Here is a 230,348-nt window from a genome sequence, read left to right on the forward strand (position 1 = left end):
CCATTGGACCTTCCAATTTTTTTTTTCAGATCAAGTTTTCATCAAATACTTAATGACTTTCTAAAAAGTATGTTCCCCATTCCTTCCATTGTTACTCTCCTTCCAATTTACTTCTTTAAACAAAAAAAGCTTCGTTAGTCTTGAGAGTCACTTGCAACATCATGGATTGAGTATTAATCTTGAAAAGTCAGGAGACACGGCTTCAAATGTGGCCCCAGTCGCTAGCTATGTGTCCTTGGGCAAGTCACTAAACCTGTTGGTTGCAGTGTCCTCATCTGTAAAATGGGAGATAATAGCATCCACCTCATAGGGTTATTGTGAGGATAAAATGAGAGACTACATATGCAGTCTTTAAAGTACTATTTAAATGTGCACTGTTATATTCATGTTCTCTTCTCCCACTCATGTCTCCTTAGCTTATTTCATGTTTTCTTTTATTTTTGGAACAGTTGCTTCCTTGCCATCCAGCTCTCAAGAGTATGGTTCTCAAATTCCTTCTGGGAGAATCTTTTATGGCCAAGTATTTTACTGAATACACTGGATCGGGGTCTTATTGGCAAAATACAATAAATAAATACAAAATACAAAAAAAAAAATATTTAATAATACTTTACTTTCCTGTATTTCATCCCTGTGTGTTTGTAATCTTTTTCCCTTCTCTATTATAAGTTCCTTTCCAATGATTGATATTTTTAGAACTTCTCACCACTATGGTTTCTCTCTCAGTGATCTGTAGACCCATGCTGGTAAGCCCAGCGTTCTAGTTCTATTTACCCCCTTCACATGTATAGGACCATTCACTCCCACCAGCAGGGACAGCTTGGCTGGATCCCTGTTCTGCCTCAGGCTTCTTTTCACCGGTGACTTCTCTCCACATTCCTAAATGTCTGCTGCTTCTGGAGCTGGAGCAGCCTGATAAGCCAGAAGGGCTGAATAAACAGGGCCCTCTCCTTGATGAAATTTCAAAGCTTTCATTGGAAATTGAGGGATTTGGATTTCAGAAAGCTAAGAAAACAATAGCTAAGCTTAAAGTGTCAGCTCTCAATAAATCTGAAGTAAATTATAGGAAAAAGATGGGTTGGTACTGGTACAAACAGTGGGATCAATAGTTGATCTGCTCTTGAAAGAGAATAGCAGATTTCTATAAAGTTTTATAAGGGCCCCAATTGTGACATCAAAATAATTTCTTATACCTCAAAAGGGTAATTGTTCTTAAGACATACATCTTTCATTTGTATAACTATCAGTATATAACAATATAACAATAACTGTCAGGAAATCGATTCTTCCTCAGAGCCTGGTATTATATCTATATAGCCTACAGGGCTTTGTAGAAAGCTCTTTGTAAAAATTGTAGAACATCTTTCCTTTTTTTAACAAAAATTTACAGAATACTCCTATTTCATGAGGGTCTCTTATATCAAAGTAAAAGTCAAGTAAATTGAATAATACAATGACTTCATCTGAATGTATATGTGATATTTCACATCTATAGCATCATTCTGTACTTCTTTATTTAAAAAAAAGTCTTTGTTTTTTCAGAAAAAACACCTATATTCTTCTCTTACTTTCTACCTCATTGTAAGAAAAGGGAGAGAAAAATAAAGAGAAAAATAAAATCTTTGGTTAAAAAAAAATGCAGTCAGATATTGATTATACAAAAATATATAAACCTCATTTGCCATCCAAAATCTATCACTTCTGTATCATGGATAGCATGTTTCATTATTGGTCCTCTGGAATTTTGAATGGTTATCATATTGGTCATGATTTTTATATCTTTTGAAGTTTTTTAAAAATAAACTATTTTTTAAAAAAATTATATGAATTGTTCTGATCACTCATTTCCATCTATTTCAGTTTTTAAAAGTTTAAGATGGTTCATTTATGTAATATTGATGTTATAGTATAAAGTGTTCTTCCATTTATATTTACTTCACTGTTTACAGATGTTTTTCCAGTTCTCTTTAAAATCATCTTCTCATTTCTTTGAGCATAACTCTGGGCTAGTAGGTGATGCAGTAGCTAGATAGAGTGCTAGGCCTGGAATCAGGAAGACACCTCTTCCTGACCTCAGACACTTATTTGCTGTGCTGGCCTAGGCAAGTCAATTAAGCCTATTTGCCTCAGTTTCCTCAATTGTAAAATGAGCTGGAAAAGGAAATGGAAAACCACTGTAGTATTTCTGCCAAGAAAACCCCAAATGGGGTCAAAAGAGTCGGACACAACTGAACAACAAGAGCATAATTGGTATTCCATAATATTCACATACCACAGCTTATTCATCCATTTCTCAGTTATTGGGTATCTTTTTAGTCTTCAGTTTGGGGCCACCACAAAAAGGGGCTACAAATGTTTTTATCCCTAACACCTTACCTTTTCCTCTTTCTTTGACCTAGCAGTGATATAACTGGGTCAAAGGGCGTGCACTCTTTTGTAACATTTTGCGTACAATTCCAAAATGGTGATAGCTCTTCACAAATCCACCAAAAGTCCATCCAAGTGCACTGAGAAGGGAAATTCTATATTTACATTCCACATTTACAAATAAACACGAACACTAAACCTACCCAAAAGCCACCAAGAGATCACAGTAGAAAAACCTCCTGTATTAAATTATGTGCTTTCAGGTGGCCAGTTCCTTATGCCCAGTAGGTTAAATCAAGCTACTTTTTTGGAACTTGTTTCTTAGGTTTCTTGGCAAGGAATTGGCTCTTTACTGAAAGGGATCTCACCAGTCGATGTTATCGGACCAGCGCTAGAGGGCAGTAAAAGACAAAATCCTCACTATGATGATTCAAATGACTCCCCGTTTTTGGTTCTCATCATCACAAAGCATTAAATAAAGCAAGACAAATCTTTGTATTTGAGGTAGAGAGGGGATCAAAGGAAAACGCTTGGCACGTGGTAGGGAATTATGCATTCATACTGATTGATTGATGGGATAACTGATATGTAGAAAGTTGAAAGTATTTTCTTATCATCCCTCTGCAGATCCCCTGGAGCACAAGCCCCAGACTCTTCCCCGGCTCCCTTTGGATAAAAGGCATTGAAAGCCCTTCACAATCTGATTCCCATCTACCTTTCTTGGCTTCCTACATATTACGCCCTTTCATGCACCCTCTGTTCCAGTCAAATTGGGAAGGGAAGAAGCATTAACTCGGTGCCTACTATGTGCCAGTGACTGTGCTAAGTGCTTTTTGCAAATTCCTCACTTCCTCCTCACCACCACCCTCCCGTGGAGGGGCTGTTATCTCCATTTTACAGCTGAGACTTGTTTAGGATTGCACAGTAAGTCTCTGGAGCTGGATTTGAACTCAATTCTTCCCAATTCCAGGACTAGAGCTCTAACCACTGTGCTCCTAACCGCCTCTAAGCCTTCCCTGTGTCTCTGAGGCCCCACCAGCTCACTTAATGTTCCCCCAGACTTTGCCTTCCATCTCCCACTTTCCTGCTTCTTTGAATCTCCCTCCCATTCCTAGCTTGCTCACTCTCCTGCCATCAATCTTTTAGAATCCTCCAAAGGACTGCCTAGACCACCTCTAATGAGAAACCTCTCCTGATCCCTCTGTTAGTCCTCTCTCCCTATCAAAGGATCATTTATATACCCATCTATTCCTTGGCAGAACGTTGGCTCTGCGAGAATAGAGACTGATTTTTATTGTGTCTTTGTGCCCCACTTCCTACAATAGTCCCTTGAACATGATGGATGTCTGATGCTTTTTGGATTAGATGGGATGGCTCAAGATCATCCAGGCAATTAGTATCATTAGTCTAACCCGGTTATCTTTCTATCAAAGGAGTGGAGTGGGGGGCGGGGGGAAGACTAATCAATGAGGACTTTGTTCTTAAAATGTGTACAGACATTCTCTGCCTACAGCTAATGGAACTTTGTAAATTGCCTTGGACCATGATGACTAGTATATAGAAGGACTAATGACTCCAGATATAGCAGAGCTAGAAATAAGTTTAATACAAAATAATAATAGTATAATGTCTTATTTACATAGTATTACATATATAGTATTTTAAGATTCAAAGTGCTTTACAAAAATTATTATAAATATTACAAATAATTAAAAATATTATACAAGGTCAATATAATTATTATCTCTACCTTAAATATGAGAAAACTGAGATAGACAGTGATTTAGCTATGCTCTCACAGGTAGTGAATGTCTGAGACTAAACTTCAATTCTTTCTGACTTTGAGTCTAAAGCTCTATATAACCTATTTGCTTCTAAACAATACTATACTATAAATGTATCCAACACTCTCCTTAGCCCCTTTTTTACTTTTCTTTCCCAGTTACTATCAAGGGAAGAACTCAATTGAGTCTGCAGTTATGGAGAATGGCAGCTAGTTATTTCCTCTATCTCCCATCTAACCATCTGGTCACCATGTGTCCTCAAGTGCATAATTTCCTATTGCTTTTTGTTTATTCCTTCCTCATCTTAGGTGAATGAGCGTCAGGAGACAAAATTGATCCAGGTTACAATTTTACGGACAATTTGGAAGAACCATCAGAAGTTTCCTCAGAAACTGGGTTGTGGAGCTGAGATGACCACTGGAGAGGACCAGGAGCAAGGCAGTGATTGATGCTATGTGCAGGATAGCGCTTGATGGGAACTCTTTGAAGGGGAAAAGAACTCCCAGAAACAGAAGCCACAAGGTATCTCTCAGGTCCACACATTACTTAAATGTGTCTCATCACTTTTGCCCTTTAAATATTCTCCCCAGGAACCTTGTGTATGTTATGGGAGTGGGCAACTCCAGTTTAGGGAAGTATTTTTGTAACTTCTGTCTTTGCCATATCCTTTCAGTAATTATTCCTTTGTAAAAGCTAATTGTTATCACTGCCTGATTGATAGTGGTGGAAGCATACAAGATGGGGGCTCATGAGTGATAAAGTGAGAAAACTCCGTTTTCTCTCTCAGGGTTCCCCAAAGATTGAACCCTTAAGTAGTTGTTATACTCTAGGAACCTAACTTCTCAGTAAGTCAACAAATCCTAAGGGTTTGTCAGATACATAAATGCCTCCAGTGTTTTATGTCAATTTAGCCTGGTCTGGTATATACCAATAGTATGACCTTGGATAAGTCACCCATCTTTCTGGGCCTCAGTTTCCTCATCTATCATACAAGGGGATTGGATTAAATGACTGACATTAAATGTAGGATCTTATGATTTCAAAATGTAATGGGAATCTCCATTCATTCATATAGATTAATAGAATGTTGGAGTTAGAGATAACATCAAATACATTATCCTCATTTTACAGATGAAAAAACTTACCCAAAGGAGTAAAGTTACTTGCTCAAGACCACACAATTCATCAATGGCAGAGCGGGTACCAGAATCTGGATTTTCTGATTCCCAATCCAATGTTATTGTTGGGTTTTTTTATTCTACACTGTATTGCTGTCCAATCCTATCAAGAGGAGACAGTTTTTACAAATATAATTTGAGTGACAACAAAAGGTCCTCCTGCCCAAAAATGTTTCCTTTCTCTTTCATAAGGATTTCTTGGGCTGAAGGAAGTACAGAAGATCCTTGTTAAAAGCAAGTGAGTTAACTGGAAACAAAGTAACATTAATCCATTTACACTTAAATGAATTGATTTTGTCGAAGTGCTCTTAAGTAGTTAACCAAAAAGCAAATATAGTTTTGATGTATAGAGGAGGAAAGAAAAACTCCATAACATGGACCATGAAAGGAATGCTGAGTGCCTGGGTAATAGGAAACAAACTACTTATTTTTCAGTTTTATAAAAGATTGTTCCTGTCTCCTCATGTGAGAAGATTGAGAGTTTTGAAAAAATCTTTGCTATAAATATTAATGAAAAACTGACAAAAACAATCCACAAGGTTATAAATTCATTCCCTAATAGATGATGAAGTAGTTCAAGAAAAAAAGAATATGTTACCAGCTAAAATTTGTTTAAATTTTCTAGTAAAAAATTAGGTACACTAATTAACAAAAATATTCACTTTCCACTAAACAACTTCTCCTTTTCCTTGTAAACTACTGTTTTAGGGACAGCTAAATGACCCAGTGGGATAGAGTACCAGTCTTGAAATCAGGAAGATCTGAGTTCAGTTCAAATCTGGTCTCAGACACATGAAATTTACTAGCTGTATTACTCTGGGTAAGTCACTTAATCCCTAACTGCCTTACACACACACACACACACACACACACACACACACACACACACATCCCAAAAAGAAAGAAAATCATTCTTTTAAAAAAAAATCCATTAATCAGTAATTTTTCATTAAGTACCTATCATATGCTGGACACTGAACTAGGCCCCATGAATTCAAAGACTAAAGTAAAAAAACAAAACAAAACAAAACCCAACAACAGCCTTCAAGAAACAGCTTCTAATAAGCAAAGAAAACATGTACATATTAAATATGTACAACATAGATGTTAAGTAATTTGGGGGTGAGAATACTCCCCTCAAAATTAATGACTGTCTCAGGGTCACACAGCCATATGTGTCAGAGGCAGAAGGCTAGTTGTCTGTCCCTCTCACCTCCCTCTTAAATCAGAAAAAAAATTAAACCTTTTGGGACTCTTGTCTGTGGCCTGATGAGGCTGAATAAACTTCCTTAAGACAAATCACATCTGGGAAGCTTCACTGATTGTCATATTAATGCTTCCTAGCTTAGATTATTTTATCATCTTTAAATTCAAGTCTGTTAGGATGACTCAGAATAAGTAATAAGTATGTTAATAAGGTTTAAATTTTCCTTGCTATATCTGTGTGACCTTCATAGAATCATCTAATTGTGTTCTATTTTTTTCTTCTCTTTTTCCTTTATTCCCATCTTTATTTTCCTATTTGTTCAGACTGGAAGTTCAGGGCCCATGGCTCCAATCCCATTATTGATCCATACTGAGAGGTTTGACTATTCTGTTTTTGACTTAGGACAGTTTATTCTTCCTTAGGGAACCTTCTTCTCTGTTCTCAAATATATCAATGCTGAATTTAATGTGGATGCCAGATTGAAAGAGAGCATTATTGTAGCTCAGAACTCCTGAATTCAAGTGATCCACCAGTGTCAGTCTCCCCAAGAGCTGGAATTATTTACATGTACCACTACCATACTACAAAACATAGACAGACCTAGAATTTAATCTCTGGAATGGCCTTGAGAGTACAACCAATATATTCACTTCATACCTTCAGTGTTCACACAGGTTCACACAATGAAGATTAGAAGTGAAGACAGTATGGTACAACAAAAGGTGTACTTCATTGGGTTCAGGATGGGACTGAAGAGGAGAGGTTCTCAGAGGTTCAGGTTTTACTTTTGGTTCCATAGCCACTTCTCTATATGATTACTGGGAAGGCTCAGTGTGCTAGGATTCTAACAGAGCTGAATTTTGATTAGGTGACAACATTTATTACCCAGAATTATTTCTGGAGAAATAGGCCAATGATTTAAAAAAATCCAGCTATTATGGAGGAATTTGATTAAAACACACACACACACACACACACACACACACACACACACACTCTTTCAAGTGACTAGAGTGATCAAGGACACTTTGCATAGGAACTGAGTTGGATCTTGAAAGAGAGGTAATAGATATGATTTGGAAAAAGGTAGAGAAGGGCTGCCCATCAATTGGGAATGGCTAAACAAATTGTGGCATATGATTGTAATAGAATTAATACTGTAATAGTAGTAATAGAATACTACATTGTAAGAAATGATGAGATGGTCAATTTTTAGAAAACACGTGAAAAGACATGTATGAAATCATGAAAAAGTGAAGTGAGCAGAACTAAGAGAACATTGTATTCAGTAACAGCAATATTGTTTGAAGAATAATTGTAAAGAACCTAGTTATTTTGAGTACTATAAATACTCAAATCAACTATAAAGGACCCATGAAGGAAGATGGTATCCACTTCCAAAGAAAGAACTGATAAATAGAAAGATATATAGAATGGTTTTGCTTATATTTATAAATCTGTGTCAAATGGTGGTCTTCTCTAGTGTGGAGTGGAGAAAGAGGGATGGAAACAATTGAGAATTTAAAATGTAGAGAAGAAGGAGGAGAAGGAGAAGGAGAAGAAGGAAAAGGAGGAGGAGAAGAAGGAAGAGGAAGGAAAAGGAGAAGCAGAGAAGTTAAACTTTCCTGAATTTTTTACCAAGAACTGGCAAGAACACCAGCTGCTGGTGCAGGAGGAGGAGGAGAAAGAGAAGCAGAAAAAGAAGGAAGAAGAAGAAGGAGGAGAAGAGGAAGAAGAAGGAAGAAGAGAAAGAGAATAGAGAAGGATAAGGTGAAGGACACGAAGGAAAAGGAGGAGAAGGAGAAGGAGAAGGAGAAGAAGAAAGAGGAGAAGGGGAAGAAGGAGAAAGAAAAGGAGAAGGAGAAAGAGGAGAGGAGACAGCATCCCAAGTGGGTGAAGCGTCATGGATAAAAGATGGATAAACACCTAAGGCATGTTTAGGGGACAAATGAAGGGAACTAATCTGGCTTCATTGTGCAGGTCAAGTCTCACCTCGGGCTAAAATTCTTCTCCAGAGATTCCAGCCCACACTGACTCTCCTTATTTGGATGACTCCTATTATCTGTGCTCACCATGAAAGCCTTAGTCACCAACTGCCTCCTCTGGAAACCTTACCTGATCTCCCTGGGGTAGAGATCTCTTTGCCCTCTGAGCTCCTCCTTTGGCACGATGGGCTCACTTGGCTTTTCGTTCCCGCTTAGGACAGTGGCTGGGGCGCACGGCTTGCCACTCTGTGCCTGGCAGTGTCACTGCGCAACCATTTATTGAATGAATGTATGATTAAATCTCGATGTGAAGAAAATTCTATCTATGGGTGCCTCAGGAGACAGAGACTCTGATCCTTTCCCTTGGCTCTCCCCCATGCCGAGAATGCTCTTCTTTCTCCCTCCAGCTTCTGGATTTCTTGGCTACTTTCAAGACTCAGCTCAAATCTCACTTTCTACACAAAGGCACCCTCGGGATTTTTTGCCTTTCTTCTGAGATTATCTCCAAGTTGCCCTGCGGATATCTTATTTGTACATAGTTTATGTTATCATCCCCATTGGAAAATGTAGCCCTCCAGGACAGAGAGCCTATTTTTTCTTTCTCTCTATTGCCCGATGCTTAATAACGCCTGGTAAAGCCTGGTAAACTCTTCTTTTTTTTTTTTTTTTTTTTTTTTAAATTTAATAGCCTTTTATTTACAGGATTTATACATGGGTAACTTTACAGCATTAACAATTGCCAAACCTCTTGTTCCAATTTTTCACCTCTTACCCCCCCTCCCACCCCCTCCCCTAGATGGCAGGATGACCAGTAGATGTTAAATATATTAAAATATAACTTAGATACACAATAAGTATACATGACCAAAACATTATTTTGCTGTACAAAAAGAATCAGACTCTGAATTATTGTACAATTAGCTTGTGAAGGAAATCAAAAATGCATGTGTGCATAAATATAGGGATTGGGAATTTAATGTAATGGTTTTTAGTCATCTCCCAGAGTTATTTTTCTGGGCATAGCTAGCTCAGTTCATTACTGCTCCATTAGAAATGATTTGGTTGATCTCGTTGCTGAGGATGGCCTGATCCATCAGAACTGGTCATCATCTAGTATTGTTGTTGACGTATATAATGATCCCCTGGTCCTGCTCATTTCACTCAGCATCAGTTCGTGTAAGTCTCTCCAAGCCTGGTAAACTCTTAATAAATGCTTGATTGACTCACTGATTGGAGGTCTTCAAGCAGAAGCTGAATAGCTCTCTTTGGAATTATTGTGTTGCCGATTCTTGCTTTTGTTGGGATCAACAAGATGTTTCTGGCATCTCTGATTCATCTAAAAATTTGTATAATCATACAGGAGAGGTTACCTACTTAGCTGAATATTGTGCCATTAGGAGCTGTCTGGCCCCCTCCCCACTCCCTTCCCCTTGGCCTTAGTCCCACTAAGTACTAACCAACTCTAGCCTCAAAGGTCTAGTAACCAACAAGGCCCAAGCTTGCCCCGGCCCCTCTCCTACTTTTAGTGGCAGGGGTTTTGATGCTGTTACTCAGTTTCTTAATGCCTGAGGGACTACCCCTACTGCCTCGGGCTTTTTCTCTGGAGCTCTTTCAGGTCTGAGATGTCCTGAACCATTTTGGCTGTTTCATTCCAGATCTCTCCATCTGAACGCTATATCCTGCCCTGTGTCATCCTACTCATCTAAGACTTGTAAATGCAAACTCCAATTTATCTACTCTGACCCGACAGTTTTCTTGCTCTATTTACTGTGGTCTGATGATAATCTAGAAACTCTTTTCTTATCTTTGCTCTCTGGTTATGGAGCATGTATATACCTTTTTCTTTCCCTTTTCCTTACTGAGGCTCCTTATCTAGATTCTTTTCTGTCTGCCAGATCCTATTCCCACCAACTCTTTTGTCCTTTCCTGTATTATTTTTAAAATATTTTAAAATTTACTTAATTTTTTTTAAACAAAAAATCTGTTTTCTCTTCCCACTCATACTCCACTTATATTGGATAGAAAAAGAACCCCTTAGTACCGCCCCCCCCCCCCATTTAAAAACAAACATGGATAGTTAGTCAAACAAAAAAATTCCCTCATTGGTCATGACCAGGAAATCTAGGTCTCACTCTGCAGTGAGTCTATCTGCTCTGTCAAGAGATGAATAACAAGTTTCATTATTAATATTCTGGAATTATAGTTGGTCATTGCACAGATCAGAGTTCTTAATTCTTTCAAAGTTATTTATTTTTTACAGTATTGCTGTTGTATTAATTTTTTCTGGTTCTGCTCACTACATTCTGCTTCAGTTCATACAAATCTTTCAAGTTTCTCTTTAAAACCCTTTCTTGTCATTTCTTAAAGCACAATAGTCTTCCATTATATTCATATACCATAATTATTCAGTCACTTCCCAATTGAGAGGCACTCCTGTAATTTTCAATTCTTTGTCACTACAAAAAGAACTACTCTAAATATTGTTGTTCATATGGGGGCTTGTCCTTTTTCTTTGATTTTCTTATGGTAAAAGCCTTATAGTAGTATCAGGATCAAAAGGTATGCACAGTTTAATAACTTCTGGAATACAGTTTCAAATTGTTTTCTAAAATGTCTGAATCAGTTCACATTTTCACTCACTGTATCTTAATGTTCCTGTTTCCCCTTAGCTCTTTCAACATTAGATTTTTTTTCCTTTTTTATTTGTCAGCTTTGTCAATCTGATGTATATGAGTTATATATCAGAATTGCTTTAATGTATATTTCTCTGATCTCTAGAGATTTGGAGTATTTTTTTTCATGCTGCTATTGATGGCTTAGATTTCTTCCTTAGAAAATTGCCTCATATCTAACTATTCTCAGCAATATAATGATCCAAGACAAGTCTGAAGAACTTATGATGAAAAATACTATCCAGAGAAAGAACTGATGGTATCTGAATACAGATCGAAGCATGCTTTTTTACTTAATTTTTCTTAAGGGTTTTTTTGTGTGTCTGTTTTTTTTTTTCCCACAACACGACTGTCATGGAAATGTTTTGCATGACTGTACATGTATAATCTATATCAAATTGCTTGAATTCTCCTTGGGATAAAGGTGGGGAGAGAGAATAATGGAGAGAATCTGGAAATCTAAGTTTTAAAAACGAATGTTAAAGATTGTTTTTATATATAACTGGGGAAAAGCAAAATACTAGATAAAAGAAAAAAAAATGTTCCTTGGCCATTTATCAATTCCTTCTTGGTATTGTTCACACTATACTTTACTTCCATAATTCTTTCATGAATATCTCTGTCATCTTCATCAACAATTCTAAACAATAAACATCTATATTCAGAATTCACTAGCTAAATTTGTTATTTTAAAGTATTTTTCAGTGACAATATTTGAAAGCCAAAAGTTGTTTCTTGGAAAATTCCATGGGAAGGCCCATGCCTGGGCATTCCAGTGAAGGGAGACAGTATAGAAAGTATCCTACATTTAAATCCTGGCTTCATTAACTTTTTCTTATATGACTTTGGACAAATCTGGACCTCAGTTTCCAAATTTGTGGAATGTGAGATTGTACTATATGACTTCTAATAGCACATCAAAGTTCTAACTATATGATCCTAATTGAGATTTTACTACAATGATTTACATGTCCTTGAATATTATCCAGAATATGATAACGCTTCCATTAAAGTCCTAAAGTGATACCTGATTGCCTCATGCAACTGACCTAGCAGTGAAGCACCAACTCTGGTAGTCCCATTAACCTGAGAAAGCAAGTTTAGCAGAGCCAAGTAAATAACCACGGTGGGACAATAATTTTATGTCTAAGGACTATGAAATCTAGAAGTTACTGACATTTATACTTCTATATAGAAACAATTAAGTTTAACAGCTAGTTAGCAAAAATAATTCTAATGTTCCTCTTCTCTGTAGCCATAGCCCAGGTACATAACCCTAATCTATCCCCAACACCAACAACTTCACCCGTTGTTGATTGATTGTTCCAGTGTTTCTGTTTCCTCCCTCCCAGGATGATATCCTGGGTTCTCTCCCTCTATAGGGGCCTTGTACACCACATTAGCTATTCTCTTGTTTCCAACCAAATTTTTCTTTCATGAACCTTGTCTAAGAACCAAAATGTATAGTTTATATTTCAGGGTGGTGAGGAACTGTCATCTGAGGGCTAATCTAGGTCAATTTGGAATGGCTAGTCACCAATCATCTATAGTCTGATTTTATATGTATATGTGTGCATGTGTACATATACATATATGTACTATATGACATCTCAGAATGTTTTGTTTCCTTCAAAACACATCTGTAAACCCAAATCACTATGGCTCTATGATCAATAATAGCCCCTAGTGTTGGTCTCTTTAGCTCATTGTTTAGCCTTTGATGTCTTAGAGTGAGTGGCCATCTTTTATCTCAATTCTTACCTCATCCTTGGTCACTGAATCTGTTTTGCTTCAAACAGAGACTTGGGAAATATCTGATTCATAAAGACTAAGGTCACTCAATGCATCCTGGATCAAATACCTTCATTTTGACTTTTGTCTTGCCATTTGACTTAAAAGACTGGAGGAGAGAATGAGATTGATAACTTTTGCTGCAATTTTGGTTCACTTAAATCCAACTTATGAGCAAGTTAAGACATCCTTGGGATGTCATTGGTCCTCTTCCAGAGTAAAAGATGAGTAAAAGCTCAAATGCTATCTTCTACTCTACATGAAATTTTTGGCCATAGAAATTCTTAGGAATGGTCTATTAACTTATTAATGGGATGGTGACCTGCATTGGTTAGAGCATGTAGGAGGTAATAGCATATCCTTATACTCAGCGATACTGTGAGAATCAAATGAGATAATTGATATAAAGTAATTTGTAAACTTCAAAATGCTGTATAAATGTCCGTTATCATTATTATTATTATTAGTCTCCAGTCATCAGATCTCCAATCTGGTGATGAATTTATTCCCTGAATCTTTTGCTGCATTCCTACTGAACTCAAGAAATATTTATAGAATGTGCTAATAAATGTTTAATTATTAGCCTCTTAGGGAAAAAAATTATAAGCACATACAATTTTAAGTTTAATCTTTATTAGCATTTTCTTAAAACTAGACAGTCAACAAAACAACAAATCAAGAATTCATTTATAGTTTTTGTTGATTTCTAAAGTATAAATGCTCACATTGAAAATTTAATAGTGAGCTCTCTTAAGTCAAGGAGAGCTGGTTCCAGGACACCCCTGACTTTACTTTTGAAGTATAAAGCTAGGGAAGTATAATATTCAACAATTCTGAGACATCAGACAAAAAGCAGTACATAAAATCCAAGGAATAAATTTATCACCACCATCATTCCTATATTCATTATATTGATTTCAAATGCCTTAGAGCTTAGTGAAATTCAACCCCTTAGCAAGAATGATGGAATTTAATAAGTGACTATCAAATGAAATTAAGATAAGCAAGTGGGAATGAGCATTCGTCAAATTTAATATGTATTAACATGGCTTAGCCAAGATTTCATGACAACTAATGGTCATTATTAATCATGACATTCAATAATAATCATCATGGTGATGGATAAAGAGCGTCATCTTTCTTCCAGGTAACTAGGAAAATTACAGGAGTAGGAGTTCATTGAGATTCACAATCCAGGGTTTTCTTTTACTTTTTTTTTTTTGGAGGAAGTGAGAGGGAGAAAGATATGACGGGGGAAAAAGGAAGAAAAAGAAAAGAAAGAAAAGAGAGTCATTGAAACATCTTTTAGAATGCACAGAAGAGGACAGAAGAAAGACCAGAATCACAGACAAGTAAGACAACTTTGAAAATTACATTACATTTATGTAATGCATAAATTCTTAGTTTCATCTACTAAATTCCTTCTTTCTGATCTATTTACTATATAGAATATGTTATTTGGTGTTTAAGATCAGAATAAGAAAATTTTTAAAAAATATATTTACAAAGTTTCTAAAACATCTGCAGTATAATGTAGATTTAAAGTTGAAAGGACCTTTTAAGGCAGAAGTGTGCTGGCAAATGTTTAACAACTAACTCTCCAGGTGAAAAATATACACATGCTACACTCTTAACTAAATATCATTATTAACCTTTTCTCCATCAGTTTCTTATGTCTAAACAATAAATACAACAATAGATCAAGCCTTCATTTATAGCATTTTCTGGTTTCTAAGATGTGAAAGCTGAATTTTCATTCTGAAAATTTAAGAATCAACTCTCAGCAGTACAACCTGTCTCCAGCACCCTATTAGTTGAGTCCAATCTCTTCATTTTACAGAGGGGACAACTATCTAGAGGCTTAGAAATATGAAATCATTTTTTCCAAGATCACAAGGGATAGAATTAGGCTTTAAATCTTGATTCTTTGTTAATCTAGAGGTTCTTCCTGCTAGGAAGAATGAGGTAGAGAAGTTAATGACTGGCCCTGGTTCACATATCATACATCACTGACTTATATTTCCCATCTGTTACTTAGCCACTGAGATGCCATGCTGTCTCCTAAAATTAGAATGTGATTATAAATAACTGGCTAGTTCAGCAGCAGATGCATCTACAAAGTCTGCATTATTTGATGTTAAGAATTGAAGTTGAAATGGAGTAGTGGTGTATTAGGGAATGTATATTGGGCAAATAGGGTAAATAGTCACAGTGGTGAATGGGTACACTGGGTATATGTCTATCAGAACTGGAATTGGGACTAGATAATATAAGTTTCTATCTGGGACACAATATTCAAAGGAAGTAAATCAGGAATTTTAATTTGACTTGGGATACTCTGTTTCTATGATGTCCTAATTGTTAAGACCTATTTGTATTTAGTGTTCTCCAAAGTCAGTTTGGCCAAACAATGGTCATTGTGAGCAATTTTTAACCTTCCACTACACATATATTTCCTCCTTTCTACATTTCTCTTTGGAAATTGTGTCAAATCAATACTACCACTGTTTCTACAAAGACTGAACAATTGATTGCCTTTTGGTTACATTTGTCATCCCTCTGACTTCCCAAATCAAAACATGGCGAATACTCTCATGTATGTGTTATCTTTCTTTATTAAAATGCAAGACCCTTGAGGACAGAGATTGTCTTATTTTAAGGTTCCCTAGTACTAGTATTAGTGCCTAGTACTAAAATGCTTTTAAGAAATGATTTTTTAAAATTGCATTATATGAGTTTTTATAAAAACACAAATTTTAATGCTAGAAAATGTAATGACTGTGTTTTTTAAAATCAGCCAGAGTCAGGAATTCAGGTTAAGGGAAAATCTTCAATCTTTATTCTCAGTAGAGGTGAAGAAGGATCGGAGGTGAAGGGGGGATCGCAATAGCAATGTGAGCAGCTGCCACAAGAAGCCAGCCAGCAGTCTTTCCCCACCTCTCTTCCCACCCCTCTGCCTCCACCCACCAAAATTGTCATTTCCTATACAACACATCAGGACTTGTACAAAGAGTGGGTGGGGGCTATTCTTTCTCCAAGCATATATATTAATAGAGTATGGTCCAATTACTATTTAGCCTCACGTGCTTGGGACCTCAGTGCATCAACTTGAGCTTCAGCCCATTACAAGAAAATTCTTCTTTCCACTGCATATACGTACTTATTTTGAGATAGGTCAATTTGTTCATGTTATAGTTTAAAGTCAAAATCTCCAATGTATATTTATCATTAGAGAGGGAGCACATTTTTAATGTTTTTAAATTTTATTATTTAAAATTTTTTTAAATTAAAATTTTTATTTTTCAAAATGTATGCATGGACAATTCTTCAACATTAGCCCTTGCAAAACCCTGTGTTCCAATTTTCTTCTCCTTCCCCACACCCTCCCCTAGATGGCAAGTAGTTCAATATATGTAAAACATAGTAGAAATATATGTTAAATCCAACATATGCATACACATTTATACAATTGTTGTGCCACACAAGAAAAAAAGGGAAGCAAAATAAAATGCAAGCAAACAACAAAAAGAGTGAAAATGCTATGTTGTAAACCACACTCAGCTCCCACTGTTCTCTCTCTGGGTATAGATGGATCTTCTCATCACTGAACAATTAGAACTGGTCTGAATCACCTCATTATTGACGAGCCACTTCCATCAGAATACATCTCGTACAGTATTGTTGTTGAAGTGTACAATGATCTCCTGGTTCTGCTCATTTCACTCAGCATCAGTTTATGTAAATCTCTCCAAGCCTCTCTGTAGTCTTCCTGTTGATCATTTCTTACAGAACAATAATATTCCATAACATTCATATACCACAGTTTATTCAGCCATTCTCCAATTGATGGGCATCCACTCAGTTTCCAATTTCTGGCCACTACAAAGAGGGCTGCCACAAACATTTTTGCAGATGTGGGTCCCTCCTTTAAGATCTCTTTGGGATATAAGCCCAGTAGAAACACTGGCAGCACATTTTTTAAATGCAGGGGTGATAATTGAGAAAAAAGAAAGCAATTTTGAATCCTTCTTTAGGGCATACAAATGCCTTTTCCCCAAGAACTCCTAGGGTTTTCAGCATAGTCATTGTTCAGTAGTCATGTCTGACTCCATGGCCCCTTGGATCAATGGTCCGTAGGGTTTTCTTGGCAGAGGTACTGGGGGATCTGCCATTTCCTTCTCTAGTGGATACAGTGCATGCTTTGATCAGGCAATCAGAGCTTAAGCAGCTTGCCCAGGGACATGCAGCCAGAGACTGTCTGAGGCTGGGGTGGTACTCAGGTCTCCCTAACTCCAGCCCCGGGATTCTGTCCACTGAGTTATGTCACACAGCATTAGAAAGGATAACTCTTGTGTTTGTTCTTTGGGATGGAGGGACATAGGAGAGACGGAAGTGAATCAATCTACAACTATTTCTTGAATGCCTGTTATGTGGAGGGCCCTGCGGGAGGTGATGTGGGAGGTAGAGGGGAAAACCAAGGTATGAGCCCTTTCAGCAGGGACCTTGTGGGCTGGATCACAACATAAAACAGCAGTTAGGAGGTAGATGATTAATAAACAAATGAGACAGACAATGAATGCCTTGAGTTCAAAGGAGAGGAGACTTTCTGTGGCTTAGAATAGACTTCTCTGAGGACCTGAGCTAAATATGGAGAAAGGGGGGGAGGTATATGGGTGGAAGAAGGGGATAGTCAAGTCCCTCTGTTTTAGTTGTCTCATCTATAATATGGGTGTAATAATACAGGGCTTTATGATTCCATTAGTAGTATAAGAAGATGGTAGAATGGGACTGTGGAAAGAAAGTGCAGGAGAACTCAGTCGGGTGTGAAGTTGAGGTTCCCTGAGCTGTGGGCCTGGGAGGGGCAGCGCCCTTGCCTGTTGCTAAATCAGCTCTTCTTGTCTCTCCTGCCCCCATTCAGGATGCAGCTGCGGGTGACCCTGGTCAGAGCCTTTTGGTGACTGCCCTAACATGAGAACCAAGGCCAGGGGGCCCAGCCCCAGGGCGGCAGGACTGGTTTATCGCCGCTGGCCGGCAGGGAGGAGGCTGAGCTGCCCAGGGTGAGCAGGAGGGTGGTGTGGGGAGGGACCCTCTGGCCTGTTCCTAGCAGTCTGGGGGACCCCTGCAACACCATCGGGCCAAGAACAGGCCATCGGGGCGGGCGGAGGCAGGAAGCAGGGGCAGATCCCCCGGAAGTCAGAGTCCTTCCAGGAGAGCAGCCCCTCTCCCTCTAGGGCTGTCTGAGCGTACACATGGAGTCAGGACAGGCTGGCTTTTAATTCCAGCTCAGACACTTTGGCTCCAGCCAAGTCAATTCATCTCTCTGAACTTCTGTTGCTGCTTTTAAATCTACAAAGTGTTTAAAATCTACAAAGTGGGCAGGAGAGTGCTTGACATTATCGTGCCAAATGGCCAGTGCAGGGGCTAGAACACTCTTAGAGATTAAGTACCAGCATAATGGGGTGAATTTGATTTATTGAAATATCTTCCTCTTCCTCCTCAGTAAGACCCGGGTTCAAAACCTGTCTTAGATGCTTCCTAGGTATGTGGACCTAGTCAAGTCACTTAATCTAATTCAGACTCAATTTCCTTATTAGTAAAATAGGGATCAAAATACCTTCTAGAACTCTCAGGAGGACCAAGGAGAAGATGTAGGGGTCCCAGATGCAGGGCTCGAAGTCAGAAAAGTGGGAGTTTAAATTTGGTCCCTGACACTTAACAGCTATGTCACTTAGTCTCAGTGTTCCTGTTTTCTCACCTGTAAAGTGGGCATAAAAATAGCACCTACCTTATAGGGCTGTTGTAATGATCAAATGAGATAATATATATAAGGCATTTAGCACATTGTCTGGCACACAATAAGCCCGATATTAATGTTTGTTGTTATTGTTATCCAAAATTCATGGTCAATGTTAAAGTGCTTTTAAAATCTCATTATTATTATCTTCCTTACCAGTTTGTAATGAACCTTAAAATATCATATAAATGGGAGCTGTTATTAGTAATCAATCAAAAACATAAACTGAGCTCCTACTGAGCTTCATCCTTTATAACTGAATTAATATTGAAGAAGTGCAAGACATGATTTCTGCCTTCCTACAGTCTCTCTGGGTAGACTAACACCCTTGGGAAAATGAGGAAACAGGACAAGATAAAATATAATCAAATTCTTAATCACAATATGCAGACTGTAGGCACTGTGGGAGTTCAGAGCAACTGAGAAAAATCATTGAAGACTGAAAAAATCAGGCAGGTTTATAAAAGAGAGAGCTGGTCTTGGGAGAGATGGAGGAAGAAAAAGTGGAAGAAAAGAAGGAAGAAGTGAAAAAGAAGGAAGAGGAAAAGTAAAAGAAGAGGAGGAAAAGAGAAAAGGGAGAAGAGGGAAGGAATAGGAAAAGGAGAAGGAAAATGAAAAGGAGGAAGAAGAGGAGGAGGAGGAAGAAAAAAACTCCTCATTGTTGAAGTGCTTAATCCCTGCTACTGGGGAAGTTAGGGTCAATGGCAATTCAGCATCTGCACTAAGTCCAACACCTAGTGATGAATTATTGGAAATAGGTAGCCATCAGCTATTAAAGAGGGGTAAATTTTTGGAAAAACAAGGGTAGATTGGAGTTCCTGTGCCCCAAAGTACTGGGATCTAGCTGCTGTACTTCCAGCCTAGACTAGATAGAAGAAAGGAAGGAAAGAAGGAAGGTAGGAAAGAAGGAAGGAAGACAGGAAAGAAAGAATGAAAAAGAAAGAAGAAAGGATGGGAGGAAGGAAAAATAAAAAGGGAAGAAAAGAAGAAAGAAAAAGAAGGAACAGAGATGAGGGGGAAAGAAAGAAAAAAAGAGAAAAAAGGAAAGGAGGAAAAAAGAAAGAAAGGAAAAGAAAAAAACAATGCAAAAAGAAGTTCAGAAGGAAACAAAGAGGACAATTTAGTCACTATGTTGTTAAATTTAATGTTATTTTTTTAAAAGTTGTATATGACAAGTTTATAATAATAATATTAGATCACACATAGTTCTTAAAAGTTTATAAATCACCTTACATATGTTATTTCAATGATCCTCACAGCAATCTTTTGAGGTAGGTACTACTATTATGTCCATTTCATAGATTAGGAAGCAGAATGAGAGAGTGACTTTATCGTGATCCCACAGTTATATAAGTGTATAGACTAGGATTCCAATACCAATCTATACTTCTTTCCAACATTGGGGTATAGTTATACCTCCACTAGACCAGTGACATCAAATTCAAATAGAAACAGGGGCCACTAAGCTATACATAAGGATCCTCCCATATGTTGACTTAGAAAACTATGTATTAATATTATCCATGTTTTATTATATTTTTATTTATTTTGTTAAATATTTCCCCATTACATGCTAATCCAGGTAGGGCTGCACAAGCAGTGTTGTGGGTCTCATGTGTGACATTTTGGCACTATACCAAGTGTCAAGTGGCTTCTTCTACTTCATATATAATCCTCTTTTTTCTTTTTCTTTGTATATAGAAATATGTATTTGTTAAGGATTAAGTTCATAATAAAAGGAAAATGTGAGAAAATTAAAAAGAAAGAAAATAGAAGGGAGGGGAGAGACATTTCCAAGGCAGTGTGCTCACATGAACAAAGGTTTAGAGGTCAGAAATAGCAAGGTCTGGATTTGGGTGGGTGAAGGTGACCAATTAGGAAGGTGAGCATACTTCACTGAAGAGTCTATTTAGTGAAGAGGTAAATTCAGATCTAATAGGACTATAACTGAAGGAAAGAGGTAGAAATAGAATAGCTGGAATGTTACAGGGAGCTACAGTCATAGGGACACAAGTTTATCTTAAAAATATTTTTAAAGTGTTTTAAGTCATAGGAATAAATGGAATCTTTCCTAAAATTAGTAATATCTATCTAAAACCAAGAACAAATATCTGTAATGGAAATAAGCTTAAAAACCTTCCCTATAAGATCAGGGTGAAGTAATTTTGTCCATTATCAATACTATTTTTCAATATTATATTAAAAATGCTAGCTATAGCAGTTAAACAAGAAACAGAAATTGAAGGAATAAACATAAGCAATAAGGAAACAGAACTATCACTCTTTGTAAATGAAATGATGGTATTCCTAAAGGTAAACTAGTTGAAGAAATCAACTACTTTAGCAAAGTTGTAGGATATAAAACAAACCCACATAAATGATGAGCATTTTTATTTATTACCAACAGAATTAAGGAGAAAGAAATATTATATTCAAAATAAATTCAGACAAAATAAAATACTTGGGAATCTACCTGCCAGAATAAGACTAGGGATTATAGGAACATAATTTATAAAACACTTTTCACACAACTAAAGATAAACCTAAACAACCAGAGAAATATTAAATGCTCATGAATAACTGAATCAATATAATAAAAAATGATAATTCCACCTAAATTAGGTAGGTAGGTACTTATTCAGTGCCATACCAATCAAACTACCAAAAAATTATTTTATAGAGCTAAGAAAAATAACAAAATTTACCCAGAAGAACAAAAGGTTAAGAATATCAAAGGAATAAATGAGAAAAAAAATGTGAAGGAAGGCAGCCTAGCAGTACCAGATTTCAAACTACATTTCAAAGTGATAATCATCAAAACAATGACATATTGGCTAAGGAATAGTGATGGATCAATGAACAAATTAGTTACATAATACATAGTAGTAAATAACCCTAGTAATCTAATATTTATTAAGCTCAAAGACCTAAGTTTGGGGACAAGAAGTCCCCATTTGACAAAAAACTGGGAAAACTGAAAAGCAGTGTGACCGAAACTAGGTATAGAACAATATCTCACCCCATATCCCAAGATAAGATTAAAATAGATAAATGATTTGGACATAAAGGGTAATATAATGAAGTTAAAAGAATATAGAAAAAGTTACTTGTTAGATTTATGGATAAGGGAAGCACATATGACCAAACAAGAGATAGAGATGATCATCAATAATTTTGATTACATGAAACTTAAAAGTATTTTTGTGCAAACAAAACCAATGCAGTCACAATTAGAAGGAAAGCAGGAAGTTGGGAGTAGTGGGGGATGGTGTGTGGTGTGGAATTTTATACCAAGTTTCTCTGAGAAAGGTCTCATTTTTCAAATATAGAGGGAACTGAACCAAATTAATAAAACATAAGAACCATTTCCTAATTGCTAAATGATCAAAGGACATAAACTAGCTGGTTTTGGGAAGAAGAAATAAAAAATGTCAATAGTCACATAAAAAAATGCTCTAAATCACTATTGATCAGAAAAATAAAAAATAAAACAAGTCTGAGGTACCACCTCACACCTATTAGATTGGCTAACATGACAGAAAAGGGAAATGATAAATGCTAGATGGGATGTGGGAAAATAGGGAAACTAATGAACTATTGGTGGAGTTATGAACTGGTCCAACCATTCTGGAAAACAATTTGGAACTATATCCTAAAAGTTATAAAACTCTGCATGCCTTTTGACCTAATAATACCATTACTAGATCTGTATCTCAAAGAGATCGAAGAAAAAGGGAAAGGACCTGTCTGTACAAAAATATTTATAGTAACTCGAACTGGAAATTGAGGGTATATGATTATAATGTAATATTATTACTTGCTATAAGAAATATAAGAAATAATGAACAGGTTAGCTTAGAAAATTCTGGGAAGACTTAATATGAACAAAAAGTACGAATATTGTTCATAGTAACACTAATATTGTGAAGATGTTTGACTGTGAAAGACTTAGGTACTCTGATCAATACAGTGATCTAAGACAATTTGAAAGGACCCACTATGAAATATGCTACTCACCTCCAGAGAGAGAATTAATGAACTCTTAGTGCAGATTGAAGCATATTTTTAAAACTTTATTTTTTCTTATTCTTCTTGTTGTTTTATATTGTTTGCCTTCTCAGTGAGTATGGGAGAGACAGGAAGAAAGGAGAGAATTTGGAACTCAAAACTTTTAAAAATAAATGCTAAAAAAAAGGAAAAAATTAAAAAAAATTAAGGCATTTTAATTTTTATAAACCAGCATTCTCTTCCTAGATATCTTATTAAAAATAAACAAGAGAGTTAAAGTTAGAAACCAACAACAAAAAAGTTAAAGAAAAGTTGATCCATGTTGATTACCACTGGTAAGACTATATAATATTTCATATACTAAGATCCTTATCTTTTCTCTTGAAAGAAAGACTGCAAGCTCCACTGTAACTCAGTTGGAACCAAGATCAATCATTGCATTTGATTTGAGTTCTTTTGCTGTTTAGTATTAATTTCATTTATATTTTTGCAATTATTCTTTATATTGTTTTCTGTATTTATATTGCTTTCTCTTATTCATTATGCACATTTTTCTTTTTTAAACTTTTCTTATTTTCCCCATTAATAAACATTAATTTTATTTTCTTCCACTCTTCCCCCAATTGAAAAACCAAAATAAAAATATTATGTGCCAGTTTTTCCATGTTTCTCTGAATTCCTCATATCTTTCATTCCTTAACGGTAAGATAATATTCCATGTTGTTGTTCAATTGTATGTCTGACTTTTCATGAGTACATTTAGGATTTTCTTGGCAAAGACACTAGCATGGTTTGCCATTTCCTCCTCCAGCTCATTTTACAGATGAGGAAACTGAGGCAACCAAGATTAAGTAACTTGCCCAAGGTCATGTAGCTAGGAAGTATCTGAGGCTAGATTTGAACTCAGGAAGATGAGACTTCCTGACTCTAGGTCCAGTGCTCTCTGTACTGGGTCACCTAGCTGCTCTCAAAATCCCAGAAAGGAAAGAAACATGAGGATGGGATTTGAACCCATCCGTGAAGAGAATATTGGATTAGGAATCCATTACTTAATCAGTATGTGATCTTGTGTCTGAGGCCAAATTTGAACTCAGGAAGATGAGCCTTCCTGACTTCAAGCCTGGCACCCCTCTCCACTCAACCTACCTGCCCCTATAATTCCATAGCATGCATCAAACATAATCTATTCAGCTATTCTCTGGTTGATGGGCACATGTTTTGTGTGCAGTTTTTTTGATGTTACAAAAATTACCATTATGGACATTTTGAAATTTGAGTGATCTTTCTGTCATTGACCTCCTTATATTACGTGCTTAGTAGTGGATTTATTGAGTTAACGGATGGGATTTGTTTAGATACTTTTCTCATGTGATTTCTGGAATGGTGGTACCATTTACCAATTTACCAAAAGTGTGTTAGTCTGCCTTCCATATTTCCCTGCCATTAGTGATCTGAGTTAGACAAAAGGTCATGATACCATAAGACTGGGTCTGTTGACTCCCAGAGTAGGAGCATTCTTCTGTCATGGCTTCTCACAGATGAGTTATCAGGGAAGGAAAGGATTCCTTGACTCTCAGGACTTCCCCATTTGGAACTCTGAGGTGCCCGGGGATCCATAGACAAGACAGAACAGCACGGACTATTGAGAGGGGGCCTGGGAGACGTTCTGAACCTTCCCAGGAAGGAATGGCCAGAGAGTCCATATCCTCTTTGACAGAAATAGTGCTTGGTCAGCAGAGGAGGAGCCCCGGGCACTGACCCCAGGGAGGAAGGAAATAAAAACTTCCAGGTCCTCCCCCAGCCACACACTCCAAGCCCAAGCCAAGCAGGTCATGAGGCTGAGTCCGAGCGAGCTTGGGTGTGAGAAAGTGGAAGAGAACATGGCAGATCTTGGCAAGAGCTGATTCTCCCAATCCAAGGAGAACTTTTTTTGACGCCACTAGGGTCAGGGGGTAGAAATGAATGCTCCCAGAGGAAGAGGGAGGCTTCCTGAGATCTCCAACACCTAGTGAAACCAGCTAGAGAATTAGCCTGCTTGGTCATCCCTCGCCTGTGAACTGGGTGAACCTGGCTCCCCCTGGGAGTTTCTCTCTTGGGTTAGGCAATGTGAAAGGTCCGTGTGAATCATCAGACAGAGATATGGTTCTGTCCACATGAATAGGAGCCCTTAGCCTTGGTGCTTTTTGGGAAGGGATCTGCCTTGGCAAAACTGTGATGGGATCTCATTACCCCTCATTATCCCTGTCCAGATCCTAGTTCCTTCTCCTATCACCCTCATCTACCATGCTCAGCACTCTCCTGGAAACTCCTGAGTAACCCTCCATTCAAGTGTGTACCCCAGGCCTTGCCAGTCCTCTCATGTCCCTCACCTGTGAAATAAGGGGCTTAGGCTCAGGGGTTCTTAATTTTTTTTTTTGTACACATCAATTGTACCCCTTGATTGACCCCTTTTCATCGGTTGAAACCTATAGGTCCCTTCAGAGAATAATCTGTGAAGTAAAATATATACATATAAATATGCAAATCTATAAAATATACATATAATATATAAATACATATAATGCCTATAAAATAAAATACAATTATATTGAAATTAAGATGTCAACTGTGGAGGTTTTCTGGAGTCAGCCTTAGTCTCAGTTGAAATAATTACTCCAAAATGCAGCCAGCTGGTAAAAATGCAAACATTTATTTCTCCTTCCAAATTAGCCCGGTTAGCCCAGAGACCTATCTCACTGCTTGAGCTCTTGTAGCTTTGTCCTTGGCTTCTGCCTCTGCTTTCTTCAGCCTCCAGCCAGCACCAAGGTAGAAGATACGATGAATCTCTCTTGCCTCGAAGATACGGCTTGTAGTCTTTCTTCCAGAGTGCTCTGTCTCCGATCCCGTCGATGTTCCGGAGAAATTCCCTCCTACCTCTAAGAGCTTGCTCCATATATATCATCTCCCAAAGGTTAACTCCTCCTTCTGGAGGCAGGGATTATGGGTTATCTCCCAGAGTGCTCTCTGGTCCTAAGAACTTCAAGGGAGGTGTGAATTCAGACTAAGCCAGCCCTGAATTCTCCCAAACGTGTGAACTCCATTGAGTACTTAGATACTTATGAGCTCTCTAAAGGTGTGAATACAAGCATTATTTACATCAATTGTACTTAGCACCTTGTTTCAAGTTCTGGCCCAAAATATCTTCTAAGATCAAATCAACTCCAATGGCTTAACACTTTGTAAAGATTCCAACATCAACTTTTTCCCATCCAAGTTCTGAACTTCCCTGAAATCTTCATGGAAAGGGGCCCATGGATGCAAAACTAAGAAATGTTTGGCTAGATGATCTCCCAAGTGCTTTTCAATTCCAATATGTTGAGAGTTTAGGAGTCTCCCAGTGTATTTTTTGTTCCTCCCTACCTTCCTTGTTGTCTCTTTTATTAGTGGAAGGAACTAGAGATCATGCTGAGCACTGGATCAATGAGATATTGTCCAAGTCAGGTTAGTTAGTAACTAGTCCTTCAAAGATAGCCTTAAAATAGTCATAATGAATGATAGAATTTGAAAATAAGTCAGACAGCTCCTTGCTCCATAACTACCACTCCTCTGTTTATTATCCAGGCACCATAATTTAATTCCTTTGGCATTATAAACTTTTTGCTTCCTGAGTCCCCTGTAAAAAATGGGAAATGTTGAATTATATTAGCTATCAGTCAATCAACAAACATTAAAGTGCATAATACTATAGGATAGGCACTGTGCTAAGTACTGGGAATATAAAGAAATGCCAAAAATAGACCACGCTTTCAAGAAACTCAGACTAATAGAGGAGATAACCTGAAAGCCATTCTGTATAAATGAGATAAATTCAAGGTAAATAGGAGGTAATTTCAGAAGGAAGGTAAATCCAAGAAAGGTTTCCTCATTACATCTTTTTTTTCTTCTTTTTCTTCTTTCTCCCCATCCCCCTATCCTAAAGATGGTTACCATTAGACACAAATATGTATAAATATATGTAAAATGATTATACATATACTTTTCAGTTCTTTCTCTGAATGCAGTTAGCATCTTCCTTCATATATCCTTTGTACTTAATTTGGGTACTTATAATAGTCAAAATGATTTATTTGCTCTAAATTGTTTTTTAAATAATATTGTCACAGTCCAGATGTGAGGTGATGAAGACCTACACCTGACTAGTGGCAAGGTCAAAGGAAAAAAGTGGGTTTATATGAAAGATATTATAAAGCTGAATTGCCAAGACTTAGCAACAGTTATCAACTAACATCTCAGTTGAATAGCCAATTGAGAACAAGGCCTTGGAGAAGTAGGATAGTAATATGAATATGTGTGGTTGAGGAAGTTTCAGGCCAGAGGAGACAGATACCAAAAGGCCAGTGAGAAACACAAAAACAAACTTTATTTCACAATTTGGCTGAGAGTTGGCCCTGTGAACTGCTGGGCCTGTGATTAGAACTACACCATGTTAAAATTGGAAGTATTTCTTGGTAAGCAGCTTTGCTTCTTAGAAGTGCTCACCAAAATTTATCAAAAGAACTTTTTTCTGACTTCCTCTTTCCCACATCAAATACTCTCAGAACATTCTCCCCATCCCTCCTTCCTTGTGAATGAAGGCAAGCAGCTGGAATAAACTTGATGGGCTAAATGAGAACACAAGAGGCAAAGAGAGATGTTATGACTGCTCAGAAAGCCCTGGCAAAGCTAGAACACTAAACAGAACAAAGAATACAACAAACAATTTCGTAGAAAAACACATGTAATCCTTCTTTCAGAGATTTGCACAAAGGCTCAGATACACTTTGAAAACTATTCTCTCTCTCTTGGCTTTTAGCCACCCACTCCCAACCCAAGAAACCTAGGAAAATATATTAATAACTATGTTCTTGGTATTCTAAGACCAAATGTCTATTTGCAAGCACACTGTTCATATTACTGAGGAATGTTTGATTGAAAGGAAGGAAACCAAACAGAAATTTTAGAATGAGAGAGCATTCCTCAAAAAATATATGTAAATCCCTTGAAGGCTAGTATTGTCCCAAGTATAAAAGTTCCTGGACTGAGGCCCCTTCATAAATCCTCTAACTAAGTCTGAGGCTCCCTGTGCTCAAAGGAACAGGTCCAGATGTTCAAAGCCATCTTCAAGGGTGAGGAGAAGGCAAAACCATCTTTGGAAACTCCCCTCTGGCTATTATTCTTTTCTTACAGGTTCTTGTTCTTTAGCTGTCTTTGCTTGTCCGTTCTTCCTGGTAAGCAGTCCTGGTTAGCAGTCAGTTCTTCCTGGTTGCCCCCAAATCATTATGCATATTTTTTTCAGGAAGACATTCTCTTTTCCCCCAGTTATTCAAATGGGAGAGAGCCAAATATCTCAGAATTTGCTATTTTTATATGTTTCATGGTTCATAAGGGCCCCAAAAGTTCTGGTGATGAACTTCTCTGGTCAGACTGAGGTCAGTTTTCAGACTTCACATGCTACCGAGATAAAACTCAAAACCTCTTTATTTTGAAAGATCCCAATTAGTGTTTAGCCAATTCTGACATGAGACTGCAGTTATTCCAACAATGTTGGAGTTCTTTCATTTCTAATAGCAAAATAGTAACTTCTTGATTTGCTTGAATGATCATTTCATATTTTAAAAGGTAAAGGAACCAAAAGGGGAAATTCTATTCTGGATCTGATGCTGAACACCAAAGAGGAACTGATTACTGTGGTGGAAATGAGGTAAGCTTAAGGGGAAGTGATCTGTCTACCTTAGAATTTATGAAAGAGAAGAAGAGGAAATCTTGGTCTAGATTTACACGTTAGAAGAATTCAGAAGAATAGATAGGATATCTAAGCACTTTACCAATATCTCATTTGATCAATCGACTGTCATAAAAGTGAAACAGAGGAATCGTGAATAGGAATCCAGTCTGAGTTTTATACAAAATAGAACTGATGTCCAGAAGAACAAGGAGTGATCTTCAGGACCCCATACCAGCAGAACCACTCCCACAAAAATCATAAACGAGGGGGGAAGAAAATTGTGTTGAAACCATGCTAGGTTTTGAACTTATTCTTTCAGAAACTGAAAAGGTGTAGATGGAGTACTTGGAAATATTGGGAGAAATATATTCTGGTTTTGCTATGTCTTTGAAGTAAATATCCTGTTGTAAAAGCTAGTTGATATTAAATGGCTAAGTGGAACTGGAAAGCTAGTCACAGGCCCTCACAACAGGGGGGAAAGGGGAATATAATCAGTGGGAGTTTGAGCTGATGGCAGCAGAGAAGAGATATCCTGACTCCATAGGGTTACCCCCGGATCCCTGATGGTAAATGTAGTTGGCTTGGTCCTTTTAGGATTGCTATTTGGTTTCCTGTGCTCAGTAACAGAAACTCAAAGAAGGGGTAGTTAGAGAGATTTGAGGTTCAGTCTCAGGCCCATTTCTACTAACACATATGCTCCAAGTTAAGTTTAAGAAGCTGCCTTTCCTTCAGTGGGCAGGGGAGTAGAGAAGGAGATCTCTTCCTATCCCCTCTATTCAAATCTGAGAATGAGCACTATATACTGGGTAAGTGGGGAGAAAAATATGAAAGCTTGGAGTCACTATTTTTAAAGTCTACTAAATAAATGGGCTGCTTTTCCAGGCTTAATAGTTGATCCTTTTAGACAGCATCATTTTCAGAGAAGGTGGCAGAAATAGCACATGTGGACACTAACCAGAACATCTAATTTTCCATGTGGCTAAGGACACAAGAAGGAATGGGCCAGGAGCATGCTTAGCTTCAGGAGATATGGTCCAGTCCAGAATATGGAGTTTCCCTGATTACCCCATTATACACAGAAAATTATATAGGAAAATATTCATTATGAGAAGAGAGAACTAGGAACTGGGGTAAGTTAAGGAGTCTATGAGGCAATAGTGAGGAGGATCTCGATGTGGCACAGTGGGAAGAACAACGGCTTTTGGGAATCCTGATACTTTGTACATGTGTGTTCCATAGTTTCACTTATTCAACTTCTCTGATGGCTGGGGGGTGCAGTTAAAAGAGAGCTGGACTTGAGATCTGAGTTCAAATCTGACCTCAGACATTTGCTAGCTGTGTGACTCTGGGCAAGTCATTTAACCTCTGTCTGCCTCAGTTTCCTCATCTGTAAAATAGGAATATTAATAGTGCCCTACTTCACAAGGTTGTGATGACAGAAAGCACTTAATAAATGATTATTCCCTTTCCTCCCCAAACTGACCCCCTTAAACCTTAATTTTTTTCATTTGTAAGATAAGGAAGTTAGATTAAGTGGCCTTGAGGTTCCTTCTAGCTCAGTTTCGATGTCATAAATCTATTCTTTGTGCAAAGGGGATAGAATCCTGTAATATCCCATTTCTATGGTAAGCTCTGTGAAGGCAAGAAACCTGTCATTTCCAGTCTTTGCATATCTTCCAAAGATTAACAGAAGAAATAAAAATAATTGTTGGAGATGCTGAATTTACCATATATTGCATAATCTTTTCACCATTCAAACTACATTGGAAATTCCTTGATGATAGTATTGTATCTTCCTGAATATGTTTTAATGCACCTGGCACAGCATCCTTAATAAATACTTATTAATTGATTGATTGCCAATAAAGGATGTGATTTGGTCTTCTAGCCTTCATTAACTAGCGTATGAATTCCAAGCTTCCCAAATCAGCCTGAAAAAAAAAATTAGTAAGAGCTCTTGGTAATTCACACATTGCTGGAAGCACTGAGAAATGCTGTCTCTTATGTCCAAAGGCAACAAGGCTTATGAAGCTGAATATCCCCTCTGACCTAGGAGTCAAAAGTTTTGACTCCAAATGGTAGTAATCCCACCACTGGAAATGTACTGCAATAGAAGTAACTTAAGATGACTTAAAATAAAAAAGAACTATTTGCTCAAAACTATTTATAGCTCTTAGATGTATTAGTAAAAACCTGGAAACAATCTAAATGCCCTACAGTCAGAGAACAGATAAACAGACTGATGCGTCAATGCAATAGAGCCCTAAATTTCCACAAAGAATGATAAACATGAAGAAAATGCAGAAATGTGGAAAGCTTTATGGCAAATTATATGAAATGGGATAAAGAGAAGGAGTATACATATTAACTACAGCTATTTTTTTTAAGTTAACTTTGACTATGTCAATAAAATTACCGAAAAAAAGATTAAGAACTCCAGATTACTCTAAGTTAAGTGATCTATCAGGCTTCTACAACAATATGAACTGAACAAGAACAACAGCAATATTCAAAGTTTCTCATTGAGCTAAAACTGTCATTTGGGACTCAGCCAGACTGTTTACAATCCCTGACAATTAGTCCATAATATGAACCTACTTTATATATTAGAAATAATAAAATCTACATGGATTCCATGAGGAGTAAGAAATACAAGTCTCTAAAAAATATTTCATTTAGATAATCAATTTTACTGCAATATGGGTGCTTGTAAAGATATTTTTTTCCAGTGTCCTAGGCATGGTGTTAGTCCTTGATAAATGGTATCATTACAGTGGTTGTCATCAGGCCTCTAGCCCTTGACTAAGTGACAGAGTTAGATTAGATGATCCCTAAGGTTTGTTCCAACTCTAATGTTAGGTACAACAACTCAAAAAGTGTGGAGGGCTTGTTTCTGGGGCTCCAGCACTTTGCCTTTTTTATATCCATCTGCCCCTCTTTGGCTTTCTCATGTACTCAATGTCCTTATGTCTCTTTTCTGGTTTCCCTATCAAAATCCCCTCCTAAGAAATGATTTGATAAGTCATAGACACTGAGGTGTCAGTCTCGGATAGGGCATAAAGTGTTACTTCTTAGGGTGTATTTTCAGAATACAAAATTCACATTTGGCATGGAACCAAAGAATAAAGAAATTGAATGCTGTGAGATTATAATGATTAAGCTTGGCCCTGAAGAGAAAGAAAAAATGCATCCACCACCCTTTATTTTTTCAGAACTAGGAGACTGTAGTCTAATAAATATCTTGCATGTAGAAATTGTTATTCCTACTTTTTTCAAGTTTCTTTTATGAATCTTTTTTTTAAAAATCTATTTTGAACTTAAATACAAAGTGACAAAAAGAACATTTCCATGTTCATAGCATAACATAAAAAGAGGATACTTAAAAAAAACTATGTAACATATTTAGACATCATTTTCAAAACTACTCTGCTTTTCTGTGCTTCCTTCTAAGTTTACTTTTGTTTTGTGCTCTGCATTTTCTTTTTCCTCCCTCCTTTCTCAATTCCCCTAAAGAAGACTACCATTAGACATACACATATATATGTAATATGTAGGCAAATATACTACTACATATATATGTAAAACCATAATATATATACTTCTATTAATCAGCTCTTTCTCTGGATTTGAATAGCATCTTCCTTTATAAGTCCTTTGTAGTTCATTTAAGTATTTATAATACTCAAAATGACTTGTTATTGTGTAAAAAAATTCTCTTGGTTCTGCTCATTTCATTCTTCATTGTTTCATGCAAGTCATGTATCCATGTTTATCTAAAACATCATTTCTTATAGCACAGTAGTTCCCACACTTTTTAAATTAGACTACTACTTTCTTTAACAGGATAGTATCTCAAAGGCAGAATTTTTTTTGCCCTGCCGCTTTCAGGAGAAAGTGAAAGAGAGCATAGTATCATAAGGAGAAAGGAAATAAGCATTTATATAGTGTCTGCTATGCTCTGGGTATTGTGCTAAATTATTTCTACAAATATGTTCTCATCTGAAATGGAGTGGATAGAGTGCTGGCTTTGGATTTAGAAAGCCTTGGGTTTAATTCCTACCTCAATATTTTTTAGTTAATAGTTTACAAGAAGGTCACTTTCACTCTGTAAGATTGTAATTGTGATCCAGAAATAGAGTGTCCCCAAAATTGACTAAAGCTTATTACTGCACTAAGACTTTTAGGATACCTTGTATAATATTCCTATTAATAATAACATTATTATTAATAACATATATTACAATTAATAATATAGGAATAATGTAGTAATTAATAATAATATCCTTGGGGTCATTTCCCCGACTGGGTACTAGGATTTGCAGACTGAAATCCTATAGAACAGCTACTACATATTCTTTCTTAAAGAGAGACTTAACTTCTAAGAAGTCTGCTCATGCATGACCACCAATTAGCCAGTAAACTTCAATTAGCTTTTAGAAAAGGGATTTATTGTTTTCTACATCCAGAGGAAAACTATGGATTTTGAATGAAGATCGAAGCATACTATTTTTCACTTTTTTTTCTTTCTCATGGTTTTTCCTTTTTGTTCAGATTCTTCTTTCACAACATTACTAATTTGTAAATTAGTAATTTTGGAATTATTATTACTAATAAATTAGTAATTTATTATTATTACTAATTATTATTACTAATTACAATTATTATTACTAATAAATTAGTAATTTATTATATGTGTATAACCTATATCAGATTGCTTGTCATCTCATGGAGTGGGAGAAGAAAGAAAAAGAGGGAGGAAGGGAAAAAATTTGGAGCTTAAAATCTTATACAAGTGAAATTGAAAACTATCTTTAAATGTAATTAGAAAAATAAAATACTATTAAATGGGGAAAAAATGAAACCCTCTCAAAAAGAAAAAAAAAGAAAAGGAATTTACTAAAAAGGTTTACAACAATAGGTGGTACAAAAACATTGTCCTCAAGGCCAAGGGAACATTCTCTCACAAATCTACTGGCTTCCTTTAAGTCAAAGCTAAAATCCCATTTTCTACAGCAGTCTTTCCCAACTCCTATTAATTCTAATATTTTTCCTCTTTTAATTATTTCCTATTTATCCCATATGTGGCTTGTTTGGACATACCTGTTTGCTAGAGTTGACTATGAGCTCTTTGAGGGCAGAAACTGTCTTTTGCCTTTTTTTCACTAGCACTCAGCCCTGTGATACATGTTGTTGTTCACGCCTCTATGCAAAGTTTTTTTGGCAAAGATATTAGAATGGTTTGCCATTTCCTTCTCCAGTGGATTAAGCTAAACAGAGGTCAAGTGACTTAGCCAGAGTTACACAGCCAGTGAGAGTCTGAGGCCATATTTGAACTCAGGTCTTCTTGACTTCATGCCTAGTGCTCTATCCACTGAGCCAATTAGTTGCCTCCACAGTAGCACATAGTAGGTATTTAATAAATGTTTATCAATTAACTGATTAAAATGCACACAAAGTCCATGGGGAGAATAGGTGCTAATTTAGAGAATAATCAATATGTAGCATAAGTGAAGAGAACATATATGGCAAAAAGGTATCTCTCAGTTCCAAGTTCTGGAAATCCTTTTTTTTTCCCCTTTGTGGAATTCTCAAGAAATTCATGGTGGGATATGACATTGATAATGGCAGCCTGGCAGTTTGGTATATTACCTTCCCCCATTGGATTATGAGCTTCTTGAAGGTAAGTAGATTTTTCTTTTTCTTGTTTGTATCCCCATTAAACATAGCACCAATGCCTGGTATATAGTAGGTGCTTAATAATTGTTTACTGTGTTAAATTGTACTTTGTTCTTCTGCTGGTTCTCCTGCTCTGCTGCAGCTGCTGATACTCTTTTGCCATCTTATGATTAAAGGTCAAAAAGGGGAAGTCACCCTGTAATCTCTTCAGACCTTGAAATGCATAAGGCCCCTGCTGGGGTAGTTTTATCTTCAAACTGCTCACCTAAGCCTGATGGCTTCATTAGCAAAGAAAATACAAAAAGACAAAGTTGGTCATGTACTCGGAATCAACACTGTCCAGATGGGAAAGAGGGCAGCCCATTGCTGACCTGGCTCTGGGGAGGTAACTCAACGTAATCTTGCTACAAAAGAAAAGGAGCTGAGGACATGCTGCTCCATTCATGCACAGACTGGGGTCCAGCTCAGCAGCCCAGGAGTTGTTGACTCTTCTGGTTCTGATCTCAATTAAAGAACATTCCATCAACACACAGCACTAACTCCATTTATGAATGGCTCTCTTCCCCATGGTTGCTTGGACTAGAAAGGAAGGGAAGATTTGTATCTGCTTCGTCCTCATATGTCAGTCCACTCCCCCTTACAGTAATAATTGGCAATTTCCAAAGTGCTTTCCTTATAGCCATCCTGTAAGGAAGGTAGTGGTATAAATATTATCATCCCCTGACCAGTTCTGATGGACCTGGCCATCCTCAGCAACGAGATCAACCAAATCATTTCCAATGGAGCAGTAATGAACTGAACCAGCTACGCCCAGAGAAAGAACTCTGGGAGATGACTAAAAACCATTACATTGAATTCCCAATCCCTATATTTATGCACACCTGCATTTTTTATTTCCTTTACAAGCTAATTGTACAATATTTCAGAGTCTGATTCTTTTTGTACAGCAAAATAACGTTTTGGTCATGTATACTTATTGTGTATCTAATTTATATTTTAATGTACTTAACATCTACTGGTCATCCTGCCATCTGGGGGAGGGGGTGGGGGGGTAAGAGGTGAAAAATTGGAACAAGAGGTTTGGCAATTGTTAATGCTGTAAAGTTACCCATGCATATATCCTGTAAATAAAAGGCTATTAAATAAAAAAAATAAATATTATCATCCCCATAATATAGATGAGGAAACTGAGCTGCAGAGTTAGTCTTGCTCAGGGTTACAGTCAGGATGAAAACATGGAGCTTCTGCTTCTAAGACCAGCATTCATTCTACTTTACCAAGGACCACAAATCAAACTCAAGCTACATCTTCTGTCAGCATCATGAAATCTTTGCTTATCTGACCCATGCTAAGTGCCCTTTCCTCTTGACCCTGGAAACATGGATCATTTCTGGTCAGCTGAGCGCAACTTGGATGATTGCTCTATTTTTGCTTCTGACATTTGCTTCTATTGATCTCTCTGAGAATCAGTTTCCTCATCTATAATGGAAATACTACTTCTCTTCTATCTTTAGTAGTGTTGTAAGGAGCAAGGGAGATAGTGTGGAAGTATTTTATAAATTATTCCTTTTTTTCATTCTTTCTCCTCTTCTTCCTCTCCTCCTCTTCCTATTTCTTCTTCTTCTTCTTCTTCTTCTTCTTTTATTTCTTCTATTTCTTCTTTCTCTTTTCTTAAGGAGCTCATGATCTAATGGCGGAGACAACCTACAGATAACTGTATAAATAAAATATATACAGGATAAATTAGAGAGAATCTCAGGAAGAAGGCACTAAGATTATGGAGAAAGGCTGGATTCCTGCAGAAGGTGGAACTTTTGGCCTGAGGAAGCCAGTGAAATCAGGAGGTAAAGATGAGGTAGGAAATAGTTCCCAGTCATGGAAGCAAGACAGTCAATGAGAATTCCTGGAGATGGGAAATAGGCTTGTTGTGTTTGAGCTGCCAGGAGGCCATCATCATTGGAGCACAGAGTATAAGTGAGGGAGTAAAGAGTAATTATATGGGAAGTGTAGGTTTTTGAAAGGCTCCATCTTCCATGCTTTTGCCCTGCCATCCCTCTATTCCTCAACTCCCACCCCCTATGCCTGCAATATTGTGCCTTTATATAAAATTCTCTCTCCCTTCTAGATGCAAACGAAGAACTACTTTCTTCCAGAAGTTTTCCTGATGTCCACTCCCAACAACAACTACTGCCTCCTCCCTTCCAAGGACCTTGTAATTTTTCTATATAATTCCATTTCATTTATTCTGTACACATAAATGGAAGATCCTTGAGGGCAGGGAATCATAGGGCCATAGATTTGGAGTTAAGAAGGTAACTTAACCTAATCTTACCCCCTGCGTTTTACAGATAAAGAGACCCAAGGAGGTTAAACGTAACGCAGGGAATAACAGATCCATTTTAGAACCCAGTTCCTGATTCCAAATCTGCTTTTCTAATGAAACACATTGTCCCTCTCTTTGAATTGTTTCACTTAAAAAATATACATATACTCCCTGCTGCTACAGCGGTGCTTAGCGCAGGGCGGTACTTAATAAGTGTTTGTTGCATCGATTGATCCCGACCCTGGAAGTCCCCGGTATAGTTGACCAAGAGTAGGGACGGTGGAAAGCCGCGCCGCGGGTCTCGCTCCGCCCCCGAGCCCCGGCAAGGATGCGGGCGGCCAGCAGGGGACGCGCCAACCCCCACCCCTGTCCCGGGCCGAAGGGCTCGCCTCCGACCGGTGGCTGAGTCCCGCCGCCCCGCTCCTCCCCTCCTGCTGCTTTTCGGAGCGCCCTCGGAGAGCGGGAGGCAGCGCGGCGCAGTCCCCGCCGGGTCCGAACGCGAAGCGGCGGCGGCAGGAGCAGCAGAAGCGGCTCGCGGTGAGTAGCGCCCCGAGACCCGACGGAAGCATTCCCGCCGGGCTCCCCAGGACCCGACGGCCGCCGCTTCCCGGGGGGCAGCGCGGAGGGCGCAGGGATTGACAGCCAGAGCCCGCACCGGGTCCTGCGAGGGAGCTGAGGGTGGAACTCCCAGCCCTCGGCTGTCCCCACTTACCCGTCGGGGCGGCTGGCGCTGACTTTGCTTCCCTCTTCGCGGGTTCGCTTGAGCGCGTTTTGCCGGCTCTCCTCCCGGTCCAGGCTTCCCCGAGCGCCCGAGCGGGTCCTCTTGCACCTCCTCTCCTATAGCCTCCCCTGGGCTGCAAGCTCCTTAGGCTGAGGGTGGGTGGTAGAGACCAAAGAGGCAATCCCCCTCCCTTCGGGGACCCTCTCCTCGCCGCGCCGTCCCAACCGGAGTCTCCTTAGTCTTGTCCGAGTTCCTCTCTCTCTCATTCCTTGGCTCTTGGAGAGCTCACTACCCCAATTCTCACCTGTCTCAGGGAGCGGGGACTTCTCGGGATAACTCTTAGCTGCCGTGGGCTAGGTCTTAGCCACAGACCTTCCAACCCGCTGCCCTGCAGCCTCCCCCAAGGGGGTTGTTTCTCTGAACCACAGAATGAGGTTTCCCTTGTCTCCCCCTTCCCCCGGGGGGGATCTGGTCTGACCAGAACGATGGAGATGAGTATAGGGGCTGACGGCCCCGATCTGAGAGATAAGGTTTCATCGTCGCTACTTCGCGGGCCCTAAAACTGTCATTCAGCGCTAGTTCTTCGCATGGAGCTTGTCTTTCTCCATTTAAAACTGAAGGTCATCCTTGCTACCTAGGGGCAGATAGCCAAGGAAACACGACAATAATAATAACAACAATAAAAATTTAAAACATTTTAAAGTTTACACAGAACTTTTCCACAGGAAAACTCTGGGTAGTCGGTAATAATAAGTAATATCCCCATTCTACAGATCAGGAGACTGAGGCTCAGGGAAATTTAGTAACTTGCTTTATGCAATCTGCATATCCACCAAGTGTTGGAGCAGGATTCATACCCATTCCCACCGTGTTAAACAGTTTTCTCCAGAGTGCTTTGAATTTAAGAGGGTTGAAATTCTTTTCAAAACTAGCCTTAGCATCCAACTGTATCCAATGAAGCAAAGAGTGTATATTTCTTAGGAGAGCATATTTGTTGCCTACTTTGTGTTCTCCCTATGATCCCATTATATAAAATATTACACAATGGAGATGAAATTAAACGACCTTCAGTATCCATGACTGGGGCAAGCTCATCTTCAAAATGCTGCATTATAGGGTTTAGATCTGGAAGATATCTTAGAAATTGTCCATTTTACAAATGATTAGAAAAGTTAGGGATAGGAAGTTACTTGTCAAAGATAACATAGCAGAAGGAGGATTTGAATGCAGGTCCTCTCAGCCCAGAGCCCTTTCTTGAAGCTTCTTAGGGCTCAATACATGTTTGGTCTTAGTAAATGTTGAGTCCTAACTCCTAAGCTATATCCCAAGTGTGTGAAGGTCCCACTGACCCCTTGACTTTGTCCAGTCTTGTTACATTCTGGGAATATGGATTGACCAGGGTAAGGATTGGGGATGGGGAGAGAATGGAAGGAGAGGGAGCCAGAAAATGTAGAGTATCAAGAGATAAAAAGACTTGAATAACCTTGTTCAGATGGGTAGGGGAGGGAGGTGGGGCAGAGACACTTCCATACTGCCCTGGGTGACAATTCATCTCTGATTTCTTGGGCAAAATGATATACCAATTAGAACTGCAGTTCTTGTCCAAAATGGTCACCACTGAAACACAGGCCTAGAGTACTTCCTCATGGAGAGTTGGGACTTGGAACAAAATATTCTACGCCAATAGGAGAGCATTTGGCCCCACAGTGCAGGTTCTGTTATTCTTCCTCCTGATTCTCTCTCTCCTTTTTTTGTTATGGCTTCAGGGAACTAAAAAGGCTCCCCATGTCTCCCAAACACCCTATTTCCTGGTGAGTATCTGGAAATTTATTGAAAAGAGCACAGGAAATAGGAAAAGTTAGGTCATTATATTTAGAATTGGAAGGGACTTTAGAGGCCATCTAGTTTAACCTTTTCATTTTACAGATAAGGAAACTAAGGTACATGGAGAGTAAGTGATTTGCCCCAGATCATATAGTTAACAAGTGGTAGAATCAGGAGTTAAGCCTAGCTTCCTTGACTTCAAAATCATCATTCCTTCCACTATGCCATGTTGCCTAAACTCTACTATTTACTGCATTTGTGATCTTGGGCAAGACACTTCAATCCTAGGGAAGGGTCTTAGTTTCTTATTTATAAAAAAAGGGCTTGAACCAGCTAATCTCTAAGTTCTCATTAGCATTAGATTCCTTATAACATTATAATATGATATATATTATACTAAATATTTTAAATTACATAAGTTTAATTTTAAATTATTACATGTAAGATATTAAATATATAATTGTATAATATTATGTCAGCTAACCATAATGCTTTGAGATTCTCAAAATGCTTTATGAACAACTAATTTTATCCTCACAATAACCCTGGGAGATAGGTTCTATTGTGATCTTCATTTTACATAAGGGAAACTGAGGCATACAGAGGATAAGTACCTTACTTGTCCTTAGTATCTGAAGTCAGATCTGACTTTGGGTCTTCCTGATTTCAGGTTTCTTCCTGTCTTATTTGTAAAAAGAGGAAATTGAACCTGATAGTAGTGTCTGAAGTCTCTTCCAGCTCTTTGATTTTATCATTTTAAGGGTTCCCAGGATACAATCCTTGAAATCTAAATTCATATCATCATTCCTTTAGCTGGTTAAAATGTAAGTCTTTCTTGATAGTAGCAACTTTAAGGAGTATCAACCTTAAAGACTTTGATGTCCATCTTATTATTTTTTTTAATAGCCTTTTTTTTTTTACAGGTTATATGTATGGGTAACTTTACAGCATTGACAATTTCCAAACCTCTTGTTCCAGTTTTTCCCCTCCTTCTCCCACCCCCTCCCCCAGATGGCGGGATGACCAGTAGATGTTAAATATATTAAAATATAAATTAGATACACAATAAATATACATGACCAAACCGTTATTTTGCTGTACAAAAAGAATCGGGATGTCCATCTTATTTAAGAGTTTGCATCAAAGTTCATTAGGGAAATTGGTCTATAATTTTCTTTTTCTGTTTTCAACCTAACTGGTTTAGGTATCAGTACCCTGTCTGTGTCATAAAAGGAATTTGTAGGAGTCCTTCTTTTTTGTATAGTTTGTATAGCATATATAATGCTATACAAATGGAGTTAATCGTTCTTTAAATGTTTGGTAGAATTCACATGTAAATCCATCTGGCCTGGAGAATTTTTCTTAGGGAGATCATTAATAGCTTTTTCTGTTTCTTTTTCTAAAATGGGACTATTTAAGTAATTTATTTCATTTTCTGTTAATCTGGGCAATCTATATTTTTGAAGGTATTCCTCCATTTCACTTAGGTTATTTGCTATCCATCTTAGAAGGATCTAACCGTTTGCATGAAAAAGTAGAGAGAGAGGATACACTAATCCAAGGAGGGAGGTGGGTTTCTTGTTGGGAAGCTGGATCACTTTGCACCACCTTGGAACGCACAGTCCTACAATCTTGGCTGTGCAAGAAGTGGAGCCTCAGGCAGTAGTTCCCTTGCCAGGAGCTTCTCCTTCAGGGGAAGAGGAAGTCTGGAAGCAGGGCCCACTGCAGATGAATGTGCTCAGGGTGAGTGGAATGTCACCCACCACGGATTGGTCTCCAGCCAAGCTCATGGTCTGTTTGACCATTCCCGGGATCACTGCCAGCGGATTGTTTTGGGGGCTACCACTGTAATTCCAGCTGTGTATGAATCAGTAAACTAGGGCCCCTGATAGCATGGATTGTTGGAAGGAGTTTTACACCAAAGTGGAGATGCTGGAGGCCATAGCCAGTCCAGGCTGACCCTGAGAGGGGCCTAAATTTGTGATGGGGTGGACACTTCTTACATATCTGGCTAAACCTGGACTGCCAGATGCCCTTATAACCCTCCCAGCGGCAGCAGAGTATCATTGAAATTGTACCGGATTTAGCACAAAAGAACTGTTCAAATCTTGGTTCTTTTCCTTTGTTATAAGGTGACCCTGAGCAAGGCTTAATCTCTCCAAGCCTCAGTTTTCTCATGTTTAAAATGCAGGTGTCATTTGATCTCTTTCAGTTCTAAACTGTTATCTGCTTTCCACTGAAAGGAACCAAATCAATCTACAAATATTATTAAGTATCTGTGTACAAAGCCTTGTGGTAGATCAGAGGGAAATACAAGAGGCAGATAAGCCCTAGTCCTCATGGAATATGTAAACTGGAAGGGGAGAAGTCACACATCTGAATAATTCTAATTTAAACTTGGTTTTATAAGAGTGTAAGAGAAGCGTAAGAGAAGCGCAGAGGGTTTGGAGAGATCTGGTGAGGGAGAAGTCACTCCTGGCAAGAGGGATCTGGGACAAGTGTGAGGGAGGAAAAAACAAAGTCGGAACTGGACCTTGGAGGAGGTCCAGCCCTGGAGGGAGGATGCAGAGGTAGGGGCGGGGGCATTTCGGCCCTGATTAAAGGCACAGACTGCGGAACACTTGGGTTATCTTGGTGGATAGGGGAAGGGGCCTAGGGTAAAATAAGCCTGGAAAGGTAGGTTGAGGCCAGATTCTAGAGGCCCTTCAGGAGTCCAGGCTTTGTTGGATAGGCTCTGGGGAATCTCTAAAGATCATTCAGCAAGGGAAATTTCTCGGGTATGTACATTAAGATGTCTCTGATAGGGTGGCTTGGAAACTGAGAGACACTGAACAAAAAGGAATCTGTTAAGAGGCTATTGCAGTAATCCAGGTGAGAGGTGATGAGGGATTGGATCTGAGTGGGACAACACGGTATTGAAGAAACAGCCATGAGTTACCTGAATTTAGATGCTGGAGAACAGTGGGATGTTGGACTGGCTACTTAAAGGGCTATCCTCATCTATAAAGAGAAGCTGGTCTAGATGTCCTTGTGGTTTGCCAGCTCTAAATTTACCATCTTCCACTGATTGGATGTGAGTGGCAGGGGAAAGGAGGGAGGAAATCAATATTTATCAAGTGCCAACTCTGTGTCAAATGCTTTACAAATATAACCTCATTTGATCCTCATAACAAACCTGGGAAGAAAGTACTATTTTTCCCATTTTATAATTGAGGAAACTGAGGCAAACAAAGGTTAATTGGCATCTGAGGCCAAATTTAAACTCAGAATTTCCTGACCCTAAGCCCAGATTTTTTTCACTTCACCACCTAGCTGCAAGGGAGAGGGAGAAGTCCAAAGTGACTTTGAGATTTTTGAGTCTGAATAATCTGGAGAAAGATAGTGCCATCAACAGAAATACACTTCAGAAGGAACAGATTTTCAACCTAAAAAGTCTGGTTTTAGTTGTGTTGGATCGGAGGTAGTAGGAAGAGTTTATGTTTTATAGCACATCCCAGACAATTGTTTCAATTCAAAACATTCAACATATTTCTATTAATCACCCATTTCCCAATCTAGAAAATGAGATTAGATTAATTGACCCTTAAATTTCTAGCTCCAAGAATTATGATCATGTGGTTTACCCTAGTTAAGTTAATCTAATTACCTAGTAATAATAATCTAATTACCCAGTATCTACAATAATATCCTATCTACCTTAGAATATTATTGTAGTACTAGGCCCTAGGTAGTGCCTAGTACCTAGCAGGGGCCCTCAAACTTTTAAAATAGGGGGCCAGTTCACTGTGCCTCAGACTGTTGGAGAGCCGGACTATAGTAAAAACAAAAACTTTGTTTTGTGGGCCTTTAAATAAAGAAACTTAATACCCCTGGGTGAGGGGGATAAACGTCCTCAGCTGCTGCATCTGGCCTGCGGTCCGAGGATCTCTAGGAGATACAGAGATACAGTTCTTAATCCTCACAGAGTTTGTAGTCTAGTAGGGAAGACATGTTACTCACAGATAATTAGAATAAATAATGAAAGATAATAAGGTTAAAAAAGTGCCTTTTCAATATGCAGGTCCAACTAAGGAAGGAAAAACAATTTCCAATTGAAGATATCAACCAATAAAGACTTCTTGGAAGAAGCATATTTGAGCAAGACCTTTTTTCTCCCCTGAGGTAATTGGGGTTAAGTGAGTTGTTCAGGGTCACACAGCCAGTTAAGTGTCTGAGGTCAGATTTGATCTCAGATTCTCCAGACTTCAGGGCCGGTGCTCTATCCACTGCACTAACTAGTTGCTCCTATTTGAGCCAGGTCTTAAAGGATGAGTAAGATTCAAAAGATTGAGAGGACATTCTAAGCATGGGAATGATGTGAGCAAAAGTATACAAGCAGGAAAGCTTGGGACATGTATAGCTGAATGATAAACAATATAATTTAGTGGAAGCATTGAGTAATTATTTGTGAGTAGTATGAAATAAGCTGGAAAGGCAAGGTAGCATCATACTGTGGTATGAATACCAGACAAATGATATTGGATTTTATTGGAACCAAATAAGGAGTCATAAGTTGTGTGTGTGTGGGGGGGGGGTCCAGTTGTGATCGTAGGAATGGTGTGGCAGGTAATGTGGTGCAATGGGGGACCTGGAATCTGGGCTTCAAGTTCTGACTCTGCTATCTCCTTTGGACCTTGGTTTCTTTATTTGTAAAATGAAGAATTGTATTCGTCTCTACTTTCCCTTTCAACTTTAGATTTTTGATTCCACAAGATCGAAATTGTTCATAAATGAGGTCAATTTGATAGTGGTATAAAGTATTAATAGGAAGGAGGTCAGTCTGGCAGCTGGGAGACTGGTTCGGTGATTGTAGCTCTCCAAGTAGGAGGTAATGTGGGAATAGATTGGAGTGGTGGCAATGAGAACATAAAGGAGGGATAAATGAGATATGTTGGCAGTGGTCAGGATGGGTGTGAATAGGAGGAATTCAAGACAGAAATACAGGAGTCAGGAATTATTGAGCTGTTTTTCAATCATACCTGATTCTTCATGATCCCATTTGGGGTTTTCTTGGGCAAGATATCAGAAGGGTTTGCCCTTTCCTTCTCCAGCTCATTTTACAGGTGAGGAAACTGAGGCAAACAGAGTGAAGTGACTTATCCAAGGTCACACAGGTAGTAAGTGTCTGAGGTCACATTTGAACTCAGGAAAATGAATCTTCCTGACTAGCCCTGGCACACTCTCCACTGTTCCATCCAGCTGTGTCAGGAGTAGGAACAGACTTTTTGTAAAAAAGAGTAAGTTCAATTTTGAACATAATAAGTTTGACCAACTAACACATGTCTAGTCATCAAAAATTTTGGGGTGGGGATTAAGAGAGGTAAGGGCAAGCAGGGAGCTACAAATGAGCTACAGCTTATTATTGTTGCATATAACTTTAGTTGGCATTTTGTCCTTGCACATAAAAAAAAAAATGATCCAACAGAGGCCTTCCTGAAAAAATGGGAGTGCATTCTGTTTTTATAAATCAAATCTTATTTAAAATCCTTTAGGATCAGGGAGGGAAAGATCTTTCCTATTTAAAGATAATCTATTGTAAATATATAAAGTGAAGAATCCTTTTAGAAAGTAAATAAACACCTCTCATGTCAAACTAGAATTTCCTATTTTTGTTTTCAATTCAGTTCAACAAACATATATTAAGTATCTAATATACACCATGAATTCAAAGTAAAAAAAAAAAAAGATGTTTCCCTCAAAGAACTTACATCCTACTTGAAAGGTTTGATTAACTTCTTCTTCTTCTTCTTCTTATAAAAGCCTGCTAGATCAATTAACCTAGAGAAGGGTTCTTAACCTTCCCTCCCCCAGTATTTATATTGAAATACAGTTACTCAAAGTCAGAGTTAAAAGTATTTATTAAGCACCTACTGTGTGCTAAGCACTGTGCTAAATTCTGAGGATATGAAGAAAGGCAAGGTCTTTCAAGGACCCCTTTGGCTTGTAGCTCAGTGGCAAGCTCTTTACTTGGACATCAGCGTATAAATGGTTTTGCTGGGTTTTCATTGGCTCCTGAATGGGGTAGGGAGTGGCCAGCACATGTAAAGCAGTAACCCCCGTTAGGAAGATGAGGAGATGCTACAGCCCCCAAGATGGGGGGGAGGGGACAGGGTTGGTCACTAAACATGGTCCCCTTCCTCTTGGAGGGGAGGGCACTGTGTCCTAGGAACTGAGCTCCAGGTTGTGGAAAGGGCTGGAGCCGGATGAAAGAGAATGACATTTACACACCTGCTGCCATATTTGATCTTTATAAAAATCACCGTTGTGGTAATACAAGCTCTGCTGGAGCTGGCTAAAACAATCTGATTGTCAGGCAGAAGAAAAGCGGCCTGCCAAGGTAATTTCTGATCTCCTAGACCCTTGATTGACGGTTAGTTTTACCTTTTTTTGGTATGTTTAGTTTTGTAAAACATGCCTTAAATGCTTAAGGCTGGCAGTTAGAGGTGGGGTGGGATGGAGGAGATTTCTGCCTTGGGACACTGGAGGAAGAGGGGCCGAGTGGGCAAAAGAACAAGTCTTCACCCTTCAGTAGGGCTCTTATCTCACAATCACTGCGTCTTTTCAGGAACCTTAAGGGTCTCAGTTTTTCTCTTTAGTAAACAAAAGTATCGCAAGTGTTTGGCATATAAAGTTGTATCCTGGACAAATGCCGATTTGAATCGAGAGTTCAGATAATTATTTAACCTTTCACGAGTCTCAATTTTCCTAATGTAAAATTGACTTCTACTAAGCTCCTTTTAGCTCTAACACTGATTTTAATAGATTTAGGAATAAGCCACAGTGATTTTCCTCATTTTCCCCAACAGGCTTTCACTTTTGAAATTCCTTTTTATTTATTTACTCATTTGCTTACAACTTGTATCCCCATAATGACATATAAATTTTTTGAAAGATGAGGTTGTTTTGTTTTGGTATCCTTAGAAAGTAATATATTGGAACATTTAAGTGTTTATTGAATTAAATTAGATTAAAATCTCCCTCCTACTGAAACTCTAGCCTAATATTACTGGCACTTTTTTTTTTTTTAACTTAATTTGTCTATAGACCAAATGAACAATATGGGGCATCCCAGTGTCAGAGAAAAGAAATTGAATTTGGAGCCCGAGGACCTGTGTTCAAATACTAGTACTGTTACTTGTTCTCATAGGGAAGTCTCTTAATTTCTCTAGGCCTCATCTCCTCAATTACAAACTGAGTTCATTAGATTGGAATTGTATTATTAATTCGGAATGGAGTTCATGACCTCTTGCCATAGAAAGATTTCATGAGATCTGTGAACTGGTTAGGTAAAAATTACAGCTTATTTTAACACAATCTGTAATTGAAATTTAGTATTTATTTCCATTATTATTCTAATGAAAGGTCCATAGGTCTCACAAGATTGTCGGAGGGTTCCATGACACACAAAAAGGTGAAGAGAACCTGGACTACATTAGGATAACTGGGTGGATTAATATTTAGAATACTAGCCCTGGAGTCTTCCTGAGTTCAAATGTGGCCTCAGAATTTACTAGTTGTGTGATCGTAAAACTCTCGTTCTCTGTTTCCTCATTTGTAAAATGACAAATAACTCTAATATCTTTGTCAAGAAAACCTCAAATGGGGTCACAGAGAGAGATGGATAGGACTGAAAAAGGACTAGAAAAAAAATCTGCCTGCTCTCTCCAACTATGAAAGATTGAGAAGGGAGGTGTGACTAGCTAATTGGTGGGAGAAGCAAGGACTAGAACCCAGAACTCTGCCTCCTTCTCTAGGGAATCTCTCTCCCTGAATTATGGTGAGAGGAGGGTGGTCCAAAGCACCCCAAGCAAATTAGGAAATTATAGTTGAATTGATGATAATGAGGCCCCCTTTTTAGTTTCATAGCACATATCTTTTCCCAGCTATTTCAGTATATATTTTTCTTTTAAATAAATGAAATAAAATTACTTTGGGAAGACTGTTCATCTTTACTTGTTTTTGAATTTATTTTTCTATAACAAGCCACCTCTCTCCCCCACACTACTGTATTGCTCCCTCATTTGAATATTTCTATGGGGGTGCTCCACTGCTATAGATTGCAATCTATACTTGGTTTTCATTCTTGTGTTAGACTAGCTTATGCATTTCCATCTACCCAAACTTTTTGGGTTCTGTCCTCTGATTCCTTTCATTTCATGGCCTTGAGAGCAGTAAGTGGGACTCTTGTTGGTTTTCCTTTTTTTTTCAGATAAAATATAATAAGAGTCAGCTATAAGAGCAATTGTGATTTGAGAGATTACAACTCCTCCAAAATATGGGTTAGGAAGACTTTCATTTAAACCCTTTCACACATACTAACAGAGTGACCATAATCAAACCAATTAACCTCTCAATGCTCTGGGGCAGTGGTTTCCAAAGTAGAGGATCTTGTTGCCCCATGTGGGCCTTATCTCATGGTCTGACCTCATAAGGTATGTGACCAACCAGTGGAAGGTGGAAGGTGGAAAGTGGATCCTTTCCCACTCTCAAATAGGGCTTGTCTTCAGCTCAATCACATCTTTCTTCTCCCTGTCCCTTCTTCCTTCTGTTGTATAAATGCTCAACTTTTCCTCTTCTGTGTCTGGTATCACTCTCTTAAAATATGCATATATATTTAATATTTTAATTTTCCCAATTACCTGTAAAATAATTTTTTATATTTGTTTTTTTAAACTTTGAGTTAGTTTTCTCCCTTGCCCCCCACCCACACCCCCCTTTAATAAGGGACATGTAAAGTTATGCAAAGCATTTCCATAAAAGTCATGTTGTGAAATAGATCTCCTCTCCCCCTCCTCAAATAACACTCAAGATAAAAAAAAAAAAATAAAAAAAGTAAAAAAAAAGTATCGATTCTTTCTTTGGACATGGATAGCATTTTTCATCAAAGATCTTCAGAGTAATTGTGGATCACTGAATTGCTAAGAATAGCAAAGTCATTCACTGATCATCCCACAATATTGCTATTACTTTATACATAGTACATTTCACTTTGCTTGAGTCATGAAGGATTTTCCAGGTTTTTCTGAGAGCATCCTACTCATTATTTCCCATAGAACAATAATATTCCATCATAACCACATACCACAATTTATCTAGCCATTCCCTAATTGATGGACATCCTCTCAGTTTCCAATTCTTTGGCAGGTATCACTCTTTAAAGCAGTTACAATGCAGGTCTAACCCAACTGCTAGCCAGGATATTACACAGTATCACCTGCATAAGTGCTCTTAGAGAAATTGGCCTCCCATCCACAGGTCACTCCTCTGCCCTGTGCATCAGATCATCTTCTGATAGTAGCAGGCAACCCTTGGAAGGTGAACTCAGGCTCATTTAGGTGGGGTGGAGTAATGCCCCTAGGATGATCAGGCAAGTATCCAATACTGGATCCAATATTGCAGATCTTATTTTGTGTTGTTGATTTCCCCTCCTCCCTTCAATCTGCTCCTCTTCTCAAATTCTTAATTTTTGTTGATAATGCTACCATTCTTCTAATCACCCCAGGATTTAGACTTGGTACCATCTTTATTTCTTCTAACCAAATTTTGTGCTTTTAGCACTATAGAATCCATCTCAGATGTCTCTTCCTCTCCTGTGAAGATGTCTGGGTCTTCATTGCCTCTTACCTGCACAATTTCATTAGCTTCCTGTTTCAAGTCTCTTCCCACTCAATACATTTTATATATTATTGTATTATATTACAATATATATTATTGTAGTATTCTATAAACTCAGATCTGGACTTTGGTGGCATCCTATTGCCTCTGGAATAAAATGTAAACTCTTATTTAGGTTTTTTAAAAAAATTATTTATTTATTCATAATTATACCTTTTTATGGACAGAACCCATGCCTGGGTAATTTTTTACAACATTATCTCTTATTTAGCTTTTAAAGATCTTTATAATCTGACCCCAATCCATCTTTCCATCCTCATTGTACATGACTTTCTTTTTCACACTCTGAGATTCTTTGTCTTTTACACCCATCTCTCCATCTCTGGAATGCACTCCCTCCTTATCTCTGGGCAACCAACCTGCCTCAATACGAGATGATTCGGGAAAGAGGGCTAGCAGTTGGAGCAAATCAGGAGAGACTTTATGGTGTAGAAAATGGAACTCTTCCCTCACAACAAACATCAAGCACTGTCTGAACACCAGGAAGCTTTCCTGATTTCCCCCAGGTGCTAGTCCCCTCTTTCCAAGTTAGGGAGGTAGATGGTGTTCTGGGCTTGGAGTCAGGAGTTCAGGTCCAGCTCCAGACACTTACTAGCTGTGTGACCTTGGGCTAGTTATTTGGCCTGTTTGCCTCACACAACTATAAAACTATAAAATTCTCAACTATAAAATAGGGACAATAATAGCAACTATCTTGTAGGGTCATTAGGGATCAACTAAGATAATATTTGTGAAGTATTTAGGACATTGCTTAGTACATAAGTGATATATAAATGCTATTGCCCTTAATTACGTTTTTGTATCTAGTCATTGTATTTATGCTGTTTATATTTTTGTATGTACTTGTCAATTTTTTTGGAATATAAACTTCTTGTAAATAGGAACCTTACATCCCAAGGTAAATAGGGATTGGGATTGGTTTATATTTTTGTATTAGTATCCTTGGCACAATTTGGGCATGTGCTTAATAATCTTGATTTGCAAGCATTTGTATCTGGAGCTTTTCTTATTCTAAAATATCCTTCTGCAGTGACTCATTGGTGAATTCTTTCTGAACCCCCATTTTGGGGATGTGCCGGAGTGGCTATATTTTATTCTTGTTTCAGCTTCTTTACATACTTCAGACACTATGGTCCTCCATAGGTACGCTTTATCCCCCTCCCCCTCCTGCTTTTCTGCTTCCTTTTATATTTTATCTTCCCCTGTTACAATGTAAACTCTTCGAGGTTAGGGTCTGTCATTTTTGCTTTCATTTGTATCATCAGGGCTTACTTAGCACAGTGTCTGGTACAAAGTGAGTACTTAATAAATGTTTATTAATTTCGTGTGTGTGTGTGTGTGTGTGTGTGTGTGTGTGTGTGTTAGAACAAAAATGTCTTTTTCTTTAGGATAATACTCTAATATATGGATATTCTTATTTTATGATTCTATATACTCTCAGATTGCTTTCCAAAATGATCCTACCAATATTCAAATCCACTAACAATAAATGAGTGTCTGTTTCTACACAACCTTGCCAGTATTGAATTTTGATACTTTGGGCTATTTTTGGATGGGTTTAGATGGGTTATTTGTAATTTTTTTGCGTTCTTAGTGAAGTTTCTTCCTAGTGATGTATAGAATGTCATTAACGCCTACACTAAATGGACCTAGAAGACTGCTTTTATAATTCTTATGACTTTGGTGGTGGTGGTGGTGACAGGTTTCTTCCCTTACTTTCAGACTTTTTCTGTCACAGACTTATAGACAAAGTTGGAAGGGATCTTCAGGGTCATCTAGTTCATTCCACTTTTTTAGTAGGACTGTTTCTAGTTGACTTGCCATTTCTATTGTCTTGCTTTTAGAAACCCAAGTGAATTAGAATTCTGTGAGATCTACCTGAACATCTTTTCTATGGACTTTGGATGACTCTTTCAGGCCTTTCTGGCCTGCTTCTACCCGTGGGGCTGTATGTGCTCTGTGCCACTTCAAAGCCTGGAAATCTGACCCTTAGATAAGGGGGATATCAGTGCAGCGCCGCCAAGAACAATTTCAGATGGCCTGCTTTAGTTGGCTTCATATACAGGCTGTAATGCCCTGTGCCAAAAAGTCAATGGATCTTTTTCCAGACTCAACAGGGCCAAAGCAGTAATATAGTTGATGATGGCATGTGCCAATATCCAAAGAAATGTTGCTCAGACAGGAATTTAATGAGCTTATAGAGCTCAGAAATGTAGGGATATATATTATATATTATATGTATGTATGTATATTATATATGTATAATATATACATAATATATAATATATATCCCTACATTTCTGAGCTCTATAAACTCTTTAAATTATATATATATATATATACATATATATATATATATATATATATATATAATATACACACACACACATATATATAAAAATAAAATTTTGTTTGACCCCTTCTGGTCTTTGCTCCTGACTTTAAAACCATTGCACAAAGAGGGAGAACAGTTTTGTGGTAGTGGTATCTGGAATATTTCCTACGGAGGAAGGTTTCTTTCCCAGCTCCCCCCTCAGTTGGTGATGTGATATATTGGGCGATGGAGGGGAGGGTCACAATATTTGAGTTTCCTAAAAGAGCCAGAGGCTCCGGTATCTGTTGTTTTAACTTGTGCTTTCTCTGCAGCCTGATTTCTTTTCAAATCCAGGCTTTGGAGGCCTATGCTGATTTGTGTAGCCATCCTAACACTTCTTCCTTCCCATTCGTTGACAGGTACATTAGCTCCAAGTCTCAATGAGGAGCCCAAATATGGCGACCTTCAAACAGCAGAAGGTGGAGGATGTATATGAAATTGGAGAAGAGTTGGGAAGGTAAGAGCCTGTGGATAACAGTTGCAGCCAAGTCTGTTTACCCTTGTCTTATTGCAACCGTAAACCAGTTTCCCAGGGCTCTGCCTGGTAACTGCACCCAGACACTGGTGGTTTTAAAAATGAATGTTCCCAGCCTGAGGTTTATTTTCAGTTTTCAGGTGAGCCTTGGAGAACACGACCACAGGTTTGCCTCTTTGGAAATTTGCGGCTCGGGGCAAAGGGATCAGAGTGGCAGACTCCTCTATTTATGGGGCTGCCTGTTTTGCTGTGGTCAAACTAGCCTTAAATTGTTATTCATTTTTAAACAGTTTCTCATTAAGAGCTCTGACTAGGCTCAGGGCAGAGACCTGACCTGTTGATCCGTTTCTCCTGTTCTCATTTCTGACTCTCCATGGCTCCCAGGAATTTTTCTTTTTTAAGCTCACAGCTTGATGGAAAGGTGATGTAATCTTTCTGAAAACTAGTTTGTATAAAAAAACAAAAAAATAAAGTGGACCATGATGAAATCTCTGATCTGAGTTATATTTGTTGTATCAGGTTTGTTAAATCCAGGACTCCCAGGGCAGAATTCTTTTTAAGGTCTTGAAAGCAAGTAATAGTTGGACAGGAATGGAAATTTTTTTCAACATTTCTTCTGACTTCCTGATTATAAAAGACCTATTTAAGAAATGTGTTTAACATACTAACACGGACTCTTACTGGTTCATTTATGCATGTGCAACCACACACTCACAGACATGAACTCTGAGAATTACCTTACAGGATCTTGGATTTAGAACCAGATGTTAGATGCTCCATTTTACCAGCATAGGAGGTAGTCGTGGAGGTGTGATGGGAGGGAGTCCCTTATTATAATCAGAGATTGGATGGAGTCAAATTCAATTCAGTGAACTTTTATTAAATACCTGCAATGATGCTGAGACAGAAAAATCAAGCGACTGCTTCCCTCGAGGATTTTCATGCAGCTGGGATGTTTAAGGTGGTGGGGTGGGGAAAGGGTTGGAATAGAAAGCCTCTGATGTCTGACCTTTTAACTCAAAAGTACCAGTATAGATAAGGAAACTGAGGCTGATATCTGTTTTCTGAGGCTGGATAGGTTGTAAGTGACAGATCTTGAATTCAAGTCTGATTCTTTTTGTTCCACATTCAGTGCTCTTTCCACCATATTGCCTTTCTTTATATACTCAAGGGTATATGCATGTGTACACACACACCCACTCTTTAGGCTAAAAACCAGACCATGGAGACTATATTTCTATTACCTTTGGTTCCCTTTCTCTGAGAAAGTCAATATAGAATGAATTATGGAAGAGACAACCCAGAAGTTATTTTGGCCTCCTGGAACGTTCTTAAGAATAAGGTCTAACTTTTACCTCCCCCCGCTTTTTTTCTTTAAAAAATGAAAAAACAAAGAGAAACAGCTTCAAAGGGTCAGAGAAGCCCTTTTTGCAGAAAGAATAGGATTCCTGGCTGTTTAAAGTTCAAATTGAGTTATCCAGGCAGGGAGCTGACTCATTCTGAGGAAGGAGGGAGCCAGAGCATCTGTTGGAGGTGGGGGAGGTAAAAATCTTGACAGTTATTGATGCTGGGGACCAGCTGCCCTTGCTGATGTGGATCCTGTTTGGAGGGGGGGGGGAGGAGTAAAGAAAGTCAGGGCTAAGTTTGCCCGGGATCTGGAGTTAGATTCTGTTTTTGTAACCCGAAGCCCAGCTTCTTGCTAGTATAGTAGGTTCTCAGTCAGTTTTCAGCCCATGGAAGTGGGACTCTGGCAGACTATGTTACTTTATTGTCTATCACTATTCAGCCCCTAGAAAAAGGTCAGGGCATGGGGTGGGCTAAGTAGCCTCCTTATCATCTCCTATAGAAGAAGTTAATTTTGTAGGATTTTAGAGGAAGAGTTTTCTTGGTTAGAACTATTTCCCATGGGGTTGTTTTTAATGTTTTGTGAGAGGCAGCATAACATAAGGAATAGAAAGTTGGCCTTAAAATAGCCTTAAAATCCTGCTTCTGATATATAGCAGCCATATGACCCAAGCAAGTCACTTATAACCTGTGTTCTATGCAGTTTCCTAGGGTATAAGTCATGAAGAATGGGATAACCTGCATTGATAGAGGGAGTTCTCTATATCACTGAAATGATAGATTCCTAATTTTTTTTACTTTGTTATCTTGAGTATTTCTTCTTCCATGCCCCTCTTCCTTTTTCTCTTTGGATTTGGAGAAATAGGTGGAGGGGAAGGGAAGTAGATGTCATGGATGTAGAATATCCACCATCTTCCTCTCTTAACTTGTGAAAAACTATCTTGGCTTTGAACAAGTATTCATCATTGTATTGTGCTTCATTTTATTGCATTTTGAAAATACTGCACTTTTTACAAATTGAAGTTTTATGACAACCCTGCATTTAACAAATCAAACACATTTTTCCAATAGCATATATTCACATTATGTCTGGGTCACATTTTAGTAATTTTCATGACATTTAAAATTTTTCTATTATTATTATATCTGTTGTGGTGATCTGTGATCAGTGATCTTTAAAATTACAATTGTAATTATTATGGGACACCATAAACCATATCCATATAAGACAGTGAATATAATCCGTAAATGTTGTTTGTGTTCTGACTGCTTCATTAACCAATAGTTACCTGTCTTTCTCCCTCTCTTCAGGCTTTCTTATTCCCTGAGACACAGTGATACTGAAATTACCCCAATTAACAACACTAACTAACAACACTAACTACAATGACCTATAAATGTTCAAATGAAAGGAAAAGTCAATTGATATAACAAACTTTATTGTTGTCTTATTTTAAGAAATTGCCAAAGACCTGAATTCAAATCTGGTCTCAGATGCTTAATACTTACTAGCTGTGTGATCCTAGTCAAGTTACTTAACCCCAATTGCCTCAGAAAAAGAAAAAAGAAAAAGAAATTATTACAGCATATCCCAGCCTTCAGCAACCATCACCCTGCTATCAGCCATCAATAGCCATCAATGTGGTGGCAAGAACCTCTACTAACAAAAAAGGTTATAACTCACTAAAGCTCATAAGATAGTAAGCACTTTTTTAAGCAATGAAGTATTTTAAAATTAAGATATATACATTGCTTTTTTTGGATATGATACTATTGCACACTTAATAGAATACAGTATAGTGTCACTATAACTTTTATATGCACTTAGGAATCAAAAAATTTGTGACTTGCTATATTGCGATATTTGCTTTATTTCGGTGATCTTGAACTAAACCCACAATATCTTCAAGGTATACTTGTACTTTAACCTCTTCTAATTTACCTCAAGGGATAAAATTTGGATTCTCCCCTTCTCAAGGGGAACCCATTGTGCTCTGTGATCTTACCTGATCAGAGAGCTGTAGCACAGGGCTAAGATGAATAACCCAGAGTTTTAATAGTACCCACATTTCTGATCTTTCCTTGGGGACCTTCCCAAATGAATGATTTTGATTTAGAACTTAAAAGTATCAAAGAGTCCACTTAGCCCAACAGCCACATTTTACAACAAACAAGTTGAAAAAACAAGTCCAGGGAAGTTGATTGAATTGCCTAGGAGACACAAGTTAAAAGTAACAGAACTTATGAACCAAATTCAGGACACTTTTATTGTACTATGGTGAAAAGCTCAGATAGGAGAGATACCATGGAGTTATTAAGCCTTGGGACCATTGAGTAGTTATTAGCTAAACAAAGCAAGAAAGAATCTCTCCCCGTGTCTGCTAAAGGCTAGTTTGGGAATAAGAATCTTTCTGTGGGAAAAGCTGACTGAGTCAGATTCCTATTCAGAGTGACTGACCAGGGATGGAGGACCCTGATCTCTGCTGCTAGGTCTTTGACCCCGGTGCTGGGAACGGTTTCTGCTTATCTCCGCTTCAGCCTGAGTTTCTGCCTCTCAGGCCCAAGTGCAGAAACTTGGCGAGTGTAACATTCGCACTCTCAGGACTAGGGAGATTATCTCCTCATGACTCCAATGTTTGGAGAAGTGGCCACTAAAGTATTTTGGTTTCTCCTGTTCTTGACTGTATGCAAGAGTACCAGACCATCTGTGACAGAGAATCATCTCTCGGGAAAGACAAGACGTTACAGTGGAAAGGCTGCTTTCAGAATCTAGAAAGACTTGTTGCAAATCCTCTTTCTGTATCTCCTACTTGTGTGGCTATGGATATGCAAGATACTTAATTCTTTTGATTCTTGGTTACTTTATCTGCAAAATACCTGTAATAGTTATCTCATAGCCTTGTTGTGAGAACTAAATGGAGTGATATGTAAAGTGCTTTTAATCTGGTTACTATATTAATTATTATATATTTTATAAATTAATTAAATAAATTAATTAATTAAATAATTAATTAATTAAATATTAATAAATATCCTCATTATTAGAGGAAACCCTAGAGGTTATCCAAAATGTTATCTAAAAGGGTACATCCCAGAATTCTGTATGTTATGTTATTGCAGATAGAAGAAAATTTGTAAATAATTTTAATTAATATAAATTTTATTTACCCATCATAGTAAATTTTATATTTTTCAAGATAAACAAAACTTGCCTATTACATATACACACTGACCTCAAAATACATGTGAAACCATGAATTTACAAAGAACTAGACAGAAATGATAGCTTTTATCAAAGAGGGCAGGATCTGACAGGAGACAGGAGTCATCTTCCTAAGTTCAAACCCAGCCTCAGACACTTCCTAGCTGAGTAAATCACTTAAAAAAATTCTTAATTAATTCTGATTTTTAATTTTAATTAATTTATTTAATTAACTTTTAATTCCTGAATAAATTATTTCCCTCTGCTTGCCTCAGTTTCCCCATCTGTAAAATGAATTGGAGAAAGAAATGGCAAACCACTCCAGTATCTTTGCCAAAGAAAATCCTAGCTAGGGTCATTAGACACCAGACACCACAAATAATGGTAACATTAAAGGAAGCTGTTTTCTAACTTTTTGTGACTGTTACCAGCTTTCATAATGTGCTCTGGAGCCTCACAGAAAAGAATATTGTACTGTGAGCAAGAAGGAAAAAAAAAAGGTTGTAAGAGTCCCCCATCTAGTAAAAGTGTCTGTCTCTCTCTCTCTCTCTCTCTCTCTCTCATTTTTTTTTCCCTGAAGAAAAAACAAGCTCTAGAAGCAGTTAGTAGCAGAGGTTGAACTTGAACTCAGGTCTTCTGACTTCAGTCCAGTGGTCTGGTCACTACTGCATTGCCCTATAAAAACACTTTTTTCTTTGTCCAAGAAAAGGAGATTCTAAGCAATTGCTTGGGTTACATCAGAATTGGTGGGACCTAGGGGAGAAGAGGTGAGTATTTGAGGAGCAGTAAAAATAATTGGGATATTTTCATACACATGTGTAATTTTTATGTACCCCCACATTTTTATTCTTAAATAGGCATTTGCTCTCAGACACAGGCATTTGTTCAAGGGCATTAAAGGGGCAGGTTAAGGCCCAGCTTGGCCTTCCAGGACCTCCATGATTTCTTCTCTACTTAGCTCTCCAGATTTATCTTCTGTTATTCCTTTGCATGAACCCTTTGCTCTTGTTTTTCTATTCCTGAAATCCAGGACATGGCTCTTCTGGACCATTGCTTCGACTGTTGCCATTTGCTTTTTCCTGATGTAACCTCTGTGTAATTCTTTGTCTAAATCTTACTGTTTTTTCCAAGGCTTGGCTCAGGTGGGTCCCTCTTCTTCTATTCCTTTCTTTCCTGTTTGGCACTCACATACGCTGCTGGTATTGTTATCTAGCTTGAGGTTTAATTCCTGGAATGAACTTCATGTCCTGTGTCCCCTTTTCAGAATCCTTCTCTTCTTTTAAACTTGGATGTTTCCTCCATCTTGAATGCTTCCCCAATTTTTCCCCACCACCTTGTTAGTGCCCCATCCACTCCTAAATTACCATGATGTTTCTTTATTTGTATTCATAGAATTCTATATTTCAAGCTGGAAGCACCTTAAGAGGCCATGTAGCCCTCCAAAATCCTCTTTTTATAGATGAAAGTACCAAAGGCCCAAGGTCACAGGGCTGGGATTCAGAGAGACTTGAAACTCCGAATTCTCTCCATTTTCCCTGGCAGGCCATGTTCTATCATTCTTCCTCAGGGCTTCTCAGCTTGCCTCGAATATTTAACAATTTGTGTGTCATTGGATAAGGCATTAAAATTCTCTGAGCCTCATGTTTCCCGACTATAAGACAGGGATAATAATGTTACCTACTTCACAGGATCTTTGGGAGACTCAAATGAGATCACATACAGAGTGTCCTAAAAGTCTTAGTACATTTAAAAATTTTATTAGCTTAAAATGCACTAAGACTTATGATACATCCTTTATATAAAGTGTTTTGCAAACTGAAAATTCTTTTAAAAAGTGGGAACTATTATATTAGCCTTTTATTTTTACTTGGACACACACAGATTTTTTTTCCCTCTCAAAGCTCTGGAATATATATAGTCTTATTTAGGATCTGAGCTAAGAAATGATAGAAGGCTTTTGTGAAAGCTGATGTCTTACTAATGAGTTCAGCTGGCACAATCACAATGTGCCAAGGACTATGGAGGTCTGCAGAAGGAACAGCTTTTATAAGGAAGGAAACAGAGAGAAAAAAGAGAGAATAAGCATTTTAGAGCATCTTCTACGTACCAGGAATGGCACTAAGCACTTTATACATATTATTGCATTTGAAGCAGCTAGTGAATGGAGTACTGGACTTGGAGTCAATAGGACGACTTCAGATCAGGTCTCAAGTACTTAGTAGCTTTGGTAACTATTTAACCCCCCTATATCTTGGTTTCCTTATCTGTAAAATGAGGGACACTCTATTCACTGCCTCCCTCCCATATTGATATTTTTATAATTGTAAATTAGGCTGAGGCCATCCATTGTATCCCAGGCCATCTTGGGTCATCTTGACTTTTGTTTTGCCCCTGGAGTTTGCTGACTTTGGAAGAGAAAATGAGGCGGATGATTTTGTTCATATATCACCCCCTGATGCCATTAAACAAAACAAAAAACCAATAACTGAGAAGGGCCAGAATCCTGAAAGTATCTTTGTTTCAAGTGTTCTTTTCCAGAGTTTTGGCCCCCTACATTTTTAAAATGAGGGCTCTGGACTCGACAGCCTCTAAGGTCTCTTATGATCATTTCTTTTTGGAACTTTATTCCCTCCTCTGTAAAAATAGTGGGTTTGATTTGCTCATATATAAGCTCCTTTTTAGTTCTAATATGCCCTGGATTTGTTAAAATCCTGTGATACCATCCTTACTATTCAAGGGAAGGAAATGTACATTTGCTCAGACTTGGAAAGACCTTCTTGGGGGAGGGAAAGGAAATGGACAGGGGAGGTGGGAATTCCTGGTTCTATTTCTGACTTTCTTGGGGGGATTTGCCAAATATAGAAGAGGTCTCTTGGTGAAGAGGCAGAAACCTCATCCTAACATTTAAAAAAAAATCATCATTCACCGATATGTTTTCATTTTATGTCACCAAGATTTTTCTCTATATCCCTTTCCCCTCTCAGAAAGCCATTGCCTCTACTAATTGTTTGGAAGAAAACCTAGGACCTCTTATATCTTGGGACCTTACCAAGGATCTGGCAACTATGACACCCAGTTTAGTGATCCTGCCTCTACTGAACCTAGTGTGAAGAAGGAAAAAGAGTAGAGATGGAAAGCCAAAGGGATCAAAAATCTAGGGTCAGGAAGGTTCCCAGGGTTCTAGTTCTGGCCTTTCTGTCAACTTGCATTGTCCTCTTTGAGAAATCACTTAAACTCCCAGTGTTCATTTTTCTTCCTTGTTTCTTTTTCTTTTCTAAATTTGATTTTCTTTTATTTTCAGTTCTAAGTTTTAGTCCTTTATTTTTCCTTTATTTTAGTTTCCTTTTACATTTATATTTATTTTCCTTTATTTTATCTTTTATTCTCCCCTTATCCACTGAGAAGGCAACTGAATCATCTCACAGTGAACCTTGTAAAAATCTTATGAGATAGGTACTACAGCTATCATTTAGAGACCATAGAATCATAAAGTTTTAGTGTTGGAAAGAGTCCTTGGGGACCATCTAGCTTGATCGATTCCTGAAGGGAACTGGTCCCATGAATCACTCCATGGTGGAAACTCCCCAGTGAGGAATTTTCTTCTGTTAATGCAGTTCTGCACTTTCTCTTCAATTCTGTCCTCGAATTGCCTAGGTTAAGCAATCTGCCTAGGACGGTGTGGCCAAGGGTGTCAAGAGTGGGAACTCGAATCTGGATCTCTGATTCCAAGGCCAGAATTCCATCCCTGTGTTTATTTAGGAAATGCAACCTCATCAAGTTCTTGAAACTATGAGGATGTCTTGGGCAATGCAAGCTGGGAAGGGATTGAAACTCAGGTTTTAAGAGAGAAGCAGAGACTCCTTATTCCTTCAGGTTGTCCCACAGCTATATGCAAATGCCATTCCTCGTCCTTCTGCCTTCCATGTCCCCTACACTGCTTACTTACCTGCAGACATCTGGATCATCTCTGACTTACTCATCCCAGATGCCCCATCTTTTATTCGCCATGGCCCCCCGGCTCCATTCTCCTCAGTGCCTAATGGGGCCTCCCTGCAGCCGCCTGCCAGGTCTGTGTCTCGACTGTGGGATGCGAGTGTGGTCAGAATCTTGCTCTGCTGGCTCAGCCCTGAGAGGCAATATCTGGGGGGAGAAAGACAAAACCTACAGGAAATTCTTCCGAAGAGCCTGGCTGCTCCCCCTCCTCCTTCGGATACCGGCGGCCTTGTTTATTAAAAAGAATAACAAGGGAGGGCACCAGATATTTGTTGCAGCCATGCTCCCCCTCCCCTCTGTCTTCTGCTTTCAAGTAACTTCCAGTCAAGATGCTTGGGAGAAGAGACTTTCTGACCCCTACCAATATTCTTTCTCAAAAAATATCTCCCATGTCTTCTCAATCAGTCAGTCAACAAGGCTTTATTGAGTGTCAACTACATGCCAGATGTTAGAAATACTGGTAGAAAAAATGAAAAGCTCCCCACTCTCAGTAAGCTTGCATTTTAATGGGGGGAGACAACAAATATGTATAAGATACAGGTAGAATAAACATAAAATCAATAAATGTACTACAGATATGTATAAATAGCACAGATGGGGTGTGATAGTAAATGTTTAATGACCAGGTGTTTTTTTTGGGGTGTGTATGTGAGCATAAGACATCTTTAAGTTTAATCTGCAACATTAACATTCCCCCAACAACTTGTTTTATTGTTTTTGGTTTTATTGCTTGAATTTAACTTGGAGAAGTTATATGATATGGTCAAGGTTACACAGTTTGTAATAAAGCCGAGAACACAGCTCTTTGGCCTCCTGGTCCAGATAGCTTCTCAGCGGATTATGGTGTTTCCTCTTCCCTCCTCATATGGCTCAACTTCTGAATCAGAAATGGGAAGGGAATGTCAGGATCCTAGAAGACAGAACTGTGTATACTTCCTCAATCTAGCTAGATGAGTTAGGAGTTAGCAGTGACTCCTTCATAAGGAGGAGGAGAAAGGCATGTTCTCTCCCCCTCCCTCCCTCCCTCTTTGTCCTTCCTGCCTTCTTTTCCTTTTCCTCCCTCCCTCCCTCCCCCCTCTCTCATTCTCTCTCTCATTCTCTCTGTCTCTCTTACTCTCTGTCTCTCACTCTCTCTGTTTCTCTCTGTCTCTGTCTCTCACTCTCTTTGTCTCTCTCTGTCTCTGTCTCTCTTCCCTTTCTCTCCTCTTCTCTCATCTTTCTGTTTCCCTCTCCCTCCCCACTTCTTTCCCCATCTCTCTCCCTCTCCCAGTCCCTCTCTTTCTCTCTATCTCTCGCCTCATCTTTCTCTCTTCATCACTCTCTCATTCTGTCTCCCTCTTTCCCCCTTCTCTATCTCTCTGTCTCATCTTTCTGTCAATACTTGGACCACCAGAATTTTTGAGGCTAGGCCATTCATAGATACTTAACTGGACTCTTCTTTTTTTAACTTAACTTCCTAAGAGAATTTGTAAGCGGAAATAAAAGCTGGAAGCTAGGGTGAGAGCCAGAGTGGGAAGATAGAGGGAAATGGCACAGTGTTCTGAATTGGAATGAAGACCCTGGGCTTCCTAACTGATCCCAGCTTGTAGGCCAGGGCTGGAAGCCATCAGGGAGACGGGTAGGCAACTTTGCCTCAACTGGGCATAAGCCTGCCCCATTGCCACTTTCCTCATGAGACAGGTGGTTAGCCTTTCAGACTCCTACTGGAGATCACTCTCAGGGACTTTGCCCTATACCCAGCAGCCGGATTCTTGGTTCCCTGTGGATTCTGGAGGGTGTGACTAAGTTCTAGCTGTGTCTTCCACAAACTCCACCTTGAAAGTCTTCTCACTGGGCTAAGGGGCCGTTCTGATGCCTCTGGCCCGGGTATGTATCACACACCTTTCATTACTGGTACTAGAGAGCTAGGTTCTGGTGCTAAGCTCTCTTAGTTATTAGTTGAGACCTTATGCCAGTCCCTCCTTTCCTTTCTCTGGATTTCCTTCACCTCATCTTGAACTCGAAGGGCTAGATTTGTGAGGTTTCTTCCAGTCCGAATGGCTGTGCCTTGTGGTGCAGTAGAAAGAACACTGAATTTGAAGGCAGAAGAACTGAATTCAAATCCTCACTCCACTGTTTTCAACCTGTATTGTTTTGGACAGTCCCTTCAGTTCTCTGAGCCTCTGTTTTCCCTCGTGTTCTAGGGAAGGAAGTTGTTCTAGGTAACCTCTAAGATACTTCTAAATCTGGGTTTCCTTGAAAGGAGGCTGAATAGAAGTCAGTGTTAGACTGGATTTCAGAAGACCCAAGTGCTGGTCTTGGCTCACAGTAATCCTGGTTCACATTTTACTGTCTGAATTTGGGCAAATTAGTTTTCCTCTCTGGGACTCAGTTGAAAATGAAAAGTTTAGACCTAAATGATCTCAAAAGCCTCTTTAGACCCCGACAACCTGGGCTCTCTGATTGCTTGCTTGCTTTTTTTTTTTTTTTTATCATTTTCTTCAAGATTTGTGAAGGAGACTTTAATCGTCCCTTATTGTCCTTTCCATCTTCATACTTTTCTGGGCAAGATTTTGCCCTTTCTTTCATTTGATACCCAAGGAACTTAGAATTACTGGGAAACGTGGAAAAACCAAGGGCCCCAAGAGCTGGAGTCCTGCTGGTTTGATGGCTGGCCTGGCCCAGGACCTCGAGGATTATGACATTGTTTTCCTGGAGATGCCGTAAAATTTTGTCTGCTGCTTAGTGGTGGAGTGTTCAGAGCCTGAGATGAGGAATAGTTGTTGAGGTAACAAAGAACTGAGGGAGTTCCTGTTTGAGGTGGTAGAAATGGCTCTTTCTGGTCTGATTTGTAGACACTTTGGAGATACCGTACCAGGGATGGAGAGATCTTAGATGGGGATTAGGGAGGAAGGGAAGAAAAGAAAGTGGTACAAGAGAGTAAGAACAGAACGAAGTGAGAACCCCAGGTAATGGACCTCCAAGGAGGACCTTCAAGCTGCAGCCAAAAATTATGCTGCTTTAAAAAATATTTTTTATTCTCAACTTAACAGAGACCAAACAAAGAAAACATTTCCATGAACATAGTAGAACAGAAGAAGGTTGTACTGGAAACCACACATTTATGCCACATACTTCTTATTTTTATTTTTAAATATACACTTGATCTTAGCCTAGATAGGCTGAGAAGCAATTCAGCACAGTTTTTAGCATGCTTGTCTGTCATTCTTTCTGGTTTTTCTTCTGTTCTGTTTGGTCAAATGCCATGCCTTTTATTATTTTTGGGTTTTTTATGATTTCTTTTTCTAATTAAATTTTATTTTTATTCAATTAGCAAAAATATGCCTTCTCTCCCTCCTGCCTAACCTCCCCCTCATTGAAAAAGAAAGAAAAACAAAACCCTTGTAAGAAATATGTAGTCAAAACAAATTTCCACATTGTTATTGTTGTTATTGTTCAATCGTGTCTGACTCTTTGTGACCTCATTTGGAGTTTACTTGGCAAAGATACTGGCATGGTTTGCCATTTCCTTCTCTAGTTTATTTTACAGATGAGGAAACTAAGGCTTAGTAAGTATCTGAAGCTCCAGAGCTAGGATCCAATCAACTGTGCTACCTTCCTGCCCATAATTCCCATATTGGCCAAGTCTAAAAAATATGTGACTCAGTCTGCACTTTGAGTCCATCATGTCTTTGTCAAGTAGCTTATTTCATCATGAGTCCTCTGATGTCATAGTTGATCACTGAAATAAATCAGAGTTTTCATGATTTTCCAAGATGTTTGTTATTGTTTGTCCTTTGTGCTTGAAGAAGATCATGACATCAGGGAGGTGATCCATGATATGCTGGTAAATTGGATTTAAGTGAGGGAGGGCTGGGTAAGGTCATTTGCCTCACTTTCCCCTCCAGAGCCATCTGGGTCCAGTGGCCAGATGTGCATCAGGATGACTGTAAATGGTCCTAGATGCAGTGGGAGATCTTGGCCTTTTTAAGCTAAGGTCTTTCCCAGATCTCACTTTGATTGAAGTACTGTCCATTCAGTGATTAAGGCTAGGCAAGAAAGAAATGAGGTAAAAATGGCCTTTTTTATCTAGTTTAAAAAAAAATCAATCTGGGAGAGGAAAATCTGGCCAAAATAGAAACAATTGCTATTTATATTCACTCTGAGCCAATCATGGCCCAAAGATCAAATAGGCTTGGTCTGGGACATTTTGTTGGCCAATCAATGAAAGCAAGAGTGATTCTGGGTTGAAGGCAAGAGATCCTTAGGAAAGAAATTGAGTGAACCCCTATATAAGTTGTGAAATTTCAGCAATCAAAATTTACATTCTTTTGGGCAGAGTATCCACAGGAAAGGGAAAAAATGGAGAGAGGATACGGACGGACAGACAGACAGACAGATGGAGAGGAAGAGAAAGAAAGGAAAACTAGTCATGTTGGCCCTGACTTCAGTGGTCTTTTTAAATTAAAGGCTTTAAGAGGTCTCAGTTTGTTTTTGAGACAACTGCCCACTTAATGACTAAGGCTAGGTTAGAAATGAGGCAGAGAATGGCCTACTTTACCTAATTTTAAAAAAATTGTCGTTGAAATACTGTTGTTATTGTAGAAATTGTTCTCTTGGTTCTACTTACTTCACTCTGGATCAAATTTCATAAATTCTTATAGGTTTCTCTGAAATTGTTCCCTTTATTTCTTTTTTTCTTTTTAAATTTTTATTTATTGATTGATTTTTGCTGAGGCAATTGGGGTTAAGTGACTTGTACAGGGTTACACAGTTAGGAAGTATTAAGTGTCTGAGAGAGAGATCTGAATTCAGGTCCTCCTGATTGTGGTGCTGTTGCTCTATCCACTGCATCACCTAGCTGCCCCCCTTTATTTCTTATAGTATTCCAGGATATTCGTACACCATAATTTTTTTGGTTGTTCCTCAATTGATGGCTTCCCCCTTACATCTGCAATTATTTACAGAGACAAAAATAGCTTCTATAAATATTTTTAAATATATGAGTCCTTCTCTACCCGTGCCATGCCCTTTAAAAATCTCTTATTTGTTTTTCTTTTATCAGCACTAGTGATACTACTAGGTCAAAGGGTGTACAAAGTTGAATACTTTTTTGAGACTATTTCCAAGTTACTTTCTAGAATGTCCGGATCAGTTCACAACTCTGCTAACAAACCATTAATTTTCCTATTTTCCCATGGACCCCTTTTAAATGCTGCATCTTTAAAAAGCACTTGTAAAGAATTGTTTTAGTTTCTGGGACTGATCCAGTGCCTACAACTGAATAGCACGCAGTAGGCCTTTAATAAATATTTACTGAATTTTATTGATTTTGAGAAATCGCATCCGTGTTTCTAGCTTCCTGCACTGACAACATCAAAAAGTCTAGAGGAAGTGAGATAGTTAGCCAGTAGTGAGCTTATGTTGAGGTACTGGAGAAAATAAAATAGTAATAATGTCTTATATCTATGGGGTCTTCAGATACAAGGGCATCTTATCATTTAATCCTCCTAATACCCCAATGAAATCAGCAGGAAAGGGATTATTATTATCATTTTACTGATAAAGAACTGGAACTGAGAGGAGTTAAGGAAGACGTTATTGTATAATTTGGAGAAAATGATAAGACTCAAATGAAATAGAAATTGTGCTGTACATAGCAGAAAAATGGATACAAAGTTATTGAGTTATCTTAAAAGAAGAATTTTTCAGAGAAAAAGATGTTCTCTTGGGGTATCAGGAAATAATGCCTTCTCAACCTTATGCTGAATTGAGTTCAACAAGCATTTAAATATTAAGTACCTACTGTTTGCCATTCACTGTTAAGAAACTTCTCATAATGTCTTACCTGAATCTGATGGAGAAACCTCCTTAAAGGTGGGGCTAGGGGACTAGCTTGGCTCTTTTCTGAAAGTCATGTGCCGTTTGGGCACAGCAGGGTACACGATATACCTTCCTTGCCATATGTAGGGGACCCCGCTTGGTTAGCAGTGACCCCTTACACAGCCCAAGCCTCTGAATTGAGAAGTCTGGTACTTAAGACCCTCTATTCCCTCAGAAGATGGGCGGATTTGGGGCATCTGTTTCAGAGCGGAGCAGAGTGAGGTCACTGGTGGGAAGGGTTGGCCCAGCTCTTTCCCTTTGTCCTCAGTAGGCCACGTAGAAATGACAGACTGTGACTACAATTTTTCTATCTTTGGAGTCCAGTGGTTTTGATTCAGGGTTTGGGCCAGCTGAGAGGTTTCATATGGTGCTTCTTCCTCACCCCACCACTCTCCCACCGCTAACAGGAAAGGACTCTCTCTAATCATCATTTATTAAGCAATTCATGCCTTTGTGTTCTTGCTCATGTTGTTGCCTTCTGAGAACACCCTTTATTCTCTTATCCAGCCAACTCATTCTTGAAGATCCCCCTCCAGGAAGCCTTTAGAACTGCTATATCTACATTTATTGCACTGATAATGTTTTCTGCCATATTATTTTAAATGATTCCTTATGTGATATTTTCATGTCCCTCACTAGATTTCAGCTCTTTCAGAGCAAGGACTTTATCTTAAACTTCTTTGTATCATCGTTGCTCTCCTTCCATCCATTATGCCTAGAATAGAGTCGTTAAGGTTGTAAATGCTCAATAGAGATTATTGTGTGATTTGCCAAATTTGGGATTTCTTTGCTTCAAAATGGGATTTACCAAAATCTTTGCCAATTCTTCTGTGGCCAGTTACTGGGTAGAACTTGGGACCCAGAATCATATTTCCTATGACCAAGATGGAGGACTCGGCTAGTTTGTTGTCAAAGTATAAACCAATAATGGTTCCGATATGAATGGTTTCAATTGTAAATCTGTTAAGATGTGAAATTATATATAGAAATAGTTACTAAATTGGCATTTTCAAGTGAAGGATAAACTGATGCTATTAGGCTTACTGATTTTTCAATTGGTATTAATGAAAATAATAAAAATGAGAATAATGGAAAGATAATAAGAACTGGCATCTGTGTGGCGGTTGAAGGCTTACAAAGTACATGCCATAAATTATTGCACTTGATCTTGACAGCAACCCTAGGCAGATGCTGTTATCCCATTTTACAGGTGAGAGTGCTGAGGCTTTTAAGAGATTCCTTGAGAAGTCTGGGATCATAGAGCTAGGGAAGAGGTTGAGATGGGATTGAAACCCAAGACTTGTGACTATAAGCCCATCACTATCCCTCTATAAAGTTCTGGATCCCAGAGCCCCCTGGTTTGGGAAAATTAAGTTTCAAGAAAGCCACGGACAACCAAGTGAAGATCAGAATCAAAGACCCTCCATAAATGGAGAAGCAGAGACTGTGACCAGGATCAGGAGATGAGACTAGGATTTAGTTGAGGCCTTTGGACTAGGACGGCTGATCCTGGGCTCCATCTGGCTCTGGTAGGAGGGACTTGGTTGTCTCTCCTACAGTCCCCCTTTGCGCAGGGCTGGTGGTCCAAGGGTCGCCGAATGATTTCCCTTTTCGGATCCTTCAGTCCCAGCTAAGAAACAGCTGGGCCAGTCCTGTTGTGCCCTGGGACGGCTCCCTCAAATGCAACATGATAAAGACTGGGTGCTTTTCTCTGTGTGGTTGGATGATTCTCATTGTTTCCTTGGCGAGGCCCTTGAGGGGAGGGGAAACCCGCAGGGGGGGTTTCTTTGTTATCCCCAGCAGATGCACAGAATGCTCACTTGTTCTGCCTTGGTGGGTGCCAGGGCTGCCCGTCACGTGCCTCCTGGATCCCCAGCTGGAGCAGGATCACGGACTCCAAGCCCACTCTGAAGCCACCAGGCTGGGAGGCCGCCCCTGCTGGAGATGCTGGGAGAGGAGGAAGGCCGGGTGCCGGCAAAGCTGCCGAGAGTGCTCCATAATGACTCCCAGTGCTCCAAGAAGGCTCTCTGGCCCAGAGTGCTTGAGGGTTTTCTGGAGCCATAAGACACCGTGGCTTTTATTTACCTGCTCAATGATCAAATGGAGGAGGAAAACTCATGGAACAAAGAAGGAGAAAAAGGCAAAGCAGTGATTTATTCCATCTTGGAATACCGAGGGTAAACGGAGCGTGTGGAGCCACCCCCACTCAGGCATTCTCTCCAGGTGTGCAGTGGAAAGTGTGCCGGCCCCTCAGGAGACTTGAGCAAGTGACATGGTGTCTTGAGGCCTAGTTTCCTTTCTTATCTGTGAGATGAGGTCATTGGATTAGGTGGGCCCCAGGTCCCTTTGAACTCTTCCTCTGTGACCCCGTACCCTGGGGTTTTAGGGAAATGAGCCACCTCCTTGGGGCGAGCCCAGACACCCTCTCGGCCCTCCTCGGAGTGAGTGCTGTCACCCTTCGGAGGGAAGCCTCCTGCTTCCCTCCCGACCGGGCCGTGGTCCTGCTGCCGACTTCTCCTCTCGGAGCAGAAGGTCTCGCAGCTGCTGTCAGAGAGGGCCCGGCCCAATCACCTTCCGGGGCTCTGGGGCCTGACGGTTACATCAGAAGCAGAATCCCCGCATCCTCAGAAGCTGGCCACAGAACCCAGGCCCAGGCCTGCTGTAGCAACACAGCTAGTAAATATTGACTTTGCTGGAGGGAAAATGGAAAGCAGAGATGCCTCAGCTGCGCTGAGAGGGTGGAAGTTCACTGGCCGATAAGGCGAGGATTAGTTGTGCAACGTGGAGGACGTGCCTTGTCCAATAAGTTGTTTCAGGTGGAGATGCCGCGGGTAGGGAGAAGGGTGGGGAGAAGAGGCGGCAGAGTCCCGGCTTCCTGCCCGATCCCTTTCACACACAGCCCCCCCATCCTCCACACACCTCCCCGCAACGAGGAGGAAAACCCAAACTCTGAGAACATATAACACTGGAGATCTTGTATTTTCTCAGCTTTTATTATAAGCTGCCTGTGTGCGTGTGTATACATATATATTATAATATATATATTTAAGCATATGTATATACATACATACAGATGGAGCATGAGACTTGAGAAAAAGATACACTTGTATATGTATTTATACGCACAAATTTATTGTACATGTACATACCTATATACACTTTTATGCACATATAGACATATATATATCTATTTAAATATATGTATGTGCATATATATAGCAGGTCATGAGAATTGAGAAAAAGATATACTTATATATGTACTTATATGTACAAATTTATTGCATATGTGCAGACATATATAGACATATACACACTTATGCACACATATCTATGTATTTAAGTATATATATATATATATATACATATATATAGTCAGATCATGAGAATTTAGAAAAAGATATACTTGTATATGTATTTATATGCACGGATTTATTGTAAGATGCATGTCTATATAGACATACACACTTTTATGCACATACCCATATATATATACATATATGTATACACATATTCATAATACACAAATCCATTGTAAGGGTTCTCTTGAAGAGGTAGAGATCCAGACCAACATAATAGTTTTTCAACTAAGAAAAGTAATTTGTCTACAATTAATTACTAAGCTATTGAGCCAGGACTAAAGTTCAACTTCCCTTACTCTAGGGAATCATGGCAGATCAGTTACTGGACAAGGATAGAAATGGCCCTAGTTTTAGCTTTTAACAGTATACATCAAACTGCCTTCTAGCCTTTGATTTAATTCAACAAAAATATGTAAAGAATTCTTGTTTTTCCATGGATGAGGAAAAGACTGTTCTCATTAAGGGTACTTAGTTGCTTTGCAGGTCATTTCATCTCTCTGGGCCTCCATTTTCTGGTCTGTAAAATGAGAAAGCTGAATTAAGATGATTTTTGAAGTACCTTCCAACTCTAATACAGTTCTCTGATTCTGTGTCTGTGTGATCTTGTTACTTGAGATTTACGAAAGATGCTGTATATGGGTTGCCAATTTTTCATCCCAAACTAGAAGAGAATAAATAAAATTGTATTATTATAAATAATATAAAATTGTAAAATTAATTGCATTCGATGATTTAGAAGGCATATAGGACTCTTGCTGAGCTTTAGTGTTCTCATTTTAAACATCAAGATTTTTTGTTCAGGACTAGGAGAATAGTCACTGATTCCATGATGTATCCTGAAAGTTGAATTTATGGATTCCAGATTATATTTTCTATTTGTTGTTTGTGGAGGAAGAAAATAATTCTAATTATTTGAGTCTTTATAATTTCTAAGAAATTCTGGGTAAATAGATGTTTATTGTATTTAAAAAAAAAAAAAAACTTTGTGTCTAATTCTTAAATCTTTGCTTGTATCCAGTGTGGCAGGGCCTAAGTAACAGCGGGACAAAGCTGGTCAGTCAGGGAGCAAGGACTGGTTTCTAGATGAGAGAACAGCAGGGTTCACTGATTGCACCAGAATAATACTGATTGCAGTTAACAGGGAAAATACTTTGATACTCTCCTTCCTTCTCTCCTCCTCCTCCATGGGTATACTAGTAAATATTTAACAACTGGAACTTAAAAAAAAGTATAGGAGACACATTTTCAGTTTAATTTTTATTTTAGATGTTTTCTCTTTCACTTTCTTAAATATTAATAATTAATAAAATGATAAATCAAACCCTGATTGTGATGGTTACTAATTTCTGAGATGTAAAATTTGACACTTGCCTTGGGAGTCAGTCCTATCCATCTCCATTTCCCAATCACTCCATCCTGGGCCTCCATTTGGTCAATTGAAGTGTAAAGCTACTTAGCACAGTTTTCTCAGGTGAAATATAGCTCTGTATTTCAGAAAACACTTGAGTGAGCTCCATCCTAGGGCAATCACTGTGACTTTGCCTCTTTTTTATATATCTTGCCCAGACTGGAAGCGATCTTGGAGTGGTGACTCTAGGCTTGAAGATATATGGTGGTGGGAAGAAGGGGGCTACAACTGGTCAAGGACAGTGTGAAGGGGGAGTGAGTATGTGTGTGTGTGTGTGTGTGTGTGTGTGTGTGTGTGTGTGTGTATGTGTGTGTTTTGGGGATGAGGGAGATGAGGAAGTACCAGAGATGTAGTGCCCCTCTCAAAGATGGTGGGGAAGGAGACATATTGGCAATAACTGGCCTGAGTTCAATTTGTCAGTGAGACAGAAATTGATCTATGTGCCCCATTTGCACACATATTATGGGTATGTTGCTGTGCTGTATAGCACGTGTTGAGGAATTGGGATTGATTTATATAGGGGAGAACACTTGCCAGACTTGGAACTTTACTGCTAGAGATACATTCTTGGATGAAGGATCTCCCTTAACTAATACAAGTTGGGACCTTCTCTGGGACTTCTGGTTTAGAGAACTACCTAAGAGAGTAAGTAAGCTAGTGTGGGTTTAAGGGGGCTCTGATCCTGGCTCTTAGAACCAGGTACTATGTGTACTACACTGCCTCTCCAGAGAAGGGAAATCAGTCTGTTATAAAGTTAAAAGTCAAAGAGATCGCTAACTTTTAACCCTTTGGTCCATGAACTAGCTAATAAATTGCTTATTAAAAGAAATCTCATTGATCAGGTTCTTTTTTTTTTTTTAAATTTAATAGCCTTTTATTTACAGGTTATATGCATGGGTAACTTTACAGTATTAACAATTGCCAAACCTCTTGTTCCAATTTTTCACCTCTTACCCCCCACCCCCTCCCCCAGATGGCAGGATGTCCAGTAGATGTTAAATACATTAAAATATAAATTAGATACACAATAACTATACATGACCAAACTGTTATTTTGCTGTACAAAAAGAATCAGACTCTGAAATATTGTACAATTAGCTTGTGAAGGAAATCAAAAATGCAGGTGGGCATAGATACAGGGATTGGGAATTCAATGTAATGGTTTTTAGTCATCTCCCAGAGTTCTTTCTCTGGGCATAGCTGGTTCAGTTCATTACTGCTCTATTGGAAATGATTTGGTTGATCTCCTTGCTGAGGATGGCCAGGTCCATCAGAACTGGTCATCATATAGTATTGTTGTTGAAGTATATAATGATCTCCTGGTCCTGCTCATTTCACTCAGCATCAGTTCGTGTAAGTCTCTCCAGGCCTTTCTGAAATCATCCTGTTGGTCATTTCTTACAGAACAGTAATATTCCATAATATTCATATACCACAATTTATTCAACCATTCTCCAACTGATGGACATCCATTCAGTTTCCAGTTTCTAGCCACTACAAAAAGGGCTGCCACAAACATTCGTGCACATACAGGTCCCTTTCCCTTCTTTATAATCTCTTTGGGATATAAGCCCAGTAGTAACACTGCTGGATCAAAGGGTATGTACAGTTTGATAACTTTTTGAGCATAATTCCAAACTACTCTCCAAAATGGTTGGATTCGTTCACAACTCCACCAACAATGCATATTGATCAGGTTCTAGTATGAGCATTTACACTGATAAACCTATCTGAATTGATCATCTTCCTCTTTCCACTTCCATTAGAAATCTTTTTAAGTTTTAATTTTTTAAAAATAAAGTTTTATTGTCATCTGTTGTTTTTACTTCTTTCCCTCTTTTTCCTCTCAGAGAACAAACAAACAAAAAAAAGTCTTAAAAAAACCCTCATCAACTTACTGGAAAAAGTTTGATGTTAATGCAGTGTTCCACACTCATAGTCCCTGCCTTTACTAGGAAGTAGAAGGAGGTATTCTATTTTGAGACTGGCTAGTCATTATAATTTTGCAACATTCCATTTTAATTTTGTGTTATTGTTTTCCTTTCCAGCTAAACATCATCGTAATAATTTTATTTTCCTGGTTCTTCTTTACTTTTCATTAGTTCATGTCTTTCCATGTTTCTGTGTTCAGTATATTCATAAAGCATAGTAATATCACATAACATTCATGTGCCATAATTTATTTAGCCTTTCTACAACAAGAGAGGAACCATCTTGTTTCTAGTTCTTTGCTATTATAAAAAGTGTCATTATAAATATTTTAATGTATGGGAATCCTGTCATTTTATAATTGACATCCTTGGGGTAGAAGACTACCAATGGAATCAAAGGGTTTTGATATTTTAATCACTTTCCTTGTATAACTCCAAATTGCTTTCTAGAATAGTTGGGCCAATTCACTTTCCACCACCAGTACATTGGTGTGCCTATTTTCTCACAATCCTTCCAACATCCAACTATTTCTATCCTTTGTCATCTTTTCTAACTACTTGGGTATGAGGTGAAAACTTGGAAATGTTTTGATTTAAATTTATTTTATAAACAATACATTGTAGGATTCTAGTTTTTAATCTATTCTGCTTTCTTCCCATTTTATGAGAAAGTTAATTCATCTACATTCACAGTTATTATTACTAGCTACATATTCCCCTCTATCCTGTTTTTCCCATTTATACTTTTCTTTCTCTCCTTTCACCTTATTCCTCCTATTCAGTGTTTTGCTTATGACCACTGCCTCCCTCAATCTGCCCTCCTTTCTATGGCCTTCAAACAATGTCTACCCCCTCCTCTTTTCTCCTCTACTCTAATAGGCCTTTCATGCCTCTTCCTGTGATATAATTTACCCTATTTTGCCTCCCCTTTCCTCTTTCCCCAAACAATCCTTTTTTTCCGTGCCTTAATTAATATTTTTAATCATCACATCAAAGTTAATTTATAAACACATTTATTTTAAATATACCCCTATTAACTTCTATAATGGAGACACAGTTCTTAAGAATAATAGGTCTAAATAGAAGGGAAAAGAGAAAAAAAAGTAGGGGAAAGGTATAAAAAAGGAGGAGGTCTCTAAAGGGGGAGGACTGCTTAAGGCAAGTGTGCTCATGAGTTATAAGTATCAGCTTCCCATGTTTCCATCATATTAGGGTTTTTCCTTTAATTTTTTTGAGGGAGGTGGGAAAAGTAGAGCTAGCAATAGAATTACCAAGCTGGAGATAGGGGAAGAAGAAAGTAAATCATTGATTCTTTTTCTTTTATTAAAGCTTTTAAAAATGCACAAATGATAAAAAGAAGGTCAATATAGGAAGCACAGACAAGCAAGACAGTTTTGAAAACAACATGTTGAATTCCTTATTTGGAGGTAGAAGCAAGCTGCTCATGGTACAGTTTGTAACTGCATGTGTCATCCTCCCTTTCTGTTTTGTTTTATTTATGACAACATCCATTTTGATGTTTAAGTTATGAATTGAAAAAATATTTTAAATCAACAACAGCAAATTAAGCAGTTTTTAATCCAAGTTTGCATAGTGAGTGGAAAAGCCAGAATTTGAACCTAGGGAGTCTGACTCAGGTACCTTTTTATACCTCAAGTATAAAGGCCTCGAGTTCCTTTTTATACCTCTACCACATCTTGGCTTGGATTTTGCTGGTTAAGCATCATCATCAGTTAGGTACCTTAAAAAAATTCTCTTGGGTTTGTGTGCAGATGTAGGTTGGGCAATGTCTGATTTTATTTTATTTTTTTAGCCCAAGGGTCAGTATTGATTAAAGCATAGTGGTAGCTATTGTGGTAATGGCTCATTATGTGGTTCCCCAGAGGCATAGCTAGAATATTTTTGGTTTCCTGGCAAAGTGAAATAGGCTTTTGTAATTTGATGAAAGAGATTACAAAGTTTGTAAAGGATGCTACAATATTCCTGTCCCTGCAGTCTAGGGAGCTGTTCATCCCTTGCATATTATATACCAGGAATGTCTTTTTGCTGTCAGAACTTGGTTGACACATGTCATGAGTCCTCTGAGTAGCTGTTCTATTTGGATCTGGAATGGGAACAGGGCTGGCGTAACAGCAGCCTTACCTAACAGTCCTGTTACCACAGTAGTTCAAGATGTTGACTCATCCCATTTCAGAATGGTCTCTTTCTGAAAATAAGAGATAAATAGGAGTGCCATGAATGCCATCTAGCCCACGATGGCAGACTGTAAGTAATGAATTCCTGCTTCCATAGGGTAATGTGATGAACCCCAGGAGCTCCCTCCCTTCCAGCCTCCCACTCCCCAAATCTCTGCATTCTTTTCTGTTTTAGTACCTGGTACGCCACTGTAAGAGCTTCATTCCTTTGAATTTTATAATCTTCAGGAGACTTCTTTGTATCAGCTTTGAAAGACTTAAGAATTCTGATCAATGCAATGATCCACCACAATCCCTGACGATGAAATTTGCTACCTATCACCTGACAGTTGATGGACCCAGGATGTAAAGGGTGGAAATTTGTTTTGTCTGACTATGGATATAGGTAATGAGGGTTTATTTTTGTTTCTCTGTTGGGGAAGGTAATTTGGGAGGGGGAAGGATCAAGTGATATAAATAAAAGAAAAAGAAAAAGTCATCACAACATTTAAAAATGCACAAAGAATGTAACAAAAGAAAAAACAAGATGGAAACAATAAGACCACTCTTTATTGAATTTATTATATACTTACAAGGAAAAACAAGATGATCACAATAGCTTAAGACTTACCCACTAAGTGAAGAGATGAATTATGAGCTCAGTTGATAGGAGTTGCCCACAGCAAGGAAATCACAGGGCCTTTATGTATTGATGTATTTCTTCATGCTTTACTTAAAAAAAGAAAGAAACCCAACAACCCTGTGATACAGGTGATACAGGAAGGTTAAGCATTGGTATACCCATTGAACTGATAAGGAAGCTGAGACCCAAGGAAGTAACTAGGACTGGATACTTAGCCGCGTGCTCTTCCATAGTACTGAAGAATGATTTAACATTGTATTAAACTTCGATTACATTTTAGTTTTAACTTTGCCTTTGAGAGTTTTAGGATGAGTCTGGGTGGAATGTTGCAGTGCAAAGAATAATGGATCCCAGCTGGGCTCAGGACCTTGCCCAGGGTCACACAAGTAGTAATTGTCTGAGGTCACAGTTGAACCCAGGAGGGATGAGTCTTCCTGACTCCAGGTGCAGCTCTCTATCCACTATCTCGCTGCCCCTCAATAAATGCTGTCTGTAATTATTGACTTTGCAGAGGAGGTGCTGATCCAACAAGATGGAGCCCATTAGAAGAAGCCCTTAGTTTCTTCTTACCTTTCCCCAGGTGTGAGTGTGGGCTCTCGGCTTTAGCTGATGTAAGTGATTGATACTATTTGGCAAATGCCCTTTCTGGCTGTGATTCATCAATTTATCCAGCACCTGGATGCCACTGGCATTAAGCAAGTCATTCCTTGAAGACTCCCAGTTTTCTCACTGTTGATTGATTGCGTGGTTCAGATGAGCAATGTGCTGTCCTTATTTGGACTTGTCAGAGTTTTTGACATGGGTTTGCTGTCCTTTCATTTAACAGATGGGAAAATGAAGACATGGGATGGTTTATATGTTAAGGATAAAAATGAAGATTTATCTCTGTCCCATTAGAGCCCTTGTGGTTAAGGTGATTATATTAGGGGACTCTCCTTTTGGGTTGAATTACCAGTTTTTCCCTTGGCAGATCCCTTTGATTAGCATTGAACAAAAGCCTTCCTTCTCCTTTACACTTACTCAAATGCCATCCTTCAAGGCCAGGGTTCAGGATTCCCTTTGCCATGAATCCTGCCCAGACCATCCCAATGCGTAGGGATCTCTCCTTCCCTTTGATCTCAGTAGCACTTAACTGTGGGCATCATGGATAGGGTATTGTGCGTGCAGGCTTGTATTTTATATTTTGCCTTCACTTAGATTGTGAGGTCCTAGAAGCAGAGGACAAATCTTATTCATGTTTGCACCTTATGCCTAGTTACTTTCTTATAGTTTTATATATATATATATGTGTGTGTGTGTGTGTGTGTGTGTGTGTGTGTGTGTGTGTACACACACATAGTTACTTAAAAACATTAGTAAATATTTGTTGTTGATAGCAAGAACAATGTGAGGAAAACAAGTGGGATAAATATTGGCCTGGCTTCTGAGAGCCCGGACGCCTCCCAATTCAGAAAGTGGAAAGGAAGAGAATGAAGGAATATTTTGGAGATAGAGAATGACATGTGGCCCAGTAATTTAATTTTGAGGAAGGGTTATAGGGGAGAAAGATTGAGAGATGTGTAGAGGATTTAGAGCAGGGCAGGAGTGAGGTAGCTTTTTTGGAGCAAGGAGCTATGTAACTTGTGGGCAGGGCTCATCTTTAGCTTCGGTTAACAAGACCTGTGGTATACCAGGAAATATTGTTCACCTATCTTTCACTCACACTGCCACTGGCCCAGAGCCCAAGAGACTGGGGCTTCCTCAGCAGCTGCACCCCTGTACAGTGAATTAAATCATAATGAACCAGTTGCAGCTGCAGTTCCCTTTGAAAAATCATTACTAAGTCCTTGCATTCCTTGGTGTTTTACTTTTCACAAAGTGCTTTCACCTATCTTATCCCTTCTGATCTTCCTAATTATCCTTAAATTCAGACAAGGCAAGTTTCCAGCAAGCATTTAGCTCTTATACTGTGCAAGATTCTTAAGTGAGACAACGTTTAGAAAAGACAAGATCCCTCCCCTCATGGAGGTTGCCTTCAAGTTGGTGGGTAGGTGACATGAACAGATAGCTGCAATAGAGAATAGTGCATATTAATTTGAAGAGAAGGCCAAAAAAAGTGGCATTTGAGGCAGTTCAGTAGATGAAATACTTGGCTGAAGTCAGGAAGATCAGAATTCAAATTCAGCCTCAGGCACTTATTATATGACTCTGGACAGTCATGTTACCCATTTACCTCAGTTTCCTCAGCTGTAAAGCTGGAATTATAATAGGATCTACTTCCCAAGGCAGATTGTAAGCATCAAATGAGATCACATTCGTAAAGCCCTCAGCACAGGATCTGGCAGGTAGGTACTAGTTTTTTTTCCTGGGGAAGGGGATGATGAGGGGAAGTTTGTTTTTTGTTTTGAAAGAAGTTATATTTCAGCTGGGGTTTGAAAGGATGGGCTAGAATTCATAAAATCCTAAATGTAGACTCAGAAAAGACCTTAGAGGTCAATAAGTTAGTCCAGTCCATTTTATGCCTTTTCCTCTTGTCTTTCCTTCTACTTAGCCCTGACTTTTTTTTTTTTTTTTAATTCATCAGAGACCTTTTTATTAAAAGCTGGTACTGTGGCAGGCAATCCACTTTGCTGACAGTAGTAGGCACTCCTCCACAGGTTTGCCCATTCAGTGATGGAAGCTCTGGGAGATCTCTGAGCCCTTGCTGATGGGCAGGTCATAGGACATCGTATAAGTAGTAGTGTGTGCACTGTGCTGAGCAATCTTCAGAACACAGATACCCAAGGATAGAACATGCTGATCCAACCCCCTTCCCACTCCTGAGCAGTGCAAACAGAGCAGTATTTTCCAAAATAGCTGGGCAAAAGCATGAATCCAATCTGTTCCTCTGCCAGTCGCTTTTCACCATCCTCCAAATGCATCTCACTCTTTTATGTTTTCTCTGATTCCCCTCATTTGGGAAGCCCCCCCCTTTTTAAATCCCAGCCATGCTTCTGGACTTGCTCAGGGTCTATGTCCTTTCTGACCAATCTACCATGATTGCCTTTGTTCCCTGATAATAATTATCTGAACCACTTGTTTGATGATTTATTATATACCATGATATGACATCAGTTGTGTGGTTGATTGTCTTGTATGTCTATTTAGCTTTTCCTGTCTCTGTATCTTATCTCCCCACCTAGCTATAAATTCCACTAGGACAATATTGAGCCTTATATATTATATCTTCCACAATGCTTTAAGTGGACACTTCTAAATCCAATTGCACGTAGGAGAAAGAATCACTTAGTAGGCTGGGAGTGAATGGGTTGGTCAAGTTATTAAGGAACCTGGGTTTCACAAACACAGGGTATTAATCCAACATGCCTAGCTGAGAATCCCTAGACAAAGGGAATGAGTGTCGGGGAAAACAATGGTACAGAATTGTTGCATCATGATCCTGTATTCACAAATAGAATGAAAATGTAAGATTGTACTTGGAATCTTAGAAGATGAATAGGAAAAACATCCTTCTTTCTTTCCCCTGAAAAACAACCACCAAAAAACCCCAGAATAGTTCCTAAGACTTCCCTTCCTCCTCATTTCCCTTTGGAAAGAGACAAAGCAAAACATCATGGTCCAATGGAAAGGGTGCTAGTTTTGAAATCATGTGGTTCTGCTATCTGTGTAAAAGTCACTTAAACTCTCTGGACCCTTACTTTGTTCATTTTTAAGAGGAGAATGACCTTGGAGAGCTCTCCCAGTTCTCTGAACCTTTGGTCAAAAATCATGGAACTGAGGCATGATGGCCAAGAGAAACCACAATAAAGCCATATTGATTCTAGGCTGTTGTTTGTTGCCTTCGTGATCCAAGTCCTCAGTTAAGCCTCTTCTTTTTTTATCCCCCAGCACTGGTAAGAAAATTGTTCTTTTTCTGACTGAGCAATTAGTTTACCACACCCAGATTATGTTGGTGCCCTCTCCAATTTTGCTGAGTGAAATAACCAATTAGGTTTTAAGAGGGAGATTTATATTGGCTCATAGTGTCAGTTATAATTTATTCATGTGAGGTTGAAACATTTATATGGATTGAGTCCTTGCTTCAGGCAGTTCCTGTGTGATATTTGGCCAGCTGGTCAATATGCCATCAGTGTTTTTCCAGAAAAAAAAGTTTATTTTTGCATATCTGATTTGCTTTAATAATTTCAAGAAAACCTCAGCTTCTGGTCATTTAATGATACACTCCTTAACCCCTTCCCTCCACCAAATAACATTTCATGCTTTTGGAAAATAGTATGGAATAGTTCTAGATGAAGTCCAAGTTCTGGTCCTACCAGTTATTGGATACATCATTTCTCTTTGATGGGACTCAGTTTTCTTTTCTGTAGAATGAAGATTTATCTTAGATAACTTAGGCATATGCCTCTGGCTGGACAAAGTCACTTAATTTCCATCTCTTCTGTCTCCTCATCTGTAAAATAATAATAATGTTATTATATAACAAAGCACCTATAAAACTATAGAGCCTTTTTAAGATTTGCAATGTATTTACAAATTCTCATTTTATATTCATAACAACTCTATGAAGTAGGTACTATTATTATCAACCCCATTTTACAGGTAAGGAAACTGAGGCAGACAATGATTAAGTGTTTTGCCCAGGGTCACACTGCTACTTAGTGTCTGAGGCTTGATTTGAACTCAGGTGTCCCTTCCTCCCTCCTTTTTTCCTTCCCTTTCTTCCCTTTCTATCTTCTTTTCTTCCTTTCTCCTCTTCCTCCCTTCCTCTAATTCTTTATACATAATGAGAATGTTGATTCTCTATAAAAAGCCATGAATCTTTCCAAATTGTCCTCACACTGGATGGAAGCCTGACCTACCTAACCTCAGGGTCAGAAAGATCTCTTTCCATGGGTTAATTTTGTTTTATTATAGTTAGCCTGTGTCTTCAGCAAAATTAGTGAGTTCTGTCAAGCACATATGTACATGAATTTTCATATTTTGAATGAGTTTACTAAAGAAAAGATATTGTGGTCATTGTTCTCTTAATTGTCACTCTGTGAAACATCAGGAAAGTTCTCCTATCTCACTCTCACTCTCTCTCTCCCTCTCCCCCCCAGGGTCACACAGTTAGGAAGTATTAAGTGTCTGAAGCTAGATTTGAACTCAGGTCCTCCTGACTTCAGGGCTACTGCTCTATCCACTGCACCACCTAGCTGCCCCCATCTCTCTTTAACATTCTAAGTTGCCAAGAGTAGATCTGACTTTGCAAGGATTCTGAAGAAATATATATATATATATATTTGCATCTAGATATGTCTCTTCCTAGGTGTCTCAAATATATAGTACCATATATGATTTATTTTTATAGTCTCCACCCACTAAATAAGTATATGGAGTCAGATTTGTTTAGTAGGAAAGAAACTCATTTGTTCAAATTTTAATAAATTTTAATAAAGCAGAAATCAGACAATGTACATAGGAGAGTACATACCAGATAATACAGAGTAAAGAAGCTCTCCCTTTGGGAATGAGGTAACTCGGCTCACCCAAGAGAGAGAATCCTAGATCTCACTCAAAGAGAAATTCCCTGAAGTCTCGAATGTAGCAGGCTGGCAATAGGGATGGGACAGAGACTGCCAGTTTTTCCTCATGTATGTTTTTCCTCATAATCTTAAAAATATGGAACATTTCAGAAATTTGGGTATCATCCCTGTTCAGGGGCCACTAATTTCTGTTTTGTTCCAATTTTTTGTAAATGTGCTACTGAAGCAAACATGGAGTCATAAATTTTTAGAACTAAACTCAGTCTTTGAGTGGGCAAATAAGTAAATGTTAGTTGTTTGATAAAATTTTTATTGATAGAATTATAGAGGTAGGAGCAACCTTAGAGATCTGCTAGTCTATTTCCCTCCTTTTGCAGATGAGTAAACTGAGGCCCAGCCCTAAAGTTATGTGTATGCAATCACAGAGCCAGCTTGTGGACGTGATGGCTCTAGAACCATATGATGTTTTCTGGGGACAAGTTAGGAGAGGTTTAAAGGAGACCAAATCTGGCAGGGGAATGAGCCAGGTGCCAAGGAGCATCTCTCCACAGGTACCTGGTGCCTCACATCTCAGCCACTGTTGGATGCGTCAGCAAGAGCCCCAGTAATGGGAAGGCTGTGCCTTCTGGACTTTACACCCAAGTCCACAGACCTGCCTCCTTGAACCCCGTCCTATTTCTGAGGAAGACCGAGGTAGAGGAATAAACAAGAGTTTATGAAAAGGATTATCAAAGGTGTGGCTGGGAAACAGCTCTGCCCAGCAACCTTTAGTTCTGAGGGAGGTGCTGACGCTGGGAGAGCCTTGAATTTTGCCCTTGGCGGTGTGAAATCTGAGGAGCTAAAATTACCTGAAGTCATTCTTGAGAGGGGAGTGGGGATGGGTGGGGGCCAGAGCTGGGGCTGGAGTCAGAACTGCCACAGGAGAGCTCCTGGGGGTTTATTGAGGGCATTGTACTCTGAAGTGTCTCATCAGGGTGTGGAAGTGACTGGATTTTCTCCCAATGGATGACAAGCTGTAGCATCCCCTATCCACCATCAGAAGACGAGCTCAGGAATAGAGAGCAACCTTGAAGTTCTTCACGTGGAGGTGTATGAGCTTGTTTTTGGAATATTTTGGTGATTTTTATCTCCATAAAGTCGGTTTCCTTTGCATTTTTAATTTTTATTTTATTTATTTTATTCACACTTTATTTGCACAAAATATTTATTTGTTTATTTTATTCACTTGGAAACATTATTTGGCGCAGAAGTCTAAGTCTTCACCAGACTCTCAAAGGAGACCGTGACAGAAAAAAGGTTAAGAATCAATGCCATATTGGAATATCAGAGATATTGGGCTGAAAAGCCCAATTTAATCCAAGACCTTAATTTGCAAGTGAGGAAACAGAGACCCAGAAAGGTCACCCCAGGTCACATTGACAGTAAGAAACAAGACTAGGATTTAGTCTTTGTTGTTCCAAAGCCAGGTTCAGCCCTACTTGAGAAACTCTCTGACCTGTGTTTAAGTTCTAGAGCCCTCAAAAAACTTTTGGCTGTCATAGGGGTGCTGTGGATCGGGCACCAGGCATGGAATCAAGAAGGCCTGATTTCAAATGTGGCCTTGAACATTTACTAGTTGTATGATCCCAACAAGTCACTTTACTCTGTTTGCCTCAGTTTTCTCATCTGTCAAATGAGTTGGAAAAGGAAATAGCAAATCGTTCTAGTATCTTTGTCCAAAAAAAAAAAAAAAAAAAACAAAAAAACAAATAGGGACATAAAAAGGGTCAGACATGAATGAAAAATGACTGAACAGCAACATAGCATCTTTATTATCTTTATGATTCTTTTTGTTTGTCTCACTCTAAACACTCTTTTCCTCTTTTTTTTTTTTTTAAGATTTTGTTGAAGATTTCTCAGTCCAATTTGTCAATCATGTCATTCAAAAATATTAAATGTCTACTGTATGTCTAGACTCTAGGCACAGGTATAGTGTATAAAGTAGCAATATTATATGTTAAAAATTAAACAATTGAAGTGTTTATTAAGCATCTGCTACACTCCAGATGCTGCTAGATGCTGAGATTAGAAATAGTGAATTAACTCCTACTTACAAGCAGCCTATATTCCAATAAAGGAAATGATAAGTACACATAATACTGTATTCAGCATAAATGTAAAGTAAATAAATTCAAATATATACAAAATAACTAAATACAAGTAAGATATTCAAGTTAAACATTTATTAAGTGTTTACTGTTTATGTGCCAGACGCTGTTGTTAAATCCTGGTAATACAAATATAAATAAAAAAGATAGAAACTGCCTCCCAAGGATTAAAATGGGGCAAAACAACACATAAAAGGAAGGTGAAAATTGTAGGGGAGGAGTGATGGAGAAAGAAAGAAGTCTGGAGAGTCAAAAGGAGAGGAATGAAGGAAAAATGTTTATGCTTCCTTAAAAAAATGTGGAGGATCTGGGAGAAATTGATCCAAGTAAGAAGTGGGTAGGATAGTGGGATCTTCCATGGCGAGAACGTTGCTGTGACATCGTGACACAGGTGCCTCTCAGGATGATTAAATAAAGGAATGAAGGGGGTTTTGGAGGGGTGGAAGAAGATGATCCTGGAGCTGCATCTTAAAGAAAGAAGGTATTCTTTGAGGCAAATGTGAGGAGGAAGTGCATTCCAGGCATGGGTTATGGCCAGTACAAAGGCATGGAGGTGGGAAATGGTGTGTCATGTGTGAGGAAATGGAAAAAAAGCAGAATACAGGACAAGGAGTAATATCCATTGAGTCTGCAAACAAGATCATATCATAGGCTTTCAGAGTTAAACTGGAGAGATTCTCTGTTGTCCTAGAGGCCATAGGGAGCCAGGGGAGTTTATCAAGTGGAGAAGTCAGAAAACTGGACTTGGATTTAGAGCAGGTTTCTAGTCTCAGTTCTGTCACCAACCAGCTGAATGACCTTGAGGCAAGTTCCTTAACCTTGGGCAGTTTCCAGTCTGTAAAGTTGATTCAAGGACTACTTTAATTCTGATAATCTATGATTAATGCACTATCAATACAAATCATTACATAATTGAAGCACCATATTGTCTATGATAGAAACAAAAAATTGTAGATTCAGAAAAGCAGGAGTTTCTTGAATAATTGGGGGAAATCATAGTGATAGTAGGATTTGAATTAGACTTTCCGGATTGAATAAGATGTATATAGAAGGTCACAAGTAGGAGAAGTTAATACAAGTGAAAGTAGGAGTGAAGATAACATGTTCATGACACTACAAACCCAGCCTGGGAATAAGTTTGATGAGATAGGGACAGATAGGGAGAGTCTTGAAAATCTGGTGGAATAATTTAAAATCGGCTGTGATGCTTTCTAGTGACATGGAATTAGTCTTGGGTTCTGGAATGCTATGTCAGTGGAACTCAAGCTCTGGCAGGTTCTACCAAGCTAGAAAGACTTTGCGTATGGGAATAGGATCATATTTATACTTTCTTTCTTTCTTTTTTTTTTTTTTTTAAATAGCTTTTTATTTACAAGTTATATGCATGGGTAATTTTACAGCATTGAAAATTGCCAAATCTTTTGTTCCAATTTTTCCCCTCCTTCTCTCCATCCCCTCCCCTAGATGGAAGGATGACCAATACATGTTAAATATATTAAAGTATAATAAATTACATATTTATACTTTCTGAATTTCATTAAGTAGCTGAGAAGGAATTTGGAGTAGTAGAAAGACTTCTCAGCTTAGTATTGAACAGTTATGAAGACTCTACTCATATTGTATGACTGGAAAAATTACACCTACACATCATCAGCTTTGGTATTCACACTTCTTCAGTACCCTCTGCCTCTGAATCCTCTCTGAATAGAGATTGGAATAGAGAGCATCTTCCCAAAATTTGCATTTAAGAAGGGCCCATAGGCCAGCCATCTATCTTCATTGACTACCTAGTTGTTGCTCTCCGTTGGAATTCTGTCATGTACACCAGTACCTTCCTTTCTCCTGCCTCTTTTATCTTCCTTTTGTGTATTATTTTCCTTTGTTAGATTGTAAACTCCTTGAGGACATGGATTATGGACACCAAGTCCAGTATTTTCTTTATTTCTCCAAACTCCTCAGCTAGCCTAGTTAATGAAATTCAGAGAGGCCAGAAAGTTGGCCACAGGATGGTGATTTTATCAGCCACTATGGGGCTATCTCTTATGGGGGTTCACAGTATAATGGTCATGGAGTTAGAAGATACCTTAGAAGTTGATTATTGTCACCTACTCCGTTTGTATAGAAAGAAGCCAAAAGAACAGAGAAAATAAGTAACTTGCCCAGGATCACCTGAGTAGTTAGTGGCAGAGCTAACTATTAACCTAGCTCTCCTATATTCAAATCCAGTACAATTTTTACGGCACCATGATGTCATCCATATGGGTAGAAGTGCCTGAGATGATATATCATAGCTTCTGTACGTATTGATGTTAATGGTAGTAAATTCAGAATCACAGAATAGCAGCAAAGTGATATGATTTTAAAAAAGTGTTTTAAGAAGATTAATCTGATTATTGGGACATGCATGAACATGAGCATGAGCAGACTGCAACATATTACCAATGAAAAACTACACAGAAAAAAAAAAAACATAAAAAGATCTCATTAGGAGAGGAAAAATCCATGGGGAACAACAGGCCCAGGACAATTCATACTCTTCAAGCTGTATCCCAGCTGGAACACTTCTCTACTGTTTATCTGTAGTGAGAATGAGTATCATCTGCTATGCTGCTTTTTTCACTTGGCTAAGTTGCTACTTCCCTCTGCTAGTTTTTTTTTATTTAGCCTCTTCTCTAAGGAGAACATTTGTAGCTTTTTTAAAAGAGAGGCTATGGAGCTATTTCACCTCTTTTGTGAGTCAGGTCCACAACTGCACTTAACCAGTATAACAAAAGAACCTTAGGTCAAATCTGTCTTTTGATCTTTCAATGCCAACTTTCTTAGGCCAACCTGATATTTGGGTTGGGGAAAGTAAAGTTGTTGTCACTTTTCTTCAAAAATAATATTAGAGCTATTCAATATTACTCTGGAGTTTCTTTTAGCAGGATTGTAGATACGATTATCTTTGTCCTGCATTCCTAAAGCTGTACCCAAATTATTGCTTTCCCTACACAAATATTTATCAAGTGTTCACTGTGTGTCCTTGTGTTCTTTTTGACAAAATGAAAGTCAGAGAATGTAGTGTTCTGGCTGGTTTTCTGATTGTCTCTGGACCAGCCTTTGCTTCAGTAGATTAATCACCACAAGAATAGCCAGAGATAAAGTCCAAAGTCCAAATTCTTTATTGTCTCCTTGCCTGGGCCCTATTAGTTTTCTTGAGGCCCTTCAGATGGGTCTGGGATTCAGCGTGGGGAGGAGGACAGGTGGCCACCAGGAGCCTGACCGAAGATAGAATGAATGTCTCTCCTTGGCTCTGAGAGCTTGAGCTCCTGCCTCCAGTCTTCTGTCTTCTCCGAGTCTGGCCCTGGCTGAGTTTGTCCCACTTTATATGTGCTATTTTAATTACATCATCGTAGGTGTGAATTTTGTAGAATTGTATAAAGTACTAAGTAAATGTACTGAACTAGAGAACTATTAATCACCATGCTAAACTAGATAACCATTGTCTTATCGATTCCACTGAGTTGGCACCTTGTAAGAATCCTTATTTCAAGTACAGAGTTCTGGCTCATAACAAGAGAACATTTAAAGTAACCAGGCTGGATTAGATTTTAATCAGTTGAGTTTTCCTATACAACCAGAAATTGACTTCATTTTTAAAAAATTTACTTTGGACATGGCTAATTGTATTGTATGACTTTACTATATCAACAGATATTTAAGTGGCCTCTTAGAGGGAGCACAGTGCTTTAGAGAATACAAAGAATAATTCATGGTTTTTGCCTTCAAGGAATTTATGATCTCATTGGGAAGATACAATATTCATCAAAAAGTTAAATAATACAATATGAAAGATATACCGGGGACAGTATTGGGTGCTAAGTATCAAAGGTTCATGTGGTTAAGTGTTATAGGAGGAACTTAGAGTAGTGAGAGAGAGCATTGTAGATAGTAATGATTATAAAAGGGTCCATGAAAAAGAAGACAGGCTTTGACTTGAGGGTGAATAGGACTTAAATAGATTACAAGGAGGAAAGAGCAGAGCTCAGAAAGGTATAAGCAAAGACAGACAAAAATTCAGGGGATAGATAGTAGAATAGTATGATTAGAGGATTCATGTAGATGGAAATAGGAAGCGAAGTCTGTAAAAATAAGATGGGGCCAGATTGTAGAGACGAAGGCCAAACTAAGGAAAGATTGTACATTACCACTATGGATACTTTTTACCTTGTGTTTTTATTGTACTGCACCCTAAAAGTGAAGGGAAGGTTTTTCTAGACCTGTTGGGTGGTGTAAGTAAAAAAAACAGAATTGAAATAATGAAACATGAGTAGTTTTCTTTTATACTTTTTCCCTCTTCCATAGGTATCCTTCTATTATCTGTCTTAGCTGTGACATGTTTTTTGTAAAGAATGTTTGACAGGTTTTAGCTGGTTGTTTTTCAGGAGCGTTGTGGAATCTGGGTTGCTTGTAAGAAGGAAGGAGAATAGTTTCTATTTATTTTTTGGCTGTCTGCGAAATTGGTATGATTTGTGTTCCCCATTCCACTCTTGATAGCAGATTTCCTTGGTTTGACTCTATATCAGTGAGGTTTGAAATCATGAGGAAATGTGATTCAGTGGAAAGAACACTGGGCAGTGTGAAAAAAATGACCCATCTCTTACCATTGTTGAAATTTTTGCTATCATTTGTATAAAATAATGGGATAGTACAAAATTGTAAGGTGAAATTTTAGTAATGGATCAGTGGAGTGGGTACAAGTATGACCCATTACCTTGAGACCTTAGTGAAATAGAAAGACTGACTAGACCCTAGGATGGAATAAAATATTCATTGAATCCACTGGCTATTAGACTTTCCAAATGTCCAAATGTCCAGGAATCAAATGAAACAGGAATTTTGTAGGAAGCACAATAGGGGATAAGCTAGAAAAGAAAATTCCTAAGCAGTGAGGATTAAATCACTCCAAGGATTAGTTCTGGGGTTAAAAGTGCTACAGTCATTGAGAACACAGGGGATAGGCTCGAGTTAAAGCTGAGATGAAAGTTGAAGGTAAAGATGTTAAGTTTTACTTAAGAAAAGAACCAGTGTTAAGGAATATGCTAGGTGAGTGAACTGGCTATAAAGATGAGTTGAGAGCATGAGTGGGGCTGTGAAAAGGGATCTTACAGGGCTAAATGGAATATTTTGATGCTATTTTATAAGTCTGACAGTTATTTTTGATTTTGACTTTTTAAATGACTTTTCCTCTTCTTTCTTCATCAATCTTTTAAACTCTAATTTCATCTTCACCCCAAGGGAAGTTGGTTTTGCTGAAACACAGACCAGAGAGAAAGCTTTCATTGGTGAGTAAGGAAGAGACTGGTAATAGAGAGAGGGCATTGAAGGTTAGTTGCAAAAGCTGTTCCTACCTTCCCCAGTATATTTCATTAGACTAGCAGTCAGATGTGGATTATCTTCCCATCCCTGCCTCTAATTAGTTGTGTGACCTTGGAAACTTTGACTTCCTTATTTAGGCTTCAGGTTCCTCATGAGAAAAATGCGGTAGTTGGACCATATGAACTCTAACTTATCTTCTAGTTCAAAAATGTTGTGGCTTTTTTTTTTTTTTTTAAACATAAGGTTTTGAATGTATAGGTCTCAGTATGCAGAGTGTGTCCCCTGACCTGGTAATCCTGCCTAGCCCACAACATTCCTGAGTTGATTTAAAGCATATTGAAATGTAATTGGAAAATATTTAACAAAATAAAAAGAAATACAGTTTTTAAAAAAGATAATATTCAGTCAATATTCAGCCCACAGGAATTCTTATGGTTCCTGTTTCTATTTGATTTTGGAACCAGTGGTCTAATCTGACACTAGACCAAGGCTGTCTTCCTTTTCTACTTCTTTCTCATTCATGTTATATTCCTATAATATGTTTTTTTTTTTTTTTACCTAGAATACATGGGTCCACAAAGGGGTCTATGGATGGATTGTGGAAGTCTGTGAATGTGGAGGAAGAAAAAAATTGACATCTTTATTTTCAGTAACTTTTGATGTCCTTTGTAAATCTGTGTATTTTATTTTATTTTTAAACACATTTGCATTGCATTTAAAAACACATTATTATGAGGAGTCTCTACACTTCATCAAACTGCTGTAGGCTGTCCATGACATACACAAAAGTTAAGAATCTACCCTGGTAGAAGGTAAGCTCCTTGAGGGCAGGGTCTATGTAGACTTTATATTTATTTACCCTATATATAGCATAGTGTCTGCTATATGTAGCTGCTTGATCTGGTATACTGATTGCCACAGGTGCAAAAGGCTTCTTTCTTTAGCTGTTTGTGGGCACCATGACCATACCAACCAAAAACACTTGACATATATACATGGCTCCCCCTTGTCCTTTTTCCTAGTAAAGAAGATCTTCTTCCTGCTGCCCTTTCCCGGATTCAGTCCAACTCTAGAATGTCTTTCCTTAAAAAGTAGAGTGTGGCATAATGGGAAACACACCAGAATTGTATTCAGAGGGCTCAACTATAAAATTATGACACACCATTTGGGAAAATTTTCTGTAAAATTTTGACATGTTGTAGTAATGTGAGCTAATATTTATCTTTATATGTTATCTTTATACTATCTTTATTATTATTTACATATCACATATGAAACCATTATATTTCATATATTTATTTAATACATTTATTGCATATGTTTTTATTTATATATTTTTGATTACTGCATATGAGCTGTAGTGCTGAAAATTATATTCACTATTTCTGTTGTGGGCACAACATAGTTTAGGTAACATCTTCTTTTTTATTCTTAGTACCCTTCTTGATATACTCCTGATGACACCCTGTGGGTCTACACTGAGTCTAGAAAATTAAAGACCCCTCAATTTTGTGGTTTGATTCAGAAAAATCAAGTTTAAACAGGAAGATATACTTTCCAAAATCAAGCTCCTGCAGACTTCATATCTAGTTCTATATGCTAAGAGTTAGAAAACAGTAGAAGTGATGGATCTCTCTATGATCTTTTCCCCCATATGTGAAATGAGAATTGTAATAAAATATCCCTTTCCTATTTTGCTAAAGTATTCTAACGATTAAATAGAGAATGTTTTCAAAGCCCTTGAAAATCTTCCAATTAAAGGAGCTAAGTAGAAAGACAACATTGCCAAAGGAGAAAAAAAAAGTTGTAATTATCATCGATGGTGGTACCAAGCTAAGAATGTGAGATTAAGAAATAACTTCAAGTAGTATAGAGCTCTCAGAGTGGAATATTCTTAAGTTTGGTCCTTGACACCATTAGGAGCCAGTTCTACAAGTTGAGCCTTCTGTGTTTAGTGAGGGCAATGCTAGGAGAAAACTGAAGAGCTAACGGCGTGTGAAGAAGGTCAAGGCACATGTACCAGATCCAAAGATGAAGAGCCCAGTGTAGCACATTTCCCTAATATCAGGCAAGGACATTTACAGCTGGAAGGAACCCTACCCAGTGGTCTTCTAGTCCAGTCCTATTCCTACTGTACCATTTTACGGTGAGGAAACTGAGACTCAGAGAGAAGTGAGTTTTGTCCACAGTCACACAAGTAAATTAGATGAGAGAAAGAAGAATTTGGTCCTGGGGATTTCTGACTTCAAATCTCAACACTTTTCCTTAACATTTCAAGGGTTCTTAACCTGTTTGGTGTTGTGGTCCCCTTTGGCAGTCTGGTAATACCTGTAGATATACTTTTAAATACATAAAATAAAATATATGGGATTACAGAGAAAAAACAATTATATCAAGATACCATTAAAACCTAAAAAAAAAATAAAATTAGGTTCACAGCCTCTTGGTTAAGAACCTTTGAATTCTAAAAAATAAGTCATTTTCTACATATACTGCTTAACATTTGCAAAGTGCTGAATATCTCATTTCATCCTCAGAACAACTCTGGGAGGTAGGAGCTATTATTATCATCCCCATTTCATAGATGAGAAAATGAGGCAGACCAAGGTTGAATGACTTTACTAGAGATATTTAGCTATGAAGTGTCAGAGGCTAGTTTGAATTGTGTCCTGATTCCATGCCCAACACTCTGTGCACTACATGGAGCTACTTAGCTGCCTATTCTGTGGTGATTTTCAGCTAAAAGAGACCCTAAATAGGATTTAGATTCAGGAAGATCTGGATTCAGATTTGTACTTTTGATGTCTATGGGCAAGTCTAATAATGTCTGAGCCTGGTTTGCTCATCGGTAAAATTGGTATGTTAACACTACAGGTACAGTACAGTGCAGAGGTGCACCTGGGTGTTATAGTGGATAGAACTCTGAGTTTATTATTATTATCATCATTATTTTTATTATCATCTCTAGGCCACCCTTCCTCTCTGCCCCTTCTCCCCTCTTGCATTTGCCAATTTTACAGATAAAGAGACTGAAGGGGGTGGGTGGGAGTCGAGGACAGAAATTACTTGAGCAGTAAATAGTGAGTTAGGTCACCTGGCTTCTCAAATCCAATGTTCTTTCCACCTCAGTACTCCATCCTCTCTTCCTCTTGGCAAATGGAGCAGCCTCCCTGATGTCCCTGAATAACAGAGAGCCCATAATTCTAGGCACTTAAAACAATTACTTTTAGAATGGCAGATGGGATATTTGTCAGATTGTGTCAACAGCTGAGATGGCATTTGATCAGCCAGTGTGACAATCCCATTCAAGGAACTTGTCCCAACACAGATGTGGCTTTGAGGATGAATGCCTTTCAAACTAATGATCCCAAACTGCTGAGTGATCTTTTTCCAAAATGTAGTTGATGAAAATCATGCATCAGACAAATGTGACCCCATGTTGTCTGACAAATCTTAATTACTTACACTGACATTATTGAAATATTGATGAGCCAAGAGACTCATTAAGATATTGCTTTAAAGTAAATGATGTAATGCATGAATTGTTTTTGTTCTTCAAAGAGTGATCAGAATGGAAAAGAATGAAAGGCAGTGACTCAGCCATTAAGGCAGGCTCTGGGCTCTGCCAGGGACACAGTCCAGTTATGTTCAAAAAGCATTTATTCAGTGCCTCCTGTGTGCAAGACATGGGAATACAAGATAGATCTCCTATGGAGATTACTTAATGAAAGGGAAAAGGCATGCAACCCATCAGCCAGGCTTCTGGTTAGTTTCTTTCATTGGCTTCTGAAGGCAAAATAAGAAGTAATGGGTGACAAGTTGGGACTTGATGTAAGGAAAAAACTCTATGAGAGAGCTATGCAAAGAATGGGATGCCCAGCGAGATAAATAAATGGGTTCCCCTTGCTGGAGATCTTCAAGTTAAGGCTGGATGACCACTTGTCAAGTATATTGTTGTAGAGAAAAAACCCTTTTTTGGGGGCTTTGTTTTTTATTTGTCATTGAACCTCTTTGAGCCTTAGTTTCCTCATCTGCAAAATCAGAGACAGGGCAGGAAGATAGGAGTCTTTCTAGCTCTAAATCTATGAACTTGGAAATCTTAATGTCATCTTTTTCTTCTTTATCTTGGTTGTGAGAGGTAGCATTGAGAAGGAATGTTGGATTTGAAGTTGAAGGTGGTTGTTGTTCAGCCCAACTCTTTGAGATGAACTCTTTGAGTTCATCTAATACTAGATGAACTAAGATTGAATTCGTTATCTTCATCTTCCAAACTCATTCTGCTTTTTAGATGGTGAAATGATGTTGTTGTGAGGATCAAAATGTGATAATATTTATAAAAAGCCCTTAGCACAATGCCTAGCACATAGGGAGTGCTTAATGTTTCTGTCCTTCCTTTACTCTTTGCCTCAGTCTCCCTATCTATAAAATGAGCTGGAGAAGAAAATGGCAAACTATCCCCCTATCTTTGCCAAGAAAACCCCAAATAGAATCTCAAAGAGTCAGAAATGGCTGACAAAGGACTAAGCCATTTTCTTCTTTGTCATTTAGAGCAGGGAGACAGCAATAATGACTGCCTTGGAAAAGTGTGTCCAACTTTCTCTGTTGGTTGGGCCAGATTTTCCTTGTAAACAAGGACCAAGTTGAAAAGGAAGTACAAAAGAGCCATCTTCTGTGATTTCTGCCATCCTTTTTGTATCCCCTCTAGTATCTGGGTGGCCCTCTCTCCATTAGGCTGGTAGAAGTATAGCATCACAGATTTAGACCCAGAAGAGAATTTAAAGGTCAATTAAAGATGAGGAAGGTAGTAAAGCTGAATCCAGATCCTTTGGACTTAAAAAAAGATCCAGTCTTCTTTTGAAGACCTCATGTTATGCTGTAGCAGCCCATCATCCCCTCCTTTTGAGAGAGAGCATGGCGTAGCAGACAGAATCCTGGCCCTCAAGTCACAGTGCCAGAACTGGGTGGAAAGATCTGAGTTCAGATCTGGCTTCAGACACTCACTGTGACCCTGGCCATTTAATCTCTATTTGCTTCAGTTTTCTCATATGTCAGATAAGAATGGCAATAGCCCGAACTTCCCAGGATTCTTATGAAGACAAAATGAGATAATATTGATAAAGTTCTTTGCAAAACTTTAAAGAACTATATTGTTACATATAAATATTGTATATTAATATATATTATAGGCAACAAATTATATATAATACATATAGATATCACTATATACAAATATTAATATCTATATTAATACAGAAATATTATTTAATTAATACATATCAATATTATTATTATTAGTTGTTGAGGTTGTTTTCTATTATATGACTTTCTGGATCCTTTGAATTATGCTTGATGGGTCAGCCACCCACTCTGCCTCCCCGTGGAGATGGGGACATCTTGGTTCTGATCCCTATTGAGGCTGTAGGTATTGACTAACTGATCTTTGTGTGGGTCTCGCCAAGCTCATTGTTCTGCCCTTCCACATCCTCAGAGCTTGGGCTGTTGCAGGTAAAAGGCAAGCTTTGTCCCTTTGGCCTAGGATTTCAGTAATATAGAAAGCTCCCAGGTGAGGAAAGGCCTTCCAGTGCAGGTTGTACCTTTTTTGCCTCTTAGAGTTATCCAGAATCTGGAGGTTAAGGGACTTGCCTAGAGTCAGACAGCCCCAGTGGGTGACAGAGACAACTGCCTTCTGACTCTGAGGCCAGTGCTCTAGCTACTGCTCCACATGGGCTTTTTTTTCAATCTTGCAGAAATAATAATAACTCCATTTAAGTAAAATGAGGTTGCCGGTGTGTAATGTGCAATTATACAGAATCATGGGAAAAAGGAAACCTGGGCCTTTCCTCAGCTAGCCCGTGGGGGAGTTTCCTGAGTACCATCCAACATGGAAAGAGCATAAGCTTCCAGGTTAGGAGATCAGAGTTGTGGTCCCATCTCCACCACCGACTGGCAGGATAAGAGGGCTCTAGATCTCATTCTTCTTATCTGTAAATCATAAATTTTGGGGAAAATGCTCTCTGAGGTCTCTCCTCTAGCTCTGAACTACTCTTATTTTTTGGAACCAAATTCTCAGGTCTGAGAATTTGATGAAAGTGGATGGGAGAACAGATACCGAAGGAAGAAGCCAAACTTCAAGACTCTAGTTCCCTCTAAAAGCCCGTCAGAGATTTACAAAGGTAGAGGGGAGTAGAACTTTGAATTTTGAACTTCTTTCTTGTCCATGTAAACTGTGGGAAGGTATGTCAGGTTTGATGATGTAGTAGGGCCTTTGGGGATAGCTGGGTGGTGTAGCAGATAGAGTGCTGGGCCTGAAGGCAGGAAGTCTCATCTTTCTGAGTTCAAATGCAGCCTCAGACACTTAGTAGCTGTCACCCTGTTTATTCATCTCTTAAATGAGCTGAAGAAGGAAATGGCAAACCATTCCAATATTGTTGCCAAGAAAATCCCAAATGGGGTCACGGAATCAGATATGACAGAACAACAACAACAAAAGAGGGTCTGGAAGATTACAAATACTGACTTGGAATACGTCCTCTGTATGTCAGTCAGAAGACATTTATTATGCTTACTATGTGCTTGTCACTGTAAGCAAATCAAAGAGGAGTAAGACAATCTCCTTCCTCAGAAAATGCATAGTGATGGAAAAATAGTAAATAGACAGGAGAAAAGGCAAAGTCATGGATATAGTGGCAGTGCCTCCTGGCATTTAAATAGTATATTATAGTTCAGAGATGTTTTATTTACAGATTATTTCACTGGCTTCTCATTACAACTCTATATACTATATAAAGTATATAGGTAGTGAGAGTGTTGGGATCCTCACTTTAAAGATGAGGAAAATAAGGCTCAGAAAGGGAAGGAAGTTACTTAACTAATAAGTTATAGAGCTGAGACGATCTTTTGATTTTTAAAGACAGTGTTTTTATCACTGTACCAAAATATTTCTTTTTAAAAATGTTTATTGAATGAGGTGATTTAGGCCAGTTCCAATGGTCTTGTGATAGAGAGAGCCATTTGCACCCTGAGAGAGGACCGTGGGAACTGAGTACGGTTTACAACATAGTATTTTCACTTTTTTGTTGTTTGTTTGCATTTTCTTTTCTTTCTCATTTTTTCCCTTTTTGATTTCACTTTTCTTGTGCATCATGATAATTGTGGAGATAAGTGTAGAAGAAATGAACATTTAACATATATTGGATTATTTGCTGTCTAGGGGAAGGGAAGAAAGGGAGAAAAATTTGGAACACAAGATTTTGCAAAGGTGAATGTTGAAAATTATCTATGCATATATTTTGAAAATAAAACGTATTTTTAAATGTTTGTTGAACTGAATTAAATGAGAAAAATATAAGGAAATAAATGCTAATTGGTAGTACAGACTGGAAATTCATTAAGATTTAGAGTGGAAATCTTAAATGCCATGTTAACCCTTCATTTTACAGACAAAGGAAACTGAGGTTCAAGGAAAGTATTGGATAGAAGAGTTAATATTTGGCCCCAAGTCTTTGGACTCCAAATCTCCCCTTTTTTCCATTACCCCTTCATTGCCTCTTTTAGATTTTGGGAAGGAAGGAGAGCTGCCCTTGGCTGGGGGGAACTAGGAAGACTTCATAGAGATGTAGAGTTTGAACTGAGCTTTGAAGGATAGGAAGTATTTGGAGAAGTCAAGGGGAGAGAGACACGAGGGGAAAATACATTGTGTGTCCTAGGAGGCAAGTCTCTCCCCCTCTCTTCCTTTTCTTCCAGAGTTAACAACTGGGTTGATCGACCTTATAAGAGCATAGCAGGCCCAGAGGAGTGTGCATGAGATGAATGGGTGCAGGCTGGCTCTAGGATTCTTCAAGATTCAAGTGCCTAGGAAGCCATAGTGCATCTCTTAAGGCACGTGTACAGATGTGTGTATGTGTTTACATGCCCAATAGGGTTGGCTGAGATTATTCATTAGTTCATTCAATAACTATTTATTAGGCACTCCAGCTACCAACTAAGGGAAAAGATCCTTCTCTTCACCCTACAGCCTGGGAGTGTCTTGGGCTTCCAACCTGAAAAAATACCTCCTTGACTTTGGCCTGGAAGAACGCAGTAGAACATACCAACAAAAGATTAACTCGTTCTTTATAACTGTCCTTTGTTGGGGCATCTAGATACTGACCTGGAACTGGGGGCACCTGGAGAAAGGGAAGTCTCCTATGCAAGTCTCAGGAAGTCTGCTGTTTAGGACGGTAGGAGAAGGTGAGAGGGGATTCAGAGGAGAATAATAGCTAGCATTTAAGGAGTGCCCATTATGTGCAGAGCACACACAAATATTATCTGGTTTGATCTGGTAAATATCTGAGGCCCAATTTGAACTCAGGTCTTCCAGACTACAGACTTAGTCATCTATGCATTGTACCACTGGGCTGTTTCTTAAAGAGAAACATAACAACGCCCTTGCCCACCTCAGTTTCCTCATCTGTAAAATGTAGTTGAATTAGAAGGCCTTGAAGTTTTCTGGCATTTAAAAAGCTTGAAAGACATAATTTCTGGATAATTAGTCATTGTGTTAACAATGCTAGCATTTTAATGAGAGGTCAGGGGCACTCTCAAGTGCCAAAGACCATCACGGTGGCAGATTCATGGCTTCAGTGCCCTCGGAAGAGGCGATGGCAATTGACTCTGATTGATTAACAATTACTAAGAGAATGAATATTATAAAGAAGGGTTGACATCATGTTATCTTAGAGAGACCAGCCTTGGACAATCCAGTCAAAGAATCTACCTCCACCTAAGCCTGATTGAGTGAGACTCCCTAGATGCAAGATTACTTGTAAGGTTGGGTGGGATCTGATAGAGGAGAAAGTTATTTCAACCTGGAAAGACTGAATTTTTGAAATGAGGACTTTAGAAAAAGGGAGAACTCTGGATCTCTCCAAGTCATTGATTATTAGTAATCATTTCTCTCAGTTTTTAGCTCTAAATTTAGGATCCTATGCATTAAGAATCAAGTTAATCAAAGAAAACTAACATATTTTGAGAGTTTAATAACATGATAGATGGTCAATAACTTTGGACTGGTTTGTTGTTAGAGTGTCACTTATTCTTTTTGAAAATTTGGTGAATTGACTTTTCACACGCAGAACTAGAATACTTTTTTTTTTTGATTAGATAATTTTTTAATTTTTTATTTATTTTTTAAAATAACTTTTTATTGCCAGAACCCATGCCAGGGTAATTTTTTTTTACAACATTATCCCTTGCACTCACTTCTGTTCCGATTTTTCCCCTCCCTCCCTCCACCCCCTCCCCCAGATGGCAAGCAGTCCTATACATGTTAAAGAGGTTACAATATATCTTAGATACAATATATGTGTGCAGAACCAAACAGTTCTTTTGTTGCTCAGGGAGAATTGGATTTAAAAGGTATAAATAACCTGGGAGGAAAAACAAAAATGCAAGCAGTTTACATTCATTTCCCAGTGTTCTTTCTTTGGGTGTAGCTGCTTCTGTTCATCCTTGATCAATTGAAACTTAGTTAGATCTTCTCTTTGTTGAAGAAATCCACTTACATCAGAATACGTCCTCATACAGTATCATTGTTGAGGTATATAATGATCTCCTGGTTCTGCTCATTTCACTCAGCATCAAGAACTAGAATACTTTTAAGGACATTTGACCTGTTCTTAAAATTTGTACCTATTTTACAGATGAATAAACAGAGATACAGGAACCACCAATGGCACTAGGTGATGTCTCTCTGAACCAGTGCTTACTTTTTCTAACTATAGAAGTGTGAACCCTATTTGGGCCAAATTCATGGCTCTTCTTCTACTAATACCTATGGGTATGGCTCAATGATCTAATTTCCAGGAATCTGCCTGTGTTAATTTGTCAGGATCATCTTGCCCCACCAACAGCCAAGAGCACTGTTTTCTGAGGTTAGATTTCATCGGGTAGATTCTTCATATTTGTGTTGTGGAGTTATTGTCAAGAATCTCAACATAGCAGGAAGAAAGGATGTTGAATCCTTCAGCCTGATGAAGGGTGTGTGTGAGAGAGAAGCTGATCCTGTGGGTGGGGTAACAGACTTCCATGATTACCACATTTTTAGCTGTTCCTGGGCCTGCCTTGTTGGGACACGACCTCAGTCTCACTCTCTGTCAGGAAAAGGGAGATCTGTCAGTTCTCATGATAAGGCAGGAATGTGTGTGCTGGGCCAAATCTAAGAGCCAGACTGAGCTCTAGTTGCTCTTCTATAGCCCAGTGACATTGGATGTGACTGCCCATAAGAATAATTGTTATAATTCATATGACTTCTCTCAAATGGCTTTGTTTCTACTTGTGAGGCAGTCCTAGAACCTCTGTCTTCCTTTTAATTATAATATGTACTTATGGGCCTAGAACCATGCAATTAATGGTCTATACAAATAGCCAAGAAATCAAATTGCCTCTTTTCTAGGATCAGAGTTTACCAGTCTTGTTCTCTAGTTCTTTTTTTTCAAATTAAATTTTATTTTTTCAATTAACAAAACATTTTTTCTCCTTATTTATTGTTAGTTTGAAAACAAAAACAAAAACAAAGCCTTAAACCCTTATTTAAAATGTGCATAATCAAGTAAAACAAATTCTAGCATTATCCATGTCCCCCCAAAAAAGGTCTCATTCTTCCTCTATCAACTCTCAGGAGGTGATTAGCATCTTCATCAGCAGTCTCTTAGAATTGTGGCCGGGCATTATGTGGATCAGAATTTTTTAAGTTTTTCGAAGATGTTTCTTTTTTATGGCACTATTATTGTACATCTTATTTCCTTGGTTCTGCTCACTTCACACTGGGATCAGTCCATATAAATCTTTCCAGTTTTCACTAAAACCAAACCTTTCAACATTTCTTATGGTTTCTAGTGCCATTCATTTTACCACCATCACCACCACCCACCTCTACCCCCCTTTGGACTTGCTTTTGAATTCTCTTGACCTGAAGCTTTTGTCTATGAAAAAAGTTTTCTTCTGATTTCTAGCACTTAATCAAACTCATGATTTTTCCCGACCAGCCTTGGCTGATATCAGTCCATCAGCCATATGGCCATGTTGTGGAGTTTGTCAAGAAGTCCATTTGGGCGTCCATTTTTGAAAACACAAGGACCATTTTGGAGCACTGACATCTTGGAAAAGTGAAAGTGAAACGTGGGGTATGGCTGCTATGATAGCTCCTGTGTCTTGATAGCAATATTAGACCCAAAGGAAACATCTCAAGCAAACCAAAGCCTGTTATATGGGTTGATTTAGATCAGCACAGCATGGAATGAAATGCCAGTGCCCTGAGGGAACTCATATGCTGCTCTTTGGTGAAGATGGGGGAGAGAGGCTGAAACTCACAGGGTTTTGAGCTTGATGAGTCCTTGGAGCTCCTTTAGTCCAACCTCTTCCTTTAACAGAGAAGGAGACCTATTCTTTGGGATCCCAGAGGGAGGGGAGCTAGTTTGAAACCCAGTCCAGGATTTGCCAACCTTTTTTGGGGATTATCTTAAAGCCTTCAGGTGGGTGGAGGTTTCGGGGGAAATCCCTTAATGGGTAGAGGTGGGGACACAAGCCCACTCAGATGGACTGCCCAAGAGCTCCAGAGAAAGATGGGCTTGCGTTGGTCTGTCATGTCTGTAAAAGGAAGCCAGTATAATGGAAATAGTGGTTTGATGGAAGACTGTTAGACAAGCACTCAGTACCAGCCTTGGCCCTGCCAGTCACTTTAGTCAAGTCACAACTTTATTGTTGCTCTGTCACTTCTGACTCCCTATGATCCCATTAGTGGTTTTCTTGACAAAGATCCTGGAGGGGTTTGCCATTTCCTTCTCTGTCTCATTTTACAGATGAGGAAACTGAGGCAAGCCAGGATAAATGATTTGCCCAGAGTCACAATTAGTAAGTGTCTGAGGCCAGATTTGAATTTGGGTCTTCTTGACTCCTAGCTTTGTACTCTATCCACTGTATCACTTAGGTGCTCTCACTCCAGACCTAAAACAATCTTAATCAACAGAATACTAGCCTGGAAGTTGAAGCCTTAGTTCTAGTATTAGCTTTGCCAATGACTGTATGGTTTTGGATAAGTCACAACCTCAAGAGATTTAGATTAGATATCCTAACATCCCAAATCTTACCTTGCATCTTTGTTTGAACTGACCCACCTGTAATGTCCTACTTACTTATTTATCTAAGCCTTTCCAAATTTTATTCAGCCTTCAAGGCCAGGGCAAATCTTATTCTTTCTGCAAAATTTTCACTAGCTTTCACATAGAGAAATTATCTCTTTCTAGTCCAGCTTGCACTTAGAATAACAGAATGAATGAACTGGAGGGCATATAGCGGTACAGATGCTCTTTATCTTACCTGGAGTTCATAGACTTTGAAAGAACTATATATGGATATATTATGTGATATTACTTATAGATATTACAGCTGTTATATGGATAGATCTCAGGGTGTCCATGAACCAAGGTAAGAAAAATTACATCTTTATTTCAATATAATCAGTCTTTATAATCATATATACATACATGTCATTTTATACATTATAATTTTATTCAACGTATTTTAAAACATTATTGTAGGGAGGAGCCCATAGACTTCACTAGGGATCAAAGCTATATCCAACACTGACAAGATTAAAAATTCTCCCTCATGCTATAGACAAGGAAACAGATGCCCTCCCCCCTCCCTAAAGATTTGATTACTGACCCAAGTTACACATTTAATTAGTGATAAAGGCAAGACTAAAACTTAGATCTCAAAAAAAATCCACCTTAGGTCTCTCAACATGCCCTCCCACCTGATGTTTTACTTTATGGAGAGAAAACTTGACTCTTCTCACGCCAATCAGATCTTCTTGATAATAATAATCTTAATAGATTTTAATAATAATTAGTATTTGTCACATTTTAAAATTTACAAAAATATTTGCGCACATTATTTCATTCAAGCCTCATCCCATTATAAAAAATGGAGGGCACGAGTTTTCTGCCTGGTTTTCTTTTGGATCAAACCTGTGATTTAATTGCTATAGGGAGTTTTGCTGGAGGAACTTTGCCTCTTTCTCAATGCCTTACAGTCTCAGATGCTTTGGACATTGAGAGATTACTGACTCCTCTAGGATAACACAGGCAATATGGGTCAAAGGTAGGATTTTTGAATATAGGTTTTTTGAACTGGGCCAGCTCTCTGACCCCTGTATATGTATATTTTTTAAGGCAGGGCCTGCATCTCAGACTAGTTTTTCACCTCATATTTATTTATTCATGTATGTTTTGTGCCTTTTCAGTAGATTTGAGGCTCTTTGAAGACAGCACCTTTTTTTGTTTTTGTTTTTGTTTTTTGTTTTTTGTTTTGTGTGACTTAGTAGGTGCTTAATAGTTATTTGATGGCTTTCAATCCACTGATTCCTCACTGGGAGCTCAATGAATACTTCATTGATTCCTTGCCAGGCCTTGCAGTCCTATATCATCTGCTCTTTGGGGTTGCCTTCCAAGGGCCCTTCTCACCTGAAGTCTCTGCACATTGCACAGACCTATCTACTTATTTCACCAGCTGGAGCCTGCCATTATTGGGAGCCAGCATTGCTCAGAGCTAGCTTTGGACTGAGGAATGTTCAGGTTGTTCCTTTCGGGCTTAACTCCCTTGGGTTGAAGAGAGAATTAGCACAGGTGCCTTTGGAAAATATGATATTTACGGAATGGGTGGTGGTTTAGATTATATTTTTGGGAACAGTTACCAATGACCAAGTAGGAAACTTGGTGATAAACATACCTTAAATTCCAGTACAGAGGACCTGGAATAACAACTACTAAAACAACTTGGATTTCTGTAGTGTTTTAGAGTTTCCATTTCTATAATGGTTTATGGCTTTCTTCATAAAAATGTGATTTATGTAGTATATATACATTTACATGTAAGGAAAATGAGGTACAAAATAAATCCAATGAGTACTGGGGAGAGTAAGTCTAGAATAATTGGGAAGGGGCAAAAGAGTGGAAGCTATTTGGAGACAATAAATTAAAATTAATTGTTCAGGGTCATGTGGTTAATAAGTGTAAAGGTTAGAATTCCAGCTTAGATGGAAATTTCTCTCTTTTTTTTCTACACTACATTGTTTCCAAATTATAAAACTTTCAACGTACCCACTAAAACACTGAACCATTCTGCTCAGTTATCCTTGGGGTAAGGTGGATTGGGTAATTTCCTCAGACTAAATCAAAAGTAGTCATTAATAGATGATGTTCAGTTAATCTCAGTAAATATTTATTAAGTTCCCGCTGTATGCTCTACTGGGGACACAAAGACGATAGCAAGAAACAGGTCCTGCTCTCAAGGAGTGGGTGATATTCTATCAAATAAGACTATATATATATGTTATAATATCACATACTATATTGCATTTTGATATTATATCACAGTATATTATTGTTATAATGTATTATTACATGTATGTTTCATGTATAAGAAAATATGTGGAAGGTGAGATATTATGTATAATAATGTTATGTTATTTTAATTTTCTTCTCTATATATTAATATGTTGTATGATACATGTGAAATGTATATATTTGTATGTATACACATATATTTATATGTATACAAATGCATGATATATATGAAATTTATTATATATTTATAATATCATATAACACAGTACTATATAATATATGTTATATTTAACACACATAGAACATACATTTCATATATATATCATAACAATATATTAATATGGAATAATACATAATACATAATTTTATATGTGTATATTTATATTTATATACAACCTTCCTTTCCGCCTATTTTTCTCAGTCATTCTGGAAACACCATATTTCCTATTTCACTGTCTTTGGCAGCATCCCACAAAGAAGCAAAATGAATGGGCCCCAAGACTTCTCTTTGGAAATCATTTTGAATAACGAATAATTGTTAAAGCTCTGGGTTTTTTTGTGTGGGGAAGATAAGTCCTGTTTTTCTTTGACTGTGGAATCCTGAAGCCCTCATAGGATGACTTGGTAATATATGTTCTTCCCTCCCTCGTGATATTACTTAATTATTATTTATAATTTTACATATGACATATTTATATGTAACTTAATACAATGAGTTCTGGGGAGAGGTGTCTAGAATAAACAGGTTGGGATGAGGCAGGTGGGTAGGAGCTTATAGTCTAATGGAGGTGATATTCTGTGCATAGAATGAAGTATGATACAAGGTAGAATTTGATAGAGGTAAAGCAGAGAACCAGACAAAAGACTCTAAGGAAGAATATAAGGAAGAAGAGATGACTTTTGGCTGGTTTGGATTAGAGAAGGCCTCATGGAAGAGATTGCATCTGAGCTACTCTTTGAAGGAAGAATAAAATATTGCCAGGCAGAGTTAAGGAAGGATTTAATTTCATGTAATAAGGAAAGGCCTTTGAGAATGTATGGAGGTGGAAAATGGCATGTGCTGGCACTTAGCAAATGTTGAACTTATAGAAACTTAATAAATGTTTATTGATTTTAATATGGAATAGGAGAATAGCTAGGAGTGCCTTTGAATGGAATACAGAATTATGAGGGGGAGAGTAATGGGAAATAAAGGTGGAAAGCAGTTGGAGCTAGATTGTAAAAATAGTGTTTAAGAATTTGTAACTTATTACTTAGATCAGTGAGTCTTGATCATTTTTGTCATGGAACTATTGGATAGTCTGGTGAAGCCTATGGACCTCTTCATAGAGATATATTTTTAAATGCATACAGTAAAATGCAAAGGAATACAAAGTAGACCCATTATATTAAAATACAGTGATCATATTTTTCTAAGTTCATGGATCCCAGCTTGAGAATCCTGCTCTAGGTTACAGGGAGCCATTGAAAAGGCACAGTCAGACTTGTACATTAAGAAAATTATTCAGGCAATTATTTGAAAAGTGAATTGGAGAGGGAAGAAGCCATTTAAGAACTTATCATAGTTGTCAAGGTTAGCGGTGATGAAGACCTATCTTAGAATGTTAGATAACCATGGTATCATGGAAGTTGAGTCAATTGGACTTGTCTGATGTGATAGGGGAAAGCATAGGGAAGAGTCAAAGATGGAGGTGACTGGGTGGTGACCTAGAAGGAAGAAATAGAGATTTTGGGAAGATAGAAAACTTTGGGAGTGAAGGGGAAGGAGCTGGAATAGTTGGAGCTATTGGCAGGATCACTGGCTATTAAATCAGAGGCCTTAGGTTCCAGATCTTCCTCTAATGCTTACTGTTTGTGTGACCACGAGCAAATCATTTACTTTCCCTGAGCCTCAGTTATAGCTATAAAAATAATGAAGTTGGACCAGATGACCTCTGAGGGCCTGTCCAGATTTAGATTTATGATCCTAAGTTAACATAGTCTAGCAGGCAGTTGAATATTCTAGACTGGAACTTAAAGGAGAAATTAAGAATGGATTTGGGAAATATTTGCACAGGGGTCACAAAGGCAGTCATTTCAGTCACGTCTGACTCTTTGTAGCCCCATTTCTTATCAAAGATACTATAGTATCTTTGTAGTTTGCTATTTCCTTCTCCAGCTCATTTTACAAATGAGCAAACTGAGGCAAACAGGGTTAAGAGACTTGCCCAGGGTTACCCAGGAAATAAGTGTCTGAGGGGAGATTTGAACTCCTGAAGATGATTTTCCTGAGTCTAGGTACCGGTGCCCTCTCCACTGACTGCACCAAAAGGCATGAGAATGAATGAAATCTCCAAGAGAAGAGAAAAAAATAGGAGAGGAAAGGCTGAAAATAAAGCCTTGAATGGGAAACACCACTCTTAGAGGTGGAAAGGGGGCATTTATGCAGACATGGGCCTCTTGTTGGATCATCTTCCATCCAGGCGTCTAGTTTGCTGGTAATGTTTATTTTCATTTGTTCCACAATGGGTAGAATGAGTTTACTTTTGCAGCCCAGGTCTATTATTACTTAGGAAAACACTGTAGCTATTGCTGGCCCAGCTTCCTGGAGTTGTGGGGATGCTTGCCCTGGGTAGCCTCTGTGCGTTTGGATTGTGTGAACCAGCTGGCCAAGAGCGGGCATAAGTCTTTAGAAACGATTTCTATTTTTAGCTATTGTGCATCTGACCAGGAACTGTCCCCCAGTAGGAAGTGGAGGCCAGCCTTGTTAAGCATAATAAACAACCTAGTCTGCTTTCCCTTCCCCCTCCACTTCCCTCCAGCCTCACAAATAAAATTGGGGCTTAAGCTGGAGAAGTGGGTCGTGGTGTCTGGACAATGCCTTGGGAAAGTCCTGATGTCATTTCTACAGGTTCACATGGGATGACAGATCTGGGAGTCATTTAGTCTGACTGCTTCCTTTTACAGAGAAAACTGAGGCTCACTGAAATGCAAGGTCCCTGAGGGAGTCAGTGAGCAGAGCTGGGATGCATCCCCAGCTGTCATGACTGTCAGGCTCAGCATTCCCTTTCTCTGCTCTCATTAGAACTCTACAGTTATAGAACTGACAGGGACCTTCAGGCCATCCAACTCAGTCCTCTCATTTCATAGGTAAGATAACTGGGCCTCCAGAGGAGAAATCCTGTGCTCTAAGGTCACAGTTAGGATGACTCAGCTGCAACTACTCTCCTATTCCTATTCTCTTTATCTCCTATGAGACATGTCCCCTCCTTTAGCCTCCAGCTCCAAACTTTTGCTTCAGGCTCCAGTTCTCTTTTTTAACTCCTCTCTTTCTTCCTTTAGGGAACAGATATTTAACAGTGTGTGTGTGTGTGTGTGTGTGTGTGTGTGTGTGTGTGTGTATGTGTGTGTGTAGAGACAGACAGGTGGAGAGAGAGAGGGAGAGACAGATGGGAGACGGGGAGATGGTCAGACATGGAGACGGACAGATTGAGATTTTGTGTGATGGGATCCCTCGGGCAGACTGGTGAAGCCTGTGGACCTCTTTTCCAAGTAAATACACATGATTACATGTTTTTCAAATAAAAGCACATGAGATTAAAAAAAATGATAATGAAATAGTTAATAAAAAAATTTAAGCTCACAGATCCCAAATTAAGAACTGCTTCTTATTGATTCATTATACCATTCATTTATCATTTAAACACAGGCTGCTTTTTAGTCTAGTTTCCCTGAATTTCAGTAGTGTGAAGAGCTCCTTTTGCCTTTGCAGATCCTAACCTTTGTAACCTAAGATAAATCCTGGGGATTTGACTGAGACACATAGATGTTAAGTGACCTGCCCAGAGTCACACAATTAGCAAAAGTCACAGGCAGTGTTTGAATTAAGGGCTTCCAACTCCCAAGGCAACCCTGACAAGGCTTGCTTCCTTTGAAAAGATTTTTTTTTTTAATCTTGTCAAACCAACTATAGTTTAAACTTCTTAAATGTGAGTAAGGGCTGTACACTTATACTCTTTTACTTACAGAGTCATAGACTTGGAGCCAAAAAGAACCCCAGAGATTACCTCATTTTGCAGATGAGGAAACTAAGGCTCAGGGAGATTAAATGTTTTACCCAGGTCTCTCATATGGCATTTGAACCCAAGTTCTCTGACTCCCAGAGTCAATGCTCTTACTACTATATCATGATAAAAATATGTGCTCAGTAAATGCTTGTTAGATAAATAAATGAAAGTATTTTCTATTCATAAAGCCATAATTACTATGATAGAGTAATTCAATATTGGGATCAAATGCAATTCTAAGGTTGTTAATTGTAACTCTAGTGTTTACTGAACATTTTTGGTTCCAAAACAATCCATTCTTAGGACAGTCACGTCTCTCTGGGTCTTACTTTTTCATCTGGAAAATGGGAGATTGAATTATATAGCTTCTAAGAGAACTTTTGGCTCTCTAACCTGTATGAATTTAGGACTAATTTGGACCCACCTCTGTTCTTCCCAAGTCTTGCATGGGCATGATTGCATCAAAATTACCTGGCTTTAAAATGGATTCCATAATATCATATCCCAGCCTGGCTTGACCTTATTCTACACTTTAGGTCTTTAAAATCATGAAAACCTAAAGACTTTTCTGACAAAATTAAGTCTTAGCAGGAGGAGTTAACTTGGCCACACCAGTCTCTTGATCTGAGCTCAACATTCCACATGGTGCTTCCAATTTCCTTGAAACTTGAAGGAAAGGAGATAGTCAAAATCAAACAGTAAATCAGCTGAATTCTGCTGATCTTCTTCTCTAAACAACTTTAAAATAATGTCGCAAATCAAATTTTGAAATGATAGGGCAACAAGACATTTTTTCTACCCTAAGACAGGTTAGGAGGCTTGTCAGCTTGAGTTGATAGTGGCTCCTGCAGTGGGTCTTGAGGTGGGTGATAGCATTGAGGACAGCAGTTTCCAGAGCTCTCCATCTAAGAAGGGTAAAGGAGTCAGACAACTGGTCAGAAACATATTTCGGGGAATCCTTTGCTAGACTGGGTACAGTTGGCACTCATTGGCAATTCTATTACCCATACCCACTTCTAGATCATGATTCCAAGGTGAAAAGGAACACTTGTGATCAGTTATAAGGAAATAAGGGGACCTGGTTCCACAAGGAAAAGGAGCAATAACCCTTATAGCTACAAAGGAGCAGGATAAAGACCAGGACGCAACATCCTGAAAGCACTGAAAACTTGCAAATCCCCTGAACTAGCTCTGAAAATAGCTGTCATACCTGAAGTTTGGAATTTTGTTTCCCCACCCCTAGAACAGAGTTGAACAGAACCCAGCTTTAACATAACACTCAAAGTCAAGAAATAGTCTGGAAAAATGAGCAAGTAACAACAACAACAAAAAGAACATGACCATAAAAAGCCATGATAGTGGCAGGGAAGAAGACTAATACATAAAGTCAGAAAACCATCAGTGTGAAAATAGCTACAAGTAAAGCCTCACAGAAAAATCTTAATTGAATCCAGCCCAACAAGAATTCTTAAAAGAATTAAAGAAAGTGATAATGGTAGAAGAAAGATTGAGAAAAGAAATGAAAGTGATACAAGAAAATTATGAAAAGATAATGAGCTTTATAAAATAGGCACAAGATATTGAATTAAAAAAAGAACTTAAACAGAATTAGCCTAATGGCCACACAAAAATTCATTGAAATAAAAACTCCTTAAAAAGTGGAATTCGTCAAATAGGAAAAGAGATACAAAAATTCACTAGAAATAATTCCTTAAAAGTTAGAATTGGGCAGGTAGAAAAATGACTTTATGAAGACATCAAGAAACAATAAGACAAATTTTAAAAAATGAAAAACAGAAGAAAATGTAAACTGTCTCATTGAAAAACAACCAACTTGGAAAATAGATCCAGACAAAATAATTTAAAATTTATTGAACTACCTGAAAGCCATAATAAAAAAAAAAAAACCTAGATATCTTTCAAGAAATCAGGTCTTCCTGATTCTACTGGGCCTGATGTTTTATCCACTGTATCATCTGAAACTGATGTTATTAAAGTATAAAAGGGATTACTGTCTAATTTGTTGTTCTGTTGATCAAGGAAAGGGTATTCAGAGATCAGATACTGCTTGCTGCATAGAAACTGGTGATATCGCCTCCTCACCCCCTCACCCTGGAGATGCCAATGGTATGACAGAGTGATATACCTTCCTTAATTGGAATTGGTTCTGATGTCCATGCATTTGAGATGCTGTTTATACAGTATTCCTTTGGAATATTTTGGCAAAAAATCCCATTCCCCCAACTGTTTAGCACCTGGGGTAGCCTTAGTTGCAAGTTATTCAAAGTTATTCCCATTTCTACTTTGTGGTTCTGAACATTTGGAGGGTAATTCCAGAGGAATTGTGGTCTATTGTTCTGCTATGGGATGGGAGGAATCTCCCTGACCACTGTAGGGGAAGTAAAACAAAGAACATCATTGGGATTTCTTCCTTCTTTGGAATATTTCTCAATCTTGAATAGTTTCTCCTGGCACCCCAATTAGTAGATTGGAAAATCTCTGTAACACTGGCTTCTTTCATTACAATGCACAATGGAAAACTGTATTAGGTATATGTTTGCCTTTGGAGGTAAGTAGAGGGAGCTTGAGTGTGGTTCTATGCAAATAGCAAAAAGCTTACAGTCAGAAGATCTTTGATTTTGATTAGTATATGACTTTGAGCTTAATGATAATTTCAAGGCTGTTTCTTTTTCTGTAAAATGGGATAATAATACATGTCCTGTCCCCTCTTCTAGAGTTGTTATAAAGAAAATAAATATCCAATAAATGTGACTTTTTCATGAGAGAGTTAGTCTTGCACAGGGAATGGTACAGCAGGCTTTGAGTCAAGAAGATGTAGATTTGAATTCTGATTCAGACACTAGCTGTGTTATCTTGGACAAGTCCCTTCATCTAGGTCTGCCTCAGTTTTTTATTTGTAAACTGGGAATAATAATGTCATCTACCTCACAGGGTTAAGGTGATTATTAAATGAGAGTTGTAAGAACTATTATAAGAGACTTTAAAATGCTGTGATTGTGAACTCTTATAATTTTTAGTGGCATAAACACTACTTACATGTCCAAAACCAGAATTGATTATCTCCCTTTGAAGCACCACCTCCGAATTAGCTGAAATTTGTGACTTTGGAGGCAACTTTGACTTTATTTCTCCCTTACCCCATTATATAATCAGTTGCCAAATTTTATTGATTTTATCTCTACAGTATCTCTGTTCTCTCCCCAGTTAGAATGTGAACTCCCTAAGGGCAAACTGACTTACTTTTCTATTTGTGTCCCCAGAGTATTGCATATAGTAAGCACTTAATAAATTTTTTATTCATTTCTTATATCCATCCTGTTTTTTCTTTTCATCCAGCCACTACTGTAGTCCAATCCAGTCTCTCAATTGAACTCTCACTGAAAACTTCAGCTATTTAAAATAATCTTCCTAAACACAGGTTTGATGATGGTACTTCCCTGCTCAAAAACCGTCAATAGCTGCTTATTGTCTCTAAGTTAAAATCCAAACTCTTCAGCCTTACATTTAAGACCTGCTATAATCTGGCTTCAGTTTCCATTCCATATTCCTCTTTCAGGAACTCTGCATTCCAGCCAAACTACATTATTATCCTTTCTCTAAACTTGGCATTCCAAATCTCACTTCTGGACATTTCCTTCAGCCTCTTCATCTCACCTGATGTCTTTGAAGCTTTATTTTCTTTTGAGGTTTAGCTTAGGAGCCTCCTCTTGGCTCCTAAGTGAAGTCTCCTCTGATCTCTTCCATTATCCAACTGTTAGTATGATCCTCTCAAATAACTTTTTTATTTCCAAAGTTGATTGCATGCTATATTCTTTTCATCAAAATGAGCAGGGTCTGTTTTGTTTTGTTTTTGTATTACTATTGTTAGTACAATGCCATGTATATGGTAGGCAATCTAATAAATCTTTCCCAACATCAAGCTCTTTTCCAGTGTGTCCCACCTTTTCATTATGTGGCCAGAGACCTTCAGCTTCCGTTTCAATATTTGACCTTTCAGTGATTAATTTGAATTATTTTCTTCAAGTGTTGATTGATTTGATCTTGCTATCCAAGGGATTCTCAAAATCCTCCATTTGAAAGCTCTAATAGCCACTTATTGCCATAAGAAGAACCATAACTTTGACTATATAGACCTTTGTCCAGCAAGGTGATGTCTCTGCTTTTTTAGTATGCTGCCCATATTTGCCATAGCATTCTTTCCAGGAGCAAGCATCTAAGCATCTTTTAATTTGTCATCATCTCCAGTTATCTTTGAGCTCAAGAATATAAACTCTGATATTACTTTCATTTCTTATTCCTTTATTTGCCAAAAATTGATGGGAACAGTTCCCAAAGTCTTAGTTTTTTTTTTTTTTTTTGATGTTAAGCTTCAAGACAGCTTTTATACTTTCCTTTTCCACCCTCATTAAGAAGCATCTTAATTCTTCACTTTCTGCCCTCAGAATGGTATCATTTGCATATCTAAGATTGTTGATTTTTCTTCTGACAACCTTAATTACAGCTTTTGATTTGTCTAGGCTGGCATCTGGCTTGATGTATTTTGCATATAAGTTAAATAAATAAGGTGACAATATACAGCCTTATCATACTCCTTTTCCAGTCTTAAACTAATCAGTTGTCCTATTTTCAGTTCTAAGTGTTGCTTCTGAAACTGCAATCAAGTTTCTCAAGAGAAAAATAAGATGATCTGGTACTCCCCTCTCTTTGAGGACTTACTGCATTTTGTTGTGATCCACACAGTCAAAGGCTTTCATGTAGTCAATGAAGCAAAAGTGTGTGTTTTTCTGGAACTCCCTTGCCTTCTCCACAATCCAGCAAATGTTGACAATTGGTTTCTAATTCTTCTGCTCTTTGAAAAACACTCAGGTCTTCTGGTAATTCTCAGTTCATATATTCAAGCCTACCTTGAAGAATCTTAAGCATAATTTTGCTGGCATGTGAGATGAGTGCATTTATTCAGTAATTTGCTCGTAGTTAGACCACTATTATATTTATAGAACACGTAAAACCATTTACCATCATTAGCAGCTCTGTCTCTATTAATTACTAAACAAATTTTGTCCCCTTAAGTTCACCAGGCTTTTCCATACTGGATGATTAGTTCAGAGGGAATGGGAGGTGTCCTTTCCCAATCTCTTCCCTCTTTGGTCTTGTAGAAAATTTGATATCCAGGCTGACTCAGCTTCTTCTAGGAAATCAGAATAGAAGACCTAATGTGGGAAGCTGATATCAGCATGCCTTCTAAACACTTGAGAATCTTTCAATTTGATAGACATGAACATCATTAGAAAGCCTTAGAGACAATGGCCAGGAATTGCTCGGTGTGACTGCCTGAAAACACATGCAGTTTTTTGTGGGCAAAACTGATGAACCAACAGTAAGCTTGAAGAAAATCCAAGAAATCCTATAACTAGCCTAGCTGAAAGCTGGTGGAAAACTTTGCCATTTGGGCAACTCACTGTGCAGTGATGGATGTTGACCAAGAGGGAATTAAATCAAAAAGAACCCAGTTTCTAGGATTAGGTTCAAATTGTACACCAAACAGAAGCCATACAATTCAAGTCAATTATAAGTTGCAAATTAGTTCCAGAAACATTTATTAAGCTTTCTGGGTTCAGAAATCAGGAGAAGGTGCAAAGTTCACATAAGACAGTTTCTAAAGGCAGGTGGTGCACTGGATAAAATGTTAGATCCAGTGTAAGGAAGAAAGTTCACATTTAGCCTTAGATACTTACTAGCTGTGTGACCCTGGGCTAGTTAACGCAACCTCTACTTGCCATTACTTCCTCAATGGGGATAATAATAGCACCTCACAGAGTGCACTAAGTGGCATTTAGTAGGCACTTAATAAATGCTTACTCCTGCCCCATCCTACATACATGCTGCTTACGATCTTTCTTTTTAAAATCAATTAAACATTTATTTTCTCTCCCATTGGGGAAAAAAAAGAAAAACAAGTTATAACAGCTATGGCAAGAAGATGATCAATTCAGCAAATGTTTATTAATCAACAAATCTATAATTAATATTTAAATTAATATTAATTGATTTAATTATTGCTATTGGTAATATCAATCAATGAATGAATAAAATCGCCAAGCTTTTTAATGCATTTGTTATGTTGTCAGGTTTTGTGTTAGGCACTGGGGATACAAAGTCAGCTATGAGAAGCAATATCTGCCTTTGTGGAGTTTCTACTCTACTGAAGGTATGCAACGTATTAAAAGCTTAGTAGATGTAAGTTGAGGAGAAGGGAGAACTAATAACTAGGAGAACTAGAAAAGGCTTATTGTAGGAGGCAGACTTTGAGCTTATACTTGAAGGAAAGCTAATCTAAGAGGCAGAAGGAAGTAAGGAGAGATGATGGTCCAGGCATGAGATATTTCTTGTGCAAAGGCATGTAAGTAGGAGATGGGATTGCTAAATTCAGGGAACAGCAAGTAAAACCCTGTTGGGCCAGAATGAAGTGAAATAAATCTGGAAAGCTAAATGGAGAAGGGTTTTTAACTGCCAAGCTGAGAAGTTGGTATAGTGGAAAGAAGGCTCAGAATTTCAAATCTTCTGCTCCTTGCTACCTATATGATCTTGGGAAAAGCACTTCTAAAATTTACCTCTTTAAAACTCAGTTGTCGTATCTGTAAAATAAGAGGGGGGTTACAATGATTTCTAAGGTTCTTTCCATCTCTAAATCTACGATCTTATTTCATATTAAAGGGAATAAGGAGCCACTAAGGGTTGTGCTTTGTTTTTATCTTTAAACTGGGCAATGACATGCTCACATCTTTGTCTTTGGCAATTGTGTGAACTAGGGAAGAGATTGGAAGCAGAGAGATGAATTAAGAGGCCACCACAAGCAATCTGGGCAGGGGGGATAAAGGTCTGAACTAAAATAGTGGCTATGGGGGGAGGAAGAGAATGGGTTGGATGGGGGAGACATGGAGGACGTAAAACTGTTAAGACTTGGAATTGACAAAATATGAGACAGGGAGGGAGAAGGAAAGAAGAGATGGTTTTAAACTGTAGCCTTTCAATATATAGACATCGTAACTACTGAATAGACAGCTTGTAGCAACGGGCAATTATTAAGCATTTATTAAGAACCTGTGTAGCTGTGAAACAATCATCTCACTGTGCTAGCTGCACTCCAGTAATGATCTTTATCCTCCTTCCTCACACCAAAATAAATAAATTCTAAAACATTTAAATAAATTAATGAAGCAAGAAAATAAATAAATAGAAGATTAGCCCCATAGCTGGATAGCCTGGCTGTTATAAGTAAGTTTTGACCATATGTTGCCCAGGACCTGTCCTCCAGGCTATCTAGATACATGCTTCAAGTATTACTCTTCCAGTCTTATCCAGTTTTCTTCTACAGATTTTCTTTCATTAGAAAGTAAGCTAGACCCAAGTTAAAATCTGGCCTTGGATATTTACTAGCTGTGTGACCTTGGTCATTAACCCCAGTTGCCTCCACCAAAAAAGGAAAAAAAAGGAAAAAAAAAAAAAAAAAAAAGAAATGACACTCCCTGAGAGCAGGGAGTCTTGCTTGTATTTGTCTCCCTAGCACTTAGCCCTTGTAGTGTTTGGCTTGGAATGAAACCTCAAATTAAAATTAATCACTGAAGACCAGTATAACTTGGGGCTCTTAAATTCTTTTGTTTCCTTCAAAACTTAGCTCCGGAAGCACCTCCTGCCTTTCCGATCTCCCCCAGCAGCTAATGCTTCCCCTTCCCAAATTACCTTTTTATTGACTTGTGTATATTTTCATATACTCTCTCAATTCTACTCTCAAGCTTACTTAGGCCTAGGCTTGAGCCTTTCTCAATCACCCCATTCAAACCTCTGCTTTTTCTAACTGGTTATTTCAATTTTGAATTTGTTGTTGTTCAGTTGTGTTTGACTCTATGTGACCATGGGGTTTTCTTGGCAAAGAGATTGGAGTGGTTTGCTATTTCCTTCTCTAGGGTATCCCCATTTTACAGAAGAGGAAGTGAGGTAAATGGAGACTAATGACTTGCCCAGTCACACAATTAGGAAGTATTTGAGACCAGATTTTAATTCAGGTGTTCCTGACTTCAGGTCCTGCACTCAATCCACTGCCCTACCCTATTGCTCTATTTTGAATACATTTGATATTTACTTATATTTGAACATATTTTTTTTCCCTAAAGTCTTTTGAGGCTGTGAATCATTTTATTTTTGTCATTGTATCTCCATCCAATCCAGTGCCTAGCACATAGTAGGTACTTAATAAATAAATAAAGGCTTTGTTGGTTGACTTATTAAATCAGGTAAATCAGGGATCGAACATGCACAAGATGATAACTCCTGGAAAAACTAGGTAACGTTCTTTCTCTGTTATTTTTTTCATCAGAACCTGAAACCAGGATGGTGCTTGGCCCAGATGTAGGTTTATTCCATTTGGTTCTGTTAGTTACACTAGTGATTGGAAGTGGGTTCAAATTTCATAGCAGACTGGTCCCAGCCCTGGGAGCTTCTGGAATTGGGGAGACTGCCACCAGTGATGGGATGGAGACGCACCTGAGATGGACTGAGTCTGGGGAACTGAACTAGGAGAAAAGTTGCCAACCAGCACTTCCAGGTGAAGAGAAGTGGCCTAATGGAAGGCAAGGAAGACCTATTGGGGCAACTGTCCAGAGTAGAACATAAGATTCCTAAGAGGAGAACTGATTTCTTTTCTTTGTCTTTGCTTTCTCAGAATCTATTGTAGTACCTTGTACACAGTAGGAACTGAATAAATGTTTGTTGACTTGAAAGGAATTGGGGACCAGAATGAGTTGAACACTAAAAAAAAAAAAAAAAAAAAATCAAAGACTGGCACGCATGTAATTATGTAATTTGCCTTTAAACATTCACAGGCTATAAGGGGACAGTAGTTTGATCCCTTTCCCCTTTCTCTTCCTCATCCCTATCATTTTTGGTTGTTGGTATTTCTGAAATATCTCCTATCCTTTTTTTCCTTTAAATCTGTTAGTCCTAACAAACTTATTTTTCTTTTTAAGATAATTTTTTCTCAATTATATGTAAAAACAACTTTAACTTTCATTTTTAAAAATAATTTTTGAGTTCTAAATTCCTTCCCTCCTTCCCTTTTCTCCCCCCTTCTTGAGAAGACAAACAATGGATAGAGATTATATATGAAGAGTCATGAAAAACATTTCCACAGTAGCCATGTTGCAAAAGAGAACACAGACCACTATGACCTCCCCCCCCAAAGAAAACAAGACAAATTAAGAAAGTTTTAAAAATATGCTTTGATCTATATTCAAACTCTATCTGTTCTTTCTCTAGAGACGAATAACATTTTTTATTACAAGTCCTACAGAATCGTCTTGGATCATTGTATTGCTGAGAATAGCTACAGCTGGTCATCATTAAAATATTGTTGTAACTGTTCAATGATCTGCTGATTCTGCTCTTGTCACTTTGTATCATTTCATATAAATCTTAACAGATTATTCTGCAATTTCCTTTTTTTTTTGTCACCACAAAAAGAGCTATTATAAAGGGAGGTAAGGGGAAGTGTGCCTCTTTATCCCTTTAGAGAGTGCTAAGAGCCTAGAGGAGCCAGTTAATTTCCAATTCTATCAGAAAGCTGGCACAAAAAATACATTCGTGACCTGAAAAGAATACAGTCCAGACAAAGATGCAATTTGGGTGTTTTCAAAACCATATGGTAAATGGTGGGACTTTGTGGTCTCCTTATGTAAACTTGTTTTCCAGTTATTGTTTTTGGAGGTATTCTGGTGAGAATTCTTGGTCAGGTAATGGAGTGAATTAAATGATTTTAGAAAACAGGTTTTATGTGGCATTTTTAGTGACTCACTTCCATTTCTGCCTGTATTATTGCAACTTGTAGACAAATTTCATCTAAAAAACCCTAGTATCAATATCAAACAGGGATTTAACATGGTGATGCTTCATGGCTCTGGATGGTTCTAAGACAAGAATTCTTACCCTAGGGTTTATAAACTTAAAAAACTTTTTGATCACTATATTCAATGTAATTGATTTCTTTTGTATCCTTATATTTAGTTTTACTCATTTAAAAATAGCATTCTTAGGGCTATAAAAGTGAGCATACCCTTTGATCTAGTGGTGTCTCTACTGGGTCTATATTCCAAAGAAATCATAAAAAGAGGGGGAAAAGGATCCACACATGCAAAAATGTTTGTGGCAGTCCTTTTTGTAGTGTCAAGAAATTGGAAATTGAGTGAATCCCCATCAGTTGGGAAATGGTTGAATAAGTTATGGTATATGAATATAATGGAATATTATTTCAGTAAGAAATGATAAGTAGGATGATTTCAGAAAAGCCTACAAATACTTACATGAACTGATGCTGAGTGAAGTGAGCAGAACTAAGAGAACATTGTATATAGTAACAATGAGATTATGTGATGATAACTGTAATGGACTTGGATCTTCTCAACAATGTGATAATTCAAGATAATTCTAATAGACTTGCAGTGGAAAATGCCATCCACATCCAGAGAGAGAACTAAGAAGACTGAATGTGGATTGAAGCTTAGTATTTTCACCTTTTTGTTTGTTAATTTTTTCTTTTGCATTGTTTTTTCCCCTTTTGGTCTGATTTTTTTTTTTGTACAACATGACCTATATGGAAATATATTTAGAAGAATTGCACATATTTAACTAATATCAGATTGTTTGCTCTCTTGGAAAAGGAGAAGGGAGAAAAATTTGGAACATAAATCTTATAAAAATGAATGTTGAAAGCTATTTTTACATATATTTAGGAAAATAAAATGATGAAAATTAATAAAAAATAAAATTTAAAAGCTAGCATTCTTAGAAAGGGCTCCATAGGCTTCTCCAGACTGTTAGAAGAGTCCATGATACAACAAAAGTTAAGAACCCCTAGTCTAAGAAATAGTGCATTGTAGGTTACATTAAAAATTCTTCAAAGCTGTATATATTCAGGTAGTACATTTATAATGTCCATTAGAAAGAAGCATATATATATATACATATATATACATACATATATGTATATGTATGTGTATATATATATATATATATATATATATATATATATATATATATATACTACAGTTTTATAACAAGAAAACCTATCCACGGGGGGAAATAGGCAAAGAAAATGAAAGGAAACATGGATGGACCTGGATTCAAATTGTGCCTCAGATACTTAACTCCCTGATCTCAGAGGGCCTCAATTTCCACATCTGCAAAATGAGGAGATGGGATAAACCAGTCTCTGATTGCCTTCTAGTTTCATGTCTGTGATCTATGATCCCTTGTAGTTAGTGATAGAACTCCTCTAATAAACTAAGGTTGATACTAGGGTCATCTCTAGTCATCCTTATCTATATCTGGCCACTGGACCCAGATGGTCTGGAGGGAAAGTCAGGCGGGTGACCTTACCCGTCCTCCCTCACTTAAATCTGAGTCACTTGCCTGTCACGCGTCCCCTCCCTGATGTCATGGCCCTCTTGGAGAACAAAGGACGAGCAATAACAACAAGTGGATCTTCTCAGCTCTCCCAGGTTTCTGGTTCTGGGTGGTAGCCTCAAGGTAGAAGGGGATGGGGATGAATCTCTTTGTTGTCGTTTAGTCATTTTTAGTCATGTGTGACTCTGCAGCTCTATTTGGAGTTTTCTTGGCAGAGACTAGAGTGGTTTGCCATTTAATAATGAGTAAACTGAGGCTAACAGAAGGAAATCCTTTCCCAGTGTCACCCAGCCAGGGAGTGTCTGAGACTGGATTTGAGCTTGATCTTCCTGGCTCTCTGTCCACTGCCTACCTAACTGCTGTGGTGAATCTCAAAGAAGAATGCTCTGATCTCCAATGTTCTCCTCGAGGTGCCTTCACCCATCATTAGTGCCCGTCCTGTTACCTGGAAAGGAGGGACAGTCCCAGGGCCGGGTCATCGTTTCACCTCTAGGGTCTGAGCAGGGCAGCCTGTGCCACGGGATGGAATGAACAACTACTTCTGCCCCGGCACAACCAGGTGCTCATTTGCAACCTAGAATTATCTTACCTTACTGCCATGCAGGGGAAATCTCCACAGGATAGGGGGAAGTCCTTGGGGTATTGTCTAATAGATGTTAATAATGACTTCTATTTTTCATGCTTTAGACTTTGCAAATGCTTTTCCCATGTCTCATTCTACCTTCAATACCTTTGTGTGATATAGTGTGTGGAGTTTTAAAATTTCTCTTTGTCAGAAAACTGAAAGTTGGAGAACTTAGATGGAATGCCTAATACAAGGAGCAGAATGGAGGCTAGAACTTCAGAAATAGAACTGAATTTGGAGTCGGAGGTCCCAAGTTCAGACTCTGGTTCTGGTACTTAATACATGAGTGACCTTGTCCAAATCATTTAACATACATGAATTTTAGTTTCCTCATTGATAAAATGGGGACTTGAGGCACTCTCAGGTTCCTTTCAGTTCTGAATTCTATTATTCTCCATCTTTCTACCAACTCTTTCCTCGATCGATACAGTACTCTATGAAGCAAGTCCTGACTTTAGCATGAAAAAAAAAAAAAAGAACCTTGAAGGGCATGGCTGAGATGAGTAAGTGGGAGGGTATCCTGCTTAGAATTTGTTCCCCAAGCCAGGATTTATCTTCTGGTGCCTGCAGAAACTTGGCAGCAAGTGCCTGGGGACGAGATGAGATTTTTCCTACTCTTGTTGAGGTAGTGAATCAGACAGAGGCCTCTGCTTAAGAAGGGGTGTGTATTAATTACATAATTCTGTGAGAATGTGTTGTTATAAGCTGTGGTTCAGTATGTAATTTCAGTGTTTGGGGGGATTAACTGTAACACTAACTATTCTTTCCTACAAGGCTTCTTAAATGCACTGTTTGGAAGAGAGTTCCCAACATTGGAAATGTCACCTCACCTAGCCTCACCTTTGTCCGACAGTTTAGATTTGGGCATTTCTGATAGGTGAGCGCGTGTTGCAATCTGGGGGTAATACAGATGAAGAGACAGAGGCACAAAAAAGGTGACTGCAGAAGTCACCAGCCAGTTTGTGGCAGAACTGAGGATCGGACACTAACTCCCAAGCCAAATGACTTTCTACACTACCATGCAGCCTTGGAAAATGAGGAATGTGGATAACAGGCTCAATGACGCTTCCTAGAGGACAGTGATAGGATTAAAGTTTCCAAAGGTTAGAGCGGAAAAACTGATTTAGAAAGCTCCTGCCTTGGGAATGATCTGAATTTGAATCCCGCATTTCATACTTCCTAGCTATGTGATCACTGCCAAATCAAAGGATGTTTTTCGGTACAAATTTCCTTTTCTTGTAAAGTGAGGATCACTTTGCTACATGGCTGATGCATCAATTATTAACCCTTTAAGTACCCATTTTTAAAATGAGCCCAAAGGCCTATAAATGCTCTTCACTAAATATTTCTAGGCAAAGAAAGAAATTCTTCATTCAAAGAAAGAAAAGTTGTTTAATTTTTAAAGGTACAAAGATTTGTAGCATAATCACTTGTAGGTGGAATCACTCAACTCTATCTATGTAGAAATATATATATATATATAATAAATTTGTGGCTATGGGATCAGGTTGGGGGGACTCTAGGGAGGTCAGAAAATAGTGGAAGATGTCTCAGTTGATCTTCTTCTTTTTTTTCCCTGAGGCGGTTGGGGTTAAGTGACTTGCCCAGGGTCACACAGCTAGGAAGTGTTAAGTATCTGAGGTCAGATTTGAACCTCAGCTCCTCCTGACTTCAGGGCTGATGCTCTATCCACTGTACCACCTAGCTGCCCCTTCAGTTGATCTTTGAAAGGAACTTTGGAAGCAGCTAGATCTGGAGTCGAGATGGCATGAATTCAAATCTAACCTCAGATACTTTGTGATCCTGGGCAAGTCACTTAACGCTGCCTCAATTTCCTCATCTGTAAAATGAGCTGGAGAAAGAAATGGCAAAGCACTTCAGTATCCTTGGCAAGAAAATCCCATGATTTTTTACTTACTTGAAAGTTGGACTGAGTTAGGGTGACATTTTCATGGAGATAGTTTGCCCGGGAAAACTGCTGCTGCTCCTGATAATTTAATTGCCTCTCTCAGCTATTAGAATCTGATTGCAATCTGGAAGTTTTCTCTAGGAATAATCAGACTTCCAATTGTTTTCTCTTTTCTCCTAAATGAGACTCTCACTCAATCCTGCATTCTTGGGAAGAAGCAATTAAAAACAGGCATAGGATTAGTTTAATTTCTCAGAACAAACTGGGACCTGGCTAAGAAAATAACTTGCTCTCAGATAATCTCCAGAGCTGGAAAGAGCCTCTGAGACAAACTCATCCCACTGGCTCATTTTGCAGATGAGGAAACTGGCCCAGAGAGGTTAGTAGTTGCCAAAGGCCACACAGCTTATAAGTAGCAAAGATAGGATTACTACCTTTTCCTCCAAATCCTGGCTGTTTGTACTTGTCTATTCTTACTTGGATTATGTTTTTTCTCCTGTGTTTCATCTGCTTTCTTAGATCATTTGCTTCTTCTGGAAAGGAACCAGGTCTTGTTTATCTTGTTACCTCATAATAATAATAATAGCTAACATAATAACATAATAATAGCTAACATTGAGATGACACTTTAAGGATTTACAAAATGCTTCACGTGCACTATCTCATTGAAATTTGGCTATAGCTTTATGAAGTAGGTGATAGCATAATCCCCATTTTACTGATGAGGAAATTGATGCTGGTAGATAGAGATTAATGGACTTTTCAAGAGTTGAATATTAGTTAGGAAATGTCTTGAGGCAGAATTTGAATTTGGCTCCTCCTGATTCCTAAGCCTAGTGCTCTTTCCACTGCCCCAAGCTGCTTCCCTTGATATTAGTCCTTATCACAGTGTATTACACATAACAAATACTTAATACATATTTATTGACCTACTAGCCTTCTCAGAAAGAGACCTGAGAAAGCTTTCCAAATGGGGATGATCCTTGGGCTTCAGTAGTTTCTACAGCTTATTTCTTTGTTCAGCCATGTTCCCTTTGTGACCCTGTTTGGAGTTTTGTTTGTTATTTCCTCTCCAGTTCATTTAATAGATGAGGAAACTGAGGCAGGCAGAGTTAAGTGACTTGCCCAGGCTCACACAAAGTAAGTATCTGAGGCTGGATTTGAACTCAGGAAGATGAGTCTCCCTGACTTTAGATTAGGTTTTCTATCCCTTGTACCATCTTATTAATCCATTTGTCCCCTAGGCTATTCCATCATCTTCTAGTTACTGGGTCTCTAACAAATTTCAGGGAGTTTTGGGCTTTGGTTGGTTCTATTTGTGACTCCACTTATCTTAAGGAGCTCTTTTCTTGATTTATCTCTTTTACCCAATCCTTGTATTGAAAGACCTAAAGAACTCTTTGGTAGCTGGAGAGAAGGCCAGCTTCTCTGTGTGTCTGGATTTGGGATCTTAAGTCCATGGTGCAGACCCCACACTGTGATCCCTGCCGCTTTTAGCATTCAACTTGAATTTTTATACCCTATGTGCCATTCACTGTGCTAAGCAGCCTGGGGATGCAAAGAAAGGGGGAAATAGAGGCAATGGCTTGCAAATACCTATGTTGTTGTTCAGCCGTGTCTAACTCTTTGTGACCCTATTTGGGATTTTCTTGGCAAAGATAACGGAGTGGTTTGCCATTTCCTTCTCCAGCTCATTTTACAGATGAGGAAACTGAGGCAGAGAAAGTGAAGTGACTTGCCTAGGAACACACAATCAGTAAATATCTTGAGACTGGATTTGAACTTGGATTTCCTTGACCCTAATTCTGGTACTCTTTCAGTTCTGCTATAAGCTGGCTTGTGATCATGGAGGTTTCTTCCCAAAGATACTGGAGTAGTTTGCCATTTCCTTGCTTGTTTTACAGATGAGGAAACTGAGGCAAGGTGGGTTAAAGTACCCAGAAAGTGCTATGTACAAAGAAGATATTTACAGGATAAATTGAGATAATCTCAGAGGAAGGGCAAGAAAATTAAGGAGGACTGAGAAAGGTCAATTTGTAGAAAATAGGACTTTAACAGAGACTTAAAAGAAGCCCTTAACAAAAGACTTTGTTAGAAAATAAAGATAAACCTAAGGCAGTGAGCCTGTCCTCAAAAAGTTTATTAAACTAGAGAGGGGTAGCTAGTTGGTACAGTGGATAGAGCACCAGCCCTAAGTCAGGAGGACCTGAGTTCAGATCTGGCCTCAGACACTTCACACTTCCTAGCTGTGTGACCCTGACAAGTCACTTAACCCCAATTAACTCAGCAAACAAACAAACAAACAAACAAATAAATAAATAAGGAAACAGAACTAAATAAAGGGAATTCCTCATAAGTGTCACCTGATAGAGTGAAAAAGTGATGGATTTGGACTCTGCAATCTCTCTAAACCTTAGTTTCTTCATCTGTAAACTGGGAACATTAATACTTTTACTATGGGGATTCTTGTAGAAGAAAAAACAATTGGTAAACCTCAAAATGGGCAGCTAGATGACACAGTGACACAGCAGATAGAGAACTCTTCATGAGTTCGATCTGGATTCAGCTGGATGACCCTGAGCAAATCCCTTAACCCTACCTGCCTCAGTTTCCTCACCTGCAAAATAAGCCGAAGAAGGACATAGCAAACCATTCCAATATCTTTGCCAAGAAAACTCCCAAAAATAGGATCACAAAGAGTCAGACATGAACAACAACAATAAATCTCAAAGTCCCATCTAAGTGCGAGGTGTGAGACCTGATACAGGCTTTTAAAGGAAGTAGAATTTGGGATGATTTCCAAGTTCTCGCCTAGGGCATCAGTATCAGTTGGAATGAGCCCGAGCGTGGATTATTGCAGCCCTCCAGGCTTCAGTGATTCCCTAGTCACAGTGAATCTAACTGAGAACCAGTACCAAAAAGGAGGTGTTCTGGACTGAGGTCCATGCTAGGGATGGGTCTAGTGAGACTCCTGCTCCAGAAAGCCTCTCCCATCAGAAGGAGAATGTCAAATAAGTCTCAGGTCTGTCTGGTATTCTCTTAGTCATCTGTCCTTAAAATACTTCCCTCTCGGTGTGATAGGAAGCCGCCAGCCTGACCAGCATTAACCTCTCACATTTAACTGCTGCTCTGCAACAAGAAAATCTGCCAGCCAGTGCAAACTACGTCCATTCTCTTCTGGAAGCATAAAGGGGAATTTTAAAAGGTTCAGCGTCAGAGGGACGTCACCACTCCCCTTTAACACGGACAAGGAGAAACATGGATCAAGGTGACCTGAACTCTTTGTGGGTGGAGATTCTGTTTTCAGAAAACTGTCTTCCCCTGACCTTGGTTTAGATTTGCAGAGCTGTGGAATAGGGATGGAAAGGACAGAGCATGGGGTTAATAGGGGAATTGGACCAGGTTCCTGCCTCAGTCTCACTTTTCTCATCTGTCAACCGCACCTGCCTCACAGGATGATTGTGAGGATCAAAAAAGAGATTTGTGAAAAGTGTAAAGCATTATTTAAATGTTTATTAGCAAGTGAGGAGAGGGAGGAGTAAGGTTATCCTGATTTTTTTGCAACATCAGCATACACAATTTTGGCAACATAAAAAATTGGAAGGGATGCTTAGGACATGATGAACGAGGCTTAGTTTGACCAAACGGGCCAGGAAGCATTTTTAAGTAATTCAATTTAATTCATTTCACCTGACATTTATTAAAACTCCATCCTAGAGCAGAAGCCTGTGTTAGTCACTAGAAGAGATACAGAGATAAATAATGCCAAGGGTATAATAATATAATAAAGATAAATAATGCCCTAAAAGTCTTTGAAGGGATGCTGGGATTCAGGCATCTGGAGATGGCTAGATGAGGCAGTGGGATGTTCATCTCAGTGCTAAATGGGTCAGCTTTGTTGTGGTCTGAGAGATCCTACAGCAGATGATTTTTTAAATAATGTTTTTTATTCCAAATACGTGCAAAAGGGCAGCTAGATGGTACAGTGGATAGAGCACAGGCCCTGGAGTCAGGAGGACCAGATACATGCAAAGATCATTTTCAGCATTTATCTCTGTAAAACCTTGTGTTCTAAATTCTTCTCCTTCTCTCCCCACATCCTTCCCCAAGACAGCAAGCAATCCAATATAGATTAAAGACATATTCATCATGGTACAGTGGATGATTTGAAGCCATCATTGGGCCAAGGAATCGTGATAGGGTTAATGTAGGGTTTAAATATTATTCTTATACTCTAATCTTTTTAGCTTCCTACTGCCCTCAGGAATCTCTCCTTTTCTCTAAATTTCTGTAATCCTTATTCAGAGGCCTTCCATCTCTTACTGTTTCATGACATCATCAGTATTGTCTCTTTTCATGTATTTTTACTTGGTTTTTCCAATTTTGAATTTATGCCTTTGGCTTTTAATAATAATAACATTGCTCAGTTGGCTTCAGCTTGTGAGCCTGTGAGCTCGTGAGAAAACTGAGACAGGTTAGATGGTTAGGTGACTTGCTCAGGATCACACAGATAGGGATGATCTGGGGCTGAATTTGAACTCGGGTCTTCCTGACTCCAGACCTAACATTTTATTCCCTGTGCCAACTAATTGTCTCTTTATGTAATAATGGTAAGAAGAAGAATGATAATAATACTAATAGCCCTACCATGTGCTAGACACCAGGATAAGTCCATTACAAATATTACATCATTTGAATCTCATAATAATGCAGGAGATAGTTACTTATTACTATCCCCATTTTACAGATAAGGAAACTGAGGCTCATGGAGGTTCAGTGACTTGCCCCTTTGGCACAGTTTAGTGAGTGCCTGAGGTAAGATTTTTTGACTCCAAGGGCAGAATCTCCCTGCTTCTATACCTAGCGCTACGCTGGACCAGAAAAGGAGGACAGTAAAAATGTGTTGCTTGATTTTAGTTCCTGTGTGTGATACTTGACCCTGGGATGTTTTTATGGTTTCCTCTGGATTGGAGCTGTCTTAGTCTGGAGCGACTTCCCGAAGTTAGAGTCAGTTTCCTCCTCTCCGGATTGCAGCAGTCATTCTGTGATTCCTAAATGAACTGGGACAAAAGGCCCGGGGGACCGGTTATACAGAACCATGGAACTCAGGTGCTCAGAGATCATCTGGTCCAGTCTGCTTATTTAATAGATAAAGGTGATTAGAGCGACTGGCAGACAGAAAAAGGGAGAGAGACAGAGAAACAGAGAAAGAAAGATAACATAGAGAGAAACAGACACACACACACACAGACAGAGAGAGAGACAGAGACAGACAGAGCCAGAGAGAATATGAATGAGGGAATGATAATGGCAAAGTCTTCCCAGATGCCTCTCTTCTCCTGGGGTAGCCATATCCCAGAGAACAAATGGGAAGATATTTCTGAGATTAGCAGGCAGACCTGTATGAAGCCCAGGGCTCTCAGCATCAGTAATTTTCTTTCCTATTACTTACTATGGATGTCTAGCCAATGCAGAACAATGTTTTACAAAACATGATCCTCTTCTCCTTTTCATCATACATCATCATAACCTTTAAGATCTGATGTTCCACCAAAATCCCACAATTTATGACCTGACTTGAAATCTCTCTTTACCTTCATAAATCACTTTGGCTTTTTTGGCCTATTCCCTCATCTGTCAAATACTAAGTGACTTTTTTCTGGCCCCTTTCGACTTTGAATTGATTCTTCTATTACAATAATTACTAGGTTTGCCAACTTCTCCCTTTGTTCTGGTCTGGAGATAGCTTGATTTAGCTATCCAAAGTCCAGGACCCAGCCTTGGTTCAGCTATTAACCAACTCATTATGTGTCCTTACCTTCTCAGAGCCTCAGCTTTATTTATTTATTTATTTATTTTTACCAAGAATAAATGGAATAAATGCCCTTTCCTATGTCACAGTTCCCTAATTAAAATTCCCTCATGAAAGCATATTAATGATAATAAAGGTATTGTTGGGATCCAAGCTGGAACAATGACTTCTTTTCCATTATTCAAGTGATTTAGAAAATCTGGTTTTGACCGTGTTGATTATTTTTATTGTTATTACTGTTGCAGTCCACAATACATCAGCATTCTGGTATGGATTTGTGTTTCTGCAGTGGCCAGTTTGCCATAGTGAAGAAATGCCGGGAGAAGAGCACTGGGGCTGAGTATGCTGCCAAATTCATCAAGAAAAGGCAGAGCCGGGCGAGCCGTCGAGGGGTGCAGCGGGAGGAAATTGAGAGGGAGGTGCACATTCTGCAGCAGATCCTGCATCCCAATGTCATAAAACTCCACGATGTCTATGAGAACCGAACAGATGTGGTCCTCATCCTTGAGCTGTGAGTAGAAGCTTCTCCTTTTCTATATATGCCGACTAGCGGAACACCGGGCCCCGAGTCAGGAAGAGCTGAGTTCAAATTCTGTCTCAGACACTATTCAACTAGAAGCCTGGCGAGAGACTTCATCACTATCTGCCTTGGTTTCCTCAACTACATAGGGGCATAATAATAGCAGCAACACCCCCTCCCTGAGTTCTTGTAAGGTTTAAATGGGATAATAATTGTCAAGCGCTTAGCATAATACCTGGTACATATAAATATTAGCTGTTTTTATTTTTAATTATCTTCTTCCTATTCCTTACACATGACACTTCATCTCTCAATTCTGTATCTTTTTATGGATCATGTACTGTGCCAGAATGCTCTCCTCCTGACTTCTGCCTCATAAAACACTGCTCTTCCTTTAAGACTCTCTATATCAGACCAATTCTGATCCTTTCAATTTCTAGGGCCCTCCCTCTCAGACTGAATTTAAGTTGTTGTTTAGTTATTTCAGTCATGTATGACTCTGGGACACTATTGGGGATTTTCTTGGCAAAGATATTGGAGTGGGTTACCATTTCCTCCTCCAGCCCATTTTAAAGATGAGGAAACTGAGGCAAACAGGGTTAAGTGACTTGCCTAGAATAACACATGTAGGAAGTATCTGAGGTCAGATTTGAACTCAGGAAGAAGAGTCTTTCTCTTCCAGGCTCAGATCTCTATCCACTTGCTTCATCTAGCTGCCTGCATTTAACTATCTTGTATTTATTTTATTTTTTAATAGTAGCTTTTTATTTTTAAAACACATACAGAGATAGTTTTCAACATATATCCTTGCAAAACCTTGTGTTTCAAATTTTTCTCCCTTCTTTCCCTCTCCCCTCAACAGCAAGTAATTATTATTATATGTTAAACATGTGCAATTCATCTATACGTATTTCCACAATTATCATGCTGCACAAGAAAAATCAGATCAAAAAGGAAAAATAATGAGAAATAAAACAAAATGCAAGCAAACAACAACAAAAGAAGTGAAAATACTATGCTGTGATCCACACTCAGTCCCCACGGTCCTCTCTCTGAGTGCAGATGGCTCTCTTCATCACAAGTCCATTGGAACTGGCCTAAATTACCCCATTGTTGAAAAGAGCCATATCCATCAGATTTGATCGTCCCTTGTATTTATTTTTTTACATTAATTCTGTATATAATGTGTATCTGTTGTGTCCCCTGCTCGCAGGGAAGCTCCTTGAGATCAGGGTTGTTTCATTCCTTATACTTCTATCCTAGTGCCTGGGACATAGTGGGTACTTAATAAATGCTTGGTGATGAATTGATAAAATAAACACACCAGACTGTCTAGGGGAGCGCTAACACCTGGAGAAATCAGGAAAGGCCTCTTGGACACAGGAAACATCAGCTGCATGGGGCTGGGAAAGTTTGGCAGAGGGAGGGAGATGAGGTCAGCGGCCAGCGGCTTCCCTTTGCAATCCATCACGCTGGTCTGGCACTCAGAGACACAAAGTGAGTGAGGAGGAGGGAGGGGAGGGGAGCTGTCCAGGACAGAGAGTCTCTATCAGAAGAGACAGGGAGGTCACAGAGGTCTCACTTGGTCTAAGTCTCGGCCAAGGAACCTGAAGGGAAAAAACCCAGAACCTTTCAGTGGAAATGGTTGTTGGCCTGGAAGCAAAATATAGCAAAGGGAGAATGTGAGGTGGGGGTGGAAATGGGAAAGAGGAAGGAAGAAGTTAAGGAGGAGAAAAAGAAAACTATCATAGAAGGCTCTCTTTTTGTGGTTAGGGGAAAAAGCATTCACTATTAAAGCTGTCTTCTAACCCCCTAATAATATACATATACATGTGTGTACACACATATATAACATATATGTGCATATATATGTATATTGTAGATATGTACATATATAGATGTGTCTATATATGTATGTATGTATGTATATGTATATTAAAAACAGCATAGTTTAAGGGGAAAAATTTCTCCCCACTGAATTTGGGAGAAAATCTATATCCTTGATTTAGCATTTACTAGCTGAGTATCTTTGCCTAATTCCTTAATTGGCTTGAACTTTAATTTCCTCCCCTATAAAATGAGATAATACTTGTACAATCTACATGATAGAATTGTTTGGGAGTTTATGTTGAATTATATATGAGAAAGTCACATATGAGAAAGTCTAAAGTGCTATGCAAGCTTCTGTTATTAGAGATCATTTGTTGTTGACTCGTACCTGACTCATGGTGACCCTATTTGGCTCATTAGAGCAGTTTGTCATTTCCTTCTACAGCTCATTTTACAGATGAGGAAACAAAGGCAAACAGAGCTAAGTGACTTGCCACAGACCATTAAATATGAACTCAGGTTTTCCTGACTCCAGGCCCTGTGCTCTATCCATTGTGCTCTTTAAAACAATAATGAAAACAGAACCAACTAAAATTAGTTTAATTACAGAATTAAAATATAGTTAATTTAATTAGCCAACTAAAAAGTACTAAAATTAGTTGTCAGAGACCTAACTTAGTATGCTAACTGCTGTAGGAGCAGCTAAGTGTCTCAATAGATAATGATTTGGAGTCAGAGAGACCTGAATTACTCTTCTACATAATAACTGAATGATTCTAGGAAAGTAACTTAACCCATTCTCAGTCTCAGTTTTTTTTTTTTACCTGTAAAATGGGCATAATAACAGCACCCACTTCAGGGGACTCTTGGGAGGATTAAATGTAAATTATTTTGACAGTAAAGCAAGCATTTATTAAGTACTTAATATATGATGAGTACTTTGCTAAGAGCTAGAGATACAAAAAAAGGCAAAACTAACTCCAAAACCTGCCTTTGATCATAAGAAGCTCACAACCTAAAGGCAGGAGACAATGTCTAGTCAGCTCTGTGCCAAGATATTAATGGGTTAAATTGGAGATAATTAACAGAGGGAAGTCATTAGAATTAAGGCAGATTGGGAAAAGCCTTGCAAACCTGTAAGAGCTGTTTAGGCTCCTCCCTCTCCATATGGATGATTTCCTCTGTGCCCATCTCAGTGCCAAAGCCATAGAAAAGGAACCATTAGAGAATGCAAATTATTAACAGTTAAAGGGCAGATTGTGAAGCATAGAGTATAAATCCTGTAAAAATTCAGGAAAGGATGAGATCACTTTGAACTGTGGTCATTAAGGATGGAAGGGAGGAAGGAAGGCAGAAATGAGTCTCCATATGGGCCAGCTTTTGAATGGGGAGACATGCAATTGTCATGACTTGTACCTACATTTATTCCTGTGTCTCTTGCTTCTTTGATCAGAAGGCTCTTTGAGAGCAGGACCTTTGAAAGTCTTTTTTTTTCCTGCTTGGCCTAGACTAGATCCCATTGCCCTATGGAATGATCACCATGTGCTTGGGAAATTGGAAAAATCATTCAAACATTCTCTAGTTTGCTTATCTCTCTGTTCCTTCTGCTGACTAGAGCTATGGGCCAAGTCCACTGATCCTAATGCTGTCATTTATTAGGATTACTTCCCTCAGAAGTAGAATCTAGGTAGGTCAAAAATTTAAAAAACATATAGATTTTTAGATGATAATAATAATAATGATATCTAGTACTTACATAATATCTTAAAGTTTGCAAATTGCTTTATTTTCATTTGATCCTTACCATCAATGCTGTGAGTTAGATGCTGTCATTATAAAAGATTAAAACCTTCTCTCAGCCACAGTTTACAGGAAGTATCTTGAGGCTAGTTTGAATTCAATACTTATTGATTATTGATTATTGAACACAATCACTTTCTGTGATTTTAGGGATGGAGGGGATCTTAGATATCCTCTAATCTAGTCATCCTCACTCTCATCTCCATTTTATACTTATGGAAATGAACTTTTTAAAGTTTGCTCAATTCCTCGGTTCATTTATTTAGTAGCTATTGCATGTAAGACATTGCTTCACATGAAATACACTGTGCAAATACATACATACAAAAGTATAGCTAGATCCCCTATTCTTTAAGAACTTCCAATCTGGTAAGGAAAACAAATTACATGCATGAAAATTTATCAGTAAAAAAAGTTAAATAACAGCTCAAGACAGTAGTAAGCAGAAATAATAATAAGAATAACTGAAATCAATCAACCAACCAGTAGTTATTAAGTGCATATTGTGTACCAAGCACAGTGCTGGAGGCTGGGAATACAAATAAGGGGGATAGGGATACAAGAACAAAGGGTCTTAAATGTTTGTAGCATTTAAAAGAATGAAAACCATTATCCATACAGTAACTCGGCTGTGAAGTGAGCCTATTTCATTAACAGGAAGCTGAAGTTCAGAAATGTTATTTAACCTGCCAATGCGTACAAAAGCAAGAGAGATCAAGAAACTGTACATATCAAGGTGCGAAAGAATAGTAAAGGGAGTAACCCTAAGGGCAGAAATTATTGGAGGGAGAGCCGTGTGTCGGCTGCGATAATCTGGATCAATGATTTTGTGGACCAAGGAAACAGAATTGAAGCAGAAGCAGTCGTACTTGGGTCGATGTGTAGGAAGGGATGTTCTCATAGCCCCATTCCTCTGGGAGCCCTGACTGAAAGGAAAACTGGGGAGCCGAGTCAGATTTGGAGTCTGGTGGGATAGCTCAAGTAACAGCGACTGAACTGTTCAGGTTTTTAAGTCTAATGATGTGATTTTTTTTTCCTGAGCCTAATAAATAGATCTGTAATCCTGGGTCTCCTGAGTACAGTGTTTTCAGTTAATTACAGAAAGTTAATTTGCCTTTGGCTCAAAAATAACTGCTTGAGAGAGACATTACAGGTGGCCTGATCCAAATGAACTGGAAATCTAGCCCTCAGTGTCCTTATTAAGAAGTGGTCTTCCAGGCTTCACCTGAAGCTATCCAATCCCAGATTGCTCACTACTCTGCAAAGTTCCCCATGCTAGCTTTGGACAGGTTTGCTTCTAAAGAAGTTTCTTTCCTTTTTTAAAGCCAAAATGTGCCTCTTTTCCATTTCCATCCCTTGCTTTGGATTTTTTTTTTTTTTTTGGAGCAGGGCATACCAAGCAAAGCAAATCTAAGCTGTCTTCCACAGGAGTCAGATACTTAAATAAAACTATTAAAACCCTCCCCTCCAAGTTTCTTCTCTAAGTGGAACATCCCAAGTTCTTTCAACCAGTCCGGGCTTACTGTAGTGCTCAGTCCTGGCTACTGTGGTAATGGTGCTCTTCAGAAATGTGTCTATGATTGAATCCTCACTTTGTTTTGTGGATTCAGGCTAATCTGCAGAATGAAATTGGGGTACTGTGAAGACAAGGGGATACCTCTGCAGGTTTCTGATGGTACAAAGATATGTAATTCTTTTTTTTTAAATTAAAACTTGTTATTTTCCAAACATACATGGATAATTCTTCAACATTAACCCTTGCAAGACCTTCCTCCCTTCCATCATTCCCTCCCCTAAATGCAAGTAGTCCAATATATGTTAAACATGGCACAAATTTATGTTCAATCCAATATATGTATACATATTTATACAATAATCTTGCTGCACAAGAAAAACCAAATCAAACCAGAAAAAAATGATAGAGAAAATAAAATGCAAGCAAACAACAAGAGAAAATGAAATGCTATGTTGTGAACCACATTCAGTTCCCACAGTCTCTCTCTGGGTGTAGATGACTCTCTTCATTATTAGACAGTTGGAACTGGTTTGAATCATTTCATTGTTGAACAGAGAATCAGAATTAATCATTGTATAATCTTGTTATTGCCGTGTACAGTGATCTCCTGGTTCTGCTCATTTCACTCAGCGTCAGATCATGTAGGTCTCTCCAGGCCTCTCTGAAATCATCCTGTTGGTCATTTCTTACAGAACAATAATATTCCATATTATTCATATACCACAATTTATTCAGCCATTCTCCACCTGATGGGCATCACTCAGTTTGCAGTTTCTTGCCACTACAAAAAGAGCTGCCACAAACATATTTTCTCATGTGGGTCCCTTTACCTCCTTTAAAATCTCTGTGGGATATAAGCCCATTAGGAATACTGCTGAGATCAGTGATTCTAAAATAGTAATTCAAAGTAAAGTCAAATAATTGATAGTACTCCCTTAGTATACACACTCAATACTGCATGAATTATGCACTGAGGTCAAGGTTCTAGGAGGCATGACAGTTCATAGCAAAATTAAAAAATACAAAATGGAAAAGAATAGGATGATGATGCTATTGATCTGTTATTTTTTTGTTTAATTAAAATAGTTTTATTCTAAACTTGAAGAATTAAGAGAGCATTTCCATATACACAACAGAATACTGCATATTATTTTGCATTTGATTTGATGAATCATTTAACATCAAAATGTATAGAAATCATCCTATGACCCTTGTTTAAAATAAAGTTTTAATCATGACTTTGATCTTGACATCCCAATCATTTTGAAATCCCATATGGATAAAAAAAAGAAAAGAAAAAGAAAACCATGTGATACAGAGACCATATCTGACAATGTATATAACATTCTGGTCTATAGGCTTCTATATCTCTCACCTGAAAGAACAGATAGATAAATAGATAGATATAAATGTGTAGCTAGGAATAGGTGTATAAATAGGTGGAGATATAAACATATCTATTTATAGACAGTTACCCCTTCCACACTGCAACCTTTTCTATGGTGATTTCAATATATCACAGGTTGGTAGAAGAAATTAAATGGAAGCTGGGGGGGAGGGAGGAATTGTGAAAATTGTATATGACAAATGAAGAGCAGTAGATAATATGCAGCCTATGACCAAATAATTAATGCAAAATTTTTGATAAGGTATTGTAAACATTCCAAAAAAAAAAAAAAAGAAAGAAAAATTTCCATCTTCTCTGGTATAAAGGAAGAGCCAAAAAATTTTATGTGTCTCTTCCAGATTGCAGGGATGCTGTACCTACCCCATGATGTGGAAGGGATAACTGTATACATACAAACACACACACACACACACACACACACACACACACACAATATTTCCAAGACCTTCATTGATTTTTTTTTTTGTTACTTGGAGTTACTTTCTGTTTGAGATAATTTTTATTTATGTTATTGCCTTTATTTTCTATATTTTCTCTATATTTCTAAATGTTTTCTCTTGGTTTTGCTTATTTTTCATTGCTCATACAAATTTATCCATATTTGTTCATGTGAATCTTTCCATATTTTTCTGAATTTCTTATATTTGTTATTTCTTACCATATAATAATATTTTCTTGCATAATATTCTCTTTCCCTTCCAGTCATTCTCTAATTAGTGAGTGCTTATTTTGTTTCTAGGTCTTTTCAGACACAAAGAAATCAGCTCTTGCTTTTACACTGCAACCCTTCCCCTTTGTTCTCAGGACCTTCTAGCAGCTACTAAATCAGGTTGGGCTGCTTAGTCCAGTCAAATAATTGATAGTACTCCCTTAACATACACACTCAATAGTGCATGAATTATGCACTGAGGTCAAGGTTCTAGGAGGCATGACAGTTCATAGCAAAATTTAAAAATACAAAATGGAAAAGAATAGGATGGTAATGCTGTTGATCTGTTATTTTTTTATTTAATTAAAATAGTTTTATTCTAAACTTGAAGAATTAAGAGAGCATTTCCATATACACAGCAGAACACAAGAGAATTATATATGAAACAGTCTTCATTTTGTATTAGTAGCTTAAAAATTATGTAATTATTTTAAAAATCTATTTTTACTTTAAAGAGAGATAATTTTAATTAAGAGATAATGAAACATACCTTTTCCTCAGGTAAGAAAGGTAGAGGACTACTGGGACAGAATATTGTATATACTGTCAAACCAGGTCTCTGTTTCAGTAAAATTTATTTAAGAGAAAGTGGTTATATAATCACTTTTTCTTCTAAGCTATGTAATCCCTCTCCAATTCTTTCCTCCAGAGTTTTTTATATAAAATTTTAATCTTTTGCATCATTTTTAAAGGCATTTATGTAGTCTTTATGTAAAATCCAATTTTTTTTTCTTTGAGTCCTTTGCTTTTATGGTTGTTTTGAAATTAGTTTCCTTCTAAGCTGATTCTTGGGCATTTATAGTTCTGTAACAATTTTGTTTAAAATCATATTGATATCTTTTGTCTTTATATTGTCTATGTTTTCTCCTGTGTCCCTTTCCAAATTCCCACTCAGAAAAAAAGGGAGAATTTTTTCAAAGGAAAAAATAAAAAAAGAGGGGTGAGCAAAAACTGATCTATGCAGTTATCCTTTCCACATCACAGACTTAGGGGTGCAGCACCTCTGTGATCTGGAAAATTCAAATAAAGTTTTTGGACCTTTCTTCATAATAAAGAAGTCTGATTTTGTTTTCTGAGTTGTCTGATGACCTTCGTATGTTGTCTGTAGCTTCCACAAAACTCCCCCCAAATTCCCATTTAATTTCTTATGCCAACTCGCAATATATCAAAATACAATGGGTTAAGTCTTGATGTGCAAGGGACAGATCTGCTCTGAAAAGATCTGACCATAGATGCCCTACACCTGGGGACCTCTCCCCACCACCTCGGGAAAGGACTGGGTGGGAGTACCTACCATAATTTCTTATACTGATTAGCATCTTCTTTTGTTACTTACTTGGATAATTGGACCTGCAGGTGTTTAAAAAAATTGGAGAACTCCCTTTGAGCCAGGGTGGTCCAAGAAGCCACAGAAAAGGGATGTGGGGCATGGACTGGACACAGAAGGGTGGGGAAAGTTAGGAGGGGAGGGAGCATTCCAGGTAGGTTATATCCTGGAGCTGAAAACGTGCTTTGTATATTAAGAGCATACAATTAATAGAACTAAGTTTCCTTCCATGTAAAATATAGCAACCTATGTAGAGAACAATCAATCCATGATTAAGTATTTATTAAACACCTACTAAGGCTTTTGTGCTGAGTCCCGTGGATGGGAAGTTCAAAGAATGAAACAATTCCCACTCTTAAGGATCTTCTATTTGGGTAGGGGAGACAACAAATATTTATATAAATATATGCAAATTGTTTTAAAAAGTAAATGAATACAAATATATATAAAATTAGATGCAAATGAGCTTGGTAGGGAGGCCCCTAACAGTTGGATGAGGGCTTCATGCAGAAACTGGTCTTGATCTTATTAGCATAATTTTCAGCTTTTGATCTTAAGAGACCCAGAAACCATCCCCAGCAGTGTATAGGGCATAAGGGAATTAAACTCAGCGTAGATCCAAGGCTGGGCCTTCATCTTTCATCTTCCTGAGCCTTTGTCAGGGCTGTATTTCTTACTGTGGTGTCTTTGTTCCTCATTAACTTCCTCCACCTGTTCATTTATTCACTCAGTCACTTAGCAAATATTTAATGAACAACTAATGTATACCAAATTACTACAAGGTACTTTGGGGAGGCTGAGATGAAAAAAAAATTAAAAATGGAAGACCCAGTATCACTGGGTTTCTTTTTTTTTCCACTTAATAGTATTTTTTTTCATAGTTTTCAAATTTATTTATAAACCTTTGAGGTATATTTTTTTGGTCTCTTTCCCTCTTTTCCCTTTCCCCCTTCCCCAAACAACAAGCAATCTGATATAGGTTATACATGTATAAACATTTTCAGCATATTTCCATATTAGTCATGTGGTGAAAGAAGAATCAGAACAAAGGGGAAACCATAAAAAAGAAAAAAAACAACATCAAAATCAAAGGAATATGCTTTGATTTGCATTCAGACTCCATATTTCTTTCTCTGGATGTAGCACTGGATTCCTTTTACTATTTGGAAAACTCTAATTACTCCCAGGACTGTTACCATCTTGGCTAATCACATGATATCACCAAGCACAGAAGGACAAGAACATTCTATCTTCTTTCATCAGGTGAAGGAAATTGACCCTTTTGTCCACTTTGCTTCTTAAATTATTGACTATTGTGAATTACAAACAATCTGTATTTTTCATTTATATTCTCTTTTGTTCTTTTTATTTTTTCTTGCTTTGTGTGTTTCGTCTGAAAGCAGTACCTGATACCACTTAAGAATGACATGTCTAAATGAAAAGATGATTATTTTCTTCCAGGCTAATTCAAACATTTTTTTGAAATGACTATTGTGTACAGAACATTGAGTTTAATGCTAAAGGTCAGTCTGAGTATAGAGCTCTCTTTCAAGGCAGCCAGAGTTCTTCTGAGTGGCAGCATAGGTAGCAGAGAAAGTAGAACTTCCTGAGTTCCTATGGCCCAACCCCTCACCCACCCTGGAATGTAGTGTTTTGGACTTCCAAATGTGTAGATAAAAGACCTCCAAAAGACATAGACTCCATCCTTGTGAACTAAAAATTGGAGCAGAGAAAGAGGCAAAGGCCATGTTGGCCTAGAGTTGATTGAACTTTAAGGTATTAGGCAGCTTAGGAAAGGAGTCTGACCTTTATATTTCCTTTCAATTTTTAAGCTTTCAGAGGTTTGGGAATTGAATATGTAGATAGGAAATGGCAGGAGAATATCAGTGACAAGAAGTCTGAGTTTATATCCTTGAGGTACTGAAGTGATACAGTGGATAGAGCATTGGGTCTAGCATCAAGGAGATCTGAGTACAAATTAAAATTTTTTACTTCAGAAACTTACTAATATTACTTCAGATACTTACTATCTATTTGATTCTAAGAAAATCATTTACTATTACCAGCCTTAGTGTCTTCAATTATAAAATGGGGCTAATAACATCTATCTATCTCTAGCTCTGTGAAAAATCAAATGAGAATATTTGCTAGAGTGCTTAGCTCGGTGCATTGCATACAGTAAGTGCTTAATAAATGTTTGTTTAGTTCCATTCCAGCTTTAACATTAGCTGAAGGACCATAAGGGAATTACTTGACTTCTTTACACCTTAGTTTCCCTATTTATATTTTTTTAAAAGGGCAAATAGGTTCATTATCTCTTTCCCCCCAAAAGACAGGAAAGCATTTTGTAAACTTTATAGTGCTATACAAATTTGGAAGTGGAAAAGAGTGCTGGATTTGGAATTGGAGCTCTACCTCAAATATTTTCCAGCTATCTGACACTGAGCAAATTAGTTCATATTGGTGAGCTTTTGTTTTCTCATGGGTAAAATGCAGTATCTCCCTCACAGGGTTATTATGAGAATCAAATGAGATGAAACTTAAGGCAGTCTATAAATTTTAGCTGTTATCCTTATCAGCATCAAACAGTGTTAGCCCAGTTTTATTTCACTTATCCCCGTGAATAAGCATGTCACTGTGTTTGTCACCCCCATTTTGCAGATGGGGAAAATTGAGGCACAAAATCATCAGTCTATCTCCTTGATGCTGTCTCTGCCCACCCACCCACACTAACCAAGCCAATCAAACATTTCTGCCTTCTCCAAACTCCTCTTACACTGTTAGTTTGTGGAGCACAAATGAACACTTGATTAATCACTCCATTAATCTCATGGCTAGGTAGTCACCAGACTCTACAAGATAGTCCTGGAGTCAGGAAGAAATTCTCATCTTCCTGAATTCAAATACTTATTAACAGCTTCCAGGCAAGTCACCTAATTCTGGCTCACCTGTAAAATGAGCTGGAGAAGGAAGTGACAAACCACTCCAGTATTTCTGCCAAGAAAATCCGAAATGGAATCCCCACGAGTCACACAAGACTGAACAACAGGATTAGTTTTATTATGTTGGTCAATAAGCATTTATTAAGCTGCTACTGTGTGCCAGGTACTTTGTGCAAAGAAAGGCAAAAAACTGATCTTCTTTCAAGAAATTCACAGTTAAGTGGAAAAGGCAATATGTAAAAACTATTTAAAAACAATATAGACAGAATAACTTTGGCACTAGTTTTAGGAGTTACTAAAAGATACACATGTACATTATAATGTTCCCTTTGTTTTGCACATCTTGAGCTATCATCAGAAGGCCTTCTTGTTTCTGTGTTTCTTCCCTGTCGTGTGTTTGTTCTTTGAATTACAAATGATATTATGGTGTATATCAGAAGATATGACATGGGTAGACTTCAGACACACCCTAAGGGACTGGGTCTATCTAACTGATTTAAGTAGTTACAAATGAGGTCCAAAGAAGTAGTGAGAAAGGAGAAGACAGAGGGTCATAGGTCCAGAGCCCCAAGTTCATATTATTAGATCTAATAACAAAGACAAGAATTAAGAAATCCTGGCTCAGATTCAAGCACTCCACTCTCATTCAACCCACATATTCATAATCTATTGCCAAATTTTGTCTTTTTTTATCTCCACAATATTTCTCATATTTACCTTCTTTTCTCCAATCCAATGGCCATCACTTCTAGCTCAGCCCCTCATTACCTCTGACCTGGAATATTGCAGTAGCTATCTAATAGGTCTACAACTTAAGTTTTTCACTCAATTCATTCTCCACTCAGCTGGCAAAATAATACTCTTAAAGTACACGTTCTACCAATATCTGGCTCAATGACCTGTTGTGGATCCCTACTGTGTGAATTTCTATTTTGTACATGCTCCACTCTTAACTACTTCATACCCTCCACCATGGTCACTTCACTGCTCACTTCACCAGCATCAGTCCATGCAAGTCTCTCCAGACTTCTCTGAAATCTTCCTGCTGATTATTTCTTCCAGAACAATGATATTCCATAACATTCATATACCATAATTTATTTAGCCATTCTCCAATTGATGGGCATCCACTCAGTTTCCAGTTTCTAGCTGCTACAAAAAAGGCTGCCGCAAACATTTTTGCACACGTGGGTCCCTTTCCCTCCTTTAAGATCTCTTTGGGATCAAAGGGTATGCACAGTTTGATAACTTTGATAACTTTTTGAGCACAGTTTCAAATTGCTCTCCAGAATGTTTGAATCCATTCACAATTCCACCAATAATGTATCAATGTCCCAGTTTTCCCACATCCCCTCCAACATTCCGCATTACCTTTTCCTGTCATCTTAGCCAATCTGAGAGGTGTGTAGTGGTATCTCAGAGTTGTCTTAATTTACATTATTTGTAATACAAGTATTACATTACTTATTGCATTCTTAAATGCAATAGTGATTTGGAGCACCTTTTCATATGATTAGAAATAGTTTCAATTTCTTCATCTGAAAATGGTCTATTCATATCCTTTTACCACTTATCAATTGGAGAATGGCTTGATTTCTTATAAATTTGAGTCAATTCTCTATTTATTTTGGACATGAGGCCTTTATCAGAACCTTTGAATGTAAAAATGTTTTCCCAGTTTATTGCTTCCCTTCTAATCTTGTCTGAATGAGTTTTGTTTGTACAAAAACTTTTTGACTTAATATAATCAAAATTATCTATTTTTGATCAATAATGATCTCTAGTTCTTCTTTGGTCACAAATTCCTTCTTCCTCCACAAATCTGAGAGGTAAACTATTCTATGTTCTTCTAATTTATTTATACTATCATTCTTTATGTATAGATCATGAACCCATTTTGACTTTATCTTGGTATACAGTGTTAAGTGTGGGTCAATGCCTAGTTTCTGCCGTACTAGTTTCCAATTTTCCCAGCAGTTTTTGTCAAATAATGAATTCTTATCCCAAAAGTTGGGGTCTTTGGGTTTCTCAAACACTAGATGACTAAAATTATTGACTATTTTGTCCTGTGAACCTAATTTATTCCACTGATCAATTAGTCTATTTCTTAGCCAGTATCAAATGGTTTTGATGATGACTGCTTTATAATATAGTTTTAGATCTGGTACAGCTAGGCCATCTTCATTTGATTTTTTTTTTTGATTAGTTCCCTTGAAATTCTTGACCTTTTGTTCTTCCAGATGAATTTTGTTATTTTTTCTAAGTCATTAAAATAGTTTCTTGGGAGTTTGATTGGTATAGCACTAAATAATTAGATTAGGTTTAGGTATTGTCATCTTTATTATATTCGCTCAACCTATCCAAGAGCACTTGATATTTTTCCAGTTGTTTAGATCTGACTTTATTTATGTGGAAAGTGTATTGTAGTTTTGCTCATATACTTTCTGGCTTTCCCTTGGCATATAGATTCCCAAATATTTTATCCTATCGACAGTTATTTTAAATGGAATTTTTCTTTGTATCTCTTGCTATTGGATTTTGTTAGTGATGTATAAGAATGCTGATGATTTATGTGGATTTATTTTGTATCCTGCAACTTTGCTAAAGTTGGGGATTATTTCTAATAGCTTTTTAGTTGATTCTCTGGGGTTCTCTAAGTATATCATCATATCATCTGCAAAGAGTGATAATTGGGTTTCCTCATTACCTACTCTAATTTCTTTAATCTCTTTTTCATCTCTTATTGCCAAAGCTAGTATTTCTAATACAATATTGAATAGTAATAATGATAGTGGACAACCTTGTTTCACCCCTGATCTAGTTGGGAATGGTTCCAATTTATCCCCATTACATATGATGCTTGCTGATGGTTTTAAATAGATGCTACTGAATATTTTAAGGAAAAGTCCATTTATTCCTATACTCTCTAGAGTTTTTAATAGGAATGAGTGTTGGATTTTATCAAATGTTTTTTCTACATCAATTGAGAAAATCATATGATTTTTGTGAATTTGTTTATTGATATAGTCAATTATGCTAATAGTTTTCCTAATATTGAACCAGCCTTGCATTCCTAGTATAAATCCTATTTGGTCATGGTGTATTATCTGAGGGATGATTTTCTGTAATCTCTTTGCTAATATTTTATTTAAGATTTTTGAAGCAATATTTATTAGAGAGATTGGTCTATAATTTTCTTTCTCTATTTTCATCCTACCTGGTTTAGGTATCAGTACCATGTCTGTGTCATAAAAGGAACTTGGTAGGAGTCCTTTATTCCCTATTTTTTCAAATAGTTTTTATAGCGTTGGAATTAATTGTTCTTTAAATGTTTGGTAGAATTTACATATAAATCCATCTGATCTTGGGGATTTTTTCTTAGGGAGTTGATTAATAATTTGTTATATTTCTTTTTCTAAAATGGGACTATTTAAGCAATTTACTTCCTCCTCTTTTTATCTGGGCAATCTATATTTTTGTAGGTATTCCTCCATTTCACTTAGGTTATCAAATTTATTGGCATAAAGTTGGACAAAATAACTCCTAATTATTGCTCTAATTTCCTCTTCATTGGTGGAAAGTTCTCCCTTTTCATTTTTAAGACTAACAATTTGATTTTCTTCTTTCCTTTTTCTAATCAAATTTACTAAAGGGTTATCTATTTTGTTGGTATTTTCATAAAACCAACTTTTAGTTTTATTCAATAGTTTTTTACTTTCAATTTTATTAATCTCTCTTTTTATTTTTAGAATTTCAAGTTTGGTATTTGATTGGAGGTTTTTAATTTGCTCTTTTTCTAGATTTTTTAGTTGCAAGCCCAATTCATTGGTCTTCTCTTTCTCTATTTTATGCAAGTAAGGATCTAGAGATATAAAACTGCCAAGAAGAAAGTATACTCCTTTTTCTCCATTCAATTTTCTCTAAAGATCTATCATACGTAACTTTTCTAGTATTCTGTTTATCTCATTAAGTTCTTATTTATTTTGTGCTTTGATTTATCTAGTTCTGAGAGAGCAAGGTTGAGATCTTTCACTATTATAGTTTTTCTGTCTATTTCTTCTTGCTCTCTTAATTTCTCTTTTAAGAATTTAGATGCTATATCACTTGGTGCATATATATTTAGTATTGATATTTCTTCATTATGGTACCCTTTAGCAAGATATAGTTTCCTTCCTTATCACTTTTAATTAGATCAATTTTTGCTTTTGCTTGATCTGAGATCCGGATGGCTACCCCTGCTTTTTTTACTTCACTTGAAGCATAATACATTCTGCTCCAATCTTTTACTTTTACTCTATATGTATCACTCTGCTTTAAATATGTTTCTTGTAAGCAACTTATTGTAGGATTCTGGCTTTTAATCTAGTTTGCTGTTTCCGCTTTATGGAAGAGTTTACCCCCTTCACATTTACAGTTAAAACTACTAATTCTGTATTTCCTGCCATCTTATTATCCCCAGATTATATTTTTCTCTTTCTTTTCCCCCTTTCCTTCCTCCCCAGTATTTAACTTATGAACACCACTTTCCTCAAGCAGCTCTTCCCCTTCAGAATATCTTCCCCTTTAGAGTCCCTCTCCTTTTCTTATTCCTTTCCCCTACTATTTCTGTTTTCCTTTCTATTTAGTCTACTCCTTCCCTTTTTGCCTTTCCCCTCTCACTTTTCAATAAGGTGAGAGAAGTTTCTCTGTAAATTAAATATGTCTAATATTTTCTCTTTGAGCCAAATCTGATGAGAGTAAGATTCATACAATGTTCATTCCTCTCCCTTCTTTCCCTTAAATATAATAGGTTTCCTTTGCCTCTTCATGAGATGTAATTTCCCTCATTTTACCTTCAGTTTTCCCTTTTTCTGGTACAAAACCCTTTCTACCTCTAGTTCCTTTTTTATATTATAACAGTAAAATCAAATTAAACATGCACTCTCTATGTATATTGATAATAGAAATACAGTTCTCAAAAGTTCCTTTTTTACCTTTTTTATGCTTCTTTTGAGTCCTATATTTGGAGGTCAGTTTTTTTTTGTTTAGCTCTGGTATTTTCATCAGAAATAAATGGAATTCACCTGTTTCATTGAACGCCCATCTTCTTCCCTGGAAGAAAATGCTCAGTTTAGTGAGTTCAGAAAGAAGAATGTGTCCTCTTTGCCATCTTGGCTCTGCCCCTTCCCAATTACATTTTAATGGGGAGACCTGTGTTGTGTATTTTAAATCTAGACAATAGGAAAAACTTACAGGTGATGGAAATTGTTGATGGGTAATTGAGGGAGAATAAACTACCGCTCAATGACCTTTAAAGAAAGGAAAGATGGTTGTGCTGTTTTAGGTGCTTCTGGCTCTTCCTGGAGATAGGGGACTAATTCATATGTCCTCTTGATCCAGAATTCTACAGTAACTTCAAAAAAAAACCATGTAGTTCCTAGGCATACATCCCAGAGAAGTGTTTATTGGAGCAAGAATAACCTCACAGGGTGTTTATATCATGAGTTTCCCATGTTCTTTTTTTTTTTTTTATAATCAATCAATATCACCATATCACAATTGTTGAATACGAGAAAAGACAGTCCACTATGGTATACCCTAAACAGGAAAGCAGGATTGGGGAGAAAATTCCAGCAGAAAGGGGCTTTTCCTAAGCAGTCAACCAACAAACCAGCCACTACTGAAGGCAAAATATCTGTCTTAGCCAAAGTCTTTTCTTGTGGCATCTTGCATTAGAAAGCAGACAGTAATCTCAGTTACAAAATATAACCCCAAAAAACTTAATCCTGGGCTTCAGTTAATATTTTATGTAAATTTTAACTATTGGAGGGTCCAACCAATCCTTCAGTGAATTAAGAAACATTTATTAAAGTCTCACTAGGGATTATATTTATGCACTGTGTTAAGCTCTGGGGGTACAAAGACAAAATTGAAAGTCTCTTCCATCAAAGAGCTTACATTCTATCAAGGGAAACTATCTACCATCCCTTTCTCTCTCTCAACCCCTCCCACAATTTCCTTGTATTTAATTTATGCATCTTCTATATTCTTATGTGTGTAACAACATTTCTTGAGGATGGGGACTGTTTTATTTTTGGTTTTGTATCACTAACCCTTAGAAAAGTTCCTAGCACATAGTAGGTTCCTAATAAGTAAGTACTTGTAGATTTATACATAAATAAACAGATACAAAATTTGCCCAAAGTTAGTGCAAACTAATTTTGTAGGGGAGGCAGTAATACCTGGGGATGTCTAGAAAGGCTTCAAGGCAAAAGGCATCACTTGAACCACACCCTGAAGAAATGCTAGAAATTCTGAAAAGTGGATCTTTTGGAATGCACTGGGGCTGTGGTGGTGGTGGGGAATGAAGCCATACAGAGGCACAGAGATAGAGATGAAATGGCCAGTGGGAGCAATATAAAGAAGGCCAGTTGGGTTGGCCCATGGTGGAGGGTATGAAGTAGTTAAGAGTGGAGCATGTACAAAATAGAAATTCACACTCACAGGAAGAGGCAGTAGGGATCCACAACAGGTCATTGAGCCAGATATTGGTAGAACCTGTACTTTAAGAGTATTACTGTGCCAGCTGGGTGGAGAATAAATTTGGGTAGTGAGAAACTTAAGTTGTAGACCTATTAGATAGCTACTGCAATATTCCAAGTCAGAGGTGATGAGGGCCTGAGCTAGAAGTGATGGCCATTGGATTGGAGCAAAGAAGATAAATATAAGAAATATTGTGGAGATAAAAAAAGACAAGATTTGGCAATAGAATATGAATATGTGGGTTGAATGAGAGTGGAGTGCTTGAATCTGAGCCAGGATTTCTTATCTTGTCTTTGTTATTAGACCTAATAATTTGAACTTGGGGCTCTGGACCTATGACCCTCTATTTTCTCCTTTCTCACTACTTCTTTGGACCCCATTTGTAACTACTTAACTCAGTTAGACAGACCCAGTCCCTCAGTGCATCTGAAGTCTACCCTTGTCATATCTTTTGATATACACCATAATATCATTTGTAATCCAAAGAACAAACACACATGACAGGGAAGAAACACAGAAACAAGAAGGACTTCTGATGACAGCTCAAGATGTGCAAAACAAAGGGAACATTATAATGTACATGTGTACATTGTTTCAGTCATGTCCAACTCTTTTTTTTAAAATCTTCAATTGTATTTTATTTTCCAAATACATGTAAAGATGGTTTTCAACATTTGTTTTTGTAAGAATTTATGTTCCAAATATTTCTCCCTCTTTCCCTTACCTTCTTCCTCTCCAAGTAAGCAATCTGATATTGTTTGAATATGTGCAATGCTTTTAAACATATTTCCATATTTGGCATATTGTGCAAGAAAAATCAGATCAAAAGGGAAAAAAAGCATGAGAAAGAAAGAAACAAACAAAGAAACAAAAAGAAAAATACTATGCTTCAATCCATATTCATTCTCTATAGTTCTCTTTCTGGATGTGGATGGCACTTTCCATCCCAAGTCTGTTGAAATTGCTTTGAATCACTGCATTAATGCCCAAGTCCTTACTGACCTCAATTGGGGTTTTCTTGGCAAAGATCCCGAAGTGGTTTGCCATTTCATTCTCCAGCTCATTTTACAAATGGGGAAACTGAGACAAATAGGTTAAATGACTTGCCCAGAGTTATACAGCTAGTGTCTGAGACCAGATTTAAACTCAGGTCTTCTTGACTCTATCTCCTATGTTCCCTGGCTACTCTGTATACATGTATATATGCATATGTATACATAGTATATGTTTATGTGTGTGTATGTAAGTATTACGAGACAGCTAGGTAGACTAATAGATAGAACAGTCGACCAAGAGTAAAGAACAACTGATTCAAATCCTACCTTGGGTACTTGCTAGCTATATGCCCCTACATAATTCACTTACTTGTTAGCTGCCTCAGTTTCCTAATCTTTAAAATGAGGATAATAATAGCACTTTTACTCCTGGGTTGTTGCTAGGCTTAAAATGAGATAATGAGAAAATATTGGTAAAGTTTTTTTTTGCAAACCATAAAGTGCTATGTAAATAATAGCTCTGTTTATAATAATGATGATGATGATGATGATATAGGGTGTTGTAATGTAGTGGACTCAGGAGAGAGTGATTGTTCCACATTGGGTAATCTCAGCCCAAGTAGGGGGTAATGACAGTTATCAAGATTCAGAGAGAGCTAAAGAGTTCATCTGGGGCTTAAGGGGGATCAGTTTTGGTGGACTTCTTACATAGCTAAGTGTGCCATAGGCCAGAGCGCTCTAAACTCCAGCCTTCATCTCTTTGTTTTCCAGAGTTTCTGGGGGAGAGCTCTTTGACTTCCTGGCACAGAAAGAGTCTTTGAGTGAGGAGGAAGCAACCAGTTTCATTAAGCAAATCCTGGAAGGCGTTAACTATCTGCATGCCAAGAAAATTGCTCACTTTGATCTCAAGGTAAGGGGGTGGGGGACAAATCTGCTATATTGGCATTTATAATATCTGAGATATGAAAAAGATCTGAGACCGCATAATTCAGTCCCTCCATTTTATTATGTTATTTTGAGGTTTTATCAATATCCTTTGTTTTTCATAGGATAATCGATTTAGAGCTAAAAGGGCCCTTATTCAGTCCAACTCATCTCATTTTACAGATGAGGAACTAGAAGCCTAGATAGAGGGGGGGAAACAGCCAAACTACAAGCTTCCTTCATATCCTTCATGTAGCCATGTAGGGCGCTGTAGGAAAACTCTGAATGAGCCATTTTGCAATAAGTGAGTATGTTTAGATAGTCAAAAAGTAACTTTAATTAGCAAAATTTATGCCGTGGATGAGGGCTGCAAGGGATTGGCTGGTTCTCTGTCTCCTACTTAATTCTGTCTTTAGTGCTTTTATGTTCCCCCAAAGGATATAAATCTAGCATCTATGCAACCTGTTACCCCACTTCCCTAAACCACAAAAAATATTAAAAAGGATTAGTATATTAAAATATAAGAAAGCTCAGTCTATACCCCAAGACCTCTCAATGAATGAATAATGGTGTTCTTAGAGAACCCTAGAGAATACACTGAAAAACTACTAGAAACAATTCACAACTCTAGCAAAGTTGCAGGATGCAAAGTAAATCCACCTAAATCATCAGCATTTTAATATAAATATATATACATGTGAAAGTGCTTCCCAGAGAAGGGGGTGTCTTGGGAATCACAGGGATGATCCAGAGGGCTGCCCACTGGCATGCTTTTTCCAGAAATAATGGCGAGTGTGGCGATATTGACTGATTAATTTAATTACTGAGCCCAGAGCAAGAAGGGGTTGGCAGGAGATACTGCAGCAGCAGGGCAGAACCTTAAAACAAAAGTGTGGCTGAAAAGAGCTAAGCATTAAGTTTGTTCAGCCTTCAAATTTAATCCTTTCCTGAATGGCAATTCAGGAATTGGCTCAGCAGTCAAATAACTGAGATTTATGTATGGAGTCATAGAATGTTAGAGCTGGAAGGGGCCTTAGAGATTTCTTGGTCCAGCCTCGCGTTTCCCTGATGAAGAAAGAAAAATCCTAAGAAATAAAGTGATTTGAGCAAAGTGAGAATAAACCCAGAGCTCTGGCCACCAGAGGCCAACCAGTCATAAACCACCTCGTGGCCCGACAAACTTTGCCTTTGTCACTGGTTTGTGCAGTCTGTGGAAGCCCTCAGAAGATGTTGCAGGAGGCTTTACTGTTCGTAAGATCATAGATTTTGGTCAGATAGTGCCTTAGGGGTAATTGGGTCTAACCCCTTTATTTTATGGAGGAGAAACCTGCGGCCCAGAGCCGTAACACGGTTTTCACAGAACTCCACAGGTATTTAGTGACAGAGCCAGGATTCAGTCCCACGGCCTTAGACTCCAAATCAAACATTCTTTCCCCCGGTTCTCTGCTTCATGGCCAAACGGTGGCAACCAGAGAATAGATAGATTGAGCTGACTGCTGAGCCCAGTGCAGTAGTAGGAGCAGGAAATAAATGATCTGGATCGAGCCAGACTCTGCCTTTCTGGTAAACACTAAACAATCAACATGTTTTTATGTCTGGGCTGGCTTGAGATGCATACCTTCAAACAAGCTCCTTTTGTCATCCCTCCAGCAAAGCGATCTGGCCAGGTCAGAATAAAGACTGCATGACATCAGACTTAGGCAGCCGCCAACAAGTGTGTGATTGGTTGAACTTCTATTTTACTCATTTTATCTCCGGGAAACGACTTGATTTGCATAAAGGAAAGCACTTTTTCCCCACCCTAGAAGTGAATGAAAGGAAAGTGTTTGTTTAGGAGTTTTGGCCCTTGACCAAATAGAAAAACAGTCTTGTGATGGCTTGTTTAATGAACTAAGGGATTTTACGAGGCTCCTCACACAGTAGGTGCTCAATAAACTCTTACTGATTGCTGTGGGAAAGCCCATGCTGATGTAGTTTGTGATCTAATCTCTCCACCTGGTCATCGCCATCACCAAGGTTTAATCTGGATATATCTGGAGAGTGAGGAAGTTAGTAACCTCTCAAAATGTCCCCTTAGGAGCATATGGGCAGCTCTCTAGTTCCCCATCTTGGGAGAGTCCTTTAGCTCAGGACTTTGGTCTGCCACAGAGAAGATGGTAGGAATTCAGAGGGACTGTGCAGTTGTGTGGTTAACTAACAGGCAAACTAACTGTGCCAGCTGAAGCGTACTGCTCACAGCGGAAATATGCTCAGAATCAGCTTGTAGGTGAAAGATTTCTTTCAGAGTAATAAGTAGGGATTTTTGTAATTGGGGGAAATCGTTTGAAGAGGCAGGGTGGTGGGAGAAAGGGAGCACCTCTGTGAGAGTCTCTAGAGGTGGTGGTCCAGGGCTGGGTAAAGGTGAATATGATGGCTTCATGTCCCTTCCCTAGGAAAAAACTTCACTGGCCTCATCCTAATTTAGGCTCTGTAGTACAACTTCATATCACGATCAGACATCCTTTAGCATCCTTTACTTTTCTACATTGCCGATTCCTAGTTCCTTTTTATAAAGGGTTCATGGGTAGAAGTACTCAATATTTTTTTCAGTCTAGAGCAATCTTGTCAAAATACAGGAACATTGAAGGGTATTCAGAAACAATAGTCATATTCTGACTTGAGAGAAGCAGAATTACCTGTTTTCCATATGTTTTTGGAATCTTCAGAACAAAAGTTTTAAAAATCTGGATGATTCCCCAGCACTTTGGTATGAGTTCTTAATTTCATTTATTTTATTAGCATTTATTATTATATTATTATCATAGGCAACTTGACTTTTGTCTCTCAGAGGTTGTTAGTACTTGCATAAATGTTGAAAGTCTCGAAATATTAATCAATTAGATTCAATTTTAAAAAATCATTTATTAAGCACCTGCTATGTACTAAACATAGTGATAAGCAGGAATAAAAAGATAGAGAAAATGAAAATGGACTCAGCCCCTGAGGATTTTTCATCCTTTCGAGGGAGGTGAGGTGACATCCAAGTTCAAGCAGGACTGAGTTGATTTTTCCTTGTTACAATCCTATTACTACTTAACAGCTCTAACTGCAGGGTATATTATTGATTTGGTTAACAAAATACCTTACCTGGTCCTTTCATGAAATATCATGTACACTGCACTAATCAGCATGATAGCACTGACATTGTCACTTTATTTTGGGTCCCTTAAAACAAGTCATTAAGACTCAAGGCTCATTCCCTATAAATAGTTCCCAAATGGAGACCTATTTAGCTTGGAAAGTAAATCTTTTATAAATCAATTGATCAATAAACATTTAATAACTTCCTACTATGTGCTAGGCACTGTGCTAAAAGCTGGGATATAAAAAGAGGCAAAAGACAGTTCCTGCCCTCAGCAAGCTTACAATCAACTTTGTGAGGTATCATACAAACTAATATATACAAAACAAGCTATATATAGGATAAATATGAAATAATTTAAAGAGGGAAGGTATTGGGATTAAAAGGGGTTTGGTGAAGGCTTATTGTAGAAGGTGGGATTTTAATTGGGACATGAAGTCAGGGAAGTCAGTAGGCAGAATGGAGGAGAGAAAGCGTTCTGGACATGAGAAAATGGCCAGAGTCAGGAAATGGAGTGTCTTGGATCAATCAGGAGGTCAATGTAACTGGTGCAAAGGGTAGAATTTGGGAGGGGGAGAAGGTAAAGTGTAAGGAAGCTAGGAAAGCAAGAAAAGGCTAGGTCATGAAGGCCCTTGAATGCCAAACAGAGAATTTTATATTTGCCTCTGGAGGCAATAGGAAGCCACTAGAGTTTGCTGAGTGGGGAGCGATATGATTAGATCAGTGTTTTAAGAGAATCACTTGAGTGACTGAATGGAGAATGGATTGGAGTGGGGAGGGACTTGAAGAATACTATTGAAATAATCATGACCTAGCTAAGCTCTTCTTAACTAATGGGCAAACCTTTTTTAGTCTCACCCCAGAAGCCTACAGAAAAGGAAGAAGGTACAAGGAGGTTGGAAAGCTGATTGTTGGATATAATAAGAAGTCATTTCACCTGATTCTAACAATTGGTGGTTTTTCTCATGCCCATGATATCACATCAGCCAAGGAAAACTCAAATATTCTTTCCTGAGCTCTGAAAATTTCCCTAAAACAGTCACTTCAATCCTTTCTTGAGAATACTTTTCCTAATTCCAATGGACTTGGGATGGAAAATGCCATCTTCATTAAGATAGCGAACTATAGTGACTGAATATGGATCTAAGAAGAGTATTTTCACCTTTTTTTTTTTGTTCTTGTTTATTTGCTTATTTTTTCTTTCTCATGGTTTTTTCCCTTTTGATATTATTTTTCTCACACAAAATGACAAAGGTGGAAATATGTATAAAAGAATTGCACATATTTAATCTATATTAGATTACTTACTATCTTGGAGATGGGGGAAGCAAGGAAGGGAAGGAGAAAAATTTAGAACACAAAATCTTACAAAAAATGAATATGGAAAATTATTTTTACATGTATTTGGAAAAATAAAATACTATTGAAAAAACTAAATTTAATTAAAAAATAAAAATAGTATCTGCCCTACAACCTTATACCCTGTCTTCTACAGTTGCCCTATTTCTCTTCCCAAAAAAACAAACTACTCTAATTACCTTGGTAAATTTCTGTTGGAGAAATTTCTGTGTTCTAAGCTATCCAGCAGATTATTTCAAATTATCAAAAGCTCCTATATTTTTTGGTTTGTCCTATCTAGGAATGAAATACTGCTGAGGGGCGGGCCCACAGGAGCCTAAGGTACTATACCTCTCCCTGCTCAATCTCATTCAGGTCTGGGAAGCCTAGGGAAAGGTGTAAATACTGGTCTAAGGGCATATCTGTCAACATTTATTTGTTCATTCATTCAACAAGCATTTATTAAATACTATGTGTCAAGCACTGTACTGGGTGATGGAAATACAAAGATGAAAACAAAACGATTAGTGCCCTCAGTTCTGTTAGGGAGGAACCACAAGTGAAAGTAAATACAAAATAAATACAAGATAAATACAAAGTTTTCAGGGAAGGAGACACTAGTAACTGGGAGGATCAGGTTAGGTCATTGTAGGAATAAACCATTTTTACAGTAGCTTAAGCAAGAGGTGATGAAGTCCTGAGCTAGGAAGAGAAGGGAATATGTCTTAGAGATGTAATGGAGAGAGAGTCAAATAGCCAAGATGTGGGGAGTGATGAAGATGGAAGTCTAAGATGATCTCTGGATTGTGAACCTGAATGACTGGAGAGATAGGGGTTGTTGGTTGTTCTCAAAAAGGACTTGACCTCAGGGAGGGGATACCAGGACATGCAAGTGAGTTGGATTTAAGGCTGGGCAAGGTCACCTGCCTCACTCTCCCCCTCAGAGTCCCTGGGTCCAGTGGCCAGATATAGGAGATGACCCTGGATGAAATGGAGAACTCAGACTTTTTAAGCTAAGAACTCCAAGTCTAGTGTTTTATATGTTGTCCCCTAGTTACCTAATGGTTAGGCCATGGATAATGATTCCACAAAAGGGAAGGAGGATTGATCACATAGGAGAAGAACCAAAAGAGAATTTTGCTAAGAAAGAGGACTTGGACTGACCCTAGGCTAGGCCCATGCATTATGAGTTGAATTATTAATATTAATAAGAATGGTGAAATTGGAGTGAGAGACTCCAAGTCCAAGTACCAGCTCTACTATGCAATGACTGTGTGATCCTGGGCAAGCCCCTTCATTTCTCTGGGCCTCAGTTTCCCTGTCTGTAAAAGAATGGAATAAATTAGTTTCTGAGGTGCTTTTTAGCTCTGATGCCATGATCCATTTGATAGCCAGGTGTTATAGACATGATAGAAAATTATCAAGCCATGAGAGTTGATGAGATCACCAGGAGAACAAAAAAGATTCAGGTTAGAACTTGGGGGGATGCCCACAGTTAACTTCAATAATAGCTAGCATAGCAATAGAATGAATAAATGAATGAAGCATTTTTAAAGGAGTCAAAAGGCATTTATTAAGTGTTTTCTATGTGCCAGACACTGTGCTAAATATTGAGTGCCCTGAAGTCAGGAGGACCTGAGTTCAAATCTGGTCTCAGACACTTAGCACTTCCTAGCTGTGTGACCCTGGGCAAGTCACTTAATCCTAATTGCCTTAGCAAGAAAAAAATAAACTAAAAAATTCTGAGGGGCAAAACCATTCAAGGAACTCATATTCTAATGGAGATGCCATAGGTACAATTAAATATATTTAAGATACATTTTGACTCCCACTCAAGATTAAATTGAAAAAATGAAATTATTACAGCCTTCATAGAGCTTTATTTTTTTTTTTACTAAAGCTTTTTATTTTTAAAATATATGCATGGATAATTTTTCAACATTGACCCTTGAAAATCTTCCAAATTTCCCCCTTCTTTCCCCCTTCCTTTAGATGGATATATATCCATATATGTTAAACGTTAAAATATATATTAAATCCAATATATGTATACATGTTTATGCAAATCTTTTGCTGCAGAAGAAAAATCAGATCAAAAAGGGAAAAAAATGAGAAAGAAAACAAAATGTAAATGAAGAAAAACAAAAAGAGTAAAAATACTGTTGTGATCCACTCTCAGTTCCCATAGTTCTCTCTTTCTGGGGGTAGATGGCTCTCTTCATCATAAGATCATTGGAACTGGCCTCAATCATCTCATTGTTGAAGAGAGCCACGTCCATCAGAATTGATCATTATATAGTATTGTTGTTGAAGTATATATGATCTCCTGGCTCTGCTCATTTCACTCAGCATCAGTTCGTGTAAGTCTCTCCAGGCCTCTCTGTATTCATCCTGTTGGTCATTTCTTACCGAACAATAATATTCCATAACATTCATATACATAATTTATTCAGCCATTCTCTAATTGATGAGCATCCACTCAGTTTCCAATTTCTGGCCACTACAAAGAGGGCTGTCACAAACATTTCTGCACATGTGGGTCCCTTTCCCTCCTTTAAGATCTCTCTGGGATATAAGCCCTGTAGAAACACTGCTGGATCAAAAGGTATGCACAATTTGATAACTTTGGTGGCATAGTTCCCAATTGCTCTCCAGAATGGCTGAAATGGAGCTTTATTCTAGTGGGAGAGACGATACATATTAGACATCATGGGCAAGGGGGAGAGATATTTTGTTTTGAGAAGTCTCAGGGATATGAATGAAGAAGATGATTGATATGTCCTTCTCAGTAATAATGGTGGTATTGGTTTGATTATGGTTCCAAAAGAAAGAAGTAAAAAAGGGTAGAGTAGATAATATGATAATAGTTAGCATTAAGCTAGCACTTTAATGTTGACCAAGTGCTTTCTTTTGGTCTTATAACAAGCCTGCTAGGGAGATGCAACTATCATTATTCCTATTTTGCAGATGAGAAAACTAAGTCTGAAAGAAATTAAGTGATTTTCTTGGGATCTAAGACAGTCTTTGAACTCAAATCTTCCTGACTCCACGTAAGCACTCTATACACTGTACCACCTCGATGCCCAGATACAAAAAGATGTCCAGGGTAGAATGCAATGCAATTTTGAGACTAGCTACATACTGTGGGCCATGTGAGTTTGTCATCCTGAACTCACAAACGTGGAGAGCCCCGGATAGATGTCCCAAAGGGAGAGGTGGGCTTTCCCTTAATATAAAACCAGCCCCATCTGGGCCCAAGGAATGTGGTGGACTGGTGGCCTTACACAGAGCTAAAAGGAGAAGGGAGGACAGGGTTAAACTGTAGGAGGATTTACCACCTGGCTCAGAGAGTTGGATACCATACAGACCACATTCAAATTCTGTCCTGGGGCCAGGTGGAAGAGAGGGAAAGAGGAAAGGAAGAAACACTATTTCTGGCTTCCCAGGGCTCTTTCTTCCAAATGCTTAGTCCTTTACTATCCAAGAGAAGCCTCCCAGTTTACCTCTGAGGAAAGCTGAGTGGAGGTGGGCTTAGAACCGTCTGGAAGAGGCAGGATTGGATGTAAAAATGTGTAAAGTTGTTAGATAAGGCTGCTCTGACGTGGGAGTCTTGAAATAGAGTACGAAGAAGCCAGACTGGTGATTCTTGTAAGTCACCCCATTTCTTCTTTTATCTCTTCCACATCCTTCCAAAAGGAAATTGAATTCACCATTTCATTGCATGACCAGATTTGGAATGATGCCTTAAGGCATCTTTCTATAAATGACGCATCTGGTTTCACAGAATAAAAGCCCAGTTTTTACAGGCATCTATAAAATGCTAATCAGGCATATATTTTTAAATGATAACCAGACTAACAAAAAAAGTCCCTCTGATTCTATCACTGATATATGCAACCTTGCTTTAGGGAAACAAGGACCAACCACCAAAAAAGAAAAAAATAAGACCCCTAAAAACAAAGCAACAAGCAAAGTATAATAGAAATTAATTAGATGAAATGGTATTCAGAGCATTTTTACTTGTGTGGTGAAAAGAAACAAATACAGTGGCAGTGATTGTTTCATTCTCACCACTGGAGAATATGGGAGGGGGAACAGGGTGATATTCCATATAAATGAATTTTCCATATAACTGAGACATAACCTTTCAGATGGCAAGGAAGTAGCATTTAAGTTGGTGAGACCTCAAACTGTGGTAGAAAGAATGCTGGATTTAGGATGAGAAGAAATGGGGATCTGGACCCCATTCTATTAGTGTGACCTTGGACATGTCACCTTTATGCCTTGGGGTCCTCATCTGTAAAATATAACTGGGTGCTTTCTGAAGTCACTTCTGCTCTAAGTCCATGATCCTATGACTAGATTTATCCCTAAGGTTCTTTGTTATTTGGTCATTTTCAGTCATGTCCAGCTCTTTGTGACCTCATTTGGAGTTTTCTTGGTAGAAATACTGGAATAATTTGCCATTTCCTTCTCCGGCTCATTTTATAAATGAGAAAACTGGAGCAAACAGAACTAAGTGACTTGCCTAGGGTCACACACCTAGGAAGTGTCCAAGGCAGGGTTTGAACTCAGGTGTTTCTGACTAGACATTATACCCTCTCCACTGTCACCAAGCCATTCTTGGATCCCTTACAGCTTTATAAGTATGACCCTCAAATTAAAGAATTTGAGTCTGTTGGGTCTAACCGGTTCAATGAAAGAAGCTGGATTGGGAAGGACAGTTATTAAAGGGAGAATAATGTCAGCTTAGAGGACAAGGGAAAAGTAAAAAATCTGCGGTTCTGTCCTGGTCTCAACCATCTACAAAGCTGGTCCTATACCCCTTCCACTTCTGGGGTCTTGCCTCTCCCACCCACCAGAGATCCTGGAGATCATATACCCAAACCTGAAGGCACAATAGAAATGTGACAGTGTTTTTAAAAGACTGGGGAAGGGGGGATTTTAAGAACCTAAATCAGTGTAAATTAGAAAATCAGTTACTATATGCCAGCTGGACCTTTAAATAAGCTCCTGGAAGTATGGGAAGTCAGCCAGCATTTATTAAGCACCTGCTACATGCTTGGCACTTTGCTACATCCTTCGGATGCAAAAAAAAAAAAAAAAAAAAAAAATGGAGATAGAATCCCAGTTTAGGGCCTAATGTCTTTGTGTCTCAGTCTAGGCCAAACCAGCTGCTTTGACACTCCTATCAACTGAATTTACAGTGACAATGTCTCCCTCCTCTCTCCAAGGAAGGGAGGATTTCTGGATCCTTTAAGATTTTTTTGAACTGCAGCCCTGGTTTCTCATTAACTCTCCTCATGCAGGAGAAACATTCCTGTCTCTAGGAGAACTCTTAAAGAATCATAACTATGACTCTCAACTTGTGTTAATACATTGAGGCCCTCAGGGGCTGTGGAACTGGGTCGTGCTTCTTGCCCCAAACTAAAAAGCTCCAGGCTGCTATGCATTGGAAATGTCTGTATTCTGGCTTTGTATATTTTTTCTGTCTCCTCCTTTGCTCTTGGGCTGTCAAGTGTTAGTTTCTTGTTATCAGTGAGCCTGCCGAAAGCAGCCCTCCTTTCTTAATCCTTTTAATTTACCAGGATCATAGATTTAGAGCTGGAAGGGAGCTTGGAGACTAACTAATCCACCTCTCATTTTTTACAACTAATAAACTGAGTCTTAGAGATATTAAATGACCAAAGTCCCATTGATAATAGCATGGCAGGGATTTGAAACCCAGGGTTCAGGTTAGTCAGCAAACATTTATTAAGCACCTACTATGTGATAGGTACGGTGCTAAATCGCAGGGTTACAAAAAGAGGCAAAAATACAGTATCTGCCCTCAAGGAACCTACATCCTACTGGGGGAGAACCATGTAAGTAGAGGCCTTCAATCTCAGAAGGGAACATGAGAGGAAAAAGATGTCAAGCACTGAATTGGATTAAATGAGAGAGGGCTGCATATTCACCAGCCTCATTCTATTTTTCTGGAATCATCTAGTCCAGTGGCCAGATATGGATCAGGACTGGAGATGGCCCTGGAGGCAGTGGGAGACCTTGACCTTTTTAAGCTAAGGTCTTTAACTGGTCTCAATCTGTCTGAGACAATACCTCTGGGTGATTAATGCTAAGTAAGAAATGAGGCAAATAATGGCCTTTTTTTACCAGCTAATAAATGAAATAAAATCAATCTGGGAGGGGAAGCCCTCCCAGTATCTAGTTAAATAGGAGGTAATCTCAGAGGTCTCTAGCAGAAGGTAGGCTTTGAGCTGAATCTTGAAGGAATCCAGGGGGAAGAGGGGAGGAAGGAGAGCTTTCCAGGTATGAGGGACAGCCTGTGAAAAGGCAGAGTTGGGTGGGAAGTGGGTTCTGGCGCTCTCTGCCATGTGCCATGCTGCTGCTTCTAGTTGTTACCCAGGAAACTCAGATAGCAAAGCTTATTAGACCTGTGTCTCAAAGATCTTCATGATCTTCAACCCACCATCACCATCATGAAGAATATTATGTGTCAGTCTTGCGTTTTGTTCTCTGAAAGGTCCTGTCCTCGGCTCATAATATAAGGTATGCTTCCTATCCTTCAGAGGATTATAGTTTGGTAGGAAAGAGAATGAATTTTTTAATATAGAGTATGATTTTCTGATTTTTCTCATGCAGCACTATAATTGTATAAATATGCATACATATATTGGATTTAACATATTTTTAGCATGTTTAACATATATTGGATTACCTTCCATATAGGGGAGGGGATGGGGAGAAGGAAGGGGGGAACTTTGGAACACAAGGTTTTGCAAGCGTCAATGTTGAAAAATTATCCACGCATATGTTTTAAAAAATAAAAAGCTTTAATAAAAATAAATAATTTTTTAAAGAGTATGACACATACTTGATGAAGAGCACCTGGGTGGTACAGAGTTAGAGCACCACGCTTGGAGTCAGGAAGCCTCAAAGATGCTTCTAAGATCTAAGATCAGATGCTATGTGATCCTGGATAAGTCACTTCACTTGTTTGCCTCAGTTTCCTGCTCTATAAAAGGAATTGGAGAAGGAAATGGCCAACCACTCCACTATCTTTGTAAAGAAAACTCCAAAAAGGACTCACAAAGAGTCTGACATGACAATTACAACCAAACAACAAACACACTTAATAACCATCATCAAAGAATTTAAAAGAAATATTTCAAATGAGGGCAAAATTTCATCCCAGACCCTTAAACTTTAACATGGTGGACAGAGCCAAATCACTTAGCAAACAACCAACAAGCAAAGAAAATGTTTTAGTTTGTTCAGTGTTTCCTTTCAACTCTGTTTACCTTCTAGCTTCTTAAAAAATATAGTTGTCACCAACGTGTTTACAATTCTGATGATTTCGTACTACATCAACTTATATGGGCTTTTCTATAATTTCTTTCATATTTTGTGCTTTTATATTTACATTACATGTATTCTATTACAGTAACTATTAATTATAATTTTCACAAGGCAGCTAGGAGGCTCAATGGATAGAACCTTGGGCCTGGAGTCAGAATCCAGTCCCGTCCTTAAATACTTATTAGCTATGTGACCTTATTTGCCTTAATCTACTGGAAAAGGGAATGGTAAAATACTTCAGTACCTTTGTCAAGAAAATCCTGTGTATAATATGGTCCATGGGATCACAAAACGCTGAACATAAATGAACAATAACAATAATAATAATTTGTTCAGACATTCCCTAGTTATGGGACATAATTGTTTTCCATTTTTTTGCTAGGATAAATAGAATCTCCCTAGCAATTTATGCACAGATTGTTTCTTTATGATGATCACAATGGGATGCCTGGGTCAAGAAGGATAAAGATATTTGTGACTTACTATGTATTCTCTAAAATGTTTGCTGACAGAGTGCCTATTTACCCCCAAACCTCACCGCCATCATATCCTTTTGAGCGAAGGCATTTTTGACAGATACAAGTCATAAAAAATTGATCACCTAAAACACATTTGAGTGTGACAAGGCATAAAAATTTGATTGCCTGAATTTGCATGTGGGCCAGAACAGTACAAAACAGCAAAAGTATGAATAAAAACCATGATTATTGTTACACAAAGAAAATGAAAAAAAAATCTGTGTTTTCTCATACCTCTCTTGCCAAATCTTAGGAAAAATTGCCACATTATTAGGGATAATTTTGAGGGTCAAGATTCCTATGATTTGAAGAAACAGAGTTTGTGTAGGGGCTGTGACCTGGTGTCATGGAAAAATGGTGAACTTAAAGTGCTATTCCTGGCACGGCATTTACTTAATTGTGTGACTATGGATAAACCCCCTAATCCCACTGGGTCTAAAATGGGAGTGATAATACTAGTACAACTTCACTGTCAGCTTGTTTTGAAGAAAGCACTTTATAGAACGCTCTATTAATGTGCACTGTTAAGTTCAGCTTAATAAGCACTTATTAATCACCTTCTCTGTGTGAGGCACTTTGCCAGGAACTAGGGATAAGATGACCAAAAAAACCCAAAACCAGTCCTTACCATCCAGGTTAGTTTTCTAAGGGGGTGACAGCCTATTCTCAGATAAGTAAAAAGACTTGTGATTTCATTGGGTAAAGAGTTCCTGATTAAGGAAACTCCCTCTGAATCATCATAGATGCCTTCTCCACAGTTTATATTCTTGCCATTATCTAGAGTAGAGAGGTCTTACCTTGCCAAGATGTATCAGTGGCAGAACTTGAACCCAAGACCACTCTCTATCCAATATACGAGGCTTCCTTTGTTTTTTTCTCTGTTTCTTCAATCCTTTCCTTTTTTTTTTTTTTTTTTTTTTTTAAAGGCAAATGGGGCTAAGTAGTATGCCCAGGGCCACACTAGTGGCTAGTGTTGGAGGCTGAATTTGAACTCGTCTCCAGAGCCAGTACTCTATCTACTGTGCCATCTACCTGCCCTTTGGCTGCCCTTCTAAACACAGAGGGAATATAAAACAATTTCTGGAAAAGGAGAGAGTGTCGACAATGGAGGAATTAGGAAAAGGCCCTCTATAGGGATTGCTGAGACCGGAAGGAATACAGGAATTCTTGCAGCAGATGGACCTGACAAGGAAGTTTCTGCTGGTCCAGGAGGAGAACAGGGAGATAGGAGATGGAAAAATTTATTCAGGGATAGAGTGTAAGCTACATGAGAATAATGTCCTTGTTACATCTGTATTTGCATGGGGATCTTCAGGAGGACCTTTTCAGGGCTGCTCATTCACCTTTGGTGGTCACCTGCACTCTGCTCTCACCTAGGGCTACAGCATGGACTGCAACCACAGCCCAGTAAAACTCCCTTTTTTTGTTGGCTGAGATTGACTAACAGGCTTCAAACCCATTGAGGATTAAGGGGATGTCTACCTCAGACACATGAAGACTTCTCCCAGTGGAATGGATAGATAAGAACAATTTTGTTCCCGATGGTCATGAGGGTACCTGAAGTAGGTGCTTGGGGACTTTAAAAGTTTGATCAGGTCATCTCTGCATCCCAAGTCAGCCTGACTTTTGTTCTGCCCCTGGGCTTCCATGACTCAGGAAGAGAGACTTTGTGCAATTCTACCTTAATCTGATTCATGTGAAAGTCAAGACATCAGCTTATGGTGTCATTGATCCTCCTTTAAAACAAAGGAGGATCAATCATTTAGCACTTAGTCTTGGGCATTTGTTGGTTTTTGTCCAGATCTAAGAATTCGTTAATATAAGGAACTCCACACATCCAGCCCAATTCATCAATAACCTATGATAATCAATAACCTTAAAGGGGTGCCTGGGGTCACTAGGAAGAAAGCAAAATGACTTACCCAAGATACATTGCCCTATGTGCCAGAGAGGGCCCTTGAACCCTAGTTCTTCCTCATTCTAAGACCAACCCGCTGTTCACTTAGCTTAATATGATACAATTTGATAAATATTTATTAAGCATCTTCCGTGTGCTAAGCACTGTACTAGGCACTAGAAATACAAATAAGGAAAAAAAAAAAAGAGCTTACAATCTAACAAGGGAAGAAAATATATAAAAGGAAGCTGCAAGGGGGCAGATGGAGAATGCCAGAGGGGAGGTAATTGTACTTTATCAAGGTGATGATGCTTGAAAACAAGCAGAGCAACTGGTGACAAATGAAGAGATGGATGCCACATTAAGCCCTATGTAAAGGGAGGTCGGAAGGGGAGTTTTTTGCTCTGCCCTCCGACTCACTAGTCATAGAAGTAGAAGCAACCCAGGGTACTGCTGGGGACTGGATCGCAAACCTGAAGCCACCTCCATTCTGATGTGATGAATTTTTCCTAGCAGAGTATGATGGAGATGCTGCTGGAGTGGAAATCAAGCAGAGCAGCTGGTGGCAAATGAAGAGAATTATTAACACATAATAAGGATTTAATAGATGTTTATCGAATTGATTCCTTTCCACTAGAGCCCTGAGCATAATGGAGAAATGTTTTCTCTTCAGCATCCTTCTACATATCTTTTTGTGCCCCAGGTTATCAGAATAATGGAAAGGTGACCCAGATTTACACTCTGACATTGCTATTGTGTGATGTGGGTGAAATTTTATCTGTAAAATCACAAAAGTTCCATCAAACTCTAAATGCTAAAGGTCTCTGTTTTACCCACAAACACTCATGTCTTCATGTGGCACTCTGGCTGTCCAAAGTCTTGCCATGCTAGGGCCTATATGTGAAGCTATATTACTTCCAATTTGCATTTTCTGTTTGGGGGCTCTCAAGTAGGAGAAAGATAATTAGATTTTTTAAAATTAAAATAATTTTCATTATGAAAAATGACCAATAGGAAAAATAAATTTTTTTAAATTAAAAAAAAAAGAGGGAAAAAAAAAAAAGAAGTCTTCCTTCCATAGGCTATAAGCTGCTGAGTTGTGAGTTGGGGGGGGGGGGGGGGTTGAGCTTCATCCTCAAAGAGGACCATGACATTGAAAAAGTGATGCCCTAACTTGTGAGGGAGGGCTGTGTAAGGTCACCAGCCTCAATCTGTCCTCCGGAGCCATCTGAGTCCAGTGGTAAGACATAGATCAAGATTAGGGAGGCACTGAAGTGAAAGGCACTCTGATGCCTTTCCATGGTTTGGTGATGAACTGGATTTTTCCAGCAGCCCTGTAACACTGGAAAGTATAGCCCAAGGATGGACTCTGTCAGTTGCCTGAGACCTTGCTAAGCTTAGAAAAGCTTAGTGCCAGAAGGTTGACAATGATGTGATAGATTTTGCTACAGCGATTCAGGAAGATCATCTCCAAAGTGTGGAAAGTCTGCCTACTTTGATGAAATCACAGACTTTCAGAAGTATTGAAATAGGGGAATTTTCTGAGTTAGAACCCTTCCATGAGTAAAATATCGACAACTCCTTTACTGGGGGGCACCTGCAAACCATTTTTTCTTACTTCCATTCCATACCAGAGTCCTCGAATGGTGTAGTAAGGCTGGAGAAACTGACCTTGGATCCCATTTCTGTCATTTATTGAGTGTCCACTTCCTTTTTCTGGTCCTCAATATGGAATATTAGTTGTCAAATATGGAAGTTGAACCAGATGACCTCTAAGTCTCTTCCAGCTTTAGATCTATAATCCCAGGTCAGCAACATGACACCCCCACTTCTAAAGGGATAAAAATGATCAACTAGCTTGTACCTTTACTTTATTTTATTTTACTTTCTCTAAAAGTCTGTTCCTTCTTCCTTCATCCCATACTTTTGTGACCTTCCAAGAAGACTTCTCCTTAGACCAGAATTAGCATTTCTCTCTGGTCCACATGCTGAGATGCTGAAGGGTGGGTTCTGAGAAGCTATTGCACTTTATTCATCTTAAAAGGGTATTATCCATACCATTTATCCCCACCCCTAGCCCCCAAGGAAATCACCAGTATAGTTTAAATTTAACCAGTATAGTTGGCCCTGAACTGAATTCATATGGTGTATTAAGTGTAATAAATGAATTATTCATGCTTTTCTGACCATTCATTATATATGGAGATCAGAGATAAGATAGGTTTGGGTTGTCTTTGTTTGCCCTGATTGGACAATATGACTCCTCAGCAGCAACCAGAAATTGAGGCTCCTAGGCGGCTGGCCAGAGGCTGTGGTTTTAAAATGACAAATGTAGCCAAGTTCAGGCTCTTCACCAAGCCACAGCTGTGGACATTGGGCTTTCCGGGAAAAACCAGAAAAAAAAATAGCAAAGATGGGCGTCTAACTAAAAAAATAGCAAAGAAGACCATAGTTGGAAATACCCAGGCAGCAATGCAGTGATCGGGCTCAGATAAATTTACAGTCAACAAAAATTTAAGTTACTCATATTGACTTAAAATTTGAGGGAAAAACACAGGAAAAAAAGTAGCAAAGATGGCCAGCGTCTAACTTAAGAAGACCGTAGTTGGAAATACCCAGGAAGCATTGCAATGATCAGGCCCAGATGAACTTACAATCAACAAAAATAAATTATTCATATTGATTTAAAATTTGAGGGATACAGAATGCTGTCTTCCATCAGTCATAGAGGTAAAAAACAATGTTTGTCCTTAAAACATCTTATCTTCTTTCTATGAAATAGTTCTGATATCTTTTGAATTTTACTTCTCTTAGATTTCTACCTGTATCCCTCTCTTTGACCTTTCCAAGACAGCCATACCAATTACAAAGATTTAAAAAAAAAGAAAAAGGAAAATTGAAAAAAAGATTAAAATTCAGCTAAACTAATAAATACATTGATAAAAACCTGACATTAAATACAATGTTCCACACCAACAGACCCTTAACACCTCTTCAAAAGAGTGAGTAGAAAAATGTGTCTTCCCATACCTGTTCTTTGGGGCTGAGCCCATTCTCTATAATTTTGCAATGTTCATTTTTTATTATTTTGTAATTTTTTCCATTTACATTGATATAATCATTACATTTAGTAGGGGTTTGTTTTTTTGGCTCTGTCAACTTTACTTTGACTCAGGCATGTAAGTCTTTCCATGCTGTTCTTTATCTTATCATGTACCACAATTTATTTAGCCATTCCCCAGTCAATTACCATGTATTTTTCTTCCGGCTATTGGCTATCACAAAAAATGTTGCTGTAAATATTTTCATGTACATGGAATCTTTTTTTTTTTTTTTAATTGACCTTAAGACGTGTTCCTAACAATAGAATCTTTGGGTCACTTAGCTATTTTACCTGTATAATTTCAAATTGCTTTCCAGAATATTTTTGCTAATTCATAATTAAATCAACACTATACTAGTGTGCCTATCTTTCCACAATCCCTCCAACATTGAGTATTCTTATATTTTGTCATCTTTGCCAATTTGCTGAATGTAGGGTAAAACTTCTTAGAATTGTTTTGATTTGCATTTCTGTTATTATTAAGGATTTGTAACATTCTTTCATATGGTTATTAATAGTTTACAATTCTTTTTACAATCATTTGCCCTGTCCTTTGATCACTTACTTATTGGGGAATGGCTTTTAGTGTGATACATTTCTGTTGTCCTTATCAGAGATATTTGATACAAAGATTTTCTCTAGTTTACCACTTCCCTCTTTATGTCAATTGCATTAGTTTTGTTTGTGCAAAAATTTGTCAATTTCATGTGATCAAAATGATCTGTTCTAACTTTTGAAATTGCCTCAATCCCTTGTTTGGTTAAAATGTTTCCTCCTGATTAAAGCTTACTTTCTAATTTGGGGGAGTGGGGAGAAGGGCACTACAACAGTAGAATTACATCCCAGGTATTTCCTGACTCCAGATTCACACATTCTGTTACATTATGCTGCCTTGTCTATCTATTTGTGTAAAACAAAATATTCAAAATAAGTATGACACATGTTCTCAGGGAGTTTCCAGTCTAGTTATGAAAACTAAACTAATATGCATAAGGACAACAAAAATATATCACGCTAAATCAGAAAGAACCACCCAATGGAGAGAATTGATAAAAGCTTCCTAGTATGGACAGTAGTTGTGATAGGAATTCAGAAGGAGAATTGCCTTGGGTAGTTAGGGAAGGCTTCCTGAAAGAGCAAAAGTTTGGCCCAAGTCACAACTATGTTTCAGCTCAATCCAATTCAAACAGCTTTTATGAAAGCACCTGTCACTTAAGGCATTGTGCTGGGTCCTGGTGATGGATACAGACAAAAACAAGAACAAAACCCAAATCCTAGTCTCTGCTCTCAGAGAGCTTTCGTCCTACTTGGAGGGGAGACTGTGTAACATGTACACAGATCATTATAAGTCAGGAGAGATTTAAGGCTTGATGGGGGGCCATGAAGACACTAGAATGACTTTCATGAAAGGAGTATTTGTAGGGGCAGCTAGGTGGCAGAGTGGATAAAGCACCAGCCCTGAAGTCAGGAGGACCTGAGTTCAAATCTGGCCTCAGACACTTAACACTTCCTAGCTGTGTGACCCTGGGCAAGTCACTTAACCCCAATTGCCTCAGCAAAAGAAGAAAAAAGGGAGTATTGTAGATAAGGCTGAAAAGTGACCCAGGGATCATATTTGTAGACCATGAGAATCAGCATAAAGAATGTGGATTTTATGCAGGAGTGGTTTCTTAATTGTGTGAGGTGTAATAACTTTGGGGAAGTGTTTGGGAAGTACCTATTGTATCTAGACCAAATGTGCCAATTGTTTTTTTAAAGACAATATAGTTTTGTGAGCAGAGAAGTGAATGAGAATAGTGATGTTTATGATCCTGCTTTAACTTGGACTTTTTGGGAAGGAAAAGAGGAAAGAGGTTGTCTGCTTGATATCCTAGCAATGTTACATGTGGCTGTTCAACCTTGCATTAGCCCACTAATTAATTTGATTCTGACTTCCCTTTGGCTGGCTCCTCCATGCATCCAGCATGACCCTTCCTTGTCATAAAGGTAGCAGAGAAAACTCCCCAGGATCAGCCATTCTGATTCTCTCAGGAGTTTTCCCCTCTCCCCTCCCCTGTCAGGAATTAGCAGGAACATTTCCCTTCCATTTGAAATACCCATATAGTCAAGTTCTCCATACATGTGCATGTGCATGTAGCAACTGGCAAGCATCTCGGCCCTGGGAGCCTCCGCCGCGCTGGCGCCTCTGAGCCCAAACCCATCAGGATGCAAACGGGCACTTGGGGCGCAGGATCGGGGTGACTGGTGGGGTGTGGTCCGGAGCTTCTGACAACTCCTTGGGGCCCAAAGGGCTGGTGACTGAAGGCAGGGAGAGTCTCTGTAACTGAGCCTTCACCTTGCCAGGGCGGGGAAGGGCTGGGAGGACATGGTCACATTCAGGAATTAATTTGCTGAAATAGGTAGAAACAGAGTGCTGAGGGAAAATCCTTGATAAAAGCAGTGAGAGTCCAGGGATATTATCTGGTCAGGAGAAAGGACTGTTGGTCCAGAAGCCTATAGATTAAGCTGTATATCTTCTAAGTCTCCTGGAAGGGGGAAGATGAAGAAGTAGTGGTCTAAACCCCTGGAAGTTCTTATGAACCAGCCTTGTCAGAGGGAGACGGGCCCATTCTGTCTGCAGGAATTCCCGGAAAAAGCTGAGTCAAAGCAGATTGCCTCACAGCCTCTGAGACAAATTATTGTTTAAATACTATTTTATTTTATTATTAAATGATATTTTATTTTATTACTATAACATTTTATTATTTATTATGCCCCTTTTCCTTTTGGGGGCATGGAGTGAATGGGCAGGGAGGTGGTAGGGGAGAAAAAATATTTTTATTCATTGCAAAAATTTAACATTTTTTTTTAAACTTAGCAACACAAACCAGTAACACGTCTTAAAAGCAAAAATACAAGTCTGTAAATCCCCTTTTTTTTTGTATTTGTGGCAGTAAGAGACATATTCTTGGCTCAGTCTAAGCAACATGTCCCAGAAGTTTTTGTGAAGTTTTAAATGTAAGATACACTAAGTATTTTAGAACTTCCTGTACATATGTGCACATACACACATAGCTCATATTTGTATGAATGTTTAGGATAGGATATAGACACACACATAGACACACATACAAATGGCACATATATGAGATGCATGTATGTTATATATTTCTATATATTATATACATAATCTATATCTATAATATATCTATACATTATATCTATATATAACATACTTCATATACATATTTCATAATATAAACATCTCTCATTTTATGTATATATATAATGACATGTCTGCACATACACATTTCCCTTGGAACTCAAGCCAGGCACCCCTCTGCGGAGCACAAAGATCTGAGACTTTTTGTATCCCTCATTTGAGCACCTCGCTTGGGTTGAAGTAGAATGTTGCACAAAGCTGAGATAGAGCAATCTGGCTTGACTTTGTTGCCCTTTCCCTCCTTCTCCTTCTCTACTTCCTTCCTGCAAAAAAAAGATACCAAGGAGATCAGCAGCTGTCTTAGGAAAATATTTCTCTATATTTTGAAAATCTAATTGGGAAGAGGCTCCAGGATCAAGGAAAAATAAACAAATTTTAAAACTTTCAAAAGGGAAACATATTATTTGTTTTTTAAGTAAAAGATACAGAGAGGTTTTTAGCAGGTATTGGGGTCAGAGGGAATCTAGAGAGGCTGGAAGCTTCCGGTCTGATTTCTAGGGAGAGGAAGTGAGCTGGGAGAGCTTTAGGAGAGAGAGAAATTAGAATTCACTCCTTGCATTTTGTGCAGCATCAAGACAGCTCTTACCATAGGACTTACAAGAAAGGGCCTGAGCTGGACCATTCGGGTTCCTTCAAGTTGGTATAGTTAGGATGTAGTAGGTCACAGCTGTTTACTAGACTGGAAATAGCCCCAGCAGCTGGTATTTTCCCTGGAAATCAGGTGTATTCTTTCCTGTGTCTTGCTGGGAGCCAGAATTAGTTAAACAAACACAAAAAGTATGGGCAGCAATAGGTGGGAGGAGGGGAGTGCTGTCAACAGGAAGCCTGGTGGATGGAGAAAGATGTGGCCAGGAAGGGAGAGACACAGATAAGCTGAGGAAACGGTTCTACATTATCTCAGCTTCACGGAGATGTCTTCCTCCCCACGGCTGTGGCGGATTCTCACTTAGACATAAGGGACCAACTCTAAAACAAACAAACAGGAAATGCTCTAAGCAGTTCTGCATCCCCATTTGACAGACTGTTAAATTGAGCAAGAATAATGTTAGATTATGGTCCCCAAGCACTTTCCTCATAACCATGTGGAGTGAATTGTGTAAGTCCTATCATGCCCATTTTTGAGATGAAGAAACTGAGAGTTAGGAAGAATAAAGAACTTGTCAGTCACATGGCTGGTACACTTTAGAGCTGGTACCCAAGGCCAGGGCCTGCCTCTGTAGCTTTACTGGCTGGATTTTTTTTTTTTTTATCAGTCTTACCATCAGTCAAGGGAGGCCATGATTTAAAACCCTTCCTGTTTACTTCAGGAGACTCTTATGTTTAAGTGTGAAATACCACGGAAGCAGTGGTAGGAAAACAAAATGTCAGGGCCCGATGCAGAAAACCTCAGGGCCTTTGTCTCCAGACCCAGTGCTCCTCCTGTCTGAGCAGTGCTGAGTGGCTAAGGTGCAGGATCTGAACCCGTGGTCACAGAACCATGAATTCAGAGCTGGAAGCAGGCAATGTTCACTTAGTGTCTGCCATGTACCAGCAGGGACACAAGGAAAAAATGAAAAACTCTGAGCTGTCACAGAACATAACTTCCTGTAGGGAAGGCAAGCCACACATACGTAAAAGTATTCATACAAGCTAAATTGGGGGGGAAAGTATCTTGAGTTCAGTCCCCTCTTTTAAAGGCGGCTGGATGGCTCAGTAGTCTGAGACTCACACAGACCTGAGCACTTTCGGTGGGCACTGTGGCTATGGGCTTGCCATGTCACCTTGGTTTTCTCATCTGAAAAATGGAGATAAGAATAGCACTGAACTCCCACAGTTGTTGGGAGCATGAAATGATATATTTGTAAAGTGCTTTAAGTCACTATAAAAGTGCTAGCTATTATTATATATGAACAAACTGAAGTTCTCAAAGGTTTGCTGACTTTCCTAGAATCAGCCAGCCAGTAAATATCTCACGAGGGATTTGAATCCAGGCTTTCCTGGTTCTGAGTCCAGTACCCCTAAATACCAGGGCAGTATTCCTCCAAACACCGAGGCTGGCCATTTTTCAGCTATTAGGCTTCTTCTTAGCCTTAAACATTTGTTATTGCTGTTGTGCAGTCATAACCAACTCCACATACCCCTATGGACTTGATCCATGGGGTTTTCTTGGCAAAAATACCCAGTGTTCTGCTATTTCCTTCTCTAATGTGTCCACATTTTACAGATGAGGAATTGAGGCAAATGGGGGTAAGTGACTTGGCCAAGGTCCCACAGCTAATAAGTGTCTGAGGCTAGATTTGGACTCCAGGTCCTGGTGCTCTCTATCCATTGTACCACCTAGCTGCCCCTAGCCTTAAACATAGCAAGCACTAACTAGGTGCTTGTTTAATATAGCCTCCATATCTAGTTTTGCCTCCATTTTATTCTACAGCTTCCTTCCCAAGAAAGAGAAATGGCCTGATATCTATTTTAGAGGTTGAATGAGGACTTCAGACCCCCCATTTTTGGGGGGACTGTACACCCCCCATTTTGAACTGCCCACTCTCTTGTTATCCAGTAAAGCCCCGGGCTTGTGATATATATTTATGCTCTCTCTTTGGACTGTTTTGAGTTCACAGAAGATGATTAAGGATACAAAAACAAGCTAGAATTTTTTTCTGTTTCGGTAGCTTAAAAAAGAATACAGAACCTGCCCCAAATCCTTCACTAAAAACACAAGCCAGAGCCTTAATTACCGTCTTCTTTTCTTTCTTTTGTTCTGCAGCCAGAGAACATTATGCTTCTGGATAAGAATATTCCCATTCCGCACATCAAGTTGATCGACTTTGGCCTGGCTCATGAAATTGAAGATGGAGTGGAATTTAAGAACATTTTTGGGACCCCAGAATTTGTAGGTAAGTTTAGCTTCTGCGTCCTGGCAGAGGATAGTTGGGCAGGAAAAAAGGTAAGGGAGGCTTTGGAGGTGAGGGCTTCTCAAAAGCATCCTTTCCCTCCTCCATTGTGTACCTTCAGGCTGGGGATGCTGTGCTTGGGCTTGGGGAAGAAATAAAGGCCTTCGGGACTTCTGCTAGGAAAAACTCAACTCTGTTGCTTTAGGAAAGAAGAGCACCGAAGTAGGGTGAGGTTTCCTCACTTTCCCACTGAATTTGTAGGTCCCTAGCTAACCCTCCTTAGCTTCTGGGAAGAGAAGTTTCTCTTTTTTCCTCCTTGCCCCCAGCCCTTATTATCACTGGAGCTTATTTTCCAGATTTAAAGTAGCCTCACCCTCCTGAATTCCAATAAACTCAGCCTTCTGGAATAGCTTTTGATCATCTAAAAGAAAAACAAAACAAAACAAAACAATCATCTACCAGATGCCAGATCCACCCACTCACCTACTTACCTCCCATGTCTTTATTCCCATTCCTTTATGTAGGCAAAGGGAGAAGTGAACTGGTGGGAGGCTCCAGGGCCCTCTTTTCTTGGGCGCTTGCCTTATCCCTCTCCCCTGGAGAATAAGCCATCTGCATCCAAAGCCACCTCCAGTATCCCCCTCTGCCCCGGATACAGGGCAGAAATGTTGAAGTGACAATGTGCTTTTGAATAGATTTTTCTCATATGTGAGACTCACAGTGGCTATATGGGCAGGCAGCACGTGTTATTATTTTTGTTTTTAGCGATGGGGAGTCTGGGGTGGGGGACTACAGTGTCCAGTTCACATAACCAGTAAGTCACCGTCTGTAGAACTTTCTTGGCAAAGATACTGAAGTGGTTTGCCATTTGCTTTCTTCAGTGTAATATGGCAAACAGAAGTAAAGTGACTTGCCCAGGATCTCACAGCTAGTAATTGTCTGAGGTTGGATTTGAACTCCTGACTTCAGGGTCCATTGCTCCACCATCTGCTGCTTCCCACTTGTAAGATGCTTACATTCTAAAAGGGGAAGACAATGAGTATCTATATACATCTATAGAGAATAAATGCAAAGTAGTTAAATTCTAGGTAGTTTAGTTTGAGAGGGGGGCACTAGCAATCAAAGGCACCAAGGAAGGCTTCCCATGAAGGATGATGGAAGAAAAAGAGACTGATCCTGTGAGCCAGAGGTAAGGAGGAGACATTGGAAGCAAAGCGTGGGAGCAGCCCGTGCAAAGAGAGATGGTGAGTCACTTGGGAGGAACAGAGAGGAGGCAGATTTGTCTGGATCACAGACCAAGAGAGGAGGGTTCTCTCTCTCTCTCTCTCTCTCTCTCTCTCTCTCTCTCTCTCTCTCTCTCGTCTTTCTCTCTCTTTCTCTCTCTCTCTTTTTCAGTCTCGCTCTCGCTCTCTCTCTTTTTTCTTTTTTCCCCTGCCTCCCCTTGAATTTATCTAGGTCAAGAGGGCTGCTTGACACATGCTTGTTGCATTGGTTGAATTGTATAGGAGCCAGACCTTGTCCTTGAGGAGTTTGTAATCTAATTGGAAAGACAAGGCATGATTATGGGAGCAATTAAATAACTATAAAAGGATTAAGTAGTATTTACTAGACCAGAGACACTTAGAGAGAAAATGATTGATTTAAGGGGGGAAAAAAGGCAAAGGTACTAGACTTGTATACGCATGCAGAGAGAGCTTCCTACAGCCAAGGATCCAAAGCAGGGCATGTGCTCAACAATTACTAGCTTTGAGATTCTGGGCAAGTCACTTTACCTCTGTGTATTCAGTTTCACTTCAGTGAAAGCAGTTACATAATTAATATGTTAGCTGGTTTTTCAGAACTGCTTTTTTTCTTTTTTTTTTAATTCTTAGAGAGGGATGGTTCTTTAGATAGAGGCACATGTGGAAATAAAGGTAATGTAAAAACAAAAGATATCGATGGAAATTTTAAAAAATGAATATGGAATGGTAGAGATCATTTTCAAATGAATTTGAAGTTCTACCTTTATGGAAAAGATAACATTTGAACTATACCTCTAAATACAAAGAAAGATTTTAACAGTCAGAGGTAGGAGTAAGTTCTAAGCTGAGATCATGAGCCAAGAATTTTTAACCTTTCTTGTGTTGTGATCCCCTTAGAAAGTTAATTCAGTGGAACCTATGACCCCCTTCTTAGAATTCTTGTTTCTATTGTTGCTTGATCATGTCCAACTCTCTGTGACCTCATTTGGGGGTTTCTTGGCAAAGATACTGAGTGGTTTGCCATTTCCTTCTCCAGCCCATTTTATAAATGAAGAAACTGAAGCAAAGAAAGTTAAGGAGCTTGTCCAGGTCACATAGCTAATGTCTATGGTCAGCTTTGAACTCAGGGCTTCCTTACTAAGGCCTGACATTCATTCACTGTACCACCTAGGTGCCACCTATTTCTTAGAATACTGTTCTCAAATCCATAAAATAAAATTCATAACATTATAAAGGAAAACCTGTGATACTGAAATACAAATGTCTTTTTTTTTTTGCCATCCAAGTTCAGTCTAATAACACTCATTTTAGAGATGAGATCCAGAGAAACTTATATAATTGTCCAAAATTGCACAGCTGGTTAGATCAGGAATTAAATCTAGTCAGTCCTTTGGTGGCAGATCAACATTCTAGCCCATGTGGAGATAGCTAAAAGAAGAAATGTATTTGATGCAGGGCAGCTTTCATGTGGGAATTTATTCTTAACCCCTGGCACCCCAGGGGGAAGGAAGGCCCTTTGATCCAGAGGTGTGAGTAGAAGTGATGATGCACCCCAGGATTCTTTGCAAAAAGGAAGTCTTCCCTCTGGCAGAGTGACCTTCCCTTCCCCTCTCTCTCCCCATCCTCTTTCCTCTCCCCTCCTATCCTCCTCCACCACAGGATCCATTTTCTGATAAGCCAGTGAGCTAACACATATTCTGAGTAACAATTCAGTCTTGTGCCAGGATCTATGGAGAATACATATTTCGGATTAATAGAAGGAAACACTTCCAACAATTAGAGCTGACCAGAAATGAAACAGGATGCCCTAGGGAGTTCATGTTGTCCATTGCTGTAGGTATTTAAGCAGAGGTTGATGACCACTTTGGCAGATATATTATAGGCCAGATTCAGGATTAGGATAAGGATTGAATTAGATGAGTTATTACATCTCTTCCAACTTGATCATCTGAGAGCCTACAAATGGGGTCTTAATTGCAATCTGTCAAGGATTAGTAACTAGGTTGTAATAATAATAATAATAGCATATTTATGTGGCATTTTAAGGTTTGCAAAGCCCTATATAATTTGATGCTCACAATCCTGTTAAGTGCTGATGAGAAAACTGAGTTTCCTGTTAACCTAACCAGCCACCTATTTCTCTTGTCTTCCTTTTGAGAGAGTCTTAAATGAGTCTCATCCCTATTGCTTATGGCAGTCTTTCCCATTAGAGAAGGTAGCCATTACTTAGTGGGAGCTAGGTCTTCTCATTCTCAGACTAATCACCCCCAGATGCTTCATATAGCAAAGCCCCAAGGCCTTTCACCACCTTGACTGCCCTCCCCCATACAGTCTCTGTTTTAACAATGTCCTTGAGTGGTAGTGGTACTATATGAATTGGGTCTTAACAATTGGAAAGGAATTACAAGGAATTTCAAGTACCCTGTCTTTACTAAACTCCTCCAAGCCCTGAGATTTCCCCTTAGTATGGTGTAAAGAAGGCAGGCTTTGGGAGCAAAGGAGCAGAGTTCAAATTATGGCCTTAGTAACTACCTATATGATCCTGAGCATGTATCTTAACCTCTACATAATCTACACTTATAAAATGAGAAATTTAGATTAGGTGACTTTGAGAAGGATTTAGAGAAAGAAAACCCTGAGTTCAAATTTGGTCTCATACATTTACTAATTATGTAACTCAAGGCAAATCATTGAGCCTGTTTCATTCTCAGTTTCCTCATTTGTAAAATGGGGATAAACCACCTACTTCACAAGGATTTGGGGGAAGATCAAATGAGATCACATATATAAAGTGCTTTTAAGGTATTATATTAATGTAATTATTATTATTTAATTTTGTGGTTTTATATCCTGAAATAGGAAGGTCTTTGACAACTGGTCTGATTATCCTCCAAAGGAGTGGGGAGGAGACCATTTAGGCTCTGATATACACCTCAGTGTCACATCCTACTTTACTGATTCTTTAACACTGGCTTTTTTCAGCTCCAGAAATTGTGAACTATGAACCCCTTGGTCTAGAGGCTGATATGTGGTAAGTGTTCCAGAGATCGCTTTTAGTTCAGGGTTGGCTCAGTCTTCTTCACTCTGGAGAGTTCTCCCAAGGTGTATGATCCCCTCGACCTTTTGGGGGGTGGTTTTCTATGTCAGCAATCCAGTTCCTTAATCTAAGACCTTAAGCCTGGTCTTAGGGCCCTGTTCCCTTCCTCATCACTCTGTCTATACCACGGGCAGCTCTGAGTAGTGAGTGTGACCATCAAATCCTATTTAGAATGAGATAATATTGCTGCTTTGGTCAAAATTAAGAGAAGAAGGAAACATTCAATGTGTCTCTTTGGACTTCAGATAAAAGACCTAGAATAGGGTGCAGAGCCCACAGGCCTGTACCCAGCTCAGAATAATTTATCCACCATCCCCCAAAGGGGGCTAACTTTCTTTAAGATGCCTGGGAAATGCAGAGACCAGGGAGCCATAAAGGGGATGTCCAGCTGTGGCAGAGTCCCTCACAAGTCTGAGATTCCAATGAGGAAGACACTGATTCACGTTCCTTTTTGTCTTTCAGGAGCATAGGAGTCATCACCTACATCCTGTAAGTATCTCAGCAGGGCACTCAGTCCTAGCTCAGGTCAACAGGTGGGATGGGGAGGTGGGGAGGATCTGGGTTTAGGTCCCACCTTTGATGCTTTCTTTCACTGGGATCTTAAACTGGTCATTTAATCTCCATGGGCCCTAGTAAAATTAGTGGATTGGACCAGACAGCCTCTGAAGCCCCTTCCAGCCCTAGACCCCATAGCTCCTTTAAGATCAACAAAACTTGCTCCTTTAGACCTTGGTTACCCAGGATACAGGGAAGGCAAGTCACTTCCCCTTGTCTGCCTCAGTTTCCTTATGTGTACAAAGAACTGGAGAAGAAAAATGGCAAACCAATCTGGTGGCTCTGCTGAGGAAACCCCAAATGGCACCACAAAGAATCAGACACAACTGAAAATAACTGAACAAGAACAACAATTCCTAGGGGGTGGGGATGAAGTGTAATAGAGAATTATAAATAGAGAATTGGGTGAAATAGGAATAATAAAGACCCAGGTTCGAATGAACGCCTGCTCCCCATGCCCGGCTCTGAAAAGGGATACATTGAGTTCAGCTATCCTTCAGTACATCTCACATAGCAAGATTGTAGGTCTCATTGCTCCCAAGATTGATTACTTACTGTTATTAATGGCAATTAATATTCTGCAGCCTGTCTCTGCAGTTCCTACAGTGCCCCTGAGAGTCTACCAATCAGCCTCTCCCTAAGTCTTTAGCTCTTTCTTTAGTTACTGTCAGAATCTAAAAGCGTCGTATTTTATTTTAAAACCATGAAAGAGGGCCTTAGCACTGCAGGCTGCAGAACCATCATGTGTTAAGGAAATTGGATTGTTCTGGTCTTTATCTTGGGGTTCATTCTCCTCGTTCCCTCCCCCGCCCCTTTCTTCATCTCTCCTCCTTCCTACCCCCAATGTTGTCTTTCTTCTCCCTGCCTCCTTGTATCTTCTGTTCTCTCTCCTCCTACCTTTCTGCACTATATTTTTCTCTCTTCCTTCCTCTCTTGGAGTTATAATGTACTAGGCACTAGATAGATTTTTTTAAAAAAAATTTATTAAAGATATTCCAGTTGCAGCAGTAATTGTGTGTGCCTGCATATACACGTGCACACACATGCACCTGACTGCCGCATTTAGCCATCAGCTTCTCGTGCACCCCGTTTTCTATATTGGGATTATCATACTTGACTCCCCAAGGCAGACAGCTCTCTTGTAGCTATTTGGTTAAGAGTGATGGTAGATGGGTCCAAATGACTTAAGTGAGTACCAAATCACTCAATCACCAAGGATTTATTAAATGCTTACTGTGTCGAATGCCAGGTACTGTGCTAGGAGCCCGAGATACAACAACAAAGATGAAACAGCTGCTCCTGTGCCTTCAAGGAGTTTGCAGTTTATTGGGAGAGACAGCACGTACACTCAGTTAGAGTCACTGAGTCATTGATCCATAGAAAGTCCTTGGGTTCCTATTTAAAGTAACACTGTGCTAATGGGTCTCCCACTCTGTCCCCAGCTAGGATCACATGTGATAAATGCATGTCTTTTTCCTTTCTATCTCACTTTTTCTCCATTTATGTAACGTACTGCACCCAGGCATTTCAGAGGGATTCCTAGGAAGCATCCGATGGAAATGAACCATATCATCTTTTTACAGATAACTCCCAAATTCAATCAATCAGCAAATGTTTAGCAATTATCTTTGTGCCAGAGATCTCCAGGTGGGATGGCCAAGTGGTAGCTCCTAACCTTCCCTGCTCAGAGCCAGCTGGGAGCCACTGAAAGAGCCCCAGAGTCTCCCCAAGTCTGCCACTGAGAGGGGCAGCTTGGTGCAGAAGAGAAAGCGTGCTTGTGTATACATGGTCCCCAAAGTCGGGGGGGGGGGAATTCAGCTGGGGAGCTAAGCCTTGTAAAAGCGCGGGGGTCCCCTGTTGTCAGTAACCCACCCTCCTCAACTGGTTTTTAATTCAACAAACATTAAGATGAAATGCCCATTAGGTGCAGGGCACTGAGCCAAGGGCTGGGTCTACAAAGAGAAAAACAAAACGTCCCTCCATTGGCTCACAAACTCCAGGGGGGACAACGTGAAATAATTAAGAAATTCAAGGTTATTTGAGGAGAGAGAATAATAACGATTGGTCAAGGAGCAAGGCTAGCCCTTAAAGGACGTGCAAAGGTGGAAGTGAGAAGGGAGCACTCTGCAGGCATGGGGGATGACTTATGGAAATACAGAGGGGGAAGATAGAACGCTGAGTTTGGAGAACAGCTGGTCTCTCAGTGTGACTGATGTGTAAGGGAAGTGAAAAAGGAGGCTGGAAAGGTAGATGGGAGCCCTTTTATAGCAGGCCTTAAAAGCTCACATTCTACTGAGCGAGGCAAAGTGTAAATAAGTAGATACAGACAAGATACATAAGGAGAAATGCCAGGTTCTCTCAGAGGTAAGACATTAGCAGATGGCGTGGGAACGGCGGGGGGAGGGGTGTCAAGAGAGGCTTCCTGCAAAAACTAAGGTCTAAACTGAGTCTTGAAGCCTCCCTGACTAATTTAGGTCACTCCTTTGCAATTCTGGAAAACCAGTGATGTTTAATTTAGAGTGAGAAGTTGCTCAGTTCTTTCAGTCATGGCCCCATTTGGGGTTTTCTTGGCAAAGATAGTGGAGAACTTTGCCACTTCCTTCTCCACATCATTTTGCAGATGAGGAAACTGCAGTCTACAGGGGTAAGTGACTTGCCCAGGGTCCTACAGCTAGTAAGGCTGGATCTGAACTCAGGTTTTCCTGAGGAAGAGCCAGGAGGCCTGAGACCCAGAGGACTGGGGTTCAAATTCTGCCAATGTGATCCTGGGGGCAAATTATTTCATCTCTCATTTCCTCATCCATAAGAAAAGGGTTTGGGTGTACAATTAAACTTTTCACATTACAGCAGTTTGCACCTACTGCAATATGGAAAATCCTTGTAAAATGTTGTCACTCCAAAGCAGAGAAGGTCTAAATTATTATGGTATTAAATGATAAAGTATGTTGATATTATATGCCATACATATATTTCATGTATTTCTGAATTTCTAGACCTTTCCTGTGTTGTTTGCTGGCATTTTGAGTGTTATCTGCGGCTTCTGCAAAATTCCCATTTAATTTTTTATGCCAACCCTGATATTTTGAAACTGAGATGAGGAAAGTCATGATATGGAAGGAGTAATTACAATCCTTAAGGATCCTTCCAGCTCTAAGTCTTTACTTCTATTGAAATTATTTGCCATACATTATACCCTAGTTAACATTTCATACCTCTAGTTATTTCCATATGTGTCCCCTCTGCTAGACTATAAGCTTTTTGCAGACAGGGGCTATATTTCATGGTCCTTTTTACTTCCTATGCTACCTACTACAGGGTTAAATACATAATAAGCGTTTAATTAAAAGTTACGACTTGATTAAATTGTGTCGGCAGGCTGTCTGGTTCTGGGAGGCCTCAGAGTGAGAAGGGGAAAGCATTTATGCTAATAGGACAGAATTTCTAGTTTAATTTAATTGAGAATCTCTGAACTTCAATTTCCTCATCTGTAAAATGGGCGGCCTACCTCCCTCATAAGTTTGTTGTTAAGAATGTGATGTGCAAATTTTTAAAAAATATATAAATATGAATTAAATACCAGAGACTCCAAATGGGATACTGCCCTCAGGGAGCTTACAGTCTATTGGAGGGAGAAAAAATATATACACACATAACTGCAATACAGCATAAAAGTATATATTTCAGTGGTTCCAATATCTCCTTGACACAGATTAAAAGTCATTTATGCCTTTTCACTATGGGCCATCGTTGTCCATGGCTTGTTTTAAACTTGTCATTGGTGCTTCTAGTTCTATCTCATAGATTTTAATGAAGAATTCAAGCTTTCTGTCTGTTATGTTCCTTGCTTATTTTATGAATGACCCATTTCTTACAGATGATTGTTAATGATATACTAGAGTATGTATAAATTCATTATGTGCCTCCCCATTGACCTTCAGGTCACCTAAAATTTTTATTATTCCATTATTATATTTTAAGGGCAGTTAAATAACATAGCGAATAGAGAGCCAGGCCTGGGATTAGAAAGACCTGAAGTCAGATATGGCTTCAGACTCTTAACAACTTTGTGATTCTGGGCAAATCACTTAACTTCTTACCTCAATTTCCTCATCTGTAAAATGAGCTTGAGAAGGAAATGGCAAATCATTCTAGCATTTTTGCCAAAAAAAAAAAAAATCCCAGGAATTGGTCGTGAATGAACTACATTCATTGTATTTCATGATTCAAAACCATACAGCCTCATTAGAAGAATACTGGTGATTGAAAAAAACAAAAACAAAAACAGACTGCTATGGCTGTGCAAGATTGTACCCATTAATCATGTTCTTCAGCTTTCTTGATGTGATCCATCTTTCTTTCATCTTCCAATACAATCCTGTGCCCACTTCACTGTTTATAATACTATTATATAAATAATTGTATGGGCTGCATGTCTAACTACATATCGGGATCTGGTCAGCATGCACATTTCATCCAGTTTGATTTCCAGTGGGATTGGTCAGGGCCAATTGGCTTCTTCTGGATGACCTTTGTTTTTCTTGTGGGAAAATGCATGAGAACTAAAACATGGTCTGAAAATTCCAAGGGACAGATTTATATTCTTTTTTTCTAAGTTCATGCTCGAAATCACTTAGTTTTCCTCTTTTTTGGGCTCAGGTTAAGTGGTGCTTCACCTTTCCTTGGGGACACAAAGCAGGAAACACTGGCAAACATCACAGCAGTGAGCTATGATTTTGATGAGGAATTCTTCAGCCAGACCAGTGAATTAGCTAAAGACTTCATTCGGAAGCTCCTGGTTAAAGAAACAAGGTGAGATTTTAAAAGAATTTTTCAGGCAGTAACTTCCCCCCTCCCCCCACTCCTTTTTGTTGAACCTACTCTGCCTATCTCTGAAGGAGTGTTGATTTATATGTCACCTGCATGGGACCCACTGAGAAGACAGGTCTGTCATCATGAGCATTTTGCTGTTTTGGCAGGTGTTGGAAAATGTGTACAAGGCTGAGACTTGTCATTCAGCCTGTTTACTCAGAGCTTTTTGGGGTTGTTCTTCTCATACTGAAATGTACATAATTGCATATGGGTTTTGGAAGCCAGCCTGAATTTTTCTAATGCTCTTTGGTCTTGAATATATTTTGCAATCTCTCTCAAGATGTGTTTGGGGTTTGAACAATTTAAGATCAAGTGCCTATATTTTCAACCAGCAAATTTAGGAAAGGGAGGGCAGGGCTGGATGCTGAAGGGTTAGAGCCCAGGTGCAGACAGGGTGGGAAAAGGGGGAGAGACCCTTCACTGCTCACCCCGCCAGTCCCCAAGCTCCATCTTTGTTGGTCGGGGAGTGGATGGGAGACTTCTGACTGAGGAGAGCCAGTGCTTAAGTTTTCCTGTTCCAATTTTCTAGTCCCCGCATCTGAACTTCTAGAGAGTGCCAGCTTTTCCCCAGCCAGAGTGGATAATCTGTAGCTAACCAGTCAGCATCTCAGTTTGCCTGATGTGTATCTGGCCACTGGACCCAGCTAGCTCTGGGGAGAGCAGTAAGACAGGTGAACCTGCCCAACCCTTCCTCCCTTAAAGCCAACTCACTTGCAAATCATGGTATCACCTTCCTGATGTCATGGTCCCCAAGGACAAACAACATCAACATTTACAGAATGCATTACAGATGTCATTACCTCATTTGTTCTAAGCATGATATATCATTCGCAAACTGCCACACAACTAGCATAGTTTGATGGCACATAGCACACAGAAATTCAGCTGAACTTCATGGTTTGTCCATAGCATTAGTCAGGAGTGTGTTGGAGCCAGCTGAAACTGGATCAAGAGCCAATTGTTAAATTTCCAGCATGAGCACTTGCACCTTGGAATCAGCAAAAGCTACAAATTAGGGCTTGATTAATTGTTTGCTTGTTTTTTGATAGTCTAGACTTAAAGGAAGTTTGGAGAAGTATGGATAATGCTGTTTGAATTTTAAAATGTTGTTACTTTCTCCTTTAAGAGCCAATTGTTAAACTTTTTTTTTTTTGAGGCACTTAGCATGAAATGACTTGCCCAGTGTCTCAAAACTAGTGTCTGAGGTCAGATTTGAACTTAAGTCCTGAACTTAAGTCTTCCTGACTCCAGGCTTGGTGCTCTACTTCACTGCCCCAAATGTACCAATTCCCTTGTCTAGCTCTTAACTGCCTCTTTTCAGCTTCTACCCATTTTCCCTGGTACTATTCTTTTAAACCAAAGCAGGACAAGTCTAATTGATCTTACATATAATAACCTTGCAAATGAATCAATTAGCCCATCCCTAAGTTTTTTCTTCTAGGTTAAACTTCCCTGATTCCCCTGTCACCTATGGACTCAGGCCTTTTCTTTAGTTTGATTAGAAAATCATAGAGTAAGTGACTAATACATTAGGGGGGAAATGTCCAGGGACGGATGTTTGGCCTGGGAAGTCACAAGGAGCATTAATCTAATGTGTTTCCATTCCAGAAGTAATAATAAAATTCTTTTTTTTTTCTTTCTTTCTTTCTTTTTTTTTTTTTTTGACAGTTCTTAGAACAGGAAATGAAAATCAGGATAGCTAACTTTCTTGGAAGCAAAGTAGGAGATAGTCTGTATGAAAAAGTATGGTTCTAGGGAATTCAAAGCCAAGTGTTTTAGCTTCTCCCAGACACAGTCTCTGGAGTCTGGTTGGGGCAAAAAACAGTAGCAGCAGTCCCAGGACAAGTCACAAGATCTTAGTTTCTTCATCTTAGAATAAGACTGTTGGTCCAAATGATCCCTAATTTCCCTTTGAGCTCTAAATTCCATTATCCATGGAACAAAAATCAAAGGAATATGGAAAAGCCCTTGACTTTTGGGAGAGCTTCGGAAAAAGAACCAAATTTTGTATTTATGACCTGTCCAATGGATGGGAGCTAAGGACTGTGAACTAAATAAACCTCTTCTACTATGAGACCATATTGGGGAATTTAATTAGGAACACTTTAATAACTGAGTGCTTTTATCTATGTGCTTTTCCCCAGGAGTACATGGCATACTCAGAGCTCCTAAAGGTTTTTATCCTGCATTATGTTCTCCAATGTTTTGATTATCAGGGCTCCAGTTGACTGAGTTCAAATTTGCCCTCAGACATTTAGTAGCTGTGTGAGCCTGGCCAAGTCACTTAACCTTTGTTTACCTTCATCCTCTGGAGAAGGAAATAGTGAACGATTCCAGTATCCTTGCTGAGAAAATTCCCTGGATAGCATTGGTGGGTGGTGGTCCGTGGGGTCAGGAAGAGTGGACACAACTCCATGACTAAACAACAACAGCAGTTGGAAGGGGAAAGTTTTAATTCTTATAAACACTGGGAGAGGAGCTTGTTGCAAGCAGATACTGTCCTCATGCAATTTTTTCTGTCTCTTCTTCAGAAAACGACTCACAATCCAAGAAGCGCTCACTCATCCCTGGATCACGGTAAGAACAGATGTGTTGCATAAATGCAGGTGATGCTTTTTTTTTTCAGTGCCTAAACTTGAACTCATCTTGCTCAGTTATCAGAATCATAATATGGCCCAAGATTAAGAGATACCCTTTCCCCCACTCAGCATCCATTACTTATTCAGCTAGCACACTGTCCAACGCAAAACTTATCTTGTTACACTCAACCCCAGTGAGTGTTAGATGCCGGCTAACCAAACTGCCATGATTTATTTGAATGAGCTGATGCTAATTTAAACTGCTTTGCTGATTCATTGAAGGTTTTGAACCTTATTTGGAGAAAAAAAGAACAAAACAAATGCAAATGGGAACCTCTTCATTTAGGCCCACTTCATAGGGAGTTCATGGACAGGAAGAGCTTAGGGTCACCTATGTTCCATAATCATCCTAATGTCAGCTCCAGTTTTTTTTTTTTTAAGAAATGATCTACATTTCATACTTTGTCATAGTATAACATATTCAAAACTAGCAAGATACTTCTTTTCCTTTTCCTCCTTCTTCCTGCCCCAACCTGGCTGTTCTGGCCTCCTTCAGGTAGTGAGAGGAATGTACTTGTACGTAGATGAGAAAAGACCCTGGGAAACAGTGTTTCTGGATTGAAGACCGAAGGAGGAAACTTGGGTAGACCTTGGCCATGGCAGAAACAACTCAGCTTATTGTGGTTCCTTTCTCTCCTTCCCCTTTCTTATTCTGCGCGCACCCCCTTTCTCCCAAAGATGCCAGCCCTTTGTGTAAAGGGAATTTCTGCCTATTACCTTTGTGGTTACCCTTGCAACCACTCTTTGTTCAGAGAACTGCACCTATCCAAGTAGAAAGAGAAATAAGTCCCAGAGGGTTGGGAGAGTTCATGAGTGCTTCTTATCTTTGGTAGATTAAGTATGGATTTCTAGCAAGTCACTCACCTCTATAGAATTCATTTTCCTCATCTGTAAAATGAGTCTGTCTCCAAGCTCCCTTGTAGCTGTAAAATTCTATGACTCTGTGATTAAGGATTATGCTGAAATCTAGCAATAGTAGTAAAATCCTGGAGGCCATTCTAGTAAGGACTAGTCAGTTCTCCTGTCCAAAGCCTTCCCAGCCTCATATCTGCATCTCTAGAAGTCATCTAGGCTTGTTCTTATGGTCTAAAACAGAATGAAAATATGGCCCAGAGTATGGACATCTCAGTACTCAAGATGGCAGGTCAGATCAAAATTCTAAGTTTCTCCGGGCCTCAGTGTAGTGACGCACTGTGAATTTCCAGGTTATATCTTGTCTTCCTCTTTCATTTTGCACTTGCTGTGAGAGCTGTCCCTTAAAGCTTAGATATCAGAGAGGAAGGTGGAGGGACATAGTGATGGAAAGAGGATCAGTCTTGGAACTTTTCTTAAAATGCATGAAGACCTTCCTTAGGACTTGGTCTAAGGGACTAAGAGGATTGATATAATTTCCTCAGATTGCACTGACCTGCATTTGAAATCTTTTCCTCCCAGAAAGCTCAGTCAAAACTTGTACTTTATTGGCAGGTCCTTCAGTTCTCCAGGATCACCTCCACATGTCACTGAAATACTGGAGTGTAACTATTGTTGTTGTTGCTGAGTTGTTTCAGTCATGTCCAGTTCTTTGTGACCCCATTTGGGGTTTTTGTAGCAAAAATACTAGAGTAACTTGCCATTTCCTTCTCTGGCTCATTGTGCGGATTGGGAAACTGAGGCATACAGGGTTAAGTGACTTGCCCAGAGTCTCATGGCTGGTATGTATCTGAGATTTGAACACCAGAAGACAAGTCTTTCTGACTTCAGGCCTAACCCTCTATCCAGAGCACCAACAAGATGCCTCTGGAGTATGACTAGTAATCCAGGGCAGTGTATGCACTAAATGGGTTTAAAAAAAAAAAACTACCAGTAAATGTTATGAAAATTTTCAGGAGAGAGATCAGTATGGAACTAGAATCATCAGGGAAAGCTTAACAGAAGAGGTAGTTTGGGGGCTGGTCCCCATAAGATAAAGTCAGATTTTGAAAAGTTAAGGAGAAATAAAGCATTCAAAGCAGGGCAGAGGTGGGAATTGTTTTGAGATGGTCACTTTTCCTATCTAGCAGATTGCCTTGTTTTTGGTGCATGGAGGTACAATGTGCCATCCCCCTAGGCATTCTTCTGGTCCACTCCAAATCTGATCATTCGTTTTATGATTCAGTTCAATCAACATTTATTAAATGCCTGCTTAAGTACAAATCTGAGACGCAAGGTATTAGAGTGGATAGAGAATCTGTCCCCAAACTAGAAACACCTGGATTCAAGTCCTAACATTGATACCTTTTAATGTTTGGGCAAAACTCTTAAGAATATACATTTCATAAGTCATTTCATAAATTTCAGAGGAAGTGCCCACCTGTATGGATTACATTAGCACATCAGCCTGTGCTAATGTAATCACTGGTCCAGTCTTTATCCCTTAAGAGAGAAAATAAAGCAAAACAGCCGCTGCCCTCAGAATTTACATTCTACATTCTGTACATACATTTACATTCTGTACATACATTTACATTCTGTGTTTGCCCCAGCCCTATATTGGTTGTTGCCTTCTAACTGCAGGCTGCTTGCTTGTGTGTGAGCCTCTCGGGATAGAGTTTGCCCGTCTTTGCATGACCATAAGAACTGACCAGCCCTAGGACCACATGTGAAACCATAGCAGTGGCTCCCTTTTGTGGAACGTGGGAAGGACCCTGTTTACGCTGGGAGGAGACTTTACCTCCCCTAAGTCGCCCTCCCAATACCCCCCCTCAGTCACGCCCTACTCCTTTCCATTTGGTCTTGGGGAATGCTGGGTGCTTCCCCCTCTGTGCTTTCCCAGAGTCTGCTGCATGTAGGAAATGCTGAAGAACGTGCCTCTGTGGTCTGCCTTGTGCCAGGGGCCCAATTAATGCTCTGGTTCTCTGTCCAAACGCTCGCCAGATGAAAGCAGAGCCCAGAGCCCCCGAGCACAGGAAGACGGAGCTCCCCCAGGTGAAGACAAAGCGTTTGAGAGAGTACACCATCAAGTGCCACTCCAGCATGCCCCGCAACAACACCTACGTCAATTTTGAGCGGTTCTCCCGCGTGATGGAAGATGTGGCGGAGGCCGAGCGCAGCTGCAGCCACCTGGCGGCCACACATGACTCTCTCCAGGATGACGTGGAGGCCCTGGTGTCCATCTGCAACGAGAAGGGGGCCTGGTACCGAGAGGAGAGCGAGAGGACTCGCTACAGCCTTTCCCAGCTCAAGTATGAATACCGCAAGGTGGAGGCCATGAAGAAGGCCCTCCGAGAAGACGTCCAGACAGTGGGCTCCGAGCTGGGCGGTGTTGCAGGAAAATATGCTCAGCTCAGGACGCAGTATGACTCTCTGAGGAAGGAACTTTCTGAGGACCTGAGGTGGATCCAAGACCTCACGAACGAGTTCCAGCGGGAGCATGGCGGCGGAGGCAGATTTGGCCCCATTTTCAGCAGAGATGTGAATGAGTCACTAATGGAACTGATAAATAGGTCTTGCAGTGAAGACTTCCTTGCAGGTTTGAAGCTCAGGGTTACAGAATCCAGCCAGTAATGGGGCCTAATTGGTCTGCCAAAGCACGTTCTCCATTGTCTCACTGCCGGGATCCTCACTGTGGCAGGAAGAAATTGTTCCAGCCGGTTTTCCATACTCTCCTCGCCTCCCACTCGCCCAATCCCCTTCAGACTGGCTGCCTCATCCTAGCATTGAATCAGAAATTGCCGGCAATAATTAGTGATGCAAATTATGTTCCCTCTCCCCCATCCCAGCACAGTACAGCCCATCTCCCACTCCTTTTCAGCGTGCACTTGGAGTACAACGTTTCACTAGGGCCCTGGGGAGGCAGTCACCTGGCAGAGTGGACTTCCCTTATTGCAAAGCCATGAAGGATGACATGCCCTTGGCCCCGTTACATTTACCACCTCCTCATCTTGTAGTCTCTAGATGTTAGTCTGTGTTGACAACACATGTGGGGTACGTGGTACTTCCTCTCTGGGGGAGCTCAATACGAAGGAGGCTGGAGAAGAATGCAGCCCTAACTGCAGAACCCCCTTTTGGAACTTCCCTCGGTTCTCCCAAGAACCCCATGAAGTAGGAAGAGGAGTAGCTATTGTTATGTCTTTGTGACAAGGCTCTGAAGCCCTAGCATCCTAAAAATCAATCAGTGAACAAACATTTATTAAGCACTTACTGGGTACCCAGCACTGTACTGGGAGATGGGGGCAGGATGGGGATGTGGAAAATAGGAGAGTGCAAAAAAAGGCAAAAAGCAGTCTATTTCCTTAATGAGTTTGTATATTCTAATATACTAATATTATCTTTTAATATAATATTCTAATAAGGAGCTTGTAAATTTTAATGGGGGAAAGTAAGATTTATTTAAATAGATTATTAAGTCAGTCAACAGAGATTTTTTAAGTGCCAGGCACTATACTAGGTTGGAGGAGAAAGGGGAATGCAAAGAAGGGCAAAGAACAATCTGTCCTCAAGACAGAGTCCTTTTTTTCCAATAGGAGAGGTAACACTCATTGAAATAGATGCATAGAATCTATAAGTCAATAAACATTTATTAAGTACTTACTGTGTACCAAGAATCTTACTAAGTTGGAGAGGAAGGAAAAGTAATACAAAGAAAGGCAAAATTGGGGAGGTAACATTCATTTAAATAGATGCCTAAAAACAATAAACCATTAGTTAACAGACTCACTACCTAAGGACTAAGGATACCAAAAGAAAGGTGGGGGGAGTCTCCTAAGTAGCATATAGGCATAATATTGGCAGGTATCTTCCCAGAGGAATTTGAATGTTTTGAAAAATTCATCATCCATTTAGGATCCTGCCCAAGAACTGTTTGTGCCAAATTCACTGCCACCATTATATGCTGAAAGCAACATGATAAGTCAATATGCATTTATTAAGCACTTACTGTGTGCCAGGCACTGTATTACAGTCTAGAAATAGAAAGTAAGACAAAATAGTAGTCCCCTTGCTCAAAGAACTCACATTCTAATGGAGGACACATAAGTATACATATGAGACATATATAGGGATAGAATTGGGGGAACCTTAGAAGACATTGGGTGGGACCAGAACCACAAAAGACTTCTTGCAGAGGGTAGGCATTTAGCGAAATCCAGGAAGTGGGACTCCAGGAAGCCAGGAGGTGGACTCAAGGAGGGAGTACTTCTCAAGCATGGGGGGAAGCTCTAAAAAGGCCTGGGGACAGGAGATGGAGTATCTTATGGAGGAACTAGCCAGAGGGTTGGGATGTTGATGGATTGTAGAGTTCAAGGAGAGGAACAAAGTGTGGTCAGTAAGATGAGGTTAGGAAGGAAATGGTTCATTAAGTAACATTTGGCTCCTATCTTTTCCTTGAGTTATTCATAGCCCCAAAGTTCACCTGAGGACCAGAACTAAGAAGTTTAAGGTCTCCTCTCCTTTCTCTTAGACTTATTTTTTTTTTTAAAATCAAGCCAATCAGGGTTAAATGACTTGCTGTGGGCCACATAGTAAGTGTTAAGCATCTGAGGCTGCATTTGAACTCAGATCATCCTGATTCCAGAGCTGGAGCCAGCTTGCTGTCCCCTCTCCTTGATCATAGGTACTTGCCATTCTTTCTGATTTGACAATTTCACATAGAGAGTTTTGTGGTTCACAACTCTGGAAACCTTAGGACTTGTTCTTTCTGATATGACAATTTCACATAGAGTTTTGTGGTTCACAGCTCTAGAAACCTTAGGATTTGTCATTCTTTCTGATATGACAATTTCACATAGAGTTTTGTGGTTCACAACTCTGGAAACCTTAGACTTGTCGTTCTTTCTGATATGACAATTTCACATAGAGTTTTGTGGTTCACAGCTCTAGAAACCTAGGACTTGTCATTCTTTCTGGTATGACAATTTCACATAGAGTTTTGTGGTCCACAGCTCTAGAAACCTTAGGAATCATTGTAATGAGTGGCACCTTGAGATAGTGTATTAAACTGAGGCTAGAGGGAGATAAATCCAGCGTCAGGAGAGCAGGGTTCAATTCTAACCCTAAGCAAATCGCTTCAGTTCTTTCCAGGATTTTCATCTGTAAATGGAACAATAATATTTTCAGTACCTACTTCACAGGTGTGTTTATGAGGAAAGTGTTTTGTAAAATTTAAGGTTCAATATAACTACTTGATAACTATTTAAATGTGAGAGCTATTGTGACTTTTGCCTTCATGATCTGATATAATGACCAGAGCAGCTGGAAGTCTGATGCCCTTATGTTCCAGACAGAGTGAATTGTTAATTAGGTACCTAATATATGCAAGGCACTTTGTAGCATAAATTACTGAGAAAAGAAGACTTGCACATGGGAACACTGACGTCAGTTCAAGGCAGCAGCTAAATGACAAGAGCCAAATGAGTCAGACAATCAGTGCTAGAATAGGATTAATTCAGCCAACAGAATTTTAATCCTGCTAAATCCAGTGTAACTAACAGCAAAACATAATAATAATAAAAAAATAAAATCTAATAAGAACCAGAATCTTGAACTTGAAAGAGACTTATAGAAGTTATAGAGTCCTACCTGTGCTACATAGGAATCACCTCTGGACCATTCCCAGTGGTCATCCAGTCATTGTTTTAAGACATCACATAACAGGGAACCTGCTACTTCCTGAAACCACCAATTCTGTTTTTGGATGGTACTCATTATTAGGAAGATTTTTCTTACACAAGCTTGAACCTGTCCCTATAAAACCTCTCACTATCTCTCTAGACTTGCCCTCTGGGGCCAAGTAGAAAAGAATCTACAGTACTTAGTACTCTTATATGTCACAGCTCTTCAAATACTTGTCAGATAACAATAATAATTATGATATCTGATGTATATATGACATATTAAGGTTTGCAAAATGCTTTGCAGATTCAGGGTTTAAGACTAAATTAAGACACACCTGTGCTATTGCATTTGATCTTCACACCATCCCTGTGAATTCTGTTCTTCCCTTTCCCCCCTAAACCCTCCCCCAAGTCTTTTTTTCTCCAAACTACACATTCCTTTTTTTTTCCTTCAATCCTTATATGGCATGGTGTTGAGAACTTCATTCTCCTGGATGCTGTTCTCTAATGGCTTTCAGTTAATCAGTTCCCTTCCTAAAACATGGTGCCAGAATTGGTCATAACATTCTAGGTATGATTTGACTAGAGTGCAGCACAATTTTGTTGTTCAGTCATGACTCCATTTAGGATATTCTTAGAAAAGATATTGAAAATGGTTTGCCATTTCCTCCTCCAGCTCATTTTACAAATGGGAAAACTGAGTCAAACAGGGTTAGGTGACTTGCCAAAGGTCATACAATTAGTAAGTGTCTAAGGTCATATTTAAACTCACAAAAGATAGTCTCTCCATTCTAGATACTTTACCTCAAAATTCATAATTAAGAGTCCTGATTTGGAGACAAAAAAGATCAGACCTCTGAAAGTTACCACTTGGGTAACCATGGAAAAGTAACTTTACATTGAACCACAGCAGCCTCATTTGGCAAATGGGGATAATACTGGTCACAACCTTAGCTCATAGGATTGTTGTGAGAATGAAATGAAGTCATGTATGTAAGAACTAGTTACTTACTTTCTTTCTTTCTTTCTTTCTTTTTTTTTTGGTAAGGCAGTTAGGGTTAAGTGACTTGCCTAGGATCACATAGCTAGGTAGTATTAAATGTTTGAGGCCATATTTGAACTCAAATCCTGATGCCAGGCTGGTGTTCTGTCCACTGGGTGGTCTAGCTGCCCCACAACTGGTTACTTTTTAACCTCTCATTTTAAAAGGCAGAAACCAAGGCTCAGAAAGGTAAAGTCATTTTTCTAGGGTCACACAACTGGTAAACTATTTCCTCACTCCCAGTCAGTGATATGCTAGTAAATATTTAGCAACCATCTCTGAAAAAATAAATGCCAGTAAGTAACACTTTTAAGCTTAATTTGCATTATTAATATTTTCTCCATCACTTTCTTAAGGCTACACAATTAACAAAGTAATTAATTGAACCCTTGATTTGTAATGTTTGCCGATTTTCAAGGCATAAATTCTCACACTGAAAATTTAATAGTTGGTTTTTGGGACTAGTACAAGCTGGCTTCAGCTCCCAGACCAGTGATGGATTGGGATTTTGTTTTGTTTTGTTTTAATCAATGGAACTGCCCCCTTTGTGCTCACATTAAAGCATTGATAACATCTTCACCATTTCACAAGGAATAATTTTCCTCTATATCTGATGACCACAATTATAAACAAAATAATCCTGAGCTCCATAGCACATGGGGACTAGGAGCAGAGAGTTGTCTTTTGGGTAACTCAGAGGAGATAAAATGGATTTATCCTTGACTCAATGGTTGTCAAGCAGCTTCCAACTGGGTAAGCTAAAGAAAATCTCTGCCTGAAATCTGAAGGATTCAAGAAACAGGAATGAATTGCTGGAAAGAGCTAGTTGTAACTGTTTTCTCAGGACATCTCTTAACAAGGAAGAAATGCAGCTCAGCTGAGAATGATGGAGGGTCTAGGCTAGAAAACTTTTCAGTATCCTTCAGATAGAAGAGATTATTTAGAGCTATAGTCAACTAGCTCTCAGAAGACTGCTTCCCTCTCTGAAATCACTGAGGATTTGTCACTTTCAAAAATGTTTAGGAAGAACTCATCCAAGTGGTATTTCCTGCATCAATACCCTTTGAAGAATTTTGTATTTTTTAAATTATGACTACATACTTTGCTGTATAAATTCTGATTTTCACATGGAATCTTGTGTTATGTTTTCTTAAAGATAAGCACACCTGTGAAATCCCACATCTTATCTTAGTTATGAGCTTCAGCTCTTTCTCCCTTTTCCAAGGATGTTAACAAGCTTGTGTGGTTGAGTTTTGAGTTTTCACTTTTCTCCCTGAGCTCTGCTGGAGCTCCTAATGAGTGGTGACAATGCCATATGACACAGAATTGAGTAGTGGAAGAGACAGGAAGAGATAGGAAATAATCTTTCAAATCCCAGAACTGCAGTGCATAGTGCTACACCATTTCTAAGATAGCTTTTATTCCAGGTCAAAGTTAGCATTTGGGAATTTAAAAACAAAGCTGGAAAACTGACTAGAAGAGGCTAAGAAGTCACTGATTTATATAATCTCTCTATCTTTCCCCCTCCCTCCTTCCCTCTCTCCTTCCTCCCCTTTCTGTCTCTGTCTCTCTTTGTTTCTGTTTTTCTTCCTCTACCTCTCCCTATCTCTTTTTTCCTCTTTCCCCTCTTCTTTCCCTCCCTTCCTCCATTAACCCCCTTTCCTAACTCAGCAGATATCCCTTCATTGAAAAGAATTCATCGATTCCCTGATTCCTCACTTAAGTGAAGAACTCTTAACAATGAGATCAGAATTTTTTAAAATACATTTCATGGTAGTAAGCCTGCCAGTCCTCTTCTAGAAAGGATTCATTGAAATTTTGCAGATCAACTGCAGATTTTGCTATGGGGATGTACAAAAGGAATACAGATCCTCTCAGAATGGGAGTCCAAGTTGCTGACTCTTGTTTTTCCAAAGAAAGAAGCAAAAGAAGGGTAACAGGAAGGATTTCCCCATCCCACACCATTCCCCTACCCCCATCAAAATCTCTCCCACAACCACTCCTCCTATTAATTAGAAACTTATTTGGCCTCATATGCTGCCCTAACAAGGTACAAATATCCCACAATCAGAACAAGGGACTTGGGTGAAAAAGGCAGAGGCTACCACAGATCCACTCTCTGCGCTTTTTTTTTTTTTAATATCGATAAATTTTAACTAAGTTTCCTAGCTAGTCTTTATATATCACTTTTAAGGTTTGAATTCTTCACAACATGATCTTATATGGTCCTCACATGGTTGTTGTTAAGTTGTTTCAGTCGTGTCTGACAATTTATAGCCCTTTTGGGAGTTTTCTTAGAAGAGATACTGGAGTGGTTTGTCATTTCCTTTTCCAGCTCATTTTATAGATGAGTAACTGAGACAAATAGTGCTAAGTAACGTGCTCAGGTGTTAAGTATCTGCAGTCAGATTTGAACTCAGGTTTTCCTGACACCAGCACTATCACTGTATACCACCTAAGCTGCCCATCAACTCAAAATATGGGACAAGAAATTTCCATTTCAAGAAAGCCCATATAGCAAATATTACACATTGTGTTCAGAGCTGTCTATCTTTTCTTCACTTCCTAGGAGGTTTTCTTTTGTTCTCTGTTATTTTATTTTTATTCTTTTTCTCCCTTCTCCCCCTCTCTCTCCCCCAATAAGGCTACAATTAAACATGGATTTAAGTATTATCTAAGGCAGGGTTTTAACTCACGGACTGAAGGCACTATGTGCCAGGTGCTGGGGATACAAATGCTATACCTGACGTTGCCAGACTAGGACCTTACAGGCTAAAATCGTGACTCTTCAAGGTGCTTGGAAGCCATCTAGCTCTCTTTGTGTCTGTCCTCTTTTGTTAGATGGGTGGAGGAATGGTTTTGGTTCTGTCCACAGCAAGAAATAGCAATCAATACAAGTCCTTCATTCCTTCTGGTAGGATTAGAATATTTAAAATTCCCTCAGTTCAATGAGCTTTTTTGAATGGCTGCCTTGTGCCCAGAATGTTCCAGGCTTTCTAGAGGATGATAAAAGAAGTAACAATAGCCCCTGTCCTTAAGGAGATTATTTTATTTGTCTTACCCAATCAGGTGTGAGGCCAGCCAGGGGTTTAGACGGGTTCTTTCTGAGCTCCCATAGGGTGTAAGTGGGATTCACTGGCAGATGTCTCAATTCATGAGGTACCAGAAGCAAGAGGTAGTTTATACAGAGCAAAGAAGATCAGTTAGTGGAACAATAAACAGAAAATACAAATTAAATAGAGGCCTATAAAAGAAGGGGCATTTGGGGAATAGAGGAGTAGGTGGGTAATGAATTGATAATGAAATTAAAGGCAAGCAGGAGATATAATCTATGATCGCGCAACAATTCAAAGAAACCAGGTAAAGAGCACCCTCCTTGGGCTTCAGTTTCTTCCTCTGTAAAGGGAGAATTTGGAAGTAAATAGCCTTTGGGGCTACACTAAGTTCATGATTCAATGATCCTGAGATCTGAGCTTGAGCAAAGATTATGTACATAATATATCAGTATTAAAGTGAGCACATGCCTTTTAATCTTGGTTCTAACAAATGAGCTTCAGTTGTGAGCATCTCCCAATTGCTAGTCATTCCTTCAGTTAATCAATGATAATTTTAAAAAATTTATTTAAAATTTAAGAAGAAAAAGGAAAAACATTGCCATGTGCACAGAAGAACATGAGAAGATTCAAAATATGGGACAAGAAATTTCCATTTCAAGAAAGCCTATATAGCAAATATTATACATTGTGTTCAGAGCTGTCCATCTTTTCTTCGCTTTTTAGGAGGTTTTCTTTTGTTCTGTGTTATGCACTTTTTACTTTATTCTTTTTTCCCCTTCTACACCTTCCTCTCCCTCAATAAGGCTACAATTAAACACAGATATACATATTATATATATATATATATATACATACACATACATAGATATTTATAATTGTATGCATATATATTCCTATATGTCTATGTACAGCTTCTTTGTCATCCTTCATTAAGACCAGTCTTTCCATATTTTTCTAAATTCACCAATTCAAGAAGTATTTTTTAAAGGGAGGACTGCCAAAGAAGTTCAAGACACAAAGAAAGACTAAGAAATCCTAGTCTAGGAGGCTAATTATTGAATAAACAAAGATAAAAACAGAATAATTCCTGCCTTCAAGAAACTTACATTTTTATATGGGAAACAACTATGTCTAAGCTGCTATTACTCTGAAGACGGTAGCCTAATCATAGCCTCTGCAGACTCAGTTATAGGTGGTAAGACAGTATACAATGTGATGAGGGTAATCCAGATATGGGCAAGGTTTCCTGGAAGAGATGAGACTTGATCTGGCCTTGAAGGATATAAAGTGTTTGGATAGGAGAACTATGGAAGTAAGTTATAGATACTATAATGAACATGGCCTGTGTGGAGATTGCTCTTTCCTTTCCCTGTGTATTCTTCATTTTATTTCCTTTTTCCACTAAACTTTTTATCATAGAATCTTAAGAGTTAGAAAACTCAGAGGTCCTCTGATCTAATCAATGCCTTATTACATCCATGATGAGTGATCATTCAGTGTCAACTTGAAGAATTCCAGGAATGGGCAGCTCACCACCTCTCAAAGCAGCCCATTCCATTTTTAGACAACTAATTATTAGGCAGTTTGTTTTTTCTTATATCTCAAAATGCATCTCTTCCAGTCTATTCCTTATTTCTAATTATTTCTAATTTCTAATAATTTTCTGGTGAAAAAATCTGATCCCTCTTCCACATGATAGCACTTCCAAATCTTGAAAATAGTTATTATATCTCTTCCACTTCCCATCCCCCAAATCTCATTTTTTTCCCTTTCCAATCTAAGTATCCCTATAGCCTGCAACCTATCCTTATTTGGCATGGTTTTAAGTCCCCTTGCCATTTTGGTCACTCTCCCCAGGAAATGTTCCAATGTTCTCAGTTGCTCAGATTTGTGACTTCATCAATTCAGAAAGCTCCTAAGTAAAAATTTCCAGGCAGGTATATAGTCCAGTGGATAGTGTTGAACATGGCATCAGGAAGACCTGAGTTCAAATCCCATCTCAGAAACTTTCTAGCTATGTAACCCTGGGCAAGTCACATCACTTCCTGTCTGCCTCAGTTTCCATAACTGTAAAATGGGTGCTATTGCTATCACCTAGGTCTGGCACAGAGTAGGTGCTTAATCAATACTTATTAATAGATTATAAACACTTAAGCAAAATAGAAGCATGAATCATTGTTGCTATTATAAATGCTATTTTTTTTCCCAAAGCATAGCCATTTTATGTCTGTTCACTTTTTCCAAGTAAGTTTCCCCAAAGATCTATTCAGGGAAACATGGCAGGACCCTCCTGCCAAATGATGCCGATCTATCATTCTGATTGTTTCTGGTCTGTGTGCCAGTATTCTGCTGGAGGAGAAAAAAAGAGAGAGAGGAGAGAAGTAGCTGACCTTTGTGGGCTTGTAGACAAAAAGAGGGATAAGATTGATTCCTATGAAATAAGCAGAAAGCCGCACAGAATAATATATTGTGTTGAACTGAGTTACAGGCTACCATAGTTTATGACATCATAGAGTTGAGACTTCAAGGGACTTTAAAAATGACAGAGACCAAAGCTTTTTAACTTGGGTCTATAGACCTCTAAGATTGCAGATAGATCTCAGGAGGAATTTGAATTTGAATTTGAATGGGAAAAAATGTTTCTTTACCTTAATATAATTGTTTTCCTTTGTAATCCTATGTGTTTTATTTCATGAATTTAAACTCATTATTCTAACAAGGGATTCAGAGATTTTCCCAGACTGCCAGAAGGATAAATGAGATACCAAAATAATTTAAAAGAAATCCCTTCACCTTAATTAGTATAATATATATAGTATACTATATACTATATATAATACATATAGTATAATAGTATAAGTATACACACTTAGTACACTATACAGCCTAGAATACTCAAGGATGAGATTTAAAGCATCATATGATTATTTGGAGCTGAAAAGGACCTTAGAAGCCGAATATGTAAACTAAGGTCCAGAGACCTCAAGTTTATGCTATGGGACAAAACCAAGATTGGTTCCCAGTCTAGTGCTTTGACTTGGAGCAATGGCTTTCAAAAGACATCCAAAACACCATAAGCTTGAGTTGTTTCTCTGTTCCCTTCAGATAGCACCCAGTTTTCCATCACACATTTGAATATTGAATATTTGACTATACCCCTCTGCCATTATGGTCATGTATTTCTTTCCTCACCCTATTACAGATCTTGTACCGTTATGTAAACCCTATCAGCTCACCCTTTCCCCACAGGCTGACCCTGAAATCTCGCTCTTCTATCCTACCCGGAGCCCCAGGAGCAGCTGGGGCTTTGCCAGCCCCAGTGGAGCCTGGAGCAGAGAGGCTCTGTCTGCATTTTCTTCCACTGTGGGAATAATAATAGATCAGCCAGAAGACCAAAGACATGTCACCTTCACAGCTGACAAATTTGAAACTGGATTGCTTCACATCAAGTTCATGCTCTGAGTTCCTGGTGCCCCCAGGAAATACAGGAATTGGGCAATGCAATCTTACTGGGCAACCCCAGCACAAATGAGTGGGTCTCAGTTCTAGGGGGTTGGAGGGCAGGGAAAGAAAACCTTGGGAAATGCTCAGAAATAACCACACTTTTGTTTTTGTTTTTGTCTCATAGCCAGTGGATAATCGGCAAGCCATGGTCCGAAGGGAATCGGTTATCAATTTGGAAAATTTCAAAAAGCAGTATGTGCGAAGGCGATGGAAGGTACGCAGCCCAGGAGGTTTCCCCCAGAGTCATGGTGGCAGGTTTCTGAGAGGTTTCTCTTAGACTCTACATTGCTTTCTCCTCACAGTTTGTTTTTGTGTGTGTTCTTTCCCTGCCCCAGCTTTCATTTAGCATTGTCTCGCTGTGTAACCACCTCACCCGTTCCCTGATGAAAAAGGTCCATTTGAAGCAGGAAAACGATTTGGTATGTATTCATTTACTTTGTTCAGCAGGCTTTTATTGAGGAGCTATTCTGTGCTAGACTAGGCAAAAAACAACAACAAAAAAAATCCAACAACTCCAAAAACCAAAACAGACCTTCCCTTCCAGAAATTTGTATTTGTGGGAGGAAGGAGGGCAAATGAGCAACAACATTTAAACAGACAAGTAAAAAAAAAGAGACACTATAATTTAAGGAAGAAGAAAGCATTAACTATTAGAGAGAATCATGAAAGGCTTTCCATGGAAGATGGTGTCCGATTTGTGCTGTGGAAAAGTTCAAGGACTCTAAGAGTCATTTGGTTGAGAAGAGAGTTGATTCTCCGCATACAGAATGACCTGGGCCAAAGCAAACGGGATAGAGTGCTGAGTTCAGTGAGGTTCATTAGCAGATAAAGTTAGCTAACTGATGAGTAAAAATGGTTGGGTTTTTTTGGCCAAAGTCAGGTTTATCAACAGATTGTGTAATTGATGTCAGGAACTGGAATACCCACAGGTTGAATTTTGAAGTATTTGTATTTATTTATTATTAATAATTATATATCAATGATCAAGATATTATATGTTATAGTAATATGTATTATTTATCATTGTTTTATTTTTATACCTTGGACTTCTGCTAACTGGAGGGTTGGGGAAGATTGGGGAAATGTGACTGATCCCATTAGTATCCCAGATATCAAAGGGAAGAAATCTTAGGATTAAGAGTTCCCCATAGACAGGCTAATTGTACAATATTTCAGAGTCCAATTCTTTTTGTACAGCAAAATAACGGTTTGGTCATGTATACTTGTGTATCTAATTTATATTTTAATATATTTAACATCTACTGGTCATCCTGCCATCTGAGGGAGGGGGTGGGGGGAAGGAGGGGAAAAATTGGAACAAGAGGTTTGGCAATTGTCAATGATGTAAAGTTACCCATATATATAACCTGTAAATAAAAGGTTATTAAAATTTAAAAAAAAAAGAAACTTATGTTCACAGTAAAAAAAAAAAAAAAAAAAAAAAAAAAAGAGTTCCCCATAGAACAACTAGATAATCTAATATTGATTCTACTAGTGTTGAAAAATGTTAGGACAGTTAACTAGTATTAAATAACCACATTTAAAAGGCATAACATTGATTTTTTTCAGGAAGTTGTAATCTTTTTTTGCGTTATAAACCCCCGGGAATCTGGTGAAATCTATAGATTTTTTTCAAATAATATTTCTCAAATATATAAAATAAACTACATGAGAATACAAAGAAAATCAATTATATTGAAATGGAATTATCAAAGTTAAAAAAAAAAACTCAGACCCCAGTTTAAGAACCTCTGATTTAATTTGTTCAGTCATTTTTCATTCATGTCTGACTTTTTATGACCTCATTTGGGGTTTTCTTGGCAAAAATACTGGCCATTTCTTTCTTTAGCTCATTTTGCTGATGAGGTTCTGAAGCAAACAGGATTAAGTGATTTGACAATATTTGTCTTGAGTTCAGATTTGAACTCAGGAAGAGGAGTCTTCCTGATTCCTAGCCTAGTGCTTTATGCCCTATGGCATCCCCTAGCTGCCCTAGTTTAAATAGAAATCTCTTTAAGAAAATCCATCCCCTTCTTACCCAGTGTCTTATTTTTATTGGACTAAAGGTTCATATTTGTAAATTTGACTTGACCATATTTATCAATTTCTAGAATATACTCATCTAAGTGAGCTTGCATGATTTGTTTTGGTTTCTAGGTCTCATTTTCCTATATTGTGAAAAGGAAAGGGTTTAGACTATATGATTTGTAAGGTTCCTTTCAACTTTAATTTATATTATTGAAGATGTTTTAGAAGGAATTCGAGGTCAAAGGCAAATTATATCAAATGGTCTTTGAAAATAGCTTCCTACTCATAGTTTCTTTGATTAAATCTTATTTTAAGATAAGTAAGTTTTACCCAAGTTACATTTTTATTCTTTATTTAGTTCATGTTGGAAACAGACTATGAAGCAAGACTGGAATGATTCTTTTTTTGAGTTGCCTCAGTATCTTCTTTTATTTTCAATATTTGACAAACACACAAAGTAACATTTTCATATATAAAGTAAAACAGTAAAAAGTATCATATGTGAGAATAGGAATGTCTATTATGTACAGCTTGCTTCTTAAAATATAATAAATTCAAAATGTTACTTCCAAAGCTGTCCTGTTGTCTGTGTTTCTTTTTGAACTTCCTTTTATTCTCTTCTGTGTATTTAAAAAATGCTTTGAAAGCCCTCTGTTCTTTATTTTTCTTTTCTTTCTTTTTTTTTTGTGTATGCTAACTCTGTACTTCCCTCCAGCTCCTCCCCTCAATTAAAAAAAAGAAGAAAAACATAGGAATTGTTTTTAAATTGTTATTGCATAGCTTGAGTCTTAGAATCATAGATTTAAAGGATCTTAAAGGATCAGGGTTAACTTAGCTCAAATTGATCACAAGCCTAGATTTCCATTTAGCCCAGTTCAGACACAAGAGTACATGAATACACCAGTCCTGCATGGCAATGTTGACTCCAAGCCACATTTGACTTCTCAGGTCCCACATATTCGATTTTCCCCTCCATGCTGATGATTTAAAGCTTTCCTTATCTATCTGCTATTTCTCGGCTGACCGTTGGTCTCTCTTCTCCATCTTGACTTTAGACATCTTGAACCGGAGGTCCTATAGAAATCTTAAAGTCAATATGTCCAAAACTAAACTTGATTTTCTTCCCCATCCCCAACCATTCCTCTCTGCCTTACATTCTTACTGTTCATGAAGGCACTACTATCTACCGAATTTTGAAACTACTATCTACCACGTTTTGAAACCTAAGCTCTTCCTCTACTCCTTCCTCTCTCCATATCCATTCTGTCATTAAGTCCCTGTGAATTTCACCTTTATAATAACTCTGGGATAAGATTCCTTCTCTCTGATACTCCCACAAGAAATAGTAGCTTTCTTGGATTATTGCAACAGCCTGCTAGTTAGTCTTTCAGCCACAAGTCTTTCCACAACCAATACATCTTCTATTCAGCCAACAAATTGATCATCCTAAAGTATAGTCTAGTTGCTTACTAGCAGTTCCAGGATCAAATATAAAATACCTTGTTTGCTGTTCAAAACCCTTTAAAATCTGGACCCTTGTTTTTTTTCTAGGCTTATGCTTTATACTCCCTTCGCTCTTCCTGGCCATATATTCTTTATTTTCTTAATTTAATTTAATTTAATTTTTGCTGAGGCAGTTGGGGTTAAGTGACTTGCCCAGGGTCACACAGCCAGGAAGTGTTAAGTGTCTGAGGTCAAATTTGAACTCAGGTCCTCCTGACTTCAGGGCTAGTGCTCTATCCACTGCACCACTTAGCTGCCCCAATGCTCCTTAATTCTAATGCCTTCTCTCCAATTTATCATATATATATATATATATATATATATATATATATATATATATATATATATATATATATATATATATCTTGTTTGTCCATAGTTGTCTGTATGTTGTCCTCTCTCATTATCCTGAAAGTTGCTTGAGAGCAAAGTTGTCTCTTTCTTTAAAAAAAGTTTTTATCTCCAGTGTTTGGTATAGAATAGGTGCTTGATAAAGACTGACTTGTATGCCTCTGGTGCTGAAAAATTGCCAAAGTTTAACTGACACGAATTTATACTTTCCTAAATCAGTCATTCTTCAGGCACATTCTCAGAAAAGTGTTTCTCCAGTTTTTCTAAATTGGAGTTGTTTTTTCAAATAAATAGAATAATAATAGACCAATGTGTTTGGAAGCATTAAATGAGCTCATCTTGACTACTGCTTTCTTATTTGCAGAGTGAAGTTTTTTTGAACTGGTACTCTCTTTTTAAGAACTTTTCATTGCATTAAAATATGCTAGCTCAATATTAAGAAAATTAAATCTGTTTAACATGAATGAAAATACAATCGGATTAAGGATTCAGTCCAGGCTCCTCTGTCTCTTGTTCATTTATTTTGTTATTGTTCAGTTGTGTCTGACTATGTCTAACACCATTTGGGTTTTCTTGGCAAAGACACTGGAGTGATTTGCCATTTCCTACTCATTTTATAGATGAGAAAATTGAGGCAGAGTTAAGTGACTTTCTTAGTGACCTGCTTGTCAGAGGTCCCATTTGATTTTAGATCTTACTAACTTTAGGTCCATCACTCTATCCATTATGCACCTAGCCATGCAGAAGCCAAAATAAAATTTTGGTATTTTTCTCTCCTAAACATTATTTTCAAGGAACTATTTTTAAAAAGTTATTCTTTTTCAATAGTTTTAAGGAATCTTGGGGGGGGGGTGCGGAATGCATAGTAATGTTCTTTAAAAGTCCATATCTGAGCCCGGTTAAACATAATCGTCTTATCTGTTTTGTATAATTCTAGCTATTCTAGAGCAGGTATTTGGACTTAATGGTATTCTCAAATCCTGTGGAGAAGGAATCCTGTGGCTCATTCATGGTCCTCTGCCAGTTAAGTTGTCGCCTAAGTTTTAGCATCTGAGAAAGTCTAACAATTTCATTTGATTTTTCCTTTGGTGTAAGTGAATGACATCAATCAACAGCAAGCATTTATCATATAACTACTATGTGTCAGACACCGTGTTTGGCACTTGGAATACAAAAACAAAAGTGAGACAATTCCTGCCCTTAAGGAGCTTGAGAAGATCAGGAAAACACAACATGTTCCCAGGTCAAAAATTATAGTTTACATACAAGATAAGTACAACATGATGAGAAAGGGATATTAACAACCAGAGGAAAAAAAATTTTTAAATTTAAAAAAAAATTAATAACCAGAGGAATTCACTCTTGAAGGAAGGTAGAATCTGTGAATGATATGTACAAAGGGAGAGAGGCAGAGATGGACCTTCCCAAACCATCACACTGACATTCAAAAGTCCTTCAAATATGTTGTCATTTGAGAGCCCCAGAGTCCACAAAGGGTGACAAGTCTGATGCTTACTGACACAAAGCAAAAATAAAGACCCCATTCTAGTACCAACTGCTCTGTGTCTGAGCAGTTGTCTGAGTTTTTTTTTTTTTTTTTTTTTGTCTGAGTTTTAATTTCCTCATCTGTGAAATGGGACAACCAGAGGAGATAAATTCTAAAGTCCTTTCGAGCTCTTAAAAAAATCAGTGATTTTTGTTTATCCCATATCAGAGCATGGTAAGGCATGTGCTCAAAATGCCATGGTTCCTAATTAGGATTTAAATTGTGCAGCAGCCTTGAGGGTATGTTCAGCAAACCTTGCAACTCATGAACACTATTTCCCAACCATTTCTACATTTATCCAAGTTGTAGTGACCATGCAAGACATAGCAACAAGTAGCAGTAACTAGACAGAACATAGCATTTATCACCCCAGTTCTAATTTTCATTTTACTCAGCATCCTGACTTACCGACTTCTTGGTTTCTTTAAGGTCTCCAATCCCATCCCCACACCACCTGACTTTCTTTTAACTTTAGCATCTTGAATCCCACCTCCATTCCTCTCTTTTCTTCTCTCCTTTCCTTTCTTTTCTGGACTATCAAGGGCTCTTCTGCTTAGGTTCTGGTCAAGTTGAGTTGGAAGACAGGGTTGTTGTTTTTGTTGGCCAGCCCACTTGGTCTCACCACTTTACAGAGTCATAGGACTAAGCAGGACATCATCATCAGCCTTCCCTGGGCCCGCCTTCTCATTTCAGCTCCCTGACTTATCTCTAACAAGAAGGAGTGACCCCAGAGAAGCAATATGGTGGATGGACACTGGTTTTGAGTTCAAGCCTTGGCCAGAGCTCCATGTACAACCCTAAGGAAATCACTACTTAGGGATTCTATTTATTCATTTATAAAATGGGGGTAATGAGTCTTGTATTCTCTATCCCACTAAGTAAGGAGTTAAGTCTTTATTAAGTGCTTATTGTATACCAAACACTGGAGATAAAACTTTGAAAAGTGAGATGATTCCAATGATCTTGTGATGAAGAAAGCCATCTGTATCCAGAGAGAGAACTGTGGGGACTGAGTGTGGATCACAACATAGCATTCTCACTCTTTTTGTTGTGGTTTGGTTGAATTTTATTTTCGTTCTCATTTTTTTTCCTTTTTGATCTGATCTTTCTTGTGTAGCAAGAGAATTGTATAAATATGTATGCATACATTGGATTTAACATATATTTTACCATGTTTAACATATATTGCCATTTAGGGGAGGGGTGGAGGCAAGGAGGGGAAGTTGGAACACAAGGCTATGCAAGGGTCAGTGTTGAAAAATTATCCATGCATATGCTTTGAAAATAAAAAACTTTAATTTTTTTTCTTTTGCTAAGACAATTGGGATTAAGTGACTTGCTTGGGGTCACACTGCCAGGAAGTGTTAAGTGTCTGAGACCAGATTTGAATTCGGGTCCTCCTGACTTCAGGGCTAGTGTTCTATCCACTGCAGCAGCTAGATGCCCCCTAAATTTTTTTTTAAGAAAAAATTTAAAAAGTAAGAGACAGACCTTAATCTTAAGCAACTTGAGTTGTAACTCAAGCAATGGGAGGAGGATAACATACAAACAATTATGAACAAACAAGATATATACAGGATAAAGTGGAGAGAATCAGTGGAGAGAAGGCACTAGAAAATAAGGAGTATTGGGAAAGGCTTCTTGTAAAGGCAGGATCTTAGCTGGGACTGGAAAGAGGTCAGGGAAACAAGGAAATGAAAATGAATAGCAAGAGAATTCCAGGCATGAAGTACAGCCCATAGAAATGTCAAAAATCAGGGGATGAGAGTGTTTTGAGAAACAACAAGGTCAGAATCTCTAAGAATATGTGGCCAGGGGAGATATCATGATCTGCAATATCTGGGAGTGAATGTGATCTGCTCCTATTCTACAACACCTTCTTCTGTTCTTTTTCAGAGGAATTGTGAGAGTGACACAGAGGAAGATATTGCCAAGAGGAAAGCACTTCACCCCCGCAGGAGAAGTAGTACTTCCTAGTCTAGCCCAGCTCCCCTTCTGGTAGAGAAACCCAGGTCCCTTTGGAGAACCCACCATCCCCGCGTGGCTTGCAATCTGTGGACACTCATGGGCCCCTGACCCCAACCAGCACCCTGGTTTCCTGTCTCTGAGCCTGTGAGAGGAAGCATACCCGGTGCTTACTTTCATAAGAAGACTTTGGCAGGGAGGAAACTTAAGAGGTTCTGGAGGTGTCCTCCTATTGCAGCTCTGAGCCAATGGAGGCTTTGCTTAAGAGCTCAAAGCTCTTAAATATAATTAAGAAGGGCTCACACCTGTTTGTCAACCCTCTGAATCAATGGGTAAGGTCTATGGGCCTTTGTGGGATTTTTTTATTTTTATTTTTTATTTTTCAACTTTAAACCTGGTGTTATTCACAAAAAGCGCCACACAAAGAGCGTTAATCTACTTGACTGCTGAGAGAGCTGAAAAGTATTCCTAGGCATCTTTTAAGTCCTGTTTGTCATCTTTAAAAGTGTATACATTCTTCAGTGCCATTGTGGATTCAGAACATTAACCAATAGGCAAAAGGAATAATGGAGATTCAAGAAATCCTATTCCTGGAAGAGAACAATTACTGGATTTCCATTTGGTTTTATTGGATGAGCAAGGCCAGCATCTTAAGACAAAAGATCTTCAGAGAAATAGAGGAAGAAATTCTGCTTATCCACAGCATTTGGATAAGGTTGGGGGGCAGAAATTGAAAAATGTGGGGAGCTGAGGCCTGCATGAGAAAGACTTGTAACACAGAAGGGGAATCCATCCATAGATGGCTTTCTTCCTGGGCTTTCTTGTTGGAATCAAGTATGGGAGGGAAATGAATCCTAGCTTGGTGACTTGACTGCTCATGGGAAGATAGCACCCTCTGGCCTTCAAAGATCAGGAAAAAGATCAAGAAACTATTTTTTTTAAATTTGATATATATCAAGCCCATATTTATGTTCATATTCAGCCTGAATATAAATAGTAAATATAGTAAATCTTCCAGATATCCAGATCATTCCTTTCAAGGCTGGCATGAGTGAGTTTTTTAAAAAAAAAGTAGAGATGTGGGTGGGAGTAGGGAGAGAGTAGACCACACCAAGGGAAGAAAATAAAGGGCAATGTTAATTTTACCCCCACCCGGTGCTTCAGTTCTTATGAGGACACAGCTAGAGATCTATTGGCAACAACAGCAAAAAAAAAAGGCAGAGATATTTGGACCCTTATTTCCAACTCAGCTTAACTAGAACCCAGATAGGAGAACCTATGAAAGTCCAGAACAAGGAAGAAGGGAGAGTAGTATGAGAGGGATAGAGAAAGAGGAATAAAGAAGTGGAAGAGGAAGGGACTGACGTTGTAGAGAGGAGGCAAAGAATACTTTTTGGAAAGTAAGTGAGGGAACTGAGGAAGAAGAGAATGGGGGGGGGATAGAGAGAGAGAGAGAGAGAGAGAGAGAGAGAGAGAGAGAGAGAGAGAGAGAAGGAAAAAGAAAAGGGGAGGGAGAGAAGTAGGAATAATAAAATAAAGAAGGATCTGGGAACAGAGAAAACTCTCCTTTTGCCAGTTGAAGATCTGTGATCACTAGTATATTTTGATGGGAATTATAGCCTGATTACCTTAAGTTTCCAATCTTGTCCAAAGAGCATTTTGCTGCTAGAAAAGCTTTGAGAAGAATTTTCAGATTTTGCAATCAGGGAAATAGTTCTAAAAGAGAAAAGATAATTTGCCTAAAGTTACTCCATTATTGAAAAGCAGAGCAGGACCTAGAACCCAGGTTTCCTGATTCCCAGCCCCTACAACCACATTGCCCTCTTACAGGATCAGATGGTACTTTGTGTTTTTATTATGCTTTCAGGTTTACATAGATGGTGATGGAAGGCAAAGGCCTCACAGATCCACTGAAAAATGAACAGCATCTCCAGTCCCCTCACCTCCAATTAAAAAAAATTTTTTTTCCCAAAATTCTCATTTACTTCCTGATGTTTTTTGCTTTGCTGCTTCCAGGAGAAAACTCTAAAGCTGAACTAGATTCTATTCATTTGCACCCTGGTTGGGCCAGGCTCTTCAGAGTAGAGAAAGTTTCTCCCATACATCCTAGTTGAAGCAACAATCAACTCACTAAGCAGTGTAGGGTGGAGAAGTTGAGGGTTGGTCCAGTGCACATTCATTAAGAATTCCCCCTGTGCCAGAAACTGTTGGAGGCAATGGGGATACAAAGTCTACTCTAACCTGGAATAGGAAGAAGTTGTATCCCTATCTTCATTAAGGAATATCCTGAGCTTTTCTGCAGTTTTTCAAAAACTTTTAAAAAGTTTGAAGAGAACTCTTTCTTTCCTTTCCATCACCACCTCACACACTAAAGAGGGAAGCCAAATGAAATCTCCTTAGAAATCCCTGAAGCTCAATTGGTCAATTGCTAGATGTGTTAGGAATTCAGGAAAATCATTATTAATATCTGAGAGCAATTACAGAGGTAAGGGGTAGAAGTATGTCCTGTTCTGGGGATCCTGGTACAATAGAAAGATCTGTGGAATAAGAGGGCCTGAATTAAAATTCTTCCTGTGCCATATCACCCATGTGACCTTCCTTAGGCCACTGAATATATCTGGGCTTCAGTTTCTGACTTTGTAAAATTAAAAATTTGGAAGATAATATCTAAAGTCTCTTCCAACTTCAAATCTGTGGTCTCCCACTACAGGTGTGTGAAACTACCTTTGAGCTGGGTAAGAACCCAGAAGGGTCCGGGAGAGTTGGATTGATTCTGCTAATATTGAAATGCTGAGGGATGATTCCTTGGTTTTTAAAAAGAGTTGGTTTAAGGGACTGAAGTTTTGTTCTGAGGCAAATAGTTCATTTACAGTATTAAAAAACACCAGTTTAAATCCAAATGCAATTTCATAAATAAGTCTAGAATGTTCCTTCTTTGTTTTTTTTGGGGGGGGGAGGGGTTTGCAACATTTGCCTCTGTTTTTCCAATGTGCCAAATCTATTTTTTTTTTTTTTGGTGATTTTCTTATGAATAGTTTGGTGTGTTTTATTTTAATGTGAATTCCAAGAAGTGTTCCTCACTCTAGATCTTGGAGTATATATGTATTCTTATTCTCTTTTTCACTCAGATATTTATATGCTGAGATGATATTTTAGAAAATAAATGGAAGATTTATTCATATCTCACAAAACAGACCAGAAAATCTCACCTTAGAAAAGAAAAAAAAATCACCTTTGTGTTCTATGAATTATTTAAAAAAAAAAAAAAAAGACCTTTGGGTTGGACCTGTGATTTCACTGGTGTTGAAACAGCCATTATCAGTGCAGATTGGCACCGTATAGTTTGAGAGCCTGGGAGATTGAAGAGGTTGGGACTTGCTTAGATCACAGGGATAGCAGGGTTTGGAGGCAGAATTTTGACTCAAGTCCTATTGACTCTCAACCCACTTTCTCTACTATAACATAACTCACATAAGTCAACTAAAACTGAGAAACCAAATGATTTCTAGTTCTTGCTGCAGAGCCATCCCAGTCTCAGCTTTTATTCTTCACTTTGTACTGATCACTGCAGCTGCAACCCAGAGAATGTTTTCTCTTCACTTGACTGCTGTGGATATACTATTTAGAGAGGCTGTTGAAGACCTGAAGATTAAAGCAGTGATAGAGTTCTGAGAACAGTGATTAATTTGCATTTCAAAGGGCAAGCTTTGAATTTTTGAACCTGTAGAAAGTGACCTCCAATTCACACTTTCCTTAGGGTAAATATCGCTTTTATTGGCGATTACATTTTTATTTTTTTCTAGAGGTTCTTCAAGGTTTTGGTTTTTTTTTTTCCCCTTCTTCCTTGTCCTTTCCTCTTTTCCTCTCTCTTTTTTTGTTTGTCATACCTTATTTCAGCTTACCCTTTTGAAGTATATATTTTAGTATTTGTTGAACTCCCTAAAAAAATCAAGGGGATAATTTCTAACGATCCTTTCCCATTCCAACAGCCTACCAGCTTCTATATGATAATTCCTAATTTTAAAAACAGTTAACTTTCATATTTCCAAAATCTTAGAGAGAAACCCACAATCAAAATGACAAATTAAGTTTTTTGTTTGTTTGTTTTAATCGGCCCTTGATTGATTTTCATGAGTCAAAGACCCTCAGCAGAAAAAGATTGCCCCTTCCATTTTGAAGCAATGTGTTCAAGTGGAAAGACTGCTATTTTGGGATTCAAATGTTGCTCTTGCTAATTTACTTCCTGTGCAACTTTGGGCAAATCATTTAATTTCCCTCTGTTTCTCTGGGGAATGAAAGGATCCAACTAGATGATATAGAAGATTTCTTCCAGCTTTAAAATCTGTGATTCTAGGATTCCGTGACCCCTATGTTAGGAAAGTAAAATAAAGGTGAACTTTCCCAAGGAAAGGCAACCTTGGGGCTAATGATTGGTTTCTCATCAGCAGAGGGAAAATATTTCAGAAAGAGCTGGTACTTGTTGAGGTTCCCTCTTTCTACAGCTTCATAGAGAAATTTTCTCTCAGTGGGCTTCACTTCAGGGGAAGATTGCTCCTTTAATACCAGCAGATCTGACTATAGGGATGTCTCAGAGGACATACAAAACACTCATAGTGGTTTGGACTATGGTGTGGAATATGGTAGCCCAATATTAGCCATCAATGATGCTCCCACAAGGGTACATCTCCAGACCAACAGTAATAATCATTCCTCACATTTGTATCTCGTTTGGTAATTCTGATAAATATGTGAGGGAAGCCTGAAACAGATTGTTCACATGAGCTACTTTCCCAAACCTCTTCACACAATTCCATACGGAGGTTATTGTGATCCCTGGAAGTGCCATCCTTGGATGCCTTTGTTCACCCTGGTGGGAGTTTTCCCCGATGTCTGCACAGAGATTATCTATTTGCCCCATATCTCAATGTTTTCTTTGATATTGAATCTTCTACAGATTCCAGGGTTTTCCCTAAGGTATTGTACCTAATAAGCCTTTATACTTTTGAATTAATTAGTAAGATGTTAGGGTTTTTTTCCCCTTAATCTGTATGGACAGAACATTCTACAAAATTAAACCAATCCCCCCCCCCAAAAAAAAAAACACCAATAAGTTTTTTTCAAGGTTTAGTGGGAAAAGTGCTAACTTTCTGACTTGGGTTCAAATTCGGGCTTTGCCAATCGCTACCTAATTGACCTTGAAGAAATCACTGTGATCTCAGTTCATAATTTTCCTTGACAACTTTAGTAACAAGGATTCCTCAGCTTTGCTTAAGAGGTGGAATTCCTGATTCTCTCCTGCCTAAACACTTACATCCCTGGGAATGGCAGACACCTGCTAGAAAGGAGCTGGTTCATTAGCAAGCATTTAGTCTGAGAGAAAGATCAGTGAAATTGTAGCACTGGGAATCGAGTTGCTGTCTTAAATGGTGTTTATCATTTCAACCAAGAGTTCTGCTGAATTTCTCCAAAACAAGTTAACATGTTCCTTAAAGATGTAGGTCTCAGATTTAAACTTCCAATTAGTTTGGGAGAAGAGAAGAAAAATAAAATTCACATTTTTATTATCTATCTATGGAGTTATTAAAAAAGGTTCTTTTTTCCCAACCTTTAAATAAAATTAGTATTTTGTTTTATTTTTTAAAATTCTATTAGCAATCTGGGAAGTGGAACAGTAGTTTTTCTTTCTTTTTTTTCTTTTTTAAGAAAGCAACAGATAAGCAAATTTGAGCCCAAAGAATGTGGGTGACTTGTCCAAGGTCACACAGGAAGTCTGTAGCAAAACGGAGGCTGGAACTCCTTCAGGGCTTTATTTCTGATTCACAGTCCAATGTTTCAGCTACTGGATCTCTCTCCATAGAGTCTTATTTTTGAACCAGAAAAAAAAAGGCCCTGGTCAAAGTATATAGTGTTAAAGCAAATATTATATATACATATATATATATATAAAAGTTGGGATAATATTCATATATTATGGTTTGCATATAAGTGGTTCTTCCCCACTATTTTTATTAGGGAAGTAATTCTAATTTTTATTGCATATCTGAAAAAAGGATTAAGTTCAGACAAAAAAAAATCGATTGTTCTTGTGTTATAAATAAAACTTCAAAACCCAATACTAAGATTTGCATTGGTTTCTTTATTCTGTCTAGTTCTGGGTATCATGTTTTAGAAGGGACACTGACAAGTAGGTGTACCTTCCGAGGAGGGTAACAAAGACAAAAAAAAATTAAAAATCATATCAAAAGATCTAAGGATGTTTAATTTGAAGAAAATGAGTAGGGGACAGACATTTAAAGGACTCTCATGTGAAAGAAGATTTGGCCCCTAAAGACAAAACTAGGAATGGCAATAAGATATTATACACATTGGAAACTTTCAGTTTAACAGAAGGAAAAAGTTAATAGTTATGGAGGTTCAGAAATGTAATGGGCTTCCCCCCAATACTTGATTTCTTTGTCCCTGGAATTAAGGAGAGGTTGTACCACCATTCCCAAAACAAGTAAACATGGTAGAATTTTAAGTTCTGATTAGTTTGGGAACGGATAGAACATTCACATTTTTATTATTAGTCTATGGAGTTATTTCTTCTATTCAACATTTAAATAAAGTGGGCAAGTTGGAAAATGGGAAGAATTGGACATATATCTATGTCAGTTATCCAGTATTTAAGTTCCTGTAATGTGCAATCTGCTAGATGCTGGCAATACAAAGACCAAAAAAACCCAAAAACCCCTGTCTTCAAGGACGTTGTATTTTATTGGAGTAGACAATATATACTTGCATAAGTATGTATATATAAAACTTTTAAGGCAATTTGGGGGCAGAGGAGACATAACCTCAGAAAACCTGTAGGAAAGAGTTTATCTCATTCAACCCTGATCATTTTAAAGATTAGGAAACTGAGGTCTAGAGGTACCTCTACCTCAACAAGTAAGTTGACTTGTCCAAAACCATTTAGTAACAATAATATCATAATAATAGTCAGCATTTATATATAGGACTTTAAAGTTTGCAAAATGCTTTACATATGTTATCTCATTTGATATCCTGTAAGGTTAGTACCATTATTATCCCCATTTTGCAGGTGAGGATATTTGACCAGGAAAAATTAAATGACTTGATGGATTCTAAGCTCCCTGCCAACATTTTGATCTTGTTTGTGCCATGAGTTTGCAATCCAAACTGACCAAGAGAGAAGAAGCATGAAACAAGGAGCATGTTGAATGATTGCTGCAGAATATGCGAACCAAGAGGGATGTTATAATGTACGTGTGTATTATTCAACCATTTGTCACAAATGACTGTGATCCCATTTGGAGTTTTCTTGGCAAAGATACTGAAATGGTTTTTCATTTCCTTCTCCAGCTCATTTTACAGATGAGGAAACTGAGGCAGGCAGGGTTAACTGACTTGCCCAGAGTCACACAGTTGGAAGTCTCTGAGGCTGGGTTTGAATTCAAATTTTACTGAATTAACCCCTGATGAATAAAATGAAAGGAATTCATTAGTATGCAAAAAAAAACCCCAAACCTGTGACATGTCTCACCATTGTTAGAAAAGACATTTATCTAGTATTTCTGGGTTTCATCATCAGCCTGCAAAACAAACAAACAGACAACACCACCCTCTTTCTGTGACATGTCTGACCATTGTTTCAGCAGACATTTATTTAGTACTTGTAGGTTTGTAGCTAAGTGATGCAGCAGATAGAGTGCCAAGTCAGTCAGAAAGACCTCAGTTAAAATCCTGTCTCAGACATTAGCTGTGTGACCCTGAGTAAGTCACTTAATCCCATTTGCCTCAGTTTCCTCATCTGTAAAATGTGCTGGAGAAGGAAAATAGCAAACCACTTCAGTATCCTTGCCAAGAAAACCCAAAATGAAATTAAAAAATCAGACACGGGTAAAACAATAACAACATTTTACATGTGTTTTTGTCTTTGAATTGTTAGTTCTTTTCACTTCAGTCTTATCATAGAATTGTAAACTACGATTGTGCCTTTTATGTCTTTCCATTTTCTGAGTAATCCAATGCAAAAGGGTACTTAATACAGACCGTCCTTGTTTTTCAATATAATGAATTCTCGGAAATAATTCATTTAGAAGATGGTTATAAGCAGGTCATCTGTAGCCGTGGGAACAATTTTATCTTTAGAATAATATTCCCAAATGAGGAGGATTTGGCATCAAATAAATTCCAGTCATGGCCAATAAGAAATATAGATGCAACTGTAAACCTTTATTATAAGTTATTTCATTTAAATCCAATTTCTTTTTTTTCCTCCAATGAACAAGTATTTATTTTCTCTCTTTCCCCTTCCATTAAGAGAGGAAAAACCCTTGTGACAAAAAACCAAACCAAAACAAGACAAAACAACCAAATCTTCCTTTTAACTATGTCCAAAAATATATGGCTCATTTGTACTCTGAATCCATCACATCTCTGTTAGGAGGTGGGTAGCATTCTTTATCATTTGTCTTTCGGAATCATGGTGGCTCATTGTAATGGTCAGAGATATTAAATCTTACTAAGTTATTTGTTTTTACAGTGTTTAATATAAATAGTCTACTTCTGCTCAGTTCATGGAAGTCTTTCCTGTTTTCTCTGAAATCATCCCCTTCACCATAATTCTTATACCGCAATAATATTCCATCATATTCATAAGCCATAACTTGGATGGGTACCTCCATAATTTCTAGTTCTTTGCCACCATAAAAAGAGTTGCTTATAAATATATTTGTTTACCTGAGTTCTTTTCCTTTTTTTTTTTTAATCTATTTAGGACCATCATTTAAATTACTTCAATGGATCTATGCTTTCATCAAGTGGCTGTTACCTCCAATAATGCAGATAGCAATCCATCCATGACTGCTTATCTTGTCTACTTCCTCCCATCCCTACAATGGGTCCATCCAGTGTTGTAGAGGCCTCCTTTAAAGCTCTTGATGTTGTACCGAGACCAGTAGAGCAACCCAGTAATTATCCCTCACTTTCACCATGTGAAGCAAGTCTATATATACTATTTAAAAAAATCCTGTCTCAGACATTAGCTGCATGAACCTGGGGAAGTCATTTATACCCCATTTGCCTCAGTTTGCTCATAAAATGAGCTAGAGAAGGAATATAGGGGGATAAAAGACAAATTTACTTACTTGACATTTCATACTTGATTGGAAAGCCATAAAACAATGTAAAAGGCATTCTCAGCTTTTCAAAAGGAATTTTAAAACCAGAGCTATACCTAAGGAAGGGTCAGTGGAGCCTTGCCTCAGGGTGAAATATCTGAACAGGAAAACAGCACTAGCCAAGAGCATCCTTTCGCCCGTATCTTTCCTGCCCTCATTCTACTTCCTTTCCCCAACCTTTGCCATCCCCTATCACAGTACCCTGGAAAGCTGGTACCCTGAAAGGGGATTTTCTCCTCATTCCATCTGTATCCAAGGTGAGCCTCCCCTCTGCCCCCCACCTGAGTCAGTGTATTAATAGCATCCAAGCCGTATTTACACCTTGTGACTCCCCCTTTGGTCTTCCCCTCTCCCTTGCTTGCCCCAGGTGCAAAAAATTGCCCGAGAGGACTCGGTTTAAAATAGCTCCCCATGAATTGCTAATTCAAGCACAAATCCATATCCCGTTTATCCTGGGTATTTGATAGAAACATAATGAAATGGAAGTGTGGATGTTAATCCAGCAGCCTGGTCAGGGATAGAGCTGATTCCTTTCTTTCAGCTAAGAACCCAAGTCCATGTCAGATATCCCATTAACTGTGATTCACTTGGGTGAGGGCCACATTCAAATTCAGGCTTCCAAAGGCCTGTCCTCTCCGTCAGATCTGCTGCCTCCCTGTGACATCCGTCTGACATTTGTGATGCTCCTTGGGAGGACCCAGAAATGTCTGAACACTCTCTAGAGAAAAGTGATTGGAACAGCTGGGAGTGGGAGGAGGGGGCAGGGAGAGGGGAGTATAGGAAGGAGAATCCATTTTCTTTCAAGCCAGAAACCATATAGACTATGGCTGTATCCCTTCCCAGAAGCCTGGTGGTTTCTGTTTGAATTTGGGTTTTTTTCTTTTCTTTTCAATCCAAGTATATTTCTGGAGAAAATACTTTTTGTGTAGCATCTGTTTCTAATCTACTTAGGCTACTCAGTTTGGACAGCTTGAAAACTGAGTGGGCTTTGGGGAGGAAAGAGTAGGGGGAGATGGGGGGAGAGAGGAAAGCCACATTGCTGAATCACAAGTAATTGGTCTGTATACCATGCTATGAAGCAAAGCAAATTCAAGCCAGAGCTTAAGAAATCTCTTAGACCAAGAGTTTGTGTTATCATGGATCCCTTTGGCAATCTGGGGAAGCCTATGGGTCCTTTTACGGAATAATGTTCTTAAAAACATAAAACAAAATATATAAGAGTATGAAGGGAACTGATTATAATGAAATAGAATGATCAAAATAATTTTTTCAATAAGCAAATTATCATGGACCCCAGGTTTCAGAGGATTAGCGTCATAACCCTGCATGATTTGGAAGTTTATAACCTTAGCTACCATTGATAAAATAAGGAAATAATGGTACTTGATGGCCCTGGAATAGCTAAGAAATCAGGCTGCAATCAGAATTTTCCCCGGTTGACTCTCGGTCGTGATTTATTTTTCATTTTATTCCAATAATCAAGTAAGAAGCTTTCCCACTGACAGCTCACATCTAGCTTGATTGCAGAGAAAACACGATAGTAGATTTCCCAGAAGGAAACAAGCCCTAAATATCTTCCAAGGTCACTTTGGTAATCAGGATTGGTCTTAGTAGACACAGCTATGTATTGTGGTTCTAGGGAATGGGAAGACCTCCCTATGCCCCCAAATGCCTTCTATGCCAAATGAATGATATAATGCCTCCTCTAGATGAGAAAAGGAATAGCCTGAACTGGCATAAATTTCTGGGACCTGGGGTTTTTCTGCTCATCTCCTGAGGCAAGGAAATACCACATCTTGTAGGATGAAAACTGCTTGGGGAGGTAGCATGCCCTCTCTGCTGATACTTTCTTTTTGGGGGAGAAGTGGATTTCCATCTAGTGCTACCCACATTCTAAACCATGAAATATTTTCTTGCTTTAGGAGAGGGACATAAAAATTCCAAATGTCAACAGTCTCTGCCTTCCCTTACTAGAGAAAGCATTATATTCATATTTTCTTTTTCTCTTATTAAAAAGCAAAACCCCTGGGATGGAGGGAGGGAGAGAAGTTCATGAATTTTAAAACCTCATCATCTCTCATATATTCCTCAATGTGAATAAGTTTACTAGATCCTTTTCTCAAAACAGGTTTTGATAAAGGTGAGTAAGATTGAGTGCAATAAAATACTTAGGGGGGGGGGAAAGGGAGGAAAGGGAGAAAGAGTATCTAAATGCTAAGGACTCTCTTAGGGAATGTATCACCACTAGAGACTGTTCCATTATCTCCTTATCACTCCAACGATTTTGTGCCCATCTCATATGGATGTTAGGAGGATCAAATGAAATTATATGTGAATACAATGAAACTGTATATTGTGTGTATATATATATGTGTGTGTGTGTGTGTGTGTGTAATATTGTGTCATAAGAAATGAACGGGATAGTTTTAGAAAAATCCAGGTAAACATATGAACTAATAATGCAAAATGAAGTAAACACAACTAGGGAAAATACACAGTAACAACAATAATGTATGATGATCAATTGTGAATAGCTTTGCCATTCTGATCAATACAATGATCCAATGATTTATGATGAAAATGCTACTTATCTCCAGAAAAAGAACATACATATTACTATGTATGGATAAGGCATTATATTAGATCTTAGAATTTTGTGGTTATTTAGTAGTTCCAACCATGTCTGACTCTTCATATCCTATTTGGGGTTTTCTCGGTGGAGACACTGGAGTGGTTTGCCATTTCCTTCTCCAGCCCATTTTACAGAGGAGAAAACTGTTTAGGTGACTTGCCCAGGATCACACAATGGCAAACAGTAAGTATTTCAGGCCAATTTTGAACTCAAAAAGATTAATCTTCCCTACTGTAGGCCTGGCACTTTATCTACTTCACCACCTAGCCGCCCAGATCTTGGGATGCCAAGATAATTGTCTTGCCCTCAAGGAGCTTATAATATCACTGAAGAGACAGGGCACGTATACATGGTATATACACATATCATTCATAGGTGATATGGAATAGGAATTAAATAAGAAATTCAAAGTACCACTGAAAATTCTGAGGAAGGAAAGATCACTCTCAGTTAAGAGCATCAAGAAAAACTTTATGGAAAAGGTGATTTTAAGACTGTGCCTTTGAAGGATTTCAATAAGCAGAGATGAGTACAGGGTCCATTTCATAACTACAATTGTGTGAATGCAGACAAGAAACCTCAGACCGACATGAGGGAGTTGCTCTTTGTCCAGTTTGGAATATAAAGAACATGAGAGGTCACAGAGCAAAATACAGCAAGAAAGGAAAATTAGAGCCAGATTTGTGGAGAGTCTTAATGGCCAGGCAAGAAAACCCCCCAGGATATCTTACAAAATATCCTTATCTTACCTAAACTTTGAATCTCTTATTTAAACTTTGAAGCTCTCCCCATAGTAGGTCTTCATAAATGTTGACTGAATCACTATTTATTGAATGGGAGAGGGAATAGATAGAGAGGGAGTTAAGAGCATTGTTAACCTATGTAATTCAGAAATTTGAGATTGGGGGTTAGGACCAACCCTATTTAAATGAAATCAGTGCTGTATGTGGTGTGATGTAAGGACTTCCAACTCCAGTCCCTAGCTGGGGTTGGACCAAAATATTCCTGCCACGGGCAAGTTCATAATCTTTTCACTGTTATTTACTCCTTGAATTTAAACATTTAATGTAATTATTATCTGAGAAGGGAAGCACATTAAGGATTTATTGTCTGTTAGTAGCTTAGGTAATTTATTAGCTTGGTTAGTTTTTCAGTATAATATTAATCATCTATAGGGTCTGGAAGACACAAGATGTAAGTTTTATTCAGAAAGAATAGACCTGAAAATGCTCAGAGGCTAGGGGGCTACAGCTCCCTTCTCTCTCAAACCCAAAGTATCTAAAAATATCTTGCTGTGCTTACTGTGGAGAACCCAGAAGAGTTAGAAAGAAAAAAAAATATTTATTAAATGCCTACGATGTGTCAGTCACTGTAGAGATACAAAAAAAGAGAAAGAGAGAGAGAGAGATAAAAGGTAATCCCTTGCCTCAAGATGGGGAAAAAGCTACATATAGGATTTTTAAAAATTAACAGAATGAAGACATTAGAATTAAGAGACGATGGGAAAGGCTTCCAATAAGACAAAAGATTTTAGTTGGAACTTAAAGCTAAAGAGGTCAGTAGGCAAGATGAAAAGAGATAGCTTTCCAGGCACAGGGAACAGAAAGATAAAATGCCTGTCCCAAGAGACAGAGTGTCTTGCTTTTGGAAAAGCCTCAGGAGGCCAGTGTTACTGCATAGAAGAATATATGTTTTATAATGATGTGTAAGGAGATTGGAAAGGTAGGAAAGGGCTAAGGAAGAGCATTTTATTAGAGGCAATAGGGAATAGGGAACTTCTGGAGCACGTTGAGTAGGGGACTGATATGTGAGACCCCAATAGAAATATCACTCTAGTATCAGGAGAATGGATTAGAATGGGAGAAAAACTTGAGGCAGGCAGACCCACCAACAAACTATTACAATAGTCTAGTTGTGATATGACAAGGGCCTGTACAAAAGTGGTGGTAGTGTGAGAGAAAAGTAAAATCTTCATGGGAATAAATTAATTGAATTAATGAAATAAAAAGCATTTGTCAAGTGCTTACTGTGTGCCATGCATGGAAATGATTTATGGTTATGTAAATACAAAAGTATGGATAGATATGGCTTCAAAAAGCTTATAGTCCAACATGGGAAACACACAGGCGAGGAGGGAATTCTTGGTCCAGAAAGTTGAAGATACAAGCCCTGTCCCAAAGCCCATTGGTATTGGACTCTCATATTGGTGGAGATGAAGGCTCTAGAATGGGCAGAGTTGTTGAGAGGCAAGAGTTTCAGGTCTCAGGCTGAGTCCCAGTTGAGAGTTCCCTTTGAATCCTACTTAAAGACACATCAATCAAGAGTCACTCCTTTGGGACTGGTCAAAATTCAGTTTTCTTTGAGCAGGGAGTTGACTTCCAGATCTGAGAAAGAGTATGGAAGTGGCCAACCTCACCTCAGGTTGCTGAGGGAAAACGCTCTGGAAAGACATGAGAGGAGTCTTTATCTTGTCCCTATCTCCAGCTTGCTATTCTACAGACAGAGGGCAGCTTGGGCAAGATCTTGGACATTCTCTTGTCCAAGAAGAATTATCTACTTCATTCTGTATTGCCTGATATATGTTCTCATATTATACCTTCTCTAATTTCTGTTTTGCTACAATTTGGATAAATGAGTTTTGTTTTGTTTTGCTATTCATTGTGTGCTCATTATGGACGTGGTATTAGGTGGTAATAGGGGAAAGGGTCATGTCTTGGATGTAGAGTTTGCTCTTCCTCTTCCCTCTGCAGAAATCACACAGCAATCAGAGGCGAGAGGGAACCCAATCACATCCCTAAGACAAACAATATTTAGGAAAGCAGACAGATATGCTTCTAGCCTGGCTCTCTCTTTCTGTCTCTCTGAGAACAGAAGAGCCACTGACCCCAATTTCCTATTTCAAATGAAAGTCTTCCTTGGACAGAAGTAGGGAAAATTAGAGCTAGAGTTGTCTATTCCACCTCCCTTGGAGCCATACACAAGGACAGTGTCCTCCTCATCCCATTACACCTAGGAGGATCACTATATTCTTCCTGCTATAGGGGATAATGAATTGGGACCACAGAGTAGCAGACTGATATACCTATTCCAGGAACAATGGCAGAGTTGACTTGATCATGACTGCAGAACTGAAAGGGGAGAAGGGGTATTTCAGGGTGGCAATCTGAGGCTGTGGAGAATAAGCTTGGAGGAGAATTATGGAGAGATGGCCAAGTAGGTCAGAAAATTCCAAATGCTCCAGATTTCTCCCATAAACAAAACAAAATTGAACTTTAGGGTAAATGTAGATGGGTGAAAAACAAATAAGTCTTAGACAGAACAGAGGTCTTCCTGGGACAATGGAGAAGACCCAAATAAAGACCCCAGGAGAGAGGTTTAAACCCTGAGAAGAACAAACACCTTCAGGCTAGCTCCACTGAAACAGCAGGCAGGGGAACCCCGGAGGCTAGTTGGGTTTGGAGTAGCTTCAGACCCAACCATAGGAACTTTCACCTCCCAGGTAAGTTGGGGTTTCAGGAAAACTGAGGGAATCTCTGCTGATGAGAAAAGCCAAGCCCAGCTATGCTGTGGAGAGACAGTACAACACTTATAGAAGGGTAGAGTTCTTTGTTGAGATTCCAAGTCAGAGGAGAGAGCTGAAGTGAAGCTAGAGGCAACTGCCCAATACACACCCATTCCCCAGAACTAAAGGTCATTACACTAATAAGTTTTTATTTTTAAAAATGAGCAGGCAAAGGAGAAAGAACCCAAGCATAGAAAACTACTATGGGAAAAGGGAAGACAGGGTCATACTCAGAGGATACTGAAGTAAAAAAGCCTCTTCTACCCCAAAGAGTAAATGGTTACCTGTGCAAAAAGAATTTATAAAACAACTAACAACAACAAAAAGACTTTAAAAATCAAACAAGAGAGAGGGAGGAAAAACTTTTTAAAATGAGAGCAATTCAAGAAAAATAAGATTATGCAAAGAAAGCCAACCCACCAGAAAAGGAGATCTAGAGTCTTAAAAAAGAAAATGATTATTTGAAATTTAGAATTGAGCAAGGGGAATATAGTAAAGTTATAAGAGACCAAGAAATAATAAAACTAAATATAAAGGATGAAAAAATAGAAGAGAATGGGAAACATAAGAAAAACAACACATCTGGAGAGCAGATCAAAAAGAGAAAACATAAGAATAATTGGACTACCTGAAAGTTATGACCAAAAAAAGAACCTTGACACAATACAATAATCCATGAAATAGTAAAGAAAATTGTTCTGAAGTGATAGAACAAGAGAGGAAAGTAGAAATAGAAAAAAATCCACCAATCACCTCACAGACAACCTATAAGGGAAACATATAGGAACATCATTGCTAAATTCAAATCCCCAGATCAGAGAAAATTTTACAAGCAATTACAACAACCAATTCAAATATGCTAGAGCTACAATTAGAATTGCACAGGATTTATCAGCAGCTTCAATAAAAGATTGCAGGTCTTTTTATACCAGCAATCAAAATATTTAGGATTATGGTAGAAAATATTATATTTAGCAAATTAAATATAATATTGAATGGAAAAAATGGACATTCAATGAACTGTCAAATTTTCAGGATTTTGTCTCAATCAAATCTAAATTCAATAGAACATATAAGCCTAATTTTGAAATCAAAGACCAATTTTAAGAACTCAATAAGGACAAACTGTTTATGTTTTATACGTGGAAAGGTAAGCCTTATGTTTAAGATTGACATCAGTAATTGGATAGTCCAAAGGAATGACTGGAGTAGAGCCGAGTATGATGTGACTCTAAAAAGCAAAACCATCTAGAAAAAAGGTAAAATAGTAATTATGCTATATGAATAAGGTGTGAAAGCAAGAACCAACCCAGAGGAATTAGATGGGGAGGAAAATTTACTCACATTGGGAATGGGTTAAAGAAGGAACAATGCATGCATATACCAAAAAGAGTATATCACCTTCCAAAATCTATAAAGAAATAAGGGGGAGGGAATAGTTTAAAATGGAGTATAGTAGGGTATGTACATTAACAGGAATGGATAAAATATGTAGATTAATGGGAAAGGGATAAAGAGGGAGGGAAGGCGGGAAGAGGTTAAGTAATAGTAAGACAAGTTATCAGGTGGAAATAAAGTGGAAGAGTTAGCAGGAAGAGGAAATGAGAGACATACACAAAACACAATAACAATGATCAAGAATAGAATTTATTAGATAGAAAAGTAGGGATAGTAATCATTGCTCTTAGACAAAATCAAAGTTAGAAAAAATTCAGGAAGGAGAGAAATCTACATTATATGTCAGTCATTAATATTGTTTAGGTGTACATGGATATGTATGTTTGTATGGATGGATATGTAGGTATATGTATGAATGTGTAGGTATATATAGGGGGGGGGGCTAGTGTACGTGTGTGTATGTGTGCATATGGGTATGTGTGTATGTATGTATACATAAATATATCTGTGCTTAACTGTAGCCTGCTTGGATGAGGGAGGAAAGTGGGGAAAAAATAAACTAAAAAGTGCACAGCAAAGAATAAAAGAAAACTTAGAAGGAAACAAAGAAAAGATAAAGAGTTATAAATTCAACATCTTCTTGACAATACTTTCTTGAAATGGAAATTTATTGTTAGATATTTTGAATCTTCCTTAATATTCTGTTGGACACATGACAATGTTTTTTTTTCTTTCTTTTGCTATTTTGTTTTGTCCTATTTTGATTTGTAGTTTTAAATAAATTAATACATTTTTTTAAGAGAAAGACTATGCTTGAAGGAGGAATGGACAATGAAACACAGCTGAGTCCTGAGTGAGCTTGAAATAATGGACCAGGAGAGGCAGTCATCAACAAGACACTGAGGCCCCAGAGCAGAAGCTCCAGAGATAAAAGGTTAAAACATCCAGGATATAATCTGTGACCCAGCTGGGCAGAGGGAATTGTGAAGGCCCATCAGTAAAATGCTGCTAATATATAGTTAAATATATCACAATTGGCAGTTCTAGGCACTAGCCAGGCCCAGAGTTGGAGACAGATGCAAAAGGAAATAATGGTGCCGACAAAATCCAGATGGTCTCCCTCACCAGTTTGCAGAGGTTTGGGCTTATAATTCTTGCAATTTTTCACATATGGACTTGAGGCTAACTGGATGCTTCCTTGCATTTAATCTGTCCCCACATGCATGCATTGGAACCTTTATGTACCCTGGAACTCTCACTCAGTGGCAGAGGAAAGGGTCTCCTTTCCTCTTCCATCTCACTACCTCACTGGGTGTCCCCAAGCATCCTAGGATCCTGTGAGCAATGCCAGATCAACCTTCAATTTACCTGACTCTCCGAAAAAAGGCCTTAGAATGAGGGGGGCAGAAGGAATTTGGGAAGGTCTTTAGGTTCATACATGGCTCTGCTATTTCTGAGGCTCAGTTGCATGAAATATAATAAGGCCTGCAGGACAGTGCTGATGCTGCAAGAGGGATGAAAATAAATCTCAGACTCATGAGAAGCTCTAGTGACTTTGTCTCAGGATTAAAGGGGAAGGAGATATGAATGTGCATTGGGTCTGTGCCCTTGTCCCATCTGGCCTTAAGCAGACCTTAGCTGTCCTGAGTAGGGCCCAAAAGTCATTGATTCCAGGGCACTAGGAAGCTTCCTGCCCCATCTCAAATAGATCCGCTACCTGCTTGTTTGCTATTCCTTTCCTTTCTCATTTAGAGAGAAGGCTTAAAATTCATCCAAATACTCCCGTGATCTATTTGTCGGCAATGAAATGTAGATGGCTAATGGTAGATTCTTTACTGGGAGCCAGTTTTGAAAGGGAAAAAGACTTGGGTCACCTCTGAATGGGATGGAAAGGCATGGGGGAGGGAGGAAAGGAAAAGAGGAGGGAGGATACTCTGTTTACCTACATTATAGAACTATAGTCTCTCCCCAAGAGCAAGATAATGTCAAAGGAGGAAGGGATGGGAAAGGAGACCTTCATGACAAAGTCCTCAAGGGTGGACCCATAAAGACTGCCTTGGTGATGTGATGTGGTGGAACAGCAAGGCCCTGTCCTGTGATAATCTCCTCCCCTCTCCTAGGTGGCTTTTGCTGGAAAATATTCTGCAAAGTTTGAACCTTTTAGCTTAAAACTTTGATCCCTATTAAAGTGAAAATCTCTCTAGAAGGGGATCACATTTCAAGTGCCAAGAATGAAAGATGTAGGGCAGGTTTTGATAGGAGGCTGAAAGACAGCTTGGGTCACTGGAAATTAATGGGGAGGGGGCTTGGTGCCATAGGAGTGGCAGGGACAAGTATTAGACAAAAGAGACTGAAATTATCCTAGGGAGTAATCAAATGGAGTAATCTTTGTTAGATCTCCAAGAAGGAGCAGGGTAAGTCCCTGAAAGGAGTCATAAAAGTCTAAGTTTGAATCTTGCCTTAGACACTTACTGGAAAGTCACTTCACTTCTGTTTGCCTGAATTTCCTCATCTATAAAACTGGGATAACAGTAATACCTGTCTCCTAGTGTGGGGAGGCTCAAATGAGATACAGCTATCCCTTACATATCACTATTTTCCCCATTATGATTTCAAGATATCATGGGTCAGTGTAGAAAATTAAATGGGAATTTTGTGGAAATTACAGATATGCAAAGGCCAGCAAACAACATAGAAAAAGTTTAGAAACTCAGAAAATTTTAAAATTTTTACAAAATAATTTTACAGTAAGATACTGTAAACACCCCATAAATGAAAATAAAAAAAATCAAACCTTCTCTGGTATGAAAGGAAGGGCAAAAAAAAAATTCACATAGTTTTTTTTTCAGATCATGGGGGTACCATGCCCCTAACCCCCATGATACAGAAGGGATAATTGTAATATATGAAAAAATTTTGTAAACCTTATGATGATGATGATGATATTTCTAAAATAAGGTAGCCATAGTGACAATTCAGGGAAATGACAGGAAAGATGTGTTAGTACCAAAGACAGAATTTGCACTCAAGTTTTCCTGTGGGATTTTTTATCCTCTTTGGATTTCTCTGGATATCATCTCTAAAATAAGGGGATTGGCCCAGATGGTCTTGAAGGTCCCTTCCAGCTATAGAACAGGTGACCAGGACTCCAAGACCAGTATTTTATCAATGTGCCATATTTCTGCTCATTGTTTTACTGATGAGGAAAATGAAATTCATTCCTAAAGCTAGCTGAGTAGAAGGTATTTTTTAAATAAACTCTGTATAGAATCTATTAAATTTCAAATCTATTAGGGATCCAGGTTTTCTTCAGCTCTTTTAGACAATTGTCTATAAAGTACTAGGAAGCTGAAGCCCACTAATTACAGACATAATCTTGCCAGGAGAAATAGAATGAGTATTTAACGAGGATTATTAGACACATAAAGTACCAGAGAAATTCTTAGCTCAGGAATGATCTGAATAGTTGAGAACTGTCAAGCACTGCTTAACATTTTCTGTTTTATTAGATCACCAGAAATTATGGGGAGATTAGAATCCTTACCTTATCTAATTAGGTGTAGTTTTGGAGATGGGTTCAAGACTACTTCTAGAGAATACTTAAAACATTAAATTGCAAGCCCTATACAACCACTCTCAGCCCTGTATTGCACAGGAAATTCCACATTGATTGGGCTCTCCTATTGCCAGTCCCACTCATGCAAGGCCCCTTTCATTTCAGTTATGGCCAAGGAAAAACAGTGAAGGAAAAACAGGTTTTGTGTTCATGGACTTCTACTCTTCAAACACATAATACCAAACTACTGCCTCAAAGCCTCCAAATTTCTCCTCCAGATCTGCCCTTCTTACGCCCCAAGTGCCTCAAGCTTCCAGGCCTTTCCCAGTTCCCCCCATGCTCAAATACAGACTTTCTTGCCCTATTTTCTATTCCCTTAGGATCCTTCTCTCTGCTAGGTGATAGCTAGTACTTTTGATAAATTAATCCTATGTGAGTAGGTACTGCTGCTCCTCCCAGAGAACACGAGCATCATATTAACAAGAACTCATAATTCAAGGGTGACACATCTGGAATCTCGGAGGCCATGTAGTCCAACCCTCTCAATTTCACTTCTAGAGAGGAAGGCCATTATTTTAACGGGAATCTGCTTCTAACCAGTGTTCCAGTCTCTACCCCTTCCCAGCTTTAATCTCCTACACACAGCTATCTATCAAGCTAATTTTCTTTTTTTTTTTAGGTAGGGAAGGCAATGGATTTAGCTTTTTTTTTTTTTTTTTAAGCACCTACTAGGTAGCAGTCATTGTACTTAGTGATTTACAAATATTATCTCATTTGATCCTTACTACAACCTTTCAAGATGGGTGCTATTATATCCCCATTTTTGGTATTGTTATTGTTTTGGTTATTTTCAATTGTGTCTAACTCTTCCTAACCCTATTTGGGTTTTCTTGGCAGAGATAATACAGTGGTTTGCCATTTCATTCTCCAGCTCATTTTACAGATGAGAAACCTGAGGCAAACAAGATGGATGACTTACTCAGGGTCACACAGATAGCATCTAGGGCCAAATTCTCTGAATTCCCCCTCATCTAATCTTATCTGTTATAATCCTATCCATCCCGTAAGGCCCAGATCTATTGGGCCTTCCCACATTTCTCTACCAGTTAATAATCCTTTGCCTCTTGGACCTCAAATAGCATTTTGCTTATATTCCTTCTACGTTCTTTCTTTTTTGACATGGAAATGATTTTGTTAATAAGGATGTCGAAATGTGTTTGTACCAATTTAAGTACAAAGTATTTTTAACTTCAGCAACCATTACACTAATATGCATTCTTAGTATTGTGTACTATAGTTATTGAAGTTTGTGTGTTTTGTGCTCTGAGACTGGGAGCTTTGAGAGGGAGATATTAAGAAATAAGGCACAAGAGAGAAAGAACAGACCTGAGCTTCTCTACCAGAGATGCATTCCTCTTGCTTGTGAATCACAGAAGAGAGAGTATTTAGGTGAGGTCAGCATTGCAATCTAAACTGTTATAACAATTGCCAAGCTGGCTCATCTTTTGTGTTATGTGGCTTCAGTGCTGACCCACTAGCACTTTTCTGTAGGGACAAAGTCAGGAACAAGCTTGACTGGCAATATTCGGGTAGGCGATGGGTCCTGGGCCTGACCACAGTTTTCATCACCACTCCCTTTTCCCATTCTGGTGCAATCTGTGTATACAAGAAAAAGAACCACAACCCTGATCCAACACAGATAGCCTTGAACAGCCCCACACACCACAGGGCCGGCCTGAGGGCAGGAGATCCAGAACCAAACGCTTTGGGGTCAGGGCAGCTGAACAAGGTCCACTTGGACTGGCCTCTCCCCAGAGAACACTTCACTGAATCTTCTCCCTATATTCCAGCCCCGAGGACTCACCAGATTGCACCAAGATCTACCAGAATCCTTTGCCTCACTAGTACCTAGCACATAGTAGGTGCTTAATAAAGGTATTTTTTAACTGAATGTGAAGGTAGAGGTGAGAAAGGGCCAGATGGGCCAGCAAAGAATCTAGTTTGACTGGGGCCTAATAAGTACCAAGATGCCCAGGCCAGAGGGGAAAGTTAGAGCTAGATATTGCAGAAGCCCTTGAATGCAAAGCTAAGCAGTTTTTCATGTATTCAGTAAAGGATAGAGTCCCATTACAGACTTTCCAATTTCACAATTTCCATTTTATGGATGAAAAACCGTAACTGAGAGAGAGTAAAAAATGTTGGGCCAAAGTCATACAACTGTAAGTGCCAGAACCAGGACTCAAACCCCTGAGGTCTCATCTTTAGATCAATTCCATTCAATTCAGCAATAATTTATTAATGACCTGCTGGTTCCAGATTCTCTCTGACCTTGGGAAGCCCTTGTGGTCTTTTCATAATACCATGACATAGATTGGAAGAAATTATGACTCACCTTTTTTATTTCTAGTATCGGGATTAATCAGAAAGTCTTTTTTGATCCTTATAATCATAGATATTGAACTAGAAGGGACTTTGAAGTTTTTGTCAGTCAGTCAACTAGAATTTATTAAGCACCTTAAGTATCTACTGATGCTAATCATTGTGCTAAGTGCTAGCTGATATAAAGAAAGACAAAAAACAAACAAAAACAGTCCCTCTTCTAAAGGAGTTTATATTCCAACTCCCTCATACAGATGAAGAAACTGAGCCCAAGGAAGCTAATTAATTAATTGCTTTTATTGGATAAATTGATTTAATAGATGGTTAATGACTTTCCCAAGGTCATGGCAGAAAATAAATGTCAGAGACAGTATTTGAAGTCAAATCCCTTGATCTAGATGGAGTCTCTGGTCTTCCCACTGTACTAAACTGCCTCCATCACGAAATACTTTGTCCCAGGTGGCATGGACTTATTTACCTCAAACCCTTATAGTAATATTTGGAGATGAGACTGCTACCTGGACTAGCTGGCCTTCTGTGTAGGCAGAGAAACTGTATACTTTCTTGGTTTAGTGAAAACTACTAAAAGGCTCACAGATCCCCAACTTTTCCCCACAGTGACCAGCCTCAGAGGAATTCTACTTCAACTTTGATATTTATTAAGGACCTATTTTTCTCAGAGCTCTGGGCTAGGTACTATGAAAAAATCAAAATCCCTTTTTTCATGACTCAATGCCCATTGCTGAGCATCCTTCCTTTAGGGACTGAGGATTGAGCATGAGCTCAGTCTGAAAGGATCAGATAAACTGGTCCAGGCTGAATCTGTGATGTGCCACAGAATATGACTATGGACCATGGACTCATATTCTCATTCTCTCTCTCTCTCTCTCTCTCTCTCTCTCTCTCTCTCTCTCTCTCTCTCTCTGTCTCTGTCTTTCTCTCTCTCTGTCTGTCTCTCTCTGTCTCTGTCTCTCTTCTCTGTCTCTCTTTCTTTTTGCCTCTCTCTCCATCTCTCTGCTTTTTTTTTTATCTCTCCTCTCTTCTCTTTTTCTTTGTCTCTGATTCTGTCTGTCTTTCTCTGTGTCTCTCTCTCTTTCTCCCCATCTCTCTCTACCTTTTTATCTCTCCTCTCTTCTCCTCCTTCTCTCTCTCTCTCTGTCTCTCTCTCCCCATTTCCCTTTTTGCCTTTTTATCTCTCCTCTCTGTCTCTATCTCTTTGTCTCTCTCTCCCCTCTCCTCCCTCTGTTTGTTTCTCTGTCTCTCTCCTTCCTTCCTCACACCCTTCCCTCCAAAGGGGAACACAGACATACTAAATGAGTTGTTCTTTCTCTCCTAGAGAGCCTGCAAACTGAAAAAACAGTCCCTGTCCTCAAAATGCTTACATTCTACTAGACAATCGAACATGCACACAGATGACTAAATACAAGAGAAGCAAGAAGAAAGTGCCCTTTTTCATGCCTGGGAAGTTCTTCCTCTTCATATTTGTCTATTAAAGTCCTTCCATTGCTTTGAAGGCCTTTCCTGGTCTTCTCAAATGTGATTCTCTCTTCTTGAAACAGAAACAAGAAGTAATGTGATTCTTTCAGAATATCCCTTATTTATGGTGACATTCTGGTGCACATTGCCTCGTATTATTCAGTAGAGAATACAAAATCTTCTCTGGCAAGGTTGGCACTGTAAAAAATGTGTAAATGCTTCTAAAACGCTTTAGGATCCCCAAATAGAAACTATTTCGTATAGAGAAACACACATTTCTCTCTCCTTCTTCATCCCTCCATAGAGTGAAAAGAACAACAAACAAAAGGAATTATAGCGTCTGGATTCTAGTTCTACCTTGCTGTTTGATCATGCCCGTGCCACTAAAGCTCTCTTGACCTCAGTTTCTTAATCTGTAAAATGACAGGATTAGAGCAGAGGATTGTGAAGGTCATTCAAGTTTATTATCATTCTATGATTCTATGACCTTGGAATAGCCAAAGTAATAGAAGTCATCTATAAAAGGTCAGATCAGTTACCCATCTGAATTTATTTGCATGATGCTATTGGGTTATTCGAACCCAAAAGAGTATCTCCCTTTAGTTCTATGTGGAGTGATTCTAAGCCCCCAAACTTCAGGGGTGCACAAGGGAAGAGCAAGCTCTATATCCATTTTGCTCAAGTGGAGATCAGCTCCCTCTGGTGGCTGAGATGGAGCAGCCTCTACCTTCAGCATCCTGAAGGGTCTTTCCAAGTCTTGAGGTCAGCAGAGCATAGAGTTAAACCTTACAAACCGTCTAGTCCTGTTCCCTCCTTTTGCAAATGAACAAACTGAAGCTCAAGGAAGTCACAGCTAAAAAGTGCCAGAGGCAAGATCTGAAGCCAGCTTTTCTTGACTCCAAGCCCAATACACTATCCCTTACGCCATGTTGCTTCTCACTATGAAAGATGGTAACAAGGGGGCCCGATGTAGAAGGACTTGAATGTGATGGTAATGAATTTGAACTACACACACACACACACACACACACACACACTCACACACTCTCACATTCACACAAACACACACATACACACACACAGTGATTTAGTGATTAGTTCTCTGCCAGAGTCCTTGGGGAGAAAGTCAAGGGACCTCTGGCTTTCAAAGAAGAAGTTAAATTAGCTGAGCAGGTACATTTATGATTAGGGCTTCCCTTTGCCCTGGTTTGGAGTAGAGAAGACCAATTACTATTAGAAAGAATACAAGTTACCATGAGGGTCAATATTTTGACTCCCGTCTGCTGCTTTTCTGCTACGAGCAGATACAGGCAGATAGGAGTCAAAATTGTTCCATCTTTCCCACCTGTGGTATGTGTGAGCAGCCTGAGGAGGCAGGTTCCCAGGGAAAATCCTGGATGGGACATGAACCACCGAGATTATTATTTCATGGATTCCCCCAAGATTGACCCTAGTCCAGTACATCAAAAACAAAATGTA

General features: G+C 38.6%; 1 protein-coding gene and 1 pseudogene across 2 annotated transcripts; one reads left to right on the forward strand and one right to left on the reverse strand.

Moving 5' to 3' along the window:
- Positions 1–36,763: 36,763 nt before the first annotated feature.
- Positions 36,764–209,373, forward strand: DAPK2 (death associated protein kinase 2). Of its 2 annotated transcripts, XM_031955411.1 has the most exons (12): positions 36,779–37,065; positions 51,521–51,618; positions 127,102–127,323; positions 147,153–147,291; positions 170,587–170,716; positions 174,937–174,985; positions 175,514–175,540; positions 180,263–180,415; positions 183,007–183,052; positions 197,413–197,502; positions 197,624–197,707; positions 204,613–209,373. In XM_031955411.1, the coding sequence occupies exons 2-12, from the start codon at positions 51,542–51,544 to the stop codon at positions 204,691–204,693; spliced, it is 1,098 nt and encodes a 365-aa protein (XP_031811271.1). In that variant the 5' UTR covers positions 36,779–37,065; positions 51,521–51,541; the 3' UTR covers positions 204,694–209,373. The 2 variants fall into 2 exon arrangements, with proteins under 2 accessions (XP_031811272.1, XP_031811271.1); XM_031955412.1 differs by lacking the exons at positions 197,413–197,502; positions 197,624–197,707; positions 204,613–209,373 and adding an exon at positions 186,010–187,679 and having other exon boundaries at positions 36,764–37,065.
- LOC111719397 lies at positions 81,187–81,285 on the reverse strand (annotated as a pseudogene).
- Positions 209,374–230,348: the final 20,975 nt, after the last annotated feature.

Source organism: Sarcophilus harrisii, chromosome 2 (genome assembly GCF_902635505.1).
Source record: "Sarcophilus harrisii chromosome 2, mSarHar1.11, whole genome shotgun sequence".
In the NCBI taxonomy this organism is placed as follows: domain Eukaryota; kingdom Metazoa; phylum Chordata; class Mammalia; order Dasyuromorphia; family Dasyuridae; genus Sarcophilus; species Sarcophilus harrisii.

Coding starts and splice junctions, on each gene's coding strand:
- DAPK2 (XM_031955412.1), top strand. CDS start 51,542: ATGAGGAGCCCAAATATGGCGACCTTCAAACAGCAGAAGGTGGAGGAT. Junction 174,986..175,513: donor GGTCTAGAGGCTGATATGTG/GTAAGTGTTCCA, acceptor TTTGTCTTTCAG/GAGCATAGGAGTCATCACCT. Junction 175,541..180,262: donor GGAGTCATCACCTACATCCT/GTAAGTATCTCA, acceptor TTTTGGGCTCAG/GTTAAGTGGTGCTTCACCTT.